The sequence below is a fragment of the Homo sapiens genome, chromosome 7 (assembly GCF_000001405.40).
Source record: "Homo sapiens chromosome 7, GRCh38.p14 Primary Assembly".
In the NCBI taxonomy this organism is placed as follows: domain Eukaryota; kingdom Metazoa; phylum Chordata; class Mammalia; order Primates; family Hominidae; genus Homo; species Homo sapiens.
Genome location: NC_000007.14, coordinates 155,620,925 through 155,881,900, shown reverse-complemented (window position 1 = coordinate 155,881,900; position 260,976 = coordinate 155,620,925). Strand labels below are relative to the sequence as shown.

Genomic DNA, 260,976 nt, shown 5'->3' with positions numbered 1-260,976 from the left:
TGCATATAGAGCGACAGTAGCCCTAGAGAGGGTTGGTGGTGACCTGCCTCGGGCACGTCCGGTGCTGGTGAAAATTAAGACCGAACTTAACTTTCACTTAAAATTAAGGCTGACCCTAGAATACAGATATCTGGGATTTTCCTGCTCAAGAGCACTGTAAACTACCTCGTGTCCCCCTCCAGGATGCCCTGCCTAACCCAGCTCCCCTCAGCCGAGCTCCCAGCTCCCCATCACCTGGTATCGACCATGACAGCTCTGGGTGGACACCTTCTCATGTGTCAGCCCCCCCACAAAGAAACAGGAAAGGAGACCACCACACCAGGCCCGGACTGCAGCTACAGCAGAGTAGCTTCTCTGTATGGACTATGGATAGCTTGAGTCAGCTTCCAAACCAAAGGCCAGAGGACTCTTTCTCTGGTGTGTGGCCAGCACCAGTGACACAGCCAGAAATGGTATGTGGCCTTTCTGCAGGATTCTGGGGAGAAAACACTGTGATAATGACAAGGCTGATTTTTTTAATGTATTTGGATCTGATTCGGAATGAATTTGTAATTCCCGTAATGATGCTTTCCCGAAGGAGAGAGGGAAATGTTCCGTTGAAGAGGGTTTGGCAAAAGCCAGTGTGTGACATTGGTAGGGTGTTTGGGGGTCGAGGGACAACTGGAGTGTCCATCCTGAAATTGTAGGTGCTGGGTGCCACTCATACAGTGTTCAGAGTGGGGGGGCATCTTAAGTAACTGTGAAGGATTTCTCTTTGTACAATACTTCTTTACTTCGGAGTTGAGAGGGTAATGGCGGATGTAAGATGAGAGAGACAGCCACCTGTTTTCTGGATGCCTTGGCAGTGGGACATGGCTACGACCCTCCCAGGTGCACACCTCTCAGGAAACTGAACAGCAACCTAAGTGCTTTGGCCAGGTGACCTGTGTGCAGAGCTTGGACCGCACTGACTCCCCCAGTGGCCTGACAGTACCAGAGGCCCATGGTCAGCATTCCCAGGCAGAGCACACAGCGGCGGCTCCTTCCTGCCTGGCTTCATATCCCAGATGGTGGCATTGTTTCCAAGGAATGAAAGTCAAATACACTTTCAGAATCAGAGAGGAGATCAAGGGTTTGAAATAGCCAAGACCAGTGCAATGCCAACTCTCACATTTACCCTCCCGGGCTGTCCACTCCGTGAGTGTCGTTGGCATCTCTACTTTCCACTGTGCTATGACACAATTGGGACCACCTTCCTGGGTCCGGGGACCTCTGAGAAGTTGCGGTTAAGTGGGGGCTTGGGAAGAACAATATGAATGTGAAGTTAAATTCTGAGGCAACCCGGTTCCTAAAAAGTCCAAATCTTAGATTTTCCAGCTGCCTTGCTTTGAGTTTCTAGAACTGAGCTTCTAGAGATTGGGAAGACAGAGGGCCACTAATGGACCCCATCATTTTACCGAGTACTTAAAATGCAATCTTTTTTAAATTTTCTTTTTCAGTTGCTCTTTAGAAGTTATCCCAATATATAATTTTTGACAGAGGATAAACTTAAATACGTAGGACACCTCACTGTAAAATTATGGAGACGGGTTTTGCATGTGGCTCCTGGAACCCATCTTACTGCCTTACGGTCAAGCCACAGGCACATTACTGCAAGAGGCTTAATGTGCACTTGAAGTATGCGGGTCTGTTGGTGTGAAGAACAAAGTGGAATCCAAGCTGTGTCTGGGAAGCGACACAGTCTACTTAGAGACCGGATATTATCCTTGTCATCCATCAGATGTCTGTGGTGAGCCTGCAGGGGATGGAAAGCACCAACAGAATGGCAAGCAAATTGGGAAAGCCAAGGGAACTCCCAGAGTGGTGAGGGTGGTGGCCTTGAGCATCCACTAAGTAGACCTTTGGTCCAGCAGGAAGTGTACCAGTTCAGATTGCTGCAGCCACAAAACTCACTAACCAAAGGCTTAAGTGATACCCTGTCTTCATCCTACTCTGATGAGAAGTTGAGAAACATCATTTAAACAGACTCATGTGGTGGACTGAGCACCGCTTCCAGGATAGCCACAGACACAGCCCCCATCTTGGGACATTTCAGAAGACAGAAGGAGGACCCGCACAGGAGAGGAAAGGGCCACAGGATGGAACCGGGTGCTGGTCATGGACTCGTGTCCCTTGGAGGACGCCTTGGTGTGGCTGGTCCCATCCTCCAAGCATCACTCCTCAATATCTTACCAATGTCAAAGATGTCAGCCCATTCCTAAAATGTAAGATTGATCAAAGGCTTAAGATACAGCTCATATTCAAATGACCAGATCAAAAATGTTAAGGAAGCATGCAAATAGATGAGATCTACAGAAGAACTTAAAAGATGGAATTTATCTAGCACAAATACAACATCCTGAACTCAACTGTAAGCTGGAGAAGAGCCTAGATGATTTAGGACATGTGAAGAAGACCCAGGGAACCTGATGGCAGATGTGAGAGGTCTGCAAAATAGAATGCAATGTTTAAAACACAAGTTTGGGCTACATCAATAGAATTTAACATTCAGACTACAGCTGGTCAAACCAAATTCCGCATACTGGGTTCAGCCCCGGACCCCTTGAAGACTAACTCTTGAGAACACTAGGTGACTCCCAAAGAGAATGCCTAGACTAGACAAAAACGCTCATCGCAGTGAGGGATGTACTGAGGCATGTGGTCAGCAGGTGGGGTTTGCAGCCCATTCTCCAATCTGCCATTTAACCGTGTGACTTTAAACAGCTACTGAACCTCTCTGAATCTCTGTTTTCTCATCTATACAATATAAACTTTCTCTAAATGAGGTAATTATGTAAATCACAATGCCTGTCCCTAAGTAAGCACTCAACAAATTTGCTAAATTATTGTGATTAGTATCATTGTGCTAAAAAAAAGACCTCCTGCTGAGCTGAGGCTAGCATGTGGGAGCGGTAGGCCAGGTGTCCAGGGATAAGGTGAAAAGCCACCAGAGAGTGACACGCCCCCAGCTCCAGAGAGTTGGGTTGCAATGCAGAATTTCTGGATACTAAACTTGAGAAGCACTCCTCTGAAAGTGCTACACTTCTACTCAAAGTGTGCAGTCAGCTCAAGGTGTCCCGGAACGAACACCGGCGCTGAATGGGAACAGAGTGAGCTGGGTAATTCCCACGCCTCTGCAAGCTCTAAGATGCTGCAGCTCTTTCTCTTACACCTTCTGCAACTTCAGTATTAAATAACATAAATACGTATTGGGCATTCCCAATACCCAAGATAATAAAAAATATTCTCCAAGGAAGCCTTTTGCTCTCTGGAGGAATTAGCTCACCTAAGCCCAAACCCGTCCACAGCCACGTCCCAGGGCTAGGAACAGAAAATGGAGGGAGCGGGAGTCCCCTCCCAACCTCCCACACACTCAGAGCCCCTCTTCCACAGAGAGGCTGACTCCACCCCTGCCCCTCACCTCCTGGCATGAGCTCCACCCCTGCCCTGCACCTCTTGGTGAGAGGCGAGGAATGATGCTCAGCCGGTTCCAGTCTTCTGGGGCGCTGCTGGTCCCCGCACCAAGGGCTCCCCACAGCAGGGTGAGAACACATCTGAACAGTTCTTCTCCAGCCTGGGTGTGCGTCATGTAGGCCTAAAGAACGAACGGGTCTCGTGTGTCCAGCTGTCCTCTTAGACCATTTACTGTCTCCATTTCAGTCCACAGAGTTCCTCGTTGAGTCTCATGATGCTCCTTTCTCCCCACTGATTATAAAAGTAATACAAGCTCATTGGACAAAGTTTGGAAGACACAGAGGTCACTTTTTTTTTTTTTTTTTTTTTGAGATGGAGTCTCGCTCTGTCGCCCAGGCTGGAGTGCAGTGGCGCGATCTGGGCTCACTGCAAGCTCCACCTCCCGGGTTCAAGCAATTATCCTGCCTCAGCCTCCCAAGTAGCTGGACTTACAGGCATGCGCCACCACGCTCAGCTAATTTTTGTATTTTTAGTAGAGACAGGGTTTCGCCTTATTGGCCAGGATGGTCTCAATCTCTTGACCTTGTGATACACCCGCCTTGGCCTCCCAAGGTGCTAGGATTACAGGCGTGAGCCACCTCGCCCAGCCAGAAAGGTCACTTTCAATCACCCTTCACCTCATCATCTAGAACTAAATAATGACTACGTTATGGACTTGATATATATATAAAAGATTTATCTTACAACATGGGGTTTGCACAATTTCTTATGAGCAACATCCTTCTTTCCCGTATCAACACATTATGCAAATTTTCCAACTCATTAGATCATCTTCAAAATTATGGCTGTGGCATTCCACCCACGAACAGGGCTTTCCTTACTGGACAGTTTCCTATTTTAGCTGTTTGTGTTGTCTCCGTCTTTTGGTATTATATAGAGCATTGCAGTTAAAAAAAATTCTACTATGTAGCTTTTTATTATTTCTTTAGGATAAATTCCTAGGACAGGTTTATTGCTGGGTCAAATGGTTTAAACATTAAGAATCTTGATAAAAAGTCATAAAATTACTCCCAGAAAATTATACCAATTTACTCATAGCTGTATAGGCGAATGTTTGTATTACTCAACCTTTGTCAAACCTGACTGACTGTTATCTCACTGTTCTATCTCTGCCAATTTGAGCATTGAAAATTTTTTTTTTAATTTTACTGTGAATTATTTAATCACTAGTGGGGTTCAACATTTCACTTATTTTTGTTGGCCATTGGTCTTACTTTTGGTAATTGTCTGTTGACACTGTTTGCTAATTTTTCTCCCTGGATATTCAACATTGTTTTATTGATCCTTAAGAGCACTTTTATATTTAAGGTTTTTAACTCTTGGTCTGCCATACTGGAATATTTTTCCAGTACATTCTGTTTGCATTTTAACTTGAAATCTTATTTTTAATGTGCAAACATTTAATTTTAATACAGTCAAACCTAATAATGTGTGCATTTGTAGGTTTTCTTTGTTATGTTTTGAAAGGTCTTTCCCATTCTAAGATCAGATAAAAATTGCTCTGGTTTTTTCTCTCCAATTTTTTTATGGTTTTTTAAACATGGTGGTGTCTGATGGGAAGTAGACTATAACTCTTCTTTTCCAAATAGTAACCTAGTGTCCAGCACCCTTCACTCAATAGCCCATGTGAAATGTATGTTCTATCATATACTAAAGTAGTATAAAACATTTTAACATTATAAATTAATCAACATGAAATCAATTTTTTATAAAATATTTTGTTTTTCCATTTTTTGTTACGTTGATCTACCTTTCTCACACTGTTCGATTTAATATTTATTTATACTACCTGTGGTTTGGTAGAGCAAATACAACAACCAAATTTTATTTTACAAAAATTTTCATCTATTTTCACTCATTTGTTGTTTCTCCAATTTAGAATCACCTGGTCAAGTTCCAAAATTGCCCTGAAATGATTTTGGTTGGAATTACATTATGTTTTAAATTAATTATAGGAAAAGTATTACCTTGATAATATTGAGACTTCAAATCTGAGAGTATGGCAAATCTTTTCATTTAATTAAATTTTAAAACACTGTTTTGTTATACAAGTTCTTCACATTTCTAAAATTGATTCCAAGATATTTTATGTACTATAATAATTGCAGTCTTTTCTCCCCTATGTTTTCAAATCTTTTATTGCCAACGTATAGAACATCAATTGGCTAATATTTTTGTGCTATGACTAGCCAATTTAGTACAAACTCTTTCAATGGTAGCACTAGTGTTTTCAGTTTATTCTCTTGAATTTTTTAGGTAGAAAAGAAAAAGGTCTACAAATTACAATAATTTTTATCTGCCTTTTGGCAATGTATCTATTACTGCTTATGTTTTTCTTATCTTATTGCATCATTTAAAACTTATAGATCAGGGTTAAGATGGGGAAATGGGCTCTCCTGCCTTATTCTTCAGTTTAATAGGCTTCTTTTGATTGTTTTATCCTAATGTCTGATGTTAGGTTTTAGTTTAAAAGACAGAATATTTACCAAGTTAAAAAGTAATCATTTTATTCCTAATCCACTAAAAAGATTTTATCAGCATCTCCTAGAAGATCATCAAGATGAATATTTTTTCCTGTCCTTGAACCTATTGATGTGACAAATTATATTAACAGTATCCTATATTAAGCCAGTATCTCATTTCTGACATAAATCTTTATTAAAATTAAGATGTAATATTCTTTCAATATTCTGCATGATTTGATTAGGTAGCATTTTATTTACAATATAATGCATTGATAGGTATAAATGAGGATGGTTTATAATTTTTTTATACTATTTCAGCCAGGATTTACATAAGAATTTTGCTATCTTTGAAAAATGAATTCAGGACGCTTTTCATTTCACTGTTGGATATTTATACAGCACAAAAAAACTTGCCACTAAAATTGTCTGTGTCATGGAAGTACGCATTCTTGTTTTTGAGATAATTCTTTGACAACATTTAAAATGTATTCCAATGTCATCAATCTATCCATGTTTTAAACATCTTATTAGCCCAGTTTTGACCATCTTTATTTTCCCAAAAAATAATCAAATTTATCAAAACCTAAAAATTTACAAGCAGGATTTTATAATCATGTTTATTCTCATGTTTACTCTCTAAAACTTCATATTATGTTCATATCTCCTTTTCCATTTCTAATTTTATGCATTTGTATTTTCTCTTTATTATTTGACTTTTGGATGTCTTTTTTCCCCAAATAACCAATTGATAGATTTATAACCCATATGAATATTCTTCTGTTTTCTAACATAATAATTTTCACATATATCATTTTATTTTCTCTGCTTTTCTTCTTTTGTCTTTCTGCTTATTTTTTGTCTTTTTTTCCACTTCTTGAATACCTAGCATATCTATCTATGTTTTTTCCTATATGGTAATAAATGAATAATACAGCAATAATATGAATGAATAATATGGTAATGAATGAATAATAAATGTTAACTCCATATATTTTCACGAATACTGTTTTGACCACTCCTGTAATAGCTCATAAGCAGGATTCTATCGATACTAACTAAACAGCAAGTGCCATTTTGATTCTTGCTTTAATGCCACTTATTTTGTTGAATGATTCTTAATTTCCAAAAAGTTTAGGATTGGGGCTAAAACTTTTGGTCAAGGCTGACATAGCATATGAGCAGATCCGGATCTCAATAGTTGGAGGTAGATGGGAAGGCAGAGGGAATGTGAACAGAGACACGGACACGCACAGCCAAAGTGGCAAGTCACCAGAGTCCTGTGGTCCCAGCTCAGGAGGATGACACAGTCAGGACCACACAGCCAATGAACCTTTCAGGGTCTGGGCCTCCAGGCCAGTCCTAGGACACTGACTAGCACCAGAGAGGGGTGCACTCCTGTGCTCTCTCTCTCTCTCTCTCCCTCCTTTCTCTTTCTGTTTCTCTTCCTCTTTCTCCCTCTCCATCCCCATCTCTATCTCTCTCTATTTCTACATCAACTTCTTCTGAAAAAAATAAAAACTTTCTTTCAAAAAGGCACTATTTAAAATCTTAGTAATGCTCTCAAACCATGAAGTCTCCAATAGAAATCTCATCACCATCGCCATAAACAAATGTACTTGAGTGTGTCAGAGCCGTTTTCTCTGCCCACATGCTGGCAGAAAGCACAGCCTCCATGGTTGAGAGCTGAAACTCACGAACAGCTCTTGCCATCAGAAAACGGGGGCTTCTAAGCAAGTATCTGTCTCCCTGGTCTGCCACTGCCGCTGCCTGCTTGCCACCATTCACTGCTGACAAGCAGGTGCTGTGCACGAAAGTCACCCTAGGAACTAAAACCTGTTGTAAAACAAAGTGCATCTCCATGTGCCTTTTTGGACTAATTTCAAGCCCCATAGACTTGTCCCTACCAAATCCAAAGGAGCTTTTAATTTTGGATATGGGTTTGTGTCGTTCTTTCTACCTTTCACCATCTCCAACATGATCAACAATAGCCACGTACGTCCACGATCTAAGAAGAGAGAGAAGTGGAATAAGAGCCATCACTCACAGCCAGGCATAGTAGCATGCACCTATGGTCCCAGGTACTAGAGAGGCTGAGGCAGGAGGATTACTTGAGCCCAGGAGTTCAAGGCTGCAGTGAGCTATGATCACACCACTGCACTCCAGCCAAGGCAACAGAGCAAGACCCTGTCTCAAAAAAAAAGAAAGAAAGAACGAAAGACAGAAAGAGAGAGAGAGAGAAAGAAAGAAGAAAGAAAGAAAGGAAGAAGAAAGAAAGAAAGAAAGAAAGAAAGAAAGAAAGAAAGAGAAAGAAAGAAAGAAAGAAAGAAAAAGAAAGAAAGAAAGAAAGGGGAGCATCACCCATGCATGAAGCCAATGCCTCCCTCATGGCTGAGCAGAAAGAAGCTCCTCTGAGGCCTGACTCCCACCAGCATTGCAGCTGGGACCCCAAGGTTAGCGCCAGCATCATATCTGGGACCCAAGGTTAGCGCCAGCATCATATCTGGGACCCCAAGGTTAGCGCCAGCATCGTAGCTGGGACCCCAAGGTTGGTGCCTGCAGTTTTCACATGGCATTATGCACTCCTCATCATGCTATCCACCAAGGCCCTACCCGAGTCAGTGTAATCATTTCTTAAAAACAATGCAAATGGAAGACAAAGTTATTTTGACCAGCTCAGAAGCTGAAAGGCCTTGGCTGCCTCATGGCAGACAACAGAAGAAAAGACTGCAAACAGATAGGAAAGAAAACATGATTACATCACAGAGGTGACATTAAATCAATAGAAGCAGCACGAGATCGATGTGCCTTTGCTCGTGGTAAGAGCAGTGGGCTCGTGCATATTTTCAGATTGTGCCAAGATCGTTTCCTACTGGAGTTGTACAAAGGAAGACTTTGGGGGATGACATGGGCGGGGCTGCTGTTTTCTTAAACGTCTCATTTGATTCTTCAAGTATGGCTCTATTTTTCTTCCTTAATTCCTCAATACAGTCAATCAGTTCCAGCCCTGTGCACAAATGAGACGCCAGTACCAATACTAGCACAGGCAGCCGGGTAATTGCCAAAGAGAAGTTACTCGGAGTTAACCAGTGGAAATTGAGGCGCTGTGATTTGCCACTGCAATGACCAGACTGAAGGAAATCAGGTCATGCAAACAATTCACTTTCAAGGCTCTGCCTTTGCATCACTTAGTCTTGGACCGCGGGCCAGGGCCACAGAACAGCCCTCAAAGCGGGAGAACAACAAACCCCATGAATCCATGTTTTAGCTGAGGCAGTATCAGCAAAGAGGAAATTTCACATTGAGAAAGTGTCCCTGGGTTCTAGCACTGATTCTGCTGCTAACGATGAACTTAAGCTCTTTAAGCTCTCTGGGCCTCAGTTCTTTTTATCTCTACAATAAGGCTGTAGGAGCAGATGATCTTAACATCTTTTATTATTATTATTATTATTATTATTATTATACTTTAAGTTCTAGGATACATGTGCACAATGTGCAGGTTTGTTACATATGTATACAAGTGCCATGTTGCTGTGCTGCACCCATTAACTCGTCATTTAGCATTAGGTATATCTCCTAATGCTATCCCTCCCCCCTCCCCCCACCCCACAACAGGATCTTTTTTAACCTCCAAAATTTTTATTCTACAAAAACTGGACTAAAATTCCCCTGGATCATGTTTGCACGGTGGTAACCAAGCAAAGAGGCTAAAAAATATTGGGACATTTTTCGGCCACTCTGGACACATCATAACTAAATAATATTAAACATCCCTAAATGGAATGTTTCATCAGTAAAGAAAATACACATATAGCTCAAGCTATATCCTGCCATCGATCTGAGCACGGAACAGAGGCAGGATATGGCCATGGGTTTGCATTTGTTATTAATAGGAAGGCTGAATTTTTCAGGACAAAAATAACATTATCTTCTGAACTAAGAAAATGTGAAGCTGTAAATAAAAATATTAGGTTGGTGCAAAAGTAATCGCAGTTTTTGCTGTTACTTTTAATGGCAAAAACCGCACTTACTTTTGCACTAAGCTAATAGGTGTGCTTGCCAGCTGAGAGGACAGTATACCTGTTATTGCTCTTCAGAATCTCATCCTTGGGACTCAGTGACTGTTCTGGGCAAAAATGTTCTTGGATTCCAGTCCAGGGAATTATAATTTAGCAACATGAACCCTGGGCCAATTATCTAGAAATGGTGAAGACAGATTAACAGGGACCGGCGGCTCTGAGGGCTGGAAGGAATGCGTAACCTGGTGCCGCACCTGTGTCTTCCCTGGTAGCAAAAGAGAGGTCCCAAGGAGGCCTCAAGAACAAGGCAGTCAGGCCTCTCCTGCCTGAGAAATCTACCACATTTGGAGAAGAAGGAGAAAGAGGATTCCAAATCTCATCAATACTGCAGCTGCCATAGTCCAAGCAAAAGGATGCGATGGTTTGAGAAGAATGATAGGCCTGTGTTCTGCATCATAACAGGCAGAATTTCTGTTATCCATGCCCGTTTCTGGACCTGCCTCCTCCCTTGTGAAACAGGAGTGACCCCCTTCCCGCCGCTGAGCTCAGAGAGCCCAGATGGGGGCCTGGGAGGCTCATTCACCGGAGACCTGTTGGCCTCAGACAGTTTTTCCATCCATTCTGAAAAGCTTCCGGTCCTTTTTCTTATTTTTCGGAAAGTTTCTTTAAACAGTTTCAATATGGTTCTTCTTTTTAGGGTGTTTTGTCCTGTACTGTGTTCCCCCAAAATGTATATCTTGAACTCCTTATCCCAAAGACTTCGGAATGTGACCACATTTGAGAAAGGGCCCTTGAAGAGGGAATCAAGTTAAAATGAGACAGTTGGCTGGACCTTAATTCAATCCGACTAGCGTCCTCATAAGAAGACACAGACACACACACAGAGACGGCCATGTGAGGACACAGGGAGAAGATGGCCATCTGCAAGCCAAGGAGAGAGGCCTCAGGAGCAGCCAACCCTGCTCACATCTTGATCTTGGACTTCCAGCCTCCAGGGTTGTAAGACAATACATTTCTGTTGCTGAAGCCTCCTGTCTGCAGTGCTTTCTTATGGCAGCTCTAGCAAACTAACACAGGGCAAGTGAACACAGTAAACAAAAATTCCTGCAAGGCAAATGGTTGTTAAGAGAAATAGTCCGTTGGGTGAAGTGGTGGCAGGCAAGAGCTCAGATTTAGTACAGGAGTTTGGGGGCCCTATCCTGCCCCGCCCCACCGGCAGACAGCCTCAACTGCCCACAGCAAAGGGGAAGAGACCAGGGGAGGCAGGTCCTGGCTATGCTTGGGTCTGGGGAGCTCGTCCTCAGGTGCTGTGTGGTGTTTCAGGAGCTCCCAGGAGGGGACAGCAGGCCGGCTACGAACAGTGGCTAAAGGTGGGGCATTTGTGCCTGGCTTGGAGGATCAGATGGAGGAGGAGAGGAGACAGCATTCCAGGCCTGAGACAGGATGAGCTCAACCCGGGTGGCAAAGAGGAAGCACGTGTGGGGTGTTTGAGGCAGAGGGAGTGCCCAGAACAGCCACCGGGAGCAGTGGGTGGAGTTAGAAAGGGTAAGCCGAGATACCACGTGGAACTCAGGGCTGGGGCTCCTACGGAGGGCTCTGAACGCCTTGCTCAGGAGTCAACTTTGGACAAAATGAAGCTGTCCACATCTGAAAAACACTACTCTCCCCTTCACCACCACCCCCTAAGAGAAGACAAGCTGAATCAATGCACATTTTTTATTAATTTTAAAAATATGTTTTATTGATCTTCAAAACTCTTTTAAGGAAAGGGGAGTCATTGGAGATGTTCCAGTTTGGGAAGGTTGGTGCCCACGCATGGCGACCCTGGCCCATGAGAAGGATCAGTTTGGGAAGGTTGGTGCCCACGTATGGTGACCCTGGCCCATGAGGAGGATCTCCAACGGGGTGGACGAGGAGACTGTGAAAGCCCCTCCCCAGAGAAGTGCGGCAGGTCCAGGCCCCGAGAAGACCCAGGTATGGCCGCCGGATGCCTCCGTTCCCCGTTCCCTCCATCCCTGCCACGAGCCTGTGAGCTCACCCAATCCCGATAAGATCACAGCCCTCAGGGTGCACGGTTGCAGGTCCATTCCCTGCAAAATCAGAGTTAATTAATACAAGGCCATGGACAGAGCCCGACAGTGGGGGCCTATTCTCCCCCAGCTGTGCATGAACAACTCCATGTAATATTTATAAACCAAGTTATGCCTGTGCACTGAAGAGAGGCTGGGCCCTGAGGACTATTTTGCTGGCTGTATTTCATGAGTTCAGGAGCTCCATAGGGAGGTGACAGGCAGACCAGGACCCTCGAGGCACACTCCACACAGCAAACTCTGGGCTCCTGAGACCTTTAGAGGAAACTTCTATCCCACTCCACCCTAGGGCTGATGCCTGTCTTTGAGAAAGGCCTAATATCAAACTGAATTTACTCTACAGATCCAAACGGACAGCCAAGGTATGGCTGGCCAAGATGCCAAAGAATCCAAGGAGTCGTGTAGAAGAAGGGAGACCAAGTCATACGCTCTGTTCCTGGATTTCTGCCAAGGCCCCAAACCTCCCGCTTGAGCAGCTCGGATCCTAAATGCAGCTGAAGCTGCTTCCTGTGGCTCCCTTGAAGCCAGAAACCACTGGCAGGGCCTACACCACCACCCACCCCCATCCCCAGGCCTGGGGTCACTGTCCCACCATTAACAAGAGCTAGAAATGTGCTTTGTTGTGTTGCTAAATAAGTCTTGTTCTGTGACTAAGACTTTGGGGGTTGTTTGTTACACAGCAGAAGCTCGTCTGTCCTGTTCGATACAAGACCTATGTCTCCGCTTTAGAAACTATCTGTTGACTGCAGGTTAGGAAGGTGAAGCTTTCCTCACTTACACACTTCTCACTACCCCTTGAACAATAGGTGCCAGCTGTGTTTTTTTTTTTCTATTACTTACCTTTGCAAATTTAGATGATATTTTCCATTTCTTCCACCGACATTAAAGGTATCTCTTGGCTTTCCACCATGTGCATCAGGGTGGCAGTAAAGCAGTCTTCCTCTGCCCTCCTGGCTCTCCTTCTGCCACCCTACTTCCATCAGTTATCACTTTACCTTTTCATTGTGGGGAATCGTATCAACAGCATTCTATCTTGAAGCCACAACCAAGTCTTCCGGGCTTTATTCCCAGGTTGATTCTAAAAGAAAAATAATTTTTTAAAAAGAATGAATGCATTTATGTGATTATGACTGTATAAAACTGTTCCTTCCAGGGCCAAGTAGTACAGTAAAATTTTTTTCTCTATAGATCCAATGTTAAGATCTTCTGCCACTCAAGGGAGAAGGGTCCCAGCATCAGAGTTGAATGGATTCCCTCTTCTTGTGCTCCACCAGTTTCTCGGTATCATCTTCCTACCTGGAACATGGCTTTTTTGTACTGTTTTGGGGCTTTTCCTAGACATTATTATTAGTCCTGCCTAGCTGGTATGCCCTCCCTCTTCCTTCTGGCTAAACAGAACTTGACTTGTTCAGGTGACAATATGCCAGCCTCAGGAGTCACAAATAGTCCAGTCAGTGGGTCTCAAATCTACCGATTAGCATCACCCAGGAAACTTTATATGACCACACATGCCCAAGTGCCACTCCATGCCAGCTGGACAAGATGTCCTGGAGTGGGGCCTCATCACCCATTTATTTTAAGTTGAAGCCAATCATAACCATTCTGCTTCATTTTGCCAGATACGCACCTTCTCATCCCATCTGGCAGCTGGAGGTGCACATAGGACCCTCCTGTGGCCAAACAGACCTAAGAAAAGGTCTGCCGGAAAGTTCTGGAAGTTTTTCCTTTGTGACAAGAGGAAAGACCTTCTCCACCCACCCTCATTGCTCCTTTCTTGCCTTTGAATGCAGTATGGGTACACTGTGCCTGAAAATATGAGAGCCACCTGCTCATCATGAGGTGACAAGCTGGAGAACAAAAGGTCCTCGTGCTGAGCATGGCCAAACAGTGCAGTGGAAATAGCCAGGTCCTTGATGATGTCTTTGAGCTTCTGAGCCAACTCAGAGATGACCCGTCTCTGGAGTTCTGTTAAGTGAATAATAAATGCGCTCATGGATTAAGCCACTCTCAGGCAGATGATGTGTTACTTGCAGCCAAAAGCTCCCCAATTGACAGACCTTACTATGTTAGAGAAGAAGCATTTCTTCTTCCACATGCCACTACTATCTCCCAGCTCCTTTTTCAATCTATGACATAATCCAGTTTTGTTTTATGGGGTCCTCTTAATGCCCACTGACTTCGTGTGCTAACTGGGCTCTGTTGCTCTCTGAGGCTACAGTATAACATCATTCTTGAAGGCATTTTCCCTGAACTCCCAGGGTAGTGCCTCTGTTTCTTGTTTGCCTTACCTTATCTTTATTGACTTTCTGAAATATATCCTCAGGTAGCATTTTCAGCAAAGGCCTATCAGAAACAAAATGCGTTCACCTTGCCCTTGTGCTGAATCATACTTGACCTTGATGCGGCTGCTTATGAAAACACTGGCTGAATTTCATCCCTTTGTGGATGGCCCAATTCCCCCTCCTTGCAAGGTCCTCTATGCTTTTCTTTATCTTTAGTTTTCTAAAATTTCATCAAGATATGCAGGTCTTTTTTCACTTATCATGCTGGTCACTCAGTGAGTTCCTGTTATTTTGAAAATTTGTGTCTCTGTTCAGGTCTTGAAAGTTTCATATATTACTTCTTTGATAATTTTCTTGTCCATTTTTTCTCTGTTCTTTCAAGAAATATTGCAGTCTGATATTTTTCTTTCCTGAATTGATCTTTTATGTTTTTTGTCATTTTTCTCATAGTTCCTATTTTACTCTGTGTTCTGGAAATTTCCTCAACTTACCTCCCAACTCCTCTTTGATTTGTTTTACAATCCTTTTGTTTTTATTTCTGAATATTCTTTCTCAGGGTTTCATAATATCTGTTCTTTCTTTCAAATGCAGTACGTGCTTGAAGAATACTTCAAAATATTTCATTTTGAAATTAATTTACAATCCCAGAATTGTTTCTTTTCTGTCTGGGGTAGTTATCCTTATTTATTCTGATCTTCCTCTTTTGTGCTGCTAGTAGGTCTTCTTTATGTATTGAAGATTCTATGATTCTATGTCATTAATACTTAAGACAGAGAATTAGGTGGACTTCTAGGAAGGCAAATGGGGGTTTTACCTGGACACAGACCTGTTTTCCTGCCATTTGTCTCCTGAATGGGCTGATTGGTTAACCAGGTACTTTGTGTGCAAGTGTGGCGCTTAACGACTGGCCCACAAGGAGCTCACCCCTGAAACCGGGGTCCCAAAAATGCCAGGCTGGGAAAGGCATCCTGAAATTCCACAGGAAGTCTGTCCATGTCTATGGTAAAAATCCTGTTCCTGCAAACCTGCCACCTGCATTTCACTTGGGGCTGGCAGTGGGCCGGGGATGGGAGGCAGACCCACAGGCCAGGGGAAGAGCCAGGAGCATCCCCAAGACAGACTGGCGACCCCTCCGTTTCCACTCGCTGCTCCCACAACACCTGTGGCCACACCTGCAGCTCAGATCTGCCCCACCTGGGAAGCAGCCACACCCAGTCTCCCGTTCCGTCCAAGGCTGTGCTTCCCCCACTCTGCCGCCTGGACCGGCTTCCATCCACGTCAGGTCCTGCAGAAATCTGTTGAACCATCTCGCCGCCTGCCACCCGCTGTGACCTGCGCTGTTATGGGTGTGTTTCTGCATTCCCCTTCGCTGGGCTCTCAGCAGGATCTGATGCTGCAGGGGACGAGCAAACGGGTTGGCAACTTCTAAACATCAACTTCTCTCATTAAAAGAATCACATTCAGCTTAATTACTACAATAAGTCACGCTGGGCAGCTCTGATTCCATGAGGCTGTGCTGGACAGCACCAGGCTGCTCGCCCTCCACCAGGTCTTCTGGGCCCTCTCTGCTCTTTTGCCTGAAGCAAGCCACACACGAAAACAAGAGGAAACTAACACCCAGGGGTTCCCCTCTCCCTAAAGAGGAGGGTAGCTGTGGATCAGTGCCCCTGCCTCCCTTCCTTCTGGAGGCAGTTCTGGGAATCATTCCTGGCTTCTCCAAGCAAAGCCCAGACTGCCTTCGGCAGGAGCCCTAGTGACCTCCCAGCTCTTCCTCCCAAGTCTCATGCTCCTCCGCCCTCGCTCCTGATTTCTGGGGTCACCTCCCTCATAAATATGTTCCCCAAACCCTCATTTTGGGCTCTGCTCTCAGTGGGGCTGGACCTAAGGCAGGCGTAGCATCCTCCCCAGGGGACATGAGAGTTTCTGTTTATTGAAACATGCTGACATTCTTAGAATGGTGATGGCTGGAGGCAGACCGCCCAGGGAGCTGGACAGATGAACAGGTCCAACCAGGGGCTGTCGGGATATTTGCTCACAGGGCCATGACAGATCCCAGAGGGAGAATAGGGAAGGGAACAATGATGAGGAGGGCTTCATGGGGAGGACTCTAAAGCAGAAGTCAGCCAAGGCCTGGGTGGCATCCAGCTCAGAACCCTTGCTAAGATCTAGCCACAGTCAGCGGCTTCCAAGCATCTGCAACAAGGTCCAAGGGAGCACCAGCTGCACCTCCTCTGGGCCATGGGCAACCAGGGAGCCATGCTACAGACAGGGCCACCCGAGGGAAGCTCCCGCCCACTCCAGCAGAAGGAGATCTGGCAAGGCCCGTTAGCTGGTTAGTCTGTCCAGGAGAAAGTACGGTGGAGCCAGTTTTTCTTTTGGAGAGAAGAAAGCCTAATGGTGCATCCTGAAACCTCGGGACATGTTCTCATGCTCTCACCCTCTGTGCAATAGTGTATTGAGCAGGAACCACTCAGGGTCGTGTAGCAGGGGCTGTGTATGGTCCTCAATATCGACCTCCCTTTCCTTTTAATAATAGGATTTCCCTCATGACCTCCAGTCTTAGCTGAGGACATGGCTGCCTAACCAGAGATTGCATTCCCAGCCTCCTGGATAGCTAGGTTTGGCCATGCAACTTTCACCAATGGGCTATGAGAGGAAGAAAAATGGCAACCTCTGTATCACTAACTTAATAGGCCATTGTTGGTTTTTGGGGTTTCTTCATGTGTCCCCTTCTTCCCTTGCCCCCTTTCCTATGGCCAGGAAATTGTTAGGAATAAGCGCGCTGGACCCGGGACAGAAGCCCCATTTGGGAGATCCTGGAGCCCTGCCTGTCTTGAAGGAGCAGAGCCTCTGTAGCATGATGTGGAAGAGAGATGACTCCTGTTTTTACTTAAGCAGCCACATGTGAAGGTTTCTGTGACAGCATCTTAGCCTTTATCCTAATAAAAAGCTAGCATAATGGGGGATCATTCAGGAAGGCCTTCCTGAAGAGCTGGTGCTGAAGCTGGAACTGAACAGAAGAGAAAGGAGAGAGAATGGCAGCACGGTGAGGGCAGGGCTGCACCCAGAGAATGATGCTTACCAAGGACAAGCTGTTGCCTCGGGGTCGGGAACGAAGAAGGAAGAAGACGCAGTGAAGGGATTTGGAGCTACACAACCAAGAGATCTTCCTTCCTTAGAGCGGACCCCACAGGAGACAGCTTTTGAAGAAAGCAGACACAACTCTAAATGTGTCAACTCGTAGGTTCATATTCTTGCCTGCTGGTGTGAAATGTGCCCTTCTGCCACACACACAAAAAACCACAGCCACAAGTGTGAGGGGGGCATGGGCCTGGACTAGAAGGTCCACACCGACTCTGCGAGGAGACAGAGTGGCCACTGTGCATGCAGCAGACCGGAGAAATGTCAGGGAATTCACAGCACAGAATTGCTCTTAGAAAGGAGCTGTACTTGCTTCCCCAAAAATCCTTGGTGAGTGCCTGGCGTCGAGGATGCAGTCAGGGCCGCACTGTGGAGACCACGATGGAAGGGGAGCACAGGTGAAGCTAATGAGCCCCAGAAGCCTCCTCCGCTGTGTCTTAATGAAGTCTGCAAGCTCCTGGGGTAACCTGTGTGTGTGGTTTTCCCAGGGGCCTGTGAACAGGGCTGGATTCTGTCTTAGGATGACAGTCAGCTCTGGACACCCAAGGGTGCAGAGTGCAGAGGAGGCCGCCACTGAGATGTGTGGGCGGAAGGTGCAGGTCAGGCCGGACGGGGCCACCAGCTGCCCTCACAGGGCAGTGCTGCCGGGAGTTTGTGCCGGGCAGGTCCCCTCCAAGCTGAAGGAGTCCAGGGACCATGGCAGTTCTGGATAAGGATAAAAAGGTAAGGATGGGCCAGGTGCGGTGGCTCACAGCTGTAATAGCAGCACTTTGGGAGTCCGAGGTGGGCAGATCATGAGGTCAAGAGATTGAGACCATCCTGGCCAACATGGTGAAACCCCAACTCTACTAAAAATACAAAAATTAGCCAGGCGTGGTGGCACGTGCCTGTAATCCCAGCTATTTGGGAGGCTGAGGCAGGAGAATCACTTGATCCTGGGAGGCGGAGGTTGCAGGGAGCCAAGATCATGCCACTGCACTCCAGCCTGGGTGACAGAGCGAGACTCTGTCAAAAAAAAAAAAAAAAAAAAGCCAAGGATGGACCTTGATCTATTTTGAGTTGTTTACTCTGAAAAGCTTTGGGAAATTGCATCCTCTCCTCACAAAGCCCCAGGGTACAAAATTCAAGGCAGTGATGAAGGTATTGGAAGGAGCAACAACCCCAGAAAAGGAAAGTGACTCTGAGCATGAGGGAGGCAGCACCCAGAAGGTGGGCCTGGCCCCCTTGCCTAGAGGCCGGCAAGCTCCCCGAGGGACAGGCCTCTGTGGGAGGAACAGGCAAGGGGCGGCGGGGAGGTCCAAGGTTCCAAGGGGGTTGGAGGACAATCTACCAGCAGCCCCCACACACCGGGAGCACCTCTTGTCTGCTGGGCAGCCCTGACCACGGGTGTTCCTGCCTGGTGTCATGCACATGTCGGAGTGACCCTGCAAGGTCCTTGCTGGGAATCCCATTTTACAGATGTGGAAATGGATGTATCTGAGCTGGAATTCAAGCAGGTTGGTCTGGAGCCATAGCTCATTTCCCTGTGGGTTTTCTTGTGTCATTCTGAGTGCAAGGACTCGTGCAGCGCCATCAGAGGAGACAAGGCCATAACATGAAGAGCCTCTGTTAGCTGAATTGGGAAAAACCATGTCCCCACGGCTTACCAGGACTGGCCTCCCAGGTGCAGCCACCAGAGGCGCCAGCGAGCTGCACCAGGCAGCTTGTTCAGAAAGGATCACCTGTGAGCGCTGAGGATGGCACCGTCCAGACAACAGATAAGGCAAAGCCCTCCAAAGTCAGGGTCAGCCCTGGGGAGCAGAGACAACAATCCCCGTCTGCCAGGAAGACGTGCAGGTCTCCGATGGCCTCTGGAAGGGCAGGCAGCACCCTTTGCATTTTATCATCATGCTAAACCTAAGAGTTATTTTCAAGTTGAAGTTTGCATTTAACTTTTTTTTAATTGCAAACAGAAGTTTATGGTCCAACAATATGTAACCCTGTAAATCATCATTAAAATGCCTCCTGTTGTGAAATAATGACAAGAATAATAATCGATGGGCATATATTAAGAGTGAGAGGTTTATGCAGGGCTGAGACAATAGCACAACAAAGCAAATGTTTGCATTCTTTAAGAATAGCATTCTCATTTATAAAGTATGAGTAATAAAATCAATACTGCTGAAATTGAGCCACAGCAGGGTGGAGCATGTTTTCTTAATCCTATGACAGGTGACTGGATAAGAATGTTCTATATTCTTTTCGCTAAGTAAAAATATGACCCAAAGCTTTCAACATTCTACATATGGACATGGTGAATTTTTTTTCCCAAAGAGATTCTAAATGAAGATGAGATATACAATTGCAAATATGTGAGAATAAGGCACCCTTATTAATTAGCCCCCTATCTTAACTATTCAACACTCAGTAAATATGTGCTGATATCTGCAAACTCCTGGGGTTAATTGATCATTGTCTTTGAGAACACCTGATCTTCAATGTGTAGACTGAGGTGGGTGATGATGCCCATCTTGGGTGGAGTAAGAAAGAGATGTGGGGAAGTGTCCCTTGCCTGGAATGGGAAGGACAGTGCCTCCAATAAAAAGAAAGATGACTGTGACGACGTCATCGCCGTGGTGACAGTGACAGAGAAGAATGGAGAGTGAATTCTGACACTGGGCAGCTCCGGGAATGTGTGTGGCTGACCCTTCTTCACTGCATGCCTGTGTCAGCAGTAGGGACCTGTGCGACAGAGCAGAGTGACATGCTTAACAACTCACTATTTATAGGGCATGCAGAGGGAGCCAGCCTGCAGGAGAAATGCACTTACAAAATTGGAACTATTACTCAGAATGTGAATTCCACTGTAATTCCTGTCAGCAGCCACGCGCGACTGTCATTACGACCTTGCAAAGCTGCCTGGCTCCTGTGCAATGCCACCATTTCGGTGTGCATCTCTACCTCACCCCTCCTGGACAGAGGACCCAGACTTCTGCAGTCTCCTGAGGACCAGAGCTCTGCCATGCCACCCTGGTGCTGGCCCTGGGGCCTTTCCTGTTCCCGTCCCTGCCCTGCCTCCCTCCCCATTTCGTGCCAGGGCATATCTGCTCAGTGGGCATGACCGTGATTTTCACTTATCTACAGAGACAAGCCTGGTAGTGATCTCCCTGAGAGCCCTTTTCATGACTGGACAGGGGCCAGCTCTTTGCTGCTTCTGCAGTGTTTGCAGAGCTGCACCAGGTGCCCTCGTCTCTGACATCGTCTCCTCACCCAGGACTGGAGGAGGCACCTCAAGAGGCACCCAGTGTACTGGAATTACCCCCAGGGAGGCACTCACAAGGGGCCAATCCCTCACTGCCCCCTCGCTGGGCACTGAGAAATACTCTCAATGATGAAACCGTGCCTTGGCAAGCCCGCAGCGGGCTGCCTGCCAAATGCTCTCCCAGCAGAAGGGGCCGTTTTGCAAGAAAGAGGAAAAATGATTGCAAATATGAGCAGACGTCAGCTTTCTCTTTGGAGGCTAAAGGTTGGTAGCAGGATGAGGTCATTCAGAATACACTCTCTCCTTCATCCCCATTCCTTTGGACCAAAGGAGACCTAACTCCTAGGTACAGCTGTGTTCAGATCTCCCATGCAGAAGTCACTGCCCAGGCCACTTGGGGTCTCAGATGACCAGGAGCTCAGCGCTGATGGTTTTAGACCTCACAGGCAGTAGGCTGCCTAAAAATAGAAGCCTTCAAAGCATCAGTGCTCCTGGAGCCAGACACTTTCCCAATACACAGAGAAGACACCTGAAAGCCTGATGACATTCTTCATCATGGGCTCGGCACTATTCATCCTACACTGCTTTGTTGTTGATACCCGGTTACCATTTGATGACCCAGGGACTGGTCCCTGTGATTCTGCCCCAGTTAACCCCCAAGGAAACGGAGGCAGGTACAGAAGAAGAGACCCACTCTTGGGATCAGCAACAAAGACATCATCCCTGGGGAGAGCCGAGGGTAGCCAAGTTTCAGGGAGATAGGGACAAGGAGAAGCAGACGATTCTGCTATTGGGCGCTTAGGAAGAGAAGCTGGGATACAGATGCAGATACAGTGAAAGATACAGATATAGAGATAGATGCAAATACAGATGCAGATACAGATACAGATAGATATAGATACAGAGATAGATGCAAATACAGATGATGCACATGCAGATACAGAGACCTGCAGATACAGAGATAGATGCAAATACAGATGTAGATGCAGATACAGATACAGATGCAGACATAGATACAGAGATAGATACAGATACAGATTCAGATGCAGATACAGAGATAGATACAGATACAGAAATAGATGCAAATACAGATGCAGATACAGATACAGATACAGATGCAAACATAGATACAGAGTTAGATACAGATACAGATTCAGATGCAGATACAGACATAGATGCAGATACAGAGATAGATACAGATACAGAGATAGATGCAAATACAGATGCAGGCACAGATACAGATGCAAACATAGATACAGAGATGGATACAGATGCAGATACAGATACAGAGATAGATGCAGATACAGAGATAGATACAGATACAGAGATAGATGCAAATACAGATGCAGGCACAGATACAGATGCAAACATAGATACAGAGATAGATGCAAATACAGATGCAGGCACAGATACAGATGCAAACATAGATACAGAGATAGATACAGATACAGATGCAGATACAGATACAGAGATAGATGCAAATACAGATGCAGATACAGAGACAGATACAGATGCAGACATAGATACAGATACAAAGATGGATACAGATATAGATGCAGATGCAGATACAGAGATAGATGCAAATACAGATGCAGATACAGATACAGATGCAGACAGAGATACAGAGATAGATACAGATACAGATGCAGATACAGATACAGAGATAGATACATATGCAGATGCAGATACAATTACAGAGACAGAGATATATATAGATGCAGATGCAGATACAGATAGATACAGTAGAGATGCAGCTACAGATCGATGCAGGTACAGTTACAGACATAGATACAGACACAGAGATTACAAATACAGATGAAGATACAGATGCAGAGATAGACCTCTTCAGAGAAGTATGGAAGGACTGTAGCTTTACAGTCACATGGACTGAGTTCACATCCCCACTCCTCCTCATCCTAGCTGTGTGGCTTTGGGTAAAGTTACTTAGTCTCTCTGAGCCTCATTTTCCTCAACTATGAAATAAAGATAACAATAACCCCTTCAGGGTTTCCTTAAGAATTGAATAATTATAGCAGCTATTGAAGACTTAAAATGTGAGGCTCTTAGCTAAGGGGTTTTCCTGGATTAATTCATTTAATCCTCACAAGAATCCTCTGTTACTGGTATGGGAAAAATTTGGGCAGCGTGGCTAAGTGATTGCCCCAAGGCAAAGTCCAGCACTGTCCACTAACTCACACAGTCACTCCACTGACCGGGAAAAAGGAATAAGACAATGACTCATGCTAAGTGCTTGGCTTGGTGGCTGGCTGGCAGTGATTCTCAACACATGGTAACTACTCATTATTACTAGTTCCATTGCCCCACGCTTATGCCCCTGCCACTCAAACACACACTCACATATGCACACACTCACACAGGCACACTCATATGCACACACACATTTGCACAAGTCAAACATGCACACTCACATATTCACATGCATACACACATGCACACAAATGCACACATGCTCACACATATATACACACACACTCACACACATGCACACACATTAACATGGACATGCACATTCATATACACATGCACACTTACACATTCACATTCACACATGCACACAAGCTCACACATGTACACACACATTCACACATGAACATATGCACACACAATCTCACACTAACACAGCTATACCACACGAATTCCCACACATATTAGCACACACATACATTTATACACTCACAGTCACATGCACATACACTCACACATATACATGCTTACATTCACATGTGCACACACTCATGGCATACGCCCACATATTTACACTCACACAGTGTACACTCAGATGCACAAGTACACACACATGCTCTTACATACTCAGACATACAATCATGTTCACACGTGCACGTTCACATGGTCACACTCATAACACTCACATGTGCATGCATTCATACACACGCATGCACTCACATGAACATATGCCCATACGCTCGTACATGCACACCCTCACATACACATGGTCAGATACATTCACATATACACTCATACATGCACATAACACATACTCGAACACATTCACACAAGTGTACACTCACACATCCATATGCAGACTCACACGCACACACACTCATACACACTGGCGATTACACAGTGTTTGTCGGGACATCTCACTCCCTTTCCTTCTCCCCTAGACTGCCCTCCATGTTCACTTCTCCCCTGACTTCCCGTGAACGAACGCCTGCAAAGGAAGGAGCATAGTCACTTTTTCCTTCATGTAGGCTGAAGCTCGTCATGATCATTCTGACCCCAATCCAGCTTTGGGCTCAAACCACAGTAACAGCAGCAGCAAAGGTCGAAGATGTACAGACAAGTGATAGAAAAATAAAGTTCTCATCTGTGACCTTCCTTGGGGCTTAGCGTGCACACAAACCACCTGGGGTGTTGTTTAACTGCAGATTCTGATGCAGGAGGTCTGGGTGAGACAAAGATTCCACATTTCCGAGAAGTTCCCAGTGATGCTGCTACTTCTCAGACCACACTTTGAGGAGCAGGTTATAGGATATTTCGGGGTTTGATCCAGATCCAAAGAGTGGAAATTTTTAGAGCACTTTGGGGTGTTGGAGCACTATGTACAGCTTTCAAGACTAAAGTGCTTTCAATGCTCAAATGATTACTTGCCAAAATCCTAAGCAACAACAATCACAAACATTATAGCAAGAAGGGACCTTGAAGGTCTTCAAATCTTTTACCCTCACTTAACAGATGGGGGGACTGAGGCCAAGAAAGGCTGCAGGACTTCCTCAAGGTCACACAGACACTCAGCAGCCAAGTCAGTCTCTAGTGCTTATTCCACTGTTGCCCACTGAGGCAGAAGCACCCTCACCCTGCTGTGGATTATCCAGGCATATGTACTGTGGCATTCCTGGGGATAAAGCCTTGTGAGCGATGGAAGTTCACACCGTTTCTTCTAGCCAATATCCCCTGTTCTTACTTTTCATCAAGATTACCCCCCCGTGTTGTGTGACTCTTGACCAGAAGATGACCCACCACTGAGCAATATGTGCACTCCTTTTATAAGTGGAACTTTCCAGACCAAACTAGAAAATGCTGCCAAGAATCAATAACATAAGGAGCCTCAGACATTTCTGTGCCTCCCAGTGTTTTGTACAGTATCTGGACCACGCATGTTGAACTCCTTGTCAAGATTGCAAGATAAGTAAGAAAGACCTCTAAGAGCTTTGGTCAGGTAGGGGCACAGCCAGAGGCATGTTTAGAGAGCCCTGCAACATACAGGAGGGACTTTGGCCCAGCAGGAAGGCAAGGGGCAGTTTGCAGAGGGAGCCAGGAGGTGGAGATGGCCTTGGAGGATGACCAGAAGCCCTCCAGACATAACAGCAGGAACACCAAGAACAAAGACCAGAAAGCATGATGTCACATGGTGAAGGCAGTCATGCAGCACCCTGCAGCTGGCTTAGAATGGGAAGGAACGACTGGCCAGGGAGACCATGGAAAGGTAGGCTTGGGCCAGCTTGCCAGAGATCTTGACGCCATACAAGACTCTAGGTTTGTTCTGTTGGGGGCTCCCACAATTCCCAGTTCTCCCAGGTTATTACTCAGCAAAGTCATGGACTTCTGTGAGAAGATCCAAGTCTAAAGCTAGCAAAAAGTGGCTATTCCTCCTTGGCAGTTTTTTAACTCCCTCTCCAAGAAAAGTAGATGATCTTTACCTTGGAACTGAATGCTCCTAGGAAATATGTTCCTTTTCCTTTTGTTTTCCCAATTCACTCTGTACTAGGGAAGCCCATAATTAGAAGCATGGCACAAGTCTTAGCCTAGGCATAAGCCATGCTGGATTTCAGTCCTGGCTGTGCTGAGCCATGCTAATGGGACAGGGACACAGCCAATGATGTAGCTGGCTACCTTCAGGTATCAGGTACCCTGAGTAGCTTTTATGAGTGCCCCTTACTCTAGTGATACACAAATGCCTCGCACAGATCATACAGAAAATCGAGTAAAAAAGTGTGAAAGGATGGTGAGGATTCAGCTTCAACTGGAAAAGGATACCCAAACTATGTTCTTCCCTAAGAAGATTCAATGGTGTCATTTATATGAGTAACATGGTTAATACATAAATTTAAATAAGCCCTATATTTGAATTTGCACAAAGTATAAATCTGGGGATGATTTTCTTTTTTCAGACTTATTGAGGTATAATTGACTAATAAAAATTGTATGTATTTAAGGCATATAACACAATGTTTGATATACATATACATTATAAAATGACACCACAATTAACATATCATCACTTCATATAGTTACTATTGTATGTGTGTGTGTGATAACACACATATATATGAAACCCACAGCTAATATCATACTCAACAGTGAAAAGTTGAAAGCTTTTTCTATAAAGGAACAAGATAAGGAGGCCTACACTTACCACTTCCATTTAACATAGCACTGGAAGTCCTCGCCAGAGCAATTAGGTAATAAAAAGAAATAATCTAAATCAGAAAGGAAGAAGTTAAATTGTCTCTGTTTGCAGATGACATAATCTCGTATAATGAAAACCCTAAAGACTCTGCCAAAAACAAAACCTGTTACAACTAGAAAACTAATTCAGTAAAGTTGCAGAATACAAAATTAGCAAACAAAAATTAGTAGGTTGGATGAAATCTTCTGAACATGTGTGTTAGGTCCATTTGGTCTATGATGTTGTTCAAATCGACTGTTTCCTGATTTATTTTCTGTCTGGATGATTTATCCATTGTTGAAAGTGTATTAAAGTCCCACTACTGTAATTATATTGCTATTTATTTCTCCTTCCAGTTCTGTTGACATTTACTTTATATATTTAGGTGCTCCAAAATTTGGTGCATAAATAGTTACTGTTGTTATAGCTTCTTGATGAAGTGACTTTTTTATCATTATATAATGACCTTCTTTGTCTCTCCCTTGGTTGCCATTTGCATGCGATTTTTTTTCACCCCTTTACTTCCAGCCAATGCATATTCTTAAAGCTAACATGAGTTTCTTGTAGGCAACATATAGTTAGATCTTATATTTTTATTTATTCAGCCACTGAATGTCTTTTGATGAGAAAATTTAATCCATTTACATTTAAAGTAATTATTAATAGGTAAGAACTCACTATTGCCACTTTGTTAATTGTTTTCTGACTGTTCGGTACTTCCTTTTTCCTTTGTTCTTCTCTTGCTTCTTCCTTTGTGACTTAATAAATTTTTGTAGTGGTTTGCTGTTACTTTTCTCTGTCTGTTGAGTATCTACTATAGGTTTTTGCTTTGTGTTTACTGTGAGTCTTACAGAAAACCTAATTGTGCAAATCTATATGGAACTGATAACAGCTTATCTTCAATCACATACAGAAACTACACTTTCACTTCCCTCCTTACCTTACATGTTTGTGAGTTCACAATTTACATAGTGCAAAATTTTTAGACAGTGTATCCATTAAGGAAATACTGTATAGTTATCTTTAATTTTATTAATTATTTAATTATTAATTATTTAATATTTAAGTAAGCTATAGTTAGCTTTAATATTTTTGCCTTTAACCTTTATATTAGAGTTAAAGGAGATTTACAGACCCATCATTACAGTATTAGAGTATTTGAATTTGACTATATATTGACCTTTACTGCTGAATTTTATATTTTCATATGGTTTATATTAGTAATTAGTATTTTTGTTTCCAATGAAGAACTCCCTTTAGTGTTTCTTGTAAGGTAGGTGCTATGGTTTGGTTTGTCTCACTCACCCACCCACAATTGTCATGTTGAAATTTGACTTCCAGTGTTGGAGGAGGGGCCTAATGGGAGGTGTTTGGATCATGGAGGTGGATTTCTTACAAATGGCTTGGTGTTGCCCTCATGGTAATGAATAAGGTCTTGCTTTATGCGTTCCCATGAAAACTGGTTGTTTAAGGAGAGTCTGGACCTCCCTCCCCTCTCTCTCACCATGTGGTTGCTGCACATGCCAGCTCCTCTTTGCTTTCCACCATGAGTGGAAGCAGCTTGAGGCCCTCACCAGAGCAGATGTTGGTGCCAAGCTTCTTATACAGCCGGCAGAACAGTGAGCCAGAGAAACCTGTTTTTTAAGGAAATGAATTATCCTGCATCAGTTGTTCCTTTATAGCAACACAAACAGACTAACACATGCCACTTTTCTATTGCGGCTTACAAAATTCTCTCTTTGTCTTTGACTTGATAAGTTGATTATAATGTGTCTTGGTGAAAATTTCTTTGGGTTTAACCTGCTTGGGGACTTTTAAGCTTCATGGGTCTAGATGTCCATATCTCTCCCAAGATTTGGGAAGTTTGCAGCAATTATTTTTTAAAATAAGCTTTCTGTTTCTTTCTCTCCGTCTTCTTTTTCTGAGAGTCCAATAATGCACATATTGGGTCCTTTAATGGTGTCCCATAAGTCCCATAGGCTTTCTTTATTCTTTCTTTTTTTTTTTTTTTTTTTGACAGAGTCTCGCTCTGTTGCCCAAACTAGAGCACAGTGGCACAATCGAGGCTCACTGCAACCTCCTCCTTCCTGGTTCAAGCAATTCTCCCACCTCAGCCTCCGGAGTAGCTGAGACTACAGGCATGCACCATCATACCCAGCTAATTTTTGTATTTTTTGGTAGAGATGGATTTTCACCATGTTAGCCAGGCTGATCTAGAGTATTCCCCCCACCTAAGCCTCCCAAAGTGCTGGGATTACAGGCGTGTGCCACTGTACCCGGCCAGCTTTCTTTACTCTTTTTTATTCATTTTCTCTTTCACCTCTAACTGGGCAATTTCCAAAGACACTTCTTCATGTTCACAGATTCTTTCTTCCACTCTGTTGGGAAGGTTGAAACTCCGCATCGCATTTTTCATTTTATTTATTATATTTTTCAGCCCCAGAAGTTGTTTGGTTCTTTTTTATGATTTTTATCTCTTTGTTGAATTTCTTGTTTTATTCATATGTTGTTTTCCTGATTTCATTGAGTTGTTTATCTATGTTCTCCTGTATCTTACTAAGTTTCCTTAAAATAATAATTTTGAATTTCTTTCCAGATAATTCCTAGATCTCCATTTCTTTGTAATCAGTTACTGGAGAATTATTTGTTCTTTTGGTGATGTCATGTTTCCTTAATTTTCCATGTTTTTTGCAGCCTTGTGTTGATGTCTGAGCACTTGAAGAAGCAGTCACCTCTTCCAGACTTCACAGAATAGCTTTGATGAGGAAAGACTTTCACCAGCAGGTGAGCATAAGGTGCCCAGTCGGGTGGGGTGTGGCAGCTCTGGCTTCAAGGAATGCAGTGTGCAGTCTCTATTTACCTCCATCAGCCTCTAGGCTGGAGGAGGCAAAGACCGTGGGGATCCTTGGTGACCAAGGCTGCAAGTGTTTGAAGTGGTGGTGGTGGCAGCAAGGGCTATTGGGATCTTTGGTGACAAAAGCTGCTAGTGTCCTCTTGGGGCACAATATCTTAGGTCTGGGGAGATGGGGTGTAGCAGTGGCTCAGGCCCCAGGGGGTAGGGTAAGCAGCAGCTGGGGATGAAGGTGCATCTCAGTCACTGGCATCTCGGTGTCATGTCAGTGGACCCAGCCCCAGGAAGAGGGGTACCACAGTGACTTGTGTCTTAAGGATGTCAACGCACAGTGGCAACTGAGGCCCCTGGGGTGGTGTAGCACTGTTATGGCTCAGGCTCTAGGAGGGCCTTTCCCCTGCAGGAGATTCCTCTTGGTTCTGGGCCTGGCACAGTCTGCGGGCAGTCATAGCAGTGCTAGATTTGAGGATACAGATGCTCAGAACAGCTACAGAGCCAAGTACGGGACTCAGGGGATTACAGAACTGCTGTGCATCCATGGGTCCTATGGCTTTGGTGCACCTGCTAAGGCACGGCCATGTGCAGACTGCTCACAGAGCTGGGGTCAATGATTCTAGGAGGCACCTCAGTAGCTTGGGCCTGGGGAGATGAGGCATGGCAGTGGCTCAGGCCCCAGGGAGTAGGGTAAGCAGCAGCTCAGCCCTGGGGATGAAGGTGTCAGTGGATGTCAGTGGCATGTCAGTGGCTGCAACCCCGAGAGGAGGGGTGCCACAGCAACTTGGATCCTAAGGCTGTCAGGGCACCGTGGCAATGGAAGCCGCTGGGGTGGTGCAGTGCTGTTGTGGCACAGGCCTAGGAGGGAGAGGGCTGCTGCCACTCATGTCCAGGCATGTCAGAACACCATGGCGGTAAGGCTCCAGGGACAGCAGGGTGCAGCCATGACTAGGGCCCCAGGGGCAGGGTACAGTGCTGGTGACTTCAGTTCCTGGGACGGCTGGGCCTGCAGCAGCCTAGAGCTCAGAGCTCTTTACGTGATTTCAGAGGGTCCTAGTGCCTCTGGTGTGGTTCCTCAAGAACACAGATATCAGCTCCATTTCCAGGATCCGTCTGAAAAGATGATAATGTTTCAGTCTGTGTTCTGCCCTCCTGTTCTTTGCTGAGCTGTGCTGCATAGCAGGAATAATGATTTTTAGTAGGAAAAGTTTGCCCCTTCATTGAAGATTCACACTTTGTGATTTTCTGCCTCAAACTGTTAATACATTTTCCCGGCTGCAGCAGCTTAGCATTTCATCTCGTCATTTTATGATGATGTTGTCCATACCCACATCAGACCTGGAGCCCCAGAAGGACGCTCCCGGTTCTACAAGCCGAGAAGACCCTTTCCAGGTAGCCCCGTGACCTGTTCATGCCAAGTAGGATGCGTCTCCCTGCCACCCTTTGGCGTGGAAGTCGGGGCAGACGTGTTCCCCACGTTTACAATGGGGGAGGGTAGGCATTGTGGGGTGCTTGGTTCCCTGTGATGCTTTTCCTTTACAGAGAACCTTGTAGAAGTGATTGGATTTCACGTGTAGACAGAGAGAAGTTTACAGAGAAGCAATGATGGAAGCAGGGTTCCAGTGAGGTTTCTAAAAACCTGGTGGCACTCTCCCAGACATCGGTCTGGCACTTCCTAGCACCACAGTGAGAGGCTGGACACGGTCCAGATGCCCAGGAAGGCTCTGCCTTGTGTGAGCGCCAGCCCTGCCCTGAATCCCAGAGCCTAATTCTGGACTGTCTTACTTCAGGGACCCTTTCTGAGGTGCCTGCACTCTGTATAGCTCACTCATATAGCCATACGAGTGACTTACCGTTTCTCACAGCAGCTATGCAGAGCCAGTCTCTGCAGTTTCTGCCTCCAGCCCGTCATTCTCCCCTCCTGTCTCCATGGGACTTTGCTCACAATTCCATGCTGTACAGAGCACGTGTTTCTGTTTCCTACCAGGCTGTAGGCTACTCGAGGCCAGGGACTTTGCTTTAAACACCTGCCTGTTATTCTAGTGCTTTGGAGCCTTGAGGAAGCAGATGTTAATCCAGGCGTGTTCTATTGGCTTCCTGAGAACATCGTAGAGGCTGGGGTGAGACCCTTAAAGTAACAAGTGATACAGGCACACTTACTCAACTGGGGCCTGTGGAAGACACATCAGAGGTATAGTAATACACTTTGGAAGCAAGTACTAAAGGGGAGCCCCACAGCTACAATGTGCCTCCCTTAGCAAGATATCAGCTTCCTGCAAAGTCATACACAAGGCACCTTGAAATCAACCAAGCATTAGTTTGAATACAAGTTGGGGCCCTTGTTATTAAAATCCACCCTGTGGACTGTCCCTTGGTAAAGTATAAAACCATTCCCAAGGTGACATCAGCAAGATGGTGGACTAGGAGATCTCAGTGCTTCCCCCCGCCCCACCCACAAAACAACAAAACAACACAAAGACACTACACACCATGGAAACCACGCTGGGATAGCTCCAAGACAGCAGAGAAGCCGCAGAAACCTTGTGGAGAGCAGAAAACAGAGATGCCACTCTGCTCTGCCACCCCATTCCCCCATGGGGAGCAGCTTGGAGCCGAGGAGGGATCCTCTCAGAGAGATTTCTCCCTGCAGGGAAAAGGTGAGCAGGATCCTGGTGGTCTCCATCACCCCTGCAGAACCCACAGCCTCCACCACAGGCACCTCTGTGTTAGTCAGTGAGGCTCTGCACAATGAAGAGAGATGCTCAGAGTCCACACTGCTGCGCTTCCCTGAAAGAAGGGGCCACTGTCATGCCCCCCGCCTGGGGCCTGAGTTGCTGCTGCACCTGCCCCACCCTTCCCCAGAGCCTGGGCTGCTGTGACACCCCCAGCCCTGAGCCCAAGTTACCTCTACCCCCAACTCTTGGGTCCAAGTTACCTCCACCTCCTACCAATGGGTCCAAGTTACCTCCACCTCCCACCCCTGGGCCCAAGTTACATCCACGTCCCACCCCTGAGCCTAAGTTACCTCCACCCCCCACCCCCAGTTCCAAGTTACCTCCACCCCGCCCCCTGGTCCTAGGTTTCCTTGCCCCCTGCCCCTGGGGCCAAGCTGCCACAGGGTTATGTGCACCCCAGGGCTAAGTCACTCTGTGCACCACCATCCCCAGGGCATCACTGCTACTGGATCCACCCCAGAGTGACCTCAGACGGGAGCTGTGGAGACACCAAGGTGCCCAACAGATTAGACAAAAGGCAGATGAGGAAACAGACAGCACCAACTCCCTCTTGAGGGATGATGGAAAGCAAGCACTGTTGCTACACCCAATCCCTGGAGCTGGGTGTGTGGACACGGTGCTCAGGTTGGCTTTCGGTAAGCGGCAGGTGGCTCCCTGTCACAGTGTGTGAGAGCCACCATCTCCTCCCTGCTTGTCTTTAAGTCTTGAGAGCAGTAACCCCACAGGTGTTCTTTATGGTCCACTGGCAGGCCCCAGGCGACAGCTGGAGTTAAGATTCTGGGGCCAGAGGAGTGGAGCCTGTTACAGACACAGACTTTTCTGAATGTGCAAAACCGCACGAGCAGAATCACTCCTGCGGAGGAAGCCACCCGGAAAATCCCATCTCAGAGTAGGAGGGAGGCCAGTGGGACAGCCCCACACTTCCAAGAGTGTCTTTAGGAGGATAACTGCCTTTTTTTTTATCGGATTGACGAGGCACAGTGGGCATTAAGAGTGAACTACGCACCTGTTAAAGGAAGCATATGCCCTCCCAGCCCCTGGGAACAGCTGTGGGACTTGCAACATATCTCCTCCCCTTTAGCTACATCCGTGTCACACCCTGTCCCTTCACCCCTACAACCATAAATCCTTCTGACAGACAGCAGAGAGCCCTGGACTCGGAGTGACGGTGGGAGAGCCAGGACCCCAGGACCGTGGTGGACACGCGAGACCTGTCACATGGGCAGAGGAAGAGAAGACGGGGAGGGGACACTGAGGGATGTGGCAGGAATTCCTGGGGCAACCCTGGTCTTCTGAGCCAAGTAGAAGAGGGGTGGGTCAATGAAAGTGGAGACCCAGGCTGGGTGCAGTGGCTCATGCCTGTAATCCCAGCACCTTGGGAGGCCAAGGCAGGCAGATAACCTGAGGTCAGGAGTTTGAGACCAGCCTGCCCAACATGGCAAAACCCCATCTCTTCTAAAAACACAAAAATAAGCCGGGCATGGCGGCGGGTGCCTGTAATCCCAGCTATTCGGGAGGCTGAGACAGGAGAATCACTTGAACCCAGGAGGCGGAGGTTGCAGTAAGCCGAGATCACACCACTGAACTCCAGCCTGGGCAACAGAGCAAGACTCTCAAAAAGAGAAGGGAAGGGAAGGGAAGGGGAGGGGAGGGGAGGGGAGGGGAGGGGAGGGGAGGGGAGGCAAGGGGAGGGGAGGGGAGGGGAGGCGAGGGGAGGGGAGGGACACACTAAGAGCCCCAGGCCTGGGGGCACCAGAGAATAGGAGACAGGAGGCTGGAGAGCGGGCAGGGAAGGAGGGAGGTGCAGGTCCCCTGCTCTCCCAACATTGAGGGAGGGACTTGTGCCTGTGCAGGCAGCAGGAAAGCTCCAGGCACCTCCTGTTCTTCCCTGAGGCCTCAGGGCCTCCTGCCAGGGCCTTCTTCCCACAGGCCCTTGCAGAGACTCCCTGCAGGACTGCAGAAGCGTGTCCCACACACCTGCCTCCTACCTGAGAAACACCCTCTGTTCCTGAACGCAGAGCCTCACCAGCGGGCGATCTGTCCGCGCTTCCCTGAACACACTCCGTTTTTCCGTTTCCGTGGCTTTAAAGCCTTCCCAGTGCTCAGAGCAGCAGCATCCTCAGCAGCCAAGGCGGGGAAACAACCCAGGTGTCCATCCAGGGACCCATGGGCGAAGAATGCGGCCACACACAGAGGAATGTCATTCTGCCTTCAAAAGGAAGGAAATTCTGACATCCCGCCACAACACCCACAACACGGGTGAGTCTTGAGGACCTTATGCTCCGTGAAGGAAGCCACTCACCAAAGAACAAACGCTGCGTGATTACACTCAGATGAAATATCTAAAATCCAGAGACAGAGAAGGCGGGCTCGAGGTTCTCACGGCTGCGGGGAGGAAGGTGTGGGGAGGTCTTCCCTAATAGGTACAGAGCTGCTGTTTGCGGTGATGAAAAAGGTTTGGAAGTAAATAGTGGGTTTCACAACGTTGTGAATGCAATTAATGCCACGGAGTTGTACACTTAAAAATGGTCTTAAAGGGCAAATTTTGTTATCCATATTTTGCTAAATGTTTCGTAAGTTAATAAAACGATGTAACAAAAACCATTGAATTGTACACATTAAATGGGGGAATTGTATAGTATTGTGAATTATATCTCAATAAAGCTGTTTAAAGGTGAGCACCCTTTCCCAACCCACAAAGACCCACGTGGTCTGGACCCCCACCCTCGCCCTCGGCCCTGCAGTCACGGCTCTCCCCGGGACCTGGGCTCCGTCTCACAGTCTCCTCAGCGAATCTCTGATTGCTCTGCTACATTATAATCAACTCCTTGACATTCGAGACAGTGTTTCCTTCCCCTCTGAGCCCCCCACATCACCCCCCACAGTGTGTCCTTCTTCCCAAGTAAAGATGCGTCAGCCCCTGTGTCGGCAGATGGTGCCCTGAGAGCCAACAGCCAGCCTTGTGGTCTTGTGAAGAGGAACCGCCCGGTCTCCTACCTCACAACCTCTCCACCTCACAACATCTCCAACTCACAACGTCTCCACCTCACGACCTCTCCACCTCACGACCTCTCCACCTCACGACCTCTCCACCTCACGACATCTCCCATCTCACAACGTCTGCCACCTCACAACGTCTCCACCTCACGACCTCTCCACCTCACGACCTCTCCAACTCACAACCTCTCCACCTCACAACGTCTCCACCTCACAACATCTCCCACCTCACAACGTCTCCACCTCACAACATCTCCCACCTCACAACCTCTCCACCTCACAATGTATCCACCTCAAAACGTCTCCACCTCACAACCTCTCCACCTCACAACATCTCCACTTCACATCTCCACCTCACAAGGTCTCCACCTCACAACATCTCCCATCTGGAGACGTCTCCCACTTCACAGGGTCTCTCACCTCACAATGTCTCCACCTCACAACGTCTGCATTTCACAACGTCTCCACGACCAGACACTCTGATATTCTCCAACCCATCCACCTAGTCCACCCAGGTCCAAGACATCTTTCCATGCTTTACTGGTCTCTCTGCTTTCATCCAAGCTCCTGGAATCTGTTCTCAACACAGCTCCAAACTGATCCTGTTAAAGCATAAGTCAGATCATTCTTCTGCCAAAACCCTCCAAGGACCCCACTTCTCTCAGCGTCAGAGCAGAAGTCCCAGAGTGGACTCCAGGGTCCTACAGATTTGCCCCAGCACTTCTCCAACCTCTTCTCCCTCAGCACACCCCTACCAAGCCCACGCTGCCACAGGCCTTTGCATGAACCACCCCTCCTCCCAGAATGCTCCCCCAGAATTCTGCCAGGCTCACTACACACACCCCGGCTTCCCCTTCTGCTCAGTCGGCGTCTTCTCAAAGGTCCCATCCAGATGCCTCATGCAGCTTGCATCATCTCACTACCCCAAGCATACCCAGGTCTTTACCTGGCTCTATTTTTTCTAAAACTACATATTACCTTTGTTGATTAAAGAAAAAAACATAAGCTTTTAAAGATTTAAAGTTAGTTTTTTTTGTTTTGTTTTGTTTTGTTTTGTTTCTTACAGAGTCTCACTCTGTCGCCCAGGCTGGAGTGCAGAGGTGCAATCTCGGCTCACTGCAAGCTCCGCCTTCTGGGTTCACGCCATCCTCCTGCCTCAGCCTCTCGAGTAGCTGGGACTATAGGTGCACGCTGCCATGCCCGGCTAATTTTTTATATTTTTAGTAGAGATGGAGTTTCACCGCCCGCCTTGGCCTCCCAAAGTGCTGAGATTACAGGCAGGAGCCACTGCACCTGGCCAAAGATTTAAAGTTAGTTTTATTAGAAGTCTTATTGAGAACTACAGCCTGAGGCCTCCAGTCGGGGAGTCCGGGAGTGGTCTTTTAGATGGGTTTTAGGAGACTACTTGAATCCAGTGTTTTGGTTTATGGTTCACATGCAGGTGGTAAAGATTGAGTATAGGTAAAATTATGTTGAAGTTCAGGTGTGAGAGCATATCTGGTTGTAGTTATAGAAGGAAAGTTATTAATTTTGTTGGACATTTTATGTATTGAGGGACAGGGCTGCAGTCCCTGGACAAACAGAGGCTATCAGGGAAAAGAATAGAGAATGTCCAACGAGCCCCGCACTGCATGTGAGGGCGACTGTTCTGAAAAGCAGGAAAATCAGGGGTGCCGGGGAGCTGTGCCCCTAGGTGAGAGTCAGGAGCCTTCATCCCCAGGGGACCGGGCTGCCAGACCCGATAAGAGATGCTGCAGGACCCGTCGGGCGCCATCATCCTCCTGTGAAAGAGCTGGTCCTGCTGAGCAGGAAGTCCGGGTCTACCCCCGGGAGCTCACGGTGAGGCACCTGGGCAAGTGGGAGGACCCCTGAGCCCCAGATTCCCGCTCACAGAAGAAATCTACTAGTAACGACCAAATAGGGATGTGGTGAAGACAACTAACCCATGCAAAGCCACGTGGAATGGCCTTTCTCTTCCCAGACCTGTGAATTGTGGACAGCCTGCATTCACTTCCAGGTTTCTAGCGGGGAAAACCCAAAAACTGGAAAACCTGGACCCCTCTCTCTCTCTGTGACCACAGATAGAAATCGGGAGGTGAGGAAGGGAAGCAGGTGTCTGGACCCAGGACCCTCACCTGGCTTAAGTGCAGGTGTGCATCTGCCTTACACAGGAGGGGCTTCCTCTGAGACATGGGCTCCAGATGCTGCCTTGGGGACAGGCAGGGCCCCACCAGGAAGACAGGCCTCCAATTCCAGGGAGAGAGAGTTCTTGCCCGGAGAGCCCCAAAGGTAACCTGACCATTCTGTCCAGGGTTCAGGAGACTTGCATTACCCAAGGAGCTGTCCCAGGCCATGGGCGGAGAGGGGCAAGGAGGGGACGGGGAGTGATGTGCTCGGGCTGGGGCATGGGGAGGACGGGCCGCTAGGAAGAGCAGAATGGCGACCTCAGCGGGGAAACATCCCCAGTGCCTACGGAGAGATAGGAAAAGGCCCAAGCAGGTTCCATGCCCTCGTGGAGCTCGGGGGCGCTGAAGTCCCAGCTGCCCGGGATCTTCCATGGAAGCACGTCTGGAGGTTTGCCCGAACTCTTGGTGCATGTTCTGAGTCTCTGCCACTGTCAGGTCCCTGGGTCTTCGACACAGACCCATGTTAGGGCAGCTTTGGTTTAGTAACTTCCTCCAGAGATTCTCAGAGTCAGAAAGTGGAGAAACTGGAATTGGGCCCCGCTCATGTTCTTCCAAGCCATGCCGCCTCCCAACGCCCTTCCGGCTCCAGTTCAAGAGCGGGGGAGGGGGACCCGGAGGGAACACCCAGGAACGCTGTGGTTAATCATTGCTGGGCTCCTGGGGCCGTCCAGAGCTCTTAAGGAAGTGGCCTGAGGATGCCGCCAGCTCGAGGGAGGCCCCTAGCTGGACATCAGAGACATTTTTCATCCACAGGCAGGCGGCGGGGGTGCAGTCCTCATGCCGGCCAGGGATCAGGTCTCAGGGTAAGGAGGGCAAGGCCTGTGGGGTGAGGGGGCGATGGCCTGCCCAGGACCCCAGCTACACAGGGCCTGGCCTGCCAGAAGTCAGGGCCAGCCACTCTTCATGGAGTTCCCCACCCAGCACCCCAGAAGTCACCTGAGAGTCCCCATAAGGTGGCCAGCACCACTCAGCAGGGCTAAGCCCACCACATGAGTGCCGGGCTCACGTCCCCCAGGCTTTCTGAGTTGAGGAATAAGCACTGACCACACGCAGGGGCAGCCCGTCCCCCATGTCCTTCTGTGGACCTGACCCCTTGCCAGCTGGCCTGGGTGCAGTGTGGGTTGGCCGACACTGCTCGTCCACACTCTGACCCCAGGGGACGCTTGCCCCATTCTGGATGCTTTCTCTCATCCCTTCCCGGTCTCTTTTCTTGGGAAAATGTCCAGCAGGTGCTGATGGAGCACATCAGTTGAGTTCATCCTACTCATGTCCCCCCCAGGAACCCCACAGCCCTGGCCTAGGCCAGCAGGCCCCGCAGACACCAGGCCCCGCGGACACCAGGCCCTGCAGGTGCCAGCCTCTCCATGCCCCCACACCACAGGCCTCGGGTCCACAGACAGTTGCTGAGAAGTGAAACTTCCCTAACCTGAAAATCTGAAATCTGAGATACTCAAGAATCGGAAATTTTCCGAGCACCGTCACAAGGCCACGAGCAGAAAATTCCACGCACAGCTCGAAACTCAGGCGCACAACACACACTTGCTGCAGCGTCCCTGAGGGGAGACACGTTACCTGTTACCTTCAGGCTGCGTATAGACAGCGCATATGAAACATAAATGAATTTTGGGTTTCGACTTGGGTGCCATCCCCAAGATATCCCTTATGCAAATATGCCAAAATCCAAAACAGTCGGAAATCCAAATCACTGCAGCCCCAAGCATTTGGATAAGGGAGACTCAACCTGTGCTAAGCGGCTGAGTTCTAAGCATGAGGACCTTGCCAGGGGGCAGGCCTGGTCCCCGCCCTTGAGAACAGGGGTGTCTCATGGGCTTACCGTCCGTAAGTGTAAAACAGAGCCTATGCCAAAACAAAACAAAACAAAACAACTCACAGACGCGCCCCTGAACGCTGAGGACACCAAGGTCAGCCCCTACTCTGCCCTGACCTGCTATGTCTGCAGCTCCCAGACCTGAGACGTGGATGAAGGTAAGCTGGGCCCAGCCGCTTCTTGGGGTCTCCGTGAAGATTTCCTCTGGGGAATCTCGAACAGTTTCACTTGAAGGACATCTCATGTGTGTCACTGTTGTCTCCTGGATACATTTGTAGGCAATGGCTCCATGAGGGACAGAGGGTCCTGGCCTGGTGTCCTCGGTCCTCCCTGGTCAGTGAGTCTGGGATGTGTTTCTTTGGCCCGTTCTGCACGGAAAGGAGCCCTCACCTGAGGCCCTGAACTCCCTCTTCACTCCCTGCTTCTGGCATCTCCTTTGCCCTGGCCTGCCCCCATCTCAGTGCTGACCACCCTTCCATGAAGTTCCTGTCCTAGCCCCCGCAGGACGTCACTCCTCCTGCCCTGGGCCCCGAAAGCCCTCGCGCTTGTTGTTGATGTTACACAAATCAGCGTTTGGTGCACGCAGTCTTTACTCCTGAAGGAGGAGCTAAGCTCTGTGTGGGCCAAAACAAAGAAATGACTTTTTTTTTTTCTTTTTGAGACAGGGTCTCACTCTGTCACCCAGGCTGGAGTGCAGTGGTGCGATCTCAGCTCACTGCAACCTCCGCCTCCCGGGTTCAAGCAATTATCCAGCCTCAGCCTCCTGAGTAGCTGGGATTACAGGCACACGCCACCACACCCGGCTAATTTTTATATTTTTAATAGAGACGGATTTCACAATGTTGGTCAGGCTGGTCTCAAATTCCTGACCTCGTGATCTGCCCACCTCAGCCTCCCAAAGTGCTAGGATTATAGGGGTGAGCCACCGCTCCCGGCCCTACTATTTGTTTTTTATGTATCCTCCACCTCCATCACCACCATAATGTAGACACTTGGTAAACACCTGTGGTTGGGGAAGAAGGAAATAGCTCTAAGGGGAAAGGTGCTGGTTTCCTGCTACCCTGACATGTCATCGGGGAGAGGAAGGACGTCATTCCAAGATATCTGTAACACAGGAGGATGAGGGAGAAAGGAAATGTCTGCCCACCGCAGCTTCTCCCATCTTACTGCAGATGATTTAATATCAAACGAGGTGGAAACGATGCTGGCAACTTATTTCTGGCCCACATCCTCACACCCAGGACAGAGCATGGTACTGAGGACACAGGTAGGATCTGTGGGCTATGATAGGAATTCACTTTTCCACTTCCAAGGTGAAGTTCTTCCAAGAATAAAAATTAATGATTTTCCTCAAAAATTGAAGGGGCTGCTGGGCACAGTGGCTCACGCTTGTAATCCCAGCACTTTGGGGGGCCGAGGCAGGAGGATCACCTGAGGTCAGGAGTTTGAGACCAGCCTGGCCAAGATGGCAAAACCCTGTCTCTACTAAAAATACAAAATTTAGCCAGGCATGATGGCATGCACCTGTAGTCTCAGCTACTTGGGAGGCTGAGACAGAAGAATTGCTTGAATCCAGAAGGTGGAGGTTACGGTGAGCTGAGATCATGCCACTGCACTCCAGCCTGGGTGACAGAGGGAGACTGTCTCAAGAAAAAAAAAAAAAACAACTGAAGAGGCTGAGGAAAGTACAGGTGAAGACACACCAGAGGGTGAGCACCTGCCAAGCTAACGTCCCAGGGATATAACCTCCACCCTCCTGTTTCTCAGCCGCTACAGCCCTGGGGGCTGTCACTGAACCAAAGGGGTAGCAAAACATTGGCAGTCGGCCTTAAGAGACAAAACTGTAAAAACCAGGACAGTTTAACTGCCAGTTCATGCAAACCAAACAGAATGCTGTTTAGTGACAAATTGGTCACTACTGAAGATGGGCAACAGCACCCAGGGTGTACAGAAACACACGCACACCGTGGGTGAGGAATAAAAGTGTCAACACAGGCGTGGTCTATTGTCTGCACATATTGGTCAGCACGTGGACCTTCATCCTGAGACACATGTGCCCACGGGATTGCATCGTCTTCCCTTTGGGGCAGGCAAGGAAGGAAAGAACGGGACATCACTCACCTTTCAGGGAGGAATAGGGCTTAGTCCACAAAGCCAAGAACTGGTCTTCGATGAAACCAGGCCAAGCAGGCAGCACTCCAATGCCATGTAACCCAGAAGCCAGCTTGCCAGAGATGACATAAGAAAACCTAAAAGTGAGATAATTTTTCAAGGGTCACTTGTCAAAAAAGGCAGAAAAATCCAACGCAAGGGCAGTCCAGAAGGCGCCGAGGTACCTGGAGACGACTGAGCCAGCTAAGTGACCGTGTGAGTTACGTTCCATCTCTGAGGCTCCAGCCTTCGTATCGATGGGGACAGGTGCCCGCGTGGAACAAACACACTCAGTTCTGACAACAGCACAGACTTGGACTTTCTCTACACAGGTAGGGCCACTCCTTCTGAAGAGGTTTGTCCTTCCACACAGGCTCCCGTTCCAGTCATGCAGCCGTCAACACCTGGGTTCAGAATCTGAAGTACGCTTTTCAGATATCCTCAGAAGAGACCGAGAGTTGTCCTTTAAGGATGAATTTCATCTTCTGAAGCGACCAGAGATATCAGAAGCCAAATGCAGTGACTACAATGAGCTGTCCAGCACGGTCAAACTACAGAAGAGCTCGGCTTCCTGAGGTGAGGACTTTGAAGGAAAAAGCGCTCATGGGGATGTGTGTGGTCAAGTGTATTGGATAAAGAAAAATCGGTGTTCTTTCCTTGCTAGGTGTGTGTGTGTGTGTGTGTGTGTGTGCCTGCTCGCTGGCACATCTCACACTTTGTTTTGAAGCCTCGGAGAGCTAACAGACTCACTAGTAAATGCACTGGGGAGTCTACTATTACTAGCCCATCCCTTTTGAAAGCAAATATACCTTCAAATAGATACGTTTTGTTTTGATTATGTCTCAGATCTGTTTAAAATAGGACCTAGCTGAATCCGGCAGAAATGCACATGCATTCAAAATACACTTTGAGAGTCTGTGAACTCTAAGCAGAAAACTGCTCACAAATTCCAATAAACTCTTCCAGTTTTCTATGACAAGAAGGGAAACAGCTGCAGGAAGCTTCCAGGACAGGGAACCGGTGGTGGTTGCTAACTTCTGGAAGGAACATCTTCTCAAGACTCCTTGGTCGTTTCTACCATCCGACCTCTGATTCTCCTCACCAAAGCCTCTACACGGCAAAGGTCCTCTTAGCTGAGAGCAGAGCTTAGTATATGAGCATTAAAGCATGCTGGGAATTAGAAGTTTGGCCTGTCTCTGCACATAGCTGCAAATGAACTTTATCAGAGTTCAGGGGAAAACAGTCTTCAGGTAAACAGGAACATGTGCCAGTGGAAATCCCAGCCGTTTGTATACTGAGCAATGAGAGAAGATTTCTTCTTTGACAGCACGACGGATACCATCATAAAACAGTCCTGCGATCGCAGCAGAGAATCTGTCTGAAGAGCAAACCCAGTGCTGCACCTGCACATCGAGCAGGTTCTGCCCTCCTGTGATGTGTGGTACCCAAAAGTCAGCCTCCCTCACCAGGAACTGGGTAATAGTCCCCGGAGGTAATGGTTCCGAGATGGCCACAGCCCTCCAGATCACCAAAATTAATGACTTCGCTTAGCATATTTGCGTAGCTTCATCCAGATTACCATCATCAAGATACAGTAAGTAAAGAACTGCTGACTTCAGAGAAGCCTGATTCACACTCTTCGTTTCCCATATCTCTGCTGTAACTTTATAATAAGCCATCTGCACTATGACTTGGAGCTTGGCTTCCAGTATCCCACTGAAATGAGCTCATGTGTCTGACCCTAAATCCTTAACCACAGAAGAATAGGAGAGCTACTGGGCTTCGTGGTGACCCTGGAATTCAGTGCCGAGTCCTCCCACTTTCATGCCCTCCCCACAAAAGAGCTGTCATAGACAAGGCAGTTTTTAAGACTACCATGACAAATGCACTGATCTAATGCAGTTATAGGAGTTAAAATGGTTTTCTCATTGAAAGTTTCACTTTATAAGTTTGTATACAATCAGTCATAGCCACAAAGACGTGTGTCCACCAAAAATAAGTCACCTAACTTAGGTTAAGAACCTAACATAATTGTTTTTGGAAAGATTCTCACCTAGTACTTACCACACTTCATGTGTTCACTTATTTTTGTCATCTGATAACACTTGATAAGAGATGCCACAGTTTAAGAAAATTCCATGGGTCATAAGCTTAGCGTGGAGGGAATTACATCCATTAACTTATATTTCTAATTCAGTTCATTGAGCTTTAAACCTTTATTATCACAAATGATTCCGGAAAACAACCAAAGCCACTCTATTTTCTCTAGGAACCTCTCAGTTCAGTCACAGAGCTACAGTGCTTTCCAGAACCATCATTTTGAGACATCCTGAACCACAACTTTCTGTCTCACCTCCCAAAAATCTGAAGCACTTAATACTGCTTTGAAAGAAGACCCACACTATCATGAACAACATAAGAAAGGTCGGGCGCGGTGGCTCACACCTGTCATTCCAGCACTTTGGGAGGCCGAGGAGGGCAGATTACCTGAGGTCAGGAGTTCAACACCGGCCTGACCAGCATGGTAAAACCCCATCTCTACTAAAAAAATACAAAATTAGCCGGGCGTGGAGGCGCATGCCTGTAATCCCAGCTACTCAGGAGGCTGAGGCAGGAAAATCGCTTGAACCTGGGAAGCGGAAGTTGCAGTGAGCCGATATCGCACCATTGCACTCCAGCCTGGGCAACAAGATTGAAACTCGGTCAAAAAAAAAAAAAAGAAAACAGAAAAGAAGAGCAAATTCTGACTGTATTTGTTTGTGCTCCAAGACAACCTGCATCAAAAAACAAGTAAGCAGGTCCCACAACCATTAACAGTAATCATGAGCACGGCATTAGTTCTATTTCTCTGTACTGGTCAATTCTCTTCTATACTGATTATCTCACTCCTACACCCAGTGTATGCATTCCTTGAGCCACATGCAAACCTGTGGGATAGTAAAGGGACACTCTCCCCCTTTACAATAAGAGCATGTAGCTAAGAAGTGGCTTTCCCAAGGTCACTGAGATCAGGGGAGACCACACTGGATCTCCCTCCTAAGCCCCATCCCAGCATCACAGGGAAAGAAATTGGATGGCAATGCAGGGGCCCCAGTGCCCAAAAAGTGAGCATGTTTGAAGAGTCTTGGCCTCTGTCACCCTTTATGAAAAGCAAAGTCAGCCAGGCGCGGTGGCTCATGCCTATAATCCCAGCACTTTGGGAGGTCGAGGCAGGTGGATCACTTGAGGCCAGGAGTTCGAGAACAGCCAGGCTAACACGGAGAAACCCTGTCTCTACCAAAAATACAAAATTAGCCAGGTGTGATGGCAGGCACCTGTAATCCCAGCTACTCAGGAGGCTGAGGCAGAAGAATCACTTGAACCCTGAAGGTGGAGGTTGCAGTGAGCCAAGATCACACCACTGCACTCCAGCCTGGGCAAAAGAATGAGACTCCATCTCAAAAATATAAAAAATAAATAAAAATAAAAATTTTAAAAAAGAAAAGCAAAGTTGAGAAGAGTCATTATTTGAACAATTAGCTGACAAAGACTCCAGCAAAAAGCTGGCTCTGTGATTGGGTTTCTCTTAGTTGAAATGGGCATTGTCATGTACACACTGTGACTCAAAGCCGTCTATGCCAGCAAGGCCCAGGTAGCCAACGTGAAGAAGAAAATGTGTTCTCCCAGGCTAAACAGTCAAGGCAACTCCAGTGTCCCAGACCACCCTGCTAAAACCACATAGAGACAGATGAATCACTCACATGGTGTTCCAGTGATGTCTTCATTGGTGAGGTTTGGGGACATCACTTAAAATTCATCAAGCGCTTGACAAGTATTTATTAAATACCCTTTGTGTGCCTACACCAGGGCTGGGAGTTGGGGTTGGGGGACATGGTGGGATCTGGGAGGCATGTTACACAGAGGCTCCTCCCCAGGACCCTCCCCATTCCACAGCAGCCTCCACAGACCTCTCCAGCCTGCTGTGCTACAGCGTCCCCTCCCTAGACGGAGGAGGAGAGACAGCCCCGGAGACCGCAGCCTCACACCAGTCCTGAGCTACACAGCCAGAGGCCCGTGTCCAGCTACCGAGGGCCAGAGCCTGCTGGTGGCCCCTGGCCGCTGCCGGCCCCTCAGCAGACACCAGCCCCTCCAGACACCAGCCCTGTCGCGCCCTCTACAGCCCGGGCCATGCACCAGTGGGCATCAAGCCTGGCAGGGGGGTTTGCTGGCCAGTCCCCACACACAGGGCCTTCAACCCGCCCTGTGTAGCTGAGAGACGTCTGATCCAAGATGAGCCTCCAACTGGATGACAAAGTGCAAGGACTGTTTTTCAGAGGAGGAAACTCAAACCCACCAGGACGTCGGGTGCCCACCTGAGGTCAGGACCCCGGGCTCGCAGCTCAAGGCCACCCTGCCCAAGTCACTTCCTGCCATCTGGGGATGGAGAGGGGCACGTGTGGGTTCACACAACGGTGAGTTCTGCCCTGACAGATTTCCTCCCTGTCCAAGTTCATCTTGTGCAGCTGCCCTGTGTTTCCGTGTGACTCCGTGGGGCTCAAGGAGGATGGCGTGCTCCACCCCAGGTGACAGTCACCGACAGAGCTGCGCTCACACCTTGTCTCTACCCATTAATGTTTGTGCCAAGCGCTGTGTGTGTTCATGGATAAACAGGCCTCCCTTACCTGACTCAACCACAAAGGGCAAGAAGAATCGGTCTCCACAACAACAGATCAGAGAAGCCCGGGGCCCGGGCAGGAACAGCCAAGGGAAGTTTATTCAGATGCAATCACCCCAAACCCCTGCTGTCCACGAGCAACAAAAGGCAAGGAGGGATTTTTAAAGGAATCCTTGTCTCAACTCAGTTTCCTAAGACAGGGATTTCAGAGCAAGCAGTTGTGGGGCGGTGACCCCAGGAGTTGATGCAGGGTGACTGACAGGCAGGTCCCTGGCGCAGACAGTGGGGCTCTGTCCCGCCAGGAGCTCTGGTGATCAGCACAGGACACAGCTGGGTCAGCCCACCAGGGACTGGGGCTTATCCTCCAGCATCCGTCTGCCCTGGACCAAGGGCTGCTCCCAGAACCTGAGCCCGTGGCCTCCTACCCACAGGTGGTGTCACAGGTGCCTGGGGAGGGTGACCTGGGCGTGGCTGGAACTAGGGATGCTGAGGAGGTGTGGGCAGGTTCTTGCAGTGGGGACATGAGAGATGTGAAGATACACACTCGTCAAATGGCAACGGGTGTGCTGTTTCAAAGCTAGGGAAACTGAGGCCTAGAGACACAAGGAGCACTGGCAAGTTTCCTAGGAGCATAGACCAGGAGCCTGGACTGGAAGTGACTGGGCCCAGGGGACCCTGAGCTCAGGGAGAGAGGGCAGCCGCCCAGCTCGGGCCCCATGCCATCCCCCTTGGGCCTCGCCTGTGTCGTCACCATCTGCAGGCACCAGGGCCTTCCCTGTGGCTCAGAAGTCTGTCCTCAGAGTGTGTTTTTGTCCATCATTTCAGAAGATAAACTAAAGGAGTTATGAGAATTCCAGGAAATTATATATATAGGAGTCATTTCCTACGTATAATCTCTAAACATATCGTTTTGTAAATAATTTTTATTATATACAGAAATTGGAAGAATTATAGGAAGGAGCCAGGTACAGTGGCTCATGCCCATAATCCCATTTCTTTGGGAGGCCAAGGCAGGAGGATCGCTTGAGCCCAGGAGTGCAAGACCAGCCTAGGTAACATAGTGAGACCCCATCTCTGCGAAACATAAAATTAAAAAAAAAAAATTAACCAGGCCTGGCGTGTGCACCTGTGGTCCCAGTACTTTGGGAGGCTAAGGTAGGAGGATCGCTTGAGCCCAGGAGGTTAAGGCTGCGGTGAGCCAAGACTGCACCACTTACTCCAGCCTGGGCAACAGAGCAAGACCCTGACTGCTCCTTCCCACCAAAAAAGAACTATAGGAATGAACTCAGAGACCCTGACTAAGGGCAGGGGCTCAGAGACAGTCACTGTCTTCACAGAGCAACATGATAAAGGGCTGGCTCTGCGGAGGGAAACTCTGAGAACGGCCACCAGCCCCGGGCCTTCCCCTCTCACCACCCAACCCTTGAGGGAGGCCTCACCCCTCACTCTGCCTCCGCTGTTGACCTGGCTCCTGCGAAGCGAATGCAGATTCCAGTCGAGGAATGCACACCTAGACACACACCCAGGAGAGCTGCACACATCACAGCCACAGTAGCACGGCTCACAATGGCCAAAAGTGGAGAAAACACAAACATCCATTGTGGACAAACGGACACACAAAACGCTCCTCCGTGCCCTGTGGTGTCGCTCAGCCACAAAGTGACAAGGAGCCCCATCATACACCACAACACAGGCGAGCCTGGAAGCATCGTGCTGTGTGACTGTTCTAAAGAAGCTGCCACAGGGACCTTGCATTGTGCCATTTCATTCATGCCAAATGTCCAGACGAGGGAAACCTGCAGAGCCAGAGAGTGGATCTGTTGGGAGAGGCCGGGGGAAGGGAGGGTTAGAGCCCAAGGTTACTTTTGGAGGTCATGAATAGCTCCGAAACTGTGGTGATGGCTGCACGTATCTGTGAATATGCTGAAAACCACTGGATTATACAATTCAAACGGGTCAATGTATGGTGAGCGTATTACATCTTGAAAAATCTTTTTTTTTTTTAAGTGACAGCTCATGGACCCAGAAAACCACCAACCAATTCCCGCTATGGGCTTAAGGAGTGGCCTAGCAGTCTATGAATGGGGCTTGGCCCACTGGGCAGCCCCCGTCCTCCCATCCCCCCAGGTCCTTCCAGAGCACTCCATCCCCACTGAGCCACACTGAGCCTCATCTAGCAAATGGCACTTTTTTGAGAACCAAGCTCTCCTTAAAGAACAGAGCAGGAAACTCACAGTGCACTTGCAAACCTCTGGCCTTTAGAATGCCAGCTGCCAGAGACCTCTGTCACCCCAGATGTGTCAGCTGGCCCCCAGCTGCATGCTCCCCACTCGGCCCCAAAGAGGACAGGGTGGAGGCATGGCTGGACTTCCCAGGCAGCAGAACCAAAGACCGTTTGGTTTTTCAGGAGGAAGCGGGTGTCCCCAGGCTTTGGCACCCTCCATCAGAAACGCCACTGCGTGTCCAAAGCCTCAGGCTTTCTTGGGAGCAGCTTTCCGTGATGGGAGGGACAACCCACCAGCTGTCACCACTCAGCGCAGAGGCAGGCAGGTTCCCAGGGCACTGCCTGGGAATTCCGATGGGGGTGGTGCAGACTCGGCCTCAGGTTCCCAGCAGGTGCGGCTGGACAACCAGTCAAAGAGCCCCCAAAGAGCAGCCTCACCGCAGCCGTGCCCACAAAGGATCCCCAGCACGCCGAAATGCCACGAGACATCATTGTGCAACTAGCCAAGATTTCAAATGTCTCCAGAGCTTAAGCCAAGTTCCATTTTGCTGTTAGTTTCTGCTGAGATGCACAGAAGTTTGTAAAAAAGGCTGTTTTCAGGATTCACCAAAGAAATTGTTTGGGGGACTCTAAATGCCTGCAAGATCCAGAATTGGTATTTTTGAAAATTATTCCATAGCCTAAACCCACAGTCTCTGAGAAGCAAGCCATGGCGGGCAGAGGGTGTGAGGCCATCAGAGGCCTGCGCCGCAGCCCCCCCTCCAACTCACTTCCCCACTCTGAGCCACACAGCTTTGGGATCCGTGAAACTCAACCCTGGCTACACATCAGAATCACCTGGAAGATAATTCCTGGGCTCCATCCCAAACAAATTAAGTCATGGCTTCTGGCAGTGAGGCTAGGCAGAGGCATTTTTCTAGAACTTTCCAGATGATTCTAACGTGCAGCTGAAGTTGAAAACCTGATGAGATTGGCTGGGGCCTCGGTTCCTTCCAGCTCCAACATCCTTTGGCGCTTCTCTGTCACTCTGGAAGATTCTCTTCCCCCGGAAACTGAAGCAAATGCAGGGTCAGAGCAGCATTTGACCCAAGGAAGTGCCAAGCCCATCTCAGCAAAGTCACAGAGCAGGACTGACCTGCTGGGCTGAAGACAGCAGCATGGGCTACACCGGGGTAGCGACTGCTCTCACTCCTTGTCAGGACCACCGGGGCTGCTCATCCAACTGCAGGGAGCACCGAGGCAGGAGATCCATGTGGGGAGGTCTCAGGGCCAGGGCCAGGGTGGGGGCTGGAAGGTGAGTAGACGCAGAGAAAATCTCTGGGCCCACAGACCAGCAGATCCCAGCTCTCCAGGGTCACTCAAGACTGGCTGAGCCTTGACCCAGTCCCGTTTCTCCTTGACATCTAGAAGCTTTGCCTCACAGGCACCCTCCCTGCCCCCAGCTCTCCTCCCAGCCCAGCTCCTGGGGAGCTGTCTAAGGCCCAGCTCCTGCGGGGAGGCAAGGGGCAGGGAACTTCTGGCTCCAGCTCACTCCTTCTGCCACCTCGGGGTTGGGAAAGGGGCTGGTCCTCACCTCGTGTTCCTGAAGAGCTCTGAGATGTGAGCTCCCGCCGGTCTTAGGAGGATACTGGAAACTTGGAACTAACCTTCCTCTAAATGTTAAAATGTCTTGTATGTCAACCATTTTGCATGCAAATGTTTCTCAAGAAGGATTACAACATTTCTCTGCATCACTGAAGCCCGCTTTGGACAAAGCTGCCTTCCTCACGTGCCTGTTCCTTGCTTTACACAATCGCAAAGTCTGGCGGGACTGAAGGCAGGAGCGAGCTGAGCACCCTGAATGGTCGGGTGTCCCCAGCCTGCTGGCCAGGAGTCCCTTCGCCCAGCTTGTATCATTTTTCGATCTCTTCCCTTCATGAAGTCAACCTCTAAGAATCCCTCCCCTTTCTGTCATTTTATTTCTGAAACTGCTGGAGGTTTGCAGCCAGATAACCAAGTTAGAAATGTTTCCAGAGCAAGCAGCGTCCAAGTGGGGGTTACTGGTGCGTTCTGAGTACACGAGGCCCCTGCAGAGATGGGGTGTGTGAGGGTAAACAGTTTGTGTGTTTGCAGAAGGCCTGATGGAATTTTCCCACCAGAATTGTAAGGATTGCACCAGCTGATTCCAGCCTCCATAGGAGGAAAGTCCATGCAGAACCAGCGCTGAAATGGCCGGCTCACCGCTTTCGGAACAGTCTGCCCTGGTGTCCTTATCTACTCGTCTCTGTGTGTCACTGGCCAGGGGCTTGAAGGGCTGCCCTGGTTTTACATTTGGAAAAACTGAGGCCCCAAGAGGCAAAGAGGCTCCCAGGCGCACCGTGGGAAGCAGAGCCCCCCGACCCCGCGCTCCTCCCACTGCACTCTCTGTCTCTCTCCTCGCTGAGCACAGGCCTCCTGCACAGCGCCCGAGCCGCGCAGGATATGAAGAAAGGAGAGGCGTGCGCGGTCAGCCCACCCTCTTCCTTGAGCGTCTCTGCCAGGCTCCAGGCTGAGGAGTGGGGACCACCGTCTGATCTCTCCGTGGCTCAAGGGTTTCAGGCTGGTGACCACATCGGTATCTATGGCAACAGCCCCACCACGTTCGCATCCCAGAATCGGACCTCCTGGCCCAGGCCGGGGTCTCCTGACAGCGGAGGACTCAGCCAGAAGATGCAGAAGACCGCTGCTGGGAAACCCGCCGGCCTCTACCCAGCTCCACAGGCTTCTGCCCGGCTCCACCGGCTTCCCTCTCCCTCCCTGAGGCTTGGTGTCCTCCTCTATAAAATGGACAGCCCCGGCTGCCCAGCCTCCCTCACTAAATTGCCAGAACGAAGGAGGTGCTTTGAGAAGTGACAGGCACTGTGCAAACCTCAGGGGCCTCTCCCCTGTCACTCACAGGGCACCCGGTCCGCAGAGCCTCACCTCCTCGGGTGCATCCGGGGTGCTGTTCGGGCAGTGGCTCGGCAGAACCAGCAGCCAAAGTGGCTGAGGGCAGAGTCCCTGACCCCCCGACAACCCGGTCAGAACTCACTCTCCCTTGGTGCCCGGAACGCAGAGGCGCTTCGGAAACAAGATTTCTCATCTGGGTAATTTCGGGATGGCTCCTTCGCCTCGGAACCTGACTTCACTGCCGGGGTCCGCCTCTTACCCCATCCCTGTCTGCCCCCTGCACGCTCAGCCCACTCCTCCCTCCCAAATGTCCCCAGCTCTCTCAGGTCCTCCACCTTGACTGAGAATTCCAGATTTACAGCCTGGGCAACATGGCAAAACCTCACCTCTAAAAAAACACAAAAATTAGCCTGCCACCTAATTAACCAGGCACGTGCCTGTAGTTCCAGCTACCTGGGAGGCTGAGGTGGGAGGATGGCTGGAGCCCAGGTGGTCAGGGGTGCCATGAGTCAAGATCATACCCTGCCCTCCAGTCTGGATGACAGACTAAGACCCTATCTATCTCAAAAAAAAAAAAAAAAAAAGACAGAGAGAGAGAGAGAGAGAGAATTCCAGATTTTGGTCCCGCTCATGTAATTCCCAATTTCACTTGGCAAACGTGGCCTCTCCCTGACTATCCTCCAACTTAGCATCAGTGAGGCCCAGAAATGGCAGCACAGGGCAGCCAGCAGGGTGTGGTGATGGAGCTGTTGCTGTAAGGCACGTGGATACATTGATGCCAGAGGTCACGTCCCCCTTGCCCACCCCTCCCAAGGAGGACGTGCAGGGCTGGACTGGGTGAGAGCCTCACTGATCCAGGGCCTTGGACTCCTCCCCTGGCACGCACAGTGGGTGGTGTTTTACCCATCCTCCTACGAGTCACTCCTTTCCAAGTGCCACATCCCCAGAGGACGTGCCAGGTGCGGCTGCTGACTGCGCTGGGGCCCCATTAAGGCATCTGTCTGCCTGACTGCACAGCTTAGGTCATCATTGGACGGGGTAGGACCCCGTGGACCCGGCTTCCCTTGCATCTCTCAGCTCTTCTGGGAAGGAGGCCACCTCCAGCACTAGCCCAGGAGACGAGTCAGTTACTGGCGTCAGAAGGGGAGGCCCACCAGAGAGAAAGAGAGAGTGGGCCCCTTCTCACTGGAAGGAGGGGACGGCCTTTGGGCAGCCCTGGGGTGTGCACCTGCTGGCACCTGGCCTGGCATGTGCTCCAGGTGCGGGAGTGACTTGGGGTGCAAGGCAAGGCTCTGTGCTGAAGGCTTCATGTGGGCACTCTGTGTTCCAGCTTTATGGAGGAAAGACTGAAATATAAAAATCATAGGTATTTAGTGCGTGCAACATGGTCTTTTGTATAAGTACACACTGCGAAATGGCCATGACAATCAAGCTGACTAACACATCCAATAGCTCACACGCTTTCCATTTTCCTGTCTTAAGAACACTTGAGATCTACCGTCTTTGCAAATTTCAGATATACTTTATTACCGACTATAGTCACCCTGCTCCCCGTTGACCCTCCAATGATAACTGAAACTTTGTACCTTCTGAGTAACAGCGCCCCATTCCCCCAGCCCCCAGCCCCCAGTAACCACCATTCTACAGGCCCCAGCCCCCAGTAACCACCATTCTACTCTCTGATACTATGAGTTCCATGTTTTCTTAGATTTCACATAGAGGTGAAATCATGTATATTTGACTTTCTGTGTCTGACTTATTTATTTCACTTAGTATAATGTTCACCAGTTCCATCCACGTTGCTGCAAATGAGAGGATTTCACTGCTTTTTATGGCTGAATAGTACTCCATTGTGCACATACACTGCATTTTCTTTATCCATTCATCCACCAGTGGACACTTAGGGTGATTCCAAACCTTGGCTATTGTGGACAGTGTTGCAGTGGACATGGGTGTGGACAGCTCTTGAGGGCATTGATGGCATTTCCTTTGGGTACATGCCCAGGAGTGGAATGACTGGTGATATGATTTCGATTTGTGTCCCTGCCCCAATCTCACGTCTACTTGTAATTACTAATGTTGGAAGAGGGGCCTGGTGGGAGCTGATTGGATCATGGGGGTGGAGCTCCCCTTTTCTGTTCTCATGATAGTGAATGAGTGCTCACAGGGTCTCGTTGTTTAAACGTGCATAGCACCTCCCCCTTTGCTCTCTTCCTCCTTCTCCAGCCATGGAAGAAGTGCCTCCTTCCCCTTTGCCTTCCGCCATGATTGTAAGTTTCCTGAGGCCTCTCCAGCTAGGCTTCCTGTACAGCCTGTGGAACCATGAGCCAATTAAACCTCTTTTCTGTACACATTCCCCAGTCTCAGATAGTGGTTTGTTTGTTTTTTGGGTTTTTTTTTTTTTTTTTTTGAGACAGAGTCTCGCTCTGTGGCCAGGCTGGAGTGCAGTGGCGCAATCTCGGCTCACTGCAACCTTCCAATTCCCTGGTTCAAGCGATTCTGTTGCCTCAGCCTCCCGAGTAGCTGGGATTACAGGCACACACCACCACGCCCAGCTAATTTTTGCATTTTTTTAGTAGAGATGGGGTTTCACCATGTTGGCCAGGATGGTCTCGATCTCCTGACCTTGTGATCCACCCGCCTCAGCCTCCCAAAGTGCTGGGATTACAGGTGTGAGCCACTGTGCCTGGCTCAGGTAGTTCTTTATAGCAATGTGAGAACAGATTAGTACCACTGGATCATATGGTAGATCAAATTTTGGATTTTCAAGAAACCCTATACTGTTCTCCACAGTGGTTATGCAGTCTTGATAAGTCAAAATAACCACAATGTTGAATAAATGAAGCAAAGCGTGGCAGCCTGTCCACATTGTCACCTCCTTCTTCTGGTTACAAAGTCTCTCTGTGGACTTTGTGCCCACCTGGCAGGGCTTTCCACTGGAAGTCTCCTCCTGGAGAAGCACTCTGCCCCAGCCAGAAGAGCGAGAACCCCAAACTGTGCACACAGTAACCGGCCCAGAGGAAGCACGTGAACCAAGAAGGCCAAATCCAAGCCTCTTAGGGAAATTACTAGGGATGCCAAAGACCCCAGAGCCAGGTGCTGCCAAGAGCCGTCTCTGCCACTAAATAGAGAGCTGCTTGAAAATGAAATCAACAGAGACCCAGGTGCAACAATATGGCAGACTGAGCTAAGCCGGGACCACATCTCTCCTGCACAAACAAGAGATGATGGGTAACATGTCAATTAATACGTACCTGGAAAGGAAATAAAGAGATATCCTCTGGTGACTACAAAAAAAAAAAAAAAAACTTAAGCCAGATCCTTAAGCTTGTGAACTGTCATTGCAACAACCCAAGGGGTTGACTTGGCCTCTGCTCATTTGAGGCAGGGACCTCACTCTCACCCTGAACATGGAAGGGCTTCTATCACAGGGAAGGGACTGACAAGGGGATGGGAAAATGCTAACCTTTCACTCCAAAAAGCAAAAAAGAAACATGGCTCTGCCCAGGACTCTGTGTCAGAAACAAACAGAAGCCAAAACAGAAAGTCCTCTGCCAGGAGGAACTGGAGATCCCAACAGTGCCACAGATGGGTGTGGTCTCCAGGTTTGTGCCCACTGCACGGTGCACGGCACCCCAGCCAAGAAATGCACACGACCCCTGAGGCACAGAAGCAAGTGTGAAAACTCCGTGCTTTCCTCTCCAGGGACTCAGAGCCCCTTTGGTGTGGTTCATGACAGGACTCGCTGCCTTGAGTTACTTAAACCACAGGACTGGGTGTTACATTTCGACCAAAAGACAGTCTGGGAATGGTCTTAGACAATAGGAGCTGACTAAATGCTTGTGAAATAAACGGAAGTAGGAATAAATGATGGTACATGAACCAGAGAACACGCTTCTTCCGGATGTCTCCGGCCTCTGGAAAATACCGGGGTGCACGGTCCCTTGAATTTTAGGGCTGGTTCATGGGCGGGACTTTGAACCCACCAGAGAAGCCCAAGTGGACGGAGACCTCACACTGTGATTGAGGGTCAGGGTCTGTTTTCTAGTTCTGCCCACGCAACCTCCTCAACCCTTGACATGAGCGAGGCACCTGCATTAGAGAAGCTTCGGTTTCCTCGTCCAGAACATTAGAGGGTTGGATCCGATTCCTGGCTTGCATTTTACTTCTAAGTTTTGATGACGGCCTCCTGAGATGATACCATACACACTTTTCCTTTTCCTTTTCCTTTTCTGGTTGTTTTTGGGGGGTTTTTTTGTTTGGTTGGGTTTTTTTTTTTTTTTTTTTTTGATGAGTCAGAAACTCAAAGATTTCCTGGGATGTCTGCGGACTCTGCCCTGCTCAGAGACAAGGAGCATTTTCTAGACCACATTCTGTTCCCTGTTTCATGGTCGGCTTCTGAGCACTTTGTTTTTGTTTTGATTTTCCTCTTTGCTCTCTGAATGATGATTTATCTGGTTTTTGGAATAGAGGCTGAAAGGCCTAATTGTGTGTGTGGCTTCTGAGGTTGTTTCAATTTATAAATATTTTAATAGGACTTTTATTCCTTCATAACAAATATCTTAAAAACCTTTGTACTCAGAGCAAATGCCTTGGTTTTTCCTATTTAAAAAAAAAAAAAGAAGAAGAAATTTTTTTCTTTCCCTACCTTAAAAGAGAGAAAAAAGGAAAAAGTCAGGAAAACTGCCACAATGTGAGGCATCCCTAAGGAGCCTGTGGTAGTCATACCTGATTTAAAGCAGCTCTCCAAAGCCCTGATGGCATTAATTTTCCATTATTCCTTACAGAGATTCCAAACCTAAGACAACAGTCAAGAACAGATATCCCTCATTTTAATTAAACTTCTTAAGGACTGTATTATTGAGTACATAAGACATACAAGATATTTCGACCTCCAATTTGAGAAATCGTAAAACCAAATGAGACCACAGAAAACTCCGTAGTTCAGGAATACAGCAGCCCAGACCTATCCGGATAACACACTGAGATGAGAGAAGGACAGAGCAGCCCAGTTCTTTTTTTTTGTTTTTGTTTTTGTGTTTTTTGAGACGAAGTCTTGCTCTGTCGCCAGACTGGAGTGCAGTGGAGCAATCTCAGCTCACTGCAACCTCCGACTCCCAGGTTCAAGCCATTCTCCTGCCTCAGCGTCTTGAGTAGCTGGGACTACAGATGTGTGCTACCACACCCAGCTAATTTTTGTATTTTTAGTGGAGACGGGGTTTCACCATGTTGGCCAAGATGGTCTCGATCTCTTGACCTTGTGATCTTCCCGCCTCGACCTCCCAAAGTGCTGGGATTTCAGGTATGAGCCAGCGCACCCGGCTCCAGAGCAGCCCAGTTCTAAGAGAGAGTGGAAGCCAAGTGAAGGCAGGGAAGGAAAGGGAGGGACCACGTCCTTGCAAAGACTGCCCCTCGCGTCCACGCCTATTTGTGCTGGCTTTTTCCCTTCCAGTGTGCTGCTTAGCCATGTAGATACGGGTTTAGGTTTGAAAACTCTGCATAAGATTCTTGGTTCACCTCTGACCTAATGCCTTTTCTTCTCAATCAATCTTTCCTCTTGTGCTGAGTGCAAGACCTTACAGAATATTCCCCCAAAAATCACTTCAATCATCCCAGGGTGTGTCTACCTGCCACCAAACGTGTCTCTGGAAACTCAGAAAGACGACTCATTTCAGGGACTCAGATGTCTGACATTCTGAAGACACAGACTCCCAGCACACTTCCTTCCTGTACCAGGGGGATTGAGAATAAAGTGTGGAAACATGCACTGTGTATTAACCTAATGGTTAAGCCCAGGAAAAAATACTGTCTGGGCTTGGATATCGTCACAGTGAAATGTATTCTTGCCCTTAGAGCTGCTCAGATGATGTGATGATGCTGGAAGCCAAGAGATGACAGCAGGATTGAACTATTGCCCAAAAGCAATTACTGATTAGAATTGATTATTTCTACAAAGAAAGGTGACTGATGGATTAGTTGTCACGTCACAGCAGGTTTGGGAAAAACTGTCATAACTGAAAGGGACTAAGCTACCAAAAGACCATAATGCTTCAAGGATTCCTCTGGATGCAGCTCTGCAAACCTGAAGTTAAGAGAACGTTGATGCAACCCCTGGATTTTCCAGGGCTGTCCTTGAAAGATCCCATCCTTGTTCTTCCCCTTCCACCAAATGAAATGATCCCATCATTGTCATAACACCTTGCGGCGTGAGGAAGTCGTGTTTAAAAGCACACGCTTCTGCCATGCCTCTGAGCTTTACAGGGGATTATAAAAATGCAGACCTCATTTAAGCCCACAGTAAATTAATGGGAAATGATATGTGACTAAATATTTGAAAGCTGTTGCCGTGCCTTATTTGATTTGCCTAATTACGTGTTTTACTGCCTCCTTTATGGAACTGTTGCCTAAGGTATCTGAAGTCTTTATACTTACTTCTTCCTTAATAGCTGAATCAAAATGCCACGTGATCACGTTGGCATGCAGCCTTGAAATTGCGTCCAAGCCCATTGACGTGTGTTTCCGGGAGGGAGATGACTCTCCTAGCCCTTGGTGGTAGAATGTTGGGAACCGTAGATCGGCCTTCTTAACCAATCTGATACAAAGGCTCTCCCAGCCACTCCGTCACCTCCTAACCCCATGGCTTCTCCACCAAGCAAAACAAAACAAAATAAAACAAAACTAGGGTATAAATATGTCAGGATAAGAAAGAAAACATGTACACAACATTCAAACACCGTCTGCCACTGGAAGAGACTCCAGGACAATTGTGCACATACTTGGCCTGCTACCATGGCCCGGCGAATTCAGCGGTTACCATGGCGGGGTAGAGCCTGGAGGAGGACTCCAGAGGGCAGGCTTTGTGTGGGCACTGCTCAAACAGAGAGCTGCGATTCAGTCTGTTGGCTTGTGTACTTTGGTGTGAGCCATCCTCACGCTGAAAAGGCCAAGAGGAGAAGTGTTGAGTTTGACTTGATCTCATGCCTTTAGGTTTCTCTTGACATCCCGCCCGCTGCCCCCCACCCCAGCCCGACCTCCTTCAGGCCCCTCTAACTCCCCATCTGGGGAAACAAATGACATTGAGCACTGTCCAGGGAAGATGACACTTAGGGGTCTCCCCTCTCTGTGGATAAACTGCTCTAAAAACAGCCCAGACCCCACCAACAACAAGTCCGTGCAGAAACCACAGGAACCGTCTTCACTAGGACAAAGAAACATGTTGAGAGGGCACTTCGAGGCCCGGGCCCTGAGACACCACTGGCAGCTCGAGCATTAGGCTTAGGAGAGTTGAGTTCTAGGTAACCCCACAGCAGCACACTCAGCTCCTGAGTTGAAAGACAGAGAAATGGAAAGAACAGTGGAGCACGGGCGAGAGACATGGCTCAGTGACTGTAGGCAAAGTCATTTAGTCTCTCTTCAGACCTAAATTTCCTCATCTGTCAAATTGAGTTAATAATACGTGGTCTGTCTCTCCCCCACAGCATCATGGCGAGGACTAGGCGCCCCCTGAAAACACATCATTATTAGTGGCGCCTCACCCTCAGGCTGCCTTGCACTGCTGCAGAGAATCCTCACGTGTAAAGAGCCAGAAAGCCGTGGAGAGTTTCCACCCTAAATAAAAGAATTCATGAGGTTATTTTTAAGAGTGTAGACGCTCCGTGAGTGACATGCACACACTAATGGGACAGGTCCCATCAGGATTCCCACGTGACGCCTTCACGGTCGCTCATCCCATTCGCTGCTCGGGAGGGGCAGGGGGAATACAGCCCCAGCAGAAAGAAACATTATTTAAATTAACTCAGTCCGATTGAATGTCCTCTTTTGTCAAACGAAAGAAGTGATCTCTGCTATGTGGCCTGATCTGTTTGAAAACAGTTGAATATTTTACGTTGAATTGCCTTTGGCCTTAAGTGTATTTGTGCCAACTTAAGTGGCACAAAAGTCCCAGAAAGAGAATTTGTAAGCAATGTCAGTTGGTCTAGGTGTGAAGCCACTTGCAGAGCACACCCTCGGCTCCAGGCTCTAGCTGTGCATCACACACTCACTGCCAAACCTCAGGGGATCCTATGACACCCACGAAGTAAACATTTGTCCCCATTTTGCTGATAGGGAACTATGTTCAGAGAGGTGAAGAGATTTGTCCAAAGTCATGCAGATAGTGGACTTCAACGAGGGTTCCGAGACAGTTCAAACCCACTGGCTCCAGAGAAATGACACTGATTCCAGCCCCAGTGCACGGTCACGTCCTGAAGCCCTGTGGTTCCTCCAAGCAGTGCTGTGGGCCCTTTGGCCAAAGGTGCAACACCTTGAAATAGGAGGAAAACAACGACCTTCCCTCCAGGCCCTCTCTGATCAACGCTATCATCAGAACAACAGAAAACCAAGTTTGCAGCTTCTGCTTGGGAAGAAAAGAAGCTACGTGGATTCCGAATTTGATATTTCAGCTGCCATAGTTTTTTGTTGTTATTTGTTGTTGTTGTTGTTTGCTTGTTTTGGTGTGTTGGTTTACTTTTTAAATAGCAACCACTGAAACTCATTCCATAACATGCCACTAGTTTAACTGGCTAATTAGTAAGAAACTTCTGGTAACTGACAAATATTTGTTGAGCATCTTCTGAGCTGGGAGCTGTGTGACCTACAGAGATGTGTAAGACAGATACTCTGAAGGCTTTCTTCTGGAAATTAGCAAATATATTGAGGATACTAATAACTACCCTGAAGTCAAAGGTCAAACAACAACCCCCAAAGTGAAATATGAATATAAGCAATGATCCAGAGGTCACATCAGCCAAACAGCTATGACATGATAAGCCAGAAGCCCCAGGGCCACAGGTCGAGAAGGTGGGAAAGGCACAGAGGAGGGGGAGAGGCTGCCACTGGACCAGGGGGCAGAAGCGAGACAGAGTCACAAGGCATGGTCTGGACTGAGTCATTGGTTCAGAGACATGGGGATCTGCAGGCTTGAAATGGGAGATCCGAGTTCAAGGGACAGAAATGCAGGGAGAGGAACACATCTGAGCTCTCCCCTCTCTGGATTCATGAAGAGTTTATGAATAAAGATCCCGGAACCATGGGCTGCAGTTACACCTCTGCTCCCCGCCCTCCAACAGGGTGTCCCGTGGGAGACCACGTAACCCTCTGAGCCTCCATCTTCCGGTCTGTGAATATAGGGGTGCCCCCACCACCTCGATGACCACACAGGGATGCTGCGGGTCCCGTGAGATCATGGGTGGAAACGAGCTTTGCCAACTTTCAAGTCCTGCCTGATTATAAAGTCTTCCTCCTATACCTCAGACTCAAGAGTCGAGCACCCTCTCAGCCACCCTGGAAGACACAAAAGAGATCAGGCACACAGCCTTCACCCTTCAAACAAACAACAGCAATAACAAAAGATGTACTTCTAAGCTCCTGAAATGGTGAGAGAAGAACTTTGTTGTTTTCAGCCCCCGTCTGTAGCAGGTTGTCACGGCAGACCTAGAGAAAGCACACACGCCGAGCAGTGAGATGCCCAAGGCAGGAGGGACGCTGGTACTAACCTCCCCACACAAGAGGCTAAAGGCTGCAAAGACAGTCAGCCAGACTTCGTGGTGGTCCCTCCCATCTGAAATGATGAAAAAGGGGCTTCCTGACGGCCAGGCATGGTGGCTCATGCCTGTAATCCCTGCACTTTGGGAGGCCAAGGCAGGCAGATCACCTGAGGTCAGGAGTTCAAGACCACCCTGGCTAACACGGTGAAACCCCACCTCTACTATAAATACAAAAATTAGCCAGGCACGACACTGGGCACCTGTAGTCCAGCTACTTGGGAGGCTGAGGCAGGAGAATCGTTTGAACCTGGGAGGCGGAGGCTGCAGTGAGCTGAGATCACACCACTGCACTCCAGCCTGGGCAACAGAGTGAGACTCTGTCTCAATTAAAAAAAAAGAAAGAAAGATAAAGGAAGGAAGGAAGAAAGGAAGGAAAAGAAAAAGGGCCTCCTGGGAGGTAGAGGCAAATGGAAGACCTGAGGCTGGAGTGAGCCCTGGAATCACATCGTCTGCTTAGATTCTTGTATCACAGCCACTGCTTGCACCAATCATCTGTCAGGAAAATAAAATCAAAACGAGCAAAAGCAGCCATCTGCCCAGAGGAGAGAACAGGCATCTCAGCCTCTGTGAGCAGTAGCTAGTGTGCCCACCACCTCTGTTCTCCCATGAGAACACGTGTTCTTCACGTGACACATGAAGGCTTGAGACGCGCTGATCGCGGGCATGGTGCTGTGCACAGAGATTGCTGAGGGATGGGAGCAGAGGACCTGAGGGTGAGGCGGCTACGTGGCACAGCCTCCATCCTTTCTGAAGCTGCAGTGCCCTGTGCAGGCCTCCTACTGTGGGAGGGCCCCAAGCTACAAAACAGGGCCTCTCGCTGAGGACGGCCGGGGAAAGACTGTTCTGCATAAAAGGTCCTTCCCCGCTGGGCCTCGTTCCTTCCCACAGTTGCCTGAAGAACCCAAAGAGCTAGAAGCCCATGACCTTGACCGTGACTAACTCTGAGGCCTGAATTTGTGTCCACCGCCTGGTGACACCACGGCTTGCCTGGAAACGTGGCCCTGCTGGGCTGGAGTGTGGTGCTTGCCGCGTGGAGCCTGCGGTCAGCCCTGGCCCCACACTGACCACTCACGACTGAGTGGTCCTGGGCAAAGTCACCTGAGCGTCCTGTGTGCAGGCGCCAGCTCCGCCCTGACACTGCACACTCCTCCATGGTCAGCTCCTTCTCTGACACGCTCCTGGGACGTCTTCCACAGGCACCCAGTGGAGCCGTGGACCGCAGAGGAGCATCTGTGGAACTAGATGGCCCCTCACGTGTGTGTAGTGCTTCTCCTGACCTGGCATGGCTGGGCCTGTTCCCTCCCAGCGGCCCTGTGAGTGGACGGTAAGGTCTCGGCGGGAGCCTCAGCCTCCTCCTCTGGAAAGTGGGGAAAGGGTGGAGGTCGGCCGCTCTGCAACAAGGGAGCATAGGCACTAAAGGCCCTGCACAAATTGAGCCCCACTCGGCAGTGCAGGGTGCTGCTGTCCAGGGGACGGGGCCTTTAAACTGTGCAAGGAGTCGTGGGGCAGGGCAGGGCAGGAACACCACTCTCAGGCACCCCTGATGCTCCCTCTTCCCAGAACCTCGGGACTACTTCCTGCCTGGCCCAAAATGCATGGCCCTGGGTACTGTGGTGTCTCTCTTCCAGGTCATCTCCTATTTCCATATGTCCAAGTGGGGCTCCCTCCTCTGTATTCCTGGTGGAGGGGGCCCTCTTTCTACCCTCCTCCCTCCCCTTACCCAATGATACACCCAAACAGAAAAGTGCTGAGCGCCACATGGAAGCTTCCGGAAGCATCACTGCCTACAGAGAGAGTCAGAGGGCAAGCTGTCAGCCAGGTCATCTGAATTTGATTTAAGGCCCTGCCACAAATCCGGCGTGTGATCCCAGAGGAGATATTTAACCTCCTTGTGCTTCAGTTTCCCCATCTGTGCAATGGTCCCTCCTTGAAAGGGTTGCTTGTATTAACACATTAAAATTTAATCCAAGAGCAATTCCAAGACATGGCCAACACTGAATCAGTATTACTATTACTATCACCCAAAGTTACGAGTTCCAACTTCCCTTCTCGCTGAGTGCAGCTGCCTGGTGAGATGGTCGATGCATAAAGCGCACCGGTCTGCCTGCCAGAGAAAGCTGGGATCTCTTTGCTGTGTTCCTTGACTGCAAGTCAGTGGTGTGGCTGGGAGAGGAGCCCCGGAGCCGCCCGGGTAGAATCATCACCCCTTTGTCTGAGCACACATCTCACAGCGCTGTGCTGCTGCCAGGCCAGGCCCCTGGAGCCCAGAGCCCTGCACGGTCTGTGGACTCCTCTCCCGTTGGGGTTCTGTGTGCGATCCCAGAGGTGCCCTGCACAGCCCCCCTCTGGAATGCTGCTTCTGTCCTTGTACCGGGAATTCCTCCACAGGAAACACAGGTCCTTCTCTATGCACCCCACAGCCCCAGAGAAAGAAACAAGCCACCAGCCACACAGTCAGGTGTGCCTGTCAAAAATCCCTAAACATGAGAATAACGTCAAAATTACAAGCACAAAACCTGGCAAATTATTCCTGTTCTAGCAGCTTTTTTCAAAGCCCAAATGTGTGTTCGGCCCTCAGTTTCCCTTTCTGTGCCCTTCTCCCACCTCTGGATGAACCCAGCCCCTGCCCCACACATTCTCCCTGCACCTGCGGTGCGCGGACCTCAGCCCCTAAATCTGCCTCTCTGCATCTGCTACCAAAACAGCCCTGGCCACTGATGCCCCCTGGCTCTTAATTTTGCACATTAAGAGGGAATTGGGCTGGATCCCCTCTCAAGAAAGCGAAGAAGGGAAATACTCCTTGGAGAGATGAGGTTGGGGGGGCTTCCATGCCCCTCAAGCCCCTGGGGCAGCGTTGCCCTGTCCCCCCGGGAAGCCGACCCAGCAGGTCCCTGTGGTGATACGTGGGTCCCCCCAGGGAGCACGCCGGCTGGCACTCACTCGAGTGAAGGACAGAGCCAAGGCCCCAGGGCAGGAACGGCTGCTGGAACCAGGCTGACCTCCAGTGTGGGCGGGGCCACGATCCAGTGGATGCCACAGGAAGGGGCAAGGAGGGGGTCACTCTTGGGTTCTGCCTTGTATACACGGCAAGAACTGGGGTGGGATGCGGGTGGATTCTTAGTTTTCTTCACTCTGAAGAGGGACTGTTGCATGAGTTCTCCTGAGGCTAAGACCAGGGGCTCATAGAACCCAGGGCTGAAAGGGCTTCTGGCGTTGGCACTGTTGATTTTGGCATCGTCGACTTCATACTCCCACATTGCAGATAAAGAAACAGACGTCTCGAGGGGCTGCGTGGCTTGCCCGGGAGCTTGTGGGTGGAGCCCTGAGGATCTCCTTAGTCCACACAGACCGCAACCCTCCTTCACCACAGCCCAGTGCACGGGGACATCTCCAGATAATCTCTGACCCTACAAGGATGTTCAAGTCTCTAGAAAATACAACCCTGAAGGGCCTTGGAGACCAGCACTCTGACTGTGGAGATCCCAGGCGACATGGGAGCCCACTGCTCTCAGGCCGAGTCATGACAGTTCCGTGGCCCAAGGGAGCATGGAAGTGGGCAGAGCAGAAGCGGGGAGGGGCACAGGGCACAGGGCACAGGGCACAGGAGCAGCCTCGGTGACTGATTCTCTCAGTGGAACTTGTGGCATCAGCTGCCAGCCCTGCCTGGTGGATCTCAGCTTAACTCTGCTCCTGTAAGGAAACAGCCTTTGTGCAGGAAGTGGGTAAGAACAGGCTCTGTGGCTTCACTCGTGGAAGAAGAGCAGCTATGGAGCCAGCCAGGGAACCCTCCTCCAATGGGAGTGGCTGAGCCAGGGAACCCTCCTCCAATGGGAGTGGCTGAACCAGGGAACCCTCCTCCAGTGGGAGTGGCTGAGCCAGGGAGCCGTCCTCCAATGGGAGTGGCTGAGCCAGGGAACCCTCCTCCAATGGGAGTGGCTGAGCCAGGGAACCCTCCTCCAGTGGGAGTGGCTGAGCCAGGGAGCCGTCCTCCAATGGGAGTGGCTGAGCCAGGGAACCCTCCTTCAATGGGAGTGGCTGAGCCAGGGAACCCTCCTCCAGTGGGAGTGGCTGAGCCAGGGAGCCGTCCTCCAATGGGAGTGGCTGAGCCAGGGAACCCTCCTTCAATGGGAGTGGGCTGAGCCAGCTTTGGGCAGTTCTGGGAAAAACTGCTCGCGGCAGTACTACCCCAGCACGCCCCAACACACAGCTTCATCCTCAATCCTCCGAGGCACCCCAGCCTCCAGGCACTGCATGTGTCCCAGTCACATTCACCCCTCACCGTACCCCCTCCACACGCTCTCCAGAAAGAATCTAAAGCTCACACATGCACACCCGCTGCTGTCTGAAGTTCTGCGTGCAGCTCCATGCCAGGCCCAGCCGGGCAGACGGGACCCAAGGCACACAGGCATCAAGCAGGACTGGGGAGCGTCCAGGGGCTGGGGGGCCAAGCAGACGGAGCATCCGGAGGCTGGGGAGTGTCCGCGGGCTGGGGGAGCAGCAGGGGGCTTGGAGCTGGCAGTTGCACCCACATCTCCCCCTCCCACGTTCGCTCCTGGGTTTTGGGATCCCCATCAGGGAAGTCAGCAAAGGAGAAATTCTGATTTGAGTGCTCGGGAGTGAGGCCTCAGCGCGGCCTGTCGGCTTTTTCTCAGCCCCCAGGTGAGGCCCATGTGCGCAAGGGTTTAATGCATTAACTGTCTGGGGCACCTGCCTCTTAACTAGGCTCCAAGATGGAAGCAATGATGGTCTTGTGGAAGGATCTCTAGGTAGCTGGGGTGCAAGGAGCAGCATGCAGACGCAGGGTCCCTTCCTCCCTGGGCACGAGGCCACCTGCCCACACTGTGCCTCCCTTTCCAACTCCCAAATGTAGCTTCAGGCTCCCCTGACAACGGTGCTAGAGCACTTTGAAACTGTACAGAGGCACACACCTGAGGCATTATTTAGACCTAAGAAGAGGTGTCCATTACTTAAAATGAAGACGAAGTGACTCAACAAAGGCAGGCAATGGTCTAAAGAGAGAAAATCAGCTCAAAGGCACACAGCAACATAGTTCAGGCTGCACGTTCACATCCGAGCTGATCGCCTGCCTTAGGATGTCTACTTCGACAGAGCTGGCTGTGTGATCTTTCCAGCGTCCCCAGAAACTGCAGGGTCCTCATCTCTCAGAGCCTGCAGCCTTCATGCATGTGAGCCGGGTCTCCACGGGGCTCCACGGGGCTCCACGGGGCTCCACGGGGCTTGGTGTGCAGGCGGACAGGCATGAGGGCAGGAATCCCAGTCACCAAAGTGTCTCCTGCACCCTGCTTCACAGAGTGGCCCAGGCCGGGAAGAAGCCAGGCTGCACCCACAGTCATGGGGCCTGTGGCAGCTTGGGGGTGGCCCCGTGCCCGCTGCACAGCACTACTGAGAAACGCTGCACAGTGGGCACCCAGCGTAGCTGGCTCCACATGCCAGCCATGGTCCCCCGAGGCCCTGTGTGTCTTGGCAGCTGCCTCCCAGCGGGCCTGCCCTCAGCGCTGGTGCCATGAGGATGTGGCTGCAGGAGTCCAGAGAGCCCTGCAGCCACCCCAAAGCTCCTGGGCTTTGGCACGGAGAGGACAGCATTGCCTCAATCCACCTGCAGCCAGGCCACAATCAGGGTGCTGTGCAGAGTGTGGCTGGATTTCCTGGGCTATCCAGAGCCTGAGCCCTCCAGGAAGCTGGAGACTCACATCCCCAGGGCCCGGGGATGGGGAGGACCATGGAGTTAGGGAAAGGGGGCTAAGGTGCAGAATCCCTCCCAAATTCAAAAGGCCCTGGATGCAATCACAAGAGAACTGGAGTGCAGAAGTTCCACCGGCCAAAACAGGGAAAATCCAGAAAGAAGTGGAGACTGGATGGCTGGATGGAAAGAGATTGCGTGGAATTACTATAAGGAAGAAAAATCAAAGGGGAGAAGGACATGAAAGATTAGAGGCCAACCCCAGAGACTAGAAACAGAGGCAGCACCTGGAGATGCCAGGCAGGCGGGCTCCATAACTGCAGAGCCCAGCGGGTACAAATCTGGGAAAGGAAAGAGGGGATGAGGGGGGCGCAGAAACTGCTGACGGGACCAGGGGAGGATGAACGAAGGAGGCTGCCTGGCTTCCGGGCCTCCCGACCTGGGACTGCGGGGATTTCCCAAACCGGCCAAGCCCGAGCCGAAGGCAGAGTGAGGAGGCCATCTAGCGGCAGGGGCCGGAAGGAGGGGCAGGGGCAGTGCCCAGGAGGGAGCCTGGGGGCTGGGGCAGAAGAGGAGGCAGCTTCTGTCCTCAGCAGGGATGCTGGGCAAGGGGTGGAGGTGGGGGAGGGTGGGGGAGGGAAAGCTGGAGGAAGGAGCGAGGGAGGGATGCGCGTGACCCCAAGGAAGAGAGGCAGAGCCCAGGTAGATGAATAACGGAGCCCCAGCATGTCCGGATGTCTGGCCTTGTCAGGGAGGCTGGTGTTTGGAGCCTCTGCTGGTGCGGGGAGGGGGCCAAATGGTCTGGGGGGGGGGGGGAAGGCAAAGAGATAGAGCCACCTGGCCTCTGGAGGGGAAGGCAGTGCTGGGCCGTGGGGAGCAGGTGGGATGGAAGGACAGGGAGTGAAGGGCGGGAGGGCAGAGCAGCAGCTTCTCTGGGGGGCTCAGTCAGCAGCCTGGTCTATAACTGGGATTGCTTTCTGCGCCGAGCTCCCCTCAACCCATGCAGGGGGCAGGCCCTCTGAACTTAGGCGTGGGGGCAGGCTTTCTGGCCCATCATTATTTCACTCTGGAGGATCGGCCAGTCTACAAGGGGGGCGGCCCCTGAGGTGCTCTCCAGGGTGTCTAGGGCTGTCTGGAGATGGAGGGGAGGGAGGGGGCCTCACGCCATCCCTTAGGGCAGGGAGGTTTCAGGAAATGCCCTGAGTCACCCAAGCTCAATGCCAAGCCACGTCTTCTCCCTGCGCTCTGCTAAGAGGGAGCTGACCGCACCTGGGGGCACCCCACGTCCAGCTGTGCCCACAAGGAACTCTGTGCAGCTCAGGCTTTTGCTTCCAAAAGCACACCCCACCCACCCTGCCCCTTGCAGAGGTGAGCTGTGTGCACATGCCACCTCCCGGCAGGGCTGCACACCCAATCTCTCAGGCCCCAGGGTGGCAACCCGTGTGGGGGGCCTTCTGCCTGCATTTGGAAGGGAGTAAGTAGCGGGGAAAGACAGGGGGAGGAGGAGGGACTGGGGCAAGAGGAGATGCCAAGGGTGGAAGGCAGGGCAGTCAAAAGTTTGCAAATGTCCCACTGGGCCAGGTCGCTGGTCCAGCCCAGGCACCACCCAGTGATGTGACATCCACATGCTGTGCAGGTAGACACATCAAACAGGCCGGCCTCCTCTGGAGAGAACACGGGTCCTGTTTTGTGTCTGTTTTTACTGGGAACGGGACAGGCAGCGCAGACACACCGCCTGGAGAATCCCTGGGCTCAGCTGAGCTCCAGCTCCGCTCAGTGGAGGCTGCCGGGGCCTGGTCAAGTGGACGCTGCTCCCCCACGGTGCTCTCCTCCAGGGATCACGATTCGTCACAAACCATGGAAAGGAACAAGAAAGAGAGGCGGGAAGGGGAGCCCGGGTCAACCTCCCCAAAGGCACCCAGGCCACCGAGTCTTGTTAACGCTCAGCCTCTCATGCCCAAGACAGATGTGTCCTAAGATGCTCCTCTCCTTCTCTCCCCCACCACACACACAAAAAGTTGATCTGCAAAGGGAACTTCTGGAAACTTCCATCGTTTGAGGGCTGAGCTTCACAGGGGTCCTCTCCCCCTCCACTCCAAGGGCCCGGGGTCAAGGGAGAGTGTTTAACTTCACAGGGCCACATTTGCAGCATCTGATGACTCCTCAGGGTCAGGATTTCCCCTCCACGTAAATAACCCTCACTCTCTAATCCTATGCTAGAGGAATCATTGCACATGAGTGGGATGGCGATTGAGAAGGGGAAGGGCATGATCTGTTTTTTTTTTTTTAAAAAAAAAAAGAAAAGCAGGGTTGAGAGGGAGCTTCAAATTTTATTTTCCTGGTTTACTTAGGACTTTTGAGTTTTTTTCCTTTTTCTGCAAAAAGTGAGGTGATTATAGACTCAAAGATTGCCACCTCCTGGGCACTGTGCCCTCTTTCTAGGAAGCCCCTCGTTAACCAGAACACTGTTCCCCCAGGGCCCCTGACCCCTTGGGCTGCAGCCCCTAGGACTGGTGGCTCCTGTGCCTGAAGACTGCTGGCCTGCTGAGCCCCCACACAAGGCCAGCTTTGCAAGGAGCCTGAATTCCACATTCAGCTCACCCCTGGCTCTGCACTTTGCTCTGATCGATCGTGGGGGTTGTGTGAGCACAGCTTCGCCCACTCGCCTGCCCCCCCCCCAACACCCTGCAATGGCCTCCACACACCCAGCGCACACACTGGCCCCCACTCTCTCCCCTGTGCTGGGGTGCAGCCCCCAGACCTGCTTTGCCCATCCACCCTGACGCCCGCAGTTCACTCTGTAACTGCCCTTGAGCACGCCTCCATCCCATTTGCAGAGCTCTACAAAAAAAAAAATGTATTAATTGAAGCACAATAAAAGAGCAGTATTTTTACATTTTTCTAAGGCACTTAAAGCATTTCAAATACCAGTGCTTTAAGTTATGGTCACTCATAATTATCCTCGGTCCACAGAGGCTGAGTCTTCAGGAGGGGCTCAGTCCTCTTTCTTCAAAATGCAGGGAGAGCCAGCCTGCACTATAAAGTCCCTGGGGAAGAAAAATTAAATAACAGCTGGGCAGCTGTGCCCCTCAAATGTGTGAGCGACTCTGTGCTTGATGACTGAAGCTTGCGGGGGTTTAAACTGTCCTTTAAAAACTTAAGTTGGTTTTAACTGAAGCACCTACCATTCCAGGGAAAGTCAGGGGGAAACGCAAGGATGTACACAAAGCCGGGAGTAACTGCTGTTACCACAAGACATGCGCTCCTCCCTCCCGCCCACCTTTATCTTAGGAAAGATTTTTTTTTTTTTAACTCGAATCCTTCAGGTGAAAATAAAGCAACAGCAGCAACAGAAAAAAAAAACGTAGTCTTCTTCAGGGTTAACATCAGAAGACAAGCTTGTGCGGCTTTGGCCAATCAGATGCGCCCCTGGCAGCTATAATATAGTGCTAAAGGCAGCCTCTCTCACAAGCTCTCCAGGCTTGCTACCATTTAAAATCAGACTCTTTTTGTCTTTTGATTGCTGTCTCGCGACCCAACTCCGATGTGTTCCGTTATCAGCGGCCGGCAGCCTGCCATTCCAGCCCCTGTCTGGGTGGGGAGCGGTGGAGAGTCCCCCGCAGCCGCGGCGGGCAAGGTTATATAGGAAGAGAAAGAGCGAGGCAGCCAGCGAGGGAGAGAGCGAGCGGGCGAGCCGGAGCGAGGAAGGGAAAGCGCAAGAGAGAGCGCACACGCACACACCCGCCGCGCGCACTCGCGCACGGACCCGCACGGGGACAGCTCGGAAGTCATCAGTTCCATGGGCGAGATGCTGCTGCTGGCGAGATGTCTGCTGCTAGTCCTCGTCTCCTCGCTGCTGGTATGCTCGGGACTGGCGTGCGGACCGGGCAGGGGGTTCGGGAAGAGGAGGCACCCCAAAAAGCTGACCCCTTTAGCCTACAAGCAGTTTATCCCCAATGTGGCCGAGAAGACCCTAGGCGCCAGCGGAAGGTATGAAGGGAAGATCTCCAGAAACTCCGAGCGATTTAAGGAACTCACCCCCAATTACAACCCCGACATCATATTTAAGGATGAAGAAAACACCGGAGCGGACAGGCTGATGACTCAGGTAGGAACCCAGCGCCGGGGCGTGGAATGTGTGGCTTTCCAGGGGGTTACGAGAAGCCGAACACTTCCAGACTTAACTCTGTTTGCTCTTCGGGCAGATAGGAAGGTGATTTCACCCGCTCCTTCCCCACCCACCTGCCCGCCCCCCATCTCTTCCTCTTCCTGGAGGAGAATGGAGGTCAAGGGTCCAGCTGGAGAAGTTTAGGGTGTGGTGGGGGTGAGGACGGTAACAGACGTGGTTCATTATGGCCCTGATTTGATGAGTCTTGCTACAATGGCCTTCCCCATCCTACCTCTGCCCTGGCTTGTAACTTGGGGAGACCTTCACTTTGGGGGCGTCGGCCCTTTCCAAGTCAGGAGTGGAAATGGAAGGAGAGGCTGGGAATCCCCCTCCCACAAACATGAAGTGGTCTCCTGGTACTGTACGAACGAACGAACGTAGCCTTGGGCATTGGAGCTCAGAGCCCCCACGTTTCCCGTTGCCTCTGTGGTTTTCTTTCCCACCACTACCCCCACCCTGCACCTCCCCACCAAAGAATTCTCAACTGGAAAAGCCAGGAGGCGGTTCTGACAAAAGGCAGGGGCTCCAGGGGAGACTCCGCCCGTCCCTGGGTGGCTGGCTGTATCGCAGAGCTGGCTTTGCGATTGCGTGTCCGCAATTGTGCCCATCAGAGTGTGAATGTATTGATATTTCTTTAAGGATGCTCTTTCGTTCTTCCAAGCCCGAGGTACCTTAGGGGAGGGACTTAGAACTTATTGGCATTGCATCACTTTAGTTTTCAACCTGCTTGCATAAGAATTAAGAGCGAATAAATATTAGTGTGGGGGGAGGGGAAGCTAAGCAAAATATGAATTCCTCTCTCTCTCCCCACCTCCTTTGAGATTTCTGAGCTGCCAATCTCCCAGCCAATTCTAGACTTTCTGAAACTCCATGCACGTATAACTGAAGCCAGAAATGGGTTTCCTTGCAAATATAGGTCAACATCCTTTTTATTGCCCTATTAAAATATTCAAGTCCTACCTTTAGGGCTAGGTGCGTACAGCGGCTGATGGAGTGGCGCTGGTGGGGCGCAAGTGCAGGGGGAGGGTACTGACGGCAGAGAGAGAGGAGCTACCTCCGTGCCGCCCTGCTTCCCGACCCGATTCCCAGGCTTGCTTGAGGCCGAGAAAGGCGAGGGGCAGGCAAGGTAGCCTGCTCCAGCTGTCGGAAGGGAGAGGAATGGGAAATGGTCCTGATTTCCTTGCTCTCCCTCATCTGCTCCCGACCACCTTAAATCTGGACCGCGAGTGTGGACGCGCGCGCCAGTGCCAGACAGCAGCGCGATCCACAATTAACTCTGCACGGGCCATGGGGTGCCCGTTGCGTGCAGCTGGCTGGAGGGAGTTCTCCGGCTAGCCCGAGGCGCCCATCCTCTCGTCACCCTCACTCCCCGCGGAGGAGGGGCCTTGCCAGGGTCCCTCGGAACCCGAGAGGAGGGAGGCACTGCGGAGAGAGCGGCGGGGGCGTGGATACCCGAGGTCCCAGAGCCAGAGTGGGTCAGCTTCTGCCCTGCTCTGCGGGAGGCCAATACCGCAGAAGGGGTCCTGGGCTCGCACACCTTCCCAGGGCTTGGGCCTTGCAGCCCTGCTGCAAAGCTGCAAGCGCACAGAGCCGCGCAGCGAGGCAGACGCCTGCAGCCCCACTTACTCCCGGGTTATCGATCCCCCGCGGCTAGGGTTTCAGTGCGCGAGGGGCTGGGCTGGAGCCGCCGGGCTCTGCTGCTCCACGCGCGGGAGCGCAGGCACCGCAGGAGCTAACAGCAGCGCCGGGCTCGCTGTAGTGTCCCCGGCGGCGGGGGCGCGGAGATGGGGGCGCCCGCGCAGGGGCCGGGGCGCATCGCGGGCTCCGCCGGCCTGCCCTGGGACGCGCCCCCATCCCCAGTCCGCCGCCTGCCTGGCCTCTAGGCCTCCGCGTCCCAGCCGGAGCCCCCAGCCCGGGGGCCTCCCCCCGACCCCCGTCCGCCCTGCCGGGGGACGCAGGGCCCAGCGGCCCCGCGCCCGGCCACTCTCGCCGCCGCGCGCACAGGCAGCATTTGAACTTCTGACCTTCTGTCAACTTCCCTCAGACGAACGAAACGAAAACAAATACTTTTTTCCTTGGGCAGTGGCTATTCCCGTTCCCAACACAAAAGGAGGGGGAAGGACGGCCCAAGTGGGGGTTGGGTGAGGAGAGCCAGGCCGGGATTATCAGGCAGACCCCACAAAGGTCCCCTAAAACCGAGGGGGGTAGGGGCTGGCAGTCTGTGAGGTATCCCCGGTTGATCCCTCCCCTACCTTCCTTCTCCCGATTCCAGGAGTTAAGGGTGGGGGAGGAAGGGATGGGGAAGGCGGAGGCTCGGGTGCTGAGGGCAGGGGCGGGGTGCAGGAGGCGGCAGGGGAGCCCCAGGCCGGCGGGAGGTTTGGGGAGCCTGCTCGGCCGCCCTCATTTTAAATAACCACCTAGGCTCTGCCCCAGGTGCGTGACCCTCTTCTTCTGTCTCCCTCCCTGTCTCTGGGTCTCTAATGTGACTGCCGCCCAAGTCCCTCAACCATGGCGAGATCGTCCCCAGTGGAACTTTCGGAGCAGTTCCGGAACGCAGGAGCTGCCGGTTAATATTAACCCGGGAGAGGAAAGCGCAGACAGACACGCTCTCCCCGCGCGGGCCTAGGTGCCAGGCGAGGGTGCTGGCGGCCAGGGGGCTCCTAAGGGGCAGGAGGCCAGAGGGCCGGATCTGAAGCCTGGAGTGGGGTCCCGAGCCGCTACACTAAATAGATTTAATGTGCGCTCTGGGGCCGCCAGGAAAGACGCTCAGGTATGGGGTTGGGGAGGGGCTGTTCCACCAAGCTTGGGGGAAAGGACAGTGGAGAGAGGTGCGTTTAGGGGCTGGGGCTGTCTTGAAGCTGGGACGCCCCCGCCCCCGCGCTGGGGGAAGCCCACCGGCTGCTGGCGGTGACACTCGCCGGCGCGGCTCGCAGATCAGGGAGGTAGGCGGGAGCTCAGGCGTGGGGAACAACTTGGCCTCCGCCGACACAAAGCCCGGCCCCGGCGGCCCTGCTGGGCTTCACGGTGGCTGCACAGAGTCGGGCTTGATTCGCGGCACACGACCCAATGAATTAATAACCGGCCTGGGCTTCCCGGCTTTGCCTGCGACAATCCCGCCCAGCGCGGGCGGAGGAGAGGCCGCCAGCCGAGGCCGCGCGGAGCCCGGGCCGGAGGAGGGCGCAAGGGGCGGGGGCGCCAACTCCAGCAACCCTCGGCCTCCGCCCCTCACTCGCGCAGCCACCTCCCGTCGCGGCCCGGCTGGACCCGGGTCTCCCTGCCCGGGGTCCTCCATGCCTGCCCAAGTGGCGCAGCTCACAGAGCTGGGGGCCAGGTCATCCTCACCCTGCCGCCCTCTCCCTGGCTGCCCTCCTGGGAAGCTGTTTAAAGCTTCTTCGGCACAGCCCCAGGGGAGGGAGCTGCGGTGGGGTGGGGGGCTTGCATGGGGGTCCCTGTGCGTGTTGGTGGTGTGCGCCTGCGCGCAACGGGCCTCACATCATAGCTCTACACTGACCCTGGTTTACTGATTGATTTTCATGTAAAACGCGTTCAATCCTCAAGATGACCTCACTCAAACTCTGCCCTTCCGACTTTTTTTTTTAACTGCTGGCAGGCCCACAAACATGCAGGCACTGACCTGTTACCAGGGCGGCCCCCAGCCCTACCCCACCCCCAGTTGTTGCATGTTGAACTCTACAACCATATTACTGGGTTTTATTGCTGCCAGATACACAGGACTTTTCCTGTTGCGCAATTTGTCACGTCCCCTTAAAGCGCCGCAGCAGTGGGGCCAGCGTCCTCGCCCCACCCTCTCGAAAGAGTCCCCCCAACCCACGCTACAGTTAGGGCCCTGGATAGAAGCTGTCCCTCCATGGCGACAACCAGACTCCAAGCAGAGCATCCTTCCAGACTGGAGGAGGTTAGAGGTCAGCCCCGCCCTCTGCAGAAGTCACCTTGAAATTGCCCCTCGGCCTCCACTTGGCGCAGCTTCTTGGGGGATGCCACCATCGTCATCTGTGCCAGTTCCCCCTCTTTAAATCCCATGTCCCACCAGCAGCAGCAGGGTAAACATCCAGGAAGCAAGTCAGTGCCCCCACAAACACACACAGTGGATTCAACTGCTTTCTGTCGCATCCTTATCTGAGGGTGACCCCAGAATTCCAGGGGAACCCCCACAATCTGAATCCCAGGTAACCCCGTCTGCATCTGCCTAGTCAGTGTTTCCTGCCTCCTCCCAGGCAACTTCCTGGGAAACTCCCCAGGCGGAGGACTCCGAGACCTCAGGCCTTCCTGTCTCCCCTCCCCCTCCTCTCAAACCCCTCCCCCTCCCTCCACCTCTTCAGTTTGCTCTTCAAACTTGCTGGACGCCATTCTATGCTGGGGCCAAGAACACAAGAGCGGAGGAAGGGAACAGGTTAAAGAAAACAAGAAACACAATCAGACCACAGAAAAGCCAGGCAGAAAAGGGTTCGACGGGCAAAAAGAATGTGGCTGTCCAGATAAAGAATGTCTGTCCCGGCCCCGGCCTGTGCTGCAAGTGGCAACTCACCTAGCCGCCTGCCACCCAGGCTCCCGCCCACCGCGCAGCCCCGCCAGCGGCTTCTCGCCTCCCCTCTGCCTCGGATAGGGTTAGGGCCTGAGGTAAATAAATGCAAGGCCTTCAATTCTCCAAGCAGTGCGCAGTGCATTTTTCTTTATTTCTGGGAACTTGCGCCCAGGTCTCTGTCAGGCCTGCTGTGAGGGATTCTACGCGGGGAGAAGGTGGAGGCTGCGCAGGTGGAGAAAGGGGCCCCAGAAGGGGGGCTAGAAGTGGAGGGCAACGTGGGGGCGGGGCGGGTATCCCAGAGGGTGCCCCTGGAGGGTCCTGTAGTTGATGTCTTAAACATGCAGGTCACTTGTTTCAGAGAAACTTTATTTGCTTCTTAGGCCTCGCTAGGAGCATCGGCTGTTTCAGGACCTGGAGAAAGGCCCCCAGCTCTACCCTGAGAGGACGTGCTCCTCCACGCTCCTCCGCAAATGCTGTCCCTCTTCCCCAGCCCAGGGCCCGGCTCTTCGGTGTGTCTGGGCCATTCCAACCCCCGTCTCCCCACCTCTCCGCATGGCCCTCGCGCCTTGAGACTGGGCAGGGCAGGCTGATGGAGGGGCCGGGAGGGGTGGCGGTTGCCCAGGCTAACGTGTCCGTCGGTGGGGGTCCCCTTGTCTTCGCAGAGGTGTAAGGACAAGTTGAACGCTTTGGCCATCTCGGTGATGAACCAGTGGCCAGGAGTGAAACTGCGGGTGACCGAGGGCTGGGACGAAGATGGCCACCACTCAGAGGAGTCTCTGCACTACGAGGGCCGCGCAGTGGACATCACCACGTCTGACCGCGACCGCAGCAAGTACGGCATGCTGGCCCGCCTGGCGGTGGAGGCCGGCTTCGACTGGGTGTACTACGAGTCCAAGGCACATATCCACTGCTCGGTGAAAGCAGGTAAGCTGGCCCTGGCCCCCCGGATCCGACCCAAGGAAGGCCATTGGCGCACCTCGGCTTGATTCAAGAGAAAAAGAAACCTGGGGGGAGGCTGAGGGCCAGGAGCAGGGTCGCTGGGCGATGACTGCGTTTCCGCGGTGGAACCTGCCCTGTGAGGTGCCGGCCCCTCGAAATCACCCCTACCTTTGAGGCCACAGAGCCCAAGGTTCTCCATGCCCCGAGATGGGGTCCTGTGGCTTCCTGCCCGCTTCTGGAGCCCCCACTGCAGGGGGTGGGAAAGCGTGACTGGGGGAGGGGCGCTAGGCCCTTCCAGGCGAGGGAAGACAGCCCTGCGCGGTTAGCCAGGTCTGGGCGAGCTCCTTCCTCTCGTTTAGGGCTTAAGAACCAACCGCCCCCACCCGCTATCCCAAGCGCAGGGGTGTCTATCCTGCCCCGGAGCCCGCGTCCTGGCTCCTCCCCGCCGGGCGCCCGTGGATCCTAAGCTGCCTTTGGGGAGAGGCCTGGTGGGCGGCAGTAAACCCAGGGGCAACCACCTCCAGCATCTGGAGGCGGCGCGCCCGGAGCCTGCGTTCCTACTGGGAGCCGGGCCGGGACGCCCTGGGCGGCGGGCAGGCCCCGAAACGCCGGCCCGAGTCGGCGCGAGGCTGTCTTCTCTGGGCCTGCAACGCCACACGCTGTTGCCGGCGAGGAACAGCCGTGGAGGAGGCGCCATCGCGCGCACGCAAACCTCCGGCCCGAGGCTGTGTGCACAGCGCTCTTCTCCGCCCGCATAAATTGGCACGTTTAGCAAAGCCGTTCACGGTGAATTTCGGGGAAACTCTGCCTTCCTCAACCCCCTTCCAGGCTTCCCTACTTGTCTCCTAAATTCCATGTTAATGGCACTATGTTAGTAGGAAAACACTGTTAAGGTGTCAAGGCACACTTGTAGGTAAAGGCTAGAGTGGCTTCTCGTCCCCACAGAAAGCAAAGGCGTGGAGCGGGGGCGGCAGGGGCGGGTGTGCGGCCCGGAGAGCTCCCGGCTGCAGGCAGGCAGGAGGCGGCGCCCCCACCTCGCGGGCTCGGCGGCGGCCCCTGGGCCCAGGGCGCCCCCTGCGCAAAACCTCCTCCCCGGCTCCCTGCCCGCGGGGTCCCCCTAGCGGGGGTCTCCGGAGGCCTCCTCCCAAGTGAGCAGCGCTAATCCATCCCCCGGATCGCGCCGGGAGAGCGGAGCCGCGGCGCGGGAGCCGCTCATTGGCATTCTGAGCACACGGGCGGGGGCGCGGGGCGCAGCGTGTCAAGCCGGGCCGTGCGACTCGACGACTCGGGCTCGCCAGCGCCCGGGGTCGCATTCCGGGGGGCTACGGAGGGCCTCCAACGGCCAGCCCCGCACTTCATGCCAGAGAAACCGATGAGAAGATTAAAAGCCCCCTGTAATTCCAGCAGGAAGATTCTTTCTGGCAATCTCTATTTGCAAAAAGCATGATCCCGGAGATTGGAATGCAAAGAAGACGGCCCTCCCCGCCCTCCTCCCCGGCCCCCTGCGCTCCGCCCCAACTTCAATTATTGTCCTGGGGACAGTGAGCCTCAGAGAGCGACAGAGGGCTCGAGAAAGCGGGTAGTCAAGGGGCCTTGAGACCCGGCGCTTCCAGCGCTCCGAACAGGCCCCGCCATTTAAAATTCAAATACACATCTTGAGTGCTTGGAAGAGAGGCCTGGCTGTGCAAATAGTGCTTGTGAATTGCACACGGGGTGGGGGGGGGTTGCACCTGAGCAAATAGGGAGGGGGAGGCCCGCGAGCTGGGGAGAGAGTGAGCTGAGAACAGGGAGGGGAGAAAATGGAAGTGTCCCCTTCCAAGAGTGTCTCCTGTTTATCCCAGAAATCACAATGACAATGCTGGGCCCTTTATTGGATTTTAATTAGAAAATCCACACAAGCCTCGGATTTTCACACCTCGGCCAATCTCTGGAATGTTTGTCCAGTTGCTACAACTACTGCAGCTATTTTTCACTCCCCGCCCCCGCCCCTCCGCAGGCCCACGCCGAGGCGCGGCAGGGTGCTGCGGGCAGGCGGGCAGGCGGGCAGGCGGGCCAGGGGTTTCCGCCGCGCAGCCCGGGTGCTGAGTGCGCGAGCAGGCGCCGCGCCCCGCGCCGGGGCGGGAGGGAAGGAGGGTGCGCCCGGCGCCCGCGGGAGCTCAAGGAGGCTTCCTGAGGAATCCAAGTGCAGAGCAAACACCCTCTGGATGGATTCGCGGCGAGGCCGGGTGTGTGCGGAGCTGGGGGTGGGGTTGGAGGAAGGCGGAAGGAAAGAGTGTCACCGGCCTCTGCAGGAAACGCCAGCCAACCTCTGTGACCGCCAGCCCAGACTTAGAGAGTCGTTAAGGAATGTGTCGGAATCCTGTCCCTGGGGCAGTGGGGTTGGGGGAGGGAGGTGTGTGCGGGACCCGCCTGGAATCAATCGCCCCGCCCCGCGCCTTGCGCACCCCTGGCCTAGGAGCGCGGGCACCAAGCGTGCGCCCTCCTCCCCGAGACGCGCCTCCCTCTCGGAACTCAATGCCCTGTCCTCTCTTCTTTCCCTTCTCCTCACCCGCAGAGAACTCGGTGGCGGCCAAATCGGGAGGCTGCTTCCCGGGCTCGGCCACGGTGCACCTGGAGCAGGGCGGCACCAAGCTGGTGAAGGACCTGAGCCCCGGGGACCGCGTGCTGGCGGCGGACGACCAGGGCCGGCTGCTCTACAGCGACTTCCTCACTTTCCTGGACCGCGACGACGGCGCCAAGAAGGTCTTCTACGTGATCGAGACGCGGGAGCCGCGCGAGCGCCTGCTGCTCACCGCCGCGCACCTGCTCTTTGTGGCGCCGCACAACGACTCGGCCACCGGGGAGCCCGAGGCGTCCTCGGGCTCGGGGCCGCCTTCCGGGGGCGCACTGGGGCCTCGGGCGCTGTTCGCCAGCCGCGTGCGCCCGGGCCAGCGCGTGTACGTGGTGGCCGAGCGTGACGGGGACCGCCGGCTCCTGCCCGCCGCTGTGCACAGCGTGACCCTAAGCGAGGAGGCCGCGGGCGCCTACGCGCCGCTCACGGCCCAGGGCACCATTCTCATCAACCGGGTGCTGGCCTCGTGCTACGCGGTCATCGAGGAGCACAGCTGGGCGCACCGGGCCTTCGCGCCCTTCCGCCTGGCGCACGCGCTCCTGGCTGCACTGGCGCCCGCGCGCACGGACCGCGGCGGGGACAGCGGCGGCGGGGACCGCGGGGGCGGCGGCGGCAGAGTAGCCCTAACCGCTCCAGGTGCTGCCGACGCTCCGGGTGCGGGGGCCACCGCGGGCATCCACTGGTACTCGCAGCTGCTCTACCAAATAGGCACCTGGCTCCTGGACAGCGAGGCCCTGCACCCGCTGGGCATGGCGGTCAAGTCCAGCTGAAGCCGGGGGGCCGGGGGAGGGGCGCGGGAGGGGGCGGGGCGGGGCAGCAACAGCAACGCAAAGCAAAAAGACACTCGGAAAAGGCGCACGAACCAGACTGAGTTATAATAAGAATAAGAATAATAAAGTAGGACAGTCCAAAGTAGACTCTAAGGAAACAAGGACCCCGGGAAGTTTTGTTGTTGTGCTTAGTTGATATATATTTTTTGAATTTTTTTGGTTATTGTTTTATTTTGGTTATTTTTTCCTCCTCTCCTGGCTATTTATTTGTTTGGTATGAATAGATGTTTTAAATAATATGAACCGGACCTTCAAGAGCCTTAAATAGTTTGTTTCTTGGATAATTTATTATGATCATGTGAACTGTACTCACGGGGGAAAGATTATTTTGTGAGGCCAAGCAACCTGCTCAGAGTCTATTTTTCTACATGTCCCTCGTCCCGGCTGTCAGAAAGCAAACCTCTGTCCCCGCCATCCCTCCCTTCCATCTCCTGCTTCTCAGCAAGTGCAAACTCAAACGTGCTTCATGGGGGTCCACAAATTATATTTTTATACACAGAATTGTAAATTAGATTTTTTGAGAGATCAATACTTAACTGAATTACATTTCATTTTTGAAATAGTGTAAAATATGAAAATATATTATTTTAATTTAACTAGTTTCCGATGTAACAGCCATCTCCTCTGTTGTCTTTATGGTTTCATATTCCCTTTGTATTCACCATTTTGCCACATTCTTGGAAGCCAAGACTGTTACACACACAACATACACACACACTTTTCTTTTTCTTTTCTTTTCTTTTTTTTTTTTTTTTTTTTTTTTGGACAAACTGGAAGAACTGTTATTTTTAACTTCAAAGAATTTATTAGAAAATAATATTTTTTAAAAGCGCACATAGTGACGAGCCCACGAGGATGGAGCCTGCAGTTTGTACAGAGAAAACAAAGGATGTTTTTGCATTAATAAATTGAGAAATAACGCTGTAAATTTACTAAAATGTATTTTTGAATATTTTGTAATAGTTTTATAGAAATAAAATGTGCCATGCACAGAACGCTTAGTATCTAATAACTAAGAATTCCTGTTGCAGCCCTTTTTCTTTTAGTTTTTGGCTTCTTTGTTTGGGAAACCTAGCGCTGACAGGAGCTCCCAATATTCTATTTAGATGTGTTGCTTATACTGTGAACTCAGACTGACTGACTTAGGTAACCAAAGTAGGCACACAAACCAACTTGTTTCTTCTCATGGCTGGAGAAACCTCAGCTCTGTTTGTATTTATTGTGTGAAGCTCTTTCTACACTCCCAAAGGTTGGGAGTGCCATTCGTGGGGACTGTGCTGTCCCCCTCACCCCACCCCTTAACTAGCAAAGCCTGATGTGTAAGCCCAGAGGAGGTGGCCTGGGGATGGCCACCAACAACCTTCTCTTAGGACTCCTGTGTGTGGTTGCTGGGCAGACCCCTGGCCTGACCCTGTTTGTGCTTCTCTGATCTGTAGGGAGGAGGCTCATTGCTGCTTTCTGAGGTCCTGTTGTGTCCCTTCCAGAAAGCATCCTTAGAAGAGAGGACCCGGTTTGATCTTCTCTGAAGCTCCTATCCTCTTTTCTTGAGGGTCCCCTTAAATCTGAGTGGCAAGCCCACAGTGGCGAGGGCCAGTCGCTGGAATGTCGGGGCTGCTGTTGAGGTCCTCAGGCTACACTGGTTGTCTGTGTCACATGGCGGTCGGGCGTGGACTTTGATCCCTGTTGAGAGAGCATGCTGCTGTGGGCGCTGGGCTGGGGAAGGTCCTTCCATGCTTCATGCTGCCTTGGAGGTTTGGCCAAGAGGGTCTCTGCCCTTGGCGGTTGTCAGGGTCCCAGGTGGAGGACTACTCCCAGTTCTTTGGCTTACGGAAGGTGTCTGCCATGCTTTGTGCTTTGGGCCGAATCGTCTGAGCAGGCTGGGCCTTGGAAGAGTTGCGCTGCATGAGCTTGGGGCCTCCCAGCAGCTGCAGCCTGTGTAGAAGGTGGTCCAGGCTTAGGGAACAGGAGTGAACAGACTTCAGCCCCACCTGGCAGGGGCTGGCTCCCGAGGTTGGGCCCAGTCCCTGAGGGTCTGCTCTGCTACGGGTCTGCCCTTGAGTGGCCTTCCGTGGAGGGTGTGTGACCAGGTGGATGGCGCAGGGCCTCTGGAGCCCTCTCCTCAGGAGCAGTCCTCAGCCTTTTTCTGTAAAAGACTTTTCTTTGGTGTTCTAGGTGGTCAGCAGGTTCCAGGCTGGTGTTTACAATCTCGGAGGAAGTGCGATGGTTTCTGTTCTTTTGACAGTTCAGTCTGATTTCAAGTCAGTCGAAAGCGAACCAGAAGCACCGGGCACAGCAGCTCCTCTGGCTGTGTAGACAGACCTGGCAATGTGGCCGTGCAGCCCAGACGATCAGAGAGAAGCCAGGCGTTGACCAAGCCCCAAGGTGCCTGAGGCCATGGTGCAACTCTGCTGGTGACTGGGGCACCTTGGAGCAGAGCTTCACCCGGATGGGAAATCCTCACTCCTGGGTGGCACTCCCTCCTGGACAGGCCCGGTGGCAGAGTGTCCGTGCTGCTGGGTGCTGTCCCCAGCCCTCCTGGTCCATCTTCTTAAGATGCGTCCACTGCTTTATATTTAAAATTCTCTTTTTCACAGGCAAGGAAAGGAAACCACTGCTTAGAGACACTAGGTACAGGGCATCAAGAGGGTGCAGCCCAGCCCCGCCAGGACGAGGCGCCGACTTCTCATTCAGGGTTGACGGAGCCAAGAGTTTGTGCAAAATGTATGCATGGTGGTTGCTGCCAGCCTCCCTCATGACTAAATGCATATCTATTCCTGTCAAAACGTGTATCACAATGTACTTGAAACTGTTATCTTTGTGCTCTATTGTTTGAATAATTAAAGAAATTACAGAGACTCTCTTCAGTGTCTGTTATGTGGCAGAACCCCGCTCCCGAACTGTCATCTGTGTTTCTCATCGTCTTCCACGAGGTAGTGCTGGGACTGTGAGGGAAATTCTCATTGAGAGTGCAGACTCCATTCTCTCAATGGGTGGGTTTGGTCAGGCTTTGGGAATTTTTACTGGCGCAAGGAGGCAGGCACGTGACTCCCCTGTCTGAGGGAGTTGACAGAGCTGTCAGCATCGCACCCACGTGGGAAATATGGGGCAGACATGCAGGGAATACCGGTCAGTTACAAGATTTGGCAAGAAAGCAGCAGAGTGCCTGCCAGGGAGGCGGGCGGGCCTGCAGGGAACCAGCTCTTCCTCGGCGCACGCGCTCCGTCCTTCCGGATGGTGATCCACTCTAGGAGGCTGAGAAGCCCAGGAAGCGACTTCCGTATGACTTCTTACAAACGAGTCACAAAACCCTTCGTGAGCCCTGCCGTTTCCGGGCACTCCCTGGGATTTATGTTCCAGGACAGAGCTGGGCAAATTTTGGCCTCTGGGACAAATCTGGTCCGAGGGCTGTTTTCACACAGTCCCTGAGCTGAGACTGTGTTTACATTCTTAAAATGTTTAAAAACAAAAAATCTAAAGAAGACTGCTATTCTCTGACATGTGACAATTCTGTGAAACTCAAATTTCAGTGTCCATACATAAAGTTTTATTGAAACACACCCACACTCACTCACGTGTTGTCTGGAGTAGCCTCTCCACTAGCCCAGAGGAAAGCCACAGAAACCACCTGGCCCGCACAGCCTGGTATTTACTCTCTGGCTCTCTGCCCAAGTCTGCCAACCCTCTTTCTAGGATTTTGGATTGAAATCAAGCTTGGCGGTAGGGGCTGGGGGCTGAGGGCAGGAGCTGGAACACAGTGCCCTGTCTACCATCGCAGCATATTTCTCAATTAGAATTCAATTAGAATTGCCCACTCACTCCTGCTTCTCCCTGAGAGCCGTAGGGGCCTCGGGAGGTTAACAAGTCCAGGAAGACCCCGGAGGCAGCCACGTCTGCCTGGTAGAGCAACAGCACCCTTCGATGCTGATCAGGTGTGAGCTAAACTGCCAGGCACACCCTGTGCAGGAGAGGCGGGGTCCAGACACAGCCCGTGGAGTCCCCAGAGCAGTTAGCAGAAGCCGCACCGTGTTACTCTCTCATCTGTGCAGATCACCCCATAGTTAGAAAACAGGAAGTCTGGATTTGGAGATGACTTTCTTTTCTTTTTTTGGCTGAGCTTAATTTTCTCAAATTAAGACCAAAACATTTGTAATTCACACTTCACTCTATAAACAAGCGCTGGGTCCTCATGCAGGGAGGCATGAGAGTGGGTATGGAGGGTGCATTTTAACGGCTACCTTTGGTTTTCAAGATGAGGGCAGCTGTGTTTTCAGATGGGGCAAAGAGGTTGAAACAAGAGGGTTGAAACATCAGAAAACTGAAGATATAGTAGAAGAGAGAGTATGCCAGGAATCAAAGGAAAAAACTCTCCCCCACACAGAATTGATTCCTGGATGGAATCCCCCATCCCAGGTCAGGGCCCAAGCCTTTGCTTCCAGGGGAAGTGGAAGGAAAGTTCCTTCCTCCAGATCTGAGGTTAGCGTAAGGATTTGCCTCAGAACCCTGCAACCTAAAGCCAGCAAAACAAACCCACTGCCTCTGCGAGGAGCGTCAAGGCCCCCACCCCCTGAGCGTCTGTTCACTCCATGGCTTAGGTCTCAGAATCCCAGCTGAAGGCCTCTGGCCAGAACTCTGCGGCTCTCATGGCCCAGGCGGCCCACCTAGCAGGCAGGCCCCACTGGGCAGGAGCCTCCGCAGAGGAATGGGGCTGTGGAGAGGACAATGTGGTCCCTGCCATTTCAGAAAGAGGATGAGAGCCTCCGCGCAGCCCAGGAAGCCAAGGCACGGTTGAGCCTGCCCGTGTTTACTCCACGGCGCGCCATTCTAATGGCAGCTGTTCTTCTTACTGCTCTGTGAGTGGCAGGGGACGGCGCAATCTTCCCTCCTGTGCCTGGGGCCTCGGAGAGTGGAGTGAGCCTCGGCCCAGTGTCCAGGTTCCTACCTTCCAAAGATTCCGGCTGGGGCACTATCCTGGGCCTGGTTCCCCCAGGGCCAAGCTGCAGAGCGCCGGGCACCACCCGCGAGAGAAGCAGCCACCCACCCCTGGGTGTGCCCAGGAGCCCATCCACAGTTTGGATCTGCACCGAACACCAGCAGACTGCAGCAGGAGGCTCCTTCTGCAGTTCCAACTCGGCTTCCGAGGGATGCAGGCCGGTGCTCTCCTCCTCTCCAGCCCTGGTCAAGCCAGGGCTCCGGTGGTCTTTCAGCCTCCACAGCCTCTGCATGTAAAAGGCACTGGCAGCACAGGGTGGACGTTTGGGGAGTTTACCTACCCACGTCCGGGCTCTCTCCTCTCCCTGCACCTCCATGCTCTCCCCAGAATTGCAGGGTGCTGGGTGCAGGTGGCACCTGCCATTGGACCAGCTCCTGGCTGCTTCTCCAGAAGTGTCCCGGGGCTGGAGGGAGCCGGGGTCCCGGGGCTGGAAGGAGCCGACACTTGGGGCCCGGGGATGGAGGGAGCCGTGGACTTGGGGCCTGGGGCTGAGGGAGCCGTGGACTTGGGGCCCGGGGCTGGAGGGAGCTGGGGTCCCAGGGCTGGAGGGAGCCGTGGACTTGGGGCCTGGGGCCGGGGGGAGCCGGGTCGGGGGCTGGGGGGAGCCGGGGTCCCGGGGCTGGAGGGAGCCTTGGAGTTGGGGCCCGGGGCTGGAGAGAGCGGTGGCTGGAGGGAGCCGTCCCCGCGCTGCCCTGGTGGAGTCCGCGCGCCCTCTGGTGGTCGCCTCGGGGAAACGCCGCGGGGCCGTAGCCGGCGGTCCGACAGCCCAGGTGAGCCCTTAAGGATTCAAGCGTCAGAGTCCCTTCAAACCGAGGGCGGGTGACTACAGGCCACCTCCACCCACGGGAGCGTCAAGGAGGGGCGGCGAGGTGAGCACCAGGGGGTCACGCGCCTTCCTCTCCAGAGGGGTCAGTTCAGCCTCGGGGGGCTGGGGCCGGCCCGGAGAGGCCGCCCTGAGTCCGGGACCCGCAGGAGGCCTCAGCCAAAAACAGAGGCAGGGGCGTGGGAGAGTGAGGGGATGGTGCCGGCCGTCAGCACAAGAGAGGAAAGAAACTGAAAAATCTGGAAATCAGGAAAAGTATTGGCTGAGGGCAGAGGGCAAAGGCCACCTCTGACATCTGACCCTGAAAGCGACCGAGTCCCGAGCGTCCAGAGCTGTCCCGAGGGTTCCACGGGAAACCTCGTCCTGTCACCACGACTCCCTCTGTGCAGATGGAAGAGCGGGTCTCGGAGGGGGCGCAAGGTCTCGCGGGGAGCAGGGAGCGGCACAGACTTGGCCGGGGCCACCCACCCACTGCAGCAGCCCCTTCCCTCCAGCCCATCTTCTCTAGCTCCAGAAGCAGGTCTCAGGCTGAATAAACAGGTGTGCTAGGCGGTGAAGGCCAGGGAGCGCGGAGGAGGGGATGGGACAGCCAGGCCGAGGGGCGCCGAGCCCTGGACAGAGGTGCATGGATAGAAACAGTGTTCGCTCTGAAACAGGGACTGGTGGTGTCCTCTCGTAGTCAAATCCTGGGTGGAAAGCGTTCTAGGACATATGAGAACCCAGGTGAAGAGATGGAGCGTTTCTGCTGACCCTAAGGAACACTCTTCTGGAATCCAGGTTGGTGAAACACAAAGGCTGCCCCATCACTAGCAAGTGCTTAGAGCCCGGGTCCCAGCCCAGGCAGGCGGCAACGCAAGGCCAGCATCAGGAGGACCCAGGGGCCGGGCCAAGGCTGGCCGTCCTGGGATAGGAGACCCTCCCCAGCGCCACAGAAGGCCCCATTCTCTGGGTGGTGACCAGCTGCCCCAGGGATGCCCTGCCTTGAGGTTGGATCTGAAAAACCACCTCTTTCAGCTTTTTCTCCTTTGTCACAAAAAAAGTTTCAGAAATAAAAACCTACTGGAAGATTCCTTATAACATGTACAGAAACCGTGTCAGGCTGAGTGTGCAGTAACCGTGTGGGATGACGGGCCACACACACCCGGGAGTACACCCTCACCGCAGCACCTACACACGTGTGTCACACCAAAGCCAGAGTTTGCCAAGAATATTTACCCTACACCGCAGTATCGTCTCTTTATTCAAGCCGGCGACTAATTGATTTCAGGACCCACTAGTGGGTTGTGGGAGCAATTTTAGAGTCCCTGCTCTGTGTCCAGGGCCACATCAAGAATGAAAGAAGGGAGTACTGAGGGAGCCCCAGCCCTGGATGCCCCTCCCTGGGGAGCACCTGCCCTGAACACCCGGCCAGCCAGGCAGAGTGGGGCAGAGGCGCAGCCCACCCTTCCAGGGCAGGTGAGCCACAGGCACCCCTCCCAAGACCCCTCAGCGAATGTGCCAACCCTGCCAACCTCTCCTCTGGTCGCAGCTCCCTCTCTGTTCTAGACACTGGAAGTTTCCTTGCTCCACTGGGAGGGCTGTGAGCATACATGAGGGAAAGACCCCAGGAGAAGAGAAAAGAGAAGGAAAGAGAAGTGGCTGAGATGTACCCAGGACTTCCACGAGGTGGATTGGAGGAACGCTGCCCAGAGAACTGACCTCAGCCAAAAAAAAAAAAAAAAAAAAAAAAAAAACGAAAAAGGAAAAAAAAAGAGCTTTCAATCATCAGGCAATTATTACAACTGTGGAAAAAGATAAATGAATGTACAAAGCTCCCAGGCAAGGCATCAAAACGGTCCAAGGCAGAGACAGATCATATGCAGCCCGCAGAGATCTCAGCTGTTGCTAAGATGAAGCATTGGCTGGAATTAGGCAGCACACCAACACGTGGTGGGGTTTCAGTAACTTTATTTATTTATATTTATATTTTTATTTTTTTGTTTGAGATGGAGTCTCACTCTGTTGCCCAGGCTGGAGTGCAGTGGCACGATCTCAGCTCACTGCAACCTCTGTCTCCCAGGTTCAAACAATTCTCCTGCTTCAGCCTCCCAAATAACTGAGATTACAGGCACCTGCCACCATGCCCAGCTAATTTTTGTATTTTTAGTAGAGACGGGGTTTCGCCATGTTGGCCAGGCTGGTCCCGAACTCCTGACCTCAGATGATCCACCCACCTCGGCCTCCCAAAGTGTTGGGATTACAAGTGTGAGCCACCGTGCCCAGCCGGATTTCAGTAACTTAAAAAAATACAGGCAGATTTGTTCTATTTGCTATATTTTCCTAGTTCAATGTAAGGAACACACTTCCAGAGCACAAGACGATGAACTAATTTTAAAATGCACAGACGTAGGATCCCATCCAAGGCATCATAGGCCACTGTGGGTCTCTGGTCCTGCCCCCACCCCCCTCCTGAGCCCCTCTCTCTCCCACCGCCCGTCACATCCCCAGGCTGAGGTGCCCAGGCAGCCTTGGTGAACACCAACCAGGGCGAGGGCAAGGAGGCAGCTGTGAGATGGGGAGGTCTCAGCCACCTGCCCGGGCATGGTCGACAGAATGCCAGCTGACAACATGCCCCAACCCTGGCACCTCTTCCCAGTTCTGTAATTTAAAATAACTCCATGTGATCTCCCACGCTGGGGCCACAGGCAGGGCAGGAGGTGGCCTTAGGTCCCCAGACACCTGCAGAGGCCCAAGCTGTCCCTGACCACCACAGCAGCCATGGCGACCCTCCCAGCAGGCGAGCGAAGCTATTTATAGGCAGAGTGCTGGTGTCAGTCCTCAAAGACTAGGTGTTCAGTCAAAAAAGACCCTTTTTAGGTCAGGGAAATGAGTTTAAAAATACTTCTGTCTGCAAGTGTGCCAGACAGAGGGTGGAGGCTTTCATTGTCTTGAGCAGCCCAGGGGAGCTTCCTCCAGTGGGACCTGCTAGACCAGGGCAGGCCTACCTACCTCCCACACCTGCCCCGGGCCCTGGCTGGGCACACCCAGTGGCTCTCCCTGTCACATTGTGTCTCACTGCCCAGCCCTACCAGCCTCTGGGGTGGGCTTTCACTGCTGGTCCTCCTGCCCCTCCTGCAGCCTGTGACCTTGGCCTCCACCAAGGAGCAGGTGGGTCCCTGGGGCCTCCCAAGAGAGACTGGGCTCTGGCCACTCTCTGTCCGTGCCGCAGAGACACAGATCAGCTGGCTGCCACCAGAGCCACTGGGGTGTCCAAGGGGATGGCTGTGTATGAGTGTGTGAATGTGTCCATGTATGAGTGCGAGTTTGAGTGTCTGTGTTTGCATATGTGTGTCTGTGTGTGCATGCACGTGTGTGTGAATGCATGTGTGTGGGCATGTGAAGTGCATGTGTGTGTGTGTCTGAGTGTGCGTGTGAATGGTGTATATGAGTGTGTGAATGTATATGTCGGTGTATGAGTATGTGTGAATGGGGTGTGTATGTGTGTCTGAGTGTGCATGTGTCTGTATGAATGTGTGAATGTGCATATGTGTGTGAATGTGTGTATGAGTGTGTGTGAATGTGCACCTGCGTGTGAATGTGCGTGTGTGAATGTGTGAGTGAATGTGCACGTGTGTGAATGTACAAGTGTGTCAATATGTGTGTGAATGTGTGAATGTGCACGTGTGTGAATGTGCGTGTGTGTGAATTGTGTGTGAATGTGTCTATAGTGTGTAAATGTGCATGTGTGTGAATGTGAATTTGTGTGTGAATGTGCATGTGTGTATGTGTGAATGTGCAAGTGTACGTGTGTGAATACGTGTGTGAATGTGCACGTGTGTCTAGATGTGTGTGGATGTGCATGTGTGTGTGGATGTGCTTTTGTGTGTGTGTGGATGTGCATTTGTGTGTGCGTATGAGTGTGTGTGAATGTGAGTGTGCATATGTGTGTCTGTGAGTGTGCATCCTGTGCACGAGTGCATGAGAGAGAGGCACAGAGGGGCAGAGGATGAGGCACGGGGGGAGAAGTGCTGGGTATTGTTTTCAGGGCCAGCCTCACCCGGAGTTGGAATTGCGTTCCCGACCACACCTCAATTCAGGGGCATCCAAAGCACTGAGCAGGACAGCGATAGCTTGGAATAGAAATCTTCTAGCCTAGGGGAGGAGAACATCTAATGCACATCTTAAACACCAAATCCCTCTCTGAGAAGATGGGAGGGCTCCTGGGACAGGGCCCGTGGGGCGAGTAGGGCACAGGAACTTGTGGACTGGGTGTGGACACTCCTTCCCCAGGGCAAGAGGCAGAGCCGGGGAGCTTGGGTGAACGAACGGTGTTGGAGGACACGGGCCATGAAGAGAAGGGGGATCATGGAGAGAATGAGAGTGGGGCCACAGAGGGAGACAGAGAGAGAGGCCAAGAAGAGAGAGGGAGTGGGGCCACGGGGGGAGGGGGGAGAGAGAGAGAGAGAGGCCACAGGGAGAGAGAGGGAGAGAGAGAGTGGGGCCACAGAGAGACGGAGAGCAGGGCCAAGAAGAGAGGGAAGGATTATGGAAAGAGGGAGGGATTACGGAGAGAGGGGGCATTACGGAGGAGGGATTATGGAGAGGGGGATTACAGAGAGAGGGAGGGATTATAGAGAGAGGGAGGGATTACAGAGAGAGGGAGGGATTACCGAGAGGGGGGATTACGGAGAGGGGGATTACTGATAGAGGGGGAATTACGGAGAGAGGGAGGGATTATAGAGAGAGGGAGGGATTACCGAGAGGGGGATTACGGAGAGGGGGATTACGGAGAGAGGGGGAATTACGGAGAGAGGGGGCATTACGGAGAGAGGGAGGGATTATGGAGAGGGGGATTACGGAGAGGGGGAGGGATTATAGAGAGAGGGAGGGATTACAGAGAGAGGGAGGGATTACCGAGAGGGGGAGGGATTATGGAGAGAGGGGATTATGGGAGAGGGGGGATTATGGAGAGGGGGGATTACGGAGAGAGGGAGGGATTATGGAGAGAGGGTGGGATTATGGAGAGAGGGAGAGAGAGCCGCCCATCTTCTTCCGTGGCTCAGTCATGGTGGAGCCTATCTGTGAAGAAACTTTTGATTCAAGCTGGCCCTATTCCAGGGGCTAAGGAAGATCTTAAAGAATTCCAACTCTCTTCCCTGAAATTTCACAGGATCTCGTGTGTGGGTGGGGGAAGACAGATTCTTGACATGAAACACTAAGCGGGTGGGTTCTGTCTTTCCTTCCAGTTGTTCTGCCTCTCCGCTCATCCTATCACTGATGAAAGTAACAGTGGTTCTGAGCCCGCCTTCGCCTTTGACCTCCGGATGGTGCTGGCGGGTCTGCTCAGATCACAGACAAGGAAACCTAACTTTGAGAAGGTCAGTGGTTTTCCACACTGCGCAGCTAAGGGGAAGGAGCCAGGAAATGTTCTTCTTTGGCGCTCACGGTCTGCATGGTTCCTTGCACCGTCCCGACGAAGCGAGAGTGGGGGACGCTGCCCAGAGGCTGTCATTCTTCCCAAACACCCTCCCTTTTGGGGGCCCATTCCGGCTTCCACCTTTGCGCTCAGTCTTTCTCGCAAAGGACAATGCCCACCTCTTCTTTCCAGGTCTTTACATTCTACGTGACAGACACAGAGTTCAGGGCCAGCCCCGCAGTTCCGGGGGGATGAATGCTGGGAGGAAGAAGAGGGGGAGGGAGTTCTCAGGACAGGACCGTATTTAGAGTTGCCATGCCTCGGGAGATGCTCGTTCTCCTAACCTGGGGTTCCCATGGGGGCAGAAGTCAATGTATCTTTTTAAAAATTTGGCCATAAGTTACCAAAGCCTTTGCATTTGTGTGTATTCACTGACTCAGTAATTTTAATTAATTAGAATTTATACCAAGGAAATGATTATGGATTTGCACATGACATAGCCACTAGTATGTTTTCAACAGTGGTATTTATAGTAGAACAAATTGGGCAGCAGCCTAAATTACCATCACTGGGGAATGGATTAAGGAAATTAAGGCACATCCACTTAAGGGATTGCTACTCAGTTATGTGAGGTGACACTGGGGAAGAATATTTAACCTCCTCAGCAAATATTTACCATACATTACGTGGTGACAAGAGCTGGTTCCATAACGCAGTGTACACCCTGGTCCACTTGGGTGTGTGTGTGTGTGTGCGCGCACGTGCACGTGTGTGTGTGTGTGCAAGAACCTACTCTCTGGGCAACGCAATTACAAGTGACTTTGTTTTCGCCCTTTCCTCCTCTATATTTTCCAAATTTGTCTCAATGACAACTTAGCTCTTTGTAAGCAAAAATAAAATATTTTAATTTAAAAATGTTTAAGAAATGATTTGTTTTGTTTCTCCTTTCCTCTCTAAATCCATGCTGGTTTTTACCTGGTCACGAGAACATCCTGGAACAGCCACCAGGGAGCTGGCTGGGTGCACATTTGAGAGATTTGGGGCCTCTGCTTTTGCTATTGCTTCCAAAGCCAATGGTGTAGGTTTTTTGTTTTTTTGTTTTTGTTTTTGTTTTTGTTTTTGAGGAATATCTGAAACGATAGTAAGTCTTCAACCTTTGATGGCGATGTTCACTTTTTAAGTAATCAGAGCCATTCAGAGAAGGATCTTGTGGACTGTGGGGTGAAAAAAGGACTAGGTGGGCTGGCCATGAAGCCATGAGGTTTGCCTTCACGCCAAGCTCATCACTGGTGCCCCAAAAGGCCTTTCTCAAATATTCTCATCCATGGAAAAAGTGTACTTTTTCCCAAGATGGCTCCATGGGGCTGGAGCCCCGGGTCCCAGATCTGCTGCAGGACCCGCGATGTCCCGGGCAAGCCAGGGCAGCTCTGCCGGCTCGGGACACACAAAGGCCAGGTGCTGGTGTCCTTGGCGTTTTTTAGCCCTGCCATGGAGCCAGCTCTTTGCCACCAGAACTGCATGCTTCACGCAGACAAGGCTGGACTGTGCCGTCCGCTGCCGCGCAGCACTGTGTCCATCACCGCAGAAGACCCCCTGTGTCCATCACCGTAGAAACGCCACACAGTGGCATTCAGTAAATATCAAGCTCATGAATGAGTGAATAAGAAACCGATGGGACGCCGAGGGCGGTGGCTCACGCCTGTCATCCCTGCACTTTGGGATGCCGAGGCGGGCGGATCACAAGGTCAGGAGATCGAGACCATGCTGGCGAACATGGTGAAACCCCGTCTCTACTAAAAATACAAAAACATTAGCCAGGCGTGGTGGCAGGCGCCTGTAGTCCAGCTACTCGGGCAGCTGAGGCAGGAGAATGCTGTGAACCCGGGAGGCGGAGCTGGCAGTGAGCTGAGGTTACGCCACTGCACTCCAGCCTGGGCAACGGAGCCAGACTCCATCACAAAAACAAAACAAAACAAAACAAAACAAAACAAAACAAACCGATGAACAAATGCGGCAGCACCAGTCTCTGGGCGGGTTAAACACGCACAAGCCCAGGCGTCTGGGCACAGCCAGCACCGGGAAGCAAAGGCCGCCCAGCGGGTGTGAGAGCCCTGACCTGGACCCAGTCCTGCAGGCTCCGGCACAGCTTCTCCTCATGGGGTCTGGCCCAGCCGGTGGCATCTCTGGACCCCGCATCCACTTACAGAGGGATTCTGCCAGGAGCAGACTCAGGGAGGGGCTGGAGGGACTTCCTCGGGGTCATGGGAGGGGAGGCTGGCCGGCACCCATTATATCCCTTGGCTGCCGCAAGGCAAGCAGGACAGGCCCCAGAAAGGCCTGTTGGAACAGGAGAGGCTGCGTTTAGGCCTGCGCGGCTGCATGAAACAGGGAGACACTTGCCTTTCCCTCCCCCAGGGATGCCGAGGAGCAAGAGGCCACATGGGAAGGCACCTGGCACAGCCGAAGGGGGGCAGATGAATGCGGCAGGCGGAAGCCCTGGTCCTGCTCAGTTTTCTCTTGTCCTGAAAGGACGCTGGTGACCACGTGGGGACCCACACAACCTGGGTGGGATGCTGGGCAGGGTTACGGACGTGGCCGGTGTGGCAAGCAGGGAGAAGGACGGGCTCCTCCCCAGGGCTGGGCTGCTCGTGGGGGGTGTGGGAGCGTGTTGGTGCTCAGGGGGTTCACTGTGTTCTCTTCCCGGTGCAAACGTGGCCTCAGGAAGACGGGGTTCACCCAGCGTTGCTCTGCCTCAGCCCTTTCCCTGGCTGTGACTCAGCCCCAACGGAATGAGGGCAAGAGCCAGTCGTGGACCAGAGGACACGGGGGCTGGAGAGGGAGACGGCCCCCAGGCTGCGCGGCCGGCTGCGGTTGCTCATTGTCCAAGTGTGGATGGGGCTCGTCCTGGCCTACCGCGTCACTCAAAGCCCGCGGGGCCCGGTCCCTGTGCTGGAGCCCCATGGCCGTCCTTGCATCCCCGGCTGGGCAGTGGACCCTGCCCTCCCTGCCCTCCCTGCCCTCCCTGCCCTCCCTGCCCTCCCTGCCCTCGCAGGACCAAGGCCGATTGTCGCTTTGTTACTTCGCTGGGTGTGGTTTTGGTTGGATTTTTTTTTTTTTTTTTTTTTTTTTTTGAGATGGAGTCTCGCTCTGTCTCCCAGGCTGGAGTGCAGTGGTGCGATCTCGGCTCACTGCAAGCTCCGCCTCCCGGGTTCACGCCATCCTCCTGCCTCAGCCTCCGGAGTAGCTGGGACCACAGGCGCCCGCCACCGCGCCCGGCTGATTTTTTTTTTTTTTTTTTTGTATTTTTAGTAGAGACGGGGTTTCACCGTGTTAGCCAGGATGGTCTCGATCTCCTGACCTTGTGATCCGCCCTCCTCAGCCTCCCAAAGCGCTGGGATTACAGGCGTGAACCACCGCGCCCGGCCTTGGTTGGATTTTTAGCTGTCGATATGCTGAGCGCTCCGCCTGGGGAAACCTGAATACATTGCGAGGTTAAGAACAGAAGTGTGGGCCAGACACTCGCGGCTCCCACGGCCCGACCCTCTGCGTGGACACAGATGGTGTGAGCGGAGCCGGCATTGACGGTCCAGGCCCGAGGGTGGGGGAAACAGAGACCCAGGTGGCTTCAATATCCTGGCTATCAGGAGCATAAGGCAAACTTTTCACATGAAACTGGAATGTGTGAAAACTCACTGTTTAAAAACACTAGTTGCTAATCCGTTCTTTCTTAACAAATTGTAATCCTCAAAGGGCCAGAGAGGAGAGGGCAGGCCCAGGGGACAGCTCTCCGTGGGTTTCTGGGCGTGTCCGGGAATAGGTGGGGCTGCTGTGGGGGAGCGAAGTGGGGAGAAGAGGGAAGAGAGACAGGAGGGTCAGAGAGAAAGAGGGAGGGACACAGGGAGAGTCCCTCCCTCTTTCTCTCTGACCCTCCTCCGCGGGGCAGGAGAGCCTCCCGCGGCGCACCCCTCACCCGCCCCGGTGCTCGCTCCCACCAGGGACGGGCGTCCCAGCCCCTTCGGATGTCGAGGCAGCACTGAGGAAAGGTCCCCAGCGTGTGTGCCAGGCGGGGGCCGTGGGCAGACAGAGCGCAGTCCTGGCCTGCAGCGGGCGGGCGGCGCGGCAGGGCCCGAGACAGGGGCGGCCCGGAGGTCCCTTGCGCTGGGCCGTGGTCGGGAGCTCCCGGCAGAGATGCGCGCGCGGAGCCTCGCGGTCCGGGGAAGGGGTGCGGGGGTGCGCGGCGGCCCGGCCTCCTTTAGCCGCGGGCTCAGGCGGGGGCTGTCCCTGCGCTGCCTCCTGGGACCCTCGGGGCAGCCAGGCGGGCCCGGACCCCTTGCTCGGACGCAGCCAGCGGCAGGTCGCGCGGCGCTGGTGCGGGGACGCTGGGGGCGCAGGCCCGGGACGCCTCGGGGCTTACCTTGGGGCAGGGACAGAAGGACCGCCTGACGACATACGTTCCGCAAAAAACAAAACAAAACAAAACGTTAACTGGACAATCGCCCACGTCCTGAAATGCCTGATGCAGCCCCAATGCGTGGCCGTCAGGGAGGCTGCCTGGGGTCCTCAGGCAATGTAATATCCCTCCACAAATGGGGGCTTCAAGACAAGGAATTCACTGCGAATTGCTTTCGTGTCTTCATAAAACTTTTTTTTTTCCCTTTTTTGAGGCAGGGACTCACTGTTGCCCAAGCTGGAGTGACGTGACAGGATCTCTGCTCACTGCAACCTCCGCCTCCCCAGCTCAAGCGATCCTCCCACCTCAGCCTTCCCAGTAGCTGGGATTACAGGTGCCTGCCACCACACCCGGCTAATTTTTAAAAAAATTTTCTTCTTATTTTTTTTTTTTTTTTTTAGCAGAGACAGGGTTTCTCCACATTGGATAAGCTGGTCTCAAACTCCTGACCTCAAGTGATGCGCCTGCCTCAGCCTCTCAAAGTGCTGGGATTACAGACGTGAACCACCGCGCGCGGCCTTGTGTTTCTTAATGTAGTATTTGGTTCACCAGTATTTTATTTAGGATTTTTTTGCATCAATATTCATAAACATTATCGGTTGGTCATCTTTTCTGTGCTATCTCTTCCAGGTATAGATATAAACGATATATTTGCTTCATTAAAAGGATGTGGAAATTTTCTCATTTTAAATGCTTTGGAACAATTTATGCAGCATAAGTTATATCTGGTCTCCAAACATTTAGTAGAATTCCTCTGTAACATGTGGGCCTTTCTGCATGCCTAGTTTTTTGATCATTTTATTTTTTTCTGTAGAGATTGACTGGTATGAGCTTTAGATCTCCACAGCAGTTGATACTGATACACTGTTTATCCTAAGAAATTGTCCATATCACATAGGTTTTTAAATTATCTGCAAAAAGATCTACAAAGTAGTCTTTTATTGCTTACAAAATCCCTTTTATGGGCAACGAACTTGAATAGGTGTTTCTCCACAGAAGATAAACAAATGACCCACAAGCATATGAGAAGATGTTCAACCTCACTAACCATTAGGGAAATGTAACTCCAAATCACAATGAGACACCCCCTCACACTCATTAGGGTGGCTATGACACACACAAAAACAAAGAAACATAAAATAGCACATGTTGGTGAAGATGTGGCGAAATGGAAGAAACCCTTGAGCACTGTTGGTGGGGATGTCAAATGTTGTGGCTGCGGTGGAAAAGAGGATGACAGTTTCTCAAAAATTAAACATAGAACTGCCATGCGACCCAGCATTTCCACGCCCCCATACAGACACAGAAGAATTGGAAGCAGGCTCTTAAAAAGACGTGTGCACACTCATGTTCGTAACAGCATTCGTCATCGTCAAGCATCCCGTGTCCACTGATGGATGAATGGGTAACAAATGCACTGTGTGTTTATAATGGAATATGACTCAGCCTTGAAAAGGAAGGGAATCCTGACACAGGCTGTCACATGATGGACCTTGAGGACATCGTGCCAAGTGAACCAGGCCAGTCACAAAAGGATAAGCACCATAGGATCCCAACCACATGAGGCACTTATTGTCGTCAAATTCAGAGGCAGAAAGTGGAGTGGGGGCGGGGGGTGCTGGGGGCTCAGGAAGGGGATGGGAGTTTGTGTTTCATGGGGACAGAGTGTCAGTTCTGTAAGAGGAAAAGGTTCTGGAGATGGATGGTTGGGACAGCTGTACAGCAGTGTGAACATATGTAATAAAACAGAACTGGACACTGACAGTTAAAATCATATATATTGATGTATAATTTTGATGCTACATGTTTTACATAATTTGATGTTACGTTCTACAATTTTAAAAAAGTCCTTTTTATCAATAGCAATTCTTGTGTTTCTTTTTATTTGTACATTCTTTTTTCTTAATTAGCTAGCGGTTTGTCTATTTCACTGATTTTTTTTTCTAAGGACTGGGATTTTAATCTATTAATTTTGTTAAATAAGTGTTTTCCCTTGATTAAAGACTAATGGGAGAGAAAATTTCAGGAAGCTTCACATGACATCATCTGAACGGCTGTCATCAGAGGCTCCCTGGCAAGGCTGGTGCCATCATCTCAGGGGCACGGCCATCCTGGGAAGCTGAGGCGAAGCCTGCCTTTGGTGACTGAGGTGCACATTGGCAATGTAAGGGCCAGGGAAGAAGCCGAAGCCAGGAGCAGCACTGGAAGGCACACGCCTGTCATCCCAGCCCTTTGGGAGGCCAAGGCAGGCGGATCGCTTGAGCTCAGGAGTTCAAGACCAGCCTGGGCAATGTGGTGAAACCCCATCTCTACAAAAAATACAAAAATTAGCCAGGTGTGGTGGTGCACGCCTGTAATCCTAGCTACTCGGGAGGCTGAGAGGGGAGGTTCTCTTGAGCCCAGGAGGTCAAGTCTGCAGTGAGTCAGGAATGCACCACTGCATTCCAGCCTGGGTGACAGAGAAAGAAAGACCCTGTCTCCAAAAAAATAAGGAGAACAAAACATGGTATCATTCTTCAGACACCATCCACAGATGCTCTCCCTTGATGGTGAGAAAAAATTCTCTCCATTGTCAATTTTAGAGAAAAAACACGACTAGCGTCTGAGATTGAAAACATCCAGGCTAGCTTTCGAAGCTGGGTGAAGAGCTTAGGTGCGGTTTTCATTACACCTCCTCAACAGCAGCTGTTGTTACTTGGAATCAGAGAAGTGCTCCTCTCCGTCTGGTCTGAAGGGCATCTGCCCAGTCCTCTAGTCACCTGCAGTGGGTCGGGAGGTAGGGCTTTCTTTCTGGAGGGGTTTCCTCAGTGTCCAGCTCTGCAGCCTGGTGCGACGACATGTCCAGAATGCCCCACTGACTTTCCTGTCTGGATCTACGTCGGACCCTAGAGAAGAGCCGCAAGGACCTCTGCCCTCTCGCTGCGGCCTGCAGGCAACACCAAAGGTCAGCAAGAAAGCTTCCTTTTTGAGCGTGAAGCTTCAAAACTGCCGTGCTTCTCATTTCTTTTAAGCACACAGCAACGAGCTGCACCTCAAGGTGTACAACACATGGCTCTGTGCTTCTGTTCCTAGAGCCACCAATTGTCAGTACTGTGTGTTTCCTACAGAACTCTTTTATCACTTACTTTTCCCTTCAGACGTGACTGTCACTCTTTCAAAACATGCAAATACATGTTCGAATAAGAAAAGGACCTGGCCGCACACGGTGGCTCACACCTGTAATCCAAGCACTTTGGGTGGCGAAGACAGGCAGATCATTTGGGGCCAGGAGTTCAAGACCAAACTGGACAACATGGTGAAACCCTGTCTCTACTAAAAATATTAAAAATTAGCTGAGCATGGTGGTGCACACCTGTGGTCCCAGCCACTGGGGAAGCTGAGGTGGGAGGATCAGCTGAGCGCAGGAAATCAGGGCTACATTGAGCTGTGATTGCACCACTGCACTCCCGGTGACACAGGCAGAAACCAAGGGTGAGATTTCAGGACTCAGCGGCCATGTTTCAACAGGAATGATCAGTGCCACACACCTGAACCACTTCCAAACCTCCTGTGTCTGGGACGGGGACACCCCTGGGCCTGCCACAAATACACTGCCTCACGTAATTGGTTGCACTAAATAAATACACACCAAGACCTCCAGCATGCCAGGCACTGCTCAGGGGGCAACTATGGGAAATAACAATACCTTCTTCAAAGGATCTACCACTCTTGAGTGTACCCTTAATTCAAAGAAAGCCCCATTTTCTCCCTGAAATGTCAAGGCGTTTTTTGCCCATGTTCTGTAGAGATCCCATTACCCAAAGTACAGGTTTTAAAAACAAGGAATGACTTATTCTTGAACTATGGATTAAAGAGGAAGAAAACTGCTTTGGGCTCTAATCACATGGCATTTTCAGATTATGACTTAGGCTTAAAAATTCAATTAAATCGGATTTGAGAAATTCACCCAACACATTTCGCTTTTGTTACCTGTTGCTTCCTCCTCCATTTCAATTTCCCAAATTTGCCTCTTCTCTTGCTTTCTTTCTTCCTTACTTAGGTCCAAACTAAGGCACTTTCCTTTTCATCCTTACGAGAACGGGGAAAACAGGGTGATAAAATGTATCTTTGAAAGCAGCCACCGTCTGCCCACTGCAGGCCACCCTGCTTGTGGAAGGCCCCCCGTTTGCGTTACGGAACCAGAGTGGAAACTGCAAGGTTTTATTAACATGGCTTCCAAATTACATACAATGTAGTTCAGTTTTTGGTATGAAATCACACAAATGAAACACACAACAGTACATTTTCTTGAAATGTACGTAGTTGAAACTACGTCACTAGAATTCACATGTGCATTACACAGAGGTGAAGAGCATGAAGAATGGCTGTGTGGCCCTCCCGCACCTGCCTGGATGGCCTGCTTCCGGCCCTGGGGAGGGACAGCCACCGTGAGGCAGTGAGCCTGTGAAACCCGCTCTCAGGGATGAACACAGCTGGAACCTTGCATGTGCGCTCTTCCCGCATACCTAACAGTGCTTCCACAGCCACTGTGCTCTCCCCCAGGGTCCTGCCGGGTGGCTCTGTCAAGCCCTGCACACCGGCCTGGACCAGGGGGATGACAGAAAGGGTGCCACCATGTCCCAATCTGCTTTGGCTTTCACAGCCGCTGACCCACAGGCTGTCCCACGAAGAATGGGAGAGGCCTGTCAAGGGAGCCACATGTCTTCCATCAAACTCAAGGGACCAAAGGAAATGGCAGTGACTGAGAACAGTGGTCCTGTTTCTATGTAAGAAAGGAGAGGGTGCTGACTGAGAACGGTGATCCCGTTTCTACATAAGAAAAGAGAGGGTGCTGCAGGTGGAGAGTGGGCTGGAGCTGGTCACCAGCGCCTCCCGAACCCCAGCACAGACACCAACACCAGCATCCGGGTGAGAGGGGAAGCCGGCCCATCACAGTACACAGGCAGGCTGGAGCTGGTCACCAGCGACCCCCGAACCCCAGCACAGACACCAACACCAGCATCCGGGTGAGAGGGGAAGCCGGCCCATCACAGGGCACAGCAGGGGGTGTGATGGGGGTTATCTTCTTGAATGTTTTGGACAGTAGTTTCTGGAAACAGAGCTGCCTTCTTTTTAAAGACTTCATTTTCAAAATAGACCATAAATTATGAGCAATTTCTAACAACATGAAAAACACGTGGGATACATGAAATGGAAAATATACATGATGGCATATGCACTGTGATCCCAACCTCCAGCGAGGCCTGCACACGGCAAGAACACGCCACCTTGGAAGAACGGCGTCACTGGAGACTGAGCTTCCCCACCTTCAGTCTCTTATTGCCATGCTGGAATACAAGTCTCTTCTGAAGAAAACTTGTAAAAATTATCTATAATGCTTTAAAAAATTAAAAAGACTAACTCCCCCACCCCCAACCAAAAGGAGCATACTTTGATGCCGTCTGCCTGGTCAGTTCGGAGTCATGCAGCGCCCAGAATGCAGGCAAGGAGGCGGCGGCTGCCCTTGACCTTCGTGGCCCACTAATGAGAGAGCTGCGTGAAAGCCGCGGGCTGCAACCCAGCGGCCAATCTGGGGAGCGTGAGGGCAGCCCCCGACCCCGGCCCCTTACAGAGGTGCGGAAGCACCGTCTCGGACACACAGGTAAGATGAGCTGTGGCCCGACCTGAGCGCCCAGACAAAATGAAGGCTACGGAACCAGAGTGGAAACTGCAGGGTTTTATTAACACGACTTCCAAATTACATACAATATAGTTCAAACACATTTTTTTGGTACGAAATCACACAAATGAAACACACAACAGTACATTTTCCTTTCAACTACGTCATTACCATTCTTCACACAGATCCTGAAAAAGTTACCACAGCAGTTAACGCGAAGTGAACAAAGGGGTGGAACAGGCAACGGCATTCCCCCAAGGTAGGTGTGGTGTGTCTGGGAGAAAACAGGATGGAGATCAAACCCAGAGAAACGCACTCCCGTCATCTCTCCATGTCTCAATTTCCAACGCTCTCCCAGTCAACACAGCTTCGCCCCCAACCAGAGCCACCCGGTGCAGCCCGCAGAGTGTACACGCATCAGGGCCGGGAGGCCCCGTCGGCAAAGCAGTAACACACGGTCAGACGGCCGCCACCTCCAAGTGGAGTGAGCCACGCTACCACTAACACTGAACTCAAGCACAAGAGCTCCTGCGAAAGCAGAGGGGCGGGAAACAAAGAAGCGGGTGGTTAAGGGCACGAACCGCACACTGCGGGACGCCGGCATCTTTGAATCGCCACTCACTCCTACAGAGCCAAACTGCAAAACAACAGAATTAAAAAGTTACTCTCTCCAATCAAAGACCTGGAGGAATAAATCGTGAGTGAAGACCTGTCGAAGCAAAGGTTGAGAGGTGATGGAGTGGTAAACACAGTGTGAAAATCGTCAGCACCTTCCCACCCAGCCCACGTGGAGTTCTCAAGGCTGAGGCGGAGCAGAGTGGCAGGAATACGGCCCTCACCCAGTTGAAGCCAGGAGGTGGAGGGAGAGGAGCATGGAAAGCCAGGGAGATGGGAAGGTCTGAGAGAGTGAGTCTTGGAATGGGACAGGAGCTACCAGTGTTAAGAATGGTAGATGGGTTTAGCCAGGAAAGCAAAACAGAAATGGACAGAGAGGGAGAGCCCAGAGCATGGCATGGTGAGGTGATCCCATTACTAAATGAACAGTAGCAAGAAGCAGGCACGTGGAGCAAACAGAATCAGCTCAGACATGAAAAAGGTCACACTCTGTGCTTTGCTGCTGTGGTACCTGAAAATTAAACAGTGGAATTAAAGCCCCAGAGTTCAAGTCCTCACAGAGGACACCATCCTGGATCCCACGCCTGTGAAAAGCAAAGCTGGATTATAGAAACGAGCGGTGGCTTTTTTTGCTCCTTCGGCTCAGGGCACCCCTGTGTGCTGTGCGCGCGTTATTGAAAATGTTACCCACCTAAGAAAAGACTACAGAACGCATACAGCTAGAACGCATACAGCTTACACAGTCCTTGCAAAACCAGCTTCCGCCACGGGTGCCCTTAAAATGAAAAGCAGTTTAAAAGAAAATCATGCTAAAAGAATGCATGAGGTCTACTTTCTAGAGTATATTAAATTATTAAATACAGAATACATTACAATAGTACCTGTCTGCCTATCCACTCTATGGAACATATTAAAATAAAAAACTACATGCTGTTTCTTTTTAAAGGCCTACATTTTTCTATATACCTTTTAAAATCAGTAAAATAAAACCAAGCAAAATATCAACATGAAGACCTCCTTCTCTTTTAGTTGGTTAGAAGTCAAAGGAAAAAGCAAGTACTCAGAAGTGTCTCACTAAAATACCTGTTCCGTCCGCCAATCTTAAAGATTTCCTACCAAAACATGACACAGAAAAGAGAGAGTTGAGACATTAAAAGCATTTTCTAGCCAAGGCAGGTTACAATGTGTGAGGCAAACGGCCTTTTCCAGCCATATGCTACCAGCAGAAGGTATACCTGGGGATCCAATATGAATCAGTGAGTTCCGCTTTAGTTCCAGTACACAAACCACGGGCTTATGCACCTCAGAAGTTAGGCATTTAAAAAAAATTAAATAGGTTGCAAAAAAACCTTACATAAAATCCTTAGGATTTAATATTAAGTCAAGGCTAAATGCCTTTGGAGAATTCATATTTAAGAATGTCCAAAATAACACTCCATTCACAAACTTTAAAAATAGCTGAAAAAGTTAACTGAAATGCTCTTTAAATACACTAAAGTATCTAAGCCTCTCCCTAGTCGATCTGGACTAGCGGCTTTCCGAGTGGTGGTAGTCGGGTGCCTCCGAACCTTTCCTGCCCTGCACACACTCCTATCAGTCAACTCCCTGGTAGAATCGTCACCTCTAATTTTTTGAAAAACCAATAATACCTTTCGAGCTTTCTCTCGCCCACCCCCCTCCCTCCCACTCCAAATTAAAAAAAAAAAAAATGGGGTGGAGGATCATAGCTTAATGAAGGGAAGCCAACCTGGGTCTAAAAGCGATTACGTCAAGCCATAGCTGAGGCCTACAAGTAGGGAGGGAGGGTAATAAAAAAACGAATCCCAGGAAGAGCACCACGAAAGCGGGAAGCCTGAAGTCACCCACAAAGGGCACTGCAGACACCGCACCAGGAATGTTTCTTAAGAGCTGGCAGTCCTCTCCAGGGAGAGAGCAGAGGAGGGGAACAGCCGCAGGGACTAGAGAGTTTCTAGGACTCCACGATGTGCCGGCACAGCATGCTGCCATCACACACGCTGACCTCCTTGTCCTGTGCAATTACATGACTAGGACCTGCCTTCGACAAGCGTCTGATGGTCTATGAGCACATTCCGCTTACCTTCCCAATAAAATAACAAAGAAATACAAAACAAAACAAACAGAACAAAACAAAAACAACAAAAGCCAAAAGAAAACAAGTGATGAGTGATGAGTTCTTCAAACCCATCCCAGGACAAGGCTCCAGGGCCTCGGGGGTCCCTCACCTGCCCTACCTGAACTGTCCCAGCTGATCACCACCCAGTGAAGACGTTCCCCTCCCCCACTCCTCCAGGCCATCCAGCGGATGCCCCTGTGCCGCCAAACACCCTGGCCCAAGGGCTCTCAACTCCACCGACCGGACTGGATGACCTCCCCTGATAAGCCAGTGTGTTAGAAGCAAGTTGATTATTAACACTGAGATGACAGCTTCCCCAATCCCCAGGCCTCTCCTCACCTGGGTCTGTCCATCCCTTCCTCCTTTTCACCCTAAACTCCTCTTCCACCTCCTTCAGTAACAAAGCCTTCTGTTCACAGAACTGAGCAAGATGCTGTTTGAAAAAAAGACCCCTGGGTGCAGGATCTAAGCTCTGCCACAATTCAGAAATGCCACAGAAGCAAGCTTCAACAACTGTTTGCCTGAGACCTTTACAAATCATGCTAAGAATGACCCATATTAAAAATAGTTATGGTGAAGCCACCTCCCGCCCCATCCCATCTCCTCCAGCAAGGCAGGGTGCGGGTGCCTACGGAGGCTGCTGCCTGTCCACAAAACAGAGAAACCCCTCAAAATTTGTCTGGAAAAATGATGAGATTTACTCTTTAGAAGAATATCAGTATAAGGATTTAACAAACGTGGCCAGACCAGTGGTAATGCAAGGTTATCTAAAGTAGCTAAGTGAACTTCTATTACAGCACAAAACCAAAACAAGATAATGCAAAAAGAAAAGAAGTAACTTGGCTCCACATAATCAGCTATTGGTTTACCTTATGAGATACTGATATTTACGACCTTTAAGCTTCTTGAATTTGTGAACAAATAATACACAGATCAGGATAAATGTATTGACTTACTACCATCTTTATAAAAATCGAATATACACACAAACACATCAACAACTGTGGAACTGTATCCATTAAACTTTGATAAGACAACACAAAGAACTAATAGCTAAGATGTGGCTGAGTTGAAAGCACTTCCAATAGTATTTTAATTTTAAAAGGTCCATATTTACATGGTATGCTAAATGCTCTTGCATCTCATTTTAAATGCATGATGAACTCAAGAACAAAGATAATGGTTGCAGCAGATCTTCCACGAGGGTTTGGCTGGTGTGGGCTGACTTCACGTGAGCAGCATACCAAACACCTAAGTACCATTCCTTTCTCATTCTGCTTCTTTCCTTTTCTGTAGTTTCCTTCAAGGAAACTAAACCTTCATTACTGGGATTGTCTGGTACTAAGAATCCATTTTCGATGGTTGTGGGTATTGAGTGAGGTCGGACTGTGTTGGACTGTTCTAATCAGCGCTTTAAGGCGGGCCTGCATGACTTTGCCAATCACCTTTCAAGAACATTCTATGAGAAAGTCTGCCTATGTGCACGTGTAGACAGTTAGAGAAACACGCACACCCCAGGGCCTGTGTCACACTCAGGTAACACCAAAACAGACCTTCCAGTGGCCATGAAGTCCACCTTAACAATGAAGGCCCAAACAGGATCCGTTTTATTAACACTGACTACAAAAAAGTCTGTTTCAATGCCTACTTTTCAGAGACAACATGCATATTTTTGGTTTTAAACACAGCACACTCTATTTCAAAAAGTGTTTAAAAAAAAAAAAAGTCATGAAACTCATTTCATTGTATCAGTAAGCCCTCAATGATAAAGTAAGTCGGTAGGCCTTCCCACTGCCCAGTGGGTACTGAGTGGTTTGGATCTCTCTTAATTAGAGCTCAAGGGCTACCAAAGTCACCACTCCAACGCAGCTGTGGACTGAGCCAAATAAACTAGACGAAATACATCAACACATCCGTATCTAACTGTGGAAATGAGTGGGCAGTGACAGCCATGGGAACCTGCTGATGGGCACACAGACCTGCTCCCTGGACAGCCTCCTGCAGGCATGGTGAGGCAGGGCTGACTGGCAATCCCATCTTCCGAGGGTTGGCTGGGACACTCTGGAGCAGAGGTGGCGGCAGCACAGCTGCAGGGTCCTAGCAGATCCTACAAGCGCTGTGGCTTCCTGGGACTGACTGCTGCAACAGCCCCTGCAGCGTGCAGTGTTACTCTCAAGCACACAGCAAACGCCACTTTAGAATCACTGCTACAGAAAGGATCGCAGGGTCTGGAAGACCTGCTTCAGCTCTTCAGTTTGTTTTGGTAACTTAATTTGAGAAAGTAATATAAAACGTCAACTGTGGAAACGAGATGACGCAAGTCTGTGCCCGTCTCCTTAGTCCCTTCCTTCTAGGAGGCTGAGAGCCCTAGCGCCATGCTCCCTCCAGGGGCAGTAAGAAAGAACGGGCTTCTATTTCCCTTAATTCTATTAGTAAATGTGACATGAAATCGTAGGTATAAAAGGTAGCTAAAATGTCTGAGTATGCCCTATCATTATTTGCTCAAATAGCTCAGGTCCACTTTAGAATATATCCAAAATAGTGAAACTCTTTCATGAGCAGAAATACTGTAAGGCACTTTTTTCAGTGTTTGCCCAGAATGAATTCTACTACAGTAGCTTTATGGAGAATATGTCTCACCTACAGGAACCTACCCGCAATTACGAAAAGCAGTTTCAATGATGACACAGACTCGTCTCATTTGGGGCTGGAAGAAAGCCACCCTCACCCCGCATGCCACGGGGAACGGCAGGCCAGAGTGAACATCCGCTGATGAACAGGGCAGCCCTGCTGGAACAGCCTTCAGAAAAACAGAGGTGACTGAAGCAGTGGCCACCAAATTCCCAAAGAATGTCATGTATCACAGAGCCAGTGATAAACAGGCCACCTTACTGCATTTAAAAAGGAAAAAAACAGGTCTGTTCCACCTTCAGGCCATTCCACCACCTCATGTGTGGTGGGAACTAGGCCAGAGGGCTGCCAGGTGAGGCCATCACAGACCCTGCTCTAGCCGAGGGCCATGCCGTGTGCCTGTCCAGCACATTGCCTTATCTGGGAAGTGTGTTAAAAATGAATGGGGAGTTCATCGAAACTAGGAACACAGAGTTGACGCTTTTGAAACAGTGACAAGAAGCAGAATCTGCTGTTCAACTGGCACCACTCCCAACCACCCCACTCACACCCTGGCTTTCCAGGGTATGCAAAGGTCAATCAACAATCACCCAAATTTTAATCTACATTTTGTACAAGAGCCTTTTGAGGGCTGAGAAGACAACTCGAGTTAAGCTTGGTTGAGAAGACTCTTCTAACCTGCACTGAAGATAAGTGCAACCATTATCAAATATTCTTTGCTGTGAAAACTACTTAGAACTTGTGACGTTAATGTTCTTTCCTGAATCTAAGTCACTGTGATCGATCATAGAGTCAGACCACAAAGAACAATGTCTACATGCATTGTAAGCACTTTGAAAACAAAACAAAACGAAAAACTTGGAGTTCTTGGTGGTGACAAGAGAATGTGAAGCAATCTAACACCAACTCCAGCCTGCTGTGTCCTGTCAGTTCGGCTCCTCTGGAATCAGGCCCGTGGCTGGCTGGCGCTCTGGAGAACAGTTACGCAGGACAGCGGCCCGGAGAGACCTGTGCTCCTGGGGGTTCTGCGCCGGCCGGCAGCTCCCTTGAAGAAATTCCACAGTGTGTGTACAGCCTAAGGTCAGGCTCTCTTGTTAGGACTCACTCCACGATCAGGGCCACATTTATGTGGGACAAATCTATCATATGCCTGTGAAAATTTAAAGAAACGATCGACACTAACCCTGCACATCGGCAATCAACCTACCAAGGTGGGAGGAAACTAAAAGAGCCCGGTGGGTCCTGTTTAATAAAAACGCATCATATAAAAAGGCAGATTCCCCGGGAAGATCTATTAAAACACAAGGGGCAATTCTCCACCAGACAAAAGGACGCGCGCCTCATGACAGGATCACCGTCTGCGCTTTGTGCCCTAGTGTCCTTCTACAGGAACAGGTGGGGACACACGCTTGCTACCATGATGGATGGGAGGGCACAGGAAGGAGGGCCTTGCTCCCGCCCCCTTATCACCACAAGCACAGAACACACTGGTCACCTGTGGAATTTCTGCTGAAATGCTAATGCGTGGGCTGGCTCCTTGAACTTAGCTATGGCTTTCCGTTGCTGAGGAAGCATCTGTAAACTCTAGAGGAAGAAAACAAACACTTTAAGATCAGTTGTAAATGACAATAAAAAATATGAATATATATATTTAAGCATTATTAGTTTTAACACAAAATGAGTCCAGGCGGACATTTGGAACACACTAATTGATTTTCCTTTCTAGCTCCCTGGCAATTTGTCTTACTTATCTAGATAATCTACTCCAAAACAGTGCTTTACTAAATCATTCCCAACAGCAACAGTTACATCTTCCAAGCCTAGTGTTAAGGCCTCCCATCATCTGGCCCCATCAGCTGCCCCAACCTGCTCTGGGAGACCGGGTAGCAGGTACCCTTGGATAGAGACATCTCCTCTTCTCACGCCTTCTTATCAGGTGATTTTTAATAGGGACCCCCATGAATTTTTTAAGAACAGGACTCATCACACCAGAGGAAACTGTTTAGTATGGGGGCCCCACAGCCCACAGTAGGCAATGGCCCCTAGTCTACCATCTCTGTGCATCTGGCTGGGCCATGGTGAGGGCAGTGGTGCCTGGGGCAGACATCAGCATAACGTGGTCACATTTTGTACTTTAAGAGTTTGTGAACACCAGTCTTAAACAGTGGTATCTGAAATGAAGTCGCCACCCACTGGCCTAAAACAATGCCAGTGAAAAAGAAATGAATTTATGAAGATTGGCCAAAAGAAATGATGAATCCAGTAAAGATTTACAGAGGAAGTGTTTGCAAAGCGAAACTTACATCTAGTCCTCAAATCTGCTGCCTGAGGAAGAGGGGGAGCTGCTTTCTGCTTTCTTAAGCCTTTAGGATCTAGAGCTGGGAGGGGCAGGCAGGAGGAGAGCACAGCCATCTGTGGATCTGTTCAGTGGCGCTCTGTGAACTCTCAAGCAACTCAAAGCTCTAGAGTCTGGTTCTTCTCAATTACCTCAGGACACAGTCAACTTAGTACCTGCTGTCTGGAGCACGCACAGGAGCCCCTGACTCCTTTTTTTTTTTTTTTTTTTTTTTTTTTGGAGATGGAGTCTCGCACTGTTGCCTGGGCTGGTGTGCAATGGCAGGATCTCAGCTCACTGCAACCTCCACCTCCTGGGTTCAAGTGATTCTCCTACCTCAGCCTCCCAAGTAGCTGGGATTATAGGCACCCATCACCACGCCCTAGCTAATTTTTTGTATTTTTAGTAGAGACCGGGTTTCACTATGTTGGCCAGGCTGGTCTCAAACTTCTGACCTCATGATCCGCCTCTGCCTTGGCCTCCCAAAGTGCTGGGATTACAGGCATGAGCCACCGCACCTGGTGCCCGATTCTTCTAAGAACAGGTGTCCCTGGGCAGGTCCTGGCATGGGCACCAGCAAACACTGTCCTGAAGGACTGCATTCAGCAGGCACTTTTGGTGGCCAGAAACTATTTGCTGTGTCTGAGCTTCTGTTCAGTGAAACAGAATAGCTAGAGAAAATAACTAACTACCAGCACATGATCCCTTGAAAATACTGAGGCACATGTGGCCATTTCATTTTAAAGCATGTCAAAGAGCTACAATGGAAGCAAACAGCTAAAAAACATCAGTGACTTGGAAAGTGTTTTAAAAAGTTACACTGTATATGAAATAACTGCTCTCCATTTTAATAACTATAGAATGTCTATCAGTAAACAAGACTAGCAGAGCTCTAAAAGAATACTCAAACACTCCCGAAAAAGGTGTCTTCCAGTGCTTCTACAACAGCGTTTACACAGAAATACAAAGGTTCAAGTCTCCAAATTCAAGGGCATCAAGAAGGCCTGCGCACAGGCTACCCCAGAAGCATCGGCCCTGGTCTAGGGACATCACTGAGACAGGCCAGCAATGAGGCAGCCCACTAGGCAGTAACGGAATTGGTCTGTTTTTTTCTGAAACAAGTTCAGTAAAATATCAGACTTTCTCCCTTCTTTCTGAAATAAAAAATGAATACAAAAGAAATTTGATAGTTTCACTTGTCATTAAGTTAACAGGAAAAGTAAAGCCCCACAACGTGGTCTCCTGGATACATTCTCAGCAATATGGCTTGCAATATGGCTTTCTGGACTTTGAAATTCCGCCTGTATTTCTTGACAGAGACCTGTTTTCTCTCCCAATCTGCCAGACTCATATTTCAGCATGCACCCCTTTTGTGTATTAGCCTGTGAATGATACTCAGTCACTGAAACAATAGAGCAACTTCCAAAGAGAAAATCCTATCTGTTCTGTTCCCAGGTAAGGGGCTGTGTGGAGTGAGTGTCACTTGTCCATCCCAGCCTAACCCTAACCCTAACCTAACCCGAACCTAAACCCTAACCCTAACCTAGGTTAGAGCTGCTGCAGCCGTGCCTCCGGGGTTCTCTCCGTTCTTCCGGCAACAGCACCAGCATGCTCAGTGCTCCAGGATCCTGGGGGGTTTAAACAACACTCAAAAGTGACTGAAACAGTTTCACACAACAGCTGCCAATACTGCAGCAGAGCTTACTGTGAGAACTACAATAATGGACCTTCTCTAAACTTATCTTGTCTAAAAATATAAAAATTCCTTCATTAAGAATGGATAAGGAAAATTTCATATATCATAAAACAATGATCAACATTCTGCAATTCACAGATAGAATCTGGATTTTGGAAGTACTATACTCAAGTGAGGGCCTGTCTCCACAAAAAAAAATCAAAAATTAGCCAGGCCCAGTGGTGTACACCTCTAGTCCTAGGTACTCAGAAGGCTGAGGCGGAAGGATCCCTTGAGCCCAGCAGGTGGAGGTTGCAGTGAATCATGATCACAGGATCATACCACTGCACTCCAGCCTGGGTGACAGAGCGAGACTCTGTCTCCCAAAAATAAAAAATAAAATAAAATAAGAAAAAAGAAAATATCATGCAGTTCTTTTGGGAAATAACATTTCTAGATATATGTGGTGACTTTATTTCCTTTGGGCAATTTCACAATGTGAAATGAGGGTATCAGGCTGCCAATCATACAATATTTGGTATCAGGTTTTACTTGTAATCTACGTAGCTTAAAAACCTCGATTTGATTGAGAAGCTATCCGTGAAGAAAGCATTAACTTCCAGTGAGATTCTTCAATCAGAGGAATGCCTTGGTTTTCAGTCACTCAACATAATGAACAAGCGTGCTGCCCTAAAATTTGCTTCCTGTCTACCCTCTCTCCTTACATTTTTGTACCTTCTTTCAGAAATAAACCCTGTTTTCTAGATACAAAATTGTAGAAATTGTCAATATTCAACCATTTTTGACCTACCAAAATGACAAGTATTCGTGATTTATTAGGAGCAGAGGAAAAGAAACTTTCCAGTGAAAGCTTAAAGACATGGTCGCCAGCTTCCACTGTGAAAATATACACGTCTACACACCTGAGCAACACGCTATCATAGAGTTAAAACTTTTCTTCACCCAGAACAAACCACAAGTTAGAATTTGTCTCAAGTCTACATACTGACCTATGTAAGGACCTCCTTCTTCACCCCCAGCCCCCACATAACGTACTGGCAGGGAGAGGGGAAAGCCTGGCACACCAGCTCTCACCCTGATTGGCTTTTCATTTTTCAGAGACATCTTCAGACAACTTCTGAGGAAATCTCACTGGGCTACTAAATAAGTAGCAAATGCAAGTTAAAAGAATACACTTCAGCTGGCAGCTTCACACATGTGTACCCAGCAATCCCATCCAGAACCGTAAGATCGAATCAACAACCATGCCACCTGGCAGCGAAAAGCTTCCATGTTGTTCAGAACCCGCCTCTTTTCCCCATGAAAAGTTCTTCCTCTTTTGAGGAAGAGTCTGTGCATGTGTGTACATGTCTGTGCATGGCTGTGGTTGTGTGTGTGCATGCATGTATAAAGATAACTAAAATGTTACAGGATTACAACTGATTCTGCAATCCTAAACACCAAGCTCTTTTTCTCCCTCTGGCCAACAATTCTAGCACCTTAAGGAATCACTTAAAGGAAAAAAAAAAAAAAAAAAAGGTATCAGCTGCTTTTAAACACAAGTCAAACTGCTTAAAATAGGCCCAATTTATAAATCATGAGAGATGTAAATTCTTGAGCCCCACCCTAGAGCAGAGTCTGACACTAGAGCGGGTGGGGGAGGCACTCCCTGGCAGGAAGGGCCGAGAGCCCCTGCAGAGCCTCAGTGAGCCTGCTAAGCATTTCTGTATGGAACGGTGTGCAGGACTGGCCCATGGGGCTCCCCTCTACACACAGGTCATTGTGTGACCAACCTCCTGTTGGAAATAGGGCGCCTGAAGCCTGCACACGATTCCAGCGGTGGGCTGAGTGGTAAAGAAAGGTTCACAACAGTGCTCTGGGCAACTCCAGCCCGCACCGAGTTTTCTGCCCCATTTCAAGTTTTCATCTATTATCATAACATGCTGGGTCTTCCTGGACACCAATTCTGGCACTTCCCCTGAATTTCAACGTTTGGGCTCTCCTGCACATCCCGGGCGCGTTGCTCCTTTTGCTCTGGTTTAATTTTAAAACGTCTCCTGACCTCTCCTTTTCCCTTTTCACTCCTGGTTGTCCCATCTTCCCTGTCTTACGCATGCTTCTCCTCTAAAGCACAGACAAGCTCTGTGTTCTCACACAGGTCTCTTCAATCCTCCTCCTCCTTTTGGAATGATTAACAACCGTGTTCTCAGAACCCTGTGGGAGAGCCTCCAGTTAACTAGCTTTTCCGTTGTGGCTTCCCATCATGTGCCCACACACATCTGTTCTTTAAGCCTGTGACGTGGGCTTTTCTGGAATCCGTGTCTGACACTGCTTAGTGTTTTCTTTCTCAATTGTCCAAACTTCAAAACAACTCAGCTGCTCACTCAAGATTCCAACATTTTCTACTTCACCAACCAGGCCTTCCTGCAGTCAGAACCAGACGTAAAGGGGCTGTCTTCTCGGTGATCCACTTTATCTTAGAAGCAGAAGCAGAATCAGTCAGTCAGACGCCGAGATGATCCCACCTTCCACCGAGTTCACAGGGCCTCCATGGTGGGCTGAGATCCGCTCTGCAAAGGGCAGATTCTTCTCTGAGCGGTACTCTCTACATTTCCATGCCTACCCCCAAATCAGCAGCGTCAGGGAGAGGCTTCTGCACTGCATCTCCGAGGGCTCTCCTCAGCAGCCTCTGGGGGACGGCAGCCCCCCTGGCCTTGGGAGCAAAGCTGACTCGGGAGAAGTCGGTCACTAGGGCCCAGCCAGGGAGGCTGTGCGCCCACTCCCCTTCTTCCCGCTGCTTTAATGTGCTTTCCCGCAAGAAACACAGATGACGGTTTCTTGCTTCTTTCAGTTCCTTCCAGATGACACCCAGGAAGAACGAAAGAGTTCCTATGTGGTTTATGAGTAGACAGAAAAAAAAAATATCTAGTCTTCGAAGAATCAAGTTCTTGTCAAGTTACAATTTCTGAAACATGGTTACAGTTCGAAACTTTTTGGAAGACCATCTTCTGGTTATGACATTTCTACGAAATCTTCTCATTCTTCCTCACTGAGTCTATAGATAAATGTCTTTGAAATGGACTTTCTGGAGAGGCTTATTAATGTAGTTTAAGGAAGTAAAACACTAATCTGAGAACAAAACTGGCTACCACATCACTGCTACACTGAGAAAAGTTCTCAAATTCCATGGGTTTAAAAAGTATAGTTAACATGCAGTGACAGCCGGGTGCGGTGGCTCACACCTGTAATCCCAGCACTTTGGGAGGCTGAGGCGGGCGGATCACGAGGTCAGGAGATCAAGACCATCCTGGCTAACACAGTGAAACCTCGTCTCTACTAAAAATACAAAAAATTAGCCAGGCGTGGCACGCGTCTGTAGTCCCAGCTACTCGCGAGGCTGAGGCAGGAGAATCGCTTGAACCCGGGAGGCGGAGGTTGCGGTGAGCCCAGATCGCACCACTGCATTCCAGCCTGGGCGACAGAGCGAGACTCCGTCTCCAAAAACAAAAACAAAAAATAACATGCAGTTACTAGAATCTTCTAAAATTAAAAGGCCCAAAGGAATGAATATAGGTCCTCCTGGTGTAGACACCACCTGGCATTACACCAGTGAACACTAGGTGGTGCCATATCCCAAAGAGACAGAGACTCGACACTATTCCAAAACATTTAGGATAAAAAATATTTGTGGCTCACGCCTGTAATCCCAGCACTCGAAGGAAATGGAAGCAAATGGAAGGAAAAAGAGACCATTTAAGAGGTCTATACAAACCCACGGTACAAAATGCAAAATTCAATTTAAAAGACAAGACAGAAATTAGCTGGTTTGGCAATGACTCCAAGCATATTCTCACAATGTAGGCTCTGAGCCTCACTCAATGCTGTGAGAAGCAAACAGTACTTGCTGTTCAGGTATGGATCTTGACAACTCGATCACACTCAAAAATATTCAAGAAAATGATCAAGACTACACAGGATGAAGCAAAGTCCACAAAAGTAGCAGGTGACATATGAAAACAACAGTGCAACCCTTCTGCCCACAGGGAAGTGCAGATCGCCCCAAAGACAGGAGGACCAGCAGGACACTGGGCCACACACGTGAGGCCTCGCCAAGCGCACCCATCTGTGGCTCACAACAGACTAGGCTCAGGGTTTTTTCATCTGGACTCACTGCTACACAGTTACTGGACCAGAATTCTCCATCACCATTTATTTTGAGAATCTCAGATTAGGATAACCACATTTTAATCCATCTAAAATGCTCTAGTGTCTACCGTGTTCCTGCAAATTAATCCAGATTATGATCAATTGTTTTGAAATATCCTTAAACATACACTGTACGCTTCTAATAGCTGATGAAGTATTCCTAACTGCACCACTAGGGAGCCCGCTCTATCACAAACAGAAGCCAAGGCTTTGGGTTAACTTTCCATTACTACACACCAATAAAAATGAAACCTATCTCCCCAGGAAGCCAGTAATGAAGATGGCAGCAATTAAACCCAAGTAACATGTATGTTTCTGGAAGAGTTTTCATCTATTCATTTTTAGGAACTGTCAACAGCAGATGGAGATCTAAAACATGTACATTAATTACCCGTATCAACCCTAGTGTTAACATGTTTCCAAATCCACCCATGAAGCTAGAGGCTGTAAGAGATTCTTGAAAGAAAGCACTTTGGACTCCTCAGAACTCTGACATGTACTCTGTGCATCCAAAAATGTCTTATTTCCAAAGTGCTCTGCCCCCAGACACACCAGATCCCACCACGGGACGCACGGTGCGTGGCAATGGCAACAATGGGCACCACAGGTGGCACCTGACGGGGAGGCCAGAAATCGGACTGAACAAGCAGGTAGCTTCTTCGCTGGGTCAGCCTACAGAGACCAGGAGTTTCCGTGGAAAACCCTGTTTCCAGTGGACCTGGAACTGTGTTCCTTTTCATGCATCTCATTTGCAGCCAGCTCAGCAGGCATGTTTCAGCATTAGAGTTAGCCAGCTTTAAATTAAGAGATGAAGATACAATCCAAGATACTGTCATATTTGTAAAATCTAAACCAAGTCACAGCTATTTAGCACATGAAGCTATTTCTGGAAAGCAAGGAAAAGAAGGCTAAATACTTTAAAATGTAATGTTATTACAAATAAAACAAGTCATTTGATAGAACAAAAAATTTTGTATGTATGTGTGCAAGTGTGAACCTTCTATGACAATTAAAAGGATCTCAAAGGATAATCTGTTCAGCTGGGGTATTTATTTCTTAAAATTTATAACTAAGAATCTGAAAATTTCAAAATAAACGTTTGAGGCAAATGTTCTGATACTAAGTATGCACAACAGGTTATTTGTCTTACTTCCCAAGTATTATTTTAATATGAAGTAGCCAACACAAAGGGCACTGTGTTTTAAATCAAGAAATGATTTTGTCTTGGGACACAACTACCCGTGGCACAGATGCCACCCCCAGGCGGCTACCTGAATGGGTCCCACTGACATCAGCAGGCTCTTCAGCTGGGCATCCGTGGTGGACGAGGACAGCCCCTCCACAGACACCACGCAGGGCTGGGGCTTGCACTCCACCACCCGCAGGTTCTGCTTGTTTGGCATCAGGCGCCCCCGGCCCATGGGACCGGCCACTCCTCTGCCTCGTCCGTGCATGATGGCCTGGTGACAACAAAGGAAATACATTCAGAGTTTCAAGCCTGAGCTTCTTCGATAGTCACTAAGATATAAAAGTGAACAAATAACTTAGAATCCATTAAAATATACCATGAGCTACAGGATTTTCTGTAGTTTTCTATCCACTATCAGAGAATGTTTTAATAGCTAAATGAGACAACTATATCCAGCAAGTTTAAGTGTAGGCGGAGGAAGAGGAGGGAGCTGACGAAGCCTGCACCTCTCCAGGGGCCACACGCTTGTGCTCGGTGGGCACTCTGTGTCATCATCATTCTGTGTAGATCAGGCACCCGTCAGGGCTGAGAAACTTGCTGCAAATGACAGTTCAGAATTTGGATCCTGTCCTGAGAGTCCCAGAGCCCCCATTTCTCCTAGTGTAGTATAGGCTGGTTTAAGCAGGACCTGCTGTGCACAGTGCTAAGTCCACCTTACAGTCACAACAAGCCACAGCATCATGTACCTGACTCCGCTGGCAGAGACTACATTTGCTACCCTGAAACCCTCCCAGGCAGATTCTGCAACCAGAAATTCAGCCGTGGCTGCACATTTCCATCGTCTGCAAGCTTTTCAAAAGAAACAAAACACAATTGTGACTGAGGACCCAGGCACTCCCCAAGTATGATTCTGCTGGTCTAAGGCGGGCCTAAGCATTATTATTTTTAAAAGCTGCCAAGGGTTCAAAACTACTGCTCAAGGAACTTTTAAAGAAGAGGAAACTGCTGAACTTTCCCACACTTTCTCCAGATTAGAAAGTCAGAGAGAACATATGTGCCCAATGTAGCCTAGGACAGCGGTGAAGCGCAGAAGGCAGGGTGGTGATGGACGGCACTAGGTTTCCAGATGGCCTACCCGAATCCTGTTGGGGAGTTCGGGCAGAATGCAAAAGTGGCCTCCCAGTCCATCACAGAGAAAGGCAGAAAGTTAGGTGGAAACTGGAATAGAACCTCAGGACTTGAGTGTGCACGCACACAAAAGGAAACGAAGAGAAAACCTCCACATTTCTTAGTACTCTGAAGAAGGCAGCAAAACTATGCCTGTGAATTAAGTTTTAAAACAGTTGCAAGGGGTTATTTCAAGAGAAACCACACTGGAAAATGCACATGAGAAGTTGCAAGTTACAGTTACCCTGGCTGGAAATCAGTAGTAACTAACTAGTCTTCTGTTCTAACTAGAGTAAGTTATGATATTAACAATAATATCTCTAACAAATGCCTACTTATATACACCAGGCACCAGGTTTTTTTAAATGCATCTTCTTATAAGATGCTCAGAATTGCTTAAGTAAGATAGGAAACATCATGACCCTCAGTCACAGGAGCATTTACATTTAAGTTGAAGAAACTCAAGTGTGCTGTGCGTGTGCGCGTTATGGAGGGTGTTTCTAAGGCCTTTCTCATCATATATTCAGGGATGGCACCTGAAGGAAGAAAATTCAGACCACAGCGATCTTTAAAGAAATCCATCACTTTAACACTGGCGTTATCACTGAATCTGTCTACACATCTGTTTTCTAGTACAAAATGGAATTTTGTTTGCTCTCATATCATGAAGTGTTTATGAGATAAGACGAAGTAACTTAAGTACTTCAAAAGGAGCCAGAATAGTCTTAATAGTGACACTACTTCTAAAGTGACGAGATGACGAGGGAGAATGAGCGGGCAGACTTGCCGTTCTCCAGAGCGCAAAGCAGGGCTGCGCCCAGGTCTCCCTCTGCATAGCTCCACCCAACAGGTGCTACTGGCTTCTGCACCAAGAGGGCACTTCACTCTCAAGACTCTGGGGAGCCAGAAAGATGCCTCACTAGAAGCTGAGGGGAAGGGCGCTCTGTCACTTGCGTACGTGACAGGATGTGCTCCCAGTGCACAGACGGCCACTCCAACAGAAAGGGGGATGGGGAGCACCCTTGCTTCCTGCCTCACAGCCTGAGCTCAGAGAAGCTCCTTCCAATCCCCAGGGTTAAGGGAAGGATTAAGCAGCTGGGAACTGTGGCCTAGAGCAAGTTACTTCATTTCTAAAGACCTCAGTTTCCCCTGTCTCAACTGGGGCCATGAGCATGCACTTGATTTCACATTTGTAAAATTTCTGGTGAGTCAGTGAACACAGGAAGGAAAGCATGCTGACACGCAGCAGCAGGCGCTGTCCCGAGAGCACAGCAGATGCTGCTGGGTCGACAGTTCAGAGCGGCAGGAAGCAATCGCACTCCTGGCTGGCTGCGGGTGCTCTTCTGGGTTTGCTCTGTGAAATAAGTCAGGAGAGGAAAAGGCTTTGGTGAAAATGTTAACGCGTTTTCAAAGCCAGAACAAAGGAAATGATGGTTCACTTATGAATGTGAGTACTACTGTGTGCCATGCGCTACAAATTAGAGCACGTCTGAACACTGCCTCACACCGGCCTTCGCGTTTCCAGGGCTGCGTGCGAGGCAACAAGCAGTACCTTCTTCGCCGGGTGAATTCCTTGGATGCTTTTGATCCCTGGAGGGACAGGCGAGTGTGCGTGGGGCCCCGCTGGCAGATGTGGGGGCTGCTGGAGGCCCCCCCTGGTCAGCGTCACCTTGCGGGCAGGCTGTGGTCCCACTTCCGGAGGCTGGGGAAGCCGCTGGGGCTGGCCTTCTGGGTGAAAAAAGCCATCGCTCTCTCCTCCCTGCTGAAACCAAGAAGGCAGCACGTTGTTCAGTGTCTGCTCCACCAAAAGCTCCTCCCCAGCATTAGGAAGCCCACCTCAGCCAGTGTTCACCCACAAAGCAAAACCATTTCAAACAAGTGTGACTCGAAACTTGTCATTTCACTAGAGCCAGTAAGGACATTTCTCATTGGAGAGTGGTCAGGTTCTAACAATATGTTTGAAATTTCAAACACTAAGATGCCCTTTAATTACTATATTCATATAAGAGATCTGCGATTAAAATAAATGTTGTCGAATTCCGTGAAATACTGGTTATTTTCAAAATACTTCATATCCAACACGCATTTTCACTTTCAGCATGCATTATTCACTTTCAAGAGCATTCTTGTTAAAATGTACAGTTTGCATGAGCAGTGGTTTTAAACTCTTAACTCCTATTCCAACCTACCCTAAGAAGGCAATGAGCCCAACTCCTGCTGGTTGCGACTGTAAGTCTTCCAAACCCATCACGGCGCCTTCCACCCCCTGTGGATACGTGAACTTCAAATACTCTGACCTCTCCAATGCAGTGCTCTGAAGCGCCGAAGAGCATCACAAAATACTGGCTAGAAACTTCCCTTCCTTCTGCTGAGTTACAAGTGCCATTAGCAACTACAGAGTACGTGGATTTCCAAGAAGCGCATTTACTCTACGAAGAACCTTAGAAATATCAGGAATCTTATCTTTTGTGTTTTATTAACAGTCTGTTCATCGATCAGGAGGCACGTACACCTTGGAACTGCACCACCAATGTTGTTCATACGTCCAGGCAGCATAAACATGTCTTAGGGTGGTGCCTATCAGCTGCTTTCAGTACTGAGTAGTCTTTTTCCCAAAGAACAGCTGAAGGCTGGGAAAGAACAGCAAGGACGGCAGACACCGCCCTGATGAATTATGTCAGGATGGATGCTTGGACTTGAAAAGGAAGACGGAGGCTTTTATTAGCACGAGGCCCACTCTCAACATCGACAGGGAGGGAGTGTCAGTCACGGGATAGTAAACCCTCCCCACAGGGTGCTTAGCTGTGCCAGTGTCTCCAGGGGCAACCTGGTCAACCAGCTCAGAAGCAGCCCACATATCCTTGTGTCCCGCTCTTCCTACCAAACGTTATCTTGTGGAGACCAAACGGAACAAAGGGCTCTGCAAAAAGAAGGAACATGGGATTGGGGCAAGATGGATGTAGCTTGTTTCTGCTAAGACTGTACAAAGAAACAGGGACTCAAGAAAAGATGAGATGAAAAATGTCACACAGGAATACGTGGCATGAAAATGTCTGCAAATCTTCTCTCTCCAAAACAAGTGTAAGCTGGACAAAATTTTCCAAAACAACATTTGAGGACTCTGGAAATCAAAGAAAATGAAAAGAATGGAGAAGCACTTATTCCTGAGCTGTGAGGACAGTGCAGTGTGTGGCAGCTCCATCAGCACAGAGCCGAAACTCAGTAAGGCCTGAAGTTCCCCAGCAGCACTGGCCATACAGCACCCTCAGAGGGAAAGGCACAGGGAAGCCCATGGGTCTGTGGGCCTCTGGTCATGGTTCAGTTTGGAACAGGCAGCACACCAGCCAGAAATCTGAGAAACCTAATGAGGAAATTCCAGAACGGAAAGTGCTAGAGAAGGCCTAGATGGGCTCTCCCCACATGGCTGCCTGGGAAGCCCCAACCCACACACAGATAACTGGCCATGGGGGGCCATGCAGGGTCCAGAGACCTGAGCACAAGCTCATCCCAGGCGCTGGCTGGCCACTAAGCTACGCAGCAGTCGGGTCAACCCCTAGGAAGCTAGGCTGAGAAATAAAAATAATACAAACACTGAACAAAAAATATTTAAACTGAATGGAAACAAAAATACAACACATCAAAATTCAGGGGCTGCAACTTAAGCAATGACATCAAAAAGGAAAAACATCTAAAATCAGTCATTTGAGTTTCTACCTCAAGAAGCTAGTCCCCCGTCCTCAAAAAAGGAAATCAAACCCAAGTAGAAGGAAGGAAAATGATAAAGATGACAGCGAAAAGCAACGGCATGGTAAACAGAAAAAAGACAATCTGTGAAACCAAAAGTTGGTATTTTGAGATCAGCAAAAAATTGATGCTCCTTTAAGGATACTGACCAAGAAAAAAGGAAAGAAGATGAATTACCAAAATAAGGAAACAAAGAGGGATCACCGCAATGGACCCTAAGAAATTTAAAAAACATTACAAGCAACTTTACATCAACACACTAGACAATTTACATGAAATGAGCAAATTCAACGAGACACAAGTACCAAAACTGACCGAAAGAGAAAATACGAATAGAACTCTAAGAAGTAAAGACAATGAATTAAAAACCATTCACAAAGAAAAACAAAGACCCAAATAGCTTCACCAGTAAGTTTTACCAAATATTTAAGGAAGAAAGACTACCAAGCTTACGCAATCTCTTTCAGAAAACAGAAAAGGCAGAAGCACTTCCCCACTCATTCTTTGGGCCTGGTATTACCCTAATACAAGGCCAAAGGCATCAAAAGAGAAGACAACTGCAAAAGAATATTCCTCATAAACATACATGAAAAAAAATCCCCAACAGAATATTAGCAGACTAAATCTAGCAACACGGAAAAGGGATCACACCTCATGACCAGGTAAGATTCATCCCAGAAGCGCAGGGCTGGTTTAACACCCCCCCGGTTAACCAAGGGAACACACTACACAAAGGAAAGGACCGTGTGTATATCTGCTATCGTCCAGCCAGGGCTGCGGGTGACTGAGCCAGATGGGTTCTCCCACCTAACGCTCTATGACTCTACCATTTGAATTATCATCGCCTGAAACGTGCGATCTTACTGGGAGTCGCTCCTGTCTTACAGGGGCTACCCCCAACCCCCACATGAAAATGGAAGCACTGTGAAAAGGCAGACCGCTCGCAAAATCCAAAGTCAGGCTGGTAGTTTGTGCCTCTTAAATCTTCTCCACAAGGTCTTCTACCCAAGGTGTGAGTAGGTATCCCACCAGGCAGGGAGGGCCTATACTGAGTACACAATTTTTCAGTCTGTATCTTAAAAAACTATGTGAATTCTCTCTAGTTTTATACATGCTTGAAATTTTCTATACTAAAAAGTTTTAAAATTTAAAAATATATACCACATACCCTCATCTTTCATGAGAACCAGTGACCATTAATTTATCCAAAATCCTATTGCAATGTTGTTGCCTGACAGTACAATCTTAGTATGAGATTCATAAATTCACTATGCACGTGTTCAGCTGTACTGCCACTGAAAACATTCCTCCTCTTTACAAGCGCGAACACTTCACACCAACCTCCAGGTCCCATGAGGGCCCATGTTAGGTGGAGGGGACATCAGACCACTCAGTTCTCCACACAACTCAGCAACCCAACAGTCTTACTGACTGTGATTCTCCAACTTCTACCCTTTCCACTAACGTGGGCAAATGCATGGACTGTGGAAGGTTTGCTCTCTAAGAAGGACTTCCATCGTATGAACTTAAGCAATCTAAATCAGCTCCCTGGTAGCTTAACCAACTAGGTCTCCAAGGATGCCGACCACAACATTTGCTGTCTTGTAAGTGCTTGAGAGAAGCCAGTGGTTTAGACCCCAGTGAATCTCTTGTTCAGCTTACCAAAATGTCTCATGCACACAGAAGGCACTGAAATATTTAGTGAATAGATCAGTAAATAGTTGCCTGTACTTTTTAAAGTTAAGTAGTTCTGAATGTGCTAAGAGAGATTATAGCATCAGAATACTAGGTTACAGCCACTGTCAATCAGTACACACCTATTTACTACACCACTAAGATAATAAAAGGCCAACTTTCAGCCCAGCAACATGAAGTGTCACGTGGCAGAAAGAGAGGCGACAGTACCTTTGGCCTGGAGGGAACGATGTTCACAGAACATGACGGACAGCAAGACGAATGCTCTGGCCGGTTTCCCTGGCAATCCAAAGCTTGAAACAAGATGGTCTAGAGAGGAAACTTTAACAACAATAGGTGGCACCAAAAGGAGGATGTTATTATTTGCATGTTGTAAGGTATACAATGTGTATGTGTACTTGGGTGATAAACACATAACACTGTAGTAATTTGATAATTTTTAAACTGTGCTTTGGGAGGCCGAGGCGGGTGGATCACGAGGTCAGGAGATCGAGACCATCCTGGCTAACACGGTGAAACCCCGTCTCTACTAAAAATACAAAAAAAATTAGCCGGGCGCGGTGGCGGGCGCCTGTAGTCCCAGCTACTCAGGAGGCTGAGGCAGGAGAATGGCGTGAACCCGGGAGGCGGAGCTTGCAGTGAGCCGAGATCGCACCACTGCACTCCAGCCTGGGAGACAGAGCGAGACTCCATCTCAAAAAAAAAAAAAAAAAAAAGAACATAAACATTGAGTCAATAAATACCCCGAATAAGAAAAAGTTCTCTTCATCATTATTTTGGGTAAGAGACTGGTGAAAATTTATGTCTGGTGACATTAACGTCAGATAAGAACTCTGAAAAATAAATTTCTAAACTTTTATTTTCCATTGAAGGAAAGTTTATTTTTTAAGTAGGCTTGATCTCTATTTAAAGTTCAGAAATACAGGTATTACAAAAAGCCTTTCTCTTCCTCATCTGTTTCAAAAAAACTAAAATTTCCTTATGCAGATCTTGTAACATAAAGAAAGGGTCCTGATGTGATGGTGTCATACCTCGTTGACGACTTTCTAAGAAATGGCCTGAAAAGACAGGAATAAGGCCTGTGATGAGACAGTCCCTGCAGACAGAGACCTCACCTCCTAGTGCCACCTCTGCTCATTCCGTGGGGCCGGGTGGGCCTTCCTGGGCCTGCCGCTGCACCCCTCCCTGCTTGGGAAGCTCTTGGGCCCAGACTGACAGACTCTTCGGTCCCAGTGGCAGGTTGGGATGCAGCTACTTGGTTTTTCTTCCCAGTGGGTCTGGCTCTCGGTGGTCTCTTGCTTCCTGGAGGCATGTGCACCACAGTGTCCTCAGGGCAGGCAGACACCAGAAGACACAGAAAGTGGGGTGCTTCAGAGTCTTGTGATGCCGACTACCCAACTTTCAAGGAAAGACTCTTCCTACAAACCTGCTCAGCAGAAAGAAGCCCTGCCTGGGTAAGCTCTGGAGCTGCTTATATCCAAGACAAGTTTTTGTACCTTATACAGCAGGGGTCCCCAACCCTCACTACCAGTCTGTGGCCTGTTAGGAACTGAGCTGCATGCACCGCAGGAGGTGAGCAGCAGGCAGGCAAGCATTACTGCCTAAGCTCCGCCTCCTGTCGGATCAGCAGCGGCATTCTCACGGGAGCATGAATCCTACTGTGAACTGCCCACGCGAGGGATCTAGGTTGCCAGCTCCTTATAAGACTCTAATGTCTGATGATCTGAGGTGCAACAATTTCATCCTGAAACCATTCCCCACCGCCAACCCCAGTCCACGGAAAAACTGTCTTCCAAGAAACCAGTCCCTGGTGCCAGTAAGGTTGGGGACCCTGTTATATAGCAACAAATGATATCATAAAACTTTATAATGGAAATTTTCAAGGCACTCCTGGGATCTTAATCATCAAGAGTTTTGGTATTATTCAATATATTCACTTAGTACTGGCAGTGAAATAATCCATAGCTCATATCTGTTGAATGTCTACAACAGGACAAGAAAGGTACTAGGGTCCGTACAGACATTGTTTTCCTTCAGTCCTCCTGATGGAGTTTTGGTATTTTGTCCCTCCCCAAATCTTCTGTTGAAATGTATCCCCAGTGCTGGAGGTGGGGCTTAGTGGGAGGTGTTTGGATCATGGGGCGGATGACTGTGAATGGCTTAGGCCATCCCCTTGGTGATAAGCAAGCTCTGAGTTCACAAAAGATCTGGCCATTCAGAGTGCATGGCACATGCCCCGCCCCCCACCCCACACCACCATGCTCCTGCTTTTGCCATGAAATGCGCCTGCTCCCCACTCTGCATTCCACCATGATTGGAAGCTTCCTGAGGCCTCCCTAGAAGCCAAGTAGATGCCGGCACCATGCTTCCTGTAAAGCCTGCAGAACCCTGGGCCAATTAAACCTCTTCTCTTCATAAATTATCCAGTCTCAGGTATTTCTTTATAGCAGTGCAAGAACTGCCTAATACACCTCCCTAAGAGGTAAGTAGTAGTATCCTCATTGTGCCCATTAAACAAACTTCAGTCACACAATAAGCGCTGGAACATCTTTGTGGCTCCAAAACCAGGGGAGGAGTTTACACTAACATATTTTGAAACTATTTTCAGACAGAGTTGAAACAAACGGGATCAACAATTAAATCACTTTAAATGAAGGGCTACTATAATGCTGTGCTTCTGAATTTTTCTGAAGATCATGCTAAGCAATGAAGGCTTGAACATAAGTAAAAGGTTGTTTCATTTTGTAAGAAAAAAATGAATTTTTTTTTCTAATTAAAAGAACAATTATTCCCTTTTGACTTAGCATGAGGAAAAGCTAATTCTACAGAACAGTTTCAAGTTCCCGGGTTTTACTCCAGTTCACACTAGAATGTGAACTAGCATACACATTCCTAGGTTGTGGCCAGGAGCGTAGTTTGGATCAGGTGAACAACTTCTACCCATGGGTCAAATTCTCCCATTGACTCTTCGATTCAACTTGTCCCTTTGGATTCTGTTGATCACATTCAAATTTTACTTTATTAGTGGTTTTGTTTTTGAGAAAATTTTCATTTCACCTTTCCCAATGGACAGACGTTTATTTCAAGGTACACTTCAGCCCATACTGTGGTTGACACTACAATCTCTGTCAAGAAGTAGGCAAGCGTTACTCTGAATGGCATCTAATACAGCTTGGTGGTCCTAATCATTACTTGTAAACTGACAAGTCCTATTTTAGCCACAAAATCAGGTATTACAACAGCCATGCTGGGGAAAGGAAAATATGGGTTTTGATACTACCCAGATACCACAGATGCTACCCACCACCAAGCTACCCGGCTATCTGGAAACTGCTGGTGACGTTTCTGCCCAAATTTTGCTGCCTACTTTGCAACTTGTGCTTTCGCCTGGGGTTTTACCATTCACTCCAACTCACGGGCGGCACACAGTGACATTCGGCCTCTCCTGGGTTTCCAACGTGCTCAGATTAAACATCACGATCCCAGCTACCATTTCATGTCATCTCTCAGAACAAATAGCAAGCAGAGTGCACCACGAGAGGAGTGAACTGCAACGCGCTAGACTCACACTTGGCCCAATTTATATGGCAGGATCAATGTGGAAACAACGCTTTCAATTCCCTTTTACTGCATATACCAAAACAACTTCCTGATTTTGACTTTTGATTTTAGTATGTTGTAGTACAAATATCCAGGAACAAATTCTTCAACTGATTACATCTGAGAAACAAATTGATTACATATTTTTATACCTATACTCACACATACAGACAAGATTTGAATAAGAACCAAGCCAAATTAAATCTACCCATTTATTTATAAGTCTTCTATAAGGTTATAGTTATGCATATAATTACAGCATTGAAAGAGATCCTAAAATTACTAGTACTTAGTTAAGTAAATTTTAAAATACTGTTGATTCAAATTGAATTTTAGAAGGCTGTTATCTTAACATCCACATATAAGTGTTGTATGTGGGTGACAGACTATACATTCTATTCATAAAAAGTATGTTTGCTTTGAAACTGAATTTTCCCAGGGTGGTGTTCGCTTTTTAACTCTTCAAACAACACTAGGTTCAGACAGCATTTTAAATATCTTCTACTTCCTCCAAAGCACATGAGAGAGAAAAGAAGTTTTGTCATCTCTGGTCAAACCAGAAACATTTTTTTCCCACAAATGATTATCTTTTAATGCTATAAAAATCGCTTTTTAGACTAGTTTTTTTTGTATATTTATAAAAGGCACTATTTGAATTAAGTAAGCTTAGGGAATACTTTTTATCAGCTTAATCATTACAAAAAAAAAGAGGTCTGTAGCCCCCAACATTAGCAGGACAAATTTATTTATAACAAATCGTTTAAATGCATAGATAAAAACACCTACTGATATTGTCAGGGCTTCCTGCAATTTGACAGATCAAATCTTATTTTCACTCTTAAACCCCATGAAGAAGTGCTATCACTGACTTGCATTCACTAGCAAGCAAATTGATTAACCCCCTCTATAGAAATCTCAACTCTTGATTATACCTATCAGACGCTAAGCAGCATTATTCTAGAGTGACAACACTTGACAAATTCCCCAACCATTTTTCTCAGCCTTTGTGGCCCTGCTAACTTGTATTAACCCTGATGAAAAATTAATTTTCCTTATCTTCTTCTAAACCCCAAAATCCAAATCCGCCAAACTGGCAACTCTTTCTGTAAAGGTATTATGAAAACCTCTAAAAGATTAATTGCATGTCTTCAGGTGACATTAAATTAATTTCTGTACTCATGACAGACATTTGATACTCCATACTGAGAGGACAGATAACATTGTCAGGACACACAGAAGGACAGGGGTGTAGTGTCCCAGGGCAGCCTCTTATGAATTCTCCTTTCGATAAGGCCATACTTCACTGTCACCGCCAATGTTGCTGATCTTACAGTCCAGAGACCTCACTGAACAGGTTTCTATTAACTACAACAATGCTGGGCCTATCCCTGTAATCTTTATAAAGCTCACTCAAAATGTGGACAATAAATGATATGCATGCTGTACGAAGTTTCTAAATATAAATACATTTAGGGCTTCTCATTTTTTTCTCTGAAGACTACTGGATTAAAGAAGAGGGGGTAAAAGAAAATATTAATAAACAGGCTCACATTCTCTTTCTTCTCTGCAATGAATTATCCTCATGAAATAGTAAGCATGCAAAACATGGGGAGCACTTACATCTAAAATACTGCCTATCTGGAACTAGGTCTACACAGGCAGAATTAAAACCAAATCCGTAAGGTTAGAGAGACCAGGTTGGACAGACCTCCTAACTACCAAGCTTCATGAAAGAAAAGGGTTCTCTTAGCACATGCATTTGACTTTCTAGTACGGTATGGTGAGAACGTGGCACAGTTATTCAAGTGCTTGCTCTCTCTCTTAACAGTCTACCTTTCTGACATTAGCTAGGCCTGGGGAGATCTTTAAAAAGCAAGATTAGCTGACCTTTGAAGGAACAAACCAAAGCCTTGAGCCTCTGAGGGGATCTCATACCCCAGGATTCTCCAATTTCGACAGCACAAATCTACCAGTCTAAAAAGTAAAGGATTACTAAAGTAAGCCAGGCACCTCCAGATGCTGTGGCTTATGAGGCAGGGTGTGAAGTCTAGCTCTTCCAGCCACACAGTCCCTCACAGAGGGGTGCAGCCCCAGGCTCTGAAAAGTGGCCCTTCCACCCTGCCCTGGAAGAGTGGCTCCAAAGGACCTGCTCTGTAGCACTGAGCAAGTTCTGCAGAACAGGTGACCAGGATCCTACCTGGGTAGGCTGTTGAAAGTTAGGGGAGGGAAGTTACCTAAGACATTGAAGAAAGCAGATTCCCCTTCTGGCTGGGGTGGGTGAGTGAGCTAATCCTGATTCCTAGCTGAAGGTGAATTATTTCTGACTCACCTGCTAATTTTACTCCCTAACATCATACCCCTAAAAAAATCATAAATTAATGAGTATGGAAATTCTTATGTGTTCAAAATGATTTATGTCCTCTAATGACCAATGGTCTATCTTGCCATGTTTAGAGGCCACATGATTAAGAATGCTTAAAAAGTAGTCTCCTTGGAAATTATCAATTCTGCCCACACTAAGACATTTCAAAGCTCTTAAAAACAAGTATTCATGCACAACTGTTTCTCCTCCAAAAGGAAGATGCTAGACTGTACGTCTTATCAAATAAGTGATTAATCAGGATTCTGTATGCCCTATTTTTCTTTCACTCTTTTGCTATTTGCCTGTTGGCCATTTTACCACTCATTAGCACCTTTAAACAAATGAGGTCAAACTCCACCCAGCCAACTTGGCAGGCATGAGGTGCCTGCCCCGCGCCTCCACGCTCCTCCCCTGCCCCAAGCACCTGAATGTGCATCTCTCGTGGCCCCCACCTCTGTGTCAAAAGCCATTTACACTCAGTCTCCCTTCCTGCCTAGTCTTCCCAGAACTGGCCTGTTGGAAATCCACCTGCAGCTCTGCCCTTCTCATGGGCAAGTTCAGACTGGGAACCCTACTTCTGAGTCGCTTCTATCTGGCCCCTCTCAGCTCCTCCTTAGCTCTGCTACTCATCCACTCCCAGGCGCTGCCAGAGATCATCCTAGGAAGTCACCTTCTGCCAGAAATCAAGCGACCAGAACAGCGGCATCCTCCTGTCCGGGACCTTAGAGGCTAAAAAACGTGGGTTCCCCTGAATGACACTCACAAGGTGGAGGCTCTGCCTTTGCATGGGTCTTCACCACAAACAAGTTACCACTGCAGATTTGCCACTTAACACAATTCAAACAGCAGCAAAACAGGATGTGAAATATCCCATTTTGCAAATCTAGAAAGGAGGACTTTCAGGAGGCAATAATAAATTTTTGCAGGAAATAATGCCCAGAAGAATTAGTAATGATTCATGCTTTTTGTCTTTTTCCAAATTTTGCTTACTTACTGGTATCATCTAAATGTCAACAGAAACAACTACTACTTTTATCATCAGAAGTACTGGGGAAAGGGGTAAGAACACTGCTAATTCCTCCTTTGCTATGCTTCAGTAAGAGAGTGCAAGCCATGTTGCCATTTTTAACACAGTATTTAAATATCTTAAACATTTATAATGTACCTGAAACTGCCTTACATCCTGGACACACAAAAAAAGACCAAAACCCCACTCAGGTAAGTAGCAGTAACATCAGGAGCCGGCTCTGAAAACACACGGTCAGATGAGAAGATCGGGCTGCAGAAGAGGAACAAAGAAAGGACGAACCAGTGTGCGTGGGAGCGGCCATCCAGGGAGGCGTCCCAGAAGACGACCCACTTGAGCTGCATCCAAAGTAATAAGTGGGCCAGAGGCATGAAACATGGCACCTCCAGAGAAGGAGCAGGAGTGACAGTAGCAAATTCTAACCCCAACCGAAGTGCTGAGGAATTTCCATGGGTTCTTAGACCAGTGGTTCTCACAGGGCGATGGGCGGCCTCAGAAGCATGTGATGCACGTTTCTGCCCAGCTCTCAACTCAGTGCTCAGCTGTGTCTCATGCCTTTCCATGTATCAACACTTAGGTTAGAACCTCAACAAAATTTGCAAATAATGACTGTCAATCTTTTGTTTGGGTTTATAGAGGATGAGGGACTCACTTTAAATATCTAAATAGTAATGTTTAATTCTTAGAACTATCAACTACAATAATTCAAAAAATGAAATCAAAATAGCAAAAATTACTTCCTAATTCCCACCAATGACCTATTTCAAAAAATACAGTACAAAAGCAGTATCTGTATGAGCCATTTTCCTTTCTTTGCAACTCACTGTAGAAGAATCAAAAATGTGCTGAGCGGGCCCAGAAGACAGGACAGACAAAAGCAGTGGGCACAACTGGCTCCCAGATCTCCACTCTAAGGACCTGGAGCTTCCAAGAAGCAGGACCAATTCCAGAGCCCATACAGAGAAAGAACAAGGTGAGCTCGAACATCTTCTTGCACCAGAAAGTGAGGACATGTTCCAAGAGTAATGGCAACAAATCAAAGGACACAGAAACCAGTTTAAAGGGGCTCTCACTGGTCAATCTGGTACAATTCTAAAATCAACATAAATAATGACAGTGACAGTTCATTGCATAAAGTAACAATTCATACACCCACACTGACATAAATAAATGAACAAATAGATGAAGGAGAAGTGTAAATTATCACAGCAGGAGCATGACAGCTAACAAATACAGGAGTGTTGGCATTAGAAAAACTTCAGTGCCTGCTAACAATAGTGAAAATTTGATCAGAAATGGGATATTTACATAGTCCCAATCGTCTCAAAGTATCTTCCTATAAATTACTTTACTAATTACAAAGGGTAAAACTGTAACATTACAGAGGAGAGACTTGGCAAACATCACTTTTACCCACCCGCCGCCCCATCAAAGTTAATCTTGTCAATATTGGACAAACCTCCCAACTGAATGCACTAAGAAGGACCCGATATCCCCTCTGGGGTGTTCCTGCCAAATATGGACAACCTGAAACCGATCAGGATGAATCATAAAATAACCCAAATTGAAGGGCATTCCCTCTGCTCTTTCAAAAGGTCAAGGGCAAGAAACAGCAGATTTAGGGGACACTATGAATATAATGCATGATCCTGGCTGGACCCTGAAAGGTGGGGGTTAGCTACAGAGGACATAATTGGTCCAGTGAATAAAATCTGAATATGTACTATGGATAAGATGATAGTATCAGTGCACAACAATTTTTATTTTTGATAATGTACAAATATGGTTTTGTAAGAGAGTATCTGTGTGCTGAATCATAACACACCATGTCTCCAACCTACTCTCAAAGGTTTGGGAAAGAAGGTTTTTGTGCATGCAAATGAACAAAAAGACAGACCAGGATAAAGCAAACTTGACAAAATGTAAACAACTGGTGAATCTGATAAAGAACGTATGAGAGTTTCTCCTACTGTTCTTAAAACTAAAATTATATTAAAACATTCCCTTTCCCACCTCCCCAAGCTCCACAAAACGGATCAGGTATATACATATCATTCCAAAAGTGGGAGTAACTTTTGAGAAGGTAGGAAGGGAAGAAATTTACAAATGCAGTCCAAAGCCATAAATGCATGATCCCACAAATAAACTGGGACCTTCGGCATGCAGCATTTTGACAGCCTTTTAAAAATAAAATACAAGAGCATCACAATTGGACAGCTGGCTTTCCTGCGGGGGCATTCTGTGCTGCTCCCATTTCTCTGTGTGGCCAACAGAATAAAGGACTGTTTACTTAATTTGCTGCCAAATTCTTAAAATTTTCATTAACTTGATTAGAATAAAGCAGCTGAATTGGTATTTGCTTTCATTTTCTTAAAGATCAATATAAACAGCCACTCCAAAAAAAAAAAAAACCATTTTCTTTTTCCTTCAACTAAAAGGGTGGTAACATTTATTGAGTTATTATCACATACTCAAGCACTGTACCACTAACTTTACATGATTATGACGTTTAATCCTTACAAGGATCCTGGGAGGAGAGTTGGTTCTCATTGTACTGATGAGGAAACTGGGATTCATTGAGGCCAGGCAACCAAGGTTACAGAGATGCAAAATGAAAACCAAGATGCAAACACTTCAAAGACTATACCATTCTCCCTAAATAGGAAGACAGAAACTGACCGCCTAAGGCAAAGAATTTCCCCTGGCACTTGTTTGTTCTAATTCCTTTTTCCTGTGTTTAATCACACAGACTGGTTTTAGATGACTATATAAGTTTACACTAAGTAAATATTTTATACTTTTTATATTTGCTGTTATTACTTGAATTGTTTTTCTGGGAATTATGTATAGGTTATGAACAAAATTATAATGTAACAAGGTTGTTCTTTTGGTTTCTTAAACACTGAAAAATAGCTTTCTGAGAAATGGGCAAATGGAGAATATTTCTATATTCTAAGTAATTAAAAGAGAACCATTCCATGAAATATAATTCTACAGATGAACTATTTACTTAATAGTCAGGAAGGCACATAAAATTTTAGCAGTATTTGCTGCTAACACTACTTATAAGCAGCATTAATTTGTTCCTTTTGTAATCTCACCTAGCAAATCCAGACAGTAAAATGAGTGGGAAAAAAATGGAAATTCACGTACACAGAAATTGATTAGCCTCATAACAAAAGATCTCTTTCCATTTCAAATTCCCCTAATATTTCCCTTCAAAGTTTTAAATGCAAAATGTGACTTAATTTGATTCACACAGAAATGTTCAAGGATAGACTCACACAGCACATAGCAAGTGATGGCTATTCTTAACCAGGACACAATATGCACTCCCTTTCCTGGGCCAGCAGCCCAGGTTCTGGAACCGGGATGATGGAACCCCAGCCACTCGCCAGGCCTATATTCAAAGCTGAGGCTACTTACCATCCAGGCTGCGTTTTCATGTATCAAATCCTTCTCAGCCTATTGTTCCAGGCAGTCACTATCAGTCTGTTGCACTGGCAACCAAAATGAAACCTAACCATCATCATCATCATCATCATTATCCTAGGAGCCCCCATTAAGCATTTTCCGAATCAATCTAGACTGCTAATAGTAGAATATTATCCCCAATCAAGAAACAAATAACACCATGAAAAACACAGCAGATAAAATAGACAACTATCATAGACAAGGGTGAAGAGCGTAAGATTCAGCACTAACCCACAGGTGGAAGCCCAGCTTTACCACCTAGTAGGTGTGCGGCGGCCCTAGGCTGGTTACGTAGCCTCTTTGAGATTCAACGCACTCGCCTCAGAAGGATGTTGTGAGTACATGCTAAACACTCAATAAATAATAGCCACTACTATTATCTGGCATAAAAATCACATAATTTATTTCTAAAAGGGGCCTTAGAAGCATTCTACAAAGAAAATGGGAAGTTATGAAATGCCTTCTGTGTACCAGAAGCTTTCATTTACTGATGCCTCACAGCAGACTTACTAACCCCACTTGCAGATTGGAAATTAAAGTTCAGAAAAATGAAATGATTGTTCGGGGTCCCAAAGAACAGACAACTATTCAAACAGGAGTCTTTCTGCACCCAAAGCCACACTGTTTTACCCCATCACATGACTGCGTGCACAGGTGAGCTCTCAGTCCTAGAGAAAGGCTCCAATCTCTATACAGCAAGAAATTTCAGAGCAGCCAACGGCAAAACGCAATGCCAACAATAGCCCTTGAATCTGCATAGTCACTTTTCAAGCTTTAAACCAAGACGTTGACCCTAGTCAACACAATCGTGTAAGAAACAATACCAGGAATCATGCTGCTCATCTCTTTTCGAAAATGTTCCCTATGCACACGCATACTGCAGCAGCAGCCACAAAGGGGACCACCAAGAAAGGACTAGACATTCTCTTACAATGACAAGGACCAAGGAAAATCACCTGAAAGGCGATATAATTAACCACAGGGCAGACTACAAAAACCTATGGTCTTAAGACTCAGCCTCTCTCACCTTTCAAAAAACCCAGTTTAATAAAACCCAACGATAAATTATTTCATTATAAGTAATGACATATGGAAAATATAGAAGAAAACTCCATTTGATTCACAATTGCCTCACAGACATGAGTACACTCACAGAAACCTAATTAAATTGTATATCATAGTAAGAATGGCAAGAAAACTGTGCTTTCATAAACATGTGAACAATCCTGTGGACACATATTTCAACTGCAATCACCCACCAGAGCACAAGTTCTTGAATGGCACTATGCAAAGATAGTTTGCTATCCTGTCTAGAGACGTGAAGAATAGGAGACTGCTGAATGCAAAGAATAATTGAATTAAATGCATTAGATTTAGTTACACTAGTTAAATTAGAAAAAAGGGAAGGAGGTAATTTAGGTTAGGATATAGTATAGGTTAGAAAAAATGGGAAACGCGAACCAACAATAAAATGTTTTCATTAAGTAAGTAATCGTAAAACTAAGATGTAGATAATAATATCCTGTATGGGTGCCATGCACAAGTCAATCCTCCCCAGATGCCAAGCTCCTGTCAGCCAAGGTCTGCTCAGCCCTCGGCTCCTGAAGATTTTCATAGGCAGGAAACATCCCTGAGCATTAAGACCACAGCCCCCATATGCAGAGAATGCCTCTCCAGCAGCCAGGAACAGAAACACAAGCCAAAATAAATGCTTCCTTTTTGCATTGTCTGAAATAAGCACAATTTGCAATTAACCACCATTAGGAATATGTTCTCTCAAAAATAGTCCTCACCCACAAAAAAACAAAAAACAATGCCATTAGGCAAATCCTATTTGTTCTGGTTCAGAGAAATACGAACAAGACATCTTCCCTGCTAGGTCAAAAGTGCCAATGTGCTATTGGAGGGGACTGAGTAAACCCTAAGATACGAACATGTGGGCTAGTTGACACTTAAGAAGTAAAAGATAAAGAGCTGTTCCAAAGTACTGGTTTGACAGCTATTTTCATGAAAAATTCCTTTGTTTTTCCTATTTATTGTAAAATTAGCATGATTTTGGAATTAGGTCTGATATAAATTTTTTCCATTGGAGAAAAAGAGTAAAAATTCATGTAGATAAAATTCTTTTAAAGGAAAGCTGTTTATGAGTGTAAAAGCTGCTCTTTGATGGTAGAAACTGGACCCTTCACTTCCCAGCCTGCCAGTGCAGAGTACATGCAGCCCTCTACATCGGCCATTGTAACAAACAGCACCAGTTCTGGTTGCTATGGGAAAAGGCCTAATTCCCAACAATGGCCAACATCTCATCTTAAAAAAAGTCTGTAACACAAGTAAAAGAATGAGACACTGATTAACACAGTACACTTAAAAACAAGGTCAAAAGCAAAAGGGCCATAAACACTGAAGAAACTGAGTGCTTGAGTTCTCACCTAAAGGTAACAAATTCATATAATATGAAAACAATTTTATGTAACACCATTCTTCTCAACATTTCTAATTACAACGAATAGATGTGAGAAAACAGATTCAGATAAAGACTATCCTACTGGATAGTCTACATATGGAACTTCTAATCACAGTATTTTATAAAGATTTTCTTATAGCACATGAAAAAGTCAAAGTTTTGTTCTACAAACCTAGAAATAAAAGCACTAAATCTCAGCTAATTAACCAACTAACAAAATGAGTTATTCTTAAGCACAAGCAAGGAGACGAAGTAACGTTCTCCTTCACATGATCACATGTCCTACCATCCTGAAATGGACTAAAAGAGATAAGTTATTTTCTTTTTTTACTGTATACATTTTTTGTGTCTTTTAAAGCAATCGTTGCTAGCTGGTTTACTCTAGAAGCCTATGTTTACAACTTTCCTACTTTCTTCCTCAGTTTATAATATAAATTGCATACAATGAATAGCACTGTTATAGGGCAGAGCAATTACAGAGACCATAGTATTTGTTATAGAATTCATTTTCATGAAAACAACAGATGAGAGCTACTTACCACAACTAATAAGACTATATGGTGGGATAAAGAAGCAAGTGTTCTACAGATCACTTCTTTATGGAAGAATCTTCTGCAATGGAAATCTATCTGCAGTGACTGGTTTTATTTTAGAGTACTGAACCTATCCAAACTACAGTGGAAAACTGCACTTCCTGTGCCTGACTGAAAATGACCTGATATGGACAATGATGAAAAGCAAGAGAAAGAAATGAGGCATGCTCCACTTCTGAAAGCATGTGGGAAGAGCATACAGGACTTCAATTCTCAATTCTATGACGCTTTTTTTTTTTTAAATGGGGCAAACTGAAAACAGAAAACAAGCAGTAGTCCAGTAGTCTGGGACAAAGCTGATTCAAATTAGACACACACCTGCACTGCCCACCACTCCCACTGTCCCACAGCTGCTCACTGAGTCTAAAGCTATACACCACAAATGATTTGTGTAAAGGAAAATTTATTTCCAAAACAAACGTAATGATTTTATCACAAATTATCTACAATAAGAAGCTAAAACTGAGTGATATCTAATTTAGGGATTGTCACACTGGCCTTTCATTAAGACTCAAAAGAGAAAACTGAAGCATGTGCCGCATAACAACATTCTGCTCAGATGGGCGACACCTGCAAAGGCGGTCCCATGAGGTTATGACACTGTATTTTTACTGTACCTTCACTAAGATACATTTCGACACACAACTACTCATCATTGTGTGACAACTGCCTATAGTATTCAGCACAGTAACATGCTGCACAGGCTTGTGGCCAGGGAGCAACAGGCTGTACCATATAGCCTAGGTGTGCAGCAGGCTGTACCGTCTGTGTATGGAAGTACATTCTAGCACGTTCAGACAATGACAAAATCGCCTAACAACACATTTCTGAGAATGTATGCCTGTCGTCAAGCGGCAATTCTTATACCAACTTCAAGTAGGTAGAGATTGGTTACAAGACTATAACAGAGGTAACTTTTAATTCTTTCTTCAAAAACATTCTCTGCAAATGAGGACATTCTATGTGATACACAGACTCAAAGAGGCTCTCATAAAACTTGTCAACTTACCCCACCTGACAGCTTAATCACCCTGACCTTGGAGCTGATGTGGGGCCCGTCTCCACCACCACTGTTTGTCCTGTGCGTGACAGTCCTTTTCACGCCAGGCTTTGTGTCCTGGGGCCGGCCCTGGATGGACGCCACTCGAGGAGTCTGGGGGACAGCTGGCTCCTCCACATCTGCAGGTTTGATCGGGAGCACTTTATGCAGCGGCTGAGTCTGACTTTGAGGAACTGTTCTGGTCTGTCTCAAATGTTTCAGTGCTTTCATCTGTTGTCCTTGATACTGCATGTTGGCACTGGATGGTACAAAATTGGATGTTTTGGGCTGAACGTTTGAAATACTGACATCCTGGTTTTTAACAAGAAGTCTGTTCTTCACATTTTGTCTGACCTGTGCACCTGGAAAGGGCAACAGTGGGTTACCGTTGGTGGGTGATGGTGACAGTGCCTGCTCTTCCTGCTCTGCTGGGGGTGGGGGAGCGTACAGCTGCTGCTGTTGCTGCGCGAGTCTCTCCAGCAGCTCCTTCTTCCTGGCACCAGCCTGCTGCTGCCGCCGTAACTCCTTCTGTTTCAGGATTTCTTCTCTTAGGCGTTTCTGTTCTTCTATCTTTAAGCGATATAACCTTGTTTCCTCATCTTCATCAGGAAACTAAAATGGAAAACATACACGGTTTACTTTGCTATACAGGCAAGGTGCCCATAGTCTATTTCAACAAATTACAAGAACACATTTACCACAAGTCCTTTAATTCAGTATCTGAAAGAAGTCACTCAAAATCTGTTTGAAGACTTTAAGTATAACTCCTTCCTCTGGGGAGGGGGAAAAAAACCACACAGCTAAAGCTAATTTGGAAAATCTTATCAGAATATTAAAAATGAAATAATGTAAATTTCCACTCATTTACAAGTTTGAAACCAATTAAACTATTCATTTAAGATATCAAAATATGTTTCAAACAGGAATGGCAGCAGTAGGGAGGCCTGCTGTCACACAGGTTTTATCTGGCTCTTCTCTGACAAACCAACAAAAGGTGGGGTGTAAATGACCTGAAAGGCTCTGATTAGAACTATTGATTTTTCGTGCAGAATTTTCAGCCTGATCTCAAACTCATTTGTCACAGAATAATTGGTTATAATGAACAGCACAAGTCAATCTCTCTGACCTTGAACTCATGCACTCTCCTCAGAATCAAAATGTTGCCGATTGCAGTATTGGAATATTAATGGTATATAAGGAACGCCTTTAATATTCCAAGTTCCAAACCATTCTTCAAGTCGATACAAAAAAATCTTTGAAAAACTCCAGTAACTTTCAATAAAAAGCATCCAATAGGGAAAATGTATAAAAAGTTAAGCATTTTTAAAGAATTGTAATAATATTCTTTAAAAATCATCCATATCCACAGACTCCGTGTAAAATAATGTAACAGGATTTAATCTATCTAGAATTCAGCTATTTCACCATCTTACTTTCCCTAAATAAACCTTAAGAATTAGGAACTTAAGACAAAAGCACAGCTGAGGAGTCGGCTGGTGCCCTGGAGCTTGAGTGCCCGGTGCCAGCCCTCACTCAGGGATTACTTGTCGTCCTGGAAGCAATTCCGACCACCTCTGTTCTCTAATATCACATCTAGGGCAGATTTCAAACTGCAAAAATGAAGGTGGGTGAGAGGCTGTTTACAAGGGTAGGCATACAGAGCAAGACATGGCGTCCAGGGGGATAGTGGGCACAAGGGACATGGGCATCGGGGAAGCAGACGGCTGGGGACATATTCACAGGACCCAAGGGGCCACTGCCTCAAAACACAGGAATAATTACTAGTCATCGGAATTTCCCATGCAGTCAAGGAAGAGTTAAAGCATGTTCAGAACAGCAGCTGAAATACTTGAAAAGACCTCCAAATAAGCAGATTCACCCTTTATTATATCATCATCAAGAGGGGTGAACATACGAAAATAAGTCACATTTAGCTAAGCAAAACAAATAGAAGATCTTTCTTCTAAAAAGTAAAAAAATATATATAATCCTGGTCCCCTTTATATAGAGAGAGAAAATTAAAAGAAAATAAATCAAGACATTCCATTTATACTACGGTGACCTACAGGTTCCATTTCACTCAAGGCATCTTTTTGAAATAACTCCATGGAAGAATCCTTTAGAAGTTCGCCTAAATCAACTATCATGGAAGGAAGTGATCGCCAGATGTGCCAGCAGGATGCCTGAAAGGCAACTTCCCCTATTAGGTAGCCCTGTTATTATGAATGTGTGACTTCATTTTTCTGAACCAAATCAGTTACACATACTGAGTTAGGAGCTGGCTATATACACTAGAAGTATGATAAAACTTTTACCAAAGACTTCTTTCTAAACTATTCCGATCCAGTTTGTAAATCTACATTATTTTTTCACATATTGATTTTAAAACCAAAAGTCACTCGTGTTCTAATAAGAGTTCATTGTATGTTAATATTTCAACTTTGTACTTCCAATTTGGTAAACAATACATTACAACTGCTACAATAATATATCAGAAGAAAATCTAACTGAAAAAAATGAACTGATTAAAAGGTAAAACCAGTGTTGACTGGTTTTTATGAAACTAAGAAAGCATGACTTGCCTAAATTCTTCTCTAAAGCCATTCTTCATGACATTGCTATTGGACAAGTTAACTCGCTGCACTGCTTCAGAGCACTCCACATGCATTTCACTAAGGCTGACACGCCCTCCAGGTGCCAGCCTTCTGCACAGGCCGCCCTGGCCGACCCTCCTTTACCAGATGAGGAGACTGAGGCTTGTGGGAGAAGACGGCCTCAACTAAAGCCAGGTAAAGACTGAGCTGCATTGATTGTTCACACTCACTACATTCTGTGCCTACTGAAAAATTAGGAACAACAGCAACAACATATATCATCATACTTCAACACAAAGCAAACCCCCAGAAATCTTAAAAGACCAACAAGAAAATTGGTCCTATCTTCTAGAGGTTAATAGTGTAAATCAAGAAAAGTCACAGAAACCTACGGGATTCACCAGGTGTCAGCACATGACACCCCACAGGCTGAGTCCGGTCCACCACCTGGTTTTATAAAGTAAAGTTTTACCGGAACGCAGTCACATCTATTCATGGAAGAACTATATTTAAATTGCCTTTGTGCTAAAATGGCGGAGAAGGGTAATTATGACAGTCTGGACTATAAAGTCTAAAATATTTATAAAATATTTGGGCCCTTTACAGAAAAAGTTTGTTAAGCCCCGGTATATATCAATTCTGTATAACAGAACAGTAACTGTACAAATATATAAACTCTAATCTTGTAAACTAGTGAGAATACAAGTGTTTTTTTAATAAACATGGCTGTTAGGTTAAAAAAAAAAAAAGACCCAGGTGAAAAAAGTGGGAAGATTTTGTGAATAACTTAGTGAGAGTGAACTAAGACATCCAAGTTGATTCTAAGGCTTCTTGTTTGAGACCAACATTTGTTAATAAGAGCAGTGTCCTACCTCTGTTTCTGTTTTTGCCTCTTCTTTAGGTTGAGCCACAGGGCTAGCTGGCTTGACTTTCACTTCCGTCTTTCCCTGTGAGCTTCTGGAACCCGCCACGGCCCGCGAGGGTGGTGACGCGCTGACGATAGGTTTCACTTGTGCTGAGGGCGTGGCAGAGCAGCGGCTGCTGCTCATTTCTATCACGTGTGACGGCGCTATGGGTAATTCACGCAAATTGCTGTTCCTTGGCGCAGTGGGCTGCATTTGCTGCATGGGCCGCTTGCTTACATTCTGAGAAGTTGTATTCTTTTCACAAAAAGAAAGAGATTCTAATTGTAAGTGGAAACTTGGCAGAAGGAACATTAAAAGGCACATTATTAAATAAAAACACAATAAATCATTCTAATTAGTAAATGACTTCTTTTGGGGAGCAGATACTTTTTTCTCATACTTTTTTTCTCATACATAAATGTCACCTGATCCATGTGGCAGCATGCCTCATCCTAATGTTAACAATTTCCATTGGTAAAGTTGTCATACTTGCCTACAGAGAGGCTCCTCTTCATAGAAATTACACCAGGCTGATCTTTAGCAGGTGCTTCAGTAAAGGGACTGACAGTTTTAAAAGAATTAAGACAGCCAAAAAACCACTCTATCTGCCACCAGAGATCAACGGGATTCACATGCTACTATTTTACCTAGTCACTTAAATTTAAGCTGGAACAAGGAAAGAATCAAGCATCAGGTCAATGTCCTAAGAAACATGACCCCCGGGAGAAGAAAGGTGCCAGAACGTTTTACTCGAGAGGAAATGCTTAGTCATATTCATCCTGGGGATTCTTAAGAGAGAACCAACACCTGGAGGAGGCAAAGAGAACACGAGAGAGCTGGAAGGGGGGAGGGGGGAAGCAGGGGGATCTCCGAGGTCCCGCAGGTCAAATATCCCAGTGCACGAGGGTCATGAGACTAGCCTACCATTATTCTAACAAATGAAACCCAGGTTATAAAGCACCCTCTTCTCAGATTTAGAAATCTTTTCTTACTGTTCACAGCACTTTAGTTGCAATGTTTACTTTAAGAAAGAAAGAGGCAAATATCAGGAAAACTGAGATTCCAAGCAGCTAAGTGACATGACTGAAGCTCAAGGGTGAAAAGAAGACAATACCAAAAGAAAACTGACAGGCGAGAACCCTGACCACTGACCACACTGTGTCTCTTTTTCTAAAAACCAAATTACAAAGTCTCATATATATTTAATGGAGGCAAGAGCCCTGACCACTGACCACTAGCCACATTGTGTCTCTCTTTCCTAAAAGCCAAATTACAAAAGCCTCTTATATATATTTAATGGAGGCAAAAACCCTGACCACTAGCCACACTGTGTCTCCCTTTCCTAAAAACAAAATTACAAAAGCTTCTTATATGTATTTAATGGAGGACAAGGGCAATGACTGTGGCCTTTTATTTTCAGAGCAATACATTGTTTCCCAGTTTCTTTTAATGCACGACAAGTCACACATTTGCTGATGGTGCTTGAGAACACAACCCCACAAATAAATGTATGCTAATCTCCCTCGACTGAGTATAAGCTCCTTGAAGGAAAAGAATTTGTCTCTTCTGTTCACTGCTGTATTTCCAGGACTAGAGTAGCACCTGGCAACAGAACAGTCAACGTATTTTTCCTGAATTCATTTATGTATTTATTCAGGGACCAAAAAGACAGAGATAATCTATACATCAAAAAATAAGCCACTGGTAAAGGGAAAGTGACTACCACCCAAAAGTATTTTCTAAAGTTACGTGTCTATTAATTCCTGTCTATTGCTATAGAAATATCTAGATACAAGAAAGATGCTTAAGTAAATATTAACACAGTCTTTGAGACACAAAAGGAGTATCTTATCAATTCTTGTAGTCAAGAAAACAAATCACCTGAGTGTTTTTTAAAACATGGATTCACTTCAGAACTATGTACTACACATTTTATAAACAGAAATCAGAACTGGAAAATATTCTAACCTACATATTATGCCCCTCAAGTCCTGTAAGTTAAAAGGCCTCCCAGGAAGACACAGGGAAGACACCCCTTGACACTTACATGCCGGAGCCCCTGGCGCTGGGGGCACTGCATCCGGCTGCTGCTGGCCTGAGGCTGAGCGGTCTGTACGTGAGGCCGGAACTGTGGCTGAGACATCGGCATCAAAGGAGGGGGCGGGACGGACAGGTGGTGGTGGTGGTGGTGGTGCTGGTGCTGCGGCGGGTGCTGTGGTGGGTGCTGGGGTGGGGGCTGGTGCTGGGGCGGGGGCTGGTGCGGGGGCTGGTGCGGAGGCTGGTGCTGTGGCGGGGGCTGTTGCTGAGGTTGCTGAGGCTGAGGCTGATGCGGAGGGGGCAATGGAGGATGCAACGGCCCCTTCCATTTCCAAAGAAAGAGAAACAACAGTTCATAAATGGTTACACCGGGCATAATCACTTCAATCATTTCCTAAAAAACCTCAACACAAGAAAGGAACTTTCAGCGATACCAAAACTTCATTTTAGACTTGCTGATGAAGGTAATACTATCTAAAATGCAGTAATAAGCCAGAAGCTATTACCTTAAATTTTATATTTAATCCAGTAATTCTAGGATTGAATTGTCCTAAGGAAAACTAGGTATGCAGACAAACTCATAACTCTAAAGCATGTTCCCTGTAGCACTATGATACTAAAGTACTGAAACCAGTATACACACATGCAACCACACAGACAGCATGAAAGGGAACCGCATACAGCACTCTCAAACGATGGCATCAAAACCAACTCGCTGACATGAAAAGATCAAATGATATGTGACACTGGAGGGAAAAAGCAGGTGGCGAGAAGATGTGCATTTAAAAAAAGACAAAAAAAAAAGCTCCTGAATTGTTTCTAGGTAACGAGAGTATTTAATTTCCTTTCTTATATATACTTGAAAATTTCTGCAATGGGGATGTATTAATTGCATTTTTTTAATAAAAAGAAAAATTCTTAAAAACATTTTATCTTCCTTTAACACCCTAGATAATATTCATTTTCCGTTTTTGGCTTAGATACGTATTCCACGTATTTTTAAATAGTTGATTCAAGTTTACCATCGCTATGTATTTTAATAGTAACCCTACAATACAAGAAGAAATATACACTTGGTAAGAAAGATGTTACAGACGCATGTCAACCCATGAAGCAGAAGCCGATGGGCAGAGGGCACTCAAGGCCTTCAAATAACCAGTGAAAACCCATGAAGCAGAAGCCGGTCGGCAGAGGGCACTCAAGGCCTTCAAATAACCAGTGAACAGCAACATCTTCTTCCCTCCATGCAAAGACTCTTTTCAAAACTGTCTACTGCAGGAATATAATTTGACAAAGTATTTCCACTGGTAAACCTCTCATGAAATTTTATACAGATGAGCAAATGTATTATCAAAACATGTCCTAATTTTATTAGTAGTATACCCTTTAAACAATTATAATAAGTAGCATTTTTCAATTCCCAAAAAATGACATTTTCCCATTTTTTTCTTGTATTGAGATAAGTAACATTGTTGAAAAAAGTTGTCTTTAACAAACAGTACATTTGAGACTAATACTCTATTCTTTAAATAACCACAAATTAGTAGGCTCAAATAAAAATCTGAAACTTTATGGAACACAAAGCCTTGAAGCTACACATTTTTTCCCTGGAGGTTCACTCAGGATGCATTACCTGCAGGTTGGGCTGTGTGTGTGTGGGCAGAAACGGCTGTCCTGGGCCTGGCAGGAACGGCTGTCTAGGAGGAATGAAGGGCCGTGTGGTTGCCGACCCAGGCTGGCTAAAGTGCAGAATCCCCACCGGACCTGGAGGCTGCAAGGCTGGTCGTACGGGCCGCTCTCTTGGGAACACTGGCTGCTGTCCTTGCTGATTAAATGCTGGTCCTGGCTGAGTGAATGGTAGAGGACTCTGAGTAGGAACAGGATGGCTACTGTTAAGAAGGGTAGGAGGCGGTGGTGGTGGAGGGGGACTTCGCTGTTCCAGAAAAAGATGGCTCGGGAATCTTGGTTCACCTGAAACTGAAAGGTAACACAACATCATTAACTTCAGGTTAAAAAGACCATGTGCTTCTCAGAAAAGCAGTCTGAAGCACTATCCTACTGTGGACAGAAGTCACAAGTGTTGACAGGTTATGAATGTTGGAAACAATTCCAGATTTTGCCTCTTATTTCTAGATTGCTTCATTTGTCATTTTCTATACATAAATTCCCTTTTATATGAGATGTTCCGATTTCAGATACCAACAATGTCCAATTTTAGCACCTGAAATGACAGGCAGAACTGCTATGGTACAAAAACCTGGCATTCCTAACATCTCCAACTGGGAGTTCAATTCAGTTTACAAAATAAATGTGTTTGGGCACATCACCCAATGCAGCTTCTGTTGTTACTCCACACCACTCACTCTTTCTGTACCTCCTAAGAAGAAAGGGTCTCGATCCTGAGGCGGGGGTGGGGCTCTCCACTGGTCCTGGAGAGGGAGTCGTGGGGGCTGGCTGAAACTGTTGGGAACAGGTCCAGGTGTATGCTGTGGAAATTCTGGAGGGCCCTAAAGAACAACAACAACAACAGAGAAACAGGGTGAAGGACAGAAAAATGGTATGTAATTTTTAGAAATATAGACCTGGTTCCAAGTTTTCCTCAAAAATGTCAAGTAACGTGTCTCCTAACAGTCACTGTCTTTCTCTTTCTACACACACACACACACACACACACACACACACAGAGTCATGCATCCTTAATGACAGGATACATTCTGACACGCATCCTTAGGTGATTCCATCATGCGAACACCACAGAGTGTATTGTAATCACACACACACACACACACACGCGCACCTAGATGGTAGCGCTTTCTACACACCTAGCCTGTATAGTACACACTAGTAGCTCCAAGGCTACATACCAGCGCAGCATGTTACTGTACTGAATACTGTAGGCAACTGTCACACAATGCTAAGTATCTGTGGATGTAAACATATCCAACCCTAGAAAAGGTTACAATAAAATACACTATTATAATCTCATGGAAACACTGCTGTCTATGCAGTCCACCATTAACCAAAATATCCTTACACAAGACATGACCACACATATTAACATAAAAACTGTTACACAACAGGTGATTCTGCAATATTAAATGATCAAAAATCAAAACGCAGCAACTAGAAATTAAGTCAATGTTTTAATGTCATTATAACGCAAGAATATTATTTTTAAGCTTATTGAAATCCATGCAATTATTGGCCTATTTCCCATTAATCCAAAACACTAAATGTCATGACATTTATCTTTTTAAAGATGCTCATCTTTGCTATTTAACAGGACTGTAAGCTGCAGCTATGAAGCTGCTTCACTTTAAAAGAAAAAGAAATTCAATCAGCAATTCCTGACTTAACAGAAAAATGTGAAATGTTTTAAGAAACCAAATTACTACAGAAAAAATAGTACACAGAGTCCTCTGGATAAAAAAATTTTAAGCAAATTCTTACAGATTAACATTTTTCAAAAACTACATGTTACTAGAACTCTTTAGAGACAAATTAAAATTACTTCCTTTTTCAGTTGGTCTTTCAGGTATTCATGGAGATTTTTTTAAACCACCGTATTGACCTAGGCAGCAGCATAAAGGTAAAGAAATGTTCACCACTTTTTCACTGCTCCAAAAAGAAGTAATTAACTATTAACTATCATCAAAATAATTTTCATTTAATAGCACCTTGTTCTTTGAAACTGAGTCAATATTTCACAACTTTTAAGTATCATTCTTCTTTCTCACACACTTGCAACCCCAATGCCTTGGCCTATCATTTTATCACTAACTCACTGTTCCCTCTAAACACAACAACATTTTCTAACACTGAAAATGCTCTTCCGCAGTGCATTTCCCTTCCTTCTCCCTACAAAAGTCTGTTCTACCCATGGCATTGACAGAATAGACAAAATGAACACTAGTATAAACACCACAAACCCTTAAGATTGTTGGCTACAAAATAATAAAGAAATGTTTAACACACAAATATTGTATCTTTATAAAAACATAAACTTTAGGCACTTATTGAAACATGTACAACAGAAAGTCCAAAGCTGAAAATCTCGTAGCTTTTGACTTTAGGTGAAACAAGGAAATCCACAGCATACTATTGCCTGACATTAGGGAGTGTCACTTCTCTAGATAAAGACATCAATTAAGACACAATGAACCCAATAAATGTCAGTAACTGAGGAATATATTTGTAAGTGAGAATACATATCATATACATGGTCTTTTACCCCTAATTAATTTGAAAATTCACTGATATAATGCTTTGATATGGATCTCTTTTCCTGAGAGAGGGAGAGAGAGAGAGAGAGAGAGACAGAGAGAGAGAGAGAGAGAGAGAGAGACAGGGTCTTGCTCTGTTACCCAGGCTGGAGTGCAGTGGCGCAATCAGCTCATTGTAGCCTCAAACTCCTTGGCTCAAGGGATCCTTCCACCTCAGCCTCCTGAGTAGCTAGGACTTACAGAGCATGACACCACATCCAGCTAGTTTTTTTGTAGAGGCAGGGTCTTGCTATGTTGCCCAAGTTGGTCTTGAACGCCTGGGCTCAAATGATTCTTCCACCTCAGCCTCCTAAAGTACTTGGATTACAGACATGAGCCACAACACCTGGCCAATATTCTTGAATATTTAATATCTTTACTTTGCTAATAATATGCTAGAAAAATTACTTCTAATAGCACACGCCGTTACATACTGTTACTTACTACATCTGCATGAGGAGTTTCAATGAGCTTGCCTGCTTTCTCCCACTGCCAAAGTTTTTTCCTCTTGTTTTAAAAATATTTTCATCTCTTGTTTGAAGTCAATGAAACACATGGTGTGAACATGAATATATCTCCTCCAAAATAATATTGTATTCCTCCAGGTAACTTAAATGTTCTATTTATAAAGTATAGCATTAGCATTCCATCTTTAGTTTTGTATATCAATATGATTCTGACATATACAGACAGTTCCTGACTTACAATGGTCCAACTTACGATGTTTGCAACTTACAGCGGCCTCATCCTAATGTAACCCCATCGTAAGTTGCAGAGTAGCTGTGCAAGCATTTCAAAACGTTTTAAAATAATCTTCAAAACTTTCTGAATGACAATAAATTAGCAATCAAGGTTCTGCATTATTTCAAAAAAATGTTTAAATGATGCTTCTCAGAATGACACGGAATAAAAGAAACAACTGCCTGCCTCTGCTTGCAGAGAGGTTTGACTGATCACACTGTTTCCAACCCACGCAAATTGGCAATGGTGGTTCTGAATAAAAATCCTTTTCCAATTAATCAGCCTGTTTCCTTAAGCTGTTTCAATGCACACTTGACTACACTTATTTCGGGGGAGGAGGCACACGGGAGGGGTTTCAAACAGATACATACAAAAGGAACCAGTAAGATTCATTAGAAGAATTTGCATTGAGAAATGAAAAACATAGGGATCAAAATGATGTCACTGAGACACCAAAAAGAGACAATATCACAGCCTGAAACAAGATAATAGTTGTGAAAAGTAAAAATCACTCAAATGCAAACTCTTCAAATGAAAAATGGGTATGACATTTTAGCTTACAAATACAAAATTAATAACACCTCTGGAAACTATGAAAAACCATTTCCAACGTTAAGTGTGGTTATGATAGCTCTCTTCATGTAACTGAGTCAAGATCAACCACAAGCAGGTTTGATGATGGTTTGCCCAACCACCTAGGTAAGAGTTTGGATGGGGCTGATTTCAATTCAACAGAGGGAGGAGGTTTCTAACACTCTCCCAGCAATGAACACATCCTCAACCCACAGAAGCACGCACTCAGGAGGAGGAGCACCGCCTGCCGGGGATGATCTCAAAAGTGAACTGGACTAGCGCATCCTCAAGGTCCAAGCCAACTCACAAAGAGTGGGTCTGTCGATGTTCTTGAAATTACAGACCAGTTGAAAGACAAACTGGTAAATCTGGCTGGCACTAGTGCAGCCAGGCACGCACTGGGCGTGAGGTGACAGCAGGACTGGGTCACGGAGAAGGAGCCCCGAGGAACAGCTGGCATGAGGTGTGGGCCTGTCTGCCAAGTCTGGAACCTGGGAGGTGCTCACAAAGAGACTGACAGAATTAAATGTTCATTTTCTCACTTTTCTGGTAGGTCTTGATGCCTAGTGGGAACCAGATTAGAAGACTTAAGAACAAAGTCTCAGCATGGGTTAGAGTTGGGGAAGTGGGTTCTAAATCAAGGCTCACGGTCTAGGTGACAAAACAGGAAGGTACTAGCAATGTGAACGGCCATTCTTTCTACTTGCCAGGACTCACAGACTTTTATAGCTGAGCAAGCGCTCCTTCACACTCCCTACCGTACAGTGACTGACAACTGCAGGGATTCTTGCAGAACTTAAGGGCCAGTCAAGAACCAATGCTTTCTAAGCAGCCACCTTAAAATGAGGACCAAAGGGAACTCAGGCCCCTGGTCCACTGGCAGAGTCCAGGAATTCCTGGGTATGACACTGTCACCACTGTCGATACCAGGGCCCCATGAACTCATCAACACACAGTGAGGAAGCTAAAACTTATGACATTAAATCACTGGTCCAAGGTCACAACCCTATTTTAGTATTTTTATTTTTCTGTAAGTTCACTCAACCACATCAGGGATTTCAATATTCAAGAAAACCAAGTTAAAGCTTCTGCAAGGGTTCATTTTATTCACGACATAATAAAAACGCAGTGGGGGGAGTTTCAACCCATATAATAAGAAATCTTATCAAAATTACTAAATTTGGGTTACAACTTTTCCCTGACTTAGACATAAAAATGGTAGTGTACCCCCAAGTCAGAATGTGGAACCTGGACACTTGTCACATTACATACACACTTTCCCTTTCCATCTCCGGTATTTCCTTGAAAAATTTTCACTCTTACATTTCTGTCTCAGCCAAAATGCAAAATCACTACAGAAAACGGCTTCTCTTGTAACCCTTGGTACAGAACCTTTACCTCCTCCTGACCCTGCTTCACTCTCTGGCCACCTCCCTGTATCAGGAGACGCCTGACACAGGGCCCAGACATACCCAAGCCTCTGACTCCTCTACCCCTGTGGCCAGGCTCCTGAAGGCTGGAACACGAAGAATCCCATGAACTGGAATCACTAAAAGCTTTTGTTTTATTTTAACTGGCTCATCAGTGTCAATCAGCAGTTTTTCACCTGTCCCTGGGCAGCTCCTTCTCTCACTGCCCAGGATAACTTCACACCTCTGAGCACCTTCTAGTGATTCCACCACACAGCTGTCCCCTCTGCCTGCAAGGCCCTCGGCATCCTTGCCGCACTTCCTTCCCCCTCTTCTCTGCTTCCACCTGCATCTAAACATCACTTTCTACCACGAGTAATGGACTTGCTGCTAATTTTTACCAACAGTCTATTTGTTAAAAATATATATAAATTCTCACTATTATACATTTGGTCAGATTTTTCATTTAAATATAGGAACAGTATGCTGAAGTAGGACAGAAGGTGAAAGTCGGCTACGGATGGGCTGACAAGCCGTCAGCCCCAACCATAGTCAGCACACTTCAGGGCTCGCAACTCATCAGCTCTATCAGTCACTACTATGCTAATGAGCTGGCTTAAAAAAGCAGATATTGGGAGGTGCCAGAGAGAAAAGGAAGAGTAAAATGTACTTTTAGAGAAAGGGGGAGAGTCCTCTGAGGCTATTTCCACTTAACCCTTAAACTTTTTTATTGTATTAACAGCCGGAAATCAGCATCACTGGGTGTGAAAATTTTTTTATCAATTTACAATTATTTTGCCAATTTTAACAAAGAGTAAAGCAAAGCTTAATGTATCAGTTATTCAGAATGACAGGTAATTACACACTGCCACTCTCTCCTATCCCGGCTCAGTTTCCCCTTCACCCCTTTCCAGTGTGCCAGTTTCAAGTGTGCAGTTGCAGGGTACACTGTTCCCACAGGACCAACCAGCAGTAGGCAGGCTCCTCCCCAGGTGCAGAAAGAAGGGCTGCTTCTGTAGCTGGCCTTTTGTCACTCAGTTCTCATGCCAGGGAAGTGCCAGTTCTCTTTAAATTTTGCCTATAATTAGAACAAGCTAAAAGAGGTCCTGATCTTTCCATCTTCATTATTTAATAGGTGAAGCCCTAATATTTATTACTCCTTTTCTTACTGGGCTTAGAACTGAAAAACTCCATTTCTTAGAAAATTCTGTAGTTCTTCTAAGTTCCATGATTGTATCTTACTGCCATGAATCTCATCCTCAATAGTACAGAGGTCCTCACTTATCCACAGTTTCACTTTCTGGGGTTGAGTTACCCACCATCAATTGAAATCTGAAAATATTAAATGGAAAATTCCAGAAATAAACAATTCATAAGTTTTACACCATACACCTTTCTGAGTAGCATGATGAAATCTCTTGGCATCCTGCTCCGTCCAGCCCGGGGAATGAAATCATACCTTTGTCCAGAGGATCCATGCTGAAGACACTCCCTGCCTGCTAGCCCATTAGTCACTTGGTCAACGTCTTGGTTATTAGATTGACTGTCACAGTACTGCAGAGCTTGCATTCAAGTAACTCATATTTTACTTAATAATGGCCCCAAAATGCAAGAGTAATAACTGTTTTATTGTATGATTAGCTATTGCTGTTCATCTCTTATTGTGCCTAATTTGTAAATTAAACTTTATCCTAGGTATATATGTACAGGAAAAACCATGGTCTCTACTGGGGGTCTTCCAGTACACGCCCCTCGGATAAGGTGGGCACCACAGCACTGGCCATGCGGCTGCTGCAGCAGGACTCTTTATAAACCTTCTTTCCTACCTTCCATCAGGCAGCTAATTTCAAGTCCTCAAAAAGATTTTTCTCATTATAGATAAGGCAAAATGTAACTGGGAAAGTAGACTGGCCTCCACTCCACTCTGAGCGGAGAGTCAACCAAGGTTCGATTTTTTACTTTGCCACAGGTTGTGATCAGGGAAAAGGACTCTGTCTTTAGCTCTTTCATCCTTTTCTAAAAGGAAAGAGTTACTGAATTAGAAGAAACTCAAAGACTTTAGTCCACAAACTTAGTTTTCCATAAAATTCCAAGCTACCTGAGAACTAGGTACATCACCTCTTAGGTCTCTAAGCACTATCAGATTCCCTGGAAGATTTCCCTGGAACTTTAATATTGTGATTTTCATCTCTTCCCAAAACTTTCTTTCCTTTAACTGACTATTTACATGCTGTCTAAATGCACAGTCACTGGCATCTGAATGTTACTGGTACGTAACAAAGCCCCGAAAATTCTCTCATGATAGTTTTTCCACACTCAGTGGAAAATAAAAGCCTTTAAAATCCATCACTAATGTTTAAGCAGAACTTTATTCTAACTTACAGTGATCCTGTAGGTGCTCAGGCTGAGAAGCAGCACCCATCATCTAACCTGACAGCTCTCCCAGCCCTGTCTCCATCCCAGCCACTTACCAGCTACAGCCTTGAGCTCATGACTGAATCTGTCTGGGCCTCAGTTTGCTCATCTACAAAACAGCAATTAGTACCTACCTCACAGGGGCAGGAAAGTCCTTAGGACAGTACCTAGCAAATAACAAAAGTTCACCATACATGTCGTTATCATTTTTACACCTTTTTGTAGACAGCAGCCCAGACTGTAAATACGATATATAGCTTCTGACATATTTCCATATCTTCTGTCATATTTCCATGTTTCCATATATGGTAAAAACCAAATCAGTATAGATTCCCTGCTTGCATTCTTATTTCTGAGTTCAAATCAGAAATCCCTCATAAAGTACCAGCAAGTCCTAGAAACTCTGTCTCTTGAATGTCTCCAATCCACTTCCACTTCTCTCTGCCCTTCAACTGCCGGGTCCGTGAGAGCTGAGACCAGGCCTGTCTTACACATCAATGTGTTTCCATACTTGGCCCAGTGCCTGGCACACAGGCGGTCATAAATATTTAATGGATGAATGAAATGCCTGTTTGTAATAGCAAGGTATTCCCCGAGCCTCACATTCTCAACCTGGAAGTACTGCGGCATGCTGTAAAACCAGCTGCCCACAAAGCACAGGGAGAGGTGCTGAATGGCTGAATGAAGGAAGGAAGTAACAAAGGTTAGGATGTACTAACCTAGACCTCGGGCAGTGAACTGCCTGAGGCTCTTAAGCTGAGCAGATGTGAAACACATACAGTGCACAAGGACCAAACAGAAGCCAAGATCTGGGGTGATCACTGGTTTAGAGACAGAAAAATTAACAGAACTGAGTTCTTACATGTATGACAGAATTTTTTTTTTTTTTTTTTTGTTAAAGAGACAGGGTCTTGCTTTGTCACACAGACTGGAGTATAGCGGTGCGATCACAGCTCACTGCATCCTCAAACTCCTGGGCTCAAGTGATCCTCTTGCCTCAGCCTCCAGAGAACCCGGGACTACAGGCATGAGCCACCATATCTGGCTAATTTTTAAATTTTTTGTAGAGATGGGGTCTCACTATGTTACCCAGGCTAGTCTGAAACTCCTGGCCTCAAGGGATCCTCCCACCTTGGCCTCCCAAATCACTGGGTTTACAGGTGTGAGTCACTGCATCTGGCCAAGAGAAATTATTTTAACTTGTATTCTAACTATATAATATCATTAGAGAAGGACCATGCTGACTGGCTTCTTCACCCTGCAGCTGGGAGAAGAGTGAGGATCACTGGTGGGAGGCCAGAACTTCCATGCTGATAGGGTTTGGCTCTGCATCCCCACCCAAATCTCATCTCGAACTGTAATCCCCACGAGTGGAGGGAGGGACCTGGTGGGTGGTGACTGGATCATGGGGGCAGTTTCCCCCACGCTGTTCTCATAATGGTATGTGAGTTTTCACAAGATCTGATGGTTTAAAAGTGGCACTTGCCCCACTTTGCTCTCTCTCCTGCCACCACGTGAAGAAGGTGCTTGCTCCCCCTTTGCCTCCTGTCATGATTGTAAGTTTCCTGAGGCCTCTCCAGCCATGCGGAACTGTGAGTCAATTAAACCTTTTTTCTTTATAAATTACCCAGTCTTGGGTATTCTTTATAGCAGTATGAAAACAGACTAATACACATGCTGTCTCATTTAATCCTTATCACAACCCTACAAGGTAGGTATTATGCTCACAGAAATCTTCTGACCATTTAAATAACCTTCACTTAGTATACGGTTAGAAAGTGGCAGAACTTGAATTCAAACCCAGGCTGCCTACCTGCAGAGCACACTGTGAATTCCTTGGTATGAACAGCAAATGGGGAGGGATTTTTCTCACATTCCCTAATCAGTCCCTAATCATATGTTTTATCATCACATATGTAAGTGTAATTGTGCAAGTCTACGTGTGTTTCAGAGTCAAGAAAACCAGTAAGTACTACATCAAGTCAAAAGTCAGACAGTCATGGAAATTTCATGGCAGGCTTTAATAAGTAAAAGAAATTATCAGTACTCACCTGATCAATCTACAAGAGCTGCATTAAAGAGGTAAGACCAAAGAGCTATCTAAGATTTAGAAAGAAACCGTTTACTCAGGGTGAGTAAACAAGGCAATTTCTGACCTTGGAATTTAGTTAAATAGAGTAAGAACGGAGAAAGAAGGATTTGCAAGTGTAGCCTGGAGTATGTACACGCTACAGGCAAGGTGCTGTCTCCTCAAGCAGCTGGGTGAAGGGCAGTGAGGAGGGAGGTAACATTATGTCATCGAGTGTACAGGACCCAAAGAACCTGAAGTACCCACTGACCTTTACAGGTGGAGAGGCTGGCCCAGGGAAAGAGAGCAACTGAATGGTAGATAAATCCAGTCCAATCAGGAAGAAGTCATGACGGCGCATTTTCCAAAATGACAAATGCCCGCATATCAGCCAAGTGGTAGCAGGATAAGAAAAGAGGGCAGATAATGCAAGACACCACTCAGAAAAAACATTCAATGACTGATCCGTGAAATATACCAGAGTGAAAAGGGTTGCCTCAGCTGGGGACAGTGCCTCACACCTCTAATCTTAGCACTTTGGGACCCCAAGGTGGGCTGACTGCTTGAGCCCAGGAGTTCGAGACCAGCCTAGGCAACACGATGAAACCCTATCTCTACAAAAAAAGTACAAAAAAAAATTAGCCAGGCATGGTGGGACACACCTGTAGTCCCAGCTACTTGAGGCTGCGGTGAGAGGATCACCTGAGCCCGGGAAGCCGGGCCTGCAGCGAGCTGCGATCACACCACTGCACTCCAGCCTGGGCTACAAAGTGAACCCTGTCTCAGAAAAAAAGCGGGGATGGGCGGTTACCTTTTTGGCAATGTCAGATGCTATTGGACAGAAGGGAGAGCTCACCTGGGCAGATATGTGGCTTGCCACTGCTCTAATAGAACTTGAGAGTTTAAATATTTAAATAATTTTTTTAACGTTTAAGCTTTAAGATCCCAAAAGCTGCTCACTGACTGTTAACAATATTGCTTTTTTGAAACAGAGGTTTGACAAATAGCAGGTCTCATGAAGCGCACAGTGTCACTTTTCCTGTTTTGTTTTGCACACAAGTGGCACTTTTCTCTTTCCCTCTAATTACACAACTTAAATTCTGACAAACATGTCAGCCACATGGGAAAGACTGCTAACTGCTTACCTAGCACAAATTCTCACTTATTCCTTAGTAACAGAGCCCTAATTTTATTCAGGACAACACCGCCCAGCTAAAAACTACATATTCCAACTTATAAGGAGGGTGACATTTGGCTAGACTCTGGCCAACAGGAGCAGTTGTCAGCTGGGGGATGGGTGGGGGGAGCTCCCTGGGGGATACCTCAGCTGGCCTGCACCTTCTGCCCTTGCCCCTCCTCCTTTCGGCCTGGAATACAGACAAATGCATTAGGTGATGGGTAGATGGAAAAACATAGGAGTCCCTATCAGAGCTGATACACACTAAAAAGAAGCTTTTTCATTTTTATGCAAAAAATACAACAGTCACTGTTAACTAAGTTTTCTGTTAAACGCAGCCTGGTTCACAGCCTGACTCAGCCAAATGTCACAGCTGATATTCTATTGTAGCTGACAGAAATACTGCTCCAATAAACTGGCACACAAGTCACTTTTCCTCTATGAGACAAAGAAACTCAGGTTTTACAGAGTTAAAAGTGAATTAACTAAAGTTACATCACCAATGAATGACAACTAAGATGACAAGAACCCACATTCTCACACTCTTGGTTTATTAAGTGCTTTATCCATCATAGTGCATTGCTTCTGCAAGACAAATCTATCTCCAAGAAATGCCATATAAATCATGGTTCCAAAATCTGACATTCATAAGAAGTTCTACTGATGTGATCATTTCTTTATTAACTTCTATCATTTCATGGGAATAAGGGTACTACATTACCAATTCCCTCTAGCAAATATAGATTTTAAAACTGTTATGAGTTGTGAATACCTCACTTAACAGAACTTTTAGTACTAACGTAATTCTACCTTTTGAAAGAAAAGATGACTTTAATCCTCTCAAATAAGTGCTCTGTTTTGCTTTTCTTTATATTCTTTTAAAAATCCAAGGTAAGAAATTATTATTCTCTCATATAATTCTCATACAAATTATACTTTCACTTTTCTGCATCTCTTGTTAATTACATGATTTTTATCTATATTAATCCTATTCAAGAAGAACTGATAACTCAGGTTACAAAAAAAAAAACGATGAAAAACTTTGCATAAATTGCTTAGCACAAAGTTAATCGTATAAAGCCAAGAATAAAAAGGCACTAACAGCTATTATGTGACTTATCAGCTTCCCTAAAAGGGTCAGTCCGTATATTTTAATAAGACTAATTAAATACCTTAACAATGTCATTGAAACTTCATGAATCTTTCAATACATTACAACCAATCTCTACAAGATGTTTTCCTTTATTAATCCCACTTGAAATACAAAGAACGATATAAGAAACCAATTGACACTTAAGAACACCTCTCAGTTAATTCTGATTAAATGGGTTGAATGCAAAGAATAAAGGTCACTAGTGACCCCTGACGTAATTAAAATTACAGCCCTCTATCACAATATGTTAATCCTCTTATTTCAGTATTCTCCATAGATTTCTTTTTCTTTCAGGTTATGCCTTGTTTAAATACCTATATTCACCTTCCTAGAGGGTACTTTGATATTTATAGATGCATTCTAAACATTTTGAAGAAGGATACACCTAGTGCCAAGTACTAGGTTTCATGCAGGGGTAAAAAAACACCACATGAATTTAAATACATTAGGATAATGTTAATGGTTCAAGCAGTGAAACAAGAGCACCCACTACAAACTACAAAACTTTTCTTTGGTACAAAATGGTGTTTTGATGAACCTCCTAAAGACTACTTACATTATTTCCTGAAATGAAAAACTCTTTATTTCTGCACCCTCACCCCTGCCATGGCCCCTCCTGAAACAACTCCTCCTAATGACTGGCCCTGCTATAGCAAACTTCCTCACTTTAGTACTTAATGAGGGTCACAATTTTATGTAGTTACAATTCAACTTACCAGATTCTATGTTTTTTTCTCAGTTTATGGAAGTTCAATTTCATATTTAAGGAGAAAGCACAGCATAAAAACTAAGAGAACTGGCCTCCAGTCCTCCCTCCTGCGCCCAGTTGTGTGAACTTAAGCAATTTGATCTTTCCAAAAGTCAGCTTGCCAATCTCTAAAACAAAAAATAATAATTTTTTACTTTTGCTCCACAGGCTGAACACACTGTGGAATATAGTGATCACTCAATTTTTTTTTATTCATTACTGATTTTCAACCATATATGCTCTATGAATACCGTACTTCCTCATTCAAAAAAAAAAAAAAAAAAAAACAACTAAAAAAGGAAAGAACCAACTAAAAAAGGAAAGCAGTAGTATCAGCAGCTACGTCAACTGAAAAGCATACAGTCTGTCTTAAATCTCATCTGTGAATGCACTATCATCCACAATCCACTCCTAGGCATTTACTGACAACTTATGTTCACAAAAAAAATCTGTACACACACACACACACACACACACACACACACACACACACACACACAAACCTGTACACAAATGTTTACAGCAACTCTAATCACAACATCCGAAGACTTGAAATAACCCAACTGCCTATCAGGTGAATGGATACACAAACTGCTATATCCATATACTGGAATACTACTGAGCAATAGAAAAGACAAACTACTGACTGGTGCAGCAAATGGATGAATCTCAAACGCGTTATACTACAGGAAAGCAGCCAGGCTCCAAATGAAACAAGCTCTATGATTCCATTTACATAACACAATTATAGGAACAGACACATTCAGTGGTTGCCAGGGGCCGGTAGGGAGAGGGGCTAACCACAAGGGGCAGGAGAGTCCCTGGATGATTATATAACTGTAGGCACTAGGCGAAACTCACACACCTGTACGCTCAAAGCACTCAATTTTTAAAGTGAAAAATTCTCATCTTTTGGAAGAATTACTTTTTTGTTTTTGGTTTTGTTTTGTTTCGTTCTTACTTGACACGGAGTCTCGCTCCATCGCCCAGGCTGGAGAGCAGTGGCACGATCTCAGCTCACTGCAACCTCCGCCTCCTGGGTTCAAGCGATTCTCCTGCCTCAGCTTCCCAAATAGCTGGGTCTACAGGCACCCGCCACCATGCCCAACTAATTTTGTATGTTTAGTAGAGATGAGGTTTCACCATGTTGCCCAGGCTGGTCTCGAACTCCTGACTTCAAGTGAGCCACCCACCTCAGCCTCCCAAAGTGCTGGGAGCGCTGGCCAGAAGAATTGCTTTTGATACTTTATAATAAAACAGGACTTCTCTCCAAGTGTGCCTTAAAAATGCACCTAAACAGAACCACAGGTCTTCAACAACTCCTGGGAAATTAAATATTAAAAGAAAAAAAAAAGCAGTGTGTTTTGTAGGACACATCACTAAAAACAGGTAACTAAGATTTCCCTGCACAGAGGAGTTCCAAGACTTTAAACTGTGTCCAACATTTCACAGGCTAAATTATTCAGTTGCAGATGGGCAAACTACACTGAGGTTTAAGTCTCTATATATAGCACTCTATATCCGAAGAGAATTTAAAAGGTGTCCCAGTCAATGTAACAGATTTACTTAGCCAATAAACGAAAAACAGCCCTCCCTTGGTATGCATAGGAGATTGCTTCCAGGCCCCCGCATATACACATGTTGTACAAGGGACAACTATAGTTTATCACATACTTTATAAAGCAGTTTTTACAAAGTAGCTCAACAGCTCCAACAGAAGAAACAAGAAACCAATTTTATGTGATTTCAAGGAGTACCCCTGGCCTTTGACTAATTAGCATGGACTTGAACCCAGCCCTATCTCTATCCAACACATGCAACGCATGCTGACCAAGCAGCAAGTTAAAGGGTTACTGAATTTGATAAACCACCTTCTTTAATAGCTGTTACCATAGTGTTTAGCTGCTCGTTACTGCCGCAGATGGGAATTCATTGATATGATTAAATTTGATGGTATGATAATGTATGGTAATCACGATTAATCAGAAACCCACTAGCAAGTGGAGGATGTTGGGTATTATGTCACGTGCATTTTAAACTGCATTCTCTCCTTGCAAGCCTGACAATGTTTGACAGCTGGAAGGGTCTCCTACTATATTCGCCTGCTACTACTTATAGATCTGATCAGAGAAAATGCCCATCATTCCTTCCATAGCTTAAGTGCTGGTAATTATAAGGCATTGCAAGCATGTTGTAAAAACAGTAGGTGTTCAAAAGCAAGACGTTCTTTCCTGGATGGAATAAAGTCTGGATTCTCATCTGCAAGGGCTGTAATAGAAAGAAATGTGATTTGATGCAGCAGTCTCATCAAACATGATTTGCATGAAATGGCCTATAAGACACATCCAGGAAACATCATTCACTGCCACCTGATACCATGTGCCCAAATGTGGCCCAAACTATAAGATGTGTGATGTTCTGTAACTACAGAGTAAACACAAATACGAACCTCGTTTGCCAGGTCTAAGTAAGTAAGAACACGATTGTTAAGAAGATGCATTCAAACTTAAAAGTATAGTTTATTTTAAATTTAAACAAAAGGCACTAAGAAATTATTCAGCAGCCCAACTACCTGGTATTTAACGGCTAACTGAAATATCACTATTTGCCCGAAACACCAATGTAAAATCAAAGGACTGAATAGTTTTTAAAATTTTTAAACTTATTTTAAAATACTCTAGGTCAGGAATCTTTAAAATGATTTTTTCATAAGCTTAAAATTTAGCTCAGCACTTTTTCACAAGCTTAAAAACAGCAATTGCACAGAAAAACTAGATTCACAAAAGTCTCAAAACAACATGTTAAAATATTCCAACAGTTGACATTTTATGTTACTTTTTTTAAGTGGGCAAACTTTAAAAACAAAAAACTCTCTGAGGACAAATACATGACTAGAAAATATACTTTATGGATAAGATAAGGACTTACAGCTTTATATTAGTGACAAAAACACCAGGTATAGCCTTTGCAGAAAGAGAAACCAATTAGATTAATTTAATTGTAAAACAGAGAACATCTGAAATGGAAAACAGAATTTAAAGTGTAGAAACTTACTTTCAGAAAGGTAACTAGCCTTCCACACCACTACTTCCTTATTTAAAAGACAAAACAAAACACAACACAGTGTTTCGTGAAATAGCATTCAGCATTCCTGACATGAACAAAAATGTGTTCATTAAATGGACTAGTAGATGGTTAAGAGGCCAGACCAGAAGACTGGACAGAGCAAAGTGCCCAAATGTAACAGGGTCATCAGTCACACAGGACATGTTAAGCTCTGAGGGTATGTTACTTCCTGTGCTCATCAGCCCATGTAAGTATTCATAACTTATGTAACGGAAATATGTTTTACAATCAGAAGAAAAAAAGTTTCAGAGTTCAGAACTAACGTGCATATCTGTAACTAAAATTAAGTACATAAATCTAATTTTTAAATGGAAGCCTAAATTACAAAGCACTTTACAGAATTCCTTAAATGAGGGACTAGGGAAGGACATGCATCCTAGTGCAAAGACTAACATAACCAAGAGCAAAAGCAATTTTCTCCAAAATGATCAAAAACAAGGATCCTTTTCTTAAGACACTTATTTTGACATTCAGTTATTTGTTTTAAAAATCATTTCTTAAATTCTCCAAATAATGCTAATTAACAAGAAATAAAAATATTAGTCTAACTACAAGCAAAGCCCAGAATACCAAATTTTGGCCTCAGATTTGGATTTTTAAGAATAATTTTAAAGAATAATTTTAAATAATTTTACACACTATGAAAAATGGTATTTCACATTTGGGTGCCTCAATTTCTGTAATTTTTAATTAAAAAAACTAGAGGTATTATAACTCAGCAAAATTTCTGGACATACTAGTTCTAAACTAAGCATAAATAGCAAATGTATCATACAGCCTTTAAAATTTGGAAATCTAGTGGTACTTTTGCGTATTGTCTGCCTTTTTTTTAACTCTTTTAGTCAATTGGGTATGAAGCTGCATTCTTGTATAGTTAAATGCATGTGATATAATTCTACTATACAAATTCACATACGTTCTTGAATACAACAAGTAAAAAATATAAAAATTAAAAAGCACACCCCCCCTTTACATTACTTATTCTATGTAGGGCTCCTAATAAGCAGTAAGGTCACTCTATATTAAGTTTCTGGGTATGTCTATTTGACAACTATGTGCTCCCTCCCGCCTCTCTGCACAGGGCCTGTGGCTAAGTGCACCACCGAGCACAGGATGACCGGGACTCTGGCACGGGTGTTTAGCCACAGACATTCACCAGATATCACACAAATAGGAGTAAACACACAACTATGACTGATGTGAGGAAGCTACATATGCACTACTACGAGCACAGCTTTGGATAGAATGTTACCTATCCTAGGAGCAATGAGAATTCCTTTAAAGGTACTTAAGCTGGGGAAAGGAGAGATTACAATGAACCTTGATTTGCTCAATTGCAAATTTCATAACAACTGGCACACAGATTTCTGAATTCAAATCTATTTTTGCGTACTAAGAAGCACACTGACTCAAACAGACCACCTGCTACATTTGAAGTTCAATGTTCCATCACTTTGTGTGTGCGTGTGTGTAGTCAGTTTTTAAAGCAAAATTAGGTTTGACAAATATTGATTGAACCCCAAATACAGAAAACCACCAGGATAGAAACTGAGGGGCATACGGCCATCCATAAGAACCAAGACAGAGCCTGCAGCACCTCCAGCCACCAATAAGAAATCTCCAGACGGCTTTGCTAAGCCACAACAATGTTGTCTTCACTATTCTTAAATTTTACTCAAATGAAAATTAGCTTCAAGGACATAAGTTAGGTTTCATTTAATGATGCTTGGTTCATTTTATAGCTTAGAGACAGCACTATGCAGAGCACTTGACATAAAGTAGATCCTCATTAAATGTTCACAAAATTACATTTACATTCACAGGAACCAAGTTTAATCTAGTAGTAGAAAAAAGAAAAAAATAACTTTACTCAACGAAGATCTGGCTTACAAGTAAAACAACGAGAGGTAGCCTAGAGTTTATTTTCCTTCCCAACAAGACTGGTGGGCTTTTTAAAAACACAATACCGCTACTGTATTTTAAAAAATACACATTTCATGATTTTCTCTAAGGGAAAATGATTTGAGAAATAAGTAGTGCACTGCACGCGCTATACCCCAAGTTCACTGTAACATCAGCACTTGGGACTTAAAGGAAGATACGTGTTAAATCGTGGTAAATACCTGGGCTGAAGAGAACACTTCTTAAGCTATATGCACATACACAGCTCATTTCTAGCCCAACTATTTCTGATCACCCACACATACTTCCCATCTCAAAAACAAAAATTGAACATTACACCTCGCAGAAACTGTTCAAAACTGCCTTGAAACATATTTACCATGCTTAGAGTACTATATAACTGAAACGCAAGTTCAATTTCTCACAAAAATGTTCTTTTATTATCCTCTTCTAATAGCGGCAAAGTATTCTAAGGTTTTATTCCTAGCATCAGATACAATTATACTTGCACAACTGAAAAATGAAATAAAAATTGCAATTGACTATTCTAAGTTTATATTAGTAAACATTTTTACAAAAATATAAATTACATTGCTTTAGGTTTATATCTTAACTGCAAATGCTTTTCACATCAAATTTTATCCTTGTAGTACAAAATGTGAAAACACATCCAAAAATGATTTTAACACAGATATAATCACAGTCCTGAAAAAGCAAAAAGTATTTGTCAGTGCTTTATAATAACTAGCAGATAAACTACTCCACAGAAGAAATGTATTCAATGACTAAAATCATACATGTCAGCCTTGGGTAATGGATCTAATAAAACTTGACTTTTTAGACAACTGCTTCAAATAGATACCCAATAAATATCATCTAATGTTTTAAAAACAACTAATTTTTAGAACTTGGTAAATAACTTATAGAAACACATTAGCTAAACATAAAGAAATCAGGAAGAACCAGCTTTAGAAACCATGTCATAATTCATAACTACAAGTCAAAGAAATTTCTATAAAATACTCTGAACCTTAAATCCAATAATGTTATTTTTGAATAATCACCTGATTATACATTCACATCCTTCATTTAACCTTTCTGCTAAATGCCATATATAAATGTTATCTACTGAAGTACCAAAGATAAACAGTTAAATAAGCCATTTAGATACTCCCTGAAAATCAGACTATTTAACCTAAATAAGACTACCTCTGTTTTACATATAAATGACATTAAAATTTTATGGTCAGTACATTTTTTCCCCTACACTGTTTAAAAAAAAAAATGTACTCTCTAGTTTAGTAAAACCATGAACAAACTACACACTGAACCAAAAATTCAAATAAAATAAAGTGTATATATTTAAACAAATATAACTAGTTAATGGGCTTTTTCTTCTACCTAAAACATGTTAGAAGAATGGATAAAATTACTGAAGATACAGCAAAGTGTGCATTTCTGTGTGTGTATAAGTGAATGACAGTGTGTGTGTGTGAGAGAGAGAGAGAGAGAATATATGCTTTCTTTTAAAGGTATTTTCAAGTGAAAACCTTCATTTTAAAATATAAAATGAGTGGCTCATTAAGACCCTAGAGGTTCTTTTAAAATACAAGAGATCTCTCATTTTCATTTCCTAGAATTTCACACACAATACACATGCACAAACACACGTGCCTGTGCGTGCATGCACACATACACCCCCCACCTCTCTAATAAAGCAAGGCCCTTTCTCACTAACATAAGGCAATAATAAAATCAATATTCATATTCTTTAAGACGAACGGCATTCCACTGATGATCCTGATTCAACAATTTTACAGTTAAACAAAATTAATTCTACTCTCAAAAATCCACTGACCTTAAGCTTTTAACAAACATTTTCTATTGCAGAGATTATTGTCAATATTTGCAAATCCTTAAAATTATATTTGGCTGGAACCTCTTGCACTTGCTATATTAATATTTCTTAGTAAATGTATGCTCATCCCTATCAAAGGAGAAGGAGCAGCTGCTACTCACTGGGAATCTCTGGGGTCCCACGGCAGGTCTCGGCTGGCTCGGAACTGGTAGCAAGGGCACTGCAAGAAAAACCCCTTGTGTTAGAGACACACTTTACTCAACACTCAAACCCCTGTAAGACAACATATGAAGTTTAATATAAAATATATACTATGCGTACCAGACATATAATACATTGTGCTTACGCTTAAGCTAAGCATTTAGTATTTTTAACAATTCCATAACAGAAAAGGGGAAAGCAGAAGTTTCCTTTTCGGTACACAGCAGTGCAAGCAGAAGTTTAAATCTCAATAGTTGACTATTATTTGGAATTAAAATATTTTGCAACAAAAGAAGATAGTATTCCTCTAAAATAAAAAACCTAGTTTGTTTCTCCTATCCCTATACAGATAATCCAGGTTATCAAATCCCAGTTATATTTTCCTATGCCACTCATATACACATTTAAATCTCAATCCTCATGAATCATGAAAGAGAGAAGGGAGGAAGGGAAGTGAGGCAGGCAGAGAAAGGAAAACAGCACATCCCAGGAATTGGAGAAAATGCTCACAAACTGTTAAAAATTTTCCACTAAACAATCCCCTATGCCAAGGCTTTTAGTTTACTTTAGTTTATAAACAAGCAGGATTTCCATCAATCCACCAGAACAAGGAATCAAATCATTTTTAAAAAGGTATCTCATAATAGAGAAGAAGCTAGATGTAAGTTTCACACCTTGAGGCTAAATCAGATGTGTTTAAGCTCTTTGAAACTCATTATGCACTATACTGATCTTGATTTTCAAAGAAACTCACAATCTAAGTGCAGCTACGTCTTACAGCAAAATGTGCTGGCAGATACACCTAGGAAGCTCTCAGATTGTCAGGTACTGTGGGGCTGAACTGTTTGCAACTCCCTCCCCCCGCCCCCACACCCAACCCCAAATGTATACGTTGAAGCCCCAACCCCCCGTACCTCAGAATGTAACTGGATTCCACTGATTAGGTCTTTAAAAGAGGTAATTGAGGTCAAATGAGGTCTAGGCCCTAACCCAACCCTGGTGTCCTTCTAAGAAAGGGAAATTTAGACATAGACAGTACACACAGAGGGAGGACCACGTGAGGACACAAGGAGAAGGTGGCCAACGACAAGGCAAGGAGAGAGGCCTCAGAAGGAAGCTGCCCTGCCCACACCTCGAACTTGGACTTCCAGCCTCCGGAACTGCGAGAAAATAAGTTTCTGTTGTTTAACTCACCCTATTTGCGGTGCTTGTTACAGCAGCCCCAGCAAACTCGTACACATCAGGTGGAATTGACAACGAAGCATATTTTTTAATTTAAGAAGTTTCTGCTAAATGTGAAATACAGGTGATACCTCTTAAAAGTCCATCAGAATCACTATAAAAACAGGGTGCTATGATAAACTTTTTTTTTACTATGATTACTCAAGGAATTCCATACATTAAGCCTTATAATTGACATCGCACTTCCCACACTTCAATTTCAAGTGATAGCATACATGGCCTGTGTCACTGCTTGATCAAATGCAAAGTGTGACTGAAACAAAACTTACTTTTATAAAATGTAAAAATGGCAGAAGTTCATCCCTTCCTTGACAGACTAATCTAATGAGTCCAAATTTCAAAATTAGAGTGGGTCAGTTTGCAAGACTTTATATAAAATAGAATCCAACTCTCCCCTCAATTCTACACAGCTGATGTTACATCAATTCCATATCTAAAGTGAAACACTAGACTGGAGAAAGTGGAGAAAGAAAAAAACAAGAATATCTCTGACCTCAGAAGATTATAATGAAGGTGACAAAGAAAAACACTACATATTAAATGTAAAGACGTGATTTTTATAATCAAGTTAACAAATATAAGACACCCAGATCTTCACTAACTCGATCATAGGTACCACTTAGAAACTTGGAATTTAAATGCCAATATCTACCAAAACATTCCAACACGATAAAAGGATAAAACATTAAGCCTCTTTAACCAGGAGAATGAGAGCAAGAAGGTGAGGTGGGATTTCTAGAAAGCAATCTGATTATAATAAATGGATTTCTTACACAGAAGCCTCTGATGAGCTGGTAATTTGCACAAAGTACCAGCCTTTTCCCTATTTAAAAAAAAAAAAAAAACAGCAGAAAAGGAAAAACAGCTGACAAAAAGGGTTGCTGCGTGCGGACAGTCCAGTCCCCATGGGAACAGTGCAGACACCTGGCCCACCCAAGAGATGCCACCTCAGTGGGAATACCCAGGCATGTGTCTGCGGGCTCTCCCTGCCAGGCCCTGGCTGCCCGACTACTGCAGCGAAGAATTTAACAGGTGTGATGTTAGAGACCAGTCTAGCTGAAGCTTCAACTTGAATATTTGAAGTTTAATATTTATAACTTGTCCCATGTATTTAATGGACTGTTTTCAATTCATTATAATTATAATACTAAAAACCTGGAAACAAGTTAAATTTCCATCAAAATTGTTTTTAAATAAATTATAACGGAACACTCTTCATCCTCAGAAAGTCTGTGCCATCAGAAGAAGATGTATATATATTGCTAGCTTTTTTAAAAAGCACCTTTCATCTGTGTAAGGCTCTGAGAATCAAAGGTTTAATCTGTGTATCTTTTACCTACAGGAGACATCTTGATATTCAGTCTCTCTCAAGAGGAACTGTGCATTTCTATTTAAGCTCATTCATCTATTAGAGAATAAACAACTGCTTCGAAAGTGTTGCCTATCTACCTAGCAAGAACACTTTGTCCTTCTCTCCTGTGTCAGTGTACCTCTGAAGGTCAAAGGTAAATGACAGATAAGGGACATGCGGCACTAAAGCTCCTAGTTTCATGGTGAGAAAAAGCTAGCTGGTTCTGAGTTTAAAAACTTTTGTCAGAAAGCTGACCTTGGAGTAGTTGCTAAATCACACGTGCGCTTTGGGGTGCAAGGCCTGCATTCTACACTTGCCAGGCTGTTGACTTTTGCAGGGGACACCATTTTCATACATAGAGGATATCTTGGGGCTTCCTGACAGCTTTACCACCCTATATTTCTAAGACTATTTTAGTGAAGCTAAAGAAAATCTGTACGTATTACCAGCTGCCAGCTTTCCACGGCATTTTACAAGGAAATGCACAAGAATAACAGATGCTAGCATAAGCAAAATTATTCCAACAAATTAGACTGACAGCAGTTCCAAGTTCAGGACAACCACTATGGGGAAGATGCAAAGGATTACTTGAAAGAAAGCCACCCTTCCCCATTCAAGTATGCGTGTGTTCATGTCTCCATTCATTCAACGGCTACTGCAGGAGACGTAGGCACCACACCAATCAGCGACGCTCAGGGCCACCTAAGAGGATGTGTGGATGAGCGATGCTAACCAGGGTGGGAAAAACTTTGGGGGAACACAGGGACATGCGATGGGGTCAGGAGGGGTTAGGAGTTAATTGTACTTTAAAACCTTATGCTTCTCTGCCATGCCCAGTGGCCTGGTGGTGACCCGCAGACACTGTCAAGAGGCGCCCCCCTCCCTTACACTCTGGGCCAGCCCGTCACCATCACAGTCCCCTGCTCCATGGCCACAGGACAACTTCATAATACTTCTCACCCACGTATGGGAGGGTCCCAGGATCTAGGCCACTGGCCAATCCCCTGCACTTGAACTACTACCTTAGGCTACTCTCCACTTCTGAAACTTCTCTCCCACACCCTTAGGAATCCCAAATTCCCCACCCATCAGCAGCATCCACCACACCCTTGAGTTCCTTCACCTTCTCGCTCTAATGGCCCCTCTGAGTGGCAGCTGTTCTCCCACAGCTTCTTGCCAAAGGTCTGGAGGTAGAAGGGCTCCTTCTTGATCTAACTGCTGCTTCCAGACCCAGCTTTCATCTCATGCCACCAGCTGACATGCCCCAGCACCACACTGGCCCTCTCATTTCTCAGGGAGTTCAGCTCCAGTCTGAATAAACACAAAGACGGCCCTTGCCGTGCCCTGCCTCAGATCCGTGCCACCTCTGCCTCCAGTCCTGGTGACCATTCCACCCTTCCATCTCACTCCCTCTAGGATCCTGATTCAAACAATCGTTCAACTCTACAAAGATCTCCAATGATCTCCTTTTCACCATCTCAGCCTCCTCCCTGGTGTCTTCTCCTCCCTGGCATCTACCTTATGATCCACAGCCCATCGTTATCAGCACTGCCTTCCCTTTACTACTTTGTGAAAACTATGACCCTCATAAACCCAACTGCCTGCCTATTCCACACCTAGTGTGCGCAGATGAGCGCAGCTGGACAGAGACACACAACCATGCTGACTGCCCTCACCTCAAATCCACACCCCTCAAGGGCTCAGCAGCCCCATCCATCCCTGCGCACATCCACTCTTCGAAAGCACGAACGGATGCTCCAAAGCGCCTCTCCTCAGACCTTCAACACGCCCTCCTACCTCCCCACTCTAGCTCCCTGCTACCCACCGAGGAAACTGAGGCCACCAAGGAAGAACTGACACAAGACTCCTCCACCTGCCCATCCATCTGCCCCAGCTGTGGAGGACTCCCTGCTCCTCCCCCTCAGCAAGCCCACCTCTGGCACGTGGTCCTGGACAAGACAAGTTTTTCCTCTCATCTGCATCAATGATGTTTTTCCTTCTTAACTAGCTCTTTTCTGTAAGTGCAATGAATAAAAAACTTAGAATAAAAAACTTTCTCTCAAGCCCACTTGGCTCCCATCAATTATCATCCAACTTCTGTTTTAGCAAAACACAGTCAAAGTCTGTCAATACAGTGGCCTCAAGTCCGTGCCCCATCTCAGCCAGGCCTGTGCCTCCTCCTCACCAGCCCCGCCCCAAGTGCAGGCCACACCCACTGACCCATTGGCAGCAGCCCTGCCAGCCCGTGGCCACCTGCTTCCTTCCCCATCGACCGTCATCCTCCTTCCTCCCTCTCGGCTCCTTTGCCAGGCTCTCCTCCTGCCCCCATTCCCACGTCGAGTGCCGGGGTCCCAGTCCTTGGCCTCCCTGACGGGTTCTCCTCCTGCCCCTCCCCCTCCTGTGTCAAGTGCCCTAGGTCCCAGTCCTTGGTCTCCCCACACACAGACTCCCTCCTCCAGGGCTCTCATTTGAGGGCAGGGTCTAAATCCACCTATTCACCAACAACCTCCTGACCTGTACTTTGAGCCCAAACCCCTATACTGAATTCTCATCCAACTGCCTACTAGACCCCTCCACTCACATGGCTAGTTGGCATCTCAAATTTAATGCACCCAAAACAGAACTTTTGATCTCCCCACCTCAGGTGATGGCAACCAGACCAGCCCTCTAAATGCTCTGGTCACCTGGGCATCACTCTTACCTCCTCTCTCCCTCTCACACTCATCCAATCCATCAGCAAATCCCATCGGCCCCATCTTCCTACTTCATCCAGCTCTGAGCTCTCTGCACTCTCCCTGCTACCACACTGGTTTGCACCAGGATCATCTGTCACCTCCTAGCTAGACACCAGCTTCCACCCTTGCCACCCGACAGTCTCCTCTCAACACGGCAGCAAGAGGAATCTTCTAAAACATACACAAGGTCACGTCATTCCTCTGCTCAAACCCCTCTAATCCCTGCCCATTTCACTCCCTGCCAAAGTCCTGAGAATGGCTGGATGGCCCCACGGCCCCACGGTACCCAGGTTCTGCATTTCTTCTCTGCTTTGATCACTCCACAAAAGTCACGCTGGTCTCCTTTTGGCTACTCAAACACACAAGGCAGGGTCTCTCCTGGAGGAAGCCCCCTTATACTTGCTGATCACTCTGCCTGCAATCTTCTTCCCTGAACAGCCACATTGCTAACTTACAGATATCCCTCAACTCTTTCCTGCTCAGTGAAGTTCACCCTGATCACCCCATTTAAGATACAACCCATCCCTTCCCCGCATCCTGCTCAATTTCTCACTGCATTTTCATCTTCTAACATGCCACATAAAATACTTATGTTTACTGCTAATAAACAATAATAAGACTGTCTGATAGAAAGTAATATCATGGTTGAAGAAAGCTTTGTCTGGTTTGTTCGTCAATATAACTCAAATGCCAAAAATAGAGTAGTAGCTCAATAAATGTGTGTGTTCACAGGTACATGAAGTTAAAGCTTCGTATAAACTGCTCAAAAACCGTTTCCTAGCTTAAGGAACATGTTTCAGTAATAATCAGATCTGTATTTATTTGATTACAACAACTAAAAGATGGTGTGTCCCCTCTCCACCAGCTGACACTGGAATTGAAGGGGGGCATGCTGCCTGGAACCAAAGAGGGACACTCACCACTGCAAACATCCTCACCGGGAGACTTACAAAGTGTCACAGTTCAGGCATTCCAATAGCGGTCTCTAGTGTATTCTTTGCATTCAGACTGTACTCTCAGCACTTTCCACTCAATTATACAATAAGAGATACACATTTTTAAAGAAATATACTTGACCCATCAAACTAAAATCTAAATGAATGGGGAAGAGCCAAGGAAAACTCAATCTTACAAATTTGAATGTGAAAACTATTTTGCCGCAGAGACGGCTTCAGTGCAATAAACTAATAAATGCCTTCAGATGCACAGTAATCTATAACATAACAGATGCTCCTCAACATAGGATGGGGTTACATCCCAATAAGGCTATCGTTAGTGGAAAAGACCCTTAGTCAAAATGCATTTAATATGCCCAACCAATGAAACATCATAGCTTAGCCTCACCTACCTTCAGCTCAGAACACTCACATCATTGCACAGTTGGCAAAATCATCGGGGCTGGGAACCGCAGCTCCCCCTGCCCAGCTTCGAGGGAGTTTTGGGATGCATGTTGCTACCCCAGGAGAGATCAAATCTCAACATTCGAACGATGATTTCTTCTGAACGCATACTGCTTTCACACACTCATGAAGTCAAAAACGCGTCAGTGGAAAAATCCTAAGTCAAACCATTGGAAGCTGGGGCCATCTATGCTTTACAATAGTAAAAGGAAACACAGACCTTGAACAGGCGTGACCACCGTCCCTTTGAAGTGCGGGTTGATGTGTATGTTCTTGGGCTGCTGTGGAGTCACGGGTGGCGGGGTCATCATCATCCTTGGGGTCTCTAGCTGGGGAGGCATGTGCATTCCCTGAGGCGGGGATGGGTGGTGCGGGTGCTGCACCGGAAGCAGCGGCTGCAGCGGCTGCGGCTGGAACAGGCTTCTGATCGGCTGCTGCTGAGGCGGCGGTGGCGGTGGAGGGGGAGCCTGGGGCTGTGGAGGAATTAACCTTGGAGAATGAGTCTACAAATCACAAAAAAAAAAACAAAAGTTCACCGAAATCAACATTTAAAAGAATGCTGATGTGTTACAAATTTACACTGATTGCATTTTTTAAGTTACAATGTAAGAAGTCTGTAGTAACAACTTGTATCAAAACAGCAGGATAAAGAAGCTTCTCTACTTCTTCACAATGAGGGCTACAGTCTCACAATTGAGTCAATCCCCACGCAAGAGGGAAAACAGCCCCAAAGCACCCAGTGTGAATTTTGAAAAAAAAAAAAAAAATTCAGTTCAGGGAATTGAACTGCCCACACTGAGCAAAGCCCTGTGCCAGGGACAGAAGAGCAGCTGCCACAGCCCTCCCTGTAGCAGCCTTGCATCCCCCTCCAGGAACTCTGGTAAGCAAGGCAGGAGATGTGCACCAGTTACCCTGCTCCAGAACTGAGGCCTGAGAACAGGACAGGGCCACAAAGAGCCTCCAGGAGAGGCTGGGAGGGAGCTTCTCTGAGAGGGTGACACCTGAACTCGGTGATGAAGAAGAGAGAGGTGCAAGGCAGAGTGAGGGACAGATACCCAGAAAAAAGCAGAAGCAGCACAGACCCACCTGCTTAGTAAAATCAGGAGACCAGGGAAGAAGGCAGGAAAGAAGGTAAGAAAATTACACACTCAAAGTGATCAGAGATCTCAATTCGAGGGTGGTTATTTTATCAAACAGTCACTAGAGAGGAAGAAATCAACAACTGCAACAGCTGCCGTGGACTAAATCTTCCCCACATTTTAAGTTCCTACTATACGGTCAGTAGAGAAAGTCAGCTGACCTAGCTCCCCACAATCCTATAAACTAGGTCCTATTTACTGACCTCCTTTTACAAGATCAAGTAGCTGGAAAGGAGAAAAGCCGGAACTGGAATTCAGGCCATCTGATTCCACAGGTTTTGCTTTTAATCACTAACCAAACTGACGACACAGCTAATTAGCAGTAGACCACTACTTATTCAGTTGTCTAATTTAACAAGCATTTTCCCTGAGATGATGCCAAATTACGGAGGGCTTCTAAATTCCAAGTAAATGATCCATTACTATGCCACAGAGACAACACGTATAATAAGGGATCACGAATGATCTCTTTGGTAGGAAAATGATCATTCACAGCAGTGTGAGATGAACGAGGGTAAAGAAGACGGAAGGAGACCATCTAATAGGGAATGGTGAGAGATGAATCAATGGAAAAGCCATAGTCTGACAAAGAGCAAGAAGACATCTCAGAGGAACAATGAGTAGAATTCTAAAACTAATCTGTGAATGGCTTTGGCCCACCTATCCTTCCTCACAGAAGACGTTTCAAAAGATTCTGGTACCAGCTCACATCCACTAGCACACATGCTCCCAGAATGCAGTATGTTTCCCCCTCCTTAACTCATCACATCTGTGCACATTTGCCCATGAGAGTAGGGATCTTGTCTATCTTACTCACCATTGTATCCCACAGACAGCACACTAACAGACACAGGGACACCCAAGTTAAATTTTAATTGAACTGAGAGTGACCACAATGCATGGTCATTAATTCAAGACCACAGAGTTCTGAGGGAAAGATCATGTTTGTTTGATTAAACAAGTGACATTCAGGGCCTGTGAAACATGTGTCTGGAGAGGTACAGGGACAGTTGGGAGATGGAGAAAATGGAGCTGGAAAGAGGTTAGGCTAGAGACTAAGACTCACTGAGAAACAGTAGGTGACAGCAAGAGGAACAGTGCTGGGGAGACCACTGAGGAAAAGGAGGACGAGAACAAAACCTGAAGAAAAATGCAGTTAAAGAAAAGGCATTTCAAAACTGTTCAAAGAGATTTTCAATGCTCAATACCAAAAACCAGGAAGTATTTAAGGGGATGCCAATGTTAATTAGCTTTTTATAATCCATCCACAACATATACATACTGTAACAGTGCACTGTACCTCATAAACATATGCAATATATTTATGCATATATTATGTTTAATTTGGAAATAAAAAGGAAGTTTAATAAAAGTTTAATTTGAAAATAAAAAGGAAGGTCAAAAGGGAGAAAGAAGAAATCATTCTAGAAGATAAGAGAGTACATCCAAAATCTCGTAAGCCCAAAAAAGAGCTGCTCAAGACAAAGAGACCGTGTGATGCCCAAGGCCCCAGAGTGCGGTCCAACAGGACAAGGGGTCAGGTGGCATCTCTTGAGGGCACCATTCAGGACAGGGAACAGAACGGAATCCAGGCAGGAAAGAGCCAACCAAGGAGAAAATGGGTACAAGCAGAGACATGAGCCAAAAATATTCTTTCCAAAACTTTGGGGGTCAAGACTCAAAGAGACAAAATAGCTCTGGGATGGGGAGTGAATAGGATGGAGAAAGCTTATGATGTAACAGAACGCAGTTGGAGCGGAGGATACCACAGTCCTGATCTCATCACTGATTAGCAAAGACGAGACTATTGCTTACAAAGCTGTGTCAGTCTTAGGGCAGCTGTCTAGTTTACTCCTAGTACACAGTAGGCTCTAACAGTCCAAATCAGTCACATTACAATCCAGAGATACAACGTCACCATCAGGATTGAGGACAACTGAATATCCATGACATTTCTAAAAGCATTCACGCCATCTCAGTTCAGCCTCTCTAAGGAGGCAGGTGAGAGATACGTGCTCTTCCCTTCTTTGTGGGTAAGAAAACAGAGCTCAACAACTTTTCCAGGATCAGAGACACAATTACGTAAACACTGGCCTCGTATGAGAGTTGTTTGGCCCCGAAAGAGGCCAAAATAATCAAAATGGCTATTCAACATATGGCCAGTGGAGGTTTGCGGCGGAGACAGGGAGCAACGAAGGGAAAAAAGACAAACTGTAAATCCAGCCTTTCTGCTGTTAGAGATGCTCAAAAACAAAACAGCTGTATAAGCAAACAGCAGTTCCTCGTATCATCAAATTGTGTATGCCTACCTACTCCTCTCCCTTTACATATCAGAGTTGGAATTCTCATGCTAAAACAAAAATTATCTCTTCTACTTTGTTATTTCACAAATGAATGGCTCCTGAAATATAATATTTCAACAGAAGTGAAATGTCGTTTTCTCTAAATTCAGATAAAAATGTAAAAACGGCATGTGGTAGACACAGTGGACACATATTTGTATTAAGTAAATTTTTCCTTGAAGACTGACTTCTAAGTAAAAAGCCATACAATCCCTAAAACTTAAATGAAAGAATAGGTTGGGCCCAGTGGCTCACGCCCGTAATCCCAGCACTCTGGGAGGCTGAGGCAGATGGATCACTTGAGGTCAGGAGTTCGAGACCACCCTGGCCAACATGGTGAAACCCAGTCTCTACTAAAAATATTTTTAAAATTAACTGGGTGTGGTGGTAAGTGCCTGTAATCCCAGCTACTAAAGAGATTGAGGCAGGAGAATCGCTTGAACCCAGGAGGTGTAGGTTGCAGTAAGCCAAGATCATGCCACTGCACTCCAGCCTGGGCAACAGAGGGGAGACTCTGTATCAAAAACAAAAAAAGAACAAAAAAATCAATAATTTCTGTCTTTGTTTCTGAGATGTGCCATCTCTGAAATACAAACGAAATTCTAATTGAAATTACAGGTACATGATTTATTCCTAAACTACAGACTATGAAAGCTTTGTATGGAGGACATGTTAATAATTCTGAGAAACTGCCATTTAAGGAAAAAATCTATGGTAAACAGTAAAAAGGTAAAGATATTTTTATAAAATAAACAACTTCTGCCTAAATTCTATCTGTAATAACATCTCTCAAATGTAATGCACTCAGAAATACCTCTCTAGAGGCTTTAGGTAGCAAGGTCCAACAGCTTATGTCATCTTAGGGCATCAGGTCGCTCATTAATTCCTCCTCTGGAAGTATCTGTGGTACAGGATGATTTCTTACTACCAGATGACTGGAGTGCTGAATTTCTAAGACTATATGCAACATCACATGAGACTATAAAGCAGAAACTTCAGCCATTACCCCTGCTACTAACCTTTCATTTCAGACTAAGAAGAGAGAAATGTATACTAGGATACCCACAAAAGCTTACTGCCATTTGTTCTGAAGTTCTAGGGCTACTACAAGAAAATCTGAAGTTACCACGACAGGAGGCTGTGTAGGAAGCAGCGCAGGTCTGTGGTCCTTCATCCTGCCCCTCTCGGTGCTCTCTCTCCTCTGGTCCCCCACACCACGACACATCAGCGGACCTCCTCGCCGTCCTCCCCGCCTGGAGCTGTAGCGTCCTTGTTTATGCTGTCGCTCCCTTTCTTCAAATTCAAGCAATGCTGCCTTGGCCTCTGCTGAAAGCTCTATGTGAAAAAATGTGTATGTGTTAGTTACTTTCCGAGAGCCCAAACTGGAGGTCTAGGGAGAGAACAGGAAAGAATGATGTGACAATGAAACTCTGCCACAGCATGTGCTTCACCCGCAGGAAACACCCAACTAGCAGCGGCAAGTACGATACAACCAGCAACACACACAACCCACTAGTGAGATCTGATAAATAAGAACAGGCTTTCCGTTATGACACAATGCAAGTGTTAACAGTAAATTTTAAATTATTTTCATCGGAGACCACTGATATGTGCTGACTGAGGCTAAAAAGCAGCTGAAGTGAAACGTAGCCACTGCCCTCACACGACAAGGCATTTTGCAGTCCCATCCTTTTTCCCCCCGAGACAGAGTCTCACTTTGTTGCCCTGGCTAGAGCACAGTGGCGTGATCTCTGCTCGCTGCAACCTCCACCTCCCAGGTTCAAGCAATTCTCCTGCCTCAGCCTCCCAAGTAGCTGGGACTACACAGGTGCACACCGCCACGCCGGCTGATTTTTTTGCATTTTAATAGAGACGGGGTTTCACCATGTTGCCCAGGCTGGTCCCGAACTCCCGAGTTCAGGCAATCCATCCGCCTCAGCCTCCCAAAGTGCTAGGATTACAGGCGTGAGCCACCGCGCCCAGCCTGCAGTCACACCTTTTACTGATGGTGCATGACATCAGTCAGAAGTTCTACCAGTCCTACAGCAGTATGATTTTCTTACTGAAGCCAGTAGAGCTATTAATAGCATACGATGGCACATAGACGCAAGAACACAAATTCCCGATCATTCTCACTTAAAAACAAAACTATTAATGAACTCATTCCGAAGTCAAGGTGATTTCATAAAGAATAAAAAGCTCAATTTAATACATATCATTTCAATTTTTTGTATTTATTTTCTTAAAACTTTACTGTGAAGCCTTCTCATATGCATGCAGACTGACAGAGAAGCCAAATCAAATGAGAGCAAAGTCACATGAGAAAACACTCATGCAAACACGTGTGGAGTGTCCAGCAGCTGCTCACTGCTCTGCCCAATGCTTTAGGGATACAGAAAACATGGGCACTGGCCCTAAGAAACTTCAGATGCCACATTCTTCTAGGTTCCTAAAGGGAAACGAAAATGATTTAGCCACATATGGTCCTTTTACAACACTAGCTAAATTGGGACAACAGATCTTACACCACATTTTCTAAAAATGTCACTGAGTACATTATACCAAGACACCTTCTCCTGCCTTCTTCCCCAGCCAAGGGTACGCTTTCAATATTACCAGAGTCTACCTTCTACCTTGGATCCCATCATCATCTCCAAACTCCTCCAAAATCTCTAAGTCACATTTTTCTTGAAATTGTTTATATGGTACCCCTCTCTCCTTCAAATAAAACTAGACCCCATTTGAAAGAAAATTTAATCTCTTCTTAACCAGCATAGACTTTTATTCTAATCTTGACTACATGATTAGTTCACACACACATTTTACGCAGTGAATCAGCAATTATTTTTCTAGTGGTTCTGAGTGTCAAGATTAATTTCACTATCCTCAGTAATAAAATGGTTTCAAATGACATCTTTAATCAGCAAGTAAAAATGCTTTCCTCCAATTGAGACAAGCTGTCACAAAAGGTCACCAAAATATGACAGGATGGAAATTACATTTGTAACTTCAACTGAAATGTTAATTTCCCTTTAAGTGTTTTCTGAACTATGTCCAGATTCTAAAGAGATACATACCTCAATGTAACAAAGTTTACACTGCACTGTCCCTTTCTAAAATGTTAAGAAAAATATATTTGCATGCAAATAATTTTATAATAGTTGAAATACATATAGAATACACAATTTGTTTGGCAAAATAAAAATAACAAATGACAGTCTGACTTTTTTTTAAAAGACAACTGAATCAAGAAAATTTTAAAGGCCCTGCAAATATAAGGACCATTAAGTATAAACCCTTGAACAGTGAGCTATTGCTGGCATTAGCAATTCTGAATTGTTTGTTACTACCGAGAAATCTCTTTCCCACAGATCCTCTGAAATTAATGATATTATTTCAAGAGAATATTCTGTGGGTGTACAAGCAGGTTCTTTAGGCTACAGCAATAAAAAAGAACATGTAACACGTGCCAATGAAACTCGGAATAAAATAATCTGGAAGCCTACTCACAGATAATGAATTAAAAATAAATGCAGTCTTTCTAACTAAAATAAATGCAGTCTTTCATTTATGGCTTACATTGCTTTCTAAGGCAATCCAAGGGCCACCTCCTAGACGAAAAGAGAGCTCTCAACTTGCAGGACTGGCAATTGGGGGACACTGGTCAGTGACACCATCTTCAGAAATGGCGACTGGCATTTTCACAGTGAACCATTCCTTACACATGCCTACTCTGTAGCCCGGCTCAACTGAGCTCCAGGAGGGAGTTCAGCACTTACACCCTACAACATCCTCTGTATGTAATGAATTAATTTATTTCCTAGGTATGTAGTTCTGTATCGTCCTTGGGAAAACCGAGAACACTGTCACTCAAATCTTTTTCTGTAAGGTTTAATTTCCACAATCCTGATAGAGCAAAAAAAGCTAGTCAATTAAGATCTTAACCTAGATGAAAGCCCAGAATTCTACTTCTAATCCAACCTGCATTCAAAATACCAATCAACAACTGTGCATAAAACTGTTCCTTAACTGCTGAGGCTGTCATATATATGAATGTTTTTCACAGAGATGTGAATGTGAAAAAAGACTAAAAGTAACCAAAACTCCCTCCTAGATTGGAAGAGAACTCGTTTCACATGTAAACTTTTAGAGTCAGAAATTGGGGATACCAGTGCATCATTTGATTCTCCCTCTTAAAGAATGAAGTGTTCTCAACACTAACAATATCAGCGAAAACAAAAAAAAAAGTACACCTCATATAAGACAACAGGTACTCTGGTGGCAAGATATTTTAATCCCATTACAGAGTAGGCAAACAGCTTTACACAATCAAATAATTATTTCTACACAGAACCTGAGACTGTTCAGGTTTTTTTATTTTGATCTCTAGGAGCACACAAATAAACTGATGTGTAAAAATGTATTCAAATGTCTAGTTTACCAAATACTGAGGCATTATCTCTTTTTCAATATATATTTCCTCAGATGTAAAATTCATCTTTTGTTTGGGGGGAGGTACTGAAGGTAACAAGAGAATTCACTGTTTTAGGAAACCAATCTTTTGACGGACAGAAAAATCCTCCTTTGTGTTGGGAAAAATCCTAACTTTACAGTTATCTGAAACTCATGTTTCCAAGCACCAAGCTTTCTTAAGTAATACGGAACAGAAAAAGGTACTTTTAACTATGGTTTCACCTGCCCTATCATCTTGCCAAACAACCACATTCTACAAAAATCCAGTTAAGTGCTTTTTTATTGTTTCTGAGAATGGTCACTAGTCAAGCTGTATATGTTTATAGCTACTCTGCCTCTAAGGGTCTCATACTCTTCCCCCATAATTCCAAGGAGAGGACTTGCCCACCACAAACCAACCTTTCCAGCTTCTTGTCCCAGAATTACATGAACACAAAGTTTCCAGATGCCTTAAAAAGCAAAACAGATTTAATACAAGTTATTTAAATACACGAAATTGTCAATGACCTTGGAAAGAAAAAAATGAGGGAAAAGTCCTGAGAAGAAGGAGATGCAGGACTGAAACAGACACTAAGCACACATGCAAGCTGGCCATCACTGCAGAACAAGGATGTTACTAGTGGTTGGGTGGAGGGACAATGAACAGGGATGAGATAACGCAGCTGGAAACCAGGGAGGTGGGAAAGGCAGAGAGGCACCACAAATCAGGGCAGGGTGGTACAGAAGAGGAAAGACGAGCCATGAAATCCACAGCCAGCCCACAGGGAGCAGACTACAGAGTTGGGGAAAGCCCCCATTTGTAATGTTGTCTAGCAAGTGAATTAATAGTCTTAGAACTTGTAGCTACCTGGGGAGTTCTCAGTGACTATGCTTTTATACATCATGTTTTAAATGTATGTAATCAAAGCCACAGCCCAGATAACAAGACCCAACAAAAGAAGCAGTAGTGATGACTAATCCTTCTCTTCCTCCATCCCTCCCCAGTTCAGGAAGCTTTATGCCTTCCAGGTGGTGGCTGTGGGTTGCCCTTAGAATTCCTTAGTATTCTGCCAGGTATGGAGAGCTTTCCTTTGTCCATCTCATCTCAAGCCAAGACTGACATGTCTCTGCTCAAGTAGACTGTTCTGTGATATTACCAATTCCTCCTGTTGATGTATTTTGTTTATTTTCATCCTTCTGTTTTAAGACCTTCGCTCCATCTTTCACCTAAGGCCAATGCCAGACTCTATTTCTTAGAAATTAAAGATGCTTCTAAGAAATCTGCTTCAGCTCAACTGGCAACTTCATATCATAACTTGAAAAAAGTCTAGGGAAATCTTGGGCCACAAGATGGAGTAGTAGTAAACTAGACCACAAAGAAAAAGAGAACAAAGATTCTAGAAGAATCTCTCTGAACAATCTTGCCTAGTAAATTAAGATAATATTGGTTGACTACTGCTATCTTGTGCATCTTTGAAGCTTAGTGTCCTCCCACAGAATTCGTATCTGCTACTTAAAGATACAGGCTCATGTTTTGGACAAAAAAAAGACTATGAATAATGGTTTTAAAAAGTAATTAATCATGAAAGGTAAGTCTTGATTCTTATCTAGACCAAGACCAGATGGCAGGCAGAGCCCCTGTGTCCTCCTGCCCTCCTGCCTGCCCTCCTCCTTGGAAGGACAATATCCCAGTGGTTCTGGAAGCACCAGTGCAGGAGCAGCATTGCATGGGAACTCATTAGAAATACAACTTTCTAGGCCAAGAGCGGTGGCTCACGCCTGTAATCCCAGCACTTACGGAGGCTGAGCCGGGTGGATCACTTGGTCAGGAGTTCAAGACCAGCCTGGACAATATGGTGAAACCCCGTCTCTACTAAAAACACAAAAACTAGCCGGGTGTGGTGGCACGCACCTGTAGACCCAGCTACTCGGGAGGCTGAAGCAGAAGACTCAGTTGAACCTGGGAGGCGGTGGTTGCTGTGAGCCAAGATTGTGCCACTGTACTCCAGCTTAGGCAACAAAGCGAGACTCTGTCTCAAAAACAAAACAAAAAAAATACAACTTTTTTGGGCTCTACCCTATATCTAATCAATCAGAGAAGCTGGGAGCAGGTCCCAAAATCTGTGTTTTAACAAGTCCTCTGAGATTCTAACGCTCACTCAAATTTGGAATCACTGCTTTATTCCTTGCAGTGGACATTGAAAAACACTGTATAATGAGGGGTAGGGTCGCTATTAAAAGTCTCCGTGAATCAGCAGCAGTCTGTAGTAGACCTTTCACACAGCAAGCTTTGCTCAGAGTGATTATTTCTATAAACGAGTCAACTTGTCTCATTAAAGTCAGAGGAACTGCAGAAAACACAAAAAAAGATATAGCTATGAAGACACTAAAAGGTACAAAATATAAACCGGTCTTGTCCAGAATTCGCCCTGACAACCTCAGGGTCTTGGGAAGGGTCAACCTGGCCCCATAGCTACCATCCCCATGCCACCTTTTCAAGACCAGCCAGGAACCACAGCATGTACAAGAGCAGCTGTAGGCCACAGACTCAAAAAAAAATTTTTTTTAATTATCTTAAACATTTTATTCAAGCATTTTAAATCCATAAACAGCAATGATTTTAAAGAATGAGTTTTACAGTACCATAAACAGCACTCACTCCAAAGTCCGGCCACTCTCCGGACGGCAGCCGCAATTACCTAGTCAACCTTCTTTGCCTACTTTGATTAATTACAGCAATACTATGGAGGAAGTTGAAATGAGAGTAAAGGAGGATGGGAGACAGGCAAAAAAGTTACCCAAAGTTTCTGGAATGTTCCTTCTCTCTCTAGTTACATCTGAGAGCCTAATAATTGTTCCTTCTTTCCTTTCAGTTTTGAAACGTAATCGTCCAGATTCTTCATCATCTTCTTCTTCTTCATCTGATTCTTCTTTGATGTCCTTTTGAAGTTCCAATGTTTCCATACCTCCCTATATTGCAGATACACAAGGCAAAAAAAGGACAGTAAGTTCATATTCTTTTGAATTAAATATTAAAGAATGCTAAAATATTTAATTGTTTATATTTCAGATGTAAAAAATACTGCAAAATGTCCTGTTAAAAGGCCACATGAAACCCTAAGCTGACTCCAGGAGAAAATAACCTTAAACATTAACAGTTAATGTTCAAAAAAAAAAAAAAAAAAAAAAAAAAAAAGGTCAAATTCTTGCTTGCAATTAATAGACAAAGTCCTACACATCATTGCTGCTTACACGTCTGAAAATAAACAAATTCCAAAAATTCCTGCTGGACTTATTGCTTTGAGTTTAATACAGATCATAGTGAAATTCAATGTATTAATTAAACTAACACTAAAGTTCTATGAGTTTATTGTAACTTAAAGGCTCAACATTTTATAACTCTGACCCCACCTACCTTCCCCTTCACTGCCAGACAAGCAGTCCAAATGTGCCGTTCTACTGATGTAGCCTCCAAAATCCTTTCATCATTTCTCACTCCTTTTTACTTCAATCTCACTGTCTAGAGTTAATTTATCACTATCTTTGACTGAGACTATTGAAAAGGAGAAACTTTTTTTCTTCAGTCATGTCGTCACACTAAAACCAGCTTTTATCTGAAATTTTATTATATCAGTATTCCCTACAAAAATTTTCCCTAACCCCAGCCCAAATTAAAAGTAATTTCTTTGTGGACAATTCTTACTGCCAAGTATCACTCATGTTCCTAGTGAAAGAATCACCTCTCACCTCAGATCAGTCTCTGTGACCCACTCTTAGACATAAAATAAGTACCTACAGAGAGCAAGGTTAATTTAGATACTTTTTATCAATGTAAGGAGAATATATTTGCTCCTTTAGTCTCATGATTTGTAATATGTAAATGTTATTTACTCTTAATAGAAGTAACAGTGAACTTTATTAGAAAATGCACAAGAAAAAAATGAAAACAAACCAATGACACAATCATTTTATATTCTTGCCTTTTTCAGTATTTTCTGTGTAAAAAGACCAACTACAAATGCACACTCTACTATAAATCCTCCCAGTGGAAAAAGATCTTTCGGAGAGCAAATGCCTGAACAGCAGGAGATGACAGTAAACTACAACTTTCACCTTAAGCCTGACAATTACAATACCCCCACTCAGTATGCTGACGTCCAGCATACCGTAGAATTTTAAAGTACCAAAATCTCAGGATTTTTGCTGGTTTGATACCGTTATTTCTGTACTACTGAGTGTTTGAAATCAGAATGGATGCCTGCAAGGTACGTGCTGCACCACACTTCCCAACAGAACCAAAGCCAGCTTCCTTAGGACGTCTATTCTCCGCTCCCATGATGCTCTAGAGCAGCACTTCTCCAATTCAATGCCCAGTCATCAGTGGGAATCATGTTGAAAAGCAGATTCTGACTCAGCCGATTCAGGATGGGGCCTGGGGTTCTGCATTTCTAACAAGCTCCCAGGTGACGCCAACATTTCAGGTCCACAGACTACACTGAGTAGAGTAGCAAGTCCAAAAGGGAGGAAAAGAAATCACTACCAACAAAGCAAAGATTCTACAAAGTCATCTTCAATTCAACTATTAACAACTGTAAGCACAGTTCAAAGACTTTCCAAACAAGTTTAATGTAAAACAAGACAGCACGGAAATTAATATAGCTTATTCTGCATCCAAATCTCCATCTAAGAAATCTAAAGAGGATAAAGATGAGTTGAAAATTGTTTCTTCCTAGATATTTACCCTAGAGAAATGATACCTTATGTTCAAATAGACCTATAGGAAAATGTTTATTCTATTCAGGATCACTACAACTGGAAACACTTAAATGTCCTTCAATGAATGAATGGATAAACTCTTGTACATCCAAACCACAGAATGCTACTTCGCAATAGGTCTATTGACATAACAGGGATAAAACCATAAAGGCATCATTATACTGAGTAAAACAAGTCAATCTCAAAGGGTTATACACTGCAATGATTCCATTTATATGATATTCTCCAAGGAACAAAATTACACTGGTAACCAGTGGTTAGGAAAGAAGGAAAGGTATGGCCACAAAAGGATAGCACAAGGAATATTTTTGAGTGATGGAACCATCCTAGAATGCAAACTTCTGGTCCAAATCTTGGGGCTCAGTTAATCCTTGAACTACATCAAAGATTAGGGAAACTAACCTGACAAACCACCAAACACGGCTGATAGCACTTGCTTAACTGCAGCCCATTTGACAACATCCACTAAGCTAGACTTAATTCTTCAGCCTCTTATTCTAAATATGGGGCTTAAAAAATCCATCCCCCTTCACCATATGGTTTAGAAAACTAACCTGTCTACCAAAACGTTGACCTCCTGTATAATTTTTTTTTTTCCCTGAGATGGAGTCTTGCTCTGTTGCCCAGGCTGGAGTGCAGTGGTGCGATCTCAGCTCACGACAACCTCTGCCTCCCAGGTTCAAGCAATTCTCCTGCTTCAGCCTCCCGAGTAGCTGAGATCACAGGCGTCCACCACCACGCCAGGCTAATTTTTGTATTTTTAGTAGAGACGGGGTATCACCATGTTGGTCAGGCTGGTCTCAAAATCCTGACCTCGTGATCTACCGACCTCGGCCTCCCAGAGTGCTGGGATTACAGGCCTGAGCCACCACGCCTGGCCTTCTGTATAATTTTTAACAAATATTACCTAGCATGCCATTGACAAGCTACATTCCACTGATGGGTAGTGTGCTGCTACAACATAAAAATCAAACTATCCTAAGATTATGTTGTGTAAACATTTAAATGTGCATGTAAATCTTTCATTTCACTATAGACATTGACAAAAATAGTCAAAGGTTTGATTTTTAGTTACTGATTTATTGTGAAAACCTGAAAGATTTATTTTTAATCCTTAATACAGACTGCATATGAAAATCACCATCAAAGTACTTAAAAAAACAGAGAGGTCCACTTAGGCTTTATTTCGTAAATGTAGAAAGAACTGGAAAAGCAAAGAGGGAAAAATACTCAGACTTGTATATATTTTGAAGTTCTCCAGCTAATTCTGAAATGAAAGTATGATCTCAGTGTTCTGAAAGAAAATTCAATATTCTATCCCAAAATCTAAACAGAAACAATGGGTAGTTCTCTGAAACACATACACCACACACACACACACACAAATCTATATATATAGAGAGAGAGAGAGTGCAAAAGAGAAAACATTGCTTACAAAAAGCTCACTAAGTTTTTAATGCTTATTGATAGAATTATTGATACATCATCAAATAAAAATGAAAGTCATTCTACCAACAGTGAAAATTTATGGGTTGGAAAGACTAAGCAAACTGTGCAAAAATTAGAAGAAAAAGAATTACAGACCAGTGTCCTTCATTAATACAGAAACAAAATCTTTTTTAAAAGTAAAAGTACACGGAATCTCACCAAATATAAAAAGGATAATACATCACAACCAAGTGGGGTTTATCCAGAAACATGACGTTAACACTCAAAAATCAGTCAAATCTTACCTGAAGAATTCCAAATCTATGGAGATACTCCTCCTCCTCCTCCTCCAGGAGGTGGGGCTTAAGTTGCTTTCCTCCCCTCTCCCCAGAACCCCATCCCTTAAGGTAGCCTACACTTAGTGACTTGTTTCCAAAGAACTGAATAAGGAAAGAGAAAGCAACATTACAATGAAGAAAACTGGCAGACACTGCTTGACCCAAATGACCAAGGTGGGCATTGCCAGGGGCGTTGTGGATGTCATGCGCCCAGTGGCACAAGGGTTCCATAGTGTTCTTTCCAAAATCCACAACCTCAAGCTAATCATGAAAAAAGCGTCAAACAAACTGAGATTGGGAGACATCATACAGCATACTCGGCCAGCACTTCCTAAAGCTGTCAAGGTCATGAAATACAGGGAAACACTAAGAAACTGTCACACAACAAAGGGGAATGGAGAGACAACGATGGGTTATGTGGCTTGGGTCCTAGACCAGTGAGAGGTCATGAAGAGAAAAACCAGTCAAATGGAAATAAAATCTGGAACATGGTTCATCATTTTTTTAAGTTAATTTAATTCACAATAAGGAATAAAAGCCATATAATTATCTCAATAGATGCAAAAAAGAAGCATCAACAAAATTCAATACCCATTTCTGATTTTTAAGAAAATCCCAGCAAACTCAAAATAGAAAAGACCTTCTTCAATCTGATATAAAAACGTACAGCTAGCATACTTAATGATGAAATAAACATTTTCCCCCTAACATCAGGAATAGGTAAGAATGTCTGTCCTGAATGTTTCTAGTCACAGAGTACCGGAGGTCAATGATACAAAAGAAAGAAAGAAATGGATATAGATTGAAAAGGAAGAATTTTAAAACTGTCATTATTAACAGGCAATATGATTATTAAGATGTTAGTGTCTCCCAATATGATTTAAAAACACTATCCATTCTCTATCAAAATCCTAACCAGACTTTTAAGTAGTTATTCACAAGTCCGTTCCACAATTTATACAGAAATTCAAAGGACCATGAATAGCCAAAATAATTAAAGGAAGAATAAAATTAGTGGATTTACACAACATGCTTTCATGTTACAGTAATCAAGACTGTATAGTACTGATATAGGGATACAAAAACAACAGAAACAACAGAAACAACAGAAAAGAGAACCAGAAAGAGACTAAAACCTAATTTTATTGTCAGGACAAGCACTGTGGCACTCCAAAGGGAAAGGAAAGTCATTACAACAAATAGTGGTGAACAATTAGAAAAACGTATGGAAAAAACGGAATCTCATACCACACACACACACACACGTGCGCACATATTGAGATAGATCATAATCTTAACTAAAATTAATACTGTAAAGTGTCCAGAAGAAAACAAGATAACAACTTTGGAGTAAACAAAGATTTCTTAGGTCACAAAATTCTTCATACTTCAACAAAATTAAAATTTTCTGCTCATGAAAAGACATATTTAAGAAAATGAGGCCAGGCATGGTAGCTCACGCCTATAATCCCGGCACTTTGGGAGGCCAAGGCGGGCAGATCACTTGAGGTCAGGAGTTCAAGACCAGCTTGGCCAACGTGGTGAAACCCTGTCTCTACCAAAAATATAAAAAATTAGCCAGGTGTGGTGGTACGTGCCTGTAATCCCAGCTACTCAGGAGGCTGAGGCAGGAGAATCACATGAACCCAGGAGGCAGAGGGTGCAGTGAGCCGAGATCATGCCACTGCACTCCAGCCTGGGCGCCAGAGTGAGACTCTGTCTCAAAGAAAAAAAGAAAATGAAAACACAAGCCACAAACTCAGAGAAAATATTTATAATACGAATATGTAATATGTAATTATCTGCCAATGGAATGATACCCAGAATATACAGACAACTATCTCTACCTAGAATATATGCAGTATGTATGCATACATATTCTCCATAGAGATGATACATGTAGAAAATACATGTATAGACAGCATATCCTATGAAAAATATATAGGATATATATAGCATATATAGAAACAAATAAAAAGACAACCCACTTTTTTTTGAGTGAGAGACTAAAACTAGAAGCAAAGAAGATATACGGAAGTCCAATCGCACATGGAATGGTGCTCAACATCACTAGAGGTCAGACAAATGGAAACTAAAACCACGATGACACACTCACTAGAAGGATTAAATCAAGAGATTGGCAACATTAAATGATGAGGAACAATGAGGTACTCCCCCACAGTACCGGTGGGAGTGCCAAATGGTACAGCCACTTTGGAAAACCAATAGTGGTTTGTTATAAAAGTAAACATACCTCTAGACCGTCTCAGCAATTCCACTACTTGTTAATAACCAAGAGAAACAAAAACATACATCCACAAAAAGATGGGTAATATGATCCTTTTAGTAGCTTTATTCATAATAACAAAAAAACTGGAAACAACCCAAATGTCTATCATTGGGAGAATGAACAAATGGGGTACATCCATAAAATGGAATAAATTATTAATACACACAACTACTTGGATGAATCTCAAAAACGTGCCGAGCAACAGAAGCAAGACACAGGAGCGCACACACACTATATGACTACATTTAGGTGATGTTCCAGACTAGGAAATGCCAATCTAGGTATAGAAATAAGAACGCTTTACTCTGAGGAGTCAGGACTGAACAGACAAAAACATTCTGTGTAATGGAACTGTTCCTTATCAACCAAGGGATGGTAACTTGGATGTATACATGTATCAAAACTTACTGTACACTTTACATCTATGCTTATCTCTAAGTGTAAACATTATCACCATTTCACAAGTATTTTAAGTGGTGCAAATATGTTTTTAAAGCTTCTCTCATTTCTTCCTCTACACATGCCAAAACTATGTGAAAATGGCAAGTCTTTTTAAATAACTATGTTAGAAGACAATAGCATAACTAGCACTAATGTGGCCGCATTAACTATAAAAGACTGATATTTAGTCTTTATAATTAGATCTAACTTGTTTCAAATATAATGATTTCTCTATATGAACCAAGGAAGAACATTAGTTAAATAAAAGGAGTCACCTAAAATAGGCTTTTCAATTAAAATTAATTAATTGCTTTTAAGTTCTATAATTAAGATTCTAATATAGACCTTAACAGAGCTCCTAGAATGAAGTCATCTGGAAAACCGCAACACCCTTTCTGCCAGTCTTAAGCAATGCAGACCAAAGCGTGCGGCAACACAGATGGGGCACAACAGGATGCTCGGCAACAATGCAGATATTTAGGAAAGGGAGTCCAGGAACTAGGAAGACACCAAAACAGACGGATATGTGGCACATTAAAAATGGTACTCCTCCCTGAGGACTACACAGTTTATTTAGACTTCTAAAAAAGATGGATCACAAGCCCTCCAAAACCAAATCCTACAAAAGTTGAAATACTAGCAACTTCTACTTCTCAGCACTTAAAACAGTATTATGCGCATGAGTTCCCAATAATTATCTCATTGACTAATATTCTACAATGCAGCCGGGAAAAAAAAAAGCCCCAAATATTTATTGCTAGTGGAAAAGACCAGCACATCACCAGCCTCCAGGAAGGACAACTGAAAGTCCTAAGATCAAGAGCATCACAAAGAACCTGCCATCATCACAAAAGCAAGCAACATAAACAAAGTAAACTAAAACCATCAAGGAAAGGATAAAAAAAGTAAATATACGAATACCTTTTAAAAATATTTTTCAACAGTAAATTTAAAATTAAATTATGAGATACACAGTTTAAAAGTAAAAAGTAAATAATACATCTAGCAGATGGTATAAAAAAGACAAAATACTTAATATGGATGAGCTCTTACTTTCTGCTAGAAAGATTCATACTGAAAACAACCCTTAGGAAGTTTCATGTGAGAGTGTTAACAGCAAAAAAAGAAAAAAAAAAAGAAAAAAAAATCACAAGAGTGAAACAGATGCAACTTCTAGCTCTTTGCCTTCCAAATTCAAGGGTCGGCGTTTAACCACCTTATGTTTCCCTGTCTTTTCATATTTAAAAAGGAAAAAGAATATTTCTCGCTTACAGTAAAAAAATTTTTAAATCAGAAAATATTGGAATACAAAGACTAAATAATTCCACCATTTAGTAGTAATCATTATTACCATTTCCATCTGTAACTACATAGACTTTTTGTTTTTTTTGAGAATTACACACACATATTTAGATTTGCAGTTACAGGGGGAGCTGAAGGGAAGAATTCTATCATCTTGCTCTTTACACTTAATGCATCACGAGCACCTTTCCAAGTCAAACAGAACTAAGACAACACTTGGTATACTGCATTACACTTTAAGGTTAGGCCATGATTTACTCTTTTATACATTGGTTCCATTTATTTTCAATGCTGCAAACAAATACTTGATACATATACCTTTGAACACAGATTAATTCTTTTGGATAAATTTGTTAAAGTGGAATTGTTGAGTCCAAGGACAGGAGCTTTAAAGCTTTTAATACTGTCAAGAACAGTGAAGAGTATAAGATTTTACTCTACTTGCAAGCTAACAAGTTAGTTGGCCACCATTTCACGGAAGCTGTAAGAAAGCTAAGACTCTTCGTCAGAAATAAGGAGACTAGGACAATGTTATCTGTATCACTAGCAGTAGCATTCTGCACCAGCTCCAAGAAGCCCCACTCCCAACTGGGCCGTGTGAAGAGAGCCAGGTGACCCTGCACACATAGGAGGTTGTGTTACAGGAAGGACTTCTCTGCACAGGAAACCCTGAATGTGTCACAATGGGGAGTAAGCAAACCTGTCCTTGACTCCAGAGGAAGACACTGCATCTGTAGCTGTCTGCTACACCAGAATCCTCTAAAAGATATTCCGGAACAAAGGACAGGCAGTGATTTGCTCGCTTTGCTCACAAAACCTGCAGCTAAATGAAGGACCCTCAGAAAACTGTCTCCTGACAATGTTACCAAAACGCTCCCTCAAGTGAATCAGACTACATCTGATCAATAATTCTGAGGTCTGTTAATATTAAAGTAGGTTAAAATTCTCCATTTTCTTTTAATTTTTACTGAATATATTTTCATACACCTATTGTTCATTTGCTTAATCAAGTCCTGAATTACTGTCCCACATTATTTGTCCTTCTTTTTCTCCCTCCTCCCCCACACAAGAGACACTGAAAATCAAAGAAAAAAAAAATTTTCTTTTTTTTTTTTTGGACAGAGGGTCTCACTCTGTCACCCAAACTGGAGGGCAGTGGCGCAATCACAGCTCACTGCAACCTCCACCTCCTGGGCTCAAGTGATCCTCCAACCTCAGCCTCCTGAGTAGCTGGGACCACAGGTGTGTGCCACCACACCTAGCTAATTTTTTGTATTTTTGGTAGAGATGGGGCTTTGCCATGTTGCCCATGTTGGTCTCCTGAGCTCAAGTGACCCGTCCACCTAGGCCTCCCAAAGTGCTGGGATTACAGGCATAAGACACAGCACCCAGCCAGGTCACCATTTTTTATAGTAGCTCTCTTTTGTTTTAATGTATTAATTAGGACTGTCCAGGAACTGAAGTTAAAAACGTCTAGAACTAGAAGGCACTTCCAGAAGGCACCCAGGCAATGATAATACTTGTTAACATTCTTTAACTGCCTTGCAATAAAAGTTTACGTAACCATCATTTGAAAACTGAAATCTACAAAACCTTTCCCTATTTTAAGATATGCTACAAATATTATAGAGTATCAGGGAAGAATAAAGAAAATATTGTTATCTAAAAACTAAAATAAATTACAAGGAAAAACAAACAATAAAATTAGTTTTCCAACTTCAAAATACCACAAACATCCAAGCTAAATGAGGAAGTTCGAACCCATCGCAAAGAAGCTAAAAACCTTGAAAAAAGATTAGACGAATGGCTAACTAGAATAACCAGTGTAGAGAAGTCCTTAAATGACCTGATGGAGCTGAAAACCATGGCACGAGAACTACGTGATGACTGCACAAGCTTCAGTAGCCGATTCGATCAACTGGAAGAAAGGGTATCAGTGACTGGAGATCAAATGAATGAAATGAAGCCAGAAGAGAAGTTTAGAGAAAAAAGAGTAAAAAGAAACGAACAAAGCCTCCAAGAAATATGGGACTATGTGAAAAGACCAAATCTACGTCTGATTGGTGTACCTGAAAGTGACTGGGAGAATGGAACCAAGTTGGAAAACACTCTGCAGGGTATTATCCAGGAGAGCTTCCCCAATCTAGCAAGGCAGGCCAACATTCACATTCAGGAAATACAGAGAATGCCACAAAGATACACCTCGAGAAGAGCCACTCCAAGACACATAATTGTCAGATTCACCAAAGTTGAAATGAAGGAAAAAATATTAAGGGTAGCCAGAGAGAAAGGTCGGGTTACCCACAAAGGGAAGTCCATCAGACTAACAGCGGATATCTCAGCAGAAACTCTACAAGCCAGAAGAGAGTGGGGTCCAATATTCAACATTCTTAAAAAAAAGAATTTTCAACTCAGAATTTCATATCCAGCCAAACTAAGCTTCATAAGTGAAGGAGAAATAAAATTCTTTACAGACAAGCAAATGCTCAGAGATTTTGTCACCACCAGGCCTGCCCTACAAGAGTTCCTGAAGAAAGCAGTAAACGTGGAAAGGAACAACCGGTACCAGCCACTGCAAAAACATGCCAAATTGTAAAGACCATCGATACTAGGAAGAAACTGCATCAAATAACGAGCAAAATAACCAGCTAACATCATAATGACAGGGTCAAATTCACACATAACAATATTAACCTTAAATGTAAATGGGCTAAATGCTCCAATTAAAAGACACAGACTGGCGAACGGGGTAGAGTCAAGACCCCTCACTGTGCTATATTCAGGAAACCCATCTCACGTGCAGAGACACATATAGGCTCAAAATAAAGGGATGGAGGAAGATCCACCAAGCAAATGCAAAACAAAAAAGGCAGGGGATACAATCCTACTCTCTGATAAAACAGATTTTAAACCAAAAAAGATCAAAAGAGACAAAGAAGGGCATTACATAATGGTAAAGGGATCAATTCAACAAGAAGAGCTAACTATCCTACACATATGTGCACCCAATACAGGAGCACCCAGATTCATAAAGCAAGTCCTGAGAGACCTACAAAGAGACTTAGACTCCCACACAATAATAACGGGAGACTTTAACACCCCACTGTCAACATCAGACAGATCAACGAGACAGAAAGTTAACAAGGATATCCAGGAATTGAACTCAGCTCTGCACCAAGCGGACCTAATAGACATCTACAGAAGTCTCCACCCTAAATCAGCAGAACATACATTCTTCTCAGCACATCACACTTATTCCAAAATTGACCACACAGTTGGAAGTAAAGCACTCCTCAGCAAATGTAAAAGAACAGAAATTGTAACAAACTGTCTCTCAGACCACAGTGCAATCAAACTAGAACTTAGGATTAAGAAACTCACTCAAAACCGCTCAACTACATGGAAACTGAACAACCTGCTCCTGACTGACTACTGGGTACATAACAAAATGAAGGCAGAAATAAAGATGTTCTTTGAAACCTATGAGAACAAAGACACAACATACCAGAATCTCTGGGACACATTTAAAGCAGTGTGTAGAGGGAAATTTATAGCATTAAATGCCCACAAGAGAATGCAGGAAAGATCTAAAATTGACACCCTAATATCACAATTAAAAGAACTTGAGAAGCAAGAGCAAACACATTCAAAAGCTGGCAGAAGGCAAGAAATAACTAAGATCAGAGCAGAACTGAAGGAGATAGAGATACAAAAAACCCTTCAAAAAATCAATGAATCCAGGAGCTGGTTTTTTGAAAAGATCAACAAAATTGATAGACTGCTAGCAACACTAATAAAGAAGAAAAGAGAGAAGAATCAAATAGACGCAATAAAAAATGATAAAGCGGATATCACCACCGATCCCACAGAAATACAAACTACCATCAGAGAATACTATAAACACCTCTACGCAAATAAACTAGAAAATCTAGAAGAAATGGATAAATTCCTGGACACATACACACTCCCAAGACTAAACCAGGAAGAAGTTGAATCCCTGAATAGACCAATAACGGGCTCTGAAATTGAGGCAATAATTAATAGCTTACCAACCAAAAAAAGTCCAGGACCAGATGGATTCACAGCCGAATTCTACCAGAGGTACAAGGAGGAGCTGGTACCATTACTTCCGAAACTATTCCAATCAATAGAAAAAGAGGGAATCCTCCCTAACTCATTTTATGAGGCCAGCATCATCCTGATACCAAAGCCTGGCAGAGACACAACAAAAAAGAATTTTAGACCAATATCCCTGATGAACATTGATGCAAAAATCCTCAATAAAATACTGGCAAACCGAATCCAGCAGCACATCAAAAAGCTTATCCGCCATGATCAAGTGGGCTTCATCTCTGGGATGCAAGGCTGATTCAACATACGCAAATTAATAAACATAATCCAGCATATAAACAGAACCAAAGACAAAAACCACGATTATCTCAACAGATGCAGAAAAAGCCTTCAACAAAATTTAACAGCCCTTCATGCTAAAAACTCTCAATAAATTAGGTATTGATGGGACGTATCTCAAAATAATAAGAGCTATTTATGACAAACCCACAGCCAATATCATACTGAATGGGCAAAAACTGGAAGCATTCCCTTTGAAAACTGCCACAAGACAGGGATGCCCTCTCTCACCACTCCTATTCAACACAGTGTTTGAGATTCTGGCCAGGGCAATCAGGCAGGAGAAAGAAATAAAGGATATTCAATTAGGAAAAGAGGAAGTCAAATTGTCCCTGTTTGCAGATGATATGACTGTGTATTTAGAAAACCCCATCGTCTCAGCCCAAAATCTCCTTAAGCTGATAAGCAACTTCAGCAAAGTCTTAGGATACAAAATCAATGTGCAAAAATCACGAGCATTCTTATACACCAATAACAGACAAACAGAGGGCCAAATCATGAGTGAACTCCCATTCACAATTGCTTCAAAGAGAATAAAATACCTAGGAATCCAACTTACAAGGGATGTGAAGGATCTCTTCAAGGAGAACTACAAACCACTGCTCAATGAAATAAAAGAGGACACACGCAAATGGAAGAACATTCCATGCTCATGGATAGGAAGAATTAATATCGTGAAAATGGCCATACTGTCCAAGGTAATTTATAGATTCAATGCCATCCCCATCAAGCTGCCAATGACTTTCTTCACAGAACTGGAAAAAACTACTTTCAAGTTCATATGGAACCAAAAAGGGTCCCACATTGCCAAGACAATCCTAAGCTAAAAGAACAAATCTGGAGGCATCATACTACCTGACTTCAAACTATACTACAAGGCTATAGTAACCAAAACAGCATGGTACTGGTACCAAAACAGAGATACCGACAAATGGAACAGAACAGAGCCCTCAAATTAATACCACACATCTACAACCATCTGATCTTTGACAAACCTGACAAAAACAAGAAATGGGGAAAGGATCCCCTATTTAATAAATGGTGCTGGGAAAACTGGCTAGCCATATGTAGAAAGCTGAAACTGGATCCCTTCCTTACACCTTATACGAAAATTAATTCAAGATGGATTAAAGACTTACATGTTAGACCTAAAACCATAAAAACCCTAGAAGAAAACCTAGGCAATACCATTCAGGACATAGGCATGGGCAAGGACTTCATGTCTAAAACACCAAAAGCAATGGCAACAAAAGCCAAAATTGACAAATGGGATCTAATTAAAGTAAAGAGCTTCTGCACAGCAAAGGAAACTACCATCAGAGTGAACAGGCAACCTACAGAATGGGAGAAAATTTTTGCAATCTACTCATCTGACAAAGGGCTAATATCCAGAATGTACAATGAACTCAAACAAATTCACAAGCAAAAAACAACCCCATCAAAAAGTGGGTGAAGGATATGAACAAACACTTCTCAAAAGAAGACATTTATGCAGCCAACAGACACATGAAAAAATGCTCATTATCACTGGCCATCAGAGAAATGCAAATCAAAACCACAATGAGATACCATCTCACGCCAGTTAGAATGGTGATCATTAAAAAGTCAAGAAACAACAGGTGCTGGAGAGGATGTGGACAAATAGGAATACTTTTACACTGTTGGTGGGACTGTAAACTAGTTCAACCATTGTGGAAGACAGTGTGGCAACTCCTCAAGGATCTAGAACCAGAAATACCATTTGACCCAGCCATCCCATTACTGGGTATATACCCAAAGGATTATAAATCATGCTGCTATAAAGACACATGCACATGTATGTTTACTGAGGAACTATTCACAATAGCAAAGACTTGGTACCAACCCAAATGTCCATCAATGATAGACTGGATTAAGAAAATGTGGCACATATACACCATGGAATACTATGCAGCCATAAAAAAGGATGAGTTCATGTCTTTTGCAGGGACATGGATGAAGCTGGAAACCATCATTCTCAGCAAACTATCTCAAGGACAAAAAACCAAACACTGCATGTTCTCACTCATAGGTGGGAACTGAACAATGAGAACACTTGGACACAGGAAGGGGAATATCACACACCAGGGCCTGTCATGGGGTGGGGGGAGCGGGGAGGGACAGCATTAGGAGATATACCTAATGTAAACGACGAGTTAATGGGTGCAGCACACCAACATGGTGCATGTATACATATGTAACAAACCCGCACGTTATGCACATGTACCCTAGAACTTAAAATATAATTTAAAAAAAAAAAGAAAAAAAATACCACGAACAAAAAGGACATGGAATTAACAGGCACCGAATTCCTTGGTTTCTCTCTCAACTATTTACCACCTGGAATGATCTCCACGCAGTCTTCTGTCTACTTCTCTCTCCTTTACTGGCTACTTAGATTTTTCTCAGATGTCTTCCGCCTAAATTACCCCTTTTCAGGTTTAACCTAGACTGGTGCTAGCTTTGTAATAAAGAGTGCTACAGAATACAGTGATGAACAAGACACACCTAACCTCTACTCTCTGCACACTTTTAATATCTTCTTTAGCTTTGTCTTAGTTCTTGGACATTCTTCTACAACTGGAGAATCTGGGTAAGAGTTCTTTGTATTATTCTGTCCTTTCTCTAAGTTTCAAATTATTTCAAATAGCGAGCGAGAAAGAAAGAGAGAAGAAAGCACACACACACAAAATCAAATTTAGTTTGGTGGAGGGGGAGAAAGGGTATGTGCAAGAAGTACTTCTGTTTTGTAATGTGCACAGCATACACATTCATAGACTGTCATAGTATTATTCATACTGGGGGGGAAAAGGGTAAAGTAAATGTTTTCTGGACTGAGTGTCTAAATCCTTGAAATAACACCTAAAGTAAATGGCCTAAGCCAGTAAATATCAGTTTTCATGGCCTCCTGACAAAAGATGAAAACTGTATTAAGAAAAACTCTTGTGAAGTTCTCAGGCTGAAGAATGATTTGTGGCTTGCATGTCTGGCCCACAGCAGCTAGTTCTGGGGTAAGAGAACAGCAACTATTTAACTCTATGCCTCACCCCACCTTTCTCAGTACAAATGCAATCTATCTTTCAAGACCTACCTCAGAGTTCAGAGGTTCACCTCCTTCCATAAAGCCTCGTCGACCACGAACCTCTCTCCCCACGGGGTTTCCTCGGTGAGCTCCTAGCACTGTCTCTGAGCCTCTCTTGGGAGGTTTTACTTTTGTTTTCCCATCACAGGTATTTACAGGTCTTTTTTCTCTCCTATATTAGACTCCAATTTCCTTGAAAGCAGGATTCAAGCTTCATCATCCTTACTTCTTCAACACTAAAAATGCACCTAATTACAGAAACCTTGCAGTATTTGTTGAATGGTCCAAATTAACTGTTACTAATTAAAAAGAATTACCACACTGCTTTCAAAGCACTAACATATACGTCACATTTCTGAACTATTTCCACCCACATCCCCACAAAACATTTACAACACTCTAACACTTAAACGGCACACGCTATGCGGAAATCACAGCACACCAGAACTCACTTCCCAAGGAGCCTAGAAAGTTCAAGTTTTTCACTATACACTCACAGTTCAAAGATACGTATCGACTTTCGCTAATGCTAAAAAGATGCTCATTTTAAGTCTGGGGGAGGGAAACAGCAAACTTTTTACTCTTTTTAAAAGATGAACAAATACCTCTTCAGTTGCAGGAGCAACCTGGGCATCAGTAATCTCATCTAATTCATCTTCAGCCACACAGTCTTCCTGCTCTTGCAGCCCTTGTTGCCCACCATAAGCCTGCAAGTATTCTTCATCCTAACAGCCATTAAAGAGAAAACAAGTTTTTCTCATACAGCTTTGGGGTGGTTTTTTTACGTACTTTTCGTCTTTATGATTCATGCTTAATAATTGTAGAAAGTTTTACTATGGTGATTAGCTGACTGAGCACAAAGCACCAGGCCCAGAAACAGAGGGGAACCTCCTCTGCGTGTTAATGCAAACAAAGCATATCATGCTGGCCCAGCCACCAGAGCAAGTGCCGTGGGCTCTGCTTCAAACTCCAAGTGCCCTGTCACACAGCTCCTCTGCAAATCAACAGCACGGAAGAGCCACCTTCAAAAGACATGGTTTATGTGCTCTCAAAAAGGAGCTCAGCAGCAGAAGGGGGCTGAAATCATGCCCAACTCTATTTTTGTGGCAATGTAAGACAACAAAAGTGTCAGCAATTAAACAGAGGAGCTTTTTAAAAATCGTGATTAGTATGTTTCTCCATTAGGCCCCCTTCTCAAATGAGAGAAAGATTCCAGGTTTTGTATGAAACTTAAGGGGCGTATTAGCAAGCAAGAATCTCTTCTGGGTAGATGGAAGAAAGCAGGCAAGCTGGCTGGAGACGACCGCAACTGCAGAGAAGAAAAAAGGGCTTCTGGTATTGCTAACAAGTGACAACGTCTGATCCTACTCAGCGGAGGTAGACTTCCCAGGGTCCCAGCCTACTTGCTAAAAAATGAACAGTAAAATGGTTCCAAAGCAGACAACCTCAAAGAGTGAACAACCTACAGAAATTTAACAACCTACTGTATGGTACATGACAGTCTCATCTAGAACCCCCAAATAAAGCAGCTGTATTTAAGGTGACAAACCACCTTAGTTCCCACAATTCTCTCAAGACAATCTGAACACAACACATTTTATTTTCCAGAAAAAACTGTTAGCGTCCTATCAGAATAACAATTATCACTACCCATGAATCACGGGCAGCAGGACATTCAGATTTCAAATAAAGTCAAATAAATGATGCTAATCCAAATCTTCAGCCAGTGTACAATGCAGTACAGTCCACACCCCTGGATTCTCGCTGGGAAACAAACATCTGCTACCCATGACATAAAATGTCAACCTGAAATTGTTTTTACAGAACAATAAAATCTTAATCTATGTTAACTTTAAAGGCCTTAAATAAACTGATTGCACTTAAAGGTAAAAGTCACTCAACCATTTTCTAATATTTTGTCGACTAAACCAATATACACTCCTTACTAATATAATGAGCACACATTTTCAAATGAAATCACAATTCACTCTCAAGAACAGCACCAGCAACATTCACAGGAAAGGACAGCAGAGCTGTGCGTCCAGCTTTATTGATGTCTCTGGACCTCGCTTTCTTCATAGGGAACAGCAAACCCTCCCACTGTACATTCTGGGGTTTCATGATTCTACTCCCTGTTATGCACCAAAGCCCCTCCATGTGGCTTTACAGGTAGGTTCCAACAGATCCACATTTCAGAGTTCAAGTCTTAGAGTGGGGGTTAACAACCCAAGGGAGAACAAAAATCACAGTTATACAAGTCATTTAATAAACTAAAATGCCATTGGGGTACACAGAGACACAATCTGCTCATGTGTTCATTAGTCTAATGGTGAATAAATCATCTGGGCTTCAGTGACAGCCTCCGAAGACAGAGAGAGGCTCCCATTGCCGAGCAAGATAAGAGTACCTCACAATTTAATTCTCTGCGTATCTCCTCCTGTCCAAGGAAGCGGCCATTTCAGATCATTCAGATGTTACCATTGTGATCATCATAAAGCAAGAAAAGAATGACCACGGCTAGAACACATGTATCAAGATGAACTGACATTGCTCACAGAAAGACATTGAACTACTACTGCTCAACTTTAAACTTTACAACTCTCTGTGAAAACATCAGAACACTTCCAGAATTTCTAAGTTTTTTTTTTTTACTTCAAGACTTTAATTCTGAAAAAAAAATTCATTTTAATGTGGAAGAGTACCGTGAGTATTATTAAATTGCCACATTTTCTTCAACACCTGAATCTTAGACCACAAGATGTTGGATAATTAAGTTGGATTTTATTACAACTGGGGCCTATGTGTAATCTCAAGTTTGACAATGGAATACCAGAGAGGGAAATTCCTCACTTGGAAATTCTCTTTACAACAAACTCTGCAAGAACACCAAAGTGAAAGAGACCTCCCGTGTGGCTGTGCACATGCATTCTATCAGGCACCTTCCACGCTATGATCTGTGCCACCTAGTACTAAGTTCACAGGCAGGGCCAATGTTCATGACACGGTTTAGCAATATTTGTGTCCGCAGTGCTTAGACATCAGTAAAGACTTGTTGGACTGCTGAACTTACAGGAGGAAAGAACCCAGGACGATTAGCCAATCATCTTACTTTACTGATGAGTAACAGAAATAATAAAATACTCTAACTAGGCAATAACTAGGCACAATTCTAAAAGATCTTGGTTTAATTTTCAAAAAGCATTTTAAATTACAGTGTCTAACTTTAAGAGCATACAAACACACCAGTAAAGCAGAAGGCACGTGCCTACATTAGCGAAGGATTACTAGAACAAATTATTACAGGGTTATGGAAATAACAAGTTCCCCATGATGCCTTTTACATGATTCTATTTACCAAAACTACAAACATCTCTCATTACTGTATCTACCAAAGAGCAAATATTAACCAAAAAAAATTAAATCTTAAAACTATTGAGGGCCAGGCACCGAGGCTCATGCCTGTAATCCCAGCACTTTGGGAGGACGAGGCGGGCGGATAACTTGAGGTCAAGAGTTCGAGATCAGCTTGGGCAACATGGGGAAACCCCATCTCTACAAAAAATACAAAAATCAGCCAGGCGTGATGGTGGGCGCCTGTAATCTCAGCTACTCAGGAGGCTGAGGCAGGAGAATTGTTTGAACCCAGAAGGTGGAGGTTGCAGTGAGTGGAGATCGCACCACTGCACTCCAGCCTGGGCGACAAACCAAGAGTCCGTCTAGAAAAAAAAAAAAACTACTGAGACACCTAAATACAATCATGACTGGAACTAAATATTCAAAGGTTCCACATAAACAATTAATCCTTTTCAAAATTACTCATACACATGACCACAATTCAGCAACTTCTAAACTATTTTTTTGAAACAAAAGCTTCCTCCGAATGAAGATGTAAATACAGAAAAGCAAAGCTACTCCCATTGCAAATGGGCTCTTTAAGGCCCCAATTTTGCATACTTCTGTCACCATCCCAACAGCCCCATTCACTCGGCCCCCATAGTGTTCCCAAAAACCCTAAGATTCTACTACAGCTACTGAGATCACATCCTTCCCTCATAAATTTCGTTACATGCTTATTTTAAAAAACAAATCTCTTTTGATAATGAGTCATTTAAAGGTGAGAATCTTACACTAGTACATTTTTTCTTTCTTGTTGGTTCAACTTTGAAAAAAAAAAACTACCTACCAAAATCATCTTTCTGAAATAAAAAATCAGCACAATCTTGCTTCCTGATTATAGATAACGAATTATATGTGACATTTCCTAAACTAACCTCCAATCTCTTTATTCAGGTTTAGACAGTTCTCATCTACAAAAAGGATGAATGAACAGGACATCAATCACTCTGGAATATTAGCACCTTAAAGATGTCTTTAGCAGGTCAATAATCTTTTCGCCTTAGAAGGACTTTATCAGATCTTGTCTAAAGCCAGGATAAAAGCTCTGCATTAAGTACTCCTAACAATTGACAGTGTATCCCCACCACACAAAGCTGTTTTCTTCCTTAGGGTACAATCCTCAAGGTCACGATTCTTTGCAGCCTTCCAGAATGACAAAGGAGCATTACCTCTGGTCAAACAAGCTGTCAACACAAACTTTGTCATAGCTCAGATAAAGAAACTGGCAGAGAGTGATAATAAGGTCTAATTTCCCCTCCCTCCCAGGGGAGGTAAATAGATTTCAAATCAGTCTAGAAGCCTATGCATGGGAAGCCAGGTTATCTTTGGCCATACAAAGGAGAAAAGACTCACTGTAAATTCATCTAAAGGTTCATTGATCTCGATGTCTAACACTTCATCAGTGTAAAGCTGCTCCTCCTCTGGCTCTTCCACATATTCTATTTGGTCTTCTGTCAACTCAGCTTCGTGGCCTTCATACTGTCCTTCTTCTGGGTACTCTTGAGTATACAATTCTGATCCATCAGATTTGTGATAAACCAGTTCATCCTCTCCTTGTTCTTGTTCATACTCAGATTCCTGTTCTCCAGATTGGTCGTTAGTGTTGTCAGAGAGTTCAAATGATGTAACCATGCCAGATGTAGCATTCAGACTAATTGTAACACCCTGAGAACTAGAGAGGACGAAAATAAAAAAAAAAAGCACCCAATGAAGAGAGGAGCTCAAACTAAATCATTATATAAATAGCTGTTACAAAGATTTAAACCATGACTGATAAAAAGTTATTCCAGTTACTGACAAATGCACATTAACTCCAACAGTACTCAAAATGCTATACAGAGCCAGTGCCCTAAACCCTTAATGCGTACAGCAGAGCTAACTGTGCTATATGGAGCCGGCCACAGACTGGCAATGCATATAGCCCCTCTACTTATCACCAGCTGCAGGTTATTTGACCAAATGAATTAAATCAACCACAGATGAAACACATCTGAGTGGCAAAAGTCCAAGACTGAAATCAAATAGCCTATATTTCATTCTAATTTACAAAATGAAATAGACAGAAACTGCTAAGAGTTCAAAGTAAAAACAGGAGTATTATTCTATAAGGAGAAAATCAGAATCGGAATTTTAAGAACAATTTTTTTCTTACATCTGTGATAGAAATTATAAACTCCTGTTTAAGAAAATCAAAATATTAAAAATTTGTGTGAAAATACATTTCAGTGTTCAAATAAATAAATTTATATTAGTCACAAATATCTTTAAAAATTGTTCATAATTTCTAAGTAAAATAACAAAGGTTTTGAAACTGCAAAAAAAACATGTTCCACCTATTAAATCACAACAGTTAAATACCAAACAATAAGGTGCAAGATAACATTTCCCATGTAAGATCGTGCAAATCTGTGTTCACACATAGCACTCAATCCTAACAAAAAATTAATACACCTCTTAGACTTCAAGATACTGTGTCTAAAAAACTTCAATGATGTATTTCTAAAAGACAATCTAACTCAAAAGATTAAAATATAACAGTGATGTCAAAGAATGGAATTGGGAAATTTATCTGACTGGTAGAATAATTTAAAACTTATTTTTACCTGTAAAAATTACTTTATGTTAGAAAATCTGTTACAAATCCATGGCTCAATAATAAATGGCATATATTTGTTAATTACATTTATAACAAGAGCTTGTCTACATTTTCCCGATGTTTCCTCATAAAATAAAAACTATTATTCCACCTACCAGTGTGTCTCTCCTCTTTTAATATAGCTTACTATATGTCAACAGAAAGACATTCATCGTATCAGTCAACTAGAGTCTAAAGTAGCACCTCCCAAAGTGCCCAAAATGGTAATTCAGTAAATGATCTAAATCAACTGGCTAAAATGAAGACAAATGCAGCAGTATCGAACTGCAATGGTGTTGAGAGTCCCAAGCCACTGCCCTCCATCCGAGTAGAGGAATTCTTTAGAAAAGCAGCATATATCCATACTAAATCTTCATAACCTGCACTGAACAGAACTCACAGGGATCATTAAATGAAAGACCTACTGATTTTTTGTTTTTTGTTTTTTTTTTTTTAAGACGGCGTTTCACTCTGTCTCCCAGGCTGGAGTGCAGTGGCACAATCTCGGCTCACTGCAACCTCCACCTCTGTGGATCAAGCAATTCTCCTGCTTCAGCCCTCCAAGTAGCTGGGACTATAGGCGCGGGCCACTACGCCTGGCTAATTTTTGTATTTTTAGTAGAGACAGGGTTTCACCATGTTAACCAGGCTGGTCTCAAACTCCTGACCTCAAGTGATCCACCTGCCTCAGCCTCCCAAAGTGCTGGGTTTATAGGCACGAGCTACAACGCCTGGCCAAGAACTGCTTATTTTAAACAGCTGCTCTGTTTACAGAACATCCATATGGCTTCTACAGTTATTACTAGTATTCCATTTAGAATGTAATCATGTGTTAAAGATATAAGGCTACATTATTCAATTACATTCCATTATAATTATAAATAACAGTTCCTATCAATTTAGTTAAATAAAGAACATTTATAATGAGGTAATATTGAGTACCTGAAATTTTCTTCATCTTCATTATCACTCTGCAAAAGATCATCATTTAGCTCTTCATCTGACAAATCCGACTGATTCTAATTAAAATAAGAAATATAATTAATGTGTGTCACTTCCATAAAAAGACTTGTTAAAAAGCACAAAATTACACTGACTGAATTGTTCCTAGCCTTATATTAAAACGTTTGCCACCCGGAAGGCTTTCTGGTCACCAGTGGATAATCAAGAAATCCCACACAAGGCATGTGGATCCCTCCTGGGCTCAGCTTCAGGTGCCCAGGCAAGTTAAATGTAAAAACACCAAGTGTAACGATCACATTTATTCTCACACAAAAGAGAAAAGGTAAGAAGTCCATTGGTGGAAGCTTACGAACAAATAATATTTCCTTATAATACACAAAAAAAGAAAGATATCCTTAAGGTACTACTAAATTTAACATGCTAATATCCAAAACCTAAAGATTTTTTAAACAACACAAAAAGTGTAATTTTAGAAATAAGATTTAAATAACTGAATCATTAAATTGAAATGAGACTATAAAACTTTGGTTTTTCCAGTACAGATCACGTATGAAAATAAATGTTAGCAGCTCAGTTCCCCACTCCTGTTCTTGATGGTACTCCTACCTATAAGGAGAGAGAGCCTAGCTATTCTGTCAAGAGTTCCAGGTTTTCTTAGGTTATATATATTTGAGCATCTTAGATTAGGTTGGGGGGGTGTTATTCACACTGTCTCACTACTTATTCACACTACTTCACACGTTCCTCCCTTTTTAAAATTACTTATATGTATAAATGGTATATGTAAATTACTACTCCCTTCACGAAAGCCAGTCAAAGCCACACACACACTGTCATTCACACATATTCATTCTTAAAAAGTAAAGACAGAAAAATCAACTTGCTTTTCTTCTTAAAGGTGAACAAACAAGCAGTCTTTTTCTGGTAGTTACACCTTATAAAAACTTACCTGTATACTTTATTACAGTATTTCTGATAGCCAAAAATAATCTTATTAGCACTTCTTAGTCGCACAGGACTCAACCTAATCACTGACACCACAATAAGATAAAAATAAAATAACACAGGATACATACTCAGTTTATTTGCAGAAGGGAGAACAGATATGTGTGATAACAAAACGGACTGCTTAACTGACAGAAAATGAAGTTTCTGGCTGGGCGCAGTGGCTCATGCCTGTAATCCCAACACTTTGGGAGGCCAAGGCAGATGGATCACTTGAGGTCAGGAGTTCAAGACCAACCTGGCCAACATGGTGAAACCCTGACTCTACTAAAAGTACAAAAAATTAGCCAGGCGTGGTGAGGGGCGCCTGTAGTCCCAGCTACTCGGGAGGCTGAGGCAGGAGAATTGCTTGAAATCGGAAAGTGGAGGTTGCAGTGAGCCAATGCACTCCAGCCTGGGAAACAAGAACGAAACTCCATCTCAAAAAAAAAAAAAAAGAAAAAAAGAAAATGAAGTTTCCGTTAGGTGACCATATAATCTGTCATCCACACAGGGCCAGTTCTGAGACTGAAAGGAAATGCCATTATGAAAGTGAGAGCTATGAGCCAGGCCTACCACAGACAAACCTCAGTTTGGCTGTCCAACTCAGTAAATAAAACTTCAGGAAAGCTTTAAAAATTAATAATTCAATGAGAGACAAATTTCATTCGAGAGGCTGTTTCTCTGAGCTTTTTAGTTAAACTCTTAGTATTTCTCAAAAATCAATGAGCCAAGAAGGCATCAAGCAAATAGAAAGGGAATGTGTACTGTGGTGGGTGAGCCCTCGTGGGAGTCAAATCTCCTTTGAGGATTATTCAACTTTCCTCTCTGGCTTTTAAACCTACTAACAGACACAGGAGGTGATAAGCACAATATCCACTTCACTGAGAAAGCTGGAATGGAGAGCTAGGCTACATCCTTGAGGCCAAAGCTGATTTCAACACATCCTAAAGAACTGGAGCGAACAGTTTTCTCGGGCTCCAGGGGGTTCTGCTCAGGATGGTCTGCAGGAAATCAGGGCCACAGATCCCAAGAGATGAAGATAAAGTGGCCACAGATGCTAGTGAAATCCTTTCTCTCAATCTTTCCAAACAGGTCATTTCTCCCATGGGGAGAGAAACAAGTATGAAAGAAAAAGAATGGTTCTCTCCAATACTCCCAAGAACATAAAACCTTCATGGAATAGCCAGAGTTTAAAAATGGGAAGAAAATGGTTCCCAAAACATTCTCCAACACAGGCATCTATGAAACAGAGCCACCTCAATGTAACAGGAGAATGTCTGTCCAACACGAGTTGATGAAGTTAAATACAAAAGCTGAAGAAGGAACTGCAAGCTGGCAGCCAACTTCCACCTCACTCTTACCCACTTCCTAAAAGCTCTAGCCTGGTCACGTCAGCCTGCTTTAACCTCAGTTTGAAACCTTAATTATTTAAAACTGAGCACTAACAACCTTCTTGACACGAATGAACTTGTCCCTGACAGTCTGACCCGTGTGCCTTTCTCAGTACTATGCGCCTCCCTCGGGCTATCTGCGCCTTAGGAGTCTCTCCAAGCAAAGGCTCATCATTGTGCATTTCGTGGGGACCCCAGTGGGAGAAAAAAATTGTTCAGGTAGCCAGTGTACTCATCATGTGAACTCCATTCATAGACCCTGTAGTAATTAACTCGCTAATAAACACGTGAAAAAAAATTCCATTCTCACTAGAAATCAAATAAATAGAAATTAAACCAAGCAGAAATCATTTTTCATCTATCACACTGACAAAGATTCTTTTTAAAAAGTAGTATCGAACAGGGAATGGAAAATTGAGGGCAATGCTTATTCCCTGCTGCTAGGAACATAAGTGGATCAAACATTTCTGGAAGGTAAATTGGCAATACAAGACAAGAACCATTAAATGTTTCCACCCTCAGGCCAGAATTCCTCTTTACAGAAACTTCCTAAGAAAAAAATCCCAAAAGCATAGTAAGATTTGTCCATTAAAATATCATCATAATGCTTGAGATTTACATCAAAATGATTCAGGAGGTAGGGAGTGAGTGCGTAAACAGGAAGCAAAACAGCCTTTAACTAAAATTGCTGAGGCTGGACGACGGACACCTGAGAGTAAACGATACTGCCCTCTCCTCTTTTGTGTATGCTTGAGATCTTCCACAAAAAGGGTTTAAAAAAAAGTCATAAGCAATGAGCTGGAAACAACCTCAATGTACACAGGAGTGACTAGGGACACTGTAGCATATACAAACATTCAATGTTATGTTGCCATTATAAAATATTTTAAAATAACCCTAATGACAAGGGAGAAATGCCAATGATACAATGTTAAATTAAAAAAAAAGTAACGTTTTATATCTATAATTCTTTTTTTTTTTTTTTTTTTTTTGAGACGGAGTCTCACTCCGTCTCCCAGGCTAGAGTACAGTGGCGTGATCTCGGTTCACTGCAACCTCCGCCTCCCAGGTTCAAGTAAACCTCCCGAGTAACTGGGATTTCAGGTTCATGTCACCATGCCCGGCTAATTTTTGTATTTTTAGCAGAGACGGGGTTTCACCATGTTGGCCAGGCTGGTCTCCAACTCCTGACCTCAAGTGGTCCACCTGCCTCAGCTTCCCAAAGTGCTGGGATTATAGGCGTGAGCCACCATGCCCAGCCTATATTTTGGTCATATTTAAAAACACATGGGAAAAGAATAAAAGACAGATGGCAAAATGTTAGTCACGACTGTTTACATCTTTTTAAGGCTTTCTTTTTTTATATATTTTCAATGCCTTGATTCCTATAAGGTACAATGCATTTATTTTATGTTAGGAAAGAACAGAGAAGAGGAAATGAGAGACACATCTCCTGTTCCAAAGTAAACACACTTCCAAAATGTCCAAAGCAGATACAGCCCCTCCACTGAGGCGTCGGAATGCACTGTCACTGGGCATGCTCCGGTTCCAGCCCACATGAGCAACTTACAACAATCAGCTCAACTGAGAAAAGTAAGATGACTTCCCCCAGAACAGTCAGCATTACTGTCCAAACCAAATAGTATTTCTCCATCTTTATTGATAACAGTCCTGACCCCAAAGCTTTTATGAGAGGAGGTCACATGTAAATCAAAAGGGAATTATCACAGCTTTCTGGAAAGAAACACAGGGCAAACCATGACATGAGGCTTGCCTAGAGATAGAAATCCAACCTCATGGCAAAGTATTTTACTACATTTAAACCTTTTAATATCTAACTTATTCTCCATTAAAGCATCTTAAATACGAAGAAAAAAGTAGCCACTTTAGGTACAAAAATACAAGTGAGAGCACCTAGAAGAGTATGCAAAATAATTCCCCAATAGAGTATAAAAACAGGAGCCTTTTCCCCCAGTGACCATGACAAAGAAGGACTGAACATCCCACTCACACTCCAGACGTCACACTACAAGATGGACCAACTACGAGGCTCTCTCACTGGGCTTTCATGTTCAACTTATACGGATGTATTTCAGTTTACTCCTATTAAATCAGGTGGATTTACAACTAACTAACCACACTAACTCTTAAGTGTTAGAAGTGATGACAGAGCCATCTAAAGGAGGGAAAGCAGGGTTAGGCCAAAGCCAGGCGACCTGCAGGCTAATGATGCAGTAATCACTTCTAGAAGCTTGCAGTGAGCCAAGATGGTGCCACTGTACTCCAGCCTGGGCAAGAGTAAGACTGTGTCTCAAAAAAAAAAAAAAAAAAAAAAAAAAAAAAAACTAAGCCTAAACTATCTTGATAATGAGAACAGAAAGTGTTTTTAAACTGTTAATAAAATTTAAAAAATGTAGTATTTCACTTTCTCGCTATACATTCTACTTTTATGTGTTTTATAATGTCCGAAATATACTGGTAGGGGTGTGTGTGTGTGTGTGTGTGTGTGTGTGTGTGCGCGCATGCGCGCGTATATACACGTGTGTATGTATATATGTGTGTGTATATATATACACGTGTGTATGTATATATGTGTGTATATATATACACGTGTGTATGTATATGTGTGTATATATACACGTGTGTATGTATATGTGTGTATATATATACACGTGTGTATGTATATGTGTGTATATATATATACACGTGTGTATGTATATGTGTGTATATATATACACGTGTGTATGTATATATGTGTGTATATATATACACGTGTGTATGTATATATGTGTGTATATATATACACACGTGTATGTATATATATATGTGGGTATATATACACATACACACACACACACACACACACACACACACACACACACAATATATATAAATAGATATACAAATTTTTTATTTCATCAAAAAGATTTAGAAAAACCTACATTAGGTTTTAGACTTTTATTTATTTTAATGTTTATTATATTTGAGTATGTTTACCTTTAAGCTTATCTCTGAATGCCTCCAAAAAGTGAAATCCAGAACAAGTATGCAAAATATTCACCTCCAAATGTGACTTTCTGTTATGGCAAGGAATAACTCTATGTTAACGCTGTCACAATCCAGTAACTGCCAGAGTGCCTTGGACAAAGTAGGAACTAATCTTCAAGGATTTATTTCTTGAGTTATAATTACCAGAGAATTTACTAATAAACAGTCAATTCCCTGCGCACTTAAAAAATAATTCAGTTTACAAAATTTTAATCTATACCCAACTTTCCAGTAATGAAACCCATGTATAAGTGATTACTGCTGTATGTTAAGTATAATTAAATGACTAGTATTTCATCTCAGAAGGACATAAACTTCTTACCTTTTTGCCAGATAGCAAATCTTCTCCAAGTAAATCATCTTCAAGTTCACTTGGGAGAAAAAAAAGAGACATGTCAATGATTATTCCCATAAGACTTGCAAGTTTGTAGATCACTTGGAAATTTACCAAGAACTCTACAGCTCAGGTACCTTTTTTTTTTTTTTTTTTTTTGAGACAAAGCCTCACCGTGTTGCCCAGGATGGAGTACAATGGTGCAATCTCAGCTGACTGCAACCTCTGCCTCCCAGGCTCAAGCAATTCTCCTGCCTCAGCCTCCCAAGTAGCTGGGATTACATTATGCCCGGCTAATTTTGTGTATCTTTAGTAGAGACGGGATTTCACCATGTTGGCCAGGCTGGTCTCGAACTCCTGACCTCATGATCCGCCTGCCTTGGCCTCCCAAAGTGTTGGGATTACAGGCATGAGCCACCATGCCCGGCCAGCTTGGATACTTTTACATTAAGTTTGCTATGCTTTCCTCTTTCTTTATTAATAATAAAAATGTATTTTCAAATGCACAGAGAACATTTTATCTTTTTAAGTATGGGGAGGCTTTGCTATAGGTAGTGCCTCACTATACTTCTAATCTTAGTTTTGTACCTTAATATGGGATCTTAATCTCTTTGGGTCTGTTGAATAATCAGTAAAAGCAGAAACTGTAATATAGTAAGTCATATCTAAGCTTTCTCCTATCTTTAAAAACCTTAATGAAGAAGGAAAAGATGCACAATATAATTGATTAGGAAGATAAAAACCAAAACCACTAGAGACCGTTTGACATTCATCAAACCAAAAGAAACTGAAAAAAAAAATAAATTTTAAAAACGAACGAGAACATAAAATCAAATCACAGTAACTAAGGGAAATTAGCTTTGTATAACATGGATGTCGTATCAGTGATTTGCAATTTTTTCTAGCATATTTCTGTTTTAAATGATTAGAAGCCGGCTTTCTCCCTATTTTTACAACTAAAACAGAAACCCTTAGCAAATAAAAAAGCTGAAGACATTTTCCACTGCATTTATTAGAAACAAGATTTTTTTAGTTGATAAAAATGGCTACCACTAGATCATGTTTTTAATTCTGGGGAAATCAATCTCTTGGAAGCAAATATCATTAAAAGTCAACATACAGAAATATACAAAGAGGAAATACAATTAGATGGACTGTAACTCTAGGTGCCAATACTCATGGAGATTTAACTGCATCGATATTGTTATTAGAATTGCTGCTTTATTTTTAATAGGTGCTCTGGTTACAAAATTCTATAGGTATTGAGAAATCAGCAAAACCATTATTTTACCAAAAAATCATGTTTATTTTTAGCATGCCACTTTGCAGAATACTATAATCTCCGGGAATGCATATATGGAGTTATAATGAAATGCATGTTTCTATATAACGCCTTTTAGAACTAAAAACAACCTGACAAATCATTTAATTCATGCACTAAAGACTTTATTCGTTATTTTAAGTTATCCTCCAGTAAGTCCTATATTACATTTTACAGATAAAGAAAACAAGGATAGGACATGAAATAACTTGCCTAAAGTCACACAGCAGTGACAGATGCAGGACAAGAACTTAACAGCCCTTGAAAAACAATCTTTCACAAACTCCTATAGGATAGTTATAAGAGAATAACATATAGCTTCTTCCAACATTTTAAAACCACTATCATCTATCAAATACAATTTTTGTATCTTCAGTGTTCCAACTACCCTCCAGAGGCAGGGAGAAAACAATGCTGTCTAGTCAACAATATTTACAATAACCCCATTTGAAAATTTGATTCCAGATAACCAAAAACACACAAGCACCTCTTTTAAAGACAGGCACTCGTCTATACCATCACCTTAAGTAACTAAAAATGGAATGTGATGCCAGTTTCCCAGGGCAAACTGACAAAGTCATAAAAACAGGCATTAGTAATTATACAAGCAAAAATCTAGAAAGTATCTGTGCCTCTTGCTGACAAGTACATGGAAATAAATCAACCTTTAATAACTACTTATTTTTTCTCAACGAAAACATTTTTAAAAAGATAAGTAAGTGTATCAACTATAAAATGAGTAGAGAAAATGAAGACTAGTACTTGTTTCATGACTAATGAGAAACAGGATGGGGGACAGTGGGATTCAGTACAGAACAACAGCAAGTATAAACAGCAGCCCCAGCGATCCACAGCATCCGCTCAATGCACTTCTGTGCCAGGCACCACTTGACATGTTCCACACACACGAGCTTTTCATTGACATAATACCCCTCTCAGGTAGACACACCGTTGCCATTTTCAAAATGTGAAAACAGAGACACTAAGATGCTAATTTGCCCAAGGTCATCCAGCTAGGAAGTGGTGACACCAGTGAGAGAATCCAAGTCCTAACTACTATGCACACACCCCACAGAAACTACATGTACTTTTCTTCTTGTCATCGTAAAGCTGGACCCTCACAAAGGATGTACACATAAGGAATAAATTTATTACATATGTAAAACTACATCCACTCTTGGCAAAAACAACAATGAACTAATGGAAATGACTGGTCTCCATCTGGCAGTTTCAAAGGGGTGAGCAGTCACTCTGGCTGGCAGCAGCAGTAAGTGTTCTAGGAAATCAAACAAGCACTGGGCTGATGAAGAGGCTTCCTGTGTTCAATTCTAGAGTTCCCTAAAGATTCCACCAGTAATCACTACTTGAGTACGAACAATCTTTCTGGCAGGCATTTCTTATTAAAGCTTACAGACAATGAGCTCTTTGAAAGCAAGTATATTTTTACTTAGAAACAGAAGTTATCCTCAAAGACGTTTTTCAGGAAACAAGTATTTGTTGTCAGCCACTTGGCTACAGCCTTTCAAAACCAGAAGTGAACTTGACCACTGTAAGTGGGGCTGTAGTCTCTGGGTCCTCCCCACTCTAGTCCACTCTCCGTCTTACCTGCCTGCTCTGTGGCTGGATTGCGTCCTCCAGGAGCAGCTGGCACAGCCGGTCCTAACCTCTGGCTTCCAGATGGATTCGCCCATTGGGACGCACCAACATAACGTCACCAAGTAGGAGGAGAAAGACCGGCCCCTCCCCTCTCACCTGAAGAAATAGAGACTACAGTATCCCTCCCCCAACAGCCTTCACTGGGCCCTAGGACACCACTTCCCACAAGGCCGGGGCAGGAACTGGTACTCCCTGGATGGGAATGAACTCATTAGTTCTTTAACCCTGGCCTGTAAATAGACCCGTCATTAAATTTCTTCAGTTAAAACTTTTTGGGCCAGGCATGATGATTCACACCGTAATCTCAACACTTTGGGAAGCTGAGGTGGTTGGATCACCTGAGACCAGGAGTTCAAGACCAGCCTGGCCAACACGGCGAAACCCCTTCTCTACTAAAAATATAAATATTAGCCAGGCACGGTGGCACATGCCTGTAATCCCGGCTACTCGGGAGACTGAGGCATGAGAATCGCTTGAACCTGGGAGGTAGAGGTTGCAGTGAGCTGATATCGCACCACTGCACTCCAGAGCAGACTCTGTCTCAAAAAAACAAAAACAAAAACAAACAAAAACTTTTTGAGTGGGTATCTCTTTCTTGCCTGGACACATGAGACATTCATATCTTTAAAAAAAATAAATAAAACACAATTTCAGGTGTTGGTTCAGCAATGACATCATATTCTTCCAAACACCACTACCAGTACAGCATGGCAGAAGAACTTACCATAGTAATTCCTGACCCACTCTTCTCACCTTCCAAGTGTCTCTCTCTGTGTCATGCAGCACACAGAGAGGCTGTCTTATGCTTAAAACATCAAAAAAGAAATACATGTGGCAAAAGCTTCATAGATGCAAACACGTCACTGAAGACAGTAAAAAAAAGAGCTCGTTCACAAACAATATGAAACAACTGCAATTCATAATACGGTAAACAATAAAACCTAGAACCGTCTCACACCATGACCAAAACAAGTTCCATCATAGCAGAAAGCAAGACAGCTGCCAAAGACATCTAAAGTCATGTCAAATGGACACAGGAGCCAACCTGAAGAAATTCCAGTTGAACAAATATCAGGCAATGTAACCACCAATAAAGATACGAAACGACAATGGATTCAACACAACCAACATTTAAATCTATGATTTCAAAATGATTCAAAAACAAAACTCATCCCTGCAAGTGCTAGGGCTGACTTCTTAGTTTGAAACTTGGTAAACAACAGGAAAGACTCAATCACTTACCCTGTCTTTTCTATGTAATCTCTACCTCAAGAACGAACTAGTTTACAGTACTATTAGGTAGTATATTAGTGTACTAGTACTACAGGTAACAGGAAAAGCAGAGGTATCACCACGCAAAGTTCACCAGCCCCCAAGGAGCTTCCGATGAGGAACACAGCAATACTTACTACACTGCCACACCCCGGCCCCTCCCCCAAGTTCAAACCTGAATCCCATCCACTTCTATTAACTCACATAAAATATCAGCAGCTAAGGGGCACACTAAAAACACCTCAGGGAGTGCAATCAGCAAAAGGAAAAATTCTAGAAGACACGCTACCTTGCTTCTTCAACAAAAATTGCATGGAACTAAAATAAGATGGGGGAGAACCTGTACATGAAACAACACTTGAAAGACATACCCATCAATGACCATGTGCGCCCAATTCAAACCATCAAAAAGCACACAGACACATATCCACACTGTGTAAGTGACAGTATACTAATACATATATTTAAAATATGTGTGTATACATATGTATGTAGATATATATGCGTCTACATACGTATACATAGACACACACACAAATATAAGAGACAATCGGAAATGTAAACACTAAGATATTTACGTAATAAGGAATTTTTTTAGATATAGTAACTATTGTGGCTATATTTTAAACCGTTTATTTTTTAGAAAAATATATTCTGAAATTTTTTCAAAAATTTTGTGATTTGAGGGGGCTGCAGAGAGTATGGATAAGAGATTGGCTATATGCTGATAACTGGTGAAACTGGAAGATGGTACATTGGGTTCACTGTACTAGTCTATTTTCACATATGCTTGAACTTGTTAGTAACTAAAAATCAATCAATTCAATCAATTTCAGGCAGACTGTATAGCTATTTAAAAAAATTACAACTTTCATAGACACATGCAGGAGATATCTAGAATACAAGGAAGGGAAGAATTTCTTAAGGACAAAAAGCACAAACCAATTTCCTGTGCCTCCTGAAGTGGGCACTCAGGAGGCCACACATCATCTACTCTGACCACAATGCACAGCCCGCATTTAGTCACAATGGACCACCAGCAAACCCAAGATAAATGGCCTGTCAACGTCATAAAAGACAGGCTACAGAATTCTTCCACATTAAGAAATGATGAAAGAAAAATGCAATGTATGATCCTGAATTGAATCTTGAATCAGAACAAAAAATTCTTTTGGGGGTATAAAGGAAATTATTGAGACAACTGAAAACAATCTGAATAACCACTGTAGAATAAAAATACAACTGGGCACGGCACACTAGCTCACGCCAATCCCAGCACTCTGGGAGGCCAAGGCAGGAGCATCACTTGAGCCCAGGAGTTCCTGCTTGCTATGATCACGCCACTACACTCCACCTGCGTGACAGAGAAACACCCTGTCTCCAAAACAACAACAATAAACCTCACATATATAGAACTGGATGTCTGATAAACTTCCTGACTTTAAAAATTATACAATATTTATATAAGTGAAAGTTCCTGTTTTGCGGGAAATACATGCTAAACAATACTGAAGCATTCGGAAGTGGCATGACACCTGCAACCTACTGTCAAATGGTACAGGAAAGAAAATTTTACATATACAGTATATCCATGTACGTAAACAATTAGAATGACAACATAAGTTGACAAAAAGCAGTTCATGAGTGTAAGAGAAGGTCAAGTGGGAGTTTCTGTATTATTCTTGCAACTTTCTTGGAAGTCTGAAAGGGTTTCCAAATACATTTTTGTTCATGTTTTAATAAAAAAAGAATAAAAACTACACAGAAAAAAGATTATACATCTGACTGTATTCTTCTCAAAAATCTAGTCAAAGACTATTTTTTAAGGAAACACATGCCACAGACTGGGAGGAGATACTTATAAACAATAAAAATAAATTTCCAGTAAGTATAATATAAACAGTCCCTAAAATCAATAAACAAAAGACAAACAACCCAAAAGAAAAAACAGATATGAACAGACCATTCAAAGAGGAACTCCAAATAATGAGTAAGCTATTGAAAGACCCACTTAATATTTTATTCAGCTCACCATCACAGTCTTTTAATCAAAACTAGCTTTAGTACTTACTAGTAAGACCATTTCTTTTCTAGGAAAGACATCGTTTTTAAGCACTATCTAACTTTTAGAATGCATACTGGCTGATTTTGTGCGACAGCTTGACTGGGATAAGAGATGCCCAGCTACCTAACAAAATATTATTTCTGTGAAAGTCCATGAGGGTGCTTCCAGAGCTGATTAGCAATGAGTCCACAGACTGAGTAAAGAAATCCATCCTCACCAATGTGGGCAGACATTACCCAAAAAGTTGGAGTTGGGCAAATTCACCCTCTTCTTGAGCTGAGCTATCTTCTGCCCTCAGACATGGGTGCTCCTGGTTCTCAGGCCTCCAGGCTCAGATAGGGACTTCCATGACTGGCTCCCCTGGTTCACAGAACACTGGGCTCAGACTGGAACTACACCATTCTACAGACCGTGTAACTTCTCAGTCTCCATAATCACGTGAGCCAGTCCTTCATAATGAATCTTTCTACATATATTCTTTTGGTTCTGCTCCTCTGGAGAATCCTGACTAATACACTGCATGAGTCACTAAAGAGCAATCAGCTTTATGTGAACTGTAAGGGCCTCATAGTTCTCAAGTTAGATTATTCTATAAAACTTCCAGATGTGACACTGCCGTTTTCAAATTGACTGCAGCTTCAAAGTAATTGTTACATTTTCTCAACACAGTATTTAAGGTGTTAAAAAAGTTATAAAGAATAACCATCATTTCTCAGCCCCACCACCCAGATTAAGCCCCACTGTGTATTTCTCCCAGAACACATCTCTAACCTCTATTATTAACTCCTTGCCAGAGGTAACCACTATATCAAACTACCATCTATCATCACTGTGGATTTTTAAATTGTGTTTGTGTGTATTCCTAAACAGGTCATTTTCATCCATTCCTAAACAGGTATTTTCATCTTCACTGGTAACCAGGAAAATGAAAGTTAAAATTAGTGAAATACCATCTACACATATTAGAATGGAAAAAACGTTAAAGTGTAGCCAGATATTCAGTACAAAGTAGAGCTTAAAGAACTCTGGCACAAGGCCACTCCAGTAATGGTTCTGGGTGTCCACAAAGTCAGTATCATTACTGTACAAAAACAAAGAAAAAGGACAGAAGACCTATGATCTATTGGCAGCCCTCCACACAACACAGGCCTGGAACAGGAGCACACCTCAGCCTTCTGCATGGAGAAGCTTCACTTTAGCTCAGGAGGGACAGCCCCACTCAAGAGAGAGCGCCAGGTAGTCAAGGTGCTGCGTTCAGTAAAGATCCCTCAGGAGCCAAGTGTCAGAATGAGAGAGATCGGCACAGGCAGTTAGGTGAAGCACAGGGTGCACGTACCTGTCCCAGTCCTCATCAGCAGCTCTTCTTCTCCACGACCGTTCCGCGCCAGGCTTATCAAACTGGTCAAAGTCATCATCTATGAGAACAGTCCATTGAAGTCAGTTTTACTAAGTTAAAATAGACACAATGCAAATAATTCAAACACTAAAACAACTTTTTTAAGGATTCCTGACTTGACATTTTAAATTACAAAAGTTTCATATGTAACTATCATTTTACTTTAGCCATTTTTAATAATGAAACATCTTTAAAAACACAAAGCTATCCAAGAAAACCAACTTATTGAACATTATTGGGCATGAAAAATCACTAACAGGTTTTCAAAAAAAAAAACCTCAAATGTTATTAAAGTGTTTTCTTTATAAAATGGGTTTTGAGTGTTTTTTTACTGCATGAAAGAAAAAAAATGTGACATGCTAAAAAGTTAGAGACTTTCATAATACTTTTTGTAATCGTCACACTTTTCCAAATCATGGAAAGCTAAGATTCCATTTAAGCAAAATAGAGATAATGCAGAGATGTGCTGAGCAACGGAAATATAAGCACACACCTAATTCTAGGTTTTCTAGTAGCCACATTTATAAAAGGTAAAGAGAAATAGGTGAAACTTCAACAGACGATATTTTAACAATATATTTTATTTAACATACTATATCCAAAATATTATCACAGTATGTATGGCTGGGCGCGGTGGCTCATGCCTGTAATCCCAGCACTTTGGGAGGCCGAAGCGGATGGATCAGCTTGAGGTCAGGCGTTTGAGACCAGCTCGGCCAACATAGCAAAGCCCCACCTCTACTAAAAAAATACAAAAAAAAAAAAATCAGCCAGGCACGGAGGTGCACGTCCGTAGTCCCAGCTATCCCAGCTACTTGGGAGGCTGAGGCAGGAGAATCGCTTGAACCGGGAGGCAAAACTGCAGTGAGCGGAGATCGCGCCACTGCACTCAGCCTGAGTGACAGAAACTCTGTCTCAAAAAAAAAAATGTATATACACACACACACACATATATATATATAAGTCATAATGTGTACTCAATACAGGAAATATTAACAGCATATTTTACATTTTTTCCATACTAACTGCTTATTTTGCACACACAGCACATCTCTCATCTCAATGTGAACAAGCCACATTCCAAGTGCTTGGTGCCATGTGTGGCAAGTAGCTACTGAAATGGACAGTGAAGAAAGGGCAATTAAGAGCAGAGCCCTTTAGAGGCCTGTTTCTTTTTCTGTAAAAATGAAGCTATTATCTACTTCATAAATTTGCTGGAACACTAAATTTGACAACGTATTTTAAAATACAAGAACTGACAAATGGGTGGCACCTGACAAAGTTATCTTTATTCCTAGTAAACAAAGAATTGAAATTAAAGGTTTTCATCTCAGACATACATACAAGCAAAGAAATCTGAGAGACAGCAGAGCATAGATCTCTCTCCCCAGAAAGAGTCTACCTAGGGGCAGGTGGTTGGGGTAGGTAGGGCCAGATGATATAAACACCTATAAAGCCTCAGGAATTTTCCGAGCCTGGAGCTGGAAATCAATCAAGTTCTACCAAAGTAATATATATACTCTTACCAAACACTACTGATACAGTTTGAATATACATCCCTGCAAATCTCATGTTGAATTGTAATACCCAGTGTTGGAGGTGGGGCCTGGTGGGAGGCGTTGGGGTCCCGGGGCAGATCCGGCATGGCTTGGTGCTGCCCTCACCATAGCCAGTGAGCTCTCTGGATATCTGGTTGTTGTAAAGTGTGGCACCCCTCCCCGCCTCTGCTCACCCTCTTGCTCCTTCTTTTGCCATGTAAGGTAAGTGCCTGTTCCTGCTTGGCCTTCCACCATGAGTAAAAGCTCCCTGAGGCCTCCCCAGAAACTGAGCAGGCGCTGACACCACACTTGTACAGCCTACAGAACCATGAGCCAATTAAGCCTCTCTTCTTTATGAATTACCCAGTCTCCAGTATTTCTTTATAGCCCTGTGAGAATGGCCTAATACAATTACCAAACAGAACAAGTGCTTTAAAAAAAAAAAAGAAAGAAAGAAAAGAAAATCCAAGAATTAAAGACATTAAAGAATTAATAGCCTCAGGAAGTTCCACTTCCAATATGACAGAATGAGGAGCTCCATGGGTCCTCTCCCTGTGAGCCTGGTGAAAACTGTTTTATAAAATAACTACTTAAAGTCTCTAAGAATAATTCTAAGGACATACAACAAATGAAAAGACACTTATTCCAGAAATCTACCAAAAATCTGGCAAGAATGGCAGCAAGAATTAATGGGTTTTAAACCAGGACCCACCCCTCTTCATCCTTGAAACTCAGTAATGCTAAGACTCCACTCCAGACCAGTGCAGCCAAGAACACAGGACGCCCTCCCCACTCAGCTCCCAGCTGGAGGACAAGGACCTCGTCCGCATTTTCCATCCCACCCCCACCTACCCATTGTTGAGGCTGAATTCTGGGTGACTGTTACTGAGACATGTGGGCTCCTTTCTTCCACTCAGGTCCCACTCATGGAACAGACACTGCTGGAACCAGAGAACCCCTGCCCTGGGTCAAGGGCTGGGGGTCCCACACCAAGAAAGTCAAATTGAGGAGACCTGGGGCTGCTGCTTTCCCCCAGTTCCCAGGCACTCAGCTCCTAAGGCAAGGGTATCACCCAGAGACTGGTACACCACTGTCCACAGCCACAGCACAAATGCTGTGGCTCAGAGCGGGGGGGGCGGGGTGAGGAAGCAGACATTTAGAACAAGAGTGCTCCAAAACTCTCCAAAGAAACTGACTTCAAGCCAAAGAGTGCTCCCAAAAACAGTGAGGGAGAGTTCTGGTGAGAGCTAACTGGGAAGAGAGTGGTAAAAGCAGCTGGAAATATGGCCAGAATGTAGATGAGCTGCTGTGCTGGAGAGAAATGGGGACACAGACAGGTGAGGAGGGCCCCTGCTTGGGTCAGAACAAATCTCAAACACGAACCATGGACAGTATCCATTCAAAGGAGCCTGAATGTGATGGGCTCAATTTATAAAGCAATTTATGCCCCAGAGCATTACGGAAGGTGTGCTCAGAGAGAGACAATCAAAGCCATGACAACCATCCCAGGGTAATCCTTGGGCATGCCCAAGGCTGTGGTCACTGCGGAGCAACATCAGAAGCTTCGGCGGAGGGGTGAACACTTCATTAAAATAACCCAGCCAGTCAACAAAGGAGTGAAGAAGCAAATAACAGTAATTAGCCCAGGGGTGGGAGAACAGGGAGACCAGCACCCAGAGTTGCTACAACATATTATCTAAAATGTCCAGACTTCAACAAAAAATTACAAGATATGGAAGAAACAAGAAGATATATAACCTATAATCCAACGACAACAAAAAGCAGGCAACATAAACTGCATGTGAGAGGATCAGGCGTCAGATTTCATAGAAAAAGATCTGTAAGTAGCCATTATAAATATGTTCAAAGAATTAAATGAAACCATGATCAAAAAACCGAAAGAAAATATGATGACAGTGTCAGGTCAAATAAAGAATATGAATAAACAGGCCAGGTGCAGTGGCTCACACCTGTAATCCCAGCACTTTGGGAGGCCAAGGCAGGTGGATCACTTGAGGTCAGGAGTTCGAGACCAGCCTGGCCAACATGGCGAAACTCCGTCTCTACTAAAAATACAAAAATTAGCCAGATGTGATGGCACACACCTGTAATCCCGGCTACTCGGGAGGCTGAGCCAAGAGAATTGCTTGAACCCAGGAGGCAGAGGTTGCAGGGAGCCGAGACCACACCACTGCACTCCAGCCTGGGCCACAGAGCAAGACTCTGTCTGGGAAAAAAAAGAAAAAAAAAGAAAGAAAAAAAAAAAACCACTTCAGGAGGCCAAGGCAGGGGGATCATGAGACCATGCTGGCCAACATGGTGAAACCTGTCTCTACTAAAAATACAAAAATTAGGTGGGTGTGGTAATGCATGCCTGTAATCCCAGCTACTCGGGAGGTTGAGGCAGGAGAATGGCTTGAACCAGGGAGGCAGAGATTGCAGTGAGCAGACATTGCACCACTGCATTCCAGCCTGGCAAGAGTGAGACTCTGTCTCAAAAAAAAAAAAATATATATATATATATACACACACACACACACACACACACACACACACACCACACACACACACAGAAATTATTTTTAAAAACCAAATAGAAATTCTGAAATTGAAAAATAACTAAAATGAGTTCATTAGAGGGGCTCAGTAGTAGATGTGAACTAGCAGACTTAGTAAACTTGAAAACAGATAACAGAGATGACATAATCCAAAGAACAGAAATCAGAAAATGAAAACTGAACACAGCCTCAAAGAAATGTGGGGCCATCAGGAGGCACAACAATATACGTGTAATGGGAGCACCAGAAGGAGAGGACAGACAGGAGAAGGAAAAAATACTCAAAGAAATAATGGCTGACAACTTCCAAAAGGTACTGGAAAATATTTATCTATACATCCAGAAGGCTCAACAAACTCAAATGATAATAAACTCAACGATTTACAAACACACACAACGTAGTCAAAATGTTTCGAAGCCAAAGACACAGAAAAAACCTTGAAAGCACCAAGACAAAAATGACTCATCACCTACAATGGAAGTGCAATAGTTGATTCTCATCAAAACAGAAGCAGCCAGAGGCAGTAAGATGACCTATTCAAAGTGCTCAAAGAGTCCCAAATCCACCAACATGATCTTTCATAAAGACATTCACAGATGAACAGAACAGGAAGAAATCTGTTGCTGGCAGAACTGCTTATAACTGGTTGAATTGTATCCCCAAAAAATATATGCTGAAGTCTTACCCCTCCTTCTGCCACCTGTGAATGTGATTTTATTTAGAAACAAGGCCGAGCATAGTGACTCATGCCTGTAATCTCAACACTTTGGGAGGCCAAGGTAGTCGCTTGAGGCCAGGAGTTCAAGACCAGCCTGGGCAATATATCCAGATCCTACCTCTACAAAAAACTTTAAAACTTAGCTGGGTGTGGTGGTGCACACCTGTAGTCTCAGCCATTCAGGAGGTTGCAGTGGGAGGACTGCTTGAGCCCAGGAGGCAGAGGGTGTAGTCAGTCAGCTATGACTGACTCACTGTAGTCTAGCCTGGGCAAAAGAGCAAGCCCCTGTCTCTAAAACTGAAAAAGCTATTTACAGATATAATCAAGTTCGGATGAGATCACACTGGATATTAAAGAGGGCACTAAATTCAATGACGACTGATGTCTACATAAGGAGAGGGAGATTTGGGGACAAACAGACACATACAGAGGAGAAAGGTCATGTGAAGCCAAAGACTTGAGTTATGCTGCCATAAGCCAAGGAATGCAGGAAGCCAACAAAAGCTGGAAGAGGCAAAGGATTCTCCCCTAGAGGCTTCACAGGGAGTGTGGCCCTGCTGGTACATTAATATGGACTTCCGGTCTCCTGACCTGTGAATAAATTTCTGTTGTTTTAATATATCCAGTGTGTGGTGTACTTGGATGTATAGATTCCTATCTTTTAGCTATATATTTGTATATGAATTTGGCAATTTTCAGCCATTATTTCCTCAGATTTTTTTTCTGTCAATTTCTTGCTCTCGTGGGTCTCCTATGTGTATATAAGTACACTTGGTGGTGTCCCGTAGGTCCTTTAGACTCTGTTCATTTTTATGCATTGTTTTGTCGTTCTGCTCTTCCAATGGGATCATCTCAATTGACCTTCAAGTTTGCTGATTCTTCTGCTTGCTCAAATCTGCTACTGATCCCCTCTAAAGAGTTTACTTTAGCTACTGTACTTTTGAGTTCCAGAAGTTGTTTCCTTCTAATAATTTCTTTATTAATATTCTCTACTTCTTCATATATCATTCTCCAGATTTCCTTTAGCTTTTTGGTTCATAGTTTCCTAAAGCACGTTAAGCATATTTAAGAAGGTTAAAGCATCTGTCTAGTAAATCCAATGTCTGGGTATCCTTGTGGTTTCTATTTCTTTTTCTACTATGAATGGGCCATACTTTCAGGCTTCTTTCTATACAATGTAGTATTTTATTTACTATTTACTATTTAAAACTGGATATTCTGTACATTGCAATGTAGTAACTCTAGAAACCAGATTCTCCTTCCCCAGAGTTGCTGCTGTTACACAATGAAGGTTGCTGTCCATTTGTTTAATGGCTTTTTAAAACTACTATTTATTATATTCCTTAAGTGTGGTCACTGAAGTCTGTCTACTGTTATCTCCCTAATCAACCAGCGACCTGGTAGATTTCCTTAAATGCCTGCATCCAATAAAAAGGAAAAATGAACAAAGCTGAGGAGAAACTGCTTCAGCAGAGGGGGATGAAAATAACAGAGAGAGCCTCTGTACCAGCCCATCAGTGATGAAAACCAATGTTAGGTTCTCAAGTTCCAAAACGGTTGCTTCCAACAGTTCTTGCCAGGTCAATAGTTGTTCCACTGGAAGGACTGGCATCTGGCATTTCCCACTTGACTACCTTCTGTCACATCACAGACTGGCAGAGAGGATTAAAAACAAACAAGCAGCCGGGCGCGGTGGCTCACGCCTATAATCCCAGCACTTTGGGAGGCCGAGGCGGGTGGATCATGAGGTCAGGAGTTTGAGACCAACCTGACCAAGATGGTGAAACCCCGTCTCTACTAAAAATACAAAAACTAGCCAGGCTTGGTGGCGAGCGCCTGTTATCCCAGCTACTCAGGAGACTGAGGCAGGAGAATCACTTGAACCCCGCGGAGGTTGCAGTGGGCCAGAGGTTGCAGTGGGCCAAGATCACGCCACTGCACTCCAGCCTGGGCGACAGAGAGACACTCCGTCTCAAAAAAAAAAAAAAAAAAAAATCCAACTATATGCTGCCTATTAGAGACTCACTTTAGACCCAAAGACACTAATAAATTGAAAGTGAAAGGATGGAAAAAGATATTTCACGCAAATAGTAACCAAAAGGCAGCTGGCAAAGTTACACTAATATCAGATAAAATATTTTTAAATCCAAAATTGTTTCAAAAAGAAGGAATACTGTATACCGATCAAAGGGTCAATTCATCAAGATATAACAATTATAAACATATATGCACTGAAACAGAACACCAAAATTGATGTAGCAAATGTTGACAAAAATGAAGGGAGAAAGAGACTGATCTACATTAATACTTAGAGAATTCAACACCCCACTTTCAACAAATATGAAATCCAGGTAAAAGATTAATAAGGATATAGAGGACTCAAATACTATAAATCAACTAGACCTAACAGCCAATACAGGGTACTTGGACCAACAAGTGCAAAATATACATTATTTTTAAATGTAGAGGATGCACTGTCCCTGATACACGTTAGGCCAAAAAATAGTTCTTAATGAATTTTAAAACATCAAAAGTCATGCTTCATGAAAACAAGGAGCATTCCCTATCTATGAAAACAGAAGCAAAATCCCAATATTTTATAAGCTAAAAATTTAGCTTGTGACTTTTTTCTCATTAAGACACAGCGAAGAAATTAGTACTTAATCACAATCATCCATGGCAGACATTGCTAATTAATTAGAGCATCCACTGGGTGCAGTGGCTGGAGCCTGTTGCCCTAGCTACTTGGGAGCCTGAGAAGCGAGGATTGCTTGAGGTCAGAAATTTGAAGCTGTAGTGTGCCATGCTCATGCCTGTGCATGGCCACTGCACTCCAGCCTGGACAAAACAGTGAGACCAAAATAAGAAAAAACGAAAAAAAAGAGCATCTAATTCTGCTGAAACCAGAACATCTTTTTGCCAGGCTAGCTAATAACAAGTATTATAACCTTGTTAACAAGCATATAATCCTTGGCCTCCTCACTGATTTTTGATTCAGTGGGCTCTTTTTGCTTTTTAAAGTTCCCACTAATTCTGATGGACAGCTAGGGTTAGGAATCCCTGTGTTCATCTCACACTGTGCATCAGCGCGGGCACTCCGGAAGGAAATTTAACTGCCATCGTGCTACGTAGCACTTTCCGGAAATTTCAGAGTTAAATCTACAAAAGCCAAAATTAGAGGCCAGGATCATCAAAAATAATTAAAGTATTTTCCCAAAGGAGAGACGCCATAAAATACTAAGGAAAGTGGCTGTTGAAATCATTCCAAAATCAGAGAATGCAAGATAAGCAAAAAATATGAATACAAATGAAGAGTCATGAAACCTGTATCCTTCACTCGACAACTATTTCTTGACCACATAATATATGCCAGGCACTGTTCTAGACAACTGACATACAAGACAAAAAAAAAAAAACCTTCACCCTGTGTAGGTTACATTCTAGTAAGAAAAGACAAACAGTAATCCCAATAAACTAATATATGGTATGTAACTTAAGGCCTTTATTGGAAAAGACTAGAGCAGGAGGGTAAAGAAGACAGGAAATGAGGTAAGGGTCAGCTGGTACAAACTGGGCTGACTATAATTTTAAAAAGAATAGTCAAACTTAAGAAACAAATCAGTATTACATGTTAATGCAACATATTTTAATGACAAAAAGTCTATAAAACAAATATTTTTTAGTTTTCCAAAACTCTTTAATGTCTGACTTTGTAGAAAACAGCTGAATTCTTCTATCTGCTTCTGCATTCAATCTCTTGTGAGATATATACATACACATATTTTTTTTTTCCTGAGATGGAGTCTCACTCGATATGTTTTTTGACTGAAACACATGAAAGAAATCTGACTCCAAATAAATACGTAGTTGTAAAAAGAAGTACTTTGTCTTTTCAAACAATTTTAGATATTCTTCGATACTACACTAATAATCAAAAAGTGGCCACTTCTTAAAGACTGGCTGCAATGCAGAATCTGAAGCCACAGCAATTAATATTTCATACCTGTTATGTTAAAGTCCAAGCGTGTCTTGTACTGTTATTGGATCTTTAACCATGATTTTGTGCCACCATGCAGTGGTCATTTTGAAAATATTGGTGCCCTGATTTATGTAGTACTCCAAATGCTAACACATTTCATTATCCAATATACAAAATCACACTGGTTAACAACATCACCAATCTCACCAGGAAAGTCCTCAAGTGCTGGGAAGTTTTCAAGCTCACAATATCAAATATAAGTATTTCAAAATTCTCATTTTTGTTTGAAAACTTACATATTATCATTGGCAACAAATAATGTCCACTGTTTTACTTGAAGTGACAGGCTCACTTCATTTTCAAGAATGTATCCGCCAAGCACTAAAATCTGAATAACCACAGTCTGTCAATTGTCCTTTCAAGTAAAAATGATGTTCTACAGAAGAAATAAGAAAAGCTAGCTCAGCTCACAATTAAATTGAACAAGTACCTTTTTTTATTTTTATTTTTTAAGAGACGGGGTCTTGCAATGTTACCCAGACTGGACTGAACTCTTGGGTTCAAGTGAGCTTCCCGCCTCAGCCTCCAAGTAGCTGAGAACACAGGTGCACACTACCATGCCAGCTGGACAGGTACTTTTCCTGAAGACAACTGTTATACTTCAGTACGAAACAGAAGTCCTTTATGCATATGCTCCCTACTTGTCACAAAGATTTTTTAAATGCACTTTAGGATCAAGATTTAATAAAATAAATAATTGTCACTGCCTTAATTCATGTTAAAACACCAGAGAATGTACCCACCATTACTTTTGCAACATTGATGCAAATGTCAGCACAGTAAAAAAAAAAAAAAAAAAAAAAAAAGGCAAACAGCCTTAATACCGTTATGAAAATAGTCTGACTTCACAGACACTCTGACATAGTCTCGGGGACTCCCAAGATTTTGATAAATACTGTTCATCATTTAGTGAACAAAGGTAATATGTACAAGGATGTTCATCAAGAAGTGTTTTATTAATAGGAAAAAGTAGAAATAAACCAAATGCCCAACAAAAAAAAGCCAGAGCAGAGAGGTCAAATAAAAGTACAGTCATGTAGTTACATATTAGGCAGCAATAAGAATTTTAAAGTCAAACTGTTTCCTGACATGAAAAAATATCCCCAATAATATAATGGGGGGGAATTCTCCAATATCATACAATATGGTATGGCCACTGTGTATGTAAAACATACGTGTACACGTGTGCCCAGGATATAAGCCAAACTGCTACAATGGTAGTTATCTGTTCACACAGAATTAATTATGGATTTATGGTCTTCTTTATTCTTCCTTAAACTTTTAAAAAACTCATTTATTAGAGTAATAGCTTGATTATCTATACCAAACTAATACATGATCATTATGAAATATTATTGCAATACCTAAAAGCACAAAGATATTACAATCATCCCAAATTTCTCTGATAAAAACAATTGTAAAACTAGGAGAAGAACATCACCACCAATGTTTATCTGTGCACACATGTGAACATATAATGTGAGGACAAATAAAATTATTAAAAGAGGACAATATATAAAATTTTTAATGAAGTATTAAGTTTCATATTATGTAAATTTATCAGCAAAAAAGCAAATGAACTTAAATTAATGAATGACTTAAATTTGAGTAAAGATTCCAAAAAATATACACAATGTGATGAGGGCTGGGGAAAATCAAGTTTGGTTTGACACACTAGGTAATAACTGAGATGAAGGCTGAGAATAACTACATTTTTGTCAAGTAGATGGGCATTCCAGGGAAATAACAGCACAGAGGCTGAGTTCCACAAGCCTAGAGCACAGCAAGGAGTTCAGGTGAGTTGAAAGCACACTCATAGAGAGAAGTAGTCAGAAAGAAAAGGTGGTAAAGATTTGGGGCATTACTAGAAAAGCAACGTAAGAAATCTATACTTCATATGCAACACAGCCTCAGTTTAGGAAAGGTAATCTAGTAGCAAGAAGCAAGAACTAATTAATCGATAAAACATAAACAATGGTAAAACAAAGTAACTACAAACCAACCATTAAGAAAAAAAAATGTGGTTAGCATCACGGTGAAGAAACAGAAGGGAGAATAAGACAAATGCATGAACCAGAAACTGTCAATTTAGAAATTCCAAGGCATGTTGACTAACTGAATAGAACAAGGAAGGAGAAGTCAATGAAAACATCAGTATTTTGAATCTGGATTAGTTGTGGATTGATGGATATACGTGCTGGTTTATTTGAGGGTGGGGTAGAAGTTAATAAGTTTGGTTTTTAAAATGCTGCATGTGTATTATTACACTTCACTCAGCCATCTTTTGCAATATTTTTTAAAAGTTTGACTTGCTGACTGTACCAAATTGCACAATCATACTGCAATACCAACAACTCCATTCAATCCTAATACTAATCATCTGGAGTTCGGGCAGGCCCCACAGGTTAAGGGCTCAGTTTCACAAGGCTGCCCCACTTCAGATGCCAACTGCAATGAGGTGCCCAGGCTACTCACACTTCTCCCTGGCTGAAGTCTACAAATTCTGGGGTTATCACACCTCCCCCCATTGCTATTACTATAACAATTCACAGGACTCAGGAAAACACCGTACTTACTGTTACAGTTTATTATAAAGGATACAAATGAAGAGCCAGATGAAGAGGTACACAGGGCCAGTCTGAAGGGTCAGGGTGCACCACCCTCCCAGCACGAGGAGGTGCTCACCAACTCAGAAGCTCCCTAAACCTGATGATTAAATCACTGACTAATGGTGATTACCACCAATCTCCAGCCCCTCCCCTCGAGGGAGGCTGGGGGTTGAGCCTGAACGTTCTAACCCTCTTAACATGGGGTTAGTTTTTCTGACAAGCCCCCACCCCAAAGCTATCTAGGGCCCCCACCCCCGCTATAAGCCATCTCATTAGTGTAGAAAAGATAGTAAATTCAAAGGGTTTCCAAAGTTCTGCCGAGGGAACCTGGGCAGAAAAAAATATTCATTTTTTATCATACCACAGCATCCCCCAAAAGGGCATGTCCACCAGAACCTCAGAATGTGGCCTTATTTAGAAATAGAATCTATGCAGATGTAATTAGTTAAAATGAAGTCATTCTGGATTAAGACTGGCCCCTAAATCCAAGGACTGGCGTGGCAATTCCATTTCTGGGTATACACTCAAAAGAACTGAAAGCAGGCACTTGAAGACACATTAATATACTCAAGCTCCTATTAGTATTATTTACAATAACCAAAAGGTGGAAGCAACTCAAGTGTCTATTGAAGGATATATGGTTTAAAAAAAAATAGTATAGATATATAATGGAATATTATTTAGCCTTAAAAAGGAAGTTCTGACACATGCTACGACACTGATGAATCTTGAAGACATCATGCTAAGTGAAATAATGACTCAAAATCTTACAGGGCAAGCTAACACAAGAACCCTGTACAGCCTGTTTATATTCTTAATATATTCTGAGTCATTTCCCTCTGTTTTCCTTTAGAATACAAATACTTTTTAAAGTTCCAGTTCATAGCAGTCATATTAAACAGAACCAAGAAGAAAAAATGTGTCCCCATTAGTCCAGAACTTTAAAGGAAGAACAGCACATCCATGAAAGCCAAGGGGTAAAATATTAACTGAGCAAAACGAAAGAGGTCAATGACCTCCTTACCTGGAAAATCTCCTTCTAAGGCCTAAACATTGTACAAGACATTCTATTTTAATAGGGGGATCAATTTTCCTTCAAGACTGAAGATATCTACTAGATTTCTACAATTCTCTATCATGCAGCAATCAGACATCTACAGTTAACACAAACTTTTACTTACCATTCTATTTCTTCTTCTTTTCCAGAATCCTCGACTTGGATAAGATACCACATAGACTATTAGCTTGTGATAGGGTTCTAGCAATTATCTAATCTAAGGGTCAGCAAACCAAAGCCCATGGGCCAAGTAGGGCCTGCCACCTGTTTCTGCCCAAATTTAGCTACCACCCGTGTATGTAAATAAGCTTTTAATGGAACACAGCTATTCCAATTCAGGCATATATTGTCTATGGCTGCTTTCAAGGTAAACGGCGGAGTTCAGCACTTCCAACAAAACTCATCTGCCCTGCAAAGCCTAAAATATTTACTATCTGACCCTTTACAGAAAAAGTTTGCTGACCTTTGTATTCCAAAGGTTCTCAACCTTCTTTTTCCTCAATATCACACTCATGTATAATATGTTCCTAGTCCAAATCACTAATAGTCAAAATTCCTTATTTTATAGATGAGGAAATCCAGATCCTTTATTTAAATATTAACTACAAATCAGGTAATGTCCAATAACTTTCGAAGTGAACATATGAGCCTTACAGCATAACTAGTAAGTTCTGAATAGCCAAGCCAAATTTTCAGAAAGAGTTCCTACACCATGTTGCTTTAGAAATAATTTGTAGTCACTGTTTTAAAAATCTCCTATGTTACACGGGCCCCAGGAGAGGTTCTCCCTAAAATGAAGTTTTTATTTTGTTTATGAAGTGTAGTCCTCATTGGTCATTTGTTTGTCTTTCAACAAACTTTCATCATTCAGGGTTTAAAAATCAATCATAATAGAATTCCTGCTTGATATGAGATAGGACCCCTCCTATTATGGAAGTTATAAAGGCTTGCTCTATAAACTTGGGTAGCCGAGAAGAGGCAAGTGAGCTGAGCTCAGCCTACTGGATGTTCCCATCATGACTTAAAATCTATAGGAACTGACACTCATTTCTTTTCCCAGGAACCTAGACCCTTTTTTTTTTTTTTTTTTTTGGTGAGACAAAGAGTTTCCCTGTTGCCCAGGCTGGAGTGCAGTGGTGCGATCTCGGCTCACTACAACCTCCACCTCCTGGCCTAGCCATGAAGCCTTCTAAATGGCTGAGTTTAAGGGATGAAATGTCAAACAAAGAGGAGAAAATGTTGTTAAAAACTTCTAGAATGAAAAAAGGTCACATAAAAAATGATTAGGAATCAGAATGTCCTCAAACTTCTCAAGAGCAGATCTGGATGCCAGAAAACACAACAATACCGCCAAAAATCTTACAAAAATAAACTCAAATCTAAAATTCTGGACCCAACAAAACCACCAATCAAGTTGTGAAAATTAAAATTTCCTTCAGACTCAGGAGTCTCAATCTCAAAAAATTTACCTTCAACACACACACTCAAGAAGCTGTCGGCCAGGTGCAGTGGCTCACGCCTGTAATCCTAGCACTTTGGGAGGCCGAGGCGGGCAGATCACCTGAGGTCAGGAGTTCCAGACCAGCCTGGCCAACGTGGCAAAACCCCGTCTCTACTAAAAATACAAAAATCAGCTGGGTGTGGTAGCATGTGCCTGTAATCCCAGCTACTTGAGAGGCTGAGGCTGAAGAATCGCTTGAACCCAAGAGGTGGAGGTGGCAGTGAGCTGAGATCACACCACTACAACACTCCAGCCTGGGCGATAGAGCGAGAGTCCGTCTCAAAACAAAAACAACAACAACAACAACAAAAAGAAGCTGTGGCATTGCTTAACTCTATATCAATGTGGAAATCTGAACATAAAGAATAATTTTTCTAGGAAAATTTAAATGATCGTAATTGACTTTTCATCTTATAAAACTAAATAAATCAATAATAATACAGGAAATTGAAAAGATAACTTTTTTAAAGGGAACCAGACCCAAATGGCTCTGGAGAAAAGAGTTCTTCCACAGTCAATAACAGATTTTTACACCATCCCAGAAAATTTCACAACTCATTCTAAAAACCAACATATCATAAATAAAAGGATAGCACAAATGTACACACAAATACCAAGGAAGAAAACAGTAAGTCAGTCTCCCTTATGATCAGAGATAAATCCTAAAATGAAATCCAACAATATATTAAAAAGAACAAAATGTGGAGATCAAGATTTTGAACCCCAGAATGCATGCTTAGTTCAGCACTGGAAATCTATCAATAGATTACATTAAGAGATTAAAGAACAGGGGAAGAACACATAATCACAACAGATGCAGAGAAAGCGTTTCACAGCTCAGAGGCAGCACTGGGGATGGCAGTCAGTGCTCCTGGTGCAGTGATGCTAAAGGGGTCAATAAGAACCTGTCCTCAAAAAATTGTGATTGTGCATTGTGACCTGAGCTGAGGAATCAGCTCAGAGACCACCCCTTCAGAACTCTCTCAGAGCTAGAGCGGCATCCCAGGCAGTGCTTGTCAAAAGCATTTAAAGACATCCACTAACCAGGGTCACCTGGGGCAAGGGATGATGGCCAGGGTTAGCAACATACAAACTGAAAAGCCTGGGAAAGAAGAGGCTGAGGAGGAAAATATATGAAGGAATGAGAGTGTTGGGGGCTCCCATGTATAATGGGAAATCTGGAAGACCATGCATATGCTGAAGGCTGGGCACATGCTCAGAAAACAACTTGAAAGAACCCTAGATTTATACCTCTGGCTGATCTTTGAGCTACGCATATGCAGAAGGTGAGGCTAAGGTTGGGGTTATAGGTGGCCTGGATGAGCAATGAAGTAACGTAAGCACAGGAGTTTTTGTTTGTTTTTTGGTTTTGGTTTTGTTTTATTTGCAGCTCCAGCCATTTGAGGACATCTCCATCAGATCACTGGCTGGGCAATGATACAACACAATGGAGACATCAGTGACCACAGGAGACAAGGAATAGAGTCTCTTCATTTGGCAAGTCATTAAAAAACCAGACAACTGAAGGCCACAACAAGAAATATAGCAAACCCAGAAAAGGGGGGGGACATTCTGACTTCCAAAATTTCCACATCACCATATTTAAAATGTCCAATTTTCAGTCCCAAAACTGAGGGACCGAAAAAATCAAGCTAACATGATTTAATCAGTTACACAGGTGAATCATGTGGAATTGACTAACATAAATTAGGATACAATTATATTTTTTCAGATTCATACAGAAAATATGTCATTCTTTAATTCATTCACCAAATATCTAACACATGCTATGTGCCAGGAAGATGTGGAATGCATGGTAAAACAGCATTTTTTCTCCTCATGAGGCTTACAGGCTTATGTGGGAGGCAGATTTAAAAAACAAGTAAATAACTAAAGAAAATTACAAATTGAGATAAACGTTCTGAAGAAAACAAGGGTGCTATAGGTGAGGAAACAGGAAAATATTGAAATTATCCAGTCTAAGGAGCAGAGGAAAAATAAGCAGAGCCTTAAAAAACGGGGACATCATTAAAAGTACCAATCTATGCATTATGGGAGTCCCAGAAGGAGAAAACAAAGTAGCAGGAAAAAGAACTGGAGAAAAAAATAAAAAGCTTCCAAATTTGGTGAAAGACATGAACCTACATATTCAAGAAGCTCACCACTCCAAGCAGGATAAATCTGGAGACCCACACAGAAACACATTATGATCACACTATCAAAAGCCAAAGACAAAGAGAATCTTGAATACACCAAGAGAGAAGTGACATGTCATGTACAAAGGATCCTCCATAAGATTAACAGTCAATTTCTCATCAGAAACGATGGAAGCCAGAAGGTGATAGGATGAAATATTTCAAACTGCCATTCAAAAATTATATCCCCAGGTATGACCTAAGGGACTTTGTCATTAGTACACCTGCCCTACAAGAAATGCTAAAAGTACTCATGGCTGAAATGAGAAAGGCTATTCTTTCCCGACTCCTCAAACTCTCTTGATTGAAGCTAAGAAATTAAGCATGAAAGATTTTCTTGAAGGAAAAAAAAAAAGAATTAAATACACACATAATTATCAGTATGAAAACATCTCATTTATCAGCACTATTAGTGATTAAAATGCTCCAAAAATTTCCTACCAGGTAAATTTTACCTGTTGAAGTACTAAAACTTGTTTCACTTTCACAATTTCGAATGAAAACCTTCTGCACCATGCTTCATACTTTCCTGCCTTACTACATACTGACACAGTGGAAGGAACACTGAACTAGAAGTCAAAAAACCTGAATTCGAGTCTACTTCCCTTTCTTAACAGCTAGGTGGCTGAACTTTTCTCGGCTAGTTTACTATCAAATGTAAATTAAAGCAACTGGTTTAGTATCTAAAGTCTTAACTCATCCCAGCAGTGTATCTTGCTCTAAAATTTTACCAGCCTAGGATTTGTTTGAAATATACAAAAGTGGAGGTGGGGGGATGAAAACAGATTGCCAGAATGTTGATGCTAGGTGATGGGTATGTGGGTTCATTATTCTACTACTGGATGTGTTTGAAATTTCCCATTAAAACTTTTTATTTCTAAGAATTGACTAGAAAACAAAAAATTTACAAGCACCCATTTTTTCACCTCACCTATAAAATCAGATTAGCTCAGGCCCAAGAATGCTGTTGTAAATCTTAAGTGAGATAACGCACTCACTAGGTTGGAGGCTTTTTACGATTTGTGTACTGATTTTTTATTTTATATTTTACAAGGAAGCACTGGAACTAGAAGATCTTGAAACTCATTAAACTATTTGTTCCTTCCCCAAAATGCCATGTTTTTGCCTTTATGTTTTTGTTTTCAGTCTCCAATAAATAACAGTTGTCATTCTCTCTGCTATTAGTAAGGATAGCAATTCCATTTCTCTATCCTTACTACTTGGCTGCAATACCAAATGACTCCTTTGAAATGTATCATGCCAAGGCATGGTGGCTCACGTAATCCTTGCACTCTGAGAGGCTGAGGCGGGCAGATCACTTGAGCCCGAGTTCCTGCCTGGGCACCTTGGCAAAACCCTGTCTCCACAAAAAATACAAAAATTAGCCAGGCGTGCTGGTGCACACCTGCAGTCCCAGATACTCAGGAGGCTGAAGTGGGAGAATCAACTGAGCCCAGGAGTCCAAGGCTGCAATTAGCCATGATTATACGACTGCACTCCAGTCTGGGCAACACAGCAAGACCCTGTCTCAAAAAAAAAAGTAAAAAATAAGCAAACACTCCTATAGACACTTTGTGGTACCCATTTTGGCTATCCAGATTGTGGATAGCCAAGACCTATTTTATTCAATAAATACTAACCACTTACTATACAAGAGACCAGTGATTTTCAAACTGACAATCTCGAACATTTTGTAGGTTGTGAAATTAATCCAGGTCACAACCAGCATTTTACTGTAATGAAATAGAAAACATTAGAGTGCATGGCATAGTATGGACCAGTATTGTTCATGAAATTTTTTTTAACTTTTATGTATGTACTAAATCACAATGTCAATCACATTTCTGTGGCTGCCATTTTAAGAAGTTTGAAAGTCACTGTGCTAGACAATATGCTAAACTGAGCTGCCAAATAAGCTATCGATAGCTCAATAAGGTATTACCAATGTAAATATTTCTCCAAGCTAACATGATTTAATCAGTTACACAGGTAAATCACGTGGAAATGACTAACATAACTTAGCATACAATTATATTATTTCCTATTCGTAAAGAAAACATTTCATCCTTTAATTCATTCACCAAATGTTTGTTGAACACATGCTATGTGCCAGGAACACGTGGAACGCATGGTAAAACAGGTAGCATTTTTGTCCTCATGAGGTTTACAGGCTACTGTGGGAGGCAGATTTAAAAAACAAGTAAAAACTGAAGAAAATTACAAATTAAGATAAACGTTCTGAAGAAAACAAACAAAGGTGCTAGAGAATGAAGACAAGAGAGGCACAAGAGCAACGGACATACATTCCTCAGATACAATGAATTCTCAAGGAAAGCCTCCCTTAAAAGCGTGAGATCCACTGGATCAGGAGTCAGCCCTGGCAAGAGCGGGTACAGGAGCAGTCCATGCGATGAACTTCCAGGATAAAGGAAGCAATCACACAACATGCTGGTGGGGTAGGCAGGGACCAAGTCATACAGAACTCACAAATCTTGGCAAGGAGTTTGGTATGAAGAGCAAAGGAAACTTTGGCACTTGTGACAAAATGGAAGGAAAAACTCCAAAGCATCATGAATAAAGCCTACTTATTCTTCTAAAATAGCAATTCTCAAAACTTCTGACCTCAAAATTATTGAAGACCCAAAAATGCCTGTTTATCTGGATTACATTCAGTGATATTACTATTTTAGAAATTTAAAATGAGAAACGTAAAAGAATACACAAGCATATATTCCATTAGCCATCAGCATAACGTCTTCACATGTTATTCAGCCTCTAGAAAACTCCACTGTACACTACTGAAAGAAAAGAGAAAAAATACAAATAACACCTTAGTCTTTCTAATGAAAAGAGTGTTCACCCAAGAGTTCCCAGGTTACACTGGGAATGCTATAAAACAAGTAATTCTGACCCCCAGAAAGATAGGTGAACTATACATTTTAAAATTTTAATTAGTCTCAGATGTAACACGCAAACATCATGTATTTAAACTGAAAGAAAAGTGGCATATAGCAAACCAAATTGCCAGAAGCGACATTCCTACACTTAGTCTTTTTTGTTTTTCCATTTTGTCAGGCAAACGTTTTGACAGTTGGGCCAAAATTCCTAAACAGGATGATAACAACGTAACCATCTGCTAGCATTTACTAAAAAATACTTCTCGAGTATACACTAGACTGGCTTTTCAACGTTTCAATGGTAAGAACTAATCCCAAATGCTTTTGTTATCCATATTTTACCATCTTTTCAAAGTTTTCAAAATAATCACTTAAAAAGTCACTTTCAAGTATCTCTCCACGTTTTTAAAACCCCCAGTGATATGTAATTTTACCTGAAAGTAATTTACCTACAATTTTTTAGAGATAGGTGTTTCATCAATACTGTTTATGCTTGCAAACAAGAAAAACTATCCAAAGGAACTGACTCAGTATCTAAACCTTTTGTGTCACGTTTTCACTTTTGGAAGACGCACATAAAACACTAACAGGTTATTAGACAACAAATAAGTTAATTTAAAACAGGGATTTATTGAGACTTTCTCAAGAAATCTCACTTTCCAAACTGGCCTACTGTCGCACATTCCTTCACACAGGTGAATCTTTTCGTTATGTTTTTGTAATGGGCTTCAAATCAATCTAAATCTGTCAGGATGGCCCCACAATCTTAAACACCCACCCTACAGCGACCTGCCCCGCTCTCCCTAAGTGACACTGTCTCGGGGGGTGGGGGGGGCGCTCTCCTACCCATAGGACACCAGGCCGGCTTCGGCACTTAATGCCCGCCAACGCCAGAGATGGGCCTGACACTTAGGCAGCCTTGCAAAGTAGAGGACACACAGAAGTTCACAGGTAAGTACGATCTGCACAGCGGAGAGGAGGAGCGAGAAAGGGAGAATGACAATAGCGAGGGAAGGCGAGGGAGAAAACGGAATAGGCCGAACACAAAGAGAGTCGGAGCCGGGGAGAGCCTCGTCCTCTCCTAAGCGGGGAGGCCCCCCGGCCTACACCCCCGCCCACCGCGGCGCGGTCCTGGCCCCCAGAGTCCGGCTGCCTCACGTACCTCCGGCGCCTGCTCCTCCGCTCGCTCCCAGGGCGGCCGCCATGGCACTCGCGGGGCCCGGCCTTCAGCCTCCCCCACCAAGCCAGCTGGTGGGCCGACGTGCCTGGTCCGGGCCCGGGTACGGGTGACGGAGGACAGAGAAGGGAGGGGGCTGCAGGAGGCAGAGGCGAAGCCGGGCGCTTCGCGGTCCACAGCTGGCCCTTCGCCTCCGCAGGAAGAAAACAACAAACTACCGCAACATGGCCGCGCGCCCGCGCCCGCCGCGGTGCACCCTGGGATGATGGAGGCCGGGAGGCGGGCGGGCGCCGGGGCCTGCCCCCGCCGAGGCCGCAGCAGCCCTGAGGCCGCCGCCGTGTTTCGGGCGGTGGGCGTGCAACGCAAACACGCGGCAGTCACCTCCGCCCGGCTCCTGAAACCCAAATGTTTGAAGCAGGGCGGGGACGACTGCTGGCCATAGGTCGATTCCGGGTTCAGTCGTAAGGCGCTTTGCAGCAGTCGGCAAAGCGAAGCTTTACGGCAGCCCGTCTCCCGTTAGGAGCCGGGGAGGCAAGGTCCAGCGTACGGTCCGGGGGAACCTTAACTGTCGTTTCTGTGCCTGGACAGTAGGTTGGAGAGTGGGGTCTGAATGAGCTACAGTAGTGAACGCCGACGGCTTGTGTTGAGGGCAGGAAAGGGTGCACACAGCTCCGGCAGGTGCTTCCGCGAGGTGAGATGAGTGCCGCGCGCGCCGGGCTAACGTGCACGCGCACTCGTGCGGCGCCCGCGAGCCCTCACTTCCTACAACCCGAGACCCTCCGGACCCGCGACCCCGGACCCCCGTCCCCTTCTCCGCGCCCGGCTGGGCAGCGGGCAGCGCCGGACCCTGATGGGCTCTCGGCCCTTACTGCCCCTGCGCCTTGCGGCCCTGAGAACAAGACGTGAGCAGGACGGATAGCGCCCGGCACTCATGTCTGAGTTTGCATTTTGAGCAGTGAGAAAGGTTAAGAAACGAAATCCTCATACTTGACATAAAGGAAAGGGTGCTGGGTGGTCAGACAGCTGTGGACGAAAGGGCTCAGGGGTTTTGGGGTGTGGGGCCCGGGAAGGCGCATCTGAGTGGTCGCAGTCGGGGAAGGGGGTTGATTAAGTACACACCGGCTGTAAACATTGATTCCATATCGGTCAATGTGGGGCTTAGGTGAGGCGTTCTGACCCAGCAATGAAACTGGAAAGGTAGGCAGGGGCCAGGATTCCGGACTTTGGGACGTTTTTCTGAGTCTATGGGGTCTATTGAAAGATTTTAGAAACAATTTACATGGTAAGATTTGTATTTTAGAAAGGTGACTGATACAACAACGTAGAGGACCCTGCAATGTGGAGAGGCATGAAACTGGAGGTCCAGTGCCGTGAGTTAACAATCAAGACGTCCATACAGGAGATGCATTGGTGGATGGGTGAAGAGATGATAAAACGGTACGTATAATAAAATGCTGGCCGGGCGCGGTGGCTCACGCCTGTAATCCCACCACTTTGGGAGGCTGAGGTGGGTGGATCACGAGGTCAGGAGTTTGAGACCAGCCTGACCAACATGGTGAAACCCCGTCTCTACTAAAAATACAAAAATTAGTTGGGCGTGGTGGCACGCGCCTGTAATCCCAGCTACTCAGGAGGCTGAGGCAGGAGAATTGCTTGAATCGAGGAGGCGGAGGTTGCAGTGAGCCGAGATTGCGCCACGGCAATCCAGCCTGGGTGACAGAGCGAGATTCTGTCTCAAAAAAAAACAAAAAAATTATTCAACTGTGAGAACTCACTCCCCAAAAAAAATGTTTTGCAAGCAACTCATTGAAAAATGGTCTCTATTAAAAAGCACGTTAATACATCCATATTTAAATGGCTTGAACTCTTTATCACCTTTCATTATTTTTTGAACTGTGGAGGATGGCATGCCTAACTCAGAAAATATTTTTCAGGATAATTCAGTGGTGATCTTCAGAAGAATTCCACAAAAAACCAAATTAACAGATGAAACAATCTCATAAGCCACTTGAAACTGAATTTCTCTAGAACAAGAGTCTATAAAATTTTTTGATCAAACACCCACTGGAAAAATTTTTTAGCGTGGACACCCAGTATTTGAAGTTCTTGGTAAATTACTGTGAGTAAAGATTTAACCAACCCCTTGTCCTTATCTATGAACAAACTTCACTTTGTGTTAACTTTAACTTGTCATAGAAACCTTATGAAGGCAGAGTGTTCATTGTGGTATAAAACAACATTGGTTGTAGGCCAGGCGCGGTGGCTCACGCCTGTAATCCCAACACTTTGGGAGGCCAAGACAGGTGGATCACCTGAGGTCAGGAGTTCAAGACCAGCCTGGCCCACATGGCAAAACCCCATCCCTACTAAAAATACAAAAATTAGCTGGGTGTGGTGGCACATGCATGTAATCCCAGCTACCTGGGAGGCTGAGGCACAAGAATCACTTGAACTCAGGAGGTGGAGGTTGCAGTGAGCCGAGATCACACCACTACACTCCAGCCTAGGTGACAAGAGTGAAACTCCATCTCCAAATAAATAAATAAAACATTGCTCATGGTAAAAATGACCTCTGACATGTAGACTGCCTCTGGCTTGAAAGTACTGAATAATCTTAAAACACCTAGTGGGAAGCCATACCTTTAGCCTCTGTTACTGTCTTAACTGAATGTGGGAATCTAAAAGACAAACTCAGGGAACTGGTTTCCCGCCGGTCAAGGACTTCCAAGCCAAGCCCCCACCCATAATGGTTTGCTCCTGAATTGCATTTGGGCCAAAGAGTAGAGCTCTTCCATGCCTGTACCGCAGTGAAGTGTGTTTCTTCTCCTCAGTCCTCCAAAGTGGAGCTGCTGCCAGGCGTGGCATTATATGAGTGTCAGGGGTTAAACCTAAGAAGACTACCTAGTGAGCGCTGCAGTTTCATACATATCCTACTGAAAATCTTAAAAGCAAGCTTTGCTTTTTTGTAAATAAAGCGAATATAGAAGTCTTTCTCGTCTCAGTAATGATGAACTGGAAATTCTGTTCCCCTCCTCCAACAAAACAGATTCTGTGGAAAACATTTTTTGTTGTATTGCTAGGTTTTAGGAATAATGTTTCCAAAGGATCAAGAAGGAAGCAAAACGCTGGGCACAGTGGCTCACACCTGTAATCCCAATGCATTGGGAGGCTAAGCAGGTGGTTATCACTTGAGCCAAGGATTTCAAGAGCAGCATGGGCAACATGGCAAAACCCCATTTCTACAAAAAATAAAAATAAAAATAGCCAAGCATGGTGGTGCATACCTTTAACTGCTTTGCATAACTACTCTGGAGGCTGAGGCGGAAGGATCATCTGAGTCCAGGAGTTCGAGGTTATAATGAGCTGTAATAGCACCACTGCACTCCAGTCTGGGTGACCAAACAGAACCCCATCTCTTAAGCAAAACAAACAAACAAAAAAAAAACAGATCCAAAGCCTGAGCAGTTAGTAGTGTACAGGAAGTTCAGGGTTTCACTGGGGAAGTCATCCCCATTTGCACTGCTAATAGGAAGCAAATTCTTGGACAGCTTTTGAGGAGGGAATCTAAACCCCAGGCTCCCAAATTAGGCCAGAGATCCTGGAAGGGCTTTCTCAAATTATCCCCTTATATTCTTCACAGTTTAAGGTCAACCAACTATGGACTTAAAATCAAAGATCACAAAATGCACGAGGGAAGAAACCACTGTAAGTGAAAAATACAAACTAGATTGACCTCCTAGGGACTTTAGTTATTAAAATTACCATAAAGGACAATATTTGAAAGGTTTAAGGAAATAAAGGATGAAAAAAATCAAGAAGAGACTGTCTAGAGTAGCCAGAGAGTGCTTCCTTTTTGTTGTATCTGAACAATGTCCTAAAGCCATTAGGCAGCACTAGTGGTATAGCAGGGCTGGGAGAGGTGGGGAGGGATGTGCTGGCCAGGCTAGAGGATCGGAGCCCAAGCATGTGTTCCAGCTCATACCCTGTGAGAGGGCTGCCCAGCAAGGCATGTGAGAGCACCACAGGTTTCAAAGTATGTCCTGTGGATTGGCAAAGTGAGGAGGGCATCCACCCATGGGGGCAGTTCAACATGGGGAGTCACACATGACCGGGTTACTAGGACATGATCCTGAGGGATGGGCCCAAGGTGGAATTCAGGGCCCTACTGGGATGAGGTGGGAGTTGCCAAAGATAAGTAGACTAGAACGGCAGAACACAAGCATCGTGAGAGTTTTCACACAGGTGGGAGGCAGAGCACAGGGAATCAGAACTCCAGTTATAAGGGGACCTACACAGAAGAAGGTGACAACAGAGATGGCATGTTGGTTATGAACAGGGAAATTGATCAGATATATAAATATATGAAGGGTGATGGAGCTAAGTTTCACACTGTGCAAATAGGGAGTTACTTATATGAAGAAAAAGCTAAAATTAACCCTATGGTGTGTCACTAGAATAAAGAATCAGAGTGATTGCACTAATGGTTTTTGATAATTGTATTTCATTGTAGGAATAAATGTATATGCAAATATGTGTATGCCTGTTTTTGTATAACTGTGTGTGTGTGTATGTGTGTGTGTTTCCTAACTGTCCACCAAGAGTGCCCTGGAGACAGCAGCCCATCTTGAGCACACCCAGCACCTAGACCTTGGTTTCTAAATACCACTTTTCAAAAGGAACCAGTATTACTTGGAAAAACAACTGATTTCAGAACTGGGGCATGGAATTCGCAAGATCAGCCTGGAACATCTTGTTCCCTCCAAAAATCAAGGAAGTGCTTGAATAGTGATAAAGATATGTCAAAATGACACAGAAGTGAGATTTAATGGGCCAAAGCAGAGATGAGATGAGCATCAAATTAAATAATGAGAGCAATAGACTAAAAACAGGAAAGCTTGTGTCTATACAAATATTGATAAATAATAAATTGAACTTTATATGGAAACAGTATATCAAAATAGTTAAGGTGTTCCTTCCTAGAAAATATATATTAATTACATAGTAGAAAAGAATAATTTTCAGTGGAAAAGCCTCTAAAACCACCCTAACTGATCAAAGTAAACATTTTCAATAATGGGATAAATAAAAGTTGCCACCTGATATAATACAATAAGAAGAGTACAGCATCACTTCTGTGATCATCCTGTCAAAGATACCTAACCAAATCTAATTCTGAAGAAAAAAGGACAAACTCAAATTGAGAGACATTCCAGAAAATAATTGGCATGTAATCTTCAAAGATCTAATTACGAAAGTCAAGGAAACACTAAGAAAACATTTCAGACTGAAGAAGAAAAAGACATCACAACTAAATGCAATAAATGATCTTTTCACTCTTATTGGGACAATTTGCAAAAATTGATAGGGTCTGAAGGTTAGATGGCAGTAACACACCAAGTTAATTTCCCGATTTCAGTGATTAATACGCTGCATGTAGGAAGAAAGCCTTTGTGGTAAATACATACTACATACAGTGCTTGTGGCTGATGGGGCATCTGCTCAGCAACTTGGTCACACATGATTCACAAAAAAAGTTTAATTTTACTCTTAAACTTTCTACGGGTTTGTAATGCTTCAAACAAATTAAAGAGGAAAAAAAATCAAACACTGTTCAAAATACAGTTGTTAAAAAACCCAAAGGCAAAATTACACAGATGAGACAGAATTGAGAGAATTTGGGAATTAAGGGTAGACAAAAAAATTGCGCAGAATATAACACAAAGAGGAAAGGAGATGAAGGATGTGAATGAGAGGTTTAGCAATTGAGAGACTGGAATGAGGATGCCAAACACGTGATATAGCTTGAATGTTTGTATTCCTCCACCCCAAATTCATATGTTGAAACCTAATCCCCAAATGTGACAGTATTTGGAGGTGAGGCCTTTGGAGGTGAATAGATGAATGAGATGAGTGTCCTCATAAAGAAACCCCCAAGAGCTGCCTTGCCCCTCCCGCTGTGTGAGGTTAGAGTGAAAAGATGGCCACCTATGAGGAATGGGCCTTCACCAGACACTGAATCTGCTGGCACCTTGATCTTGGACTTCCCCACCTCCAGAACTGTGAGAAAGAAATTCTGTTTATAAGCCACACAGACTGTGTTATTTCATTACAGCAGCCTGAAGGACTAAAACACTGTAAAAGTGAGGTTCCAGAAGGAGAGAATAAAAAGTATAGAGGAGAGGCAATATTCGAAAAGATGATTTCACATGATTTTTAAGAATTAGTGAAAGACGTAAATCCAAAGATACAGGAAGCATAACAAGCATGGGGTAAAAAAAAAAATAAAAAAATCCACATCTAGACGTGGTGAAACTAAAAATTTGAATAACCAAAAAAGAGAAGATATAAAAAGCAGCGAAAGAGAAACTTCCACCTCTGGCCATCATGGAGGACTGAGACAGGCTTCTCACATCACAAACAACTTGAAAACTGGACAGATTTGGAAACACTCTTTTCAGACATTGGAAGACAGGCAGTCGAGGACCATGATCCCTGAGAGAATGGCAGCAAACGAGGTGGGCCTTATGATAACCCAGCTTTCTGGATTGTGAGGCAGGAAGGGGAAACTCAGGCAGAACACAGTGGTCTTAATGATTTGGGGCCACAGGGATGACAATTTGTAGTGCAGGTGTGGGACATTTGTGGGTTGCAGTACTGGAGATGAGGGAGCTAGGCAGAGAAAGAGTTCTGGAAATCTGCATGGAGTCACCTTGAATATGTTGCTGTAGGGTGAAACTCCACGAGGACAGACAAAGTACATCGGGAACAACCAGAAAGCTAGAGTAAAGGTTACTCCAGAATCTCCTAACAGAGTTTTAGAACAATCCTGGAAGGGAGTATGCTGATCAGCAGGTAATTTAATGGCCTGCCAGAACAAAGTCCAATATTTTTTAAGACAACCACATTCGGCACTCAATAAAGTAAAATTCATAAAAGTCCAGCATCCAATCAAAAATCGCTACTGAAGTGAAGGAGCAGGAATATATGACCAATACCAGGAAAAAAATTGATCAATAGAAATAATATGACAGAAATGATGGAATTACCAGGCAAAGAATTTCAAACAGTTACTATACATATGCTCAAGAATTTAAGGAAAAACAAGGCCATAATGAAGAAAGACATAGATAGGAAGTGAATATTTTAGAGCTGAAAAATACAGTATTCAAAATAAAATGTTCAATGGGTAGAAATAAAAGTAGTTAGAAATTTCCAGTTTTATCTCATAGACGTAGAACACTGGATAAAGTATCACTGCCAAGATTACAGCAAAAAGAACTGTAGCTTTCTTGAGCCCATCAGAAAATCAACATTGCAGAACGACCAAATAACTGGAAATCTAGGGAGAGACACCTCGGAAGAAAAACAGGACCTGAGCATTTGCTTACCTGGGAGAGAAACAAATGATGCCATATGTGTGGGAAATAAGAGTCAGCTAAAACGTTTAGAATGAATTTCTAAATACCATGTGTGAGAGTATGAAGTCCCTTGGTGCTGCAGAGTAGAGAGGTTTGCCTCCTCTTGCAGGCTTCTTGTTCATGAACTCCACCAGGTTCTCACAGGAAAGGTGGGAGAATCCTGAGAAAGTTCCTCATTATGTTGTTTGAGGGAGGGAACAGTGTCCACTCGAGAAACTCCATTGGTACACACCTCTCTTATCTCACTTATGGAAAAAGGCCTTCAGGGAGAAAGGCCACAAAAACCGTGGCCTTAGGGCAATGGGGAAGCCCATTTCCATTGTGCAAAGGGGACAGAAAAATAAAAAGCTCTACCCTAGGAGAGGATCAGGGATACCTGCCGAGCCCAACACTGCAGCTGGTGGGAGAAGTATTTTGAAGTCCACATCCCTGAGACCCAGACACTCCCTGTGTAAGAGGATGCTTAAACAGAACATCAGAGGATTCTGATCCTCTCCTATCTCCTGTCACCAGAATAATAGATGTCAAGTAAAAACGACAAAATACAGTTGGGAGGCCCACAAGAGACTGCTTCTTTCAGGACTACAGCGCAAAGAGAAGACCCAAAGCCCAGAGGAAGCGCAGACACTGAGAAAACAATCTCACAAATGAGCCCATGTTCTAAGTACAAGGTGTTGCCGGAGGAATTTGGAGCCTTTTGTGCACAGAGGATAGCTGTGGCAACAACAAATATCTCACTAAGCCCAACTCCTGAATAAGATAGCAAACTCATACTAACAACCTACTAGACAGCAAGATGTGCTCATCTCCAATCATAGAAAATATTTACCATAGTATACACTATCACTAAAAAAAAAACGAGGTTTCAAACAAAAATTCAGTGTACCAAAAGGAAATGCTAGAAATGGAAATGATAGAAATCAAAAGCACAATGATAGAGGTGAAGAATGCCTTCAATGGGTTCATTGATACACTTGACATGGAAAGAATAAGTTACCTTGAAGAAATATAAATAAAAATTATCCAAACTGAAGCAAAGAGAAGAAGGAGTGCAAGAAACAGAGCAGAGTATCTATGAACTGTTCAACAACATTGAATGGTCTAACATATGTATAGTTGGAAGAAGAAGAGAGAAAGGAGTGGAACAAATGTCTGAAGAACTAATTTTTTCAAGATTTATGACAGGCACCAAAACATAGACCCAAGAAGCTCAGATAACACCAAGCGAGATAAATACCAAGACACAAGCAAACAAGCAAAAGCCCCCATATCCAAATATATCATGTTCTAATTGCTGAAAAAGAAACATTTTCTCTTTTCCTAGAGAGGAAAAGAACAATAAGAATTATAGCAGCTATCTCATCAAAAAGCATACAAGCCAGAAGACAGTGGCATGACCAATCTTTTATGTACTGATGGAAAAACCTGTTGTCAGAAACAGTTACCCAGCAGAAATACCTAAGGAGCAAAAATGGAGGGAATTCATTGCGAGCAGACAAGCTCTACAGGAAATGTTAAAAGAAGTTTTTTAGGCACAAGGACTATGATAACAATCAGAAATCTGGTTCAACACAAAGAAATGATGAACACGGTTGATGATGAGTGTGGTTGAAATTGCATATATGACGGTAACATTTTTCTCCCTGTTTTTAATGCTCTGAAAGATTGATTGGAGTAAAAATAGGGAAAATGTATTGTGTGCTTAGAGCATATGAACAAGTGAAATGCATGACAATAATACAAAGGATGAAAGGGAGGAAGTGGTCATATGTTGCTATAAGGTTCTTATACTACACGTGAAGAAGTACAGTATAATATTTGAAAATAGATGCATAGTAATTAAAAATATAAATTGTAAACCCTAAGGTGACCACCAAAAAATTTTTTAAAGAAAAGTGTGTGTGTATATATATATATATATATATATATACACACACACACACTTTTATATATATATGTGTGTTTATATATATATGTTTAGGAAAGATAAAAGGAAATCATTTTTAAAAACTAACTTAATCCAAGAAAAAAAGAAATAACAAATTAAATAAAAAACAGCTAACAAGATGGTAGGTTGGAATCCAACCATATCAACTCAATTTCTATTGAATGTGAATGATCCATACACACACAACAGTCCTAACACCAAAAAAGTGTCAGATTGCATTAAGATGTAAGAATGAAATATAGGTTCTCTATTACTGTGGGAGGCTGAAGCAGGCGGATCACTGGAGGTCAGGAGTTCAAGGCCAGCTTATCCAACATGGTGAAACCCCATCTCTACTAAAAATATGAAAAAAAAAAATTAGCCGGGCGTGGTGGCAGGCACCTGTAATCCCAGCTACTCGGGAGGCTGAGGCCAGAGAATCTCTTGAACCCGGGAGGTGGAAGTTTCAGTGAGCTGAGATGGTGCCACTGCACTCCATCCTGGGCGACAGAGTGAGACTCCATCTCTAGAAACACACTTTAAAGATGTAGATAGGCTAAGTGCAAGGAAAGATATGCCATGCAAACACTAATCAAAAGAAACATTGTCTTCCATGTAACCCATTAGAATAGCTGTTATCAAACAGATGAAAGATAACAAGTGTTGGAGAGGACATGGAGAAAAGGGAACCTTTTTACACTTGGTGGGTATGTGAATTAGTACAGCCATGATGATCCAGCAATCCCCCTACTGGGTATATGCCAAAGGAAATGAAATCACTAGCCAAAGAAGTGTCTGCACTCCCATGTCCATCGCAACATTATACGGCTGTATATACTGTAGCCAAGATATGAAAGTAACCTAAGCATCCATCAATGGATGAATGGATTTTTGAAAATGTGGTACATGGCCAGGCGCAGGTGGATCATGAAGTCAATAGATTGAGACCATCCTGGCCAACATGGTGAAACCCTATCTCTACTAAAAATACAAAACTTAGCTGGGCATGGTGATGCATGCCTGTAGTCCCAGCTACTCGGGAGGCTGAGGCAGGAGGATCGCTCGAACCCAGGAGGCAGAGGTTGCAGTGAGCTGAGATCGCATCACTGCACTCTAGCCTGGCAACAGATCGAGACTCCGTCTCAAAGAAAAAAAAGTGGTACATATACACAAAGGAAAACTATGTAGCCATTAAAAGAAAAGGAACTCCTATCATTTGTAACAACATAAATAAATCTGGAGGAGATTAGGCTAAGGTGAAATAAGCCAGGCACAAAAAGACAACTACCATATGATCTTACTTATACGTGTGTGGAATCTAAAAAGGTGGAATTTACAGAAGCAGAGAGTAGAATGGTGATTACCAGAGGCTGGGGAGTGAGGGCAGGAGGTTGGAGAAATGTTGGTCAAAGGATACAAAGTTTCAGTTATACAGGATGAATAAGTTCAAGAGATCTATTGTACAACGTGGTGGCTATAGTTGATAACAATGTATTGTGTTCTTGAAAAATGCTGAGAGAGTAGATTTTAAGTGTTCTCACCACAAAACATAAGTATGTGAGGTAATGCATGTGTTAATTAGCTTAATTTAGACATTTCATAATGTATTATACATATTTCAAAACCACGTTGTACATGAGAAAGATACACAATTTTTGTCAATTAAAAATAAGTTAATTTCTTTTTAATCTTCCAGTAAAAGAATTGGCTGGTTGCAGTGGCTCATGCCTGTAATCCCAGCACTTTGAGAGGCCAAGGCAGGATCACTTGAGCCCAGGAGTTCGAGACCAACCTGGGTAAAATAGTGAGATCTCATCTCTACCAAAAAAAAAAAAAATTTAAATAGCCAGGCATGGTGGTGTGCACCTGTAGTTCCAGCTACTCAGGAGGCTGAGGTGAGAGGATCACTTGAGCCCAGGAGGTCAAGGCTGCAGTGAGCCGTGATTATGCCACTGCACTCCAGCGTGGGCAATAGAGAGATGTCCTGCCTCCAGGGGGAATAAAAAAAGAATCATGTTAAAGTGACACTAACTTCAACCAGATCATATTGCAGTTTTACATTCCTGTGATTCATTGATTCATTTTGTGTTGATTTCCTAGTGTGCTTCTCACTTCAGGTGTTCCAAAGCCTCAATACTCTTAATGCAAAAAAGAAAGAGAAAGAAAGAAGAAAGGAAAAGAAAGAAAGAAAACAAACTAGAGTGTCTACAATATGGGACAAAGTAGACTTCAAAACAAGTAATATTATCAGGAATAAACAGAGACAAGATAAAGGGGCTGATTATCCAAGAAGACATAAAATCCGTAAATATGTATGCACCTAACAGAGATTTGAAATACATGAGACAAACTGATAGAACTAAAAGAAGAAATAGAAAAATCCATAATTATATTTAGAACTTTAACACTACTCTCTCAGTAATTGACAGAACAAAATTCAAACCTTTTGCTCTGTGAAAGACACTGCTCAGACAAGGAAAAGGCAAACCACCGATTTGGAGAAAATGTTTGCAAATGAATCTGATAAAGGACTTACATTTAGAATGTATAAAGAACCCTTACAACTAATAAAATAAGAAAACAATCTTTTAAAAGGAGTAAAACGTCTAAACAGAAACTTCACCAAAGACAATGTACAGATAGCAAATAAGCATATGAAAGACTTGAACATCATTAGTCATTGTGGAAATGCAAAATAAAACCATATTGTGATACTACACACCTGTTAGAAGGGCTAAAGTTTTAAAAACTGACACTATCAAAGTTTCAGGAAGGACACAGAGTAACTAGAACTCTTAAACATTGCTACTGAGAGTGCAGCATTTGTACGTCACTTTGGAAAAGAGTGGCAGGTTCTTATAAAGTTAAGTGTATTTACCCCAGCCTGGGTGACAGAATTTACACCAGTCTAGGTGTATTTACACCAGCCGGGGTGACCCTGTCTCAAAAAAATAAAAATTAAAAAAGCACATTTACCAGCCAGACGTGGTAGCTCACACCTGTAATTCCAGCACTTTGGGAGGCCAAGGGAGGAGGATGGCTTGAGGCCAGGAGTTCAAAACCAGCCTGGGCAATATAGTGAGATGTCATCTCTACAAAAAAATAAAGCAAAATGCACAGGATATCCATACATGGAATGTAACTCAGGAATAACAATGCGTGATCTGCTGATTCACACAACGTGAATGAATCTTGAATGCATTTTGCTGCAGATCCAGAAGGCTACGTATTACATGATTTTATTTGTGTTCTGAAAAAGGCAAAACTGTGGGGATAGAAAACAGATCAGTGGTTGCTAGGTACTGAGAGTGGAGAGAAACTGACTACAGAGCATCAGCTCAGAGAATTTGGGGGCTGATGAAAATATCCTATGTGGTACTGTGGCAGCAGATACATGACTATATGCATTTTTCAAAGCTCAAAGAACTGTGCACCACCAAGAATGAATTTTGCTGTATGCAAAGCTTAAAAACATCCACCAGGATGTTGGGGGAGTTCAAGATGGAGCACAGACTCTGAGTCATGGACGGACTGTGTTCCTCGTGTGCCGTAACCACACGGAACGCAGTGGAGAAGAAGGGAGCTGAGCCACACACCTTTGGAAACAGCGTGTTGAATCGACATGGCAAGTCTGAAGACGGAAGGAACTGTGCATGAACAGTGTACTCTAGTTGGTAATGTCTTTCCTCACAGGGGTATGGATTAGCAATCCTGAAAGCACTTTACACATATACTGCACTTGAACAAATAAGTAATTATAGTTTAAGTAATGGGAAGAAGATTTCACACTGTGGGAGAAAATGATTACAAATAACCAAAGGGAGAATGCTGGAATGAGCCTTGCAGTGCTGGGTTTGAGTTGGAGATAGGAGTATGGGGCTCAGGATTACACAAATATGTATACAGATACACACATACAGAAATACATTTGGATGTGTATTCATATATTATACATGGGTTAGTATACATGCATACATTTCATAGCTCTGGTTATGACAGGGCCCAGGAGCAGCGACCATACCTAGATCGGGGTTTCTAAGTAAACAGAATGAAGGCTCTTTGGAAAAATGGCTGATTCTGGTTCTAGGACTGGGGCAGAAGAAATGCAAAATGAGCCTGCAACATTTTGTGGTGCCATCAGGTAAAGTGTTAAAAAAAAAAATAGTAGGAGCATGTCAAAAAGACACAGAAACCAAACCACTGCTCTCCTGGTGGCCAAAGCTAGAATAATTTGAGCAAGAAAATAAATCACAGTAGTATTGGAATGTTACACAAAGACTAAGATAAATATTTGTGAATTGATTTGTAAAACGATTGAATAAATCATAAATGGAGAAGGACAGCTCTTCCTTAGAAAAGGATTCCAATTAATGAATGTGAAATGAATGAGGGAAATAGAGAATCACAACATACCACAGGAATAGATGCTATAAGATCTGCAGATATGCACGGAGATTAGTGCAGGAAATTTTAAAGAGACGAATGTTTTCATAGCCTAAGTAGCTCTCCAAAAAATACTTGACTGTGGAGGTTTTAACTTATGTCCAAAAATTTCTGATATCTCTCCCTCCAGAAGAGCTTAATTCCCCTCCCCTTAAATATGGGCTACACTTAATAATTCACTTTAGTAGAGTATATAAAGGGGAAATTACTGTAGACTAGAAAAACTTAGAAAACTCTACTTCAATGTGAAGACATGTTGATATCATATATGCCCCCCAACTCGTGATACAGGCACTTACTTGCCCTTCCCATATCCTCTCTCCCAAACCTGTAATCTTAGTTAAATCACAAGAAAACACGAAACAAACCCAAATTAAGGAACAGTGTACAAAATCCCTGACCTATACTCTTCAAAATTGTCAAGGTTATGAGAAACCAAAAACAAAAACATGAAGGAACTGTCACAGATTGGAAGAGACATAACAGATAAAATATCCTGAATTGGGTCTTGGAATGGAAAACAGACATTAGTGGAAAAACAGTAATTCCCAATCAAGTCTGTAATATAACTAATAGTATTACATCAATTTATGATGGTTTCCTAGTTTTTACAATTATACCACAATTATGTAAGACGTTCGTTCACCTCTGAGAGACAGGTCAGAGGGCATACTGGAAACCAACTATCTTTGAAACTCTTTGGTAAGTCTTAAATTATCTTGAAATAAACAGTTAAAAGCACATTAGACAATGCAGAAGAAAACGTGGGCACAATAGAAACTTCTCAAGAAAAACACAGAAAGAAAAGACTTAAAAAATGAACAGAGCATGAATGACATGTAGGACAATGTCAAGCAGTCTCACATGTGCATAACTGGAGCCGTAGGGAAGCATAGGAAACAGAGACAAATCCCAACACAGATCATGGCCAAAGCTTTTCCAAATGTGATAAAAATCATAAAACTGTAGTTGAAGAAACTCAACAAACTCCAAATAGAATAACCACACAGGAAGCCACAGAGTACATCATAATCAAATTGCTAAAAATCAGGGGTAAAGCAAAAATCTTTTAAAAAGTGAGAAAGAAGACATTATATACAGAAGAATAAACATAAGGATGACTGCAAACTGTCAGAAAGAGTGCAAATTTCATGCCAAATGTCTTTATTGGTTAATTCTATCAAACATTCAAGGAAGTAGGAATATACAAACTCTTCCAGAAATGCAGAGGAGAAGAAAATACTTCCTAAATCATTTAATAATATCAGAATTACCTTAATATCAAACCCAGAAAAAGACGTCACATAAAAGAAAACAATAGACCAATATCCCTCATTAACATAGATGCAAATATCTTTTTTTTTTTTTTGAGATAGGGTCTTGCTCTGTTGCCCAGGCTGGAGTGCAGTAGTGCTATCATTAGCTTACTGCAGCCTCGACCAGCCAGGCTCAAGTGATCCTCCCACCTCAGCCTCCAGATTAGCTGGGACTAGAGGCACATGCCACCATTCCTGGCTAATATTTAAATTTTTTGTAGAGATGGAATCTCCCTATATTGCCCAAGCTGATTTTGAACTCCTGGGCTCTAGAAATCCTCCCACCACAGCCTCCCAAAGTGCTGTGATTACAGGCCTGAGCCACCTTGCCTGGCTGATGCAAATATTTTTAATAAAGTGCTAGTAAATTAAATACTGCAACATATAAAAACAATAATACATTGTGACTAAGTGAGTTTATCCCAGGAATGCAAGGTTGGTTTAATATTCACTATCAATTCATCGTAATAACAGAAAAAAGAGAAAAACCATATGAACATCTCAGTGGATGCAGAAAAATTACTAAGAAAAATTCAAAGTATATTCATGATAAAAGAAACTCTTAGAAAGCCAAGAATGAAAGGATACTTCCTCAACCTAATTCAAACATACAGTAAAGGCCACACAAGGGTGGAAGCAATGCTTTCCATCTAAGAAAGCAAACAACGCAAGGATATCTGCTCTCACCACTTCTGTTTACCATTGTATGATGCAAGAAAAAAAAACATATCATTGGAAAGGAAAGGAAAGCTGTTGATATTCACATGTGACATGATTGTGTATATAGGAAATCCCAAGGAATCCTCAAAAGGGAGATCTATGAGAACGAATAAGTGAATTTAGCAAAGTTGAAGGATACGAGGTTATTTTCAAAAGTTAGCTGTATTACTATGTACTAGCAACAAACATAGAAACAATTTAAAAATGTAATTTAGAATAGCATCTAAAACATGAAATATTTAGGATAATTTAATAAATAATATTTAGGAAATGTAATAAAATGTATGCAAGGCCTATATACTATAAACTTCAAAGAATTGCTGACAAAAACTAAAGGAGACCTAAAGAGATGGAGAGTCTGTGTTGTTTGGAAGACTCAATGATGTTTAGGTGTCAATTTCCTCCAATTAACTAATCAATTAATCAACAGTGCAGTCCAGTCAAACTCTCTGCAAGCTTTTATGAAGAAATTAGAAGCTGATTCTGAAATGTATGGAAATGCAAAGACCTAAAATAACCAAAACATTTCTTTTCTGTGTGTCAGTTGCATTTTTCTTTTTCTTTCTTTCTTTTTTTTTTTTTTTTTTTACTTATACTTTAAGTTCTAGGGTACATGTGCACAACGTGCAGGTTTGATACATAGGTATAGATGTGCCATATTGGTTTGCTGCACCCATCAACTCGTCATTTACATTAGGTATTTCACCTAATGCTATCCCTCCCCCAGCCCCCCACCCACTGACAGGCCCCAGTGTGTGATGTTCCCCTTCCTGTGTCCAAGTGATCTCATTGTTCAATTCCCACCTATGAGTGAGAACATGCAGTGTTTGGTTTTCTGTCCTTGTGGTAGTTTGCTGAGAATGATGGTTTTCAGTGTCATCCATGTCCCTGCAAAGGACATGAACTCATCCTTTTTTATGGCTGCATAGTATTTCATAGTGTATATGTGCCACATTTTCTTAATCCAGTCTATCATTGATGGACATTTGGGTTGGTTCCAAGTCTTTGCTATTGTGAATAGTGCCGCAATAAACATACGTGTGCATGTGTCTTTATAGTAGCATGATTTTTAATCCTTTGGGTATATGCCCAGTAATGGAATTGCTGGGTCAAATGGTATTTCTGGTTCTAGATCCTTGAGGGATCGCCACACTGTCTTCCACAATGGTTGAACTAATTTACACTCCCACCAACAGTGTAAAAGCGTTTCTATTTCTCCATATCCTCTCCAGCATCTGTTGTTTCCTGACTTTTTAATGATTGCCATTCTAACTGGCATGAGATAGTATCTCATTGTGGTTTTGATTTGCATTTCTCTGATGGCCAGTGATGATGAGCATTTTTTCATGTGTCTGTTGGCTGCATAGATGTCTTCTTTTGAGAAGTGTCTGTTCATATTTTTTGTCTGCTTTTTGATGGGGTTGTTTGTTTTTTTCTTGTAAATTTGTTTGAGTTCTTTGTAGATTCTGGATATTCGCCCTTTGTCAGATGGGTAGATTGCAAAAATTTTCTCCCATTCTGTAGATTGCCTGTTCACTCTGATGGTAGTTTCCTTTGCCGTGCAGAAGCTCTTTAGTTTAATTAGATCCCATTTGTCTATTTTGGCTTCTGTTGCCATTGCTTTTGGTGTTTTAATCATGAAGTCCCAACCAAAACAATTTTTAAAACTAAGGTCAATGTTGAGGCACATATAGTATGTTTTTCCAATAATTATTATAAAGGTACAGTATTCCAGACAGTGTGGTATTGATAAGAGCAAACACTTCAATCAGTGTAAAAAAAATAGTATACATTCCAGGAGTAGACAGACACATGGATGGCCAATCGGTTTTCATCAAAGTTATACATGTAATTCAATGGTGAAAGGAAAGTCTTTTCTGTAAATGGCCTGAAACAACAAACCTTAACCATTACTGCACCCCACACGCACAAAAATCAATATGAGATGTACTGTAGACCTATGTTTAAAAACGAATACTATAAAATTCTAGAAGAAATCCCCGGGGAAAAATTATTTATAACATTTGGGTTGGCAAAGATTTTTTAAAACAGGATATAAAATATACAAACTATAAAAGAAAAATGGAAAAGTTGGGCTTTCTAAAAATTAAAAACTTCTGCTCTTAGCTGCCATTAAGAAAAGGAGGAAGCAAGTCACACAATGGAGAATATATTTGTAACACATATACCTGATTAATGGCTTGTATCCAGAACACATTGATAAGAACTCACATTATAGGACAATCTACTTTTTTAAGTGGGCAAAAGATTGGAACAGACACCTTACAAAAGAAGATACATCTGTGGCCGATAAGCACATGAAAGATGTTCAACATCATTAATCATTAGGGTAATGCAAATTAAAATCACGTTTAAATTCCAATATACATCTACGAGAGTGACTAAAATTAAAGTCTTAAAATACCAACTTTTTCCAAGGGTGTAGAGCAACTGTAACTCACATACCTTTTTAGTGGAAATTTACAATCATACGGCCACTTTGGAAAACAGTTTGATTTTTAATAAAGTTAAGATATACTTACATGTGACCCAGCAATTTCACTTCTGTGCATTTATCCAAGAGAAGTGAAAACATATGGCCACAGCAAAGACTCTTTAAAACCAAATGTTCATAACACCTTCATTTATAATGGCCTCAGAGTAGAAACAGCCTAAATATTTGCCAATATGTGAATCAATAAACTGTAATGTATTTATACAATGGAATATTATTTAGTAATATAGAACATGCTAATATACACACAACATAGATGAATCTCAGAAATATCAGGATTAGGCAAAGAAGCAGCCAGACTCGAGAAAGTGCATAGAGCAACTAACAAGTAATTCTAAAAAGGCAAAATTAATTTCTGCTGACAGACAGCAGATTACTGGTTGCCTGGGAAAAGGCGCAGTTTTTGTTGCGATGCAAATGTTCTGTACCTTGCTTGTTGTAGCCTCACAAGCATATATAAAGTTGCCAAGGCTTATTAAATCGTATAATTAAAATGTGAGCTATTCATTGCATATGAATTATTCCTCAGTGAATTTAAGTACTGTATTTTTACATTTTTAATAGGGAGAACTATCTGATCACCTACCACACGACGACAATTAGACTCATAAAATACTTTTTAGTAGCAAAAACAGAAGCTAGAGATAGAGGAATAATATCTTCAAAGTACTGAGAGAAAGAAATTGCCCACCAAATATTAGGCATCCCCAAGCACTACCTTTCAATAGTGAGACAAACTAAGGACATGTTCAGATGAACAAACAATAGAGTGGGAGTGGCCTGAGACGCCCTGAGCTTGCGGCTGGTGTCTGAGCAAGGACAGGCTTGTGGAGGACTGGGCCTTAACCTGTGAAGTCTGCACCTGCTCTGGGTAGCTCGTGGCATAAGTCGTTGCAGCTATTCACCAGAAGATTCTGTAGTAAATGCAAATACAGATTTAGAAGGTGTGGGGTAGGGCCTAGGATTCTGCCTTTCAAACAACCTCCAAGGTGATTGTCATATCCTGTTAATAGCAAGAATATGTGCTACTTTCAGGCCTGACCTCCTGTGTTGCCTTCACACTTTTTGTATTTCCTTGGCTTCATTAGATGCAAAATTCTGGAGAAGGGCTCCAAAGTCCTGGGGATGGCAGAGCTTTGGGATGGAAGGAGACTGGGTACCTGAATGACTGTGTGGAGCAGAAATCCCTGTGTGTCCTTTCCCTTCCCCCCAGTCTGCACTGGACTCTTAACATGTGTAAAAAATAAACCTTTTTAAGGTTACATCACAGATATTTGGAAATGTTTACAGCATTTTTGCATACACAGATTAAATCAGAAGGAAATATTTTTATGTTTATTGAAGAACTTGTTTTAAAAAGATATAAAAATGGTAGTAATAAAACATTTTAAAAATCCATTATATTAAAAATAAGAGATCTTGCATTTATCAAAAGACATAAGAAAAAAATTAAAAGACAAGGAACAAATTCAAAGAAGATATTTACAACATATTTCCAATGAAGGATTAGTTTACAGAATACAAGGAAGTCCAACACATCAATAATAAACAGCAAACAAAAAAATAGAAAAATAGTACAAAATACAGATAGACATTTCACAGAAAAGGAAACAAAAGGACTCCAACATATTTTGAAAGATTTTCAACCTCATTAGTAACTAGAGAAATGCAAATTAACCCACTAAATTGACAAAATCTAATAGTAACAGTTAATTGCGACATGGACCAATGAGAACACTAATACACTGTGGTTGAGAACGTGTATGGATACAGCCACTGTAGAAAACAGTCTGACGCCACCTTCTACTGCGGATTCATGACCCAGAGTCTAGTCGTAAGTGCATAACCTAGAGAAACTCTAGAACTTAAGCTCCAGGGGATATTTATAATTATATTCATAGCAACTGTAAGAACAAGAAATTGTAAATAACCTAAACGTCCATTCACAGGAGATTGTATACAATTGAATATGTAAATTCTGGCATATTCATACAATAGACTAGCACACAGCAGTGAAAACGGGTGAACCAGAGATACTCCCAACAAACTGGATGAGTGCCAGAAACATAGTTCTTTATTAAGTGAGAAAGTCCCAGAAGACCAGGAGTGAACCCTAATCTGAACATGGACTTCTGGCTATAATGATGTGTCAAGGGCTCAGCAGTTGGAACAAATGAGCTGCCCTGGTGGGGGACGCTGATAATGGGGAGACTTTGCCAGTGTTGGGAAAGGTGGGGATATGGGCGATCTCCACACCTTTCTCTGAATTTTTCTGTGAGCCTAAAACTGCTCTAACAATACTAAGGTTTTTCTTTTTTTTCAAAAGTCTCAGAAGTGTATTGTATTTCATTTTTGTGCTCAAAACCAAGTAAAACTAAGCAACATATTGTTTAGGTATGCAGTCCATGCTATTTTTTCCTGATCATGGCATCTCCTCTGCTGGGTAAGTATTATATGTTATTTTTTTTAAGTAATTTTATTCTCAGACAGGGTTCACTCTGTTGCCCAGGCTAGAATGCAGTGTCCTTGACCTCCAGAATTCAAGCAACCCTCCCACCTCAGCCTCCTGAATAGCTGGGACCACAGGTGTGTACCGCCATGCTTGGCTAATTTTTTGTTTTTGTTTTGTAGAGACGGGGTCTCCCTGTGTTACCCAGCCGGGTCTTGAACTGTGGAGCTCAAGTGATCCTCCTGCCTCAGCCCCCTCAAAGTGTTGGGTTATAGGCATGAGCCGCTGTGCCTGGCCAAAACTAATATTTCTAAAAGCAAGAGCATAGTAAACACAAATTAAGGAAAGTGTCTGCAAAGGAGTCTGGGGAAGGGGATAGAGAAAAGAGCCCCACGGGAGACGCCACACATTGGGTCATGTTCTAGTTTTCAGATAGGATGCAGCATTCGCAGTGTTCATCCTATCACGTTGGTGTTTTGTTTTGTTTTGTTTTAGAGAGACAGGATCTTGCTCTGTCACTCAGGCTAGAATTATAGGCGAGAGCCGCGCCTTGCCTGTCATGCTTCTTAATTTACCTGCATGTTCATATAATATGTTGAAATATTATATTATGTATTATATATTTTATATCTGTACTCCACTTTGGATATTATGGCTCTATGGCAGTTATTTCATACATCAGCATTTGCCAAAATGTGGTCCATTTTAGAAATTTCCATCAAAATTACTTTTGAGATCTTGTCAGAATGCAGATTCCTGGGTTCCATGCTAGTTTACTAAATCTTAATTTCCAGAGATTGGCTCAGGAAATCACTTCCCAGGTGCTTTGTATGTTGTTTAACATGTGAAAACCACTTCCCTGGGTGTTTTAGGTTGGGAAACAGGGCTGTTTGATCTGCTTCCTCTCACTGTTCACACTGTGCACCTCTATTATGGACTCAAATATTGCTGTTTAGGAGCTATTTCCCTAATTTTATTTCACATTTCCAAAGCTATCTATTTCCCTAATTTTATCATTTCACATTTCCGGAGTCTAGCTGGACGAGGTATTGAGGAAACTTTTCTGATCTGCTGAAACCTCAGGATGGACATTCATGTTAATGGCAAAGTGCATTTGAGGAAGAAAGTGAGGAAAGGAGGGGGCAACATAGCCAGCCCCATCTATACAAAAATACAAAAATTAGCCAGGTGTGGCGGTGTGCACCTGTGGTCCCAGCTACTCAGGACGCTGAGGCAAGAGGATCACTTGAGCCCAGGGAGGTCAAGGCTGCAGTGACCCGAGATTGCACCACTCAAATGATCCTCCTGCCTCAGTCTCCCAAGTAGCTGGGACTACAGGCACACTCCATCATGCCCAGATAATTTTTTTTTGGAGACCGAGTTGCTCTTGTAACCCAGGCTGGAGTGCAGTGACACTATCTCTACCTCCCAGGTTCAAGCAATTCTCATGCCTCAGCCTCCCGAGTAGCTAGGATTACAGGCGCCTGCCACCACACCCGGCTAATTTTTTATATTTTTAGTATTTAGGTTTTTGCCATGTTGGCCAGGCTGGTCTTGAACTCCTGACCTCAGGTGATCTGCCCGCCTCGGCCTCCCAAAGTGCTGGGATTACGGGTATGAGCCACTGCACCCAGCCCATACCCAGCTAATTTTTAAAATTATTTTTGATAGAGATGGAATCTCACTATGTTGCCCACACTGATTTCAAACTCCTGGCCTCAAGTGATCCTCCCACCTCAGCCTCCCAAAGCGCTGGGATGACTGGTATGAGCCCCCTGCCCAGCTTCAAATGTCTTAAAAGCAGAAAGAAACATTCAACTGCAGCTCTGAGACTTTGGGTCTGTGTGAAGTGAGTTCAGGTCATGCAGGTGAACTCCTGGGGCGAGCAAAGGACAGACAGCACAGATCAGAGTCCTGGAAGAGGGTGCTGGTGCACAGACCTCGCCTGGCCAAGGCAGAAAGGCTGAAGAAGCTGTGGCTTGCATTTAAATGGCACCCGTTCCCAAGGAGCTCATTCATCTTATTTTGTTGACAAATCCTCATTTATTCACACACAACATCTATAGGATAGGGGGCAATTGGCCTCACCTCACAAGTGAGAAGGCCAGGAGGATGCAGAGAGGCTAATTGCTAGTCTGAGTCACAAAAGAGTGAATGGTCCTGAGCCATTTGTTCTGACCCAGTCCCGAGACCTGCGTGTGGCACTGTATCTGGGCCACAGGCCCTGTGCCTCTCCTAGGACCTCAAAACAAGAAGACAAACCTTTCTTTTCTCAGAGTGCACCTGTGCATCTCTCTCTACTTTGGCCTGAAGCCTCACAAGCCGTTTTCACAGTCACATTCCTCTGCACACGTAGGCGTCTGCAGTGCAACCCTTTTGAGGGATCTGTTACTATCACTTACCAAGAAAGAAATGTCAGAGTCATCCTTTGTCCCAATTTTTACTTCTCTGTTATTAATTTCAGTCATAACGAATTCTCTTTTTATGGTGCTTTTTCCTTAGCCTATCTTTTTTCATTATTAACAACACTTTATAAAGTCATTAAGAGGATGCCATCCTAATGCATAGTAAGAGTAAAATACATCATACAAATTGAGTGATTTTCGATCTAAAGATGTCGATTAAATAATGCGTTTAGTAATGGAAACCATAGAGAAATGGTCATGCGGATTCTCACTTTTAGGATCTGAGCTGCTCCTCAAAGAGGGTCCCATTTAAGTACAAATATGCACCATGCTGGCTTATGAAACAAGAATGTTTTCCCTTTGCTAATGATGACTTGTCATGTGACACACACATTATTTGTGTTATTCTGGTGAGATACTGTTTTCGGTCATGCTCCAGAAGCATATTTAAAGTCTTACTCTAGAGACAGGGCTTACTCTTGGGGAGCTACCTGCTCCCGCAAGTGTCTCACATTCTTCCTTTGTTGTTTTACAAATGGAAAGCAGGGAGATAAAACATCCTAGGGTGGTACTGAGGATGGTGGAGGAAACCCATCTCAGACACCTTCTTCATGCCTCATGCCGCCCACACATGAGATAACTTCAGTAGAAGTGTTTTGCGTGCTGCAGAGAGCTGTATAAAATTACTGCACAATGTTAATAATAGCATTGAGATTGTGTAAAAGCAAATAAAATATTGCTTCTGAACATGGGAATGTTAAATGTCTTTCTAAGTTAAATCTATCTG

At 44.8% G+C, this 260,976-nt stretch overlaps 2 protein-coding genes and 1 long non-coding RNA gene across 9 annotated transcripts, besides 30 other annotated features; 2 read left to right on the top strand and 1 right to left on the bottom strand.

Annotated features, from left to right (window-relative positions):
- Nucleotides 7,424-7,473: an enhancer, noted in NCBI's record as "active region_26904". NCBI's record gives its function as "activates an Ori minimal core promoter by ATAC-STARR-seq in GM12878 lymphoblastoid cells {active_cell/tissue: GM12878}" and the evidence as "EXISTENCE:reporter gene assay evidence [ECO:0000049][PMID:35858748]".
- Nucleotides 12,021-13,220: an enhancer, noted in NCBI's record as "BRD4-independent group 4 enhancer chr7:155661375-155662574 (GRCh37/hg19 assembly coordinates)". NCBI's record gives its function as "activates an origin of replication core promoter dependent on BRD2, P300/CBP, MED14 and CDK7 cofactors, and independent of BRD4, by STARR-seq in HCT116 cells {active_cell/tissue: HCT116}" and the evidence as "EXISTENCE:reporter gene assay evidence [ECO:0000049][PMID:35650434]".
- Nucleotides 33,815-34,015: a silencer, noted in NCBI's record as "peak6864 fragment used in MPRA reporter construct". NCBI's record gives its function as "represses an SCP1 promoter by STARR-seq MPRAs in K562 erythroleukemia cells {active_cell/tissue: K562}" and the evidence as "EXISTENCE:reporter gene assay evidence [ECO:0000049][PMID:32103011]".
- Nucleotides 35,976-36,123: a silencer, noted in NCBI's record as "fragment chr7:155638472-155638619 (GRCh37/hg19 assembly coordinates)". NCBI's record gives its function as "represses an EF-1alpha promoter that drives an FKBP-Casp9 reporter gene in an ReSE screen in K562 erythroleukemia cells {active_cell/tissue: K562}" and the evidence as "EXISTENCE:reporter gene assay evidence [ECO:0000049][PMID:32094911]".
- Nucleotides 40,461-41,660: an enhancer, noted in NCBI's record as "BRD4-independent group 4 enhancer chr7:155632935-155634134 (GRCh37/hg19 assembly coordinates)". NCBI's record gives its function as "activates an origin of replication core promoter dependent on BRD2, P300/CBP, MED14 and CDK7 cofactors, and independent of BRD4, by STARR-seq in HCT116 cells {active_cell/tissue: HCT116}" and the evidence as "EXISTENCE:reporter gene assay evidence [ECO:0000049][PMID:35650434]".
- Nucleotides 45,529-46,521: an enhancer, noted in NCBI's record as "H3K27ac-H3K4me1 hESC enhancer chr7:155628074-155629066 (GRCh37/hg19 assembly coordinates)". NCBI's record gives its function as "activates a minimal SCP1, AML or CMV promoter by ChIP-STARR-seq in naive H9 embryonic stem cells {active_cell/tissue: H9 hESC(naive)}" and the evidence as "EXISTENCE:reporter gene assay evidence [ECO:0000049][PMID:30033119]".
- Nucleotides 65,695-66,196: an enhancer, noted in NCBI's record as "H3K4me1 hESC enhancer chr7:155608399-155608900 (GRCh37/hg19 assembly coordinates)". NCBI's record gives its function as "activates a minimal SCP1, AML or CMV promoter by ChIP-STARR-seq in primed H9 embryonic stem cells {active_cell/tissue: H9 hESC(primed)}" and the evidence as "EXISTENCE:reporter gene assay evidence [ECO:0000049][PMID:30033119]".
- Nucleotides 66,495-67,138: an enhancer, noted in NCBI's record as "H3K4me1 hESC enhancer chr7:155607457-155608100 (GRCh37/hg19 assembly coordinates)". NCBI's record gives its function as "activates a minimal SCP1, AML or CMV promoter by ChIP-STARR-seq in naive H9 embryonic stem cells {active_cell/tissue: H9 hESC(naive)}" and the evidence as "EXISTENCE:reporter gene assay evidence [ECO:0000049][PMID:30033119]".
- Nucleotides 69,438-81,921, top strand: SHH (sonic hedgehog signaling molecule). Of its 7 annotated transcripts, none has more exons than NR_132319.2 (5): nt 72,738-72,908; nt 75,062-75,190; nt 75,344-75,605; nt 81,304-81,443; nt 81,656-81,921. NR_132319.2 is itself a non-coding variant. In XM_011516480.3 (5 exons), the coding sequence occupies exons 3-5, from the start codon at nt 75,152-75,154 to the stop codon at nt 78,999-79,001; spliced, it is 1,128 nt and encodes a 375-aa protein (XP_011514782.1). In that variant the 5' UTR covers nt 72,738-72,908; nt 74,479-74,776; nt 75,062-75,151; the 3' UTR covers nt 79,002-81,921. The 7 variants fall into 7 exon arrangements, 5 of the variants coding, with proteins under 5 accessions (NP_000184.1, XP_011514782.1, NP_001297391.1 ...); NR_132318.2 differs by having other exon boundaries at nt 81,234-81,443; XM_011516480.3 differs by adding an exon at nt 74,479-74,776 and having other exon boundaries at nt 78,175-81,921.
- Nucleotides 74,797-75,765: an enhancer, noted in NCBI's record as "H3K27ac-H3K4me1 hESC enhancer chr7:155598830-155599798 (GRCh37/hg19 assembly coordinates)". NCBI's record gives its function as "activates a minimal SCP1, AML or CMV promoter by ChIP-STARR-seq in primed H9 embryonic stem cells {active_cell/tissue: H9 hESC(primed)}" and the evidence as "EXISTENCE:reporter gene assay evidence [ECO:0000049][PMID:30033119]".
- Nucleotides 75,766-76,735: an enhancer, noted in NCBI's record as "H3K27ac-H3K4me1 hESC enhancer chr7:155597860-155598829 (GRCh37/hg19 assembly coordinates)". NCBI's record gives its function as "activates a minimal SCP1, AML or CMV promoter by ChIP-STARR-seq in naive and primed H9 embryonic stem cells {active_cell/tissue: H9 hESC(naive and primed)}" and the evidence as "EXISTENCE:reporter gene assay evidence [ECO:0000049][PMID:30033119]".
- Nucleotides 75,766-76,821: a biological region, named in NCBI's record as "H3K27ac-H3K4me1 hESC enhancer GRCh37_chr7:155597860-155598829".
- Nucleotides 76,642-76,821: a silencer, noted in NCBI's record as "silent region_18850". NCBI's record gives its function as "represses an Ori minimal core promoter by ATAC-STARR-seq in GM12878 lymphoblastoid cells {active_cell/tissue: GM12878}" and the evidence as "EXISTENCE:reporter gene assay evidence [ECO:0000049][PMID:35858748]".
- Nucleotides 82,901-82,980: an enhancer, noted in NCBI's record as "active region_26903". NCBI's record gives its function as "activates an Ori minimal core promoter by ATAC-STARR-seq in GM12878 lymphoblastoid cells {active_cell/tissue: GM12878}" and the evidence as "EXISTENCE:reporter gene assay evidence [ECO:0000049][PMID:35858748]".
- Nucleotides 95,540-95,740: a silencer, noted in NCBI's record as "peak6863 fragment used in MPRA reporter construct". NCBI's record gives its function as "represses an SCP1 promoter by STARR-seq MPRAs in K562 erythroleukemia cells {active_cell/tissue: K562}" and the evidence as "EXISTENCE:reporter gene assay evidence [ECO:0000049][PMID:32103011]".
- Nucleotides 98,829-99,363: an enhancer, noted in NCBI's record as "H3K4me1 hESC enhancer chr7:155575232-155575766 (GRCh37/hg19 assembly coordinates)". NCBI's record gives its function as "activates a minimal SCP1, AML or CMV promoter by ChIP-STARR-seq in naive H9 embryonic stem cells {active_cell/tissue: H9 hESC(naive)}" and the evidence as "EXISTENCE:reporter gene assay evidence [ECO:0000049][PMID:30033119]".
- Nucleotides 99,364-99,899: an enhancer, noted in NCBI's record as "H3K4me1 hESC enhancer chr7:155574696-155575231 (GRCh37/hg19 assembly coordinates)". NCBI's record gives its function as "activates a minimal SCP1, AML or CMV promoter by ChIP-STARR-seq in naive H9 embryonic stem cells {active_cell/tissue: H9 hESC(naive)}" and the evidence as "EXISTENCE:reporter gene assay evidence [ECO:0000049][PMID:30033119]".
- Nucleotides 100,152-100,446: a silencer, noted in NCBI's record as "tiled region #3765; HepG2 Repressive DNase matched - State 16:ElonW, and K562 Repressive non-DNase unmatched - State 17:Gen3'". NCBI's record gives its function as "represses a minimal TATA promoter and a strong SV40 promoter by Sharpr-MPRA in HepG2 and K562 cells {active_cell/tissue: HepG2 | K562}" and the evidence as "EXISTENCE:reporter gene assay evidence [ECO:0000049][PMID:27701403]".
- Nucleotides 100,421-237,240, bottom strand: RBM33 (RNA binding motif protein 33). The gene is made up of 18 exons (NM_053043.3): nt 236,982-237,240; nt 216,648-216,726; nt 208,986-209,034; nt 203,217-203,293; nt 200,993-201,311; nt 180,957-181,128; nt 174,833-175,041; nt 170,446-170,698; nt 163,458-163,516; nt 144,239-144,371; nt 143,498-143,841; nt 141,875-142,186; nt 139,795-140,082; nt 136,299-136,940; nt 117,883-118,089; nt 115,246-115,434; nt 107,254-107,342; nt 100,421-106,908 (listed from the first exon to the last, which is right to left on the bottom strand). Exons 1-18 carry the CDS (start codon nt 237,022-237,024, stop codon nt 106,860-106,862), a joined length of 3,513 nt encoding a protein of 1,170 aa, NP_444271.2. The 5' UTR covers nt 237,025-237,240; the 3' UTR covers nt 100,421-106,859.
- Nucleotides 105,786-106,985: an enhancer, noted in NCBI's record as "CDK7 strongly-dependent group 2 enhancer chr7:155567610-155568809 (GRCh37/hg19 assembly coordinates)". NCBI's record gives its function as "activates an origin of replication core promoter dependent on BRD2, BRD4, P300/CBP, MED14 and CDK7 cofactors, with strong dependence on CDK7, by STARR-seq in HCT116 cells {active_cell/tissue: HCT116}" and the evidence as "EXISTENCE:reporter gene assay evidence [ECO:0000049][PMID:35650434]".
- Nucleotides 113,286-113,479: a silencer, noted in NCBI's record as "fragment chr7:155561116-155561309 (GRCh37/hg19 assembly coordinates)". NCBI's record gives its function as "represses an EF-1alpha promoter that drives an FKBP-Casp9 reporter gene in an ReSE screen in K562 erythroleukemia cells {active_cell/tissue: K562}" and the evidence as "EXISTENCE:reporter gene assay evidence [ECO:0000049][PMID:32094911]".
- Nucleotides 117,843-118,002: an enhancer, noted in NCBI's record as "active region_26902". NCBI's record gives its function as "activates an Ori minimal core promoter by ATAC-STARR-seq in GM12878 lymphoblastoid cells {active_cell/tissue: GM12878}" and the evidence as "EXISTENCE:reporter gene assay evidence [ECO:0000049][PMID:35858748]".
- Nucleotides 123,192-123,486: an enhancer, noted in NCBI's record as "tiled region #9615; K562 Activating non-DNase unmatched - State 17:Gen3'". NCBI's record gives its function as "activates a minimal TATA promoter and a strong SV40 promoter by Sharpr-MPRA in K562 cells {active_cell/tissue: K562}" and the evidence as "EXISTENCE:reporter gene assay evidence [ECO:0000049][PMID:27701403]".
- Nucleotides 125,807-126,979: an enhancer, noted in NCBI's record as "VISTA enhancer hs1268". NCBI's record gives its function as "enhancer in: limb[4/6]" and the evidence as "EXISTENCE:transgenic organism evidence [ECO:0001131][PMID:17130149]".
- Nucleotides 128,994-129,223: an enhancer, noted in NCBI's record as "active region_26901". NCBI's record gives its function as "activates an Ori minimal core promoter by ATAC-STARR-seq in GM12878 lymphoblastoid cells {active_cell/tissue: GM12878}" and the evidence as "EXISTENCE:reporter gene assay evidence [ECO:0000049][PMID:35858748]".
- Nucleotides 139,258-140,457: an enhancer, noted in NCBI's record as "MED14-independent group 3 enhancer chr7:155534138-155535337 (GRCh37/hg19 assembly coordinates)". NCBI's record gives its function as "activates an origin of replication core promoter dependent on BRD2, BRD4, P300/CBP and CDK7 cofactors, and independent of MED14, by STARR-seq in HCT116 cells {active_cell/tissue: HCT116}" and the evidence as "EXISTENCE:reporter gene assay evidence [ECO:0000049][PMID:35650434]".
- Nucleotides 139,749-139,898: an enhancer, noted in NCBI's record as "active region_26900". NCBI's record gives its function as "activates an Ori minimal core promoter by ATAC-STARR-seq in GM12878 lymphoblastoid cells {active_cell/tissue: GM12878}" and the evidence as "EXISTENCE:reporter gene assay evidence [ECO:0000049][PMID:35858748]".
- Nucleotides 153,376-153,876: an enhancer, noted in NCBI's record as "H3K27ac hESC enhancer chr7:155520719-155521219 (GRCh37/hg19 assembly coordinates)". NCBI's record gives its function as "activates a minimal SCP1, AML or CMV promoter by ChIP-STARR-seq in naive H9 embryonic stem cells {active_cell/tissue: H9 hESC(naive)}" and the evidence as "EXISTENCE:reporter gene assay evidence [ECO:0000049][PMID:30033119]".
- Nucleotides 204,596-204,645: an enhancer, noted in NCBI's record as "active region_26899". NCBI's record gives its function as "activates an Ori minimal core promoter by ATAC-STARR-seq in GM12878 lymphoblastoid cells {active_cell/tissue: GM12878}" and the evidence as "EXISTENCE:reporter gene assay evidence [ECO:0000049][PMID:35858748]".
- Nucleotides 236,913-237,422: a silencer, noted in NCBI's record as "silent region_18849". NCBI's record gives its function as "represses an Ori minimal core promoter by ATAC-STARR-seq in GM12878 lymphoblastoid cells {active_cell/tissue: GM12878}" and the evidence as "EXISTENCE:reporter gene assay evidence [ECO:0000049][PMID:35858748]".
- Nucleotides 236,913-238,301: a biological region, named in NCBI's record as "NANOG-H3K27ac-H3K4me1 hESC enhancer GRCh37_chr7:155436294-155437248".
- Nucleotides 237,347-238,301: an enhancer, noted in NCBI's record as "NANOG-H3K27ac-H3K4me1 hESC enhancer chr7:155436294-155437248 (GRCh37/hg19 assembly coordinates)". NCBI's record gives its function as "activates a minimal SCP1, AML or CMV promoter by ChIP-STARR-seq in primed H9 embryonic stem cells {active_cell/tissue: H9 hESC(primed)}" and the evidence as "EXISTENCE:reporter gene assay evidence [ECO:0000049][PMID:30033119]".
- RBM33-DT (RBM33 divergent transcript) lies at nt 237,495-239,985 on the top strand. The gene is made up of 3 exons (NR_126344.1): nt 237,495-237,687; nt 238,297-238,433; nt 238,931-239,985. It is a non-coding gene; the product is annotated as an RBM33 divergent transcript (long non-coding RNA).
- The last annotated feature ends 20,991 nt before the right edge of the window (nt 239,986-260,976 follow it).

What these genes read in the sequence shown, in the direction of transcription:
- SHH (NM_000193.4), top strand. Translation starts at nt 69,779, where the DNA reads ATGCTGCTGCTGGCGAGATGTCTGCTGCTAGTCCTCGTCTCCTCGCTG. An exon ending in CGGACAGGCTGATGACTCAG is followed by an intron (nt 70,079 to 75,343) that starts GTAGGAACCCAG and finishes TTGTCTTCGCAG; the next exon opens with AGGTGTAAGGACAAGTTGAA. An exon ending in CCACTGCTCGGTGAAAGCAG is followed by an intron (nt 75,606 to 78,174) that starts GTAAGCTGGCCC and finishes CCTCACCCGCAG; the next exon opens with AGAACTCGGTGGCGGCCAAA.
- RBM33 (NM_053043.3), bottom strand. Translation starts at nt 237,024, where the DNA reads ATGGCGGCCGCCCTGGGAGCGAGCGGAGGAGCAGGCGCCGGAG. An exon ending in ACACACAGCCCAACCTGCAG is followed by an intron (nt 142,187 to 143,497) that starts GTAATGCATCCT and finishes TGGAAATGGAAG; the next exon opens with GGGCCGTTGCATCCTCCATT. An exon ending in GAATTCACCCGGCGAAGAAG is followed by an intron (nt 115,435 to 117,882) that starts GTACTGCTTGTT and finishes TGTTGTCACCAG; the next exon opens with GCCATCATGCACGGACGAGG.